The sequence below is a fragment of the Bacillus rossius genome, chromosome 14 (assembly GCF_032445375.1).
Source record: "Bacillus rossius redtenbacheri isolate Brsri chromosome 14, Brsri_v3, whole genome shotgun sequence".
Lineage (NCBI taxonomy): Eukaryota > Metazoa > Arthropoda > Insecta > Phasmatodea > Bacillidae > Bacillus > Bacillus rossius.
The window spans coordinates 25,820,676-26,109,033 of NC_086341.1; the positions used below are offsets into that span (position 1 = coordinate 25,820,676).

Below are 288,358 nucleotides of genomic sequence, written 5' to 3' on the forward strand. Positions count from 1 at the left end.
CAATGACAGGTTTCGCCGCCGAGCTAAAAGGACGTGCAGTATTCCCGGCGTGATTGTGTTCCCCTCGTTTGATTACTTCCTCAATTTGGCCCTTCAATCCTAACTGTCCTTGAAAAGTGCATTTCAAAGTATGCACAGGAAAAAAAATTGCCATACTTTTACAAAAGATGCCTTTGGAAACCCGTTTTGCCTAAAAAAAATATATAATTTTTTTTTTGTAATACGCTGTGAAAGGTCAATCGAGTGATTATAATAATAAACATTTGTAAAACTTTTTGCTGCTATTATCTAGTTACAAAATCTTTGAGGAAACTCAAAATGTTACATAGCTATCCGGATGAATTTACAACTATAGCCATTAAATAATAGTAGTAGCCAAACAATAAAATAACCAGCATGGCTTGTGAGACCGATTCGAAATATCTATATAAAATAGACAGCTTCAACATCAGCTTCGTAGTATCGTTCATCTGTTGTTCTCAACTAGAATAATGATTTAAATGTTATTAATTTATTTCTATGTGCATCTTAACATTCTGAGCCTTACAGTGCAACGAGAAATTCCGTCATAGAAATGAAAATGAGAGGAAGCTTTGGCAAGAAATTCAATCTACGTTAGAATTAACTTAGTTAAATATATCACTAAACTTCTTCTAATGAGCCATTATACGCAAGCCTACAAATATTTTAGGTGATAGTTTTAATTATTTTGAGCCATTGCACCATATTTTTAGTCAAAGTAAAATTATAATGAGCAAAAGTAACATTATTATGATGCAGTATTCTTGCCAGTTTATCATTGTTTTTAAAATCTGTGTAGGTACTTATTTATAGTTTCGTAGAGTTGCTAATTTTGAAATAAAAAAACATTGAAATACAATAATATCACCGTGTTTGTAAAATTTACATATAAAATTTTGGTTTTACAGATGCCCTGGAAATTTATCCCATTCATACCGAGATTCAGTTGCTGATTATGGTAGGCCCTATTTAGAGAAAAAAAACATTGAATAACCTAAATGAAAGGCAAAATTTCTGAAGGTAAAGCGCTTATCATGCTAAAAATCAGAAGAGCTGAACTATTCCAGGCAAAGAAACTTGTAAGCTGACTGCCTGGTTGGTGAAAACGTCTGTTACGCTTGACGACTTTTTGGCGAAACGCCTGTCCAGGAAATTGACGATGCTCTTGAATGTTTAGGCAAAATTCCAGTTGGGAACTCAACTGAGAGGCAAGACGACATTTAGACTAAATGAAGCAAGAACTTTAGAGAAATATGGTTTTATGCTAAACGGCACCACGTTTTCCGTTTGCTATAGTCTGAAAATTCCGAGTGTACTTTTACTTAGTAATGGTTTTGCAGTGAATAAGTACGCAAGTTATATAGTTATAAGATTTATCAGAGGTATAAATATAAAACTAACGATTCAAAACTTCATTGACGTCCCATAGTTGACGCAACGCAATTTTTAGAGCCTCTGACCAACTTCTTGGAGAATACGAAAGTTTTCAGAGAAAACGAAGAAAATATACAACTATAAAATTTGGACAATATAGTAGACCCTATGCATTTCGTAAAAATTTGGACAATATAGTATGCATTTCGAAATGAATAAAACTTTATGTAATACGTAAACATGTAAGTGAATTACGTAATGACTAGTTATTATAATGAAGTATCATTTAGAGGCATGATTCCACAATAAATTTGTATGCGTGGTTTATGAATATTATAACGCAGGAACTTTTTAGGGTTGAGAATCATTGGAAATGCTACGAAATGTATGAGTGTAAATTTTACGTTAGCTTTTGAAGCTGTAAACCACCCCACAGGGTGGGCCTCAACTTAAATATTGGGTGTAGACCAGTAGTAATCTCACAACAAATTAAACGCGCTGTCTATGCCCACGCAAACAAGCAGAGTAAAACAAACATTAGCGGAGAATGTTATGAGAATACTTCGCGCAACGTTAGGCCCTACAGGCTGTACAAACAACTCACAATGAATTGTTCTTGGATTCCGACTGTGATACATTTATTTTCAAACAAAAGCTTGACTTCATAAAAAGCAGCGGTTTTACACGCCTGATCTTTCACGTCTGAATACAAAATAATTTACAACAGTAACAAAAAAATTCGTTTTCTGTAAAGTCGGTTTACGGATGATAGTTTAACGTGACGTCATAAAAAACATTGATGAAATGATTGCATACTTTTATGAATAAAATTGAATCATTTTTATTGAATTATCACTATTTTGTATGGATACAAAGAAGGAGTGAAATGAAATCTACAATTTAATTGATAAGTTTACTTTTATTTGCACTCATTAATTCAAATATGTTTATTACTTTAACGAACAGATTATTTTAACTATAACTTTTATACATGTTTGCTATTTAACTTCTTCCAATCTGTGTTATTCTGTTAAGTATAGGACGATGATAGGAAAAGTAGGAAACGAATGGGAGTGTTTCATGTTTAATGTGCCTCGAAAAGGTCAAATCGAAGGTTGTTCCAATCGAGTGGAAGAGAGATATATGCGGCGCAAGCGTACAATGAGCGTAACGGGACACAGTGTAACGGGACAATGTACGTAACGGGACACTTTTCGTGCGTGCAGCCGGCGTTCATCGATTTATTAGACGTCACATCAAAAAAAACTAAGCTATTACAGTACGTTCAAAGATAGAGTCCAAGTCCGTGGGTTGCACTTGTACCAAGATTTTTTTACGGAAATGCAAAGTCTGAAAGGCCTTGTCTATTGCAAGTTTACTTGTTGGGTGACATAGCGTAGGGATTTCTCCACAGCGTTTCGCAGTTGGAAACGTGCGCAGGTTACACGTAGTGACGTCATGAAGCGTGCACAGCAACCGGTGTTAAATGGGTTGAGCTCGTTATTAACGAAAAAAGCTGAAGTGGAGAAATTAAATGATTTAAACAAATCTTCCAGTCTTTAGCATTATGAGTTCTCTTAATTACTTAGTTCGTGAAAGCTAATCTTACAGCTAATCAACTCCGCAAACGTTAAAGTGAATGTAGAAATATCACTAAATCATTTAAACGATCAAAGTTCGGGGACCGATTCTTTCAGAGGCGGCGCTCAATCAGCACAAACGAGGAAAGAAGGTTTTTCAAAAATCTCGGTGACTCGTAATATTGCATGGGAGTGCGTTAAAGACGAGTCGAGGGGTGGGAAAATGGCGTCGATCTTACTTGAATGTCTCGTAGTTTGCAGTTGTCCAAAGGCCCCAGCTCAGGCCCCGTGGGCGTGCTTGCAGCCGTCTGGGTCGCGTGCGCCTCGCACACGACTGCTTCCGCTTCGTCCTCAGCGACCACACGCGCTGTCCGGCAACTAGCTCACGCGCTGTCCGGCAACTAGCTCCCGCGCCCCGGGCATTCACTGCCGTCGCGCATCGCAACTGCCGCGCGTCGGCCCACACACTCGTCTCGGTGTCAGTCATTCACGTCACAGCCGCCAGCAGCTCCCTCGCGCTACGCGGCACACGACACTTGCTACTAACTCTTCCAAAAAAAGTACTGACCATTGCCAACTGTCACTTGTGCTCACTCAGGTACTGCAACCCAGCCAAGGTCTCTAACGCGTGGTACGAGTGTAATAAATATTTGCCCACGTCTCTGTGCAAATTAGATTACCCAAATGAATATGAACACAGTATAATAAAAACAGACTAAACACGAACTACTGCTCAGTAGGCAATACAACTAAAGGGCCACTAGAGCTAAAGAAAGAAATACGTCCTAAATGACAGTAACAGAATTATAGCAAAACAAAGTTAAACTAACGCGAGGTGGGGCACACGCCTTACTTTATTTAAGTGATTCTAATATCCCTTATTCAGAGTTTATATGCTTCTCGTTGGTATTGATGGCGATGTGAGAGTTACAGCATTTGCATGCACTACTCAAGGTAGAAAATATTCTGAAATGGGGCAAAGCCGTGAGACTGGTTCGGAGAGACCAAGTCTCCCATCCAGGAAATCTGGCAAAGCTGTTCATCTGTGGCCGTCGACTGGACGTCCAACGGGACCTTTTTTTTTCCTAAGCGGTTCTTCCACTTCTTTTCCTTCCGATCCTTATAGATTCGCGGTGCGCCCGCTATCCTCCGTAGTTCCCAGGCCCGCTTCTTCATGATTTCCGACTTCTTCCAGTGCCACGCCTCTTCTACTGTAATTTACTTTCTTTCTGATGTTCCCGGTACACGTAAATAACTCTTCATTGAGTTTTAACTAGATTTAAAGTATTTTAATAAAATTAACTTGTCTTAAATCAAGTACAAAGCCTGTGTTTAGTGTTTATTTTTCAAATATTTTTTTTCCAGTTTTTATTTGAGCCGTTCTGTTATATAGTAGTTTAAAATTTAGATCTGCAAATGGAATGGTCGACGTAGTTGCTACAACGTATTCTAGCGGCGGGTGCAGAAAGTTCGCGTCCAGAAATTCAGTTGAAAACACACTTTTTGCGTATATTTATCATTCTCGGCATTATTTCGAAGAATTCCGCGTTACGTTTCGTGTCCGTGATTCGTGTTACAAATTTATTTGCAAACACGAATTTGCTCTTTACCGAGGTCAGATTTTGCACGGCCCTGGCGAGTACTTGTATGACTAGCTCAAGTGAATTTTTTTTTCTTCTCTTTACTAATTTGGCTCGAGACAGCCGCGTGGGAAACATCACGACGCTAAGAGCTGGTTCGGCGCGGATGACTCCCCAGCGGCTGAACGCAGCATCCCAGCTACAGGTGTGGTCCTCGCGATGCTTCACGATCGTAATCCTCCAAGAGCGGCCACGCGGTCGTATAAATCGCCGATGAAGGCGGCAGCACTCTCAAAAAAAATAAACCACAAAAAATAATAATAATAATAATAATAATAATAAAGGACGCTCGGACGAGCGTGGATGATTTATAAACCTCGTGACCGCCTACTTTCCTACACCCGGGCCAATGCCTGTGCTTCGCCACCTGACGGGACGTGCGCGGCGTCTGACGACCCATCAGTTGATGGATTGCGGGCAGCCGCCGTACGCCCGCCATCTCGTGTGCGTGCCCGCAACTACGGTCCACCCGCCTTCCAATCATGTCATTCATGTTTTAATCTCTTGTTACTTAGTGTCGCAGAAGTTCCCCGGATTACCTACTCTCTCGCCCGTCAATGATGACGCGAGCTTCGCTTTATATTCCGCTAGCGTCCGAACTCGTTAAAAAAAAAACTGGATGCGAGCTGCTTTCCAAAAAGAAGAAATAAAACTCAGGTAACCGGAGATGACAAAGTGTCTTAAAATATTTTCGGACGCAGTTCGTGGTGACTCATCGCCTGCCCGAAACCATGAACTTTCCAGAATAATTCTCCATCTATAACCCGCTCAGCCAGTTCGTAATTTTTCTCTTCGTGTATATGAATAATAAATGTGCTTTTATTCATGTCAAACACCAATAAACTTCCCGTATCATAAACAGAAATGGTTTATTTGCTATTATTCACAAATTTAAAAAACATTTTCGTGGTTAGATTTTACCCTTATAGTCAAGATTCTTATAGCTTCCTTCAGACAAAGAAATTCCTGATTATAAACAAGCGTGACCTATATTTCTCAATTAATATAAGTACTATGTTAGTTGAGTATGTAATCAGAGTTTTCAAATGTAGATCGTTTGTGGTATTTTAAACTATTTATTTTGTTAATTTTTCGGCGAAATTTTGAGATTTTATAGGTTAAATTTATTTATTTATCGGGAAACCGATTTCCTTATTATTCTTAATGTGACACTTGAAGTAGTTAGGCCTATATAGTAGTTTCTCGCTTCTGGGATGTAAGCGCTACCCAATGCGCACAAGTACTGCTTTCTGCCTTCATTCACCAACCCACGTTCCAGGTCGTACACGTACCAGGTCGTAGACGAACAAGGTCGTAGAAGTACCAGATCGTAGAAGTGTGCCAGATCACAGAGTACAAGGTCGTAAAAATGCCAGGTCGTTGAATTACACAGAAGTTCGACATCGTACAAGTTTCTAAGGTGTTGTAGTTCTATGTCGTAGAAGTGCCATGTCGTAAAAGTACCATGTCGTAGAATTACCAGGTCTTAGAAGTGTCAAGTCATAGAAGTGTACCAGGTCATTGAAGTACCAAGACGTAAAAGTAACTGGTCGTAAAAGTATCAGGTCGTAGAGGAACCAGGTCACAAGTTCATGTTCGTAATATTGCCAGGTCTTAGTAGTGGTAGGTCGTATAAGTGCCATGTTGGATTCAAAAATATTAGTTTTCAATTCCTGCGAAAGAACACAAGTTATAAGAAAGCAAATATAGCAGAGAGTTAAACTATTCGTATTATAAAATTACAGTAAATCATACATACTAATTTACATTTTAAAAACATATTATTTTTTTCCTTCAGAAAATTCCAAAATATTTATTTAATGCCATTAACAAATGCAATTTGTGTACGAATAAAAAACAAAGATGTTAATAACCCACACAGTAATAAAAAATTAATTTCTGTACAATGATGTGCTTGTAATTGTTCTTATACTGTTTCGTCCTCCTATAAAAAAAAACACTGTTACATGATTTGCTAGATAAAAAAAAATCTTTAGTTAATTCGCAGCTTAATCTTGTCTCTAAACAGTGACAATTTAATGCAAGTGGCTTCCTTGGTGGCCGGGTCATTGTTTGTAGGGGAGGGTAGTTAGGACGGCGAGGATGGTATTCACGCAACGCATAATAACGCTGGTTTAATTTATCGCCTGACACAATTTTACTCCAGCCACTTCCACGACCGTTTCAACCAGTTTGTTTCTTTTGTGTGACGGTAAATTGTTCCCCCGCCCGTAAATACACCGCCGTGTCACCGCGAGGCCGACGTGAAGGTGATTATTAATTTTCATTTGGCCAGGGCATCCCTCTCTTCCCCCACCTACCCTTCACCCACCGGCCCTCTCTTCCCCTCTCTTCCCGTCGCTTTCCCAAGTCTCTTTTTTATCGAGCGCGCCGTCTTGTTTGCCTCCGACTTCACTCCCGCTGAAAAATATGCGACGGCGCGCGACGCAGGTGCTATTGAGACGGTTGACTTATATTGAAATTTATGGGATCTGATCGACGGGAATTCAATATTTGTAAATCTCTTTATCCATGGCGAGTATGCAAATTTGGCGAACAGCTTTCTAGCCCTTCCCACCTTTCCACAAAACCACAATACAGGATGAGTAAGAATTGAATCGATAAACTTCAACTGCTGGTTCATCATGAAAAAAAATAAAATAAAGTTTTAAACATACGATAATACGATTTAAACCCCCCTTTTCTTCCAAGTGTATTTTGCGATACCTATACATCATTATCAAAGAAATTATATCTGTAGAATTTTCAACTTATGGGGAATCAAGGAATAAATCAGCGTGCCCTAATTATTTAAAAACTAAAAAGTTTCCAGAAAGGTGGTAAATTATAAGTAATAAAATACCAGTATCGCAAAATAGACTAGACCTGGTAGGAATGTAGTCTACTTCACGATAAAGAGACAAATTTATTTGGAAAATGTCTCTTAAGTTATTCAGAAATTTAAATATCGTATCGAAAAATAGACTGGAACAAGTGTAACTGTACTCTACTTCACGATACCATCAAATATTGATCGCGAAAATTCTCAACTAAAAAAAAAATTAATACCAGTATTAAAAACATAATATTAGACCGGGTAGAATTTTAGTCTTCATTGCGATAGCCAATTTCCGAAAGGAAATACGCGAAAAATACTGCGTGTAAAGTATTCTGGCCAAAACCCACATTTCCCGCCGCTTATTCTGTAGGAAAGTAGCTACAGTAGAATCGTAACCGACCTCTATCATAAGACTCACTGTTCCGTCCAGAATATATCGAAGTATCTATAATGATGATGACCTAACCTAATCAACCTTTCACTTCATTTTCATTTTATGAGTGTGTGCCAATGAACCTATTAAATTTCACATTTTACTTAACTCATAGATCAACACCTCAATTCAGCACACACGCTTGATTCTCTTCACTTCCAACCGATTGTACACATGCGACTTGCCTCTTTTTGGAAGTAATTTCGCATGCACTTTTTTCTCTTCAAACCAATTACAAAATAGTTTATTAAAAATCTACACGCATTCGTTGCCGACATTTCCAATATTTCCCATGACCTTACATTAATCGAACAACGAATATTATACATCACACGCGGTCTGTAACTCCAATCACTGGCAGTACCTTACAATGCGACGAACGGCGAACACGTGAAAAAAAAAGTGAGCGAAATCTTTCAGTACTGGCCAGATATGTGTATCATCTAACCTTGGTAATGAGCAAATGCACGTGTTCTCACTTGCAAATACACTCATACTACGAAGCTAACTACTACTCGCAAAACAAAGAAACAACCATACATCAACATTTACAACGCCGTTGCCCACGAAGCATGTACCTAATCCTACTCGATTCCATTCTCTCTGACCTAATCTTATCATGTCATACATTTTCCCTACTTTTTTTCACGTGACATCGTCAAATAAATCGATGAACACCGGCTGCACGCACGAAAAAGTGTCCCGTTACGCACATTGTCCCGTTACGCTGTGTCCCGTTACGCTCATTGTACGCTTGCGCCGCATCTATCTCTCTTCCACTCGATTGGAACAACCATCGATTTGACTTTTCCGAGGCACATTAAACTTGAAACACTCGCATTCGTATCCTACTTTTCCTATCATCGTCCTATTCTTAACAGAATAACACAGCATATAGGAAGAAGTTAGATAGCAAACATGTTATAGTTAAAATAATCTCTTCGTTAAAGTGAGGCCTTACTTGAGGCGCTCGGATTTAAAGCCAAAGACCGCAGTCGGGTAAAAAGTGTAAAGGCAGCGGACACTAGACTCCCTAAGCAGGATAGGATGGCATAAAAAATAATTAAATACATCACTGCCTGGCTGATGTTTAATTTCACGGCGTTTGCACCATGGCATTGGCTTGGTGAAGTTACTACATACCAGTTTACACTAACTGCAGATCGCGATCTTGCATTAAAAAATCCTTTAATATAAATAATCAAACAGATACATTTTAAGCTTAATTTTGCAAACATTTAACAAACATACATTCGCCCTAATAGTTCTGAAAAAAGTTATCGTGGATGACGTAGTTGTCTTTAACGTGTTTCACACGTCCCCAATTATCTTCGTCAAATTGATCCCAAATTGTGACGCTATAATCCGTGCCAATTACTAGCACCACACCATAAAAGAGTTTAAGTCTCACATCCAGTAAATCCAGTTTCTTCGCACAGCCCCAAATGGAAAGCAAAAAGTTTAGTTCGTGGAGTTAACAATAAATGAGCCTAGTAACGTCACAGTTCAAAATCACTTTAGTCGCTCTATTTTGTTCCACCAAAGCTCAACCCGATGTCTGGTTGATAATAGAAAGGTTCGTCGATGCTTACTTTTTTGCATGCAGTGTTGTGAATGACAGCTGGCCACTCCTCGCGGCGTTGGTGAATGCGGTACGTTTTTCCATGGCTGCAGCCATAAACACTTGCTCCCGCAAGCCGATGTGCGCCCGACCAGTCGCTCGCACCGTCTCCATCGCCAGCCGCAGTCGCGGGCTCGTTCACACCTCTCGTGACGTCAGACCGCTCCGCGCGCCGCGCGGTGTTCACTCGTGGAAACACAAAACAGCAGAGCCACTAATGTCCGTTGTGATTTACCATATTACAGGGCGTGTTTTAGGAAAGACCAAAATATCTATAATTAAGCATTTAAACAAACACTATAAACCAAATCAATTAAAAAGACGTTAAAATTACAAATTAATTTAAACCAGGAACTAACGGAGGCGTAACAAACGCCTCAAAAATAATAAACATATTTGAATTAATGAGTGCAAATAAAAGTAAATTCATCAATTAAATTGTAGATTTCATTTCACTCCTTCTTTGTATCCATACAAAATAGTGTTAATTCAATAAAAATGACTCAATTTTATTCATAAAAGTATACAATGATTTCATCAATGTTTTGTTATGACGTTGTCACGTTAAACTATCGTCCGTAAACCGACTTTACAGACAATAATTTTTTTTGTAAATGTAACAGAAGAATTTATTGATATAAATTACAGATATTTGGACATTTGGAAATTCACATGAAAACACTGTATCACTACGAAATAGTGACCGCAGTAATACTGGATGGATTCTTACCTGGGTATTTGCGCTTTTTGTTGTCACAGTACCTCCAATATTTAATGTTATTCGTAAACCGTTCTCTGAATGGCATTTAGTGTTGACTGCATGCATATTAAGCATGATACAACAATATTGAGTCAAACTTATGAATATTCGATTGCATTTTTCATTGTTTAAAATATTATGCTTGAATGAAACACCAATTAAAATATAAAATCATGCGACAGTTATCGTAAAAAAAAATACCCAGTATTATCTCGAAAAAAAAAGTGTTTCATATAACCGTATCCATGTGTTGTACAAAGTTGCAATATATTTCTTGTGGTATTACAAACAATTTCTTAGTGGATGGTTTCCAAAGGAATCTTTTATAATAGTACAGATTTTTTTTCTGTTCAAGTGTGATTAACAACGGAAGTCCTGGGGTTTAGGGACACAATTCATACACTATTTATACAATTAATTCACTGTATCTTCAGTTACTAGTCGAAGTTGGAGATAGCTACAACGCAACAAGGCACACCACCATCATTTTCCACGGCCGTGGCTTTCACACACGCCAAGAAGAAGATAATTTCATCAGAAGTAAGTTTGCAACGGTTGCATACTTTCTAAGTGCGGCATCTACTACGGGAAGCCTACGATGTACATGATGTATTCCACAGACCCGAACAAGCCCGAATATCTACCTTCGGCCAACGTCGGCATGGAAATGATTTGACAGTATTTTTAATGTAGCTATACTAACCTAACATAACCAATCATCCACAATTATGTAAAGTAATAAACAAATAAACTGACGAAGTTGGCCGAAGGTAGATATTCTGGCTTGTTCGGGTCTGTGCAATACAGAATATACATCATAGGCTCTTCATCTACTACTATCTGTGTCATGCAACTGCCGCTGCCAGGGCCGCATGCGACACTGGTGGTACCAACCCAGCCGCGCACAAACACCCATGCGGGCCGCAAGGTACAAGTTCCCGATCGTGACCCCTCTTTCTGCCCCGATCAGCTATTCTCCCCGACTATCCTTCTTGTCCTGTACTGAACCTGCCTGCGTAATGCTTGAAAAAATTTAACCTCCACCTGTATGAATCCCTGTGTCTATGCAGGTTTCACGTGATCCCAACTTAACTAGTTATACTATAGACCTAAGATATGGGGAGTTAGTCACGGCATCAATCGCTGCCATGGCTGGCCAATACCCGAAAAAAAATGCACATGATACATGCTACCTTTCCTGCATCGCAAAAAACGCATTTAAGAGTCTTCCCTAACTCAAACTCCTCCCAAACAATTACACTTAGTTTTAGTTAGGTTAGGAAAAAAGTCATTTAATTGTCTCAAATGTGATGGTTCTCAAAAGTAGTACCAAAAGTACCCGCTTATTTACCAGCTGCCACGTGCATAGCACTACTTGACGTTTGGTTGCGAACAATTAAAACCACAGGATACAAGATACATGGGCCGTTCTTACTGAATATATATTTTTGTTTGGAAATGTTCATGTTTGAGACCAGCTACGTGACACAGGCTATATAGTCGTGAACAAAGCTTCAACCATCCGCATGAAGAAGACACAGTGTTTGTTTTAAGCATCAGACTTCCTGGGAAGAAAATTCCCCAGAGCGGATGAGATGGAAATAACCCTCACTACCCCCCATTCTTACTTCTAGAGACGTGTTGTCGAGAGGGGTGAAGATGGGGTTGCAACAAAGGACCCCCCCCTGACCCCTCCAGAGTCCTGAGCGAGCTCTTTATTGGTGCCCGGGTAGTGGATCTCCGGCTTTATTAGCGCCCAGGAGAAGTGGTGCTGGCGATGAGAGAGAGAGAGAGAGAGAGAGAGCTTTTAATTACACCGGCAGTTTTCGTGGTGCGAGAGGTTGGGTCAGGTAGAGTGTGTGGAAGAAGAGGGGGGAAAGGCAGAAGTCTCCCACGGCGACGAGAGAAGAAGGCGGAGGAAGGAATGCTCTTTATGTGGCCATGCATGCTCGAGGGGTGGGCTTTTCCATCCTCCACGTCCGTCCGTGACTGGACCAGAAGGATCTCCGGAGAGAGAGAGAGAGAGAGAGAGAGAGAGAGAGAGAATGGTCCGAAGCATTGTGTGGCTTTCAAGTTATGACGGGCGCGCGCGCGTCTAATTACACATTCCTTTCCCCCACCACCTCCCTCCGCACCCTCTTGGGCGAGGGTATCATCTCTCTCTCTCTCTCTCTCTCTCTCTCTCTCTCTCTCTCTCTCTCTCTGTCTGGCTGTCTCAGGCGACGAAAATTTTTGCTTTATAATGTCATTAAACTTTGTCCTTCACAGCCCATTTTCCCACCTTCCCTTCTCTCATTGGCCACTGCGCTTCACACCGGCTATTTCACACATGAGAACCTCTTCTTTTCGGGCCCCCCACTTCGACTCCAACCGGTCATTTACGATTTCCGCGGCGCGGTCGACGCCTTGTAATTTGTCGAGTCGGTGGGTTACGGTTAGGGGGGGGGGGGGAGAGAGAGAGAGAAAGGGAAAGGAGTCAGGACGGGTGTCGGGCTTCGGTGGCGCACCGTCACAACATTGGGCCGCACCTGAGACCTCTAGCCCAGCCTGTCGAGACACGTCGCTCGGACCGCGTGTCTGGACTCGCAGTAAGGCTGCGGAGACGTTTCAAGCCAGTCCCGGCCATATTCGCGTCATGCCTGGCTCCAGCTTGCACCAAGCTCATCGTTAATTACTACTTAGTCAACGTCTTTGCTTATTTCCACGACTTTTTCCATGTACCAATTAACCACAACCAGGGGCGCAACAACTAAATTTCCCAAGGGGCGGCAATATACCTTTTTATAAAGAATCATCGATCCCCCCTATTGAAGCGGGGGGTCCGGGGGTATTCCCCCGGGAAAATTTGTATTTCAAGGTGGAAACTGGTGCTATTTAAGCAGTTTTATTATCTAAAAATTGATTATACAGCACTTTCTTTGCCCCCCTTTTCCCCCACTCAAGGTTTCAGAAGGGGGGGGGGGGCAAAATACACTTGCCCCCCCCCCCCTGTTGTTGCGCCCCTGACCACAACTTGCAAAATACAACACAGACTAAATAATCACACAAGTAAGTAGCATGTATAATACAATAAATGATATGAGGCGTAAGGAAAAACTTAAGTAAGAGACACTAATACTGAACAAAAATAAATAATAAATTCAAAAGTATATAAAAATATGAAATACAAAAAAAATTGGTTTTCTGTAAAGTCGGTTTACGGACGATAGTTTAACGTGACAACGTCATAACAAAACATTGATGAAATCATTGCATACTTTTATGAATAAAATTGAATCATTTTTTATTGAATTATAACTATTTTGTATGGATACAAAGAAGGAGTGAAATGAAATCTACAATTTAATTTATAAATTTACTTTTATTTGCACTCATTAATTCAAATATATTTATTACTTTAACGAAGAGATTATTTTAACTATAACTTTTATACATGTTTGCTATTTAACTTCTTCCAATCTGTGTTATACTGTTAAAGATAGGACGATGATAGGAAAATTAGGAAACGAATGGGAGTGTTTCAAGTTTAATGTGCCTCGAAAAAGTCAAATCGATGTTTGTTCCAATCGAGTGGAGGAGAGATAGATGCGGCGCAAGCGTACAATGAGCGTAACGGGACACAGAGTAACGGGACAATGTGCGTAACGGGACACTTTTTCGTGCGTGCAGCCGGCGTTCATCGATTTGTTAGACGTTGTCACGTCAAAACATTATGTAAACTGCATTGGAAACTAAATACTAAATCTATCACGAGCTGCCAACTATCCCTTCTAAATTAGGTTTGCCAAGAAGTAACAGTCTGACATTGAAAGCTCTATGAACCTTAGTTTTGATGGTACTTCAAATTTGAAGAGCAGAGAAAGTATCAGTGAAAAAAAACTAACCGCGCCTTATGTCTCGTTACTTTGCCCATACAATAAGGTGCAGAAAAAAATTAATAAAATAGAGGGAGATACTTAAAAAGAAACTTTAGGTCAAAACAATTGAAAGCAATTTACACAAAAACAAATTCGGTGGTCAACCTTGTGTTTATTTTTTTTAAACAAGATATCACACATAAAAGAGAATTTATATTGAATATTATTTGTTGCACTAATATTTTAACATACTTTCTATACATTTTTGGGGCCCCACAAGAAAATTGAAATAGACATTTCAACTGCTTGAAAATATTTCATTGCTGTGGTAGTTACACAGTAGTTAGTTACATAAGTTTAGTTTTGTGAACATATAAAGCAAAAATTTTGTTGATTCATTTTTACTAAACTTTATTACGTTTTAAGTTTATTTTCATTTGAATTTCGTTGATGATATGGCCGGGTGGAGTTCCAAAGAGGTAATATTATGCACCACATGCTGCGTGCGAAGAAAAAATTATTTATTGAACAAATTTCCTGAAAATTCTTATTGGCATTCCAAAGCCGTTCGAGTAGATGAAAAAATTCATCTTTATTCCAGAGAAGTGGTATCTAGGACACATGGCCAGGATGTCTCACACCAACACTAGGACAGCTAAAATAAAAAAATATATACATAAAATAACACATCGGCCACAAATAAATAAACTAATTGGTTCCCGGGGACATAAAGCAAAACAACTCACCCAGTTGGCGGTGCGGGGAAACTAAAATTTACATAAATCCAGCGGTTTAAAGTGCCGAAGGTAAAATTATGTTTTCGCATTATGGCTCACCAAAAGAGAAAAGCAAGTCACCTCACAACAACCAAGATGACCATAGATATCATCACTAAATTTTCAAGCTGGTAACAAATACATGTACACTTTTAGCCTCTGTTCCTAAAACAAAGATTGCATAATACCTTATAATTCATTAATTATTATTTGAAGTTTTTGTGCATCTGTTTCAAAATTTTTTTATAGTTCTTTTATATTATAGTCCAGTTTTTAGGCACTTCACAACAGTTTTATAAGTTAACTGATTTAGATAACTCAAAACAAATTCACATTAGAAGTTATTACATAACAATAAAAACCACAAAAAAATTACTGCACGTTACCTTAAATATATCAATGAACATCAGGAAGTTATAAAATGATAGAGCATACGAACCGTCCAGTTTGCCAACAAACGAAAAAAGTTAATTAAGCTGAGCAATCACCACACAACAGTTGTGGAATGGAACAACGAACATTGTAAACAAACAATAAACACATACTCAAACAAAGTTACATACATATTAGGATAAGATCCACTACTTATTTATAGTTACAATATATTTCGTTATTTTATTATTTTGATAAAAAATTGGTTGTCAGTAAAGTCGGTTTACGGACGATAGTTTAACGTGACGTCATAAAAAAACACTGATGAAATGATTGCATCCTTTTATGAATAAAATTGAATCATTTTTATTGAGTTATCACTATTTTGTATGGATACAAAGAAGGAGTGAAATGAAATCTACAATTTAATTGATGAATTTACTTTTATTTGCACTCATTAATTCAAATATGTTTATTACTTTAACGAAGAGATTATTTTAACTATAAAATGTTTGCTATTTAACTTCTTCCTATCTGCTGTGTTATTCTGTTAAGGATAGGACGATGATAGGAAATGTAGGAAACAAATGGGAGTGTTTCAAGGATAATGTGAAGTAAAATGGCTTACCCAACACCAAGATGCAGTCAAAAATAATATATTTGCGCCACGGACTCTGCAGCAATGCTAGAAGGCACGGGTTAGCAAAGAGCAATGAAAATGTTACATTGAAATGCATGAAACAGAATTACGCCACGGACTCGGTCGCAATGCTACGAGGTTCAGGTTAGCAAAGAGCAATATAAAATGAGCGTAACGGGACACAGCGAAACGGGACAATTTGCGTAACGGGACACTTTTTCGTGCGTACAGCCAGCGTTCATCGATTTATTAGACGTTGTCACGTCAAAAATTGTCTAATTTTAGAAAGTCATCGAACATCTGGACATTAAGCCGGAATAACGATAGCACGATGTATCCGTCCACAGACAAAGAGCCGGCGAAGAGAAAATGGGATTTCACTGTTTCCAAATTCATACAACCCGGCTTGTTAACATTAAAATCAATATTTTGAACCCTTGAAACAATTTTAATATGTTTAAGTCAATTTTAAAATTTTACTATTTGATGGTTTTTAAGATCATAAAAACGTGTCTTTTGATAGCATTTTTATACATTTTGGAACGGAAAAAAATATCAGTTCTTAAGCTCAATAATTATTTCACAGGAAAAATAATTTGTAGCATTCGGTCATTAACAATAACAAGGCATCCCCTTTATTAAATCATATGGTCAGACTTGGTCAACATTACTAATATCAATAATTATACAAATTTGAATATTCTTGTAATATTATAGACATTTGAAAATTTACATAAAAAACAACTGCATCACCTCAAAATAGTGCTCGCAGTATTACTGACATTGGATTCTTACCCGGGTGTTGTGTTGTCACAGTACCTCCAATAGTTAAAGTTTATTTTTAAACCGTTCCCTGAATATCTTTCCAGGATTAACTGCAGACATAATAAACGTGACTTAACAAAATGAAGTTAAATATTTGAGTATTCGGTTATGTTTTCCATGGTTAAAAATATGCTTGAATCAAAAATCTATTAATATATATAAAATGATGCGCTAATTTTCGTAATACTATCTGGTCATTATCTTTGAAATATTTGTGCAATGTGAGTGCATGACTAGATGTAAGCTTTTGGACATACGCCATTGCTAAGCACATGTATGTCTGTAGAAGAAAACTACAAAAAACTTTTTTGTCTTTTGGTTTTGGTAGTTTTCTTCTACAGACATACATGTGCTTAGCAATGGGATATTTCCAAAAGCTTGCATCAAGTCACTATCTGGTCATGTGTTATACACTATTATTGTGGTATCGCAAACAATTTTTTGCAACTGGGTTTCCAAATGAATTTTTTTTTTCCTTCTTTCTGTGTGAGAACTTAGTAGAAGTTCGCACGCTCAGGTAGTTGATCTCGATCTTACCGCGAGAAGAGAGCAAAACAAGTTAGTTTGTGGAATGGAAAAGGGGGAAAACAAGCAAGATAGTAAGAGAGAAGGGGGGATCTACTTTCCACAACCCCCTCACCCCTTCCTCCACAAAATAAAAAAAAATAAAAAATACCCTCCAAGTGCACGCACGACTCTCGTTGACCGGCGTGTGATCCGTATCAGCAGATTTAGTCTCACTTTGTGTTAGTTGCGAGCGTACCCCGTCGAGGGATGTGCCTGTGTGCATGTTTCGTTCCTTTATCTCTTTCTTTTTTTGTTGTGTGTGTTTATGTGAAAAGAAGAGGAGAGAGAGTGAAAAAACGGGGGTTGGGGAAAGAGGGGGAAGTTGGCGACTCCATTGAGTCTCCCGACTACAATGGCCTCGCCGCCCGTCCAGCCCCTTGGGGTTGGAAGAGAGGAGGGGGAGGGGGGTGAAGGGAGTAATGGAGACATCACGGCCTCCTGCACGCTTCTTATCGTGTTCTCCCTGCCGCGGCCCTGGTGAATTACTACGGGTTAATTCGGCCGCTCGCTGCAACAACCGCCCATGTCCGCACGACCCTCGCCAGCGGAGAGCGCAGAGAGGCTTCGCAAAGTGAAGAACACTTTACAAAACTCCCTTAATTATGGAGGGGGAGGGAGGCAGGGGGGGGGGGTGAAATCTAATTGGGAAGAAAAAAATTGTCATCCATAGAGACCTGAAAAAATATTAACGAATTCATTTCTTGACAGGCTGAAAATCTAATTTAAATTTATAACTTTGTGCTACATCTGTTTATTATCTCACGTAAGAAATATTGTCGTGTCACAGGCTAGCAAGCATGCATGATCCTTACCATTTCACTGCAAAAAAAAACTGTTTGTAAGCTTTACAAAGGAAAATCCTTGGGAACTCAGTTGCCAACTATACGACTTGTTAAAATTCAAGGCAGAGCTTTGCAAACTTGCAAAAAGGTTCAAAGATCTGGCTTGCAAATTTGCAAGTTATATCGCTGGCAACTGAGTTTCCAAGGAATATCCCTGTATAAGTACAAACAATTTTTACATTTTGTGGGGGGTGGGAGAGGATGCAGCTGCCCCACTTACTTTATGAAATGGGAAAAAAAAATTAAACAAGGAGCAAAACAGTGCAGTTAGAGAAAATTCCACAAACAATTCTTTAAATGTTTTATAAAAATATATATTGCAACTTTTTATTTTGTTGTTGAAGTTTATTATTTTTATCTTCACCATGGATTATCCTCCCCTGAAAGAGGTTGGCTTGCGGAAAAAATTAAAAAAAAAAAAAATGGAATTCTCTCTTCCCCCCCCCCCCCCATATTTATATTTTGTGCAGGGTACGCCATTGCTAACCAGTTAAGACGTCGCACAAGTCCACAACGAATGAACAGGTGACATTTTCCCGAACGTGTATAGAACTGTGAAATATATCCTAGCGGTCATTGAAATATCTTCACGTTGATGAATGGCAAAAAAATTGGAACAATTCGTGGGTTCAATGACCTCCAGGATAGACTCCACGATCATCTACATACTCAGGAAAATTTCGCCTGTTCATTGGCTGCTGGCCTCTGGTGCGTCTAACTGGGTAAACTTGTGACTCGATACTTCTGTGATTGAGGGTTCATGAATGTCCAAGCTTCCTATAGAGTAACAGTGAATCAATAGTAGAAGCAGTACAAAGGCATAATTATTTGATTTTTATCATGTCACAAAATTAATACCTGAATTTTTATGGTTTCTACAATCTAAATGTAGAGAAATCTCGATGCTTTATCACCAAGTCGTTAAAGGATACTTTAAGGAAACTTACATGGCTTACGCTGACTGCTACAGCAAATTAATGTATTATAGAAATGTAGGTCTTAAAAACGTACACAGAAAAGTCCGCAATAGCACTTGTGTATCTTCTAAGCATGACCCACAGTAACCAGGACTGGAAGATTTTAGCGTATATTGCTTTTCACATGGACAGCTATATGAAGACCTTTCGCGTGTGACTTCTAAACTAAATTTGTTTGTGTATTCTTAGGAGGAGAAAAGCTGTCAATATTGTTTAAAAAGAAATTCTTTAGCTTTAGTAAGTATATAATTTTTGAACACACCATCCACTTAAGAGAACTTGATGGTTATAAGTACTTTGTTATTAAATCTAAATGATACCGGATAAGTAGATCGCATCCGTGCGAAGCTGGGGTAGATTGATAATACAATTTATATTTTGTGCCACAGTTTAACGAGTTAAGACGATTGCTTACAGTCAGTACCATATATTTATGTGTCCTACAATTTTGATCGTGGCCCTGAAAGTAAGTAGGTGCTAGGAAAAAAATATTTTTGGGAAGACGCCATTTGGATGATTTGATTGTTAGTTGGGGGAAAAGTTCGTGGGTTGTGGTGTACTCCGAAATGTTTCATTCATTTCTCAGTCCTCATTGGTTTACGTACAACTTTATCCTTAGTAAGTTACTGACTTCATCAGTATGGGCGTTAATCTCAGGAGGGGGCAAAGGGCCCGGGCCCCCTTTAGAATCATAAAGCCTCTCTTTGCACTTGCAAAATCGTAACTGTGTATAAGGGGAATGATAAACATAATCCCGCAGCATACAAAGGACAAAATAACAGTTTTGAGATATGTTTACCAGGCAGTTGTATCCAAAATTTTGTTACCAGCGACATAAGGAAACTTACACAGAACACTGTAAGTCATAGTAGCTTATTAAAAGTCCACATGATGCAGTAACAGCTACGACGCGGTACTGCCAACCTAAACTATTGTTGCGTCCAGGGGCGCAAATGTGTAGGATTCTCAAGGTGGGCCCGTGTGAATTATTAAGGGATTTGGGGGGGAGGAGAATTTTCCGGCGTGGGTTTTAACTGACACTAGTCTCATATTTGGATAGGGTGCTTGTATGTGGTAAACTGCTCGTATGTTGGCCTATATGCATACAATAAGCAGAAAAAAATCAAAATTATGACAGTTTGCTATCAAACATAGTTTTGACGTTTACGTTTTTTCAATCCCGTTTTATAGCAATCATTTTGCAATCGCAAGCGGGCCCCCTGCCACCCCTTCCGGAATTTACTACACCCATAGTGGTTGTCTACAATAAGGGTCGGGCCTCAAAAAAGCCCAAGTTGAAAGGAAGTTGAACGAACGCACAGACAAGTAGCTTCCACTCTGGAGAATAGCTCACGCACAGAAAAAAAAAGTTCGTGCAAGGCGCACAGAAAGCTGACGAACTTCTAAATGTTCTCCATGCTGTGTGCCAATTTCTGTTTGCGGCCAATCAGGGTGCACTACGTAGGTGGCATAGAATAAATGTGCATTTCAAAGACAAAGAGTGAAACTATTCCGAATATGTAATTATTTGTATTTGCGAGGAAAATCTTTGTAATTAAAAACAAAGCTGTAAAATTGAATGTTTTCATTTAGGTGAACAAATGCTTCTGTAAATAATGACTGACGAAATTAACATTTTAAACTGTATAGGGCTAGGATAAATTATTCTATTTGTTTTGGTCCTTTTTGAAAACTTGGAACATTAAAACAATTTATTAAAAAAGTTATTTTATACTTTCTTAGTCTTGTGTGCTCATTTCCATCCAGTTCTAAGCTATGATAAAAGTTTCAAGTTAAAAATCTATTGCAAAAGTTTTACCGAGCATACAAACAGACATGAAAGCGAGTGAATAAAAACATGGTACGGAAACCAGCATCTTTTCTCATCATCAGTTACTGTAATCTAGCAGTAATGACGTATGTCAATTAAATTTTTTGACGTGACGTCTAATAAATCGATGAACGTCGGCTGCATGCACGAAAAAGTGTCCCGTTACACGCATTGTCCCGTTACGATGTGTACAGTTACGCACATTGTCCCGTTACGCGGTGTCCCGTTACGCTCATTTTACGCTTTCGCCGCATCTATCTCTCTTCCACTCGATTGGAACAACCATCGGTTTGACTTTTTCGAGGCACATTAAACTTGTTTCCTATTTTTCCTATCATCGTCCTATCCTTAACAGAATAACACAGATTGTACGAAGTTAAATAGCAAACATGTATAAAAGTTATAGTTAAAATAATCTCTTCGTTAAAGTAATATATTTGAATTAATGAGTGCAAATAAAAGTAAATTTATCAATTAAATTGTAGATTTCATTTCACTCTTTCTTTGTATCCATTTAAAATTGTGATAATTCAATAAAAATGATTCAATTTTATTCATAAAAGTATGCAATCATTTAATCAATGTTTTGTTATGACGTCACGTTAAACTATCGTCCGTAAACCAACTTTACAGACAACCAATTTTTTAAATTATTTTTTAGAACTTTTTGTATAAAAATAACTCAATTTCTATATATCTGGGTTCAATGGAATTTTTAATGTATGAAACCCACCCAGAGACCCCTACCCCAGAAAGAAAAATATGTTTTTGTGTTATCTGGAATGATATTGAGTTGGTGTTTTTCACATCCGAAATGCTACTGGGCTAACAACATTCAGTAGGTACGTTGAGACGTTTTGCAAATAATAAATTATTCAGTCTGTCCCTTCTCATTATCGATACTGTTCATCTACAAACAAGTTTTTCCCTAAAGTGAAAAAATTTACGATACAATTTTTATTAAAGTGTTGTCGGAATATTCTTTTGCATTTTTTTATGCTAGCTGTACCCGCGACTTCTTCACATGTAATTAAAAGCATTCTTTGAATAACGTTTACAGCGATCCGTGAAGAATATATCGGGATAAATAGTGTCATTACATTATTTAAGGGGATAAAGTCCTAAATTATTTTACTTCTAGTAATTTTTGTTTTGGGGATTTTTTTAATAAATTAATAAAATAAACATTTTTAAATGTTCATAAAAGGATATTTCTAGGAAACAATTTCTTATTTAATGTTTTTATGAATTCAAAGGCACATTTGTATGTATGTCTTAGCATGTACTGGAAGCATGGAATCATATAGTACCTATACAGATTCGGATTAACTGTTTGTATTTAACATCTTTATTTTTATTTTAAATTATTAAAAAAATCGTTTTAAGACGAAGCCTATATACGAAATTTTAATCCAAAACATGATTTCATACTTTCAGCTCATGCTCGTATTGAATAAAAATTTGCCTTTAAGATCATAAAAACCATTAACTAAGGACTAGTTCAGTATTAAAAAAAGGCATTTTATGAACAATTAATTGTGTTTGTATTGTGAATTAATTCAAAATATTTGGCGCAATAAACCAAATACAATAATCAAAATATTTAGGACACCACACATTATTGTGTAAAAAAAAAATTCATCAATGTCCGTTGTATGGTTTTTGAATATGCGGGAACAAATAAGCAGAAAAACAGACGAAAATATAAAAATATATGTGTATTTTTCTTTTCCTTGTATCACATCCTATTACGTAATCTACTAGCGTTTTAAAATATATATTAAATTTATTCCCGTCAGAGTTTTATCGTATCTAGACTAAGATCGTATGAAACCTAAGAACGTGTTATGGTTTGCCATTCCGCTTTTCATGACTTGGCGGTAATTCGAGTGAGATAGCTGTTTGTTCCCCGGAGCCCACGGTACCTGCAGGGTTAGGTAAAAGCGATCATTTCCGCTGAGTCTAGAACGAAACGGGAAGGAAAAGAGAATTTTTCTCGACAAGTCTGGGAAAGCTTTGGCGGGAGAAGTGGTTTTGGTGAGGATCGGCTGAGCCTAGAAGGGGGGGGGGGGGAGGGGGGTTGAGAATTTAAAAAAAAAAATGACCCCCTGTGTACACAAAGCGTCGTGCGATGTAGGAACAGCATTTTGTTAACAAAGGAAGAAATCGAAACGTGCCTGTTAGAAGATTAAAAAAGACAGTCCGTGCCTGGCGGCGAAGGCTTGCTCTGCCGGGGCGCACAAAAACGGCGGCGGTCCGCTCCCGAGAGCTGTTACGCCGATCAGGCCTGAATGCGCCGGCGGCTTTTGTGCTCTAAAGTAGAGCAAATGCGAGGGGAGAGGCGGAGCCGATCGCTGCTCATTACCACGGCTTCCAGGCCGACACAAGGCCGCTCATTGGTCGCGCGAGTCAAGGTTGGGTAGTTGCGTTACACGCCGTCCGAGCTCAACCTCTTCCGGGGTGAATTTCGACCCCGTTCATCACTGGAGGCACCTGAATCACTCTGCAAAAAAACAATTATAACACAACTGCTCATTATACCACAACTCAGTGTGCCTTCACCAGCGGTGATTGGAGGCCGTATTAAAAAAAAAATTGCCTTTATTTGCCCGCGCCAAGCAGGCGTGTCTGGTGCCGCAGAGAATTGTTGTAGTTCGAAGGTAGACAAGTGCCTGAAACACTGAAACACTGTAGCATCGTCTGTCTAATGCTGATATTGGCTCACAGTTTGAAACACAAAAAAAATAGATTTTTTATATTTGTACTGTTGTGGCTTGGCTTCTGGGTTGTAGCCGGGTCCTTGGCGAATAATTCATCGACGTTTCGGTTGACATTGCAGTCGCCATCATCAGGGAGCAGTTACCTAGTAGACAATGGCCGTGAAATCCTGCGAACATTATTGTTTTTTACTGTTACAAAAGATTCCTTTGGAAAACAGTTGCCAAGAAACAAGAAAGATGGTGTTGCTTTGAACAACTCATGGCCGTGGTTCTTTTTACACGCTTTATATTAGCTTCACCTGTATGTTTGTTTGTATGTTTGTATGTTTATTTGTATGTTTGTAACCGACTCCTTTGGGTGCGATTTTGACCCACTTTTAACGGCCAGATTTCATTCAAACTTTGTAGTTTTATCGAGGACCGATGACAATACACTAATTTGATAAGATTATTCCATTAATCAATAGGCAAAATAAAATTTTTGTCAATTTATATAATTGGTAAAATTAAGCAAAGATGTATTTGTAAAGAAAACAATTTCGCTCATGTGCGAACTCTTTTCTTTCAGTTTGTCTTTGGCGCGATATAAACAAAGCATACTAAATATTGTGACATTTAATTAAATGAAAAGTGAGATTGGGTTATGATTATTGTGAACAATATACTTTCTTGAAGAGAAAATTATCTATATTTGTAAAAATATGAAGAAAAAAACCCGTGAAATAATGGCTTTAAATGTTGTTTCTTTCGTTAAATAGAGAAATACAATTACGTCTTTGTTTCATTTTACCAATTTACCAAGAGTGAAACATAATTATAAAACAACATTTTATGCAAATATTTCACGAAACATGGAAAAATTGAAGTTTGATTTTCTGTGAAACCAACTGCAGATGGGAAATCAAACACCATATGCATAACCTCAATAGCTACACCTGATGGGCAGATTTTTGAAATTTCACTCGAACACCAACCTGCAAATCTACACCAAGCAGTTACAAATACTCCTGTCGAATGACATCTAGGATAGACTCCAATGTTATATTTATACTGGGTCAAATGTTACCCATTCATTGCTGGTAACTTATATGCCCCATCGTAGAAGCCTATGATTCAATGCTGCTTTAGTTGGAGGTTTTTTTTTAATTGGCTCGGAGTCCTCCATATAAGTTGCTAGCCTATGGCACAAGCAACATAATTATTTGAATATTAGTCTACCAGAAATCGAATCCATGAAGTTATCCTGTTTCCACACACACACACACCAACACACACACCTGCATACACACACATACACACACACACACACACACACATATATATATATATTCTGGAAAACTACGCAGTTTCAGTGACCTCTAGGATAGACTTTACTATCCCCTATATACTCAGTAGCGCTCGAGAGGACTGTACGATGTCGAATGCTGACCCCCGCCCCTTTTTACTTCCGTTGGTGGCGCCCTCACCTCTTTTCTTCCGTTCGTGCCGTGCCATAGCACTGCGCAGCGTGACATCGCAGTGTCGCGGTATGTTTTGATATCACTGGTGGCCTGCTCATTCTGAGACCGGTCAACTAGGATTCTTGAGATTCGATACTTATTTGGTTGAAGGTTTTTCATTAGCTCAAGAGTCCTTCAGATAAACTGTGAGCGAATCACAGAAGTAGTAGGAAGTGTATATGCGTTTGGTTTTTAAAATAACGTGAAATCAGTCCGCGAATTTTTCCGTTCCGTGCCTGTTAATAAATTTAATAGGAACATATATACAGTATGTATAAAAATTCATGTTACAACGCTTGAGAGTAGTAAGCTCTTATTATTTGCAACAATTTTTTTGCCAATAAACATGTTGCCGGAAACGCGTAGTTAAGCCCCTGTAGCCCCAGAAAGAGTCAGCGTAGGCAATCCGTTGTAGAGTGTTATGTTGTGGATGTGCGGGTGTTCGAGTAGAGAAATAACCTTTTTAATCGTGGCACAGATTTTAATTTCACTCTGAAATCAATCACAGCTTCGGCTTTGTTTCACAACATTGAAATTGTTGCATACGTTTTAACAACGTGACAGCCTAAAGCAACGGCTCAAAAACACGCCCACCTTGAGCGACACAGAGTTGGCAACGGTGAATCATGTTTTCACGGATACGCTGAAGCATGTGTGGAGTCGACTTTATGATTTCGAACGATTCAATGATTCGCTGTGTAAGCTCTTCTACCGTTTATACTGGCGTAGCGTAGATAAGCCCTTTTACGTAACCCCACAGAAAGAAATCTAACGGGGTTAGGTCCAGTGACCTTGGCGGCAATGCGACAGGGCCCGCTCGTTCATCCATCGGTTTGGAAATGTTTGGTTTAAATACTCTCGCACTTGCATGGAAAAATGAGGTGGTGCCCCGTCATGTTGGTACCACATCACACGTCGGACATGCAATGGAACCTCTTCAATAAGACCTGGTAGTTCGTTCTGAAGGAAGTGGAGGTATCCGGCGCCGGTAAGTCGTGGCGGAAGAAAAAAAGGCCCGATGAATACGCCGTCAACAATACCGGCCTACACATTAACTGAAAAACGTTCCTGGCGAGCTTTAATACACGTTGCATGCGGATTGACATCATTCCAAACATGACTGTTGCGCGAATTGAGAATAGCGTCTTGAGTGAACTTGGCTTCATCGCTGAATATAACCGCTAACTCGGGGTTCCTCAATACTCTTCGAATGTACCAATGAGAAAAGGTCATGCGAAGAGGTTAGTCCGCCAGACCCATGTGTTGCACTTTTTGAAGGTGGTACGGGTACAAGAGTTGCTCATGAAGAACTCGCCAAACAGCCATTTTGTCAGCGTCCATATCGGAACCTTCTGCCCTTGTGCTTGTATCCGGACTCTCCTCAAATCTCTGAAGTACATCTTCTTCAAAACTGGGAGTACGAACCCTGCGTGGAGCACCAGCATTTGGTCTTGTGACGGCACATGTACCAGTATCACGCATTCGCTGAGTAAGTCTTGCAAACATGGTGTGAGCTGGAATCCTACGACCCGGATATCGTTCTTCATACAGACGACTGGCGGCTCGTCCATTTTGTCTAGCTTCCCCGTAAACAAGCAGCATGTCTGTGTACTCACTAAACGTGTACTCCATTGAGCTCCACTAAAACGTCGCCCTTTTCAGAACCACAGCGAAAGAAATGACAACACGAGTTTGCTTGTACGACAGAACAGTCAACGACAGACCACCAGTGATATCAAAACATACCGCGACACTGCGATGTCACGCTGCGCAGTGCTATGGCACGGCACGAACGGAAGAAAAGAGGTGAGGGCGCCACCAACGGAAGTAAAAAGGGGCGGGGTTCAGCATTCGACATCGTACAGTCCTCTCGAGCGCTGCCCGCCATCGTAAACACGTAATTCACCACAGCATCGTCTGTCTCGCACAAATCCCAACGGGTTGCCTACGCTGACTCTTTCTGGGGCTACAGGGGTTTAACTACGCGTTTCCGGCAACATGTTTATCGGCAAAAATGGTTGCAAATAATAAGAGCTTTCTACCCTCAAGCGTTGTAACATGAATTTTGATACATTCTGTATAGTACTATAGAGGCACGCATTTTTCGCGGAAAAATGCTGAACGCCTATTAGAATGCAACAAGGTATACCTGCAACAGTGGTTCCTTGCTTGTGATTGGCGGTCGTTTGCGAGAGAAATAATTTTACTATTAGACCGAGCCACTCAGGAAGCGTTTACTTCCGCACTGAATTACTGTGATTGGTGTTGTAACAATCGACATGTACTCACCCAATCACGAAACACAGACGATGCTACAGTGTTTTAAACCTCAGCACGTCTCAAAATATTTTCGTGAAATATGCACGCCACTACTCATTAGCTAATTGTATATGTCAAAAATTTTATTGAAATATTCAAGAACCTAATAGGTTGTTTTGTAGATAAGGTTTCTAGAATTATCCAGAAGTTTCCAGGATGTTTTCCAAATACCCCTGCATCTGTAGAGCGTAAAAAATAAAGTGATTATTTTTTTTTCTATGTAAGTATTGTCTCTACTTCAATTTAAGCGGCTGTGGACATTTAATTATATCAAATATTTTTAATAGCTATGTTTAGTGATTTGCTGTTAACTGTCTAAATTTGGAAACTTATTCCTCTTGCGTGCTTCGTAGGTTGATTTCTCTTTACTTGAAATAATAACGTATTGGATAAAAGAGTTAAAAACCAAGACGTTATCACTTTTCCAAAACATTGGTTGATGTGTATCGACATTTATTAAGGAATTAGTGTTTGTCAAATATTCTTTGACATTCTTAACTCACATATCTTTTTACGCGTGTGTATGGAGGGCTTCATGTTTGTTGCCCATGAGCGCAGGTGTTTTCTAAATTATATGTTCCATAAAAAGTTTATACCATAAAAAAATGTAACGTTACGATATCTGATTGAAAAATTCTGATAGACATTATTCTTAACCGCAATAAATCTTTTAAAAACTACTATTTAATCACTTTTAACGCTTGGTTGTCAAAATAAAAGGCAAAATAAGGGCGAAAGAATATATTTTCTATGAACTGTTATTCGTTTACGCAACTTTCATTATTGATTAAGAATTTTTTTTACGAATCGTATTCTTGCATGATGAATTTGTTATAATGTATACAGGCAATTAAACATATACTAAAATGTATACCAATTTATTAAAACCCAAAAATAATTATAATTAGAGACCTGAAAATTTCGCGGGTTCATTTCCTGTTATGCTAAAATTCAAATAATTATACCTCAGTGCTGCTTCTGTCATAGGTTCACTGTTAATCTGCAGGACTAAGGGCCAATTAGAGACCCTCACTCATAGAAGTGTCGAATCATAGACCACCCAGTCGAGACGACTCACAAGTCAGCAGCCAATGAACAGTTGGCATTTGCCCGAGTGTGTAGAGGATATGGGAGTCTATCCTGGAGGTCATTGAACCCGCGAATTTTTCCTGTCTCTAATTATAATTTATAAGTAGAGACAGGAAAAATTCGCGATTCCAGTGATCTATGATCTCGGGGAAATTATATCCGCCCATATGGCTACTAACTCGTGACACCTGCTAACAGGGATTTCGTGATTTGACACTTCTTTTGTTGAGCATTTCTCATTGGCCCATAGTACTCCATTCAATCTGTGAGTCAGTAACAGAAGCAGCAATAAGTAGAGACCGGAAAAATTCGCGAGTTCATTTCGCGATAGGCTAAAATAAAAATAGTTATACCTCAATGCAGCCTCTGTTATTGGCTCACAACTCACCTAGATGACTGGTCCAATGAAAAACACCCAACCAAAGCTGTATCTAATCACATGCTGCTACGTTGGGACGTCTCACAAGACAGCAGCCAATGAGTGGGTCACATTTGACCGAGTGTAAGTATAACTATGGAGTTCATCCTATAGGTCATTGAACCCGCGAATTTTTCTGGTCCAAGCAATAAGTAGGGGCAGGCATTTTTCGCGAAAAGATCTGAATGCGTATTAGACTGCAACAAGGTATATCTGCACCAGCGTTGTCTTCCTTGTGATTGGCGGCCGTCTGTGAGAGATTTCGTTGCCTTATTTGACCGAGCCACTCAGGACTCGTTTGCTTCCGCACTGAATCACTGTGATTGGTGTTGTTACAATCGATATGTACATGGGATAAACTCACCCAATCACGAAACACAAACGATGCTACAGTGTTTTAACTTTCATCTAGTCTCGATATCTTTTCGCGAAATCTGCATGCCCCTGGCAATAAGGTATATTTATTTTAATTTTTGCCTATTAAGAAATAGATTCGTGAATTTTTTCCTTTCTCTACTTTAAGTAGTGTTGCAAAGATTTTTTTCTAGAACTATTATTCTAACAATGATTTAACGAAGGGTTTTAAGATATTTTAAAGAACTAAATAATTTTAACTAGACGATTATGACCAATAAATTGTAATTTTAAATCTACTGATGGTCTTAAACTTTTGGTGAGACCTGTACACCGTATTCCAAGGCACGAACAAAGGTTAAAAAAAAAAAACTTGCGCGGTTTTTATTTCCCGCGCATGCGCTGTGGGAGGGAGTCACCTCGATCTCGTCAACGATTCAAGTGTTAGCCTTGTGGGGCAGGGGAGGGGGGTTAATTGCAGTGATTGCCTGGGACACGTTCAAGCTGTGCCATGCGGCGTTCCAGTAGAACCGTTGGCTGCATTTTGCGCCCAGGGCGATGCAAATACGTGAGGTGCTTAGGAGAGATTTACGCCATCATCACTTAACTTCCATCTGTTCAGCTAAAATGCACCCAAAGTCATTAGCGTCCCTTAGCCAATATATTTGGGAGGACTGTAGTTAGCTTTTCCATTTCTTTTCTAACGTCCTAGTCAGCTTGAAATGCTAAAATCGCTTCATCGTTCAACTTTTATATTCTCTAGAACTTTGAGTCCATTCAAAATGTATCCAGTCTCTATCTTTAGGCGCCTGTAAAAACTGTAATATTACAAAGAGCTACTTTGAAAACCACCTGTTAAAATTATTATTTTTTGTAAATCTACAAATATATTTTTCCTTGTAGATCTACAGTGTAAATACGAAAAACCAATTCTGCATAATTTATTAAACATTGTTTATATGTTAACTGTAGTCGCTCCAATAATCAGCCGCATTTGGATTTTTAATTTCTATAACCATAATGAAAATTAATTGATATTTCTTGTTTCAGTTTATCACACAAGCAACCTCGTTTGCTCAATACAGACCGTTCCACTATCATGAGCCTGTCAATGCTGAAGGTAGTTTAGTGTTCTAATTCAAACTTCTGCTGGATAATATAATGTGTAGGAGCATGTATTTACCTGCAAACTTTTCCAAGACTAGCTGAGATTAAAAACATTGTATTAGCGTCTGTGTTTCGTGATTGGTTGAGTTTCTTTCAATTACATGTTAGTACACGAATCATAGCCAATCAGTGAGGAAGCAAACGCGTCCTGAATGGCCCGGTCAAATAAGGCAATGGCTTCTCTTGCAGACGGCCGCCAATCAGAGCGAAGAAATCCTATTGAAGTCTAATGCGCGTTCCAATTTTTTCGCGAAACATACATGGCTCTATAATGTACCATTGACTGACTGTGTGGGCTACAGAAGGGGAAAGCTACTGTACCTCATTCAACTCCTGGCCTAATGAGCCTTCTAGGTAGAAACCGGAAAAATTCTCTGATTCATTTCTCGATATGCTAACATTTATTATACAGCCAAGCTTATTTTGCTATTGGGTCTCTGTTCATCTAGACGACTTTGGGCCAATGAGAAACTCTCGACCAAAGAAGTGTCGAATAACAGCCAAATCAGTAGAGACGACTCACAAGTCAGCTGACGATGAATTGCCGTTATTTCCCCGAGTATACAGAGGACTGTGTTGTCAATCCTGAATATCATCGAAACAGCAAAATTTCCCGTTCCTACTTCTAGATTATGTGTATCGATCGGTAGAGACAGAAAAATTTGCGGATTCATTTTGCTCTGGGCTGAAATTCAAAAATCTACACCTATGTTCTGATTCTGCTATTGGCTATTAGTTTGTATGGAGTACTCTGGACCAATTAGAAACGCTCAAATGAATAAGTGTAGAATCACAGGCCTCTCGGTTGGGACGTCACACGAGTTAAGAACCAATGTACAGGTGATATTTTCCCAAATGTGTAGAGGATTGTGGAGTCTATCCTAGTGCCCATTGAAGCTACGAATTTTTCCACTCAATAATAATATGGCTGATAAATGTAAATAAAGATGTAATAAAAGTCCCGTGAGTGCATTAAAGAATCTGTACTAAATGTTTCATATTTTAAAATTATTCGAAAAATCATTTTGTTAGCCATTGTCACTCTTCTATAATTACAGTTCAAAAAAGAAATACGAAAACATAACTACTTATCCGTCGTCAGCGTAATGTTAAATGATTTTCGTACAAAGACAATACTCGGATAGATATCTCGAGTCGTTATCAAATGGCTTGACTTCTTCTCAAACTTTGCACATCGTATGTGTGGCCAGGTAGTCGGCGCCCTTAAAGGATCCTAAACTATGTATCCACAATCCTCGCGTTGACTGTTAAAATAGTGACAAAAATTAAAGATATGGGTATGAAGTATATAACTTTACATGCAACTCATGTAACTCTTATAAACTACGTTTCTGTTGCTAGCAATAGTTTGGTCATCGCTAACTTATAAACCTGTAATATAAATATTATTTAACCGTTCAGTTTTTAACCGGTTTAGTGGCAGAGATAAGGCGCACCACGTTTAAGGCGACAAGATGAATATCTCGTGCCACACCAAGGAGATGAGACCTTCTCTGCAACTCCTTGTAACATTTAGAACTTTTTGTGGAACTTTGTCTAGCGTGTAAGTTTTTTGAAGTAAAACTTTTTCACATCCGGTAGAGTGAGACACACTGGGAAGTGATGCAAAGTGAAACGTTGATTAGTGGGGTATTTTATGGCATATAGGTAGGGACCGGAAAAATTCGCGGGTTCAATGACATGTATGATGAACTCCATAGTTCTACGTACACTCGGTCAAATGCCACCCACTCATTAGCTGCTGTCTTGTGAGACGTCCCAATGTAGCAGCCTGTGATTCGATAAAGCTTTTATTGAGTGTTTCTCATTGGCCCAGAGTAATCCACGTGAGTTGTGAGCTAATGGCAGAGGCAGCACTGAACTATAACTATTTGTATTTTAGCCTATCGCGAAATGAATTCGCGAATTTTTCCGGTCTCTATTTATGGCATATAGGGGATAGGGGGGAATATTGAACTCCTCACTCTTTCACTCTTTTGAGTTTATGAAATTTGTTTAGAATTATTATGAAAAATTTTATACGCATTTCCGATAGTTTCGTGTTTTTTTATACTGAATGGAAAAAATTTCAGTTTCAGTGACCTTTAGGATAGACTTCACAGTCCTCAATGTATTTAAATAAAATTAAATCTGCTCATTGGCTACTGACTCGTGACACATGTTAACTGGGATGCCTTTGATTCGATACTTCGTTTGTTGAAGGTTTTTCACTGTCTCAGAGTACGTCAGATTATTTCTGGACCAATCACTGAAGCATGCAAACAGGTAAACGTACTGGGATTCCTGTCTGTCGTCGCGAAAAGCTAAATTATCCGGTCTCTATGCATTTATTATGTTATTGTGTAATTTTTTGTAATAAGGTGCTAAAAATTTAAAAACCAGGTTACTGCCACAACAGTTTTATCAGAAACCATATTTTAAAGGAAATATGTTTGTAAAACTCCTTTGACTTGCTCGTCCTGCTGACCGCAGTTCCTCGTGAACACAGCCAACGGGAACACACTCAGGCCGTCTCACAGCTGCACACTTCCTGGACACGGTGGTTTTTAGTGTGTTATTGTGTTTATTGATGTCTAGTTTAATGGTTCATGTGTATTTTTTTACATTTCAAGTTGGTTAATGTATTGTCAAGTTTTACTTGAAACAAGCGTGGCGTCTACGCATTAATTTTTTAAGTCATTGGTAGAGAGAAAAAAAAAAGTTCGCTTATTCATTTCGTGATCAGCTGGAATCCAAATACGTTTGTGATTGGGCCACATTTTATCAGACGGACCCTGGGCCTATGAAGAACCTTAAACAAAAGAATTATCGAACCAAGAGCAATCCCAGTTAACAGGTTTCACAAGTTAATTTAGTAGTCAATGAGCGAATAATTAGACAGAATTCTTTCATACGACTCATTGAAATCTCGAAAATGTTTTGGTCTCTAGTCATAGTGTGCCATTCCATCAATTAAAAAAAATCCATTTTTTCGTGATATGACCTTTTGCAAAATTAGATATTTTCCATGTTTAAATATCCCTTGATACTGGCTACTGCTGCTGATCAATGTATACGGAACTGGTTACCAAAACATATTTTACCCAAAGTAATGAAAATATAAACTGTTTTATAAAAATGTAATTTTCTACTATAAACGTGTCAGTTATTTCATAAAATTAGATGTACTAAAGACATGAAAATTTCGCGGATCTTATATACCTATATACACTTTCAAAACATAATATTAGCGAGTCTTTCAGTACTCGCCAGAATGTGTAACTTCTAGCCTTGGTAACGAGCAAATTCATGTCTTCTCGTGTTGTAAATGCACTTATATTAAGAAACTCACGTGCGAAATTTAATGCATAATTCTTTAAAATAATGCTGAGTGTGAAAAATATATACGACAATTGTATTATAGACTACATTTCTTGACGCATCACATCACGTAGTTTCCGCAAATGCCGCTAGAAATCATTGCTGGAGCATCTACGCCAGCTAAATATTAAATCATTCGATTTGCAGAGCGAAAGGTTAAACCATATGATGAACGGCTAAAATAAAATTGAAAAACACTTGAAAAAAATACTTAACCTCGTTTGCACCTGATTTTGGACAAGTAATTGTATTCAATTACTGCCCAGCTTGTTGAAATTCACTAAACAGTTAATACTTTAAAGTTTCTCGTTTGTTTCGTGAACTTTGGTTCTTGCCATCCGCTGCAGATGGCAGCACCGTGGTTACACATTTCTGTCCAAAGCGACTTCCGTTCCATTCACGAAATTACTCATACCAAATGCTATGAGTTAAATCAGCCAATGACAAAGAAAATTATTTGGGAGTATAAATATCAAGATTACAAATTTCAACAAAATCACAAATTAATTTAGGAAAACTGTGTGTCTCAATACAAACGTATTTGTCAATATAGCAGATTACCAATCCCCTTTAAAATGGCTGCAAAAGACCGGAAAAATTCACCAATTGATTTCATGGTATAGTCTTAAATTCAAATAAATATACATTTTAACTGGCTCACAGTTCTCATGGAGTACTCTGGGCCAATGAGAAACGCTCAACCAAACAAGTGTCATATCACGTGGTATCCGGATGAGACGTTGCATGATTCGGCAAACTATTAAGAAGGGGTATTTGCCCGTATGTGTAGACTACTGCGGAGTTTTCTTTTTAGATGTCACTGAAACCGTAAATGATTTTTTTCCAGTTCCGGGTGATTTTATTGCGGGGTAGCAAATGCGGCAAAATGCTGAATTACACGGCGTTGCCCGGGTTTTACGAAAAGCGAAGAGACTTTATTCTGAGTGAGGAGGGTAGTTTTATTTAATATGTTTTGGCACAGGTTAATTTATAATTTTTAACAAGCTTTAATAAAACTGTATAGTTTCGGATGTGTAACATCTTAGCTCTTAGTATGCGGCATTTAGTGGGAGTAATTTTGTGAATGCGACGGAAATGTGAAGGAACGGAAATGTGAAACAACCACGGTGCTTCCATCTGTGTCGGATGGCCTGAACGAAAGTTTACAAAGACAAAGATCAAACTTTATAGTATATACTGTTTAGTGAATTTTAACATGAAGGGCAGTAATTCGATAAAATTCCTTGTCGAAAATCAGGTTCAAAGCCAGGTTCGCAGACAAACCAATGGATTAACTGTGACGTATACACCTGACTGAACGTAACTTAAGTACCTCTTAAATCATATCACAAAATGAGGTTATATGGTTTTCTGACGCTGGTAGGATGCGGACGGTGCAGAGAACTGGGCGGGCCGCGGGCTCCTCGTGGCGGCGTGCTGCTCAGGTTGAACCCCGCCATGCTGCAGGGATAGGCGGGACCCGCCTGCGCCTGACGCCACCCCTACTTGGTCAGAGGTAAGGTTAATCCTACTTCAGGTTAGGAAGAAAACAGGTTTTCTTATGGGCGAGTTTGGCACATAGAATATTTCTGCCGCTAGGTGCGCTGGCGCAGCAACAGCGGAACATCCCGCCATGTTTATTTTTAGGGTCGTGAACGAGAGAAACTACATGGTTAAGTGATTTTTATTTGAAGAAAATTGTAATTAACAGCGCTTCCAGGAAGAATATATGAATATTACAACATTTTCAGCATATTATGGCCTGCAATGGCAAGGTATGTCTGGATGAAAATATATTAGTTTTTTATTTATTTATAATAGATTGGTTAGATACAAGATCCACATTTACTAAACCTGTTTTTTTTCGTTTTAATTAAGTTTGCAGTAAATTATTTAAGTCATTCTTATTTGGTCTAAATGAAGTAAATTGTATCGGCATCCAAGCTTATTACATAACTCGTCGTTTTTTGCTGAAGGGGCATTACAATATTATATTAGGTTTTTAATTCTGAGGATTGTATAGTCACATCTCTGAAAATTGGCGAATAGATACTTAAACGAGAAGTACATTACGAACACGTAAATTACAATTTAACACAAATTTTCCATGTTAATAAATTTGTTGTCCTAACGTAATAAACATTTCACTTAGCAATTATACGAATAACTTCACAGAAGAAGTAACAATACACTTTTCATAGGTAAGAATCATTTAGTAATTATGAAGAAAGCCCACTTTTTGAAGAAAAATATCAACAATTCTAAAATTCTTTTTCTTTACGTTTCCTAGCATGTTTTTTCCTTAATTATTCCCTAAGGAGCTGTAATACTTCAAATTGTTTACCAGCAGTTTACCGTTTTAACAAGTGGTTAGGTTAGCTATATTATAACTACTGTGATATCGTAAAATGTGGTGGATTGGGTAAATTTTGATAGAATTAAAATTGTACACCCTAATCTTAAATACCATCCCACAAATTAAATTGTATAAATTATTTTGTTGAGTAATACTAAGTGATATTATAAATGCGGTTGCAAATAAAATTTGTTGAAGTTGATTTACTTTTTAAAACGTGTATAAATTTTAGTTAAAATTGTTTTCATGTTATAGTTGGGGCCCTGAAAATCTTAATATAACTTTTTATGGTGTGACTATTTCAACAGTGAATTGTTTTTGATATTCTGAGCAGTTATTTTGAAGTGAGTAATATATATTTTTTTTATTCATGTTAATTTAGAAAATTATCTTCTTTCTTTTACTCTCTTGCCGTTTTGCCCCTTACAATGTATCGAGGTTTAAATTTGCCAAAGAAGTTTCACTTTTATCACATGTAGGCCCCTACTGAGTTACACGGGCTATTTTTTTGTGGTTTGTACATGATTCGCTTTTTCAACTGACAACTAGAGACCAGAAAATTTTGCGGGTTCAATGACCTCTATGATTAGCTCCACATAACTCTGCTTACTCGGGAAAATGTCACCTTTTCATTGGCTGCTGACCTGTGAGACCTATCGATAGGGTAGCCGGTGATTCGATACTTCTATGATTGATGTTCTCTAATTGGCCACACCGTCCTCTAGATTAACAGTGAACCACTGGCAGAAGCCGCACAAAGTTATAGTTATTTGAATGTTAGCATATCACGAAATGAATCCGAGAATTTTTCCTGTCTCTGGTAAGTATTGACTCAAGGTCAAGGAGAGGCATACCTAGAGACCGGAAAAATTCGCGGTTTCATTTCGCGATAGGCTAGAATCCAAATGTGTTTAACTTTTTGCTGCTTCAGTGATTGGATTACAGGTTGTCTGAAGGACTATCAGCCAATGAATAATCCTCAACGAAATAAGTATCGATTCTAAAGCATTTTAGTTGATAGTTGTCACGAGTCAGTAGCCAATGAGCAGATTTAATTTGTCCGAGTGCATAGAGGGTTTTGGAGTCTATCCTGTAGGTCACTGAGTTCGCGAATTTTTCCGGTCCCTAGGCATACCAGAAAAAAAGCTGTGGCTCAGTAACTAACTGAATGTCACAAATGTAAAATTTGCAGTCTAGCATGTGACCAAATGAATGCGCGAGATTTCCCTGGTACCTGATGAGTTACTTATTATTGGATAACTCAGTTGGACATTATTGGTGGGCAGGTCTCGCCAATCATGTCAGATTAATGGGCGTAGTCTAGTTCTTGGATGTTGACCATTCATGGCTGAAGTGGATTAAGTTTTACAACTATTACTTAATCCGTATCCAACTTATTCATTAATATTGTTGAAACTTTTTTAATTCAATAAATTGTACAATAAAATAAGATTACTTGCGTTGTGTTTGATTGATAAAGTTAAAATGATGTTCTCTCTTCGTTTTCACACTTTCTCGATACAAGAAAATTTTCTTTAACCAAATTAAACATTTGGTACTGATAGTTGATTTCTTATTTGTGATAATGATTCGTGGAGTTTATTTGTTGATACAATAGCTTGAATTTCAACAGATTTTCACTATATATAGCAATACAAGTGATTATATTCGCTATTAAAAATGGTTTACAAATTTATAATGAAAATATGAGCTTGCTGTTAATATACCTACCTTATGCACAATAAATAATTTAGAACTTTATTGGATTGCGATGGTTTATATTAAAAAAAAATTCTTAGTTATAATAAAACGTTATTATAGTGTAAGGGAATGGCCTATCAGGGAAGAGGGAAGGCCTTTTCCCTATTACCTTTTTTTCTCCTTTTCCAAAAATGAAAGGAAAAAATTAAAACACACCTTTAATTAAACATTTTGCTAAAAAGTGTATTAATTATTTTTTTGTTACTGTTGTTTATTTTTAGTTTATCATGAATCATGAGGTTGAATTTAAAACAATCAAAAACCCCTTTTTTAACTGGATACGCCCCTGGTGTAAACTGTAATTACTTATTGAAATGTAACTGGGAAATCAACCGAATTAAAATCATATTTTATTTTGCTGCACGGTGGAAAGTTATGAATTGAAATAGTCTATTTCAGTGCGTAAAATATTAGTCTTTTTTGCACGCTTAGAGCCTATGTATTTATCCTCTTTGCAGTAGGGCGCTTTAGCGATCACGACTGTAACTAGCTTTTCCGCAAGGAGCAAAAATTGCGTGTAGTTTGCGAAAATCATTTTAATTACTATAGTTGCGCCGTTGTAGGAACGGACTTGGCTCCGCCTGCAACAGTGAACGAGAGAGACAGAGTGACGCGTGCAAGAGCCAACCAGCGACGACCCGCTGGCTGCCGCGGCGCGGCGTTGCCACGTCCAGCAGCAACGCTCCATGCAGTGTCGTGGGCGTACGGCCAGTTGCTGTGTGCTGACACACAAGGATGCAAGGTGGTAGAAAACGGCGCGTTTTGCGGTCGCAAAGCAGAGAGGTGGTAACTCGAGTACGCGAGTATTTCGAGCGTGAGAAAACAAACAATGGGCCGTTGTTACCTGTATCGCAAGCAGTAAATAGAACATCAGAAGCAGTTGGAATTGCAAAGACAACTGTTATACGGATCTGCAACAAGAAAGATTATGCCTATACTCAAAGCCAAAGACTGTCGACGCCAGGGAAACATCGTAATAGACGCAAGCCTGTGACCAGCATTGACAACTTCGATCAAGATGCTATTCGACGGCACATATATCAGTACTACACACGTGGAGAGATACCAACCGTAACGAAACTACTTGCATCGTTGGCTGAGCAGGTTTATTTTCTGGAGGCAAGACATCATTAAAGATAATAATACATTCGTTGGGGTTCAAGTACACGAAATACAACAGAACTAAGATATTAATGGAAAAAACAGACGTAATTGCATTGCGGTGCAGGTTTCTGCGGGCAATGTCAAACTTTGACTTTGAAAAAGTGATATTCATCGACGAAACGTGGGTAAACAGCAATCATGGTGTCTCGAAGCTATGGACCGATGACTCGTCATCCGCACTGCTGCGACAACCGACAGGCAAGGGTAGTTGTGTTATAGTGTGTCATGCAGGTTCCGTTCATGGATTCGCTAATGGTGCACTGTGGGCATTCCAGTCAAAGAAAACGGGGGCCTATCACGAAGAGCTGGATTCCGCCGGTCTCATGTCGTGGTTTGAAGGCAAACTGTTGCCAAATATACCTGCCGCGTCTATAATTGTCATGGACAACGCCTCCTGTCATTCGGTCCAGGTTGATAAAGCTCCAACAACATGCAACAGAAAAGATGACATTATCCAGTTCTGTTGACGAATCTCCTACAGCTGGTTCCAGTTCGCAGTACGACGATCTTAGTGTGTAGCCACTGTGTGACTGAATGTTCACTATGAACACGAATTGATGCGGTTACGCATATGTATTATCATAACAATGCAATACAACAATTTTCGTTGTCACTTTTTTTTACATGTAATCTGCAAATTTGTTGGTATAAGCCGCCACCAACGCGTATAAATGGCCAGGATATTGGTTCATAAATTAATACAAATTTGTTTTTTTGTGAACAAACATTTAACTTGGTAGGCCATAATGTGTGTCATGCAATTATTTAATACACAATATAAATATTATTTGTCAATAAACTACGGAAACGCCTTACTTGTTTTGTTTTTAGTGGTAAATAGTGGTTTATGATGAACGTTATGCAGACTAAGGCACGTTCTACAATCACACGTATACGGAAACGGATCATATTCCCGGAAACGCAACAAACTCTGTTTTCTTTCAACTATACCCCAGACGGGAAAGGGCAACGTTCGCGGAAATGAAGACTATCCTCGGCAATGTTGAACTATTACGTGTCGGTCAATACGTTCGTTATATTACCAGCTGCGTGTCCATGAATGTGATTGTAGAACGTGCCCGAGAACAGGGGCGGCTCAGGGTGTGATGTCACGTCGCGGTAGCACAAAGACGTGGCAACGCTGCCTGTTGTGTCCAACGACTACCTGGACTGCCTCCCACCCCTCTTTACCTCGCCGAGCAATCTTTACACTTCTTCGCGCGAAGTGCGTCGTCGTTGGCAGGTCTCGCAGGGAGGGGCCAAGTCCTTTCCTACAACGGCGCGACTTATAGATGTGTTAAAAAAATGCGGTGAATAATTTTATTACGAAGCATGTAATAAGCTTACACTAAATATGAATTTATCTCCTTTAAAAGTACCCTCCTTGACTATCGATGCGCAATCATTCCAATGTTGAGTCCATGATTGGAAGCATTTCTGTAAGGGCCTTCAGCTCACCGTCGTAGACTTCTAAATGTCGGCAATGGTGTCGAAACGTTTTCCTTTTAGTCCGACCTATGTTTATGGTCTCCGTTTCGCAAACAAAACTTCATTTTAACGCGTGGTTAAAAATCCACGATTAGAGATACACCAATTTCGCACATTGATTTAATCGCAAGTTAGAATGCAAACCTTCACACTCTCGCATTTCGTTCACGATTGGACAATAGCTTTCTGGACACGCCCCTCTACGACCGTTAGCCAACGATGTCTAGCTAGGAGAGAAGTTAGGGGCATGCATATTTCGCGAAAAGATTCCGAGGCTATCTGAAAGTTAAAACACTGTAGCATCGTCTGTGTCTCGTAATTGGGTGAGTTTCTTTCAGGTCAATATCGATTGTTACAACTCCAATCACAGTGAATCAGTGCGGAAGCAAGCACGTCCTGAGTGGCTCGGTCAAATAAGGCAACGATTTCCCTCGCAGACGTCCGCCAATCACAAGGAAGAAACCACTGGTGTGAGTATAACTTGTTGCAGTCTAATAGGCGTTAAGATTTATAAGCGAAAAATGCCTGCCCCTAAGAGAAGTGAATCAGGTAACAAGGATAAAAATGTTCCTCGCTAAGAAATAAACCAATGGGAAAACAAAACATGTGTTTAACACGCCTATGACATTCTACCCTGAGGCCAAACGAATTTCCGTGTATCTACCCATGATGCGCGACAGACACGGTAAACACGACTGTGGAAGCCGACTGACAAGTCACAACTTGACTTCACACTGACCATCTCAACGTATCAGGCTAACGGGCTTATTACTTCACATAGCTGTAACGTCTGCAGTTGCCGCTATGAAAATTAATTCACTGTATTTGTTTGGTTACATCTCGTTATTGTGTTTTATTTTATTTAACTTAAATGAAAAATCTCAAACAATTAACTATAAATATTAAATGCTTTAGCTATACACTTTATTAAGTTAAGGTTATCCTCTTTTCATTATTCTTTTGACATTAAATCAAGGTTGCGTGTATAACTTCAAAAATCGAATAAAAAATTCAAACAAATACAGCATAGAGACTATAAACACTCTTCGTGCATACATTTTTATTACAAGGAAACTGTTTCAAGGGAAAAAAAATCTTGCCATCATCTCACATATTTTATTAAATATTTTTGACACACTCCAACATTACAATCCTGTACACATTTTGTATCACGTTAAAATAAATAGCATTAAAAGAATAAAGATGTACATATACATTTTTCAAATATAAGTATAATTAGTTTAATTACAATCAGTACTGATGCGAGTTGTTACATATTTACATTATTTACAAATAATTACTTTTATTTTGTAAGTAATGCAAAAGAATTTTCTTCCTATGCTTCCAATGCTTTGACTAGCGACAATTAATACGCTTTGGTTGCACAAGCAGGAAAATTTAGATAGACTTGTGTAAAAATACGGAAAGTTTGAGAAATAATAAAGATACAACATATCTGATCCACTTGTTTATTGAGATTGACATGAAATTCCTTTTTAACTTAAGAATGTAGGAAAATATTATGCACATAAACATACTCAAAACGAATATTATACTTAATATTTTCATGCCTATAATAACGTCAAAAGAGGATAATTGAAAAAGCACACACATTTAGGTATACATTACTGTTATTCCCTTGAGATATAAATTCTAGGCTTTTTATACAAATATATTTCTTGAAAAAATTTTCAATTATATTTTTTTAACCAAATTTTAATAATATATTCAAGGAATTACGAATTTGATTAATTTTTTTTAATGATTCTTGCAATGGGGAGATTAATTAAAATTCATTATTTTGAAAAATAACTTATTTTTCTTGTTATCCTTTTTTTAGTATTGATCTCTGGTATCCATTTTGACCATTTTGAAATGACATCCGGGGTAAACCAGCACTGTATTTTGTCCAATAGTTTTTAACACCTACATTTTTGAACCTAACACGTCAAAAGTTGTACTTATACATATAACTATACTCTGTTCAAATACGTACAAATTTTACAAATTAAAGATCAAATACACTGTTCAATATTTTCACCTTGAATTTACGAAGAACGCTGGTTACAAATTATCCAGGATCTTCGTAAATTTACGTCTTTCTTCATAAATTTACGGACACTATGTTCACGTACTTTAAATATGAATCCAAACGATTTTTTTTGGTATGTTAACAGAAAATTTAAAAAAAATTGTTAAGTCCACAAAATTTTCACATTTATTTTGTCAATGCTTGTGTTTACCTTTGTTTAAAACGAAAAATATTATTCGGGTGTTTCTACGAAAATACAGTTATTTGAAATTATTAAGAACTAAGTGTTTCTTCAAGTTAAATTCTTCGTTGAAACGTCCATAAATTTTTCGTTATTTCTAACAGTGTACTTATAGAAAGCAAATAATTTGAGATTTTCACTTAAAAACTGAAACAGATGTTGATACTTTGAATTCTTACTCAATTTTTAATTTCTCTTTCATATCATACTTTAGTAATAAAATTCTACTTACTAACAGCCATAAAAATGCATGAATTTAACAAGACGAAAAGTTAGTAACTAAAAATGTTTCCTACTAAAAAGCATGTATAAACAGTGGTACCATTAAAAAAAAATATAATAATACTCAGTCTTTCATATAACATTACAATATGAATGTCCAAATTGGTGTGAGATTTGATTAACATTATTCTGGGGAAAGTAGGAAACCTAAAAAAATTCATATCATTAACAAACATGTCTCACATGGTTTAGCCCATTTTTTTGTGAAAACCTTTAGGCTTATAAAAATCAGTTGAAGACGTTCTTTCACTAAACGGAAGTGAAGTCAATGGTGCCAACTTGAGTGGCACGAAATAGTTGGTGAAGGGTTAGTGACATCAAAACCGTTTAAAGGCTCTCAAGGATGTCCACATTATCAGAGGAACGATAGCGTAAATAAATTGTTTATCCTCCAAAACCTGAACTCACTTTTTCCTAACAAAGTGACTCTTCAAAACTTGCAGCTTGATGGCACGCACCTCGGACGGTTACTAAACGTCACTTCGCATATAGTGACTTTAAGTACCATGTGAGTTCGCTCCGTTCGTTCACGTATGTAAGAAACACAGTGTGAATTTTAGTGTAGAGAGCGCACCTAGGCTGAGCAGTAAAAAAGATCATTTTAGCCCAGCATCGTCATGATACGACACGCAGTAGTTGTTAGATCTTGTAGCTCCAAGCACGAGGATTTATCAGATTCTCGGCGTAGCAAAGTAGACTTGAAGAACAAATACATTTGTCCAAAGACGGTGATTGGCTTACAGTGCTCATGACAGTCCCTGTACGTACCTGAGCTGGTACCAAACTTAAGTGGAAGAACAGATCAAACAGACATTCGAAGATGAGCAGAGATCGGAAAAATTCACAGATTCATTTCGTGTTGTGCTGCACATCAATTCTGTGATTGACTGAGAGTGTAGCTGAAGGACTCTGAGCCAATAAAATATCTTCAGCCAAAGAAGTATCGATCACAATCATCGTAGTTTACAGGACTTGTCAGTCAGTAGCCAATGAGCAGGTGGCATTAACCAGAGTATGTTGGGGATAGTGGAGTACATCCTAGAGGTCATTGGAAACAGCGAATCCTTTCATTCCCTAAATATGAGAATTTTAAAATTCGTGTTATTTTTCGGCCCCAAGCTAGGCTACAAACGCGTGTGTCTAATCCAGTCAACCCATTGGCTGCAAGCTACACATTTCACATTCTCACCGAGTTGCACGTGAAAAATGTCTAAAAATGCTATTTCCGGTCGAACAATGAGTTCTGCCAAGTTTCCACCAGGGGATCTGATTTCATGAAGGGTTCTTTTTCTTTGGCTTTTAGGCATCCAGGACGTATCAAATAACTCTTGATTCAGTGGCCAGGATCATTTGCAAGTACAAACTATTACAATCTTTAGTGTCAAATAATAACTAAAAATTTCCTGGTTTGTAGAAACTGGCATAGATCAAACCCACCTATAAACACTTGATAATTCCTACAATAGTTGAGCCTTAAATAAAAATAAGATCTTGAAAACACCTTGACTTTGATTAAAGATTTTTTTAAATGTTACACGAGTTTCAATGTACGTATGTATATGTGGGGTTGCTTTAACCACTATGAGGGACCTCACATTCCTAAGTGTACTCGGGCATATGTCACCAACTAATTGGCTGCTGTCTCGTGAGACGTCTTAAAGTAGTAGCCTGCAATTTATTACTGAGTTTGTTGAGTGTTCCCCACCGACCCAGAGTCCTCCAGATGAAATGTAAGCCAATAGCAGAATCATTTGAATTGTAGCCTATCGCGAATTGAATCCGCCGGTCTCTGTGTATAGGTATAGTGTATGGACTGAAAAATTCGCGGGTTCACTGACCTCTAGCATAGACTCAACAGTCCTCTACACATCCGGGCAAATGGCACATGTTCATTTGGTTACCAAATTGTGCCACGTCTCAACCGGGTATAAACCTGTGATGCGTCACTTCTTCGGTTGAGCCTTTCTCGGTGTCCCAGAGTCATACACGCAGAATGTAAGCAAATGGCATAAGCAGCGCGATATTTCTTTGTGATCAACCCTATCCTAGTCAATGTCATTAGCAGACACTATGAGATCTCGCCGGTGAACTGTCGGCTAGGCTTGAAAACGATGTGCTTTTGACGTGTGACATCTAGCTCTTTGTAAACAGCATTTGGTGGGAGTAATTTCACGAATGCGACGGAAGTTAATGAACGAAAATGTGTAACCACGGTGCTGGCATTTTTGGCGGATGGCTAGAGATACGGAAATTGCGCGCATTCATTTAGTCGCAAGTTAGAATGCAAACCTTCTCACTCTCGCACTGTGTTCATGATTGGACAGCAGTTATTTGGACACGCCCCTCTACGACCGTGAGCCAACGAGTCCCAGCTACGAGAGAAGTAAGCGAATCAGCTAGTGCCAATTAACAAGGATAAAACTGTTCTCACTAAGAAATCAACTAATGGATAAGCAAACATCGGTTTAACACACCTATGACTTTGAATTCTACCCTGAGGCCACACGAATTCGCGAAATTTCCGGGTCTCTACTGATGACACGAACAATACTAAAAGGAAACCTTAAAGTATAAACTGTTTAACGAATTTCCTTGGTTGAAAATCCGGTGTTTAATTTTTTTTTTTTTTTCAATTTTTTTCTCGCTTTTGTCATACATGTAGTTTACAGTTTCGCTTTGCGTATCGAATGATTCGATTGTCAAGTAGCTGCTCTGGTAGCGAATTCTAGGGGCGGTTGTGAAAACTACGTATGATTCACGTAAAGAAAATCAGTTGATGAATCCATTTACTTATACTTAAGATTCTCAGCATTATTTTTAAAAATTCTACCATGTATTTTGTGTCCGCGTTTCTTATTATATGTGTATCTGAAAATAATTTTAGATTTTACACATCTCTGGCGAGTACTGAAATATTCACTCACATTTTTTATTGTTATTATTATTTCGACCTTTAAACCATTTGTTTATGTGCTCTTTTCCTCTGGCTCTTTACCTTGGAGTTTTACAAGTGATATCATTGGAAAATAATTTCCAAGGATTTTCCTTGTAAAAATTACAACAAAAAATTTCCATGCATGAACCTGATATGAACCCAGCCAACCACGAAACACACATTGCAATATATATATTTTTGTACTTTCTAGAAAGAAAATTCTTGGAAACCCAGTTGCAAACGATATCACTTGTAAAATGGCAAGGCAAAGCTTTGCAAAATTACAAATGGTACAAAACTCTGCCTTGCAATTTTTACATGTGATATTCTTTGGCAACTGAGTTTCCAAAGACTGCCCTTGTTTAACACTGTAGGCAACGCTACAAAGGTTTTACACACAACTGGTTTAAAAATATTTTCGCTCATAACACATGGCCCCAGTGATAGGTCGTGTAAACGTTTTGTTATAATTACGTTGAAAGAAGTCAGGAGTTCCAATTTGTACCACGGATGGGAAGACATTCTGTGTATGGTCACGCCGCGCCGTCCGGCTGAATGAGGCACACCCGCACTTATAGACAGTCCTCTTGGTCAGGCGCTGTTCTACACCATCATGGGTCTCAGGACGCTACGCTGTGGTGCCCTAACATTACACGGTGTATTTACCAACAGACTACACTTCAAACTCATTTACGTGTTCTGTCTTACCGTCAAATCTGCACCACTGGTAGTTTGCCACAACTCGGAAAACCTCACCCCAGTGGCGAACCCATACAGTTCCCCACAACAATTTCAAGATCATCATTATAATTAATATGATAATGGTTTCGTTATAAACTTTTGGCAGAATTCACTTGTTTATTTTAAAAATCTTAAAATATTTATGAAATCATTATTAGTTATTAAAATAACTATTCAGTTATTCCTATTTTATTTTCTTCATTTTCCAAACCAAACAGAATATGGAGTTCTTTAAAATTTTACTAAAGTAAAATTTATGTATTGTAAGATTTTTTTTTAATAATGGAGTTTATATGAACTTTTGTGTATTGGGGCGAGCCTGTACTGAACGAGAAAATACATCTCGCAAAAGTACGCTGATTTTATTTGAAATCATATTTACTAAATAAAGTTACGTACACAAATAGCATTAGAGACACATATCTTATTGTCTTTATTTTTATTTTTATAAAATCTGCTAACCAGGAGTCAAAAACCGTTAAACAGTATTTTTTTTAAAGAAGTGTTGCAGCTAAGAACTAATTTCTTCTGTACTTATTAAATATTTTTCTCTGTTAGCTAATCAGATACCTAAATGGAAGCTACGTTTTAAAAATATTTGTCTTTCTGTGCAAAATGATTTTGCTCAAACACTGCAAACTTGAAAACAACATATTTTATTTTAATTTTACCCTATGATAATTTAGTCTTGAATTTATTGTTACGTCAAAATTGCTTCCGAAGGTATGATGGTAATTATATTGCACCAAAATCTAAAAGAAAGTATCTAAACATTATTATATCAAATTTTCTATTGGTCTTGCGGTTTTGGTAGTCCTGTATCTTACAAGTATGTGAGAAGTCCAGCCCGGTGGTCAAATACACCGCGAGATGTGAGTATTTGCACTCGTCCTAAGAGACCCTGCCGTTTAGAGGTTACCTCACCTCTGGGATGGCCTCAGCAGCCCCTGCACTTGCTCGGGAAATGGCAAACTGCTGACTGGCTGCCACTTTTGCGAGACGCAGTCATCCTCTCCGAAACCCTAACCACAAGAAATTTCGCTCTCCGGAAAGCAACATTAAATGTTTTGGTCTCGAGACCTTCTAGGACGCGTCAAGCTAACAACCACGGTCCAAATAATCAACGAGCGCGTTGTGTTTTGAGGGTCGTCTGGTAGTAAATGGTCAGGCCTCGAACCATCGTTACTTCGGGGTGGGGGGACAAAATAAGTACGAACCCAGTTTGGTATGACACTCAGGTGATCACAGTCATGTGTGAACTGTATTCTTCGTCCTAAATAGTTCGCTCTTCATCTCACAGAATTGCTGGTCCCAAGGTCACTAATGGTAACACACTTTACCATTTCGCGCTGATCATCGAACATCTGTGCATTCCTTCGTCTTGTGCCTGAGGAAGCCAGCGGTGAAGATGCGGAGGGAGTTGATGGCGAGCAATGGACGGAGCACGGAGGCACTAGGAGCACGGCTCACAAGCACGTGTGCACGGTCTTTTTGGTGCGGCAGAGCTTGCACTTGACCTCGCAGCACCAGTGGAAGGTGCACGCGCACCTCTCGACGACCACCACCTCCTGGGTGCGGTGCCCCCGGCCGCAGCACATGAGGTCGCAGCCGTCCACGCCGATTGACGTGTCGTTGCAGCGCCGGCCGTGCGTGCCCTGGATGCCGAGGCGGGGGTTCCGCTCGCAGAACCCGGGTGAGGCCTCCAGGTACACAAGGTCCTTCACCCCCGGGGGCTTGTGGTCCGGGTTGTACGGCTGCAGCTGGAAGCTGTACCTCTTCCGCTTGCCCCCGCCGGGCTGGCCGCGCAGGCTGCCGGCGTTGCTGACCATCACGAGCGAGGCGGCGTCGAAGCGGTCCTTGAGGTTGTCGCCCACCAGCCGGAAGCTCGGCAGACGCATCCAGCACGTCTTGACAGTGCACGAGCCGGACATGCCGTGGCACTTGCACTCCTGCCTCATGTTGGAGGACACGTGCTGGAACAGGAGCACCGCACACCTTCTCACCTCTCGTGCTACAGACACACCCTCCATATGTAATCTTACTTCTCATGCTACAAACAAGAGCTGAAACAGGAGCACCACACACCTTCTCACTTCTCGTACTACAGACAAGTGCTGAAACAGACCCTCTACATGTGATTTTACTTCTCATGCTACAAACAAGAGCTGAAACAGGAGCACCACACACCTTCTCACCTCTCGTACTGCGGATGACTTTCCACATGTAATCTTACTTCTCATGCTACAAACAAGTGCTGGAACAGGAGCACCGCACACTTTCTCACCTCTCGAACTGCAGACAGACCCTCCACACGTGATCTTACTTCTCATGCTACAAACAAGTGCTGAAACAGGAGCACCGCACACCTTCTCACGTCTCGTACTGCGGATGACCCTCCACATGTAATCTTACTTCTCATGCTACAAACAAGTGCTGGAACAGGAGCACCGCTCACCTTCTCACCTCTCGTACTGCGAATGACCCTCCACATGTAATCTTACTTCTCATGCTACAAACAAGTGCTGGAACAGGAGCACCGCACACCTTCTCACCTCTCGTACTGCGGATGACCCTCCACATGTAATCTTACTTCTCATGCTACAAACAAGTGCTGGAACAGGAGCACCGCACACCTTCTCACCTCTCGCACTGCGGATGACCCTCCACATGTAATCTTACTTCTCATGCTACAAACAAGTGCTGGAACAGGAGCACCGCACACCTTCTCACCTCTCGAACTGCAGACAGACCCTCCACACGTGATCTTACTTATCATGCTACAAACAAGAGCTGAAACAGGAGCACCACACACCTTCTCACTTCTCGTACTACAGACAAGTGCTGAAACAGACCCTCTACATGTGATTTTACTTATCATGCTACAAACAAGAGCTGAAACAGGAGCACCACACACCTCACTTATCGTACTACAGACAAGTGCTGAAACAGACCCTCCACATGTATTCTTACTTATCATGCTAGAAACAAGTGCTGAAACAGAAGGACCACACGTCATATTACTTCTAGTATGTACTACTTCTTAGGCAAAAACCATGCCACCAAAATATCAGGCAATTTAAAGATTTGGAGGAGGAAGATGTGTTTGCATGATTCACTTAACAAAGATTTATGGTTCCACGATCATTGACTTTGCTTTTTTTTTAAATTATCTTACAAGAATTATTTTGATTATTATCCTTAATTTCCAAACAAAATAAGTTTACATCACAAACTGCTTCTCCCTTTCATAACCATGATTATCCTGTTCACTACGGAACATAGATTTCGGTAGTCAAGATGCGTCGTTGTTTCTTCTAAGATACAGTTTATCTGTAACTTCGAATAAATCTTCTTTTATTTAAGGTCCACATTTTAGTTTTAAATTCCGTAAATACTGTGATATCTAACAGAGTTTTTGAGGATTGGAAATCTCGTATTTTTAATGACCTACTGCTAAGTTATCTCGAGCTTTAGGCGGGCTTCAAAGAAAATCTCCGCAGGTCAATCAGATTGAGCAACACTGCAATTCTTCTCAAGTAAAGACCATGAAAACATGTTTTTTTTCTTCGTTTTTAGGGTGATGTCCTTCAGAGGAATTCGCCTGAATATTGATTCGTCCGTTCAGTTGCTGATTTTCTCAGTATTCGTTTGGACTACTTAGGAGCGCTTATTTACAACTAAAACACGCGTAAATTTATATATTTTTTTAGATTCAAAATGACTGGACACGCAGCCGTTGTATTTCACATAAAAAATATTATTCCTTGTTGGACTTGGAACTTCTTTGTCCATGTTTGCAATGTTAGTTATTGCATGGCTCCAGGCATAATGCAAGGACTTCAATGGGCTCCTTAATTAAAAATAATAAATAAAGAGATTTCCTTGGACCGAGTATAGTATTAGCAATTAATTTATTTTGGGAACTTTTCAACTAAGTAATTTCTAAAAAATAAAACGTTTTGTTCAGTTCCGTATGATAATAACTCTGTAGTCATTCGGCTGGATTTCGACTTACGAATTCTATTTTCTGTTGTGAACAAAGTAAATAAGCATGAGTGAAGTATATGAGTATGGATTGGAAAAAAATCGCTGTTTCAATGACCTCAGGATATTCGGAGAAATATAACTTTTTCACGAGCGCGACTCCAAGAAAGGGTCGGTATGGGCGATAACCATCCCCCCTCGAATAAATTTTACTATTCATATCGGAGTGCATATTTATGTTTCCTTTAATAGTAACATACTACATTAATTCTACTAAACCAATTCCAAAGTAGGCCAAGAAAATTCCCTGCTCTATCTGGGAGTAAAAATACACAGGATGGCTCTGAGAACAGTTGTACTATAGCCCCTCCCGAAAAGCCTTCCTGGAGCCGTTCCTGCAGCTGTTCATTTATTTCCGAATCTTGCGACGTTTCAACCGGGTAAATCCTTTGATTTGACACTTCTTCGATTGAGCGTTTCTCTTTGGCATACTCCAATTAAACCAAAAACCAGTAGGAGAATCATCACAGAGGTTTATACATTTCAACTTAAGCCTCGTGAAATTAATTCGCAAAATTTACCTATGGCTAAATATGGATGTTTTCAATGTCTAATGGTATACGGCATTTGGTAGGATTAATGTCTTAAATGGAACGGAATTCGCATGTAAAGGAAATGTGTATCCATGGTGCTGCCATCTGTGGCGGATGGTGGGAACCAAAGTTACAAAGCCAAAAGGAAATTTAGTAGTATTAACGGTTTAGTGAATTTTAACAAGATTAGTATTTCAATAAATTTTCTTGTCGAAAATCTTATCTAAAACAGGAGTTTAGTAAGTTTTTAAGACTATTCACTTCTATCAGAGCCGTTTTATTATATCGTTAAAAAATTATATCTGTTAATAAAATGATTCAATAGTCAACGTAGCTGCTCCAGCAACGCATTCTAGCGGCGGGTGCGGAAACTACGTGTAATACGCGTCAATAAATGTAGCTGAAAACACAATTTGCGTATAATTTTCACACTCGGCATTATTTTAAAGAACTCTACGTTAAATTTCGTGTCCGAGTTTCGTCTTATGTGTGTATTTGCAACAAGCGAACACACTCTGATTTGCTCGTTACCTTGGTTTTGATGTTACACACCTTTGAGGAGTACTGAAAGACTCGCTGCCCTTTTTTTCCTGCGGATTAACATGTTGTTTTAAAATTTTGCTAACACTTCAAGAAGACTATCGTGAGCTTAAGTTAGAAGTAATCTAAGTATCGTACGTAGATTTGTTGCTGTTCTTCGTGATGTCGAGGTGAAAGTTTCAAACGGTGTTGCCCAGCTTGTGGAATGGACCGATTATTCTTTATTATACGTACTGTTCATATGTTAGTATAGTTCTTCTATTTTATTTCATAACTATTTACCTCAGGTCTTCTGTCTCCCCTTTAAACCACTTTGGTGCAGGTTTGTGTACAATTATTCACACGGCTATACTTATTTATCCAAATATTTTCTTTTTTTATGATCACACATATTCCAACTAATAATACAAATGTGGAAGTGTGTTTGTTGGTTTGACCTTTTTTCACGCAGAAACGAAGCAACGAATAGACATTAATTTTTTGCACAGCGATAGTTTATGGGCTGGACTACTTTTTAACCTGGAATAATGCACGGCTCCTGTAGTATATCTGGAGCATAAACCTGTGATTACCTCTCTTGCAAAAATTTGCTGAATCAAGTGCAATAAAAACAATGACTGTTTCTCTATGTCCGCCACACGGTCATATAGTAAGGTCTGGCAACTTCATATCTTTCTTGGCGTTTGGTTTAGCTCAAGCCGGCTATCGAACTAACGGCGCTAATAACTTTTTAATTTCCTCCATATATGGCGTTGCCTTGAATTTGAAACGCGCAGTCGTTTGTTACGTCCGCCACGTCTTGCCTAGGGGTTACCTGCCTTCCCACAAACTGGAGCTGAAGATTGGTGTCCCGGATTTTCTGCTGCGTAAACTTAATGCACCGAGATTGTGCAACGGTACCAGGCTGTGCATCACAAAGCTGGGGAGAAACATATTCTCACCGGAGTAGCTAAAGCGTGTTGATTAGGTACCCGCATCCCAATAATTCCCAATAATTTGCCATTACAATTTAAGAGGCTGCAATTCCTGATAATTTTAGCATTTTCCATACATTGAAAGTGGCAGGAATTCATTTGGGCACTCCGTGCTTCTCGCATGTTCAGCTCAATGTTGGATGTTGGAGAGTATCGAGTGCCTAAACTGGCGGAAAATAATAAATCATATAATGGTGACTACAGAACTATATTGCATTAAATAAAGAGAGCTAAACACTATAAATTCCGTGACTCAACCATGGCAATGAAGTCCCAAAAAAGCATTACAAATCACTATCTGGTTTTATATAATTCATTGTCCACTTTATTCATTCCCCTCCGGACACAATCCTGAAGTCCACGCAGACGAAGTCGCGGACAAAAGCATGTTATAAAATTAGATAGGTACTTTATACAAAAATAATTAACAAATGTCCTACGAATAAGCACTTTAAAAAATATTATTCTTGAGCGGTTTTTGTTATGAATTAAGCTATCCACCTGACAATAAATTGGGTCCATTTCTTTAGTAAAAATGTTTGGAATTAATCAGACATACTCGTTTCAGTGGTGGCGCGAAGGAAGCCGATGGTTATATGCTAGTATATTTATATGCTTATACGTATACTAAAAATTTGATGTTGCACAAAAAGCCGCTCTAAATGCACTGTATCCGCTAAATGTAATGTTGCAGCTTCAATTAAAGCTTTAGCTGAACTTCATTGTCTTTTCCCGTGCCTACTGCATAATGTACAAGTCCGAACCGCGGGATGGACCGCCAAACGGACTCCGTGCAGTGGGGCTTGTCCGACCGCGCATCGGGGGAAGTCCAGTGTTTCGGACAGACCCCACGCGCTCGCCAGCCGCACGCGTGTACATATTCATACGACCCGCGGCTGAGTGGTATGCGGAGGGGGGATGGGGGGAAGGTTGAAATTCCTCCCCCGCCAACTCCCACTTCCTTCCCTTCACCACTACTACCCGCCTGGGTGCCCACATACATATAGTCCGTTTCAAGCAACTTTCCTCGAAATTTGAACAGATCTCGGTAGATTTATTGTCAAGTGTTTGTAAACAAACACCGCGTGATTGTCGGTGTCCGTAAGAGAAAAAATCGCGAATAGCTTATCTACTACAACCACAGCACTTTTTTGTTTTAAATATTTCCAATATTACCTTTCCGCGGTTTTTAACGCTTATCCGATTTCATAAAAATTATTTTAAATAATGTAAAACAAATCACATTCTCCCAAACAGGTAACTTTAACTACAGGTAAGTCGAAGCATGAAAAAACATGAAAGGTCTGAAAAAAGGAACTTTTATTGTAGCCAAAATTTTCTACAACCCTAATCTTTATTTTTTAATTATAGCTATCATCTATCTCAATAGATGAAAATGGTGACTATAGAAATATGTTGCATTAAATTAAGAGTGAGAAACTAAATAAATTCAGTGACTCTGCCACGTCAATGAAGCTAAAAAATTAATTACAAATCTCTCTCATCTATCTTTTTTGAATAATTCGTTTTCCCTCTTTATTCATTCCCCTCCGGATAGAATCCTGAAGTCCACGTAGAAGAATTCGCGCGCATAGATGTTGTGCGAAATTTTTAAAAGCTCTGTTTATAAAAATTGGCTATCTAACCGTTAAAAACCGTGAGAAAGTAATATTTAAAACAAAAAGTGCTGTGGTTGTAGTAGAGGAGCTACTGCGATGTTTGCTTACGGACACCGACCATCATATACGATGTATGTTTACAAACAAATTTACAAAGTTATTTCAATTATAATTTAAAAAACTGAAGGAAAGCTACGAAGTTATTTCAATTTTAATTTAGAAACAAAATATTACTATCTGAAAGTTTACCAATAGTCTTAAAATGTTGCCTGCAACTTGTAGTTGGGAAATTGCTACCACCGTTAATACGTTCGAGAACAGTAGGTTTTGAGGCAAGTGACATTATATATTTACTCAATACCAAAGTGGCATTAGTGACCTGGTTGATGTTTTCAGGGCGTGGCACCATCTTTTGCCATGACGTGCATGTGTTTTGACGATTATGTTGGTAAAGAGGCTGTTCGATGCTGAGTTAGTGGTAATAATTTATACGGCCAGTTTCTGGATACTGGCGTTTGTTTAAATAACCAAGGTGTGGTGATTGGTGATTCCAGATGTTATTTTGGACAAACTCTAATGCACGGTTAGCCTATGTCATAAGGAGCCTCAATAACGGAAAAAAATTAATCATACAAAAAATTATGAAATTAAAATATTTATAAATCAAGTCAAAATCATTCGATGTCAAAAATTAAAAACATAAACACCACAGAAAGCTCCATTCATAGAAAGACTAAGTCAAAAAATTATAAAAGCACAGATGTAAATAGTGGGCTAAGGACGACGGAAAAAGTAGCAACAAGGTTAGTAAAAAAAGACAAGAAATTACCTTGGACAACACAACAGTCAGACGAACCAAACGATGATACCAAACAGCTAATATGGAAAACACAGCGACAACACAGAGACGCACGGGTGAAATACAGCGATGTGTCAAAACAGATATTCTGGTAACCACAATAATGACAGCACAGACGAACTGTTGTATTAGGGAAGTCTTCTCTATCCCAATTCCTTGGCGATGTTATAGAGGAATACCATGTAGTCGCCCAGCTAAATTATGTACGTTGAGTGGAATAAAAAGAACGAAAATCAACAACGAAGAAAGACGACAATTAAAAAAACCAAGATTAAAGACTTGCATATTTTGGAATACGTCTCCTTCTTCCGAATAGTAATGATATGACCTTTATCGGCGCAGTCTTACTAAAGTATAAATTTACTTCAAGGCTGTATACGGTGAGAAACTAGGAGTTAAATGAAATCCAAATCCATTTAAAGCCAACAGAACCTGGTGTCTCAAAAAAATAAATACTTTTTCGGCAAACAGTTTTCTGAGTTTAAAAAATTTTATTCACTCAAGTTTCAGGCAATTTTCAATCTCACATTTTCAAATGAATCATCTGACAGAAATTGATAAACATAAAAGTGTCAACAGCAATTGTCTGGCTAAGCAACAGGCTATCTTAAAATTTTTAATAACAATACAGCGCAACAAACTCCTCAAAGTCCACAAGGACGCATTAATGACTCGTCCTTTCCACAAAGGTCTGCATCGGAAATCTGTTAACGATATTCGCAAATATTCGGTTGGCAATCGAAGACGGCTGACGCACTTCAAAATGCACTTAGCAATGATCATCTACGCTAAAGCGTCTTTAAGGTGTCCGTCTATTCAGGAGTGTATTTGTGTTTGGCGAGGCGGGATGTTTGAGTGCGACTGTCGCTGGTACTTCTAGCGCAGTGTCGCCTCTGACTAAAACGCAGTCTTCTAGTCGTGCATGAGGCAAATATGATAAAACTTTATATGACGGAGAAATGAAGGTAAAGGTCTAACGCAAGTCCCCTTGAGTGGTTTCAAAATTCTGCACCGGGAAGTTTCACGCGGTTTTAGCCACTTTCACTTGTATCAAAGTACCGATTGAAATCGAAACACAGGAAAAACCGCCCATCTGGTGTCAGCGCATTGTTGAATGTATTCCATAAACAGGCACTACTCAGGTGGGTGGCGTGTGCGGGAAGGCGTGGAGAGGGGGGAGGGGGGGCGTCTCCGCTTGAAGGAGGTCTTCGGGCTCCCTCTCCGGAATCGAAACCTGATTCCCCGTTACCCGTTACAACCGTGGTAGGCGCAGAACCCACCAGCGACAGTTGATAAGGCAAACGTTTGAAAATATGCATCGCCGGTACAGGGACCGAGCGATCAGCACAAAGGCAAACCGACGCAGACGAGCCACGTCGATTGTATTTTGATCTAGTAATGGCATCCCTGACTTGATGTAAGCTTTTCGACACACGCCATTGCTAAAGCACATGCATGTCTGTAGAAGAAAAAAACTACAAAAAACACAAAAGAAAAAACACAAATTAAGCAGAAATTTGCTGTTGTCAACAGGATATCAACACCACATAATATTCCATTACAGGAATATGGTCAACAAACAAAGAAAAACAAAGAAAATGGACTAACATAACGGAGGAAAAAAAAACCACAAATGATGACAGCACAAAAATATTGAACCCAAAAAAAATTCAGCACAACAGTTGAAACGAGACCAAAACACAGCAAAACGAAAAGGCGAAACAAGCACGATAGTTTTCCAAAAAACCCACAAGCTTACATCAAGTGATGCACTCCCATTGCACATATCTTTCAGAGATGAAGGCATCCCTCCCATTTCGGGAGCAGCCCGTGTCGCCGGAGACTGTCTCGCTGCCCGGGTCCCGAGACGGCGCTCGCTGACCCGCAAGGAGGGGGGCAGATGCGTATCGCGGCGGCGGGGGGACACACGTCGCAACAGGGATCAAGGCCGGGCGGACCGCCGGGAGTCGTCGCACCGTGGGCCGGTCTCTCCTTCCGCGCCGCGGGACTCGCCCCGCGCCTGTCGTCGTCGATTTCGCGAGGGGCGCCCGCACTTTCTGCCCCGTCTCCTCTTCGGCGCTCGTTCCCGTCGACTGTTCTCCCCCTCCTGGTCCCGCGAGCTCCCTTATTTCACTTGCACGATCCTTCCTTCTTCCGAAAACTCTTTTCCACGAGGAAATACAAATATATATATATATATATATATATATATATATATATATTACTTCGTACAATACATAGCTATCTAATTATTTTTTGCATTTATTTAATACTTTTTTTTACGAAAATTGTAGCATAATTTTATATTATAATTCATGTTTCATTCGAGCAAAGTTATTTTTTTTCACAAATCATGGAAAAGATAATCTAATATTCAATATATATGGTTTCATTTTTTTGCATCATGCGCAGCTAATTCCTGGAACGATTTACAGATAACTTTAATTACTATCGGAGGAACTGGGGGAGACACTAAACGTAAGCGCACGGGCAAGAAACTGAACCCGGTATTACTGCGAGCACTTATTTTGTAGTGATTGATACATTTGTTTTTCATGTAAATGAACGAAAACATTTTTTTTTAACATCTGAAATTTTACTTGCATATTTCTGTATTTGTAATCATTAGCACTTGCGCGCCTTTTAACTCATCTAAGGGAATATCTGTTGAAAATATATGTGGCAGAAAAACAAATTCAAGGGATGTATAGAGATTAAACTTTATAAATATATATTTTTTTAAGTAATGAAAAAAAGAAAAATCAACATGATGTATAAGACCAAGTCTTAAATCAGCCTTCGAAGCCAACTCTATACAAGAGCAAATATAGCTTTTTCATTGGCTCCATATAGATTACTGAGATACATTTAAGAGATTACTAATGATTTTCCCCCTTTCTTTTGTTGCTGTTTTGCCATTTTCATAATGCTACCACAGGGCATGAGATACGGGATCTTGTTTTTAGTTCAAAATTTAATGGATCATTTCGAGACATTTAACTGACATATAGTGCTTGTTTGAGATGGAACGGCATAACGTAATATCATCTTATTATTCTATGCTTTCACCATCACGAAATGTGGCTTTTTACAATTAAGCGTTACATTACTGAGAGTATTTCCCTCATATTTAAATAGGTCTTTGTGTTAAAATTTTATAAGTTATAATTTTTCTCTAATATTTAATACGGTGAACAGTTTTTATTAAAGAGATTATTATTTTCATGGTAGTATTTTTGAGGTGTGAGATGATATTATCATTTTAAGTCCATAATATCTAATCTTTATAATTTAAATATTGCTAAGTATTTTTTTTTTCACTTAGAAAGAAATTAATAATTATGAAATATTTTTTTGTTAAATTTTGTGGTGTTGTGAAGAGAATAATTTATAATAGCAGTCAGTTTCAAGTAATCAAGTAATTTATTACTTCTACTTTGAAGGACTCATGTTCCATTTTCGGTTCAGCCAATCAATGTTTAACCGAATTCATCACGGAAAAATACTGTAATGGTCTATTACGATAGAAAATGGACGGATACCTTCCGTAGTTTTTCTACGTTGATATTTTTGTATACATCAGTCTTCTAGTTCATTTAATAATATTTAAAGTCTTTAGATGATGTGGGAAACCACTTCACAATAAAGAGCGCCGCGATAGATTAGTGCCCAAACCACTTACCTCCAAACAAAGCGTTCCGGATTCAATTCCATGCAAATTAAAACCAGGATTTTTCGAAAGTAGTAAACATGAATCGATCGGGTTTTCTGGGGGTACTCCCCGTTTACCCAAGCTGTTCTAGTCACTCCTCAACCGTCTCTGACGACCTTGATATCCTATACTTTTAATCTAAATAATTTTCCTGAGTTTTCCCTGTCCAAACAAAAGCCTTTTTTTCTGTCTCGTCAATCAATATTGCATAATTAACTAAATATAAAGGCTAAACTACAAATACACAACACATTTCAAACACAAATAGCACGTCAAAAGACCATAATATCTTTTCGCGCAAAACACACCGTTTGCACAGTCATCACTCCATCAATGCTGTGCAACCAACGTTACAAATCTGTAAAGTAAAAAGTTTGTATTTGAGTAAAATTTGAAAAATAAGTTATTGATTGTAACGACATGCGATCGTACTTAAAATCATCAAATCAATATAAATTAGATACATTGTATGTTTCAATTAGGAACGTTCCATTAATTATGAAAACATGTAAGTTTTACACAACATGTAAATTATTTATAAAAATACAGATTGATTTTGAAATAAAGGAACACATATTAAAATTTAATTATCCTGTTGGTAAAAAAATGGCCACTTTTCCTGTTTTTCCCAGGTTTAGAGGACACCTCTACAGTTTATTGAAATTTACCAAATTTACAGATTTTTCCTGTCTGCAAGAACAGTGTTTGAACCACAGTAAAACCTTTCGTCTACTGTTAGGTCGAGTTTATAAACTGCGCAAGGAAACGCAAGACGTAATAAGTTTAATATCGATGATTTTAAATAATCGTTTATAAACTAAGCAACACGCTAAAACTCCTAAGGCAAGCATCGCCCAACTTCCAACTTCTTGCGTTTCTGCTTGCGCTTCCGCCTTCCATATTTTAAGTAAAGTGTACCGAAAAAAATTAAAGACTTGGTTAATTTCCGCCAATTAAATAAAATAACTTAATAAATATTTTGATTATATCTTTTGTTCTTATAATAAACATTATTTAAGGCTGGGGAATAAATTTGTTGTATAATTGTTTTTTACGATTTCAAGTTCTACACATAAAAAAATGAATTTTTACAAATGATTACTTTGGAATATTTTGCCAAGAAATAGTTGGTAATGCTAGAAAATGTTAATTAGTGCAACAGATGTCTATGGTTAATTTTGTATATATTAAATACGTATGATATAGTACTGAGTATTTCTTACGACAATTGGTGTAATATTTTATATATTAATTGTTGTTTCATTCAAAAAATAATGTTTTTAAGCCATTAAAAAGATAATCGAATCATCAACGATTTGACTTTAGTTTATTGCATCGTGATTATTATGTGCGTGATTAATACTGGAAAGCTATTAAGGGAACGGTTTACAAATAACTTTAGCTATTGAAGGTACTGGTACTACACAATAAATTCATACCCGGGTTATAATCCAAACGCTGATTGAAGTGATACAGTTGTTTTCATGTAAATGTACAAAATTACAAATATATTAAGGTTTGCATTTTCTATTAACAAAAAGAGGGGGTTGTCTATAAAGTCGGTTTACGGACGATAATTTTATGTGATAACGTCATAAGAAAACATTGTTAAAAAATTGCATAGTTTTTAATTTACGAATGTTATTTACAGTTTTTGCAAATTTAATTTAAATAATATGTTTGAATACCATCACGAATAATTAGTTACATAAATAAACTGAAATCGAATCAATAAATTGTTAATTTAAATGACGAAATTGGAAAAATAAATGAATTTTTTTTTTTAATTACGGATTTTAAAAAATCCGCCTTAACAAATTTTTATATTATAGAAGATTTGCTCACACGGTGGTTGGCCGGTTTTTGCAAGCTCGGCTCAGGCGGAACGTGACAATGAGTCATGCTTTTTCCGTGCGTGCAGCCGGCTTTCATCGATTTATAAGACGTTATCACGTCAAAATATTTAGAGTGTAGGATTGGTGACATTTTGCAATTCCAGTGCTTTATAAAAGACCGTGATTTACTTGTCACTGTGTCTTGTTTGAGAACCCGGCCTGAGAGCGGGTGGATGACCAAGTGTAGGTACTCACCGCTCGGCCGGCCTCGTTGTTGTGCAGGTTCATCTTCTCCCGCAGGTTCCGGCCCTTCTCGCCCGTGTCCACGAACTCCCGCGAGAACTTGAAGCCGAAGCCGATGTTGTCGGAGCAGCCGCCCCACTCCCAGTCGCGCACGCCCCCGGCGGCGGCGGCGGCGCTGCTGGGGGCGGCGTTGGGCGAGCGCACCTGGTGGCTGTAGTCGCACGTGCACGACTCGATGCTGCCTTCGCTGCAGGCGCGCGCCACCGCGTGCGTCACCCCGGCGCTCGTGATGGCGTAGATGAAGGCCGTCTCGCGGCAACCTGCGAGCAACGCCATCGACAACCTTCAGCACTCGTTATGGCGCAGATGAAGGCCGTCTCGCGGCAACCTGTGAGCAACGCCGTCGACAACCTTCAGCACTCGTTATGGCGCAGATGAAGGCCGTCTCGCGGCAACCTGCGAGCAACGCCGTCGACAACCTTCAGCACTCGTTATGGCGCAGATGAAGGCCGTCTCGCGGCAACCTGCGAGCAACGCCGTCGACAACCTTCAGCACTCGTTATGGCGCAGATGAAGGCCGTCTCGCGGCAACCTGCGAGCAACGCCGTTGACAACCTTCAGCACTCGTTATGGCGCAGATGAAGGCCGTCTCGCGGCCACCTGTGAGCAACGCCGTCGACAACCTTTAGCACTCGTTATGGCGCAGATGAAGGCCGTCTCGCGGCAACCTGCGAGCAACGCCGTCGAAAACCTTCAGCACTCGTGATGGCGGGCGTAGGTGAACGCCGTCTCGCAGCAAGCTTTAAGAACCGCAGTCGACAACATGTAAGGAACGCCATAAATAACCTGCAATCTGTAAACAACACTGTCGACAACCAGTAAGCAACACCACCGATAAACTTAAGCAATTGTGACAATGTAGATGAAGACCACCTCGTGGCTTCCTGAATGTAATGCTGTTGACTACCTCCATGGAACACCATCAACTATCTTCAGCACTTGTGGTGACGTAGATGAACACTGACACGTGGTAACCTGTAAGCAACACTGTCGACAACCTGTAAGGAACACCAACAACAACCTTCAGCAATTTTGATGACGTAGATGATGGTCGTTTCGCGGAAACCTGTAAGCAACACCATAATCAACCTTCAGTACTTGTGTTGGCGTAGATGTATGCTGTATTGTGGCGACACATAAGCAACGCCATTGACAACCTTCATAAGTCGTGATAGTGTATATCATGTTGGTCTCGCCTATAAGCCACACCATCGACAACATTTAGTAACTGTTATGTTGAAGATGAGGTAGTCTGGACAGTTAACAACATGGTCGACAACATTGAGCCAACAAAAAAAAAACATCATAAATTTTGCTCTTTTGTAGATTTCTTGCTTCTAATTCCAGTAGTATATTTTATAGCGAAAAACTCACTGTTACCGTTTTAAACAAGACTTAATGTGTCACAATTTGAGCTCAATTGTATCTCTGCACGTGACATAGTTCTCGAGAAACAGCATTTTAAATTTTGGTCATTTTTCCCAAAAGTGAAATCTTAAGTTTTGGGTCCAATTTTGAGCGTAATAATGACAAACACAATGATCCTACGAGGAAAATTATTAGGAGTGAACTTGTAGAAAATCTATTTAACTTTAATTCTAGCACAAAACGACGCATGTAGGCCCATATTAATGCTAAATATTAAAAATAAAATCGACTCTATTTTTTGACGAAAAGAGAATGAGGAAAGGAACAAAATCAAGTCTGTATAAGTGTTTCGACTCTGTGCCAGACACTACAGTAGCTGGGGAAACAGTACATGCAATCGAGGCTTCCTGCTGCACCGCATGGCGTGGCCAAATGGTCAAACTTTCTCCAGCATCTGTTAAACAAATATCAATTACATATATTGCTACTGCGAATCTGCCTCTGTCATTGTATTTGACGGATACTGTGCATCATTTACCAGCACCAAAACATGTGGAGCGCTCAAGGAGGGCAGCTGAAAAGCATGCCGTAGAAGTGGTCTTCACTAAAGACATGCCAAAGGTCTCTAAAGAACACGTCCTGGAAAACGAATGCACAAAACGTCGTATGATTTCTTGGTTGAGGGCGAAACTAAACGAGGCCCAAATTGTGTCCTGTTAATCGGAGGAGGATGCTGACAGACTGATTTTCACCACCTGTGATACCCCAAGTGTCTTAAAGAATAATTAAATAATAAGGTTAACAGATTTGGAAGCTTTGATTACTGGGGCCCTTAATTAATAACCATAAAAGTCAACAACAGAGGCGACACTAGGAGTAAACAAAGAAAATTTAGAGACTCCCTACGAATACTTGGGAGTAAAAGGATCGTTATTATATATTAAATACATAAAAACAACTGTTACGTCTATAGACTTCCTTATTTTATTAATCATTGTTCTTTTTTTTTTATAGATTGACTTTTCCTTAGTTACATCGGTTCTTTTTATTGATAAGTGATCTTATTTAAATCCCTCACAATTACACTGACTATATTATATATATATTTTTTGAACTCATTGCTTATCGGGCCGGCCCTGAATGTTTAACAAAAATAACAATACTTAAAAACATGAATGAAATCAACATTGATAACTTTAAAGGTTGTACATATAGTCCTTCCAAAACATAATATAAATTTCTTCTCCTCGAACTGCTTTTTACTGTCCGCTGTCTTAACTGGGTTACACTATTTTTGAGTTCGTGAATAAAAAGATAGAATTATGCGGGTATCACCCGGGGCTGTAGGTAGACGGTGATGGAGGTAGTAGGCCTAAGGATGTTGGATTCTGCTCAGGAACCGACTCCAGTGGGTCCTGGCAGAGGATTTTGGTTGCCCCAAACTTGGAACCCTGTCTGAAACAGAAGTCCAAATTCCAAAGAATTAGACCTGTTTCCAGACAGTATACTTAAATGGCGCAAAAGGCCAATAGAGGGAAATTAAAGGGGAGGGGGATGACGTCAAGACTTACCAAAACAGGGTGTTGGTCCTGGCGCTCAGGATAGGGCGTCTCGTCTCCGCAAACTCGAACCACGATTCGCGGTAGCCACGGAAGTCATCATGATTAATGAGAAAATAATTTATATAAAAATACTAAGTTTCTCTACTTTCAACTAAACTACTGACTGGTTAATAATTTTAGCTAGGGACTCCATCCCTCTAGTCTGAGAAGACTACATAATATACGATGTCGATGATTCGCCGAAGATCGCAGATACAAACGGTACCAGTCAGTCAGGAGGCGCGCACCGAAGTAAGTTCAACGCGGAATATCACCAGAATATCATAAGCGCGGGGTCTCTAGAGAATGGGAGGGGGGTTAGGCTCTGAGCCGAAAATTACCGAGTCCACCCGAAGGTGTCCGGCATAAAAAAATTAGATCTTACTGGAGTGACTGCGCGACTGAGGCGCTATCTTTGGGTGGCGAGAAGAAGTACTAATAAATCGACTAGTGACCGACGAGAGTGTCAAGCTAGGGGGTTAATGGAGTAACCAGTGGTGCCACCTAGCGGCCTGAGACATAAGGAGGGGAGAGAGGTTGTCGTTACCTCCGCGCGAGCGCGGTAGTGTCGGCGCTGCCGACGCCTCACAAGTGGCATTAGTTACCACAGCCGTCGCTAGGTGTCGCTAAAGTCCAGAATCGTAACTGCGGCTGTCAAGCCTGAGATGGCCTTGACTTCGGTTAACGTACCCGTGCGGTCGTCGCTCCTAGCCACACTTCTGAGAAGAAAGTGGTGGGTGAGCAGGAGGAGGAGGATGGCTTCAAAAAATGCATGGTCTTTGGGACACAAGGCCCACGGGATCCTCCTGTCGTTTCTTGCTGCTAGTGAACCTTATACCGATTCGTGACAGAGTTAGCAGGGCTCAGCACTGCTTCACAAGCTGCTGTAGGCAAAAGGTAGTCACGCGAAGAAATAAAGTTACCGGCCCCGACGTGCCTGGAGGCGGGAGAAATATTAGCCAGAATGCTAGCCTAGCATGAGGCTGGGAAAGAGAATCAGCTCGCCTCTGAGAACAGAGGCTGATGGCCTGGCAGTAAAGAAAATAAGATGAGAGAAAAAGAAAAGAAAAAAAATATATTTCCAAAAATATTTAAGATTACAAAATTTTAAATAAAACGTGCCTAAATCCCTAATACACTGCACATACTCCCTCGCGTTAAAGCGGAGCTTAGGGAAAAGCAAAAACAAAAAACAAAAACTTCAGTAGGACGAGTTACCAGGTTCGCCTGTATCCTACTACTTACATGCTAACACACAAAAAAAGATTAAACACTCTTATGAACTAATGTGCACATTCTTAATGACTAACATGATTAAATTCATTATCTTAAATAAAATTATTAACTTAAGTGGCCACTTAAACTAACACCTTATATTAAGTTTTCTTACAAACTAGTACCAGGGATTTTTATTGTTACTTAATGTTACTACCTAGGTTTTGTATTCTTCGGTTAAACTCCTTATTGAGTCTTAAATATATATAACTGTATGGCATGCCAAGGCTTAGAGAAAGTAATCGCTCCTATTTTAAATTCGGATGCGCTTTCTTAAGGTGGGAGATGTGCGCTCGTGTCACATACTCTCCGGAACTGGGGTCGGCTAGACTCACAGTCACTGGGGTTAGAAATCGTTGGATCTGTAATGGTCCAGTCCAGCGATACGATAACTTGGCCGATCGCTTATCGATGGCCTTACTCTGCGGTTGTGCTTTGCACATTACCGTGTCACCTACCCTGTAGGGGTTAGGGGAGCGGTACTTATTGTACCTTCTCTGACTTGTTTGGTGAGCCAAATTTAAATTCCTACGCGCCTTTCTCCAAATCTCCGTGATGTCCTTGGGATCATCCGGCAGTAGGTCTTCGAGAGACCAAAGATTGGAAAGGGGTGTGTTGGGCTTATAAGTAAACATAATCTCAAATGGGGTGGATTTGTGTCCTTCATGTCGGGCATAATTAAATGCCATCTGTAACCACACCAAATTACTGTCCCATTTTTCCTGCGCATTCGCGTGAAACGCTATGAGCGCCGAACGAAGATTTCTATTAAATCTCTCCGCGTGCGAGGGTTTCGGGTAATATGGCGATGTCGTCACATGCTGTATACCATGCGAGAAACACATGTTCTTGAAAGTTCTGGATGTAAACTGTGTTCCGTTGTCGGATACAATTATGTTCGGTAATCCTGAAGTTTTAAAAATGTGATTTTGTAATGCACGCACAGTGGTGTCAGCTGTAGCCTTACGGAGTGGAATAAGCCAAACAAACTTCGAAAAGGCATCTATGCCCACAAGAAGCATAGAGTGTCCGGAATTGGATCGAGGAAATGGCCCTACAAAATCAATAAAAAGTTTTTGCATAGGTCTTTCGACTACTTCTGAGGCAAGAAAACCGTACTGTGTATTTTGTGCAGGTTTACTTAGTGCACATAGCTTACATAACTTAACTCGCTGTGTAATGTCCCGGTGCATTCCTTCCCAAATAAAATGGCGTCGGATACCTTGAATGGTTTTATAAATACCTAAATGAGCACCGAGAGGTGAACTATGGTAATATGTGAAAATCATATCACGCAGATTTTGTGGAAGGACAATTTTAAGGTGCCTTGACTGTTGTGTACGTTTTTGTAGAAGACCTTTAGCTAACTTATAAAATTTCGGAGCTGTACCAGTTTTAACTTGTTCAATTATTTTTGCCAAATATGGGTCGGCTTGTTGATGTGTTTGTATGTCCTGAAAAGCTAAGGGGAAATCGGTTAGGAGTGCCTGACACGAAATCTGAGGTTCCTCCTGAGATATTGTTTCGGAGGGGTTCTCGAACATTCGAGAAAGTGTGTCAGCCACAATGTTTTGAGTACCGCGAATATGTTGAATATTAAATTTGAGAGAAGAAATTTTGGTGATCCACCTTCCAAGTTTTCCTAATTGTTTAGGGTGAGCTAACAGCCAGGCGAGTGCCTGATTATCCGTTTCCAATAGAAATTCCCTATGTTCCAGAAACTGTCGGAATTTATCAATACCAAAAACTACTGCTAAACATTCCAATTCATACACCGAAGATGCTTGCCTTTCCTGAAAAGTTAATGTACGTGAGGCAAAGGCAATGGGTTGCCTGGCACCACCTATTTCCTGAGACAATACCGCCCCTATAGCAACACTTGAGGCGTCTGTTTGTAAAATAAAGGGTTTACTAAAATCTGCCATGCGCAGAACAGGTGGATTCGCTATAGCTTCTTTCAAGAAATTAAATGCCTTGTCTTGTTCAGGACCCCAAATATATTGTGTATTTTTCTTACGTAATGCATTCAAAGGTGCCGCATGCTCGGCGAAATTTGGTATGTATTTGGCATAAAAATTAGCCATTCCAATAAAACGAGCTATGCCCTTTGTGTCTTTAGGTGGTTTGAATTCCCTGATCGCCTGTGTTCGTTCTGGATCAATTGTAACACCTTTGTGTGATACCAAATGTCCAAGAAAAGATATTTCGGAAGCAGCAAATTTTAACTTTTTTGTATTTACAGTGAGGCCTGCCTTGCGCAGTCTTTCAAGGACAAGAGTCAGATGCTGGATGTGTTCCTCAAAACTTTCTGAATAAATTACAAGATCATCTAAATAATTGTAAACAAATTTAAATTTAATATCTCCTACTACTTGTTCAAGAAGTCGTGTGAGTACTTGAGCACCTGTGGCCAAGCCGAAAGGTACCACATTATACTGGTAAAGATTCCAAGGTACGCAAAATGCGGTAATAGGTTTCGAGTCTTGCGTGAGTGGGATCTGATGGTACGCCGAATTGAGATCGAACACACTGAAATACCTGGCCTTACTAAACCAATGAAAGGCCGAGTTCAAATCTGGGAGGGGTGTTTGCGGTATTTTAATCTGTTTGTTCAGTTTACGATAATCAGTGATGAAACGTTGTTCCGTGCCCTTGGGCACTAGAAATGCAGGTGAACTGAAAGGAGAATTAGAAGGTTCTATTACCTTATTATCTAACATTTTCTGTACGTGTTTTCTCATAATTTCCATTTTAGGACCTAAAAGTTGATAAGGGTGACTTTTGACTGGCATGGTATCAGTCAATTCAATTTGATATTCAATTAGGTTAGTTCGAGCTAATCTGAAAATCACCACATCTGAAAATTCATTACACAAATCTCGAATAGCAACTTGTTTACTGGGCTCGAGATGATCCAGGGACAAAGAATTTCTCTCGTCAGTGTTGGTAGAAACATTAGTAATTTGTCCTGACCTTTTATTTTCAGGTTCCACGAATGATATGACAAAATTTTTATTAAATTTAAATACAAAACTTCCTGCTTGTAGATCAATTAAAATACCTGTTTTAGCGATGAAGTCGGAGCCTAGAATAAGCTGCGTGGCTAAGTTTTCTGCCACAAGAAAAGGGAAATTCCAAGTGAATAATTCTATCCTGATTTTCACTATAGCCACTTTGGATATACTAATTGGTTCGTCCGCTGCAGTAAAACAGCGCACATCCGTGACTTCTGTTTTCAGAACCTGCTTGCTCTTCTGTAATTCCCTAAACAAATCGCCTGAAATAAAACTACGAGTAGCTCCTGTATCTATCAGACCAATAATTTGATTTTTGCCAAACATTGCTTTAGTGTATGGTAATACAGTTCGGACGTGACCGAAAATGTTGTAACACTTACGTTTTTCCTTTGTTAGTCAGGCTAACACATGTTTTGCAAATTCTTGTGAACTTCTCAGAATTTTCTTTATGATTAATTTGCTGTGTTATAATCTTCTGTTTGTTTTTTCTGTCTTTTTCTGTGTATTTCTTTCGTTTATTTTTCTTGTGTTTTTGTTTTTCTGTGTTATGCCTTTTTTGATTTTCATCTTGTTTTTGTGATTCGTTAGTATGCACATTATGAACAGAAAAATTCCTCTCGGATGAAGTTTTAGGTGGACCAGGTAGAAATTTGCCTGGCCACCGCCTTACGCGTTTTTTTGCCTTGTTGAAATTTGGTTTGAAATTTTTGTGGTTACATTGCTCAATGTAATGTCCTGTTTGCTTGCAATAATTACAGAAAGGTGTTTGTTGTTGTATGTTCTTGTTTGAACCATACTTATTATTTCTGTAGTAGTTTGTTTTCTGTTGTGGGTGGCTATTCTGTTGTTTCGTGTATGGAAAACTATTTGCAGTTTCTGCCTGAGAATCATGCTTATCCACGGACTTCGCTGACCTGTTTCTCTGAGTGTCTGCATATTCGTAACTCATGGCGTGTATACAGAGTTGATCTAGTTCTACAAAACTCCGTGGCCTAGCCTGGAAAACAGCGCGTGAGCGCTCTGCCTGATTTAGTCCGTCTACTATGCTACTAACTATTTCGCTCTCTGATACGCCCAATCTGAGGACCGCCGCGGCTTCTCTGATTGATGCTACATAGTGCGGCAATGCTTCATTACTTTGCTGTAGCCTGTTGTACCATTCCAAACGGTAATTTGTCAAAAGTCTGGCAGGTATAAAAAAATTCAAAATTTCTTCGTGGTATTTGTCAAAAGAGTAACTATTTTCTATTGCTTGACTCGTTCTTTCACTCAGTGGTGGTTGGGTGTAGGGAAAAACTATCTCCAACAACTGTTTGTCAGGAATGCCCCCTTTCTGTCTGATTTTAAGTAAGTGCCTTATGAATTCGATTAATTTATCTGGGTCAAGACCACTTGTTTCTGGAAAACCAACAAGTAATCTTTCGACTGGATGGGCAATTTTCCCATAACAGCTATACTCAGCCGCCCTTGGCGTAACTGGTAATGTTGTTTCTGGTTGATTCTGCGTTGATGGCGGAGGTGGGGGTGAAGGATGTGCAATTTGCGCGGTGGGGATGGTAGGGATCGGAGTTCCTTGCCCGGATGTCAATAAAGAATGAAACTGGGAATATGGATTAAAATATGGCTGGTTTGTGGCGAATGGGAAAAACAAATTTTGTTGTGTTAAAGGATGTGGATTTGCAGGCAAGTTACCGGAAAATGTGACACTGGTGATGGGAGCTGTAGAAGCATGTATGCCTGAGGGAATTTGAATGGTGGCTGCTGGGATGGGAGGGGTTGAAACCGTGATGAGTGATTGAGATGTTGATGTTGATGAAATGGGTGGAACCTGCCTTGTTTGACACAAAGATACTTGTGTGTCGGGTTGCCTTATTTCCTGAGGAAATTCCGGATTTCCACTCTCTACATTTCCTAGTGTTTCCATTCCTAGGTTTTCTGCCTGGGCATTGTTGGCCCGGAGGTCCTGTTGAGTTTCTAATTGGGCTGCCCTAGCTTTCAATTTAATTTGGAAGGCGTTTGTCTGTTGCAGACAACGATTTAGCTCTGTTCGATAAACACCATTGAGCACATCTGCGGAAAGTACCACAAGATTTTCCAGTCGTCTGGTGACATGCTCTAATCGCATAATGTGTCGCTTTACATTGGGCAAATTCTCTTCCACATCTGAATAACTTACAAAAGCAGCTATGTCGTAAAATTTGGAGCAAGCTATGTTGAATTCCTCGAGTATTTCTAAATTTAGATTATGTACTGAGGTAGGTAACTTATCACGTACTGCGGCTCGAAGCCTTTTTCGCAGCTCTTGCGCATTTCCAGTAGTTGGTAAATTACGCAACTGCAACTCGTAACTTAATTCATCTACTAGTAATAGCTCCGGAGTAATCATCCTGTCCGGATTCATAGTATTACACAAAACAAAACACTACCCTCTTAAAATTATCTCTTATTTTAAACTTATAAATACACTTAAATATAGCTTATGATTAAAACAATTGCTTTATTGCGTGGGAAGTATGTGCCTTCATAATTTATTATTATTATTACTACGCGCGTCGGGAAATGAACAGTGTACTCGGGTGTAACAAGCTGTCAGGTTAGCTTGCACAACACGGTACCTACAATGAACGTCACGTCAGCCGGCAGGACTGACCTTGGCGCGTAGCACCTTTAACAAAGGGAGTGTGGGGGGGGAGTATCTTGTCCAGCGGACACGTCTCTGTTGATAAGCCACGCGCGCGGGCTGAGTCGCGTGGGTGGGCAGTCAGCTGCCTCTTGGCGCGCGCTCAAATGTAAACAACGAGACCAAAGTGCAGCAAAACTTATGATAATTTTAAAATTCAATGGTAAATTTAGCTACTACGTGTATCAGCGGACAGTTCACAAATTACTTACTACAAAAAGATTCTAAGTGACAAAAAAATATAAAAAAAAATTTTTATTCAATTTTTTTTTTAAATTTTAATTTTAGGTATGACCTTTCAAATTATGTATGCCTATAGACGTAACCACGCTCTGCTACCATTTTGTAATACCCCAAGTGTCTTAAAGAATAATTAAATAATAAGGTTAACAGATTTGGAAGCTTTGATTACTAGGGCCCTCAATTAATAACCATAAAAGTCAACAACAGAGGCGACACTAGGAGTAAACAAAGAAAATTTAGAGACTCCCTACGAATACTTGGGAGTAAAAGGATCGTTATTATATATTAAATACATAAAAACAACTGTTACGTCTATAGACTTCCTTATTTTATTAATCATTTTTCTTTTTTTTCTAGATTGACTTTTCCTTAGTTACATCGGTTTTTTTTTATTGATAAGTGATCTTATTTAAATCCCTCACAGTTACACTGACTATATTATATATATATTTTTTGAACTCATTGCTTATCGGGCCGGCCCTGAATGTTTAACAAAAATAACAATACTTAAAAACATGAATGAAATCAACATTGGTAACTTTAAAGGTTGTACATATAGTCCTTCCAAAACATAATATAAATTTCTTCTCCTCGAACTGCATTTTACTGTCCGCTGTCTTAACTGGGTTACACTATTTTTGAGTTCGTGAATAAAAAGATAGAATTATGCGGGTATCACCCGGGGCTGTAGGTAGACGGTGATGGAGGTAGTAGGCTTAAAGATGTTGGATTCTGCTCAGGAACCGACTCCAGTGGGTCCTGGCAGAGGATTTTGGTTGCCCCAAACTTGGAACCCTGTCTGAAACAGAAGTCCAAATTCCAAAGAATTAGACCTGTTTCCAGACAGTATACTTAAATGGCGCAAAAGGCCAATAGAGGGAAATTAAAGGGGGGGGGGATGACGTCAAGTCTTACCAAAACAGGGTGTTGGTCATGGCGCTCAGGATAGGGCGTCTCGTCTCCGCAAACTCGAACCACGATTCGCGGTAGCCACGGAAGTCATCATGATTAATGAGAAAATAATTTATATAAAAATACTAAGTTTCTCTACTTTCAACTAAACTACTGACTGGTTAATAATTTTAACTAGGGACTCCATCCCTCTAGTCTGAGAAGACTACATAATATACGATGTCGATGATTCGCCGAAGATCGCAGATACAAACGGTACCAGTCAGTCAGGAGGCGCGCACCGAAGTAAGTTCAGCGCGGGATATCACCAGAATATCATAAGCGCGGGGTCTCTAGAGAATGGGAGGGGGGTTAGGCTCTGAGCCGAAAATTACCGAGTCCACCCGAAGGTGTCCGGCATAAAAAAATTAGATCTTACTGGAGTGACTGCGCGACTGAGGCGCTATCTTTGGGTGGCGAGAAGAAGTACTAATAAATCGACTAGTGACCGACGAGAGTGTCAAGCTAGGGGGTTAATGGAGTAACCAGTGGTGCCACCTAGCGGCCTGAGACATAAGGAGGGGAGAGAGGTTGTCGTTACCTCCGCGCGAGCGCGGTAGTGTCGGCGCTGCCGACGCCTCACAAGTGGCATTAGTTACCACAGCCGTCGCTAGGTGTCGCTAAAGTCCAGAATTGTAACTGCGGCTGTCAAGCCTGAGATGGCCTTGACTTCGGTTAACGTACCTGTGCGGTCGTCGCTCCTAGCCACACTTCTGAGAAGAAAGTGGTGGGTGAGCAGGAGGAGGAGGATGGCTTCAAAAAATGCATGGTCTGTGGGTCACAAGGCCCACGGGATCCTCCTGTCGTGTCTTGCTGCTAGTGAACCTTATACCATTTCGTGACAGAGTTAGCAGGGCTCAGCACTGCTTCACAAGCTGCTGTAGGGAAAAGGTAGTCACGCGAAGAAATAAAGTTACCGGCCCCGACGTGCCTGGAGGCGGGAGAAATATTAGCCAGAATGCTAGCCTAGCATGAGGCTGGGAAAGAGAATCAGCTCGCCTCTGAGAACAGAGGCTGATGGCCTGGCAGTAAAGAAAATAAGATGAGAGAAAAAGAAAAGAAAAAAAACATTTTTCCAAAAATATTTAAGATTACAAAATTTTAAATAAAACGTGCCTAAATCCCTAATACACGGCACACACCGCCATCTCATAATATGATCACAAAACAGTGACAGTTGTAGGGGATGTTGATTCCCTTGTATTGTTAATAGGCTTGTCAGCTCCAACCAACGTCTACTTCCTCAAACCAGGGAGATGGCTAGCCCTTTATACGTGGTTTCATCCAAACACAGCATTGAATGAAAAGCTGTATCAACACATCCTTTTCTTGCATGCTTTAAAGTGTATATGATACTAAACCTGCCTTATATAACCAAGGAAAGGCGAAAATCCTTGAAAAATTTAAATGAAAACCCCGATATAAGCTGTCCAAAAAGTATTACAAAGTCATTAATGTTTAGTCCATCTTCACAGATGGCGAGAAATTTATATTTGCTTTGTACAGTGAAAACAAGCAATGACCTCTATATCAGCTACGGTACAAATACTATAAGTCTGCAAATTATAAATCCACTTCAAATATGGCCACCTTAGACACAACCAGAGCTGGAGCACATCTACATTTTCTGCGCATTTATGTGCAAGTGCAGACCTTGATGTGCCAGCCAGTTTCATGGGGGAAGCGTATAGCCCATTACTTCCAACTAGCCCCCTGCGCCTGACAAGCTCCTGTAACAGTGCATACAAGTGCCAAAAAATGTGTGCAACGGCAATGTACAGGTGCAAGAAGACTGGGCTGTAATGCTCTAACATGTGTGAACCGTGCGAAGCAACCTGCAGCAATTTACATCGCTAAAATCTCGAAGAGGAAGAAGATCTAGATGAAGAACTTTAGCTACCTGTTCAAGATACACTTAATAAACTGTGTACCAGTTGCACCTACAATCAACCCTTCAAATTCAACCATCTCACACTTTTTCACCATTTATTTTTTACAGATATTCTAGAGGTAGAGCCATAAGCCAGGGCCTTCTGGAATGCAGCGTCCTTCTGTGCCCAAGCGCGCCCGAACAAGACCGTGTTAACCAACGTTTTTGATGTGTAACATCTTAGCTCTCGGTATACGGCAAATGGTAGACGTAATGTCATGAATACAACGGAAATCGCATGGAACGGAAATGTGTATCCATGGAGCTGTCATCTGTATTGAATGGTGCGTACCAAAGTTCACAAAAACAAAAGGTAAATTTATATTATGAAATGTTTAGTGAATTTTAACAAGATGAACCGTGTTCTAATAAAATTCTTTATCGAAAATCAGGTCTAAAGCCAGGGTTCGGTTAATTTTTCAAGGCTCTTTCGTGTTTGTTGGAGCCATTCCATTATATAATTGAATATTTCGGTCTGCTTATCAAATAATTCAATAGTCGACGCAGCTGCTCTGGTAGTGAATCATGGCGGCGGGTGTGGAATCTACGAATGATTCGCGTCCAGAAATTTTGAAAACACGCTCGGCACTATTATAAAGAATTTTACGTTCATTTCTTATCCAAGTTTCGTATTATTATAGTATTTGCTCGTTAACGTGGTTAGATGTTACCCATCTAATGAAGACTCGCTCACATGTTTTTACATAATTATGTAAATAAGCTTTAATGTTGTTTCACTATAATTTCAATCTTGTATATAACACAAATATAGTGTATTTACTTAAAAACCACGAAGATTTCAAGTCGTGAAAGGGATTTATATCAACTCATCCAAAAATCCAATTTTCTAATTCCTTGATTGTTTGCAAATTACGAGACAACTAATTGGTCTACATGCGTCGTTTTGTGCTAGAATTTAAGTTAAATAGATTTGCTACGACTTCACACCTGACATTTTTCTTTGTAGGATCATTATGTTTCCCAATATTAGGCTAAAAATTTGACCCACAGCTCAAAATTTCACTTTTGGGAAAAATGACCAATATTTTAAATACTATCTCAAGAACTATGTGACGTACAGAGCTGCAATTGAGCTCAAATTGTGACATATTTAGTCTTCTTTAAAAATAGTTATAGCGTGTGTTTTTTTTCTATCAATATACTATTGGAATTAGAAGCTAAAAACAAAAAAAAAGGCGAAAATTTTGCTTCTTTTTTTTTGTGAATATCTCAAAACGAGCCGAGAAAATTTGTTAGATAACTCCAGATTCTGATTCAGCACCCAAAACACATAGAAAATGATAGTAAAACCGACTTTTTTTTCTTTTGCAACGAGAGGACGTTTTTTACATCGTTTGGCTGGGTTATAATTTCCTCACAATAAATTTTATTATCATGTTTTAATGTAAAATAGACAATAAATAATGTTTCTTTTAATGAAGATTGCAAATATTTTCAAATTATATTTAAAAATTGTTAAAAAGTTTAAATCAATAAAGTAGTCATCAAACAATAAATTAATTAGAGTTCATAATACTGTCTATTGACAACGTTTTTCTATCTATGCAAGTAAAGATGGCTAGTACACAATAGTAGCAACTGATAATAGAGCTTTGTTAAGAGATTGTTGAGACGGAACATGCGAAATTGTTTGCAGACCATATGTGGCCAGCGGGTTTGCCAGTTGGACTTTATAGTTGTAGATGCAGGTGGTCTCGCCTGAACTAAACGCCGTCGACAACATTTAGAACTCCTTATGATGTAGAAACATGTATAGTCACTCCTGTAAGCAACACCCTCGACATCATTTAGCACGCCGTATGATGTAGATACAGGTGGTCACGTCTGTAGCAACACTATCAACAAGGTTTAGCACTAGGAATGATGTAGACAAAGGTGGTCACGTCTGTAGCAACACTGTCAACAACATTTTGCACTCTGTATGATGTAGATACAGATGGTCTCACCTGTAAGCAACACCGTCGACCATTTAGCACTAGGTATTATGTAGTTAAAGATTGCCATGCCTATGAGCAACACTATTGACAACTTTTTAGCACTGGGGATTGATTATATAAAGGTTGTTACGCCTGTAGAAATACCATTGACAACATTTAGCACTTCGTACGATGTGGTTTCGCCTGTAAGCAACATAGCTGACAACCTTCGGCGTTCGGGATGATGTAGTTAAAGGTTGTGACGCCTTAGCAACACCAACGATAACATTTAGCGCTACTGATGATGTAGATAAAATTGCCATGCCTTTAAACAACATTGTCGACAACATTTAGCACTCTTGATGCTGATTATATAAATTCATTTACCCTGGCTGGCAATATTGCCTTTAGTAAATAGTTTCTAATACATGAAGTAGGTTGCTGAGAATTCCCTTTCCTAAACATAGTCTATATATATTATTTATTTTAGTCTACATATCCTGATAATAATTTAGTTGTTACTGTTATGTTACAAGTAGTAGCGATTTAATTATATATTTGGAGGTATTAGTTGGGGGCCTGTTTATGTTTTACCGAAATTCTGTTTCTGTTTTCGAGGCAAATTTTTGATAGTTTTAAAAGAAACCTTGACCTTAAAAAATAATTTACTGTAAAAGTAGCACTCTGAACTGTGGCTTAATAATGATTCTACTAACTCCATATGTTTATTTTTGCCGTTTTGGAAAAAAGTTCATCATTTTTAAAATCAAATCAAATATGGCAACTGTTAATGCTTTGCTGCTGAAAAAATTTGTTTTTCAGTTTAACATACATCTACAATAAATATGATGTGTTTAAATGGTAATTTTTTACGTTACATTGCAATTAATTACATAGGATGTTATTTTTATGTTTTAAGTATGGAAAGTGTATATTTCATCTAACTTATAAAAAGCCTCAAATATGCATTTAACTTGAAAAATATTGAAAGAAAGTCATCTACGTGGCCTTTAGGTATTATAAAATTGACATGAATGCTCTAAAAGTACTAGTTTCATATAGGGTTTTATTTGATATGTATTTTACGGTACTGGTTCATATGTATTGAGCTCGTAAACAATAAGCAAAAAAAATCGTTTAAGTATTTACGAGATCTTTTGTTTAAGTGTTGTCGAGTTCTGTAATTATGATAGCTGAAATATTATGCAAATTACGTTTTGATGTTTAGAAACTGATATGGGAAAGCATGTTTGGAAAAATAAATCGAATTAAAATTTGAATTCATGGTCGGTTAAATAAAAAAATGACGAAATAAATTTCTGTCCTGAATTTTTTTAATGTGCTGTTTGTATGTTAGTTACTATATGGAGGGAAAGAACCAGATGTGCTCTGGGATGTTTTTCAAGAACTAGTTAACGGTTGCGTCTGGAGAGAAATTGAAAGGCGCTGCGGAACGCAGGCGTAAAGCATTCTCTCCCGATGTTGTGGCCGATCGTAACTTACGTTACACATCCACGCACGTTACCTGCCCCCGCGCCGACCTGTGTTTGCCCTCCAACTCCCCTCGTAACGTTCTCGCGAGCCGTCGAACGAGGTAACGTAACTACCTACGGACAGCCGTTTATGTTCGTGCTATACAATGGGAATGTTTACGTGTGAGATTAGCTCCGCCTCTCTTACTGGGAAGCAATGCCAATGCTAGGGACCAGAAAAAATTCGCGGGTTCAATGACCTGCAGGATGAACTCCAAAGTTCTACGTACACTCGGTAAAATGTCACCCACTCATTGGCTACTTTATTGTGAGACGTCCCAGCGTAGCAGCCTGTGATACGATAAAGCTTTGGTTGGGTGTTTCTCATTTTTCTCATTAGCCCAGCGTCATCCTGAAGAGTTGTGAGCCAATAGCAGAGGCAGCACTGAGGTATAACTATTTGTATTTTAGCCTATCGCGAAATGAATTCGCGAATTTCCTGTCTCTATGCATTGGGTATCGCGAAATTACCGCCTATCCTGAAAAAAAATAATATTGTGTTACCACAAATATTATATATATATATATATATATATATATATCAATTTTTTGGGTTAAAAATTAAAAAAATTTGGATAATCAAAAAAAAAATGCATGACAACATATAGTATATCTACTTTGTGGTGATTACTAAGTTATTTTGTTGTCAACACGAACAAAATAATTGGTAGAGACTAAATCGTATAAAATATTTTTTAGTGGGCACAAACGTTCTCTTTATCCTGCCCCCCCCCCTCCCCATCCTACTAAAGCACAACTCCAGCAACCGAACCCGAAGAGTAAATAAATAGAGACCTGAAAAATTCGCGGATTCATTTCGTGATAGTCTAGAATCCAAAAACGTTTGCCTTTTTACTGCATCAGTGATTGGGCCATAGTTTATCTGAATGATACTCGGCCAATGAAAAACCTTTAACAAAAGAAGTATCGAATCACTAGCGTCCCAGTTAACAGGTGTCACGAGTCAGTAGCCAATGAGCAAATGTAATTTTCCCGCGTGCATAGAGGATCATGGAGTCTATCCTACAGGTCATTGAAATCGCGAATTTTTCCGGTCTCTATAAATAAAGTCAGCAGAAAATATTAGCATGAACCTTATGTTTGGAAAAATAGAAAATATATTTCACTTCAATTTTTGAATGAATTCTGCTACAAATACAAGAACTGAAGGAAGTTCTTTGAATAATTACTGCAATGAAGAGTTGATGTATCGATATAGTTAAGATTGGGTAAAACGGATTCGCAACGTTAGCCCAATTAATTTTTGTACAGTTTTATCTGCTACTAATATTTACATCACTAATTAAATCACCACACTTAATATCTGTTCACAAATCACTCCCATTTAATCGTGTATGTTTACAAGTCACCAAATATCTGTCCAGTCCACAGTTCACACTCCTCACTGGAGCTAGTCTCTCGACAGTTGCCACGCGCCTGTCCATACACGCAGTATCACGCCACTCAGTCGCACTCGCATAGGCCCTTTCGCTCGCAAAGGAAGGTCTCCCGCCTCCTCGCCGAACTCGCACTTCACTTCACTCGCCCGTTAGAACTCTCGGAACACCCGCGGAGGCACGCCGTCGCCGCTTTTATACCCATTGCAGTCCTTCTGGAACCGACTGGAGTGGTTGTGACGTGTCGCGTCATCCCGGGCCGAACCGACGCTCGAAGCATCCAGAATAACGACGCTCAATCACGCCACTCCACGGTGGCCCGCGCAGAATTCCCAGGCTGCTAACGCCCGCGCCGAGGAAGGTGGGCGCAGGGATTAGGACGTGGCAATGCTGGTCCACTCTAATCCTGAAGGAATACATGCGTGACGTCAGTGGACTTGCGGGCCCGCCAGGCACCCGGGTAGGCTACATTGCGCGCGTGGCGTCCTTGTCTCCCGCGTTCGTAATATGTTCCGTTACGTGACATCGTTAACATCTAACCTTGCGACACGACACGGTGCAACGATGTTGGAATTCCCACAGTAGTGGCATTCATGCTTTATAACTTATCCGTATCTAAAACAATGTAATGTCCCGTAGATACACAAGAAGGGCAGTTCATCAGTATCTACCCATGAGCGCAGGTCAACTTGACGCGGACACCTCGTGCTTAAAATAAGAATAAAGAGAAATTAAGTAAAGAGCTGTACGGTGGTTCGAGTTTTTTTTATTTTTTATTTTTTTGGCTGATTTGAAGTTTGGAGGCAGTGAGTGGACTGTACAAGAACTTTAAAAGAATGCATCTGACGTAATTCGAATTTTTTTAAATAATTTGGCCGGAAAATGAAGAAGGGCTGGACTGTACATACAAGAAAATTACGAGAGTGCATCCGACAAAATTCGAATTTTTTTTTTTTCAGTTTTATTGGGCCGTAAAATAAGGACACGCTACTCGTCCACGCTTGTTCTCTCGTCGAGCCGTGACTTCCTCTGACGTGACGGTGACAGACCGACCAATGGCGGGTCGAGCCCGTTACATATCTTCGTGTCAAGTTTTGACACGCAACGCTGTAACCAGTCCCGTCCACACACGCTCGTTTTCGTTGCGCAACGGGGCTACGTTAGGTCGTGTGCGACACACGGACGCCGGGGACGCACCACAACGCCGAAATACCACAACGCCGAACGTACAATAACGCCGAAAACCATAACGCCGAAATGCCAAATTGACCACAACGCCGACAGCTAGAAAACTGCTGTGTACCACATTGCCGAATTAACCCCGAAAAATGTCATTGCAGGACTGCCACAAAGGTTAGGTTAGGTAAGGTTAGCTCACAAATTCAATCAGTTGTTTTTCATTTTGCTCCTGTGCCTCCCCCCCCCCCTTCCCCGGCAACATTTTTCTGCGTTTTCGACGTTGTGGTACACAGCAGTTTTCTAGCTGTCAGCGTTGCGGTCAATTTGGCATTCGGCGTTATGGTATTCGGCGTTATTGTACGTTCGGCGTTGTGGTAACGACCCACGGACGCCCACCTAAATCCACGCATAACAACGCGCGCGCACGTTATTGGGAATTCTAACCCCGGAACCCCACGTGATGAAAGCCGGCATGCGTACCGCTGCGCCGCTTGTCTCCACAGTCGAGTTGTTCAAAACTTGAAAACCTCGCCCGTGGATGAGGTCACGTGCCTATGTTGCCGCTCGCGGGCGTAGAGTGGCGCCGTTCGAATCGACATAATTTGTAGACAAAAATTACACGTTTCATAAACTACTTGAAATGTTGAAAAGTAGCGAACGAAATTCACAAAATTATAAAGTACAGAATACGAATTCGCAATTTTTTTTAACCTTTAAAATAATAAAGTTGTATTTATTATTTTAAACTTATCTTTAAATAGGTACCTACTTGTTTTGTAAATTTAGCTGAAAATCGTTAATAAATTCTCAAAGATAAAATAAGATAAGAATAGAAATAACTGGCCGCAATGGAAAAAAAGTTACACAAATATAAATAAATTATTTTATTCCATGATTGTGTGTGATTTCAAATAAAATATAAGAATTTGTTCTCCTATTTTTAATGTTTAATTGTATTCCCCACTAGTGAATCGATTTTGGTAATCGATTATTCAAATCATGGCCGCACAGTGGTGGTTTGGGTTACAGTAAGGAATCCCCCAACGGATGATGAATCGACCTTCGCTCCTTTTCTTTCGATAGGTATCATCTTGCTCGGGTTAATAAAATTTTCTACCCCCAGCGCGAGATGGGAGCAGGTTTTAACACACGCATAGTTTTATACTCCCCCCCCCCCCCCCCCACTTCTCTTCCGATGCTGGAGCTATTGTTTTGTTTCCACGGGTGACGTGAGTTATTCGAGATGGGCTGCCCGTTTCTCTCCTCCCCCCCCCCCAAAAAAAACCAAACAACCATGGAACAGTGGCGCTCAAACCGTGGTCCGCGGGCCGATTTAAGGCCCGCCAAGACTTAAGGGTGTATGTCAGGTTCCGGGTCATTATTTTATATTTACAATCCTCGATGTTGAATTTGTAAACTTTTCGAGAAGCCGAACTACAACAAATTTGAGAAAATTTATAGTGCATATTTATCGCGTAATTAGCTGGCGAAGTTGAATTTTTAACTTTTTGTGCAGTATTGATAAAAGACTTAATTTTTTATTTAAAGGCAATACTGGTGACTACTGCGTGGTAAAGTTAAAAATTCTTTCAGAATTTTTTTTAGTTTTAATTAGCCCTTACACATACACTTAAGTAAATACATTTAAAACGCTAGGTAAAATTATAATTTTTTGCAAAATAAATTAAACCATATCACTAAGCAGCCACTAAAATGGGTTTTAAAACTTAAAATTTCCAGTTTTGTATTCCATTTCAATCTCCTTATCCATTCTGGAAAAAAATACTTTAAAAACGCTACTTTGCCAGCTAATTATGCAAAAAGTTATTCCAATATATTTTTATTGGATTTATTTGTGTTTAATTTTTTTATGTATACATTTGTACAATCATGGTCAGTGAATATCTCTTGCCTTAATGTTTTGAGAGGAGCCTTATCAAATGGGCGTGGAACAGCCCTTTAAAAAACAAAATCTTCAAAATAACGTTTTCACACCAACATGGAACCTTAATTTCCACGACTGTTTAAGTAATTCATTTAAAGGTTAAAACTATATCAATAAATAATAACAGTAATGATGGATTTAGCGTTATTGAAATTAAAACAAATTTCGTTTGCTTTTTCTATTGCATAGGATTCTACAATTTTATTCATTTGTTTGTTATTAGATAATATTATTTTAAGGCTATTTTTGTCAATTCAACATGACGCCTTCCTTGCATTTATTGTAATTTCAACAGATAGGAAAAACAAAAAAAAAGTGAACGAGTCTTTGAGTACTCGCCACAGATGTGTAAACATCTAACTACCGTAACGAGAAAATTCATGTGTTTAAATAAACTTACAATACGAAACTCAGACATGTAGTTAAAGTAGAATTTTTTATAAAAATACACCCGAACGTGATAAATATACGCAAATTGTGTTATTAAACTAAATTTCTTGACGTGAATCACAACACGTAGTTATCTCACCCACCGCTAGAAATCGTTGCCGGAGCAGCTACGTCGACTATCGAATCATTAGATTTACAGCGCGAAATGTTAAAATATGTAATGAAACGGTTCCGATAAAAGCGAAATAGACATGGAAAAAAAACTAAACCCCAGCTTCGAAACTGATTTTTGACAAGGAATTTTATTAAAATACTGCTTATCTTGTTAAAATAAAACTGTTAATACTATAAAGTTTCACCTTGACTTTACGAACTTTGGTTCGCGTCATCCGCTACAGATGACAGCAACGTGGTTACATTTTTCCGTTCCATGCGACTTCCGTTCCATCCACCAAATGCCGTATACACATAAGAAAAATTCGACATGTCGTGTGAGACGAGACCTTCATGACAAAAGATGTCCCGGTGATAGTAGGGATGCTCTCCTAGCCCTGGTGCCTCTACTGGTCCGGACACGGGAACAAATTTTCTCACCGCAGGTCGGAGGGGTGGGACCTTCGTCGGAACCGGAAGCCCGTTAAAAAGTTCTGTCGCGACACGCCCAAACACGCCCCGCCCTTAAACGAGCCGAAGGGTGGTAGTTTTATCAGCGGGAGTCTATGCGTTCCCGAAAGCTCTGCGGAGATGCTAGTACAATGACGCAGATGTTAAATTACACACTCTATCCCACCTTCTCCCTCATTCGAGTGTGGGTGCGCGTTTTTCATGCACGAGCACTATCGCCGTCCGTCAAAGGGGACACCGTTCATTGTCCATCTGCCGCGCAACGCGACGAGACAACCTCGATTGTGAGCCGCCGTGAAGGGTTTTTTTTTATTTATTTTTTAATCTCGCCATCATCGACGCCGTAATGGAACATCAGGGGCGGGAAAGGAAATGGGTTGTCAAACTCTTAGCTTCGTAATTTCTGTTCCGTGAAAGAGTGAAATAACAATAACAACAATAACCTTGCCTTGATGTGCCACAACGTGCTTGAAATCCTTCCTCTGCACCCGTATGGTCAGAGTACACATTACGAGGTTTGTATCATATATCCGGCGAGTCTTTTAACCCCGATGATAACCACGAACAAAACAAGTTCTAATTTCGAAGTCTAAATACTGGTTTCGCCTGCACTGTTCACTTACTTCCTTCCGACTTATTGAACCAGAGACTAGATGGCCTCGTTTTACCTGAAAATCTTTCTGGCGGCGCTCTTCAGTGATGTCAGCTACTGACAGGCTCATAAACAACGAATCATTGCAAGAACGTTTGAACCTTCAGCTTGCATGGTCGCTGAACAAAGTTTAAAACAAGGGAAAAAATTGTTCGATTGTAAAGGTGATTGTACAGCATTAGACCCCTAAAAAAAGTTGTTCATTTAGTAGATGTAGAATTGAGAATTTTTTTTTGCTCCATTACATAAATTCTCTTGTAGATAACAGGCGGGTAATGTTGTTAAGGCTGTTTGGATTTTGGCACTTTTCTATAGACCTACGGTACAATTAGGCGTCTTATTGAACGTATGTATGAAACATCAACGATCACAGTCCACGATAAAAAAAATATCCTTTGTCATCTCGTGCACGGATAAAATATTCTTCTTTCACTTCTCTTCAAGACTTCTCTCCCCTAAATGGTTTAATATGCATGTCAAACGTACAATCTTCTTTCTTTAATTTTACTTTGTGATGACCGGGCCTTTGTGCTCGTTCAAAAGACTACCGGAGTTGCAGACAACTTCGGACCCGAGAGCAGAGCGCACAATGGGTGTCTTGACCGGACATCCGCCGACGGACGGAGCAAGCTCGGGACCCTCAGCCCAGCTGGCTGTCTGACCTCTGACCTTAACGCCGTCCCGTTCCCCAACCTTGCGTTGCAGTCTCCGCCACGTCTCGTCCGCGGTACTACCCGACCGGAGAACATCGACGCGATAGAACGTCTTCGCCGAAGGGGGTGAGGAATAAATGACATCCTCAGGATGTCGCGTCATCCTACGTGTATCTGATGAGGGTGCTACCTCACCAGAGGCGTTCAACTGCCTCGGTCTACCTCTGTCGTCGGCGGGGACCCAGGTTGTGGAGTGCTACTACACACACAAACTATTTTCTTTGCTTTTAGAAAAGATTCCTTTGGATACCGGTTACCACGAAATAGTTTGTACTACGAAAAAAAAATTGTAACATTGTACAACTCATGGCTATTGTTACTTTTTCATATATTAAAAACGTTTTCGAGATAATGCTAAGTATTTCTTACAAAAATTGGCCCATAATTTTATATTTTAATTTATGTTTCATTGAAACATTATTTTTTTAAACCATGAGATAATCTAATATTTAATAATTGGACAATATTTTGTTTTATTATGCCTTTAATCAGCGCAGTAAAGATATTCATGGAACGTTTAACAAATAACCTTTACTATTGGAGATACTGGGACAACACAAGGCATAAAAGCCCAGGTAAGAATCTGATCCCAGTAGAACTGCGAACACAAGCTTGTAGTGATACAGTAATTTTCATGTAAATGTACAATTTTACAAATATCTGTAATTTGACAATTACTGTTTATTTTGATATCAGCTGATTTTGACTTGTTTGCTGTGGATTTTTTTTGTCATTCTTTTTTGTTTCCGTTTATTTGGTTTCCCTGTCATATAGTGTTAACCAGAAATTGTGTAGCCAATGTCCAAAAAACAAATTTTTTAAATAAATCATTTCCCTGCAAGAATAATTCAAAGAATTTACTTTACTGGGTGGGAAAATTTTTAAACTTTTATATTATAAAGCAATCAGTTAACCCGTTTGTTTTGATAATGACTTTGCAAGACGTCAGGAATATGTTAAAATAGCCTTTAAAGGGGCAGTTATTTTTGCCAATATATCTTACTCCTGATTTAACTAGGATATATTGCCTTTCACATAAAACACTCCACCACTTGTATAGCCTAAAACACGTAGTTTTGGTATTTACAAGTTTTTCTGCAAGAAATTGTAAGTTTGACTTCACACGTAATTAATGAAATGCAGAAATGCACAAGTCAAGCATAGACATCTCATCTTGATGTCTTGATTTCTTTTTACGAATAACTTGTTAAGTAAAGTGATCGCCGGCTAAATCAATCTTTTTCTTTCGTCTTTTATTTTTTTGTTCTTATTGCACGTTTTGCTGTCTAGGTCGGGACATGGAGACATATTTCACATTCTCCCCTTCACATTCTCCCCCTTTCCCTATGCATCGCCCGTGACGAATCAACGTCCAGAAAAGCTGAATAACGCGTCGTTGGCAAAGGAACAGCATCTCTTGTAAGCCGTCCGCTTCTCCCCCCCCCCCCCCCCCCCTTTTCCAAGCCTTCTCGCCCACAACTCTCCACCGAGAGAGAGAGAGAGAGAGAGAGAGAGAGAGAGAGAGCCTCCGTCCTATTGTATCAGCGACATAGACACCCATGTCGAGGAAACTCCAAAGCTGACTCTCACCACCCAGTCTCCCTTCCACCCTTATTCTCAAATCAGACAATCAGCATTTCTTCGTTCTCTTCACGTGCTCAGAGCTCCGTCGCTCACTCCTGGAGGTGTGTCCCTCCCACGAATTTTATTTTCTCCCCCCTTCCCTTAACAACTATTTTTTTTGTCAATGGGAAGGTAGGTGGCTTTGAAGGTAAATGGCCAAGAGAGGGAAAAGTTTTTCGTGTCCGAACCCTCGCATCCTCCTACTTTCCCCGCCCTACCTGAACCGAACGCTTGTGTTCGCTTTTCACGCCCGGCACTCGTCGCGGTAGCACAATGTGTGATTCGACGCGCACTAAACACTCACGCACCACAGGCTGCAAAAGGGTGGTGGTGGGGGTGGCAGGAGGTAGGGGCTAAAAGATCCAACACCCCGCGCCCGACGTCGCTTCTAAGAGTATGGGGAAAAAAAAAATTTTCCTAACCTAACTTAAAACTAAGTGTATTTGTATGGTTTGGTCCGAAACCTGTACACCTAGTGCTGCTGGGGATTAGCCACGCAGGGGAAGTTTTCGCAGGCATTCGTGTGCTCTGTGCGGGGATTGGCCAGCCATGACCTATGCTAAGTTGGGCCCAGGTACAACCTGCATAGACACAGGGAAAACCCTGTCTGAGCACAGACATGTGGGATTCAAGCGCATGCATTAATAGTATAGGAGAATACACTGTACAGAGGATGGTATGGATGAAGAGCTGGTTATAGTACAAAAGAGTCTACAGTTCGGTGGTGGGACGCGTGGTCCGCTTTCATATTTTTATCCATTGCTAGATTTATGACCAGGGGCTTTAAAATATTTGTTATTGTTTTTTTTGCCTCGTAAGTCTTCCAAATAAATGTTTATCTAAACTTTTAGCATGTTTGAAATTATTTTGAATTGTTATCAATAGTAGGGTTATTTATGATTGCATAGCAACAGTTTTAAGTTACAGAATCTAATAATTTGGTTCAGGTTGGTGTTTTAAAAACTTAAAATAATGATTCCTTTAGATCGAAAAATACGACAATTTTTTTAATAATATTTTTGTAGCTTCATAACCGTAATTTACAGACCTATAATCTGTTCTCGTCTTGACGTTTAGTTATGGGACAGTGCCTTAAACTGCTTAGTTCGATTACGTCCATGTCGTTTTTAACGACTGATTCGATATACGTAGGTGGTTTCAGTACGAAATAATTGTAATTAAAGTACTAATTTGCGAAAAGCTGAAAGTTAAGTTGAAGAGAGAAGTGTTAGGAATAATGAGAATGCCGTTTATGCCTTTAAACTTAATTCTCATATAGACCTATCCAAAAATTGCATAACATTTTCGAGTAGTTGGCGAAACAACGTAAGGAATTCTTTGTACTTATTTATCTGTATTCACAAAAAAAACGAATTTGGTGTTATATTTATTTTTTGATAGTAAAATAATAAAAAAAAAAATTTTAAAGCGAGGCTTATTTCCAAGCACACAAATTATGTATGGGACATTTTGTTTTTTTTAGTATACACTGACTGAGTGAAAGAGAATAACTGTCGGTGACATTGTAATCGCCCTGTTGTTTGGCATCTGTCAAAAAAATAATCGTATAACCAACGTCGGTGCCACTGTGACTTTGGCCTTGTGTGCACGCACTTTGCACACAGCGTGTTTCAAATTCACCTTGTGAAGTTCGTGTTAGCCTTTACAATGTGCTCATCGCAACCTCCGAAGAAGATATGTCAAGTCAAGTACTGGGAAACCTACAGCCTACTATTCACTTACGTGGAGTCAGACACCCCTAAAAAATTCACGTTCGTACATCTTATATTTGTTTTCCTGTTGTAAAATTCGTATTTTAATTTTTTCGATAGAGTTCTTTTTTTTTTTTTGTGAACTTTTCTAAAATTGAAGGTTGGTTCGGTTGGGTCAGCGACATTTCAAATAATTTAAAATAGAGAAAATATATAAAATATTACAAATTTTGTTTTATTTAGCCCACGAATTTTCACTTGCGAACGGCGAACTTCAGTTACGTTCAGGTATGATCGGAGGACAACTAACCGTAGGCTTATATTAAAACCAGATACCTGAACAATTCGCGGATTCATTTCGCGATAGGCTAGAATCCAAATACGTTTACCTTTTTGCTGCTTCAGTGATTGGGCCACAGTTTATCAGAAAAACTCTGTGCCAATGGGAAAAAAAAAGTTCAACAAAAGAAGTTTCAAATCAAGAGTATCCCAGTTAACAGCTTCCACGAGTAAGTTGCCAATGAGCAGGTGTAATTTTTCCGAGCACAGGGTCATGGAGTCCATCCTACAGGTCACTGAATTAGCGAATATTCCGGTCTCTAATTAAAACGTACCTAACAGATATCTCAAATAAGGATTTTAAAGAATAGCTATGTTGGTTATCCTTTCAAACCCTTTTTTTTACTTTATTCACTTCACATTAGTTATAAATTTTGTAGCCAAGCTGTGGCATATTTATAAAACGCCATGAACGTACCACGCACTATTTTTTGATAACTATTTAACCTCGTAGTTCGGAGTCGACTTTAGTCTCAAAGGTTCCGTTGCCTTAAGGCAAAGAAAGAACGTAAGAAACCATGACGTGAAAAACTTCAATAACGATTTTTTCAACTAATCGTTCATGAAGACGTCAAGTTGCAACACCCAAAAAATATATATATTGTTAAGATTTACCGCGGGTTCGTAAAGGATAGCCCAATTAAAGATTTTTATCACACACACGTTTTATTTATTGCCACTACTTATGTCACTTACAAATAATCTAAAATGGCAATTAATCAATTGTACTTTTAAAAATGTTGCTTCCTCCAGTCATTCGTATCTCACAATCCACACACCTCGCTGGGCCGCACCTCTGGCGCAACTCTCGCCGCAGCACCCCTTGTGGTCCTCCGTCGTGGGACTCCGTCACCACACTCTGCCGCTGCCGTCGCACTTTCCCTTCGCCGAGATCCCACTCGACGCCTCGCTCGGAACTTCGCTTGGGACTCCGCCGCACCCGCGGCACTATCGCCCAGAAACTTCGCCGCGGGAAAACTCCCGACTCCACTCACTCACTCATTCCCTGCCCTGGAACCTTCGTCCAAGGACTTCACCACTCTGCCACACCCGCGGCCTGAACTCTATGAACTCCACTGACTCTCTGAACTCTACTCTCCCGCCCGGCCGGCGTCCTCGAGCATATATATATATATATATATATATATAGGCCCCGGCGCAATTCCAGAACTCACGAGAGCGGCCGGGGCCAGTCGCGTCACTCCGAGACGTCCCAACAGCAGAAATCTCTCGAAAACACGTGTCGGTGGCTCGCACATTTCCTAGTTGTCCGGTGTCAGTTACGTGTCAAAGGAATGGCGCCGCGCGGGGATAGGTGGGAAGGAGGGGGGAAAGCGACAATCCTTGTTATCTTCCAGGCGCGCGCGGCATATATCATATTGCGGCAGTCGCCAGCCAGCTCTGCACCTGCACGTGTCCCGGCCAATGTCACGTTCGTAACAATATTTTATGTTTCGTAGCTTAAATTTATAGATGTTAAAATGCACTTCAGAGTGATTTTGCGGAGTACTGAACTCACGAAAATTATTATTATTATTATTATTCTTATTTTTATTATTATTAAAATTATTATTATTTACCGTTTATGTGTAACTCGTGGTGTCTTGTGAAACACTTTAGGCTACTTCTTGTAGCACAAAGGGGAAAAAAACCGAAGAAAAGGTTTCAATTCCGTATCACACTCCGTCTCGCTTTTGTCATATCCCTCCTCCTTTTTTACACCACAATAATTCCCCCTCGCAGGGCTAAATAAACTGTCCGTCCTCACCTGGGCGAACCTCGGGTCCACGCAGAAAGAAAGAAAAGGACAAAGGAAAGGAACTCATAATTTAAACGAAGGGGGTTCCGGACTTAATTTAGTCTCTCCCTTAGCGGCGCTATGCCCACCTAGGCACAGCACAGGGAGCTGGTGCGAACGACGAACTTACAAAGAGGGCCTGTCACCTGCGGACCCCTTAGCTGCTTTTCTGTCCCTTTTTCCCCCCTCCACCCTTCTCCGAGGGGGACGGAGCCCCCTTGCCGCGGGGAAGGCAGGACCCCCGCCTCACAATGGAGTCGACGACAAGCGAACAAGCTTTTCGTGGGGGTCCGGGGATGAAGACGGTCCACCCTTCCTCGGGGAAGGTCCTCATATTTTAATAATGGCGGGTGGTCCCCCTTTGCACGCCCGTCGCTGCCCCTACCCCCTCCTCCCTTTTTTTTGACCCCCCGTCGTTGCGCGCCTTCTCCGTGACGGCAGGAGGTCCTCTCAAATTGGCTCATCACCGTGCTTCCCCTTCCCCTAAAACTGCTACTCCTCTCTCCCCCCCCCCCCTACTACTACACACTGAATGTGCTCCCCGAGCTCTTCAGGAACATCTCTTGGAGGCTTTCGCAGGTGTCTCTCTCCTCCATTCCACCCACAGCTCCTTCCACAACCACAGGAAGGGACCGAGAACATGTTTCGCTTACAATTCTTTACAAAAAAAATTTAATTCAAATTAATGACATCTTCGATTATCTCAGCTCTCGTTATACGGCATTTGGTAGGATTTATTTCGTCAGTGGAAAGGAATTCGCATGGAACGTAAATAAGTAACCACGGTTCTGCCATCTGTGGTGGACGGCGCCAACCCAAAGTACATAAGAACAAAATAAAACTTTACACTATTATTGACTGTTTTATACTGTATTATAATTTCAATAAAATTCCTTTTCTTAAACCACGTCCAAAGCTTTGGTTTTGTATTTTTTTTCCAAGACTTTTTTTTTAGCAGTTATCGGAGCCATTTCATTTTATAGTTCAAAATTTCGCTCTGTAAATCTAATGATTCGCTATTCGACGTAGCTGCTCCGGTTGGTGCCCGTTTGATAACACTCTGATTATTTCTTACGATAATTTACGCATACTTTTACATTATAATTTATGTTTTACTGAAGCATAATTTTATTGAACCATGGAAAAGTAAATCAACAGTGTGACTTTATTTTTTTATCATGCTTATTAATGTGTGCAGTTAATACTGGACAGCTATTCAAGGAACGGTTTACAAATTATAGGAGGTACTGGGACAACACAAAGCATAAATGCCCGGGTACGAATCCGAACTAGTATTACTGAAAACACTATTTTGTTGTTATATAGTTGTTTTCATGTAAAAGTACATATTAACAAATATCTGTGATTTTACATGAATATTTCTGTTCCATTTACGAAACAAGTTACAGTGCCTAGGACATTCTCGAGGAGATTTATTACATTTCAAAAATTTGTAATCTGTACAATACCGTCAGTTTGGTCGTGTTTCTCAGGTTTTATGTACAGATATTGCTAAATCTAAAAGAAATATCAAATATTTCAATTACACCTTAACCTGTGTCAATTTTGAATAATGTAACCTTAAATGAGCGTAAAAATATCTTTAAGCAGTCATATAGTTTTTGAGTGTACTTATTACGTACAAACAAACTTCTCTCTCTCACACATACACACTATAACACACTATAATGATGAAGAAAGCATCAACAGTTAATTTTGTAGAACGTATGTGAGACCTAACGTGAAATCTTGATATTTAGCACACCCGCGACCACTTTTGGGAGCTGATTTTTGTAAATATCCGTTTGTAGCGGATGCATATGTAGCGAAAGGAATATAAGTGTCTGCTAAATTACACGTCTGTAGGTTTTGTAGTTCAGTGTCAGTGAGTGGTTTATCTACTACAGGTTTAGTCTGAATTCGACCAACAAAATATGGCTGCAGGTTCAAAAGACAAAATAAGTTAGAAGTCTTTATACGAAATATAGTCTAAAGTGCTTCAAGTCGGGACTGAACATTTCTTTTTTGTAAATCATAGATAAAGTATTTACGATAGAACACCAAGCGTCTGGATTATGTTTAATTGAACGAAGTTCTACAACCAAAGCGAATTTTGTGGTTGTAGCAGAATTATTTCATTGAAATAATTGGGAGTAAACCTTTTATTTTCCACATATGCTTTGTGGCACGTTACTTACTTCGATGTCTATGCCAAGAAAAACATGAGAAGACTCGAATTTATTCTGTTTTTGATCCGAAAACAATCAATTCAGTCATGAAATTAGAGTAGAGATGGACAGTATATTAGTTTAGAATTATTGTGTACTTTTCATTTGTTATAAAATATATGTCACTTAGAGATTGGCTATTTAATTCCATTTACAGTGATAACGCATGGTGAAAATGGCCACAAAAGCGATTGTAATAGGGATATTGCAGTCTGCTAGTTAGCATAATGCCAATGTATACATTTCAAAAATAAATATTTGCGTTATTGCCCACATTTTTTTTAAACTTATATCTGTAACATTTTACCTTTTTGCTTACAGAATCTTTGTTTTAGTAACAAATATTAGTATGTATATATATATATATATATATATATATATATATATATATATTACGGAACCATCCTTTTTATTCAAATATCTAAATTAAACATAGCCCATGAATATTTTTTACCTCCATGGAAAGATAATAATAAATCAAAATGATAACGAAAATATGCTGAATACACGTTTAATATATGCATGTCTTCAAGATATACATATCTATATAACAGTGAAATATCTCTTTAAATTGGTCCAGTAGTTTTCGAGTTTACTTCGGGGAAACAAACAAATACTCACAAACTCTCTCTCTATCTCTTTATAATATTAATATAGACTAATGTAGGTACATAAAATACTACATGACAATTGTTAGACGTTAAAGTCCCAAATATGATAATAACTGTTGAAGTAGTAAGAATTATATTTTAATTTAATTAAAATTAATAAATTAAAATTTACTGTCATCGCCTCGCTTTTTTATTTTTAGTTTCTTCATGACTTTCAACCTATCAATCCTGTAAAGTAATATTTTTAACAACTAGGAGATAAAATATCTCTCCCGTGTTATCTCTAGATGTATAAAATAATGATTTTCTTTAAATAATGTTGGATGGAAATAAGGCTTTGCTTGCTTCTAGTTGTGTGCGAATATTTACCAAGAAATTAATAATTTTGTATTAAATTATTATTCATTATGTTATAAATATCTTACTTTTAAAACATAGTTGTTTATTGGAGAGTTAAACCGCACTTTGGGACTTGTACAGTTACGAAAGGGAAACACAAATAATCAACACATTCCAAAAGTACCAAAAAACCTGATTTTAATCATGATAAAAAAATTTCAAAACAATCATTCGTACGCTCAGCAATTGAAAAAATAAATACATGGTTTTCTTGGTATGCCAAGCAGGTTCGTGTGAGAGTAATAATTAGACGGTAATAAGTCTTATTTGCTTTGCGGTAAAAAGGATATGCCTCGAACAATTTCCAATCACGGATGTTGTCTTCTCATGCGCTCACGAGAAACGTAAGCCTCCAGACGTATTAGTAGGTATCGTCTTGTGGATCGAGGTAAGCGTTAAGGTAACACTCGAGAGGAGGGGTTATGTTTCCTGCCTAAGGCCCCTGGGGCGGTAATTCAAGAGCTAATAGCTTCTAATAGCTTCTGAATAATAGTTGCGCTGCGCATCCTCTCACGGGGCGCGCGGGGAAGAATGTGTTCTCTAGGCGCGGTGAATTACAGGGAGGTTAGCTAATATCCCATCTCTCCGAGCGCTCGTATGTGTGTGTGTGTGTCGAGTCCGAAAGGGGCATCACCTGGTTCGACTCGTGCCTCGGAGGAATTGTTGCAAGACAGGCGACCGGTCGAGACCTACTGCGGACCACGAGCAGGCCTGACAACACGGTGAACTTCCCCAGGTTTCACTATCATGGAAGAAGCACAAAACACTGTCGTTGAAAATCCCATGTGAATAGAGACCGTGAAAATTCGCGGATTAATTTCGTGATAAGCTAAAATTTTTAAAAAAAAGGGGGGGGGGGTTTGTCCATAAAGTCGGTTTACGGACGATAATTTTACGTGATAACGTCATAATAAAACATTGATAAAAAATTGAATACTTGTTAATTTTTAAATATTATTTACAGTTTTTGCTAATTTAATTTCAATAATTTGTTTAAATATAATTACGATTAATTAGTTATAGAAATAAACTGAAATCAAATCAATGTCAATAAATTGTTAATTTGAAATGACGAAATTGGACAAATAAATCAAATTTTTTAAATTGCTGCTTTAAAAAAGCCTGCCTTAACCTGATTTTCTCGCACGGTGGTTGGCCGGTTCTTGCACGCTCGGCTCAGGCGGAACGTGACAATGAGTCATGCTTTTTCGTGCGTGCTGCCGGCGTTCATCGATTTATAAGACGTTATCACGTCAAAAAATGTAATTTTTGCTCCTTCCGCTGTTGGTTCGCTGTTAATCTGTGGGACTGTGGACGAACTAGAGACCCATCAATTAAAGTCGTATCGAATCACGAGTCACCCAGATGTGAACGAATCACGCGTCAGCAGCTAATGAACGGCCGAAGTTCACCCGAGTACGCAGAATATCGTGGAGTCTATCTTGGAGGTCATTGAAATCGCGAATTTTTCTAGCCCATTTTATATATAAAAATTGGGAAAAATTCGTAATTATTTCAATGACATCCAGGATAGCTATACTCGGGCAAAAGCCCACCTGCTCATTGACTAATGACTAGAGACCTGCAAAATTCGCGGTTTCGATGGCCTTCAGGATATACTTCACATACCCCTGTACACTCGGGCAAATAACGCAAGTTCATTGGCTGCCGACTTGTAGGTCGTCTCAGCTGGTTTGTCTGTGATTTGATCCTTCTTTGGTTGAGGGTTTATAACTGGTTGAGATTCGTCCAAATGAATAGTAAGCCTATAGCAAAATTATCTAAAAGGTATATGTGTTTGAATTCTAGCCTATCACCGAATGAATCTGCGAATTTTGCAGGTTTCTACTAATGACTTGTGCGACTTGTCAACCGGGATGCTTGCGATTCTATACTTCTTTGTCTGCAGATTTTATACTGCCTCAGAGTCCTTCACATAAACTGTGAGTCAATAACAGAAGCTAGATAAAGTTAACATGTGTTTGGATTATGGCATAACACGAAATAAATCCTCGAATTTTTCCGGTCTCTACCTATATATATGTGTGTGTGTGTGCGTAAGTAATAAGATTCGTAGGCTCCTGCGGCCATTTTCTGAAGTTGCTTGGCCTCTGGGATATGGCCAAGTCGAAGACAAATATATCACCAAAGTTTCGGTTCACCTTGCGGTATCCATCTTCAAGGTAGCAGTTAACTAATGTAGGAAAAAGCCAAGCAACTATATATGAGTAAATGTTCGATGTTATGCTATTTTGCATGATTTATAGCCAAAACAGCCAATATTTTTTTTCACTATAGAAACAATTTTAATGTTGTATTTGAGATACCTACCCAGAAAACTACCAATTACGAAGTTAACCTTCCAAAGTATCATCGATTTGGTTATTATTCCACGTTTTTGATTCATAACCAATTTAAGATAAGATAATTGTGCTTGTAGATGTTTGTTAGTTATTAAGTTGGGCTAAGTGAATATTTTCACCAGCACTTTTTCTTAATATTTCTGATATGACCGGTAATGTTTATCAGCGTATCAGCCAACAATGGGAGGACAGCTTTTTGAAACAATGTTAATTTAGTTTAGCTTTAATTAAGAACTTTTGAAGAGTTAGTAAAAGGACATGTAAACGTTTTGTGCCAGAAACGAATCAGTGTTTTAGTTTAGAAATTTTGTAGCATCCGTTGCACAAGGGCGGATAACAACTTTTTCATACTACGGCTAAGTAAATTGGTTAAGGCAATTCCTTACTGAATTGTAAGTAGGAAGTGCCTTTGAAGAAATAATATTACGCAGAATGTCTGTACCTGCGACCATTTTATATGCTTATATTTGAGAACATGACTGACGCAAACGCTTCAGAAAATAAGATTAAAGGTAATTGAAATAGCGTTTAAGCATTGTTGTGGATCAAGCTGCAGAAGAATGTATTGTGCAGCAATATTATTTCAAAATTAAGATATTTCCTTAGAAGTTATAACATACAGAAAGTCAGAACACTCGTGACATCAGTGGTCCTAAGGAACTGAGATTTTTGTGTTCTCTTGCTGAACTAGCTAGTCGGACGTATAGAACCCTAAATAACTTAAAATTTTGTGATATTTTGTAGTTTTCACTGTCAATATGCATGTTACAAAAAGAGTGCAACAAATAAAATTGTAAATAATTATTTTCTAAGGACTTTTTTTATGCTCTGTGCCCGTCCTAACTCCCACATTTATCCAGAGACAATGCAATACAGGATAAATTTCATATGTATTTTATAACAGTGTAATCCAAGTTAAAATAATTTGTTTATATGTAAATGCACTGTTTTGATTATGCTTAAAGCAACCTCACACTAACCCAATAAAGGTGTATAAAATTACTAAGTGGAGCCAACTATCACGTTATAGCAATGATATACACATATAAATTTTTATGTACATAACTTTGGTGACAAACTTGTAGTCAGCACTACTACATATTTTGAGACATGTACACAAACGTAATAAACGTAAGTGTGTAGACTACACCATACATAAACTGGAAACATATAACACCACACTACTACATAAATTGGTGTCCCAAGTGTGGCCTTAGTACTATTACAACGGATAAGGCTATCTGGCTCAATTAGATGTAGCGTCAGCAGTTGCTGCTATAAAAATTCATCATTGTATTTTTTGTCACACCTGCTATTTATAATATTCTTAGATTGTAATGAGAATTTTAAAAGCTAACACTAAAACATAAATGTAGTTGTAAAGTTTGAATATATCAGCATAAACAACTTATTTCCTTTGTTAAATATTAATTCTAATGAAAGTGAAAACATATTATTAAATAACTTATATAATTTATAAGCCAACAAATTCTATTTAACTCATTTATAAATAACTGTAAAGCTTTTAATTTTTTCCTGTCTTACAAAAAAGTATGTTAAATTTCCACCGTTTTTGGCATTGTTATGCATTCACAATATTAATTTTACAGTTTTCGCCGAAATGCAAATAATACACTTTTAAGGTAGATTTCGAAGAAATACTACCTATTATAGCCGTTACCATGGAGAATTGTTATATAGTTATATAGTTTTTCATTTAATGGTCCGTAAACCACAAAACCATCGTAAACTCAAAAGTTTATATTTATCACATTTGTAGGAACACGTTAATGGTCGTAATTATTCACAAATCACTTCCAAACTAATACATAAAATATGAACATGTAAAATCTGGTTGAGTTAGTTAATGGGCAATATCTACCAAAGGGGTAGAAATGAGGAAGGTTTTATGAAAAACAGAAAAATTGCTATAAATCCCATAATATGATGAATATCACATCAGTTTGAATGCATTGTAACTCTTAGGGGTAATACCAAAATATTTTGTGTAAATGAATTTTTGATACAACCAACCATAACTGCAAGGGAAAACCAGGGTTAGAAGGAATAAAAATTATAACTCCCTTAGTAAACACACTATCAAATCCGTTCAAAATATTTGTTCATGGTATAATTTTTATCATAAACTATTGTCTAAAATAATTTTTGTTAAAACGATCCATTGCAGAAACGGGATTAAAAATACAGGGGTAGAATTTTTAAAAAATCATTAACTCTTTACCATGTACACTATTAAATCTATTATAATTTTTTTGTAAAACCATCAATTATTATCTAAAACTTTTGTCTGAAATAATTTTCATTCGACCAACTATTACTGCAAGGGGTGGAATATATCGGGGGATGAAAGACAAAAAAATTAATAACTACCTTAATAATTCCAATGTTAAATCCGTTCAAATTGTTTTTAAACCTTATAAATATTTTTAAAAACTTTTATCTTAAATAATTTTTGATACAACTAATCTCTGGTGTAAAAGGTTATTAAAGAAGGCTTGAAATCAAAAATAAATTCATAACTATCTTAGTTATCACACCATTCAATCCGTTAAAATCGTTCTAATTTATTGCAAAACCGTGAATTATCATGAACAACTTTTTTCTGAAATATTTTTATACTGCCTAAAATGACTGCAAGGGGTGAAATAAATAGGGGTTGAAAACCAAAAAAAAAAACAAAAAAAACCATTGCTTCGTTTGTGCACAATGTCAAATCCGTTCAAATTCTTTGCGAACTCTACAAATATTACCTAAAACATTTGTCTGAAACTATTACTGTTAAGAATTTTTTTTTAAATATTCTTTATTTGTAAAAGGTTCTATATGTGTATAACATAGACTTAACCAAACGATGTCTACGAAAATAATCTCTTGTATTAAAAATTATAGACCTATTTATCAGCATTTCATGAATGCCAAAATATGCTAATGTTCTTATCTCTATTTCGTTAAAGCTTCGCATGTTCTCTCTCATTCATTTCAAATTAACCCCGTAAATATTTTTTTTAGAAACGCCATAAATACCTGGGGCTGCAAATTATTTTATGTAGGTACCTTAAGTCAAAATGTGCTGTAGGTTGTACCTCAAGGGAGCGTCCATACCAAACGAGGAGGTACCCATTAAGGGTAATTAATAGAAACTGAAAAATGCCACTATGGTTTCGAGAAGTTTTTACTCACAGCAAATTTGTTTTAATCTTTTAAGGCATAGTGTCTAGTTCAATGGAATAGTAGTATAGGAATGGGGCTACTGGAACAGGATTCAGGTTGTGGTGCCTGTGGTGCCGACCGCCATCTTGGATTGTGACGTCACAGCGGCCATCTTGGATGACCTTGACCTTGACCTTTGACCTTGACCTTTAATTTGATCCTCAAAAATCGCCAAAAATGACCAAAATTGGGCAAAAATTGCCCAAAATTCCTCAAAAATCGCCAAAATTTCAATTTTTTTGAAAAAAATTTCCGCCAAAAAATCTCAAATAATTCCACAGTTCAAAAATTAGGATTTCGAAAATCCTCAAAAGTCGCTTTGCCCTAGAAAAAACGAAAACTCCTAAAAGCGGCTTAAAACTCCTAAGAGCTAGCCGCTTATAAGCCGCCGACCTTGAAAATAAGGATGTCATGGCAGCCATATTGGATGATAATGTCACCGTTGCAAATTTTGTTACGCCCGCCATCTTTAACTTTTTTATTTATTATCCGATTTTAATGAAATTTTTTTTAAAATTTATAAAAAAATTTAAATAATATAAATTTAATAAAATATTTATAAAAAACATACTTTTTAGACACGGAGTTCGGAGTCCTCGGTTCGAACCCGACGAGTGCAAAAAAAATTAAAAATGGCTACCGATCCTTCCCTCTCAGTGGACGCAGGCAGACTGACCCCCACCACTTATGTCAAAGTATACATATCTTCACCTAGTATGACGTCATGTCCGCCATCTTGAAATTTGGACGCCATCTTGAAAATCTTTATTTATTATCCGATTTTAATGAAAAAAACTCCACAATTCATCAAAAAATTAACGTATTTGAATTCTGTTTGATTATATCGATGTACGTCCTTGGTTCGATTCCCGGCGAGAGTAAACGGTTGATCCTTCCTCCATGAAAGCTACCTAGACTGATCTACCACCTCCAGTACCAAGGTATATATCATCAACTGGTATGACATCATGTCCGCCATCTTGTATTCATCCGCTGGAGACCGTCATCTTGTTTTCATCTGCTAGAGTGTGCCGATACCATGTAGTATAATTTTATGTTCACCATACCTTTGTCCTCAACTGTTGACATTGAACTTTGACCTTGACCATGAACGTTGACCTTGACCTTGAAATTTGACCTTGACCTTAAAATTTGACCTTGACATTGAAATTTGACCGTGACATTGAAATTTGACTTTGTCCTTGAAATTTGACTTTGTCCTTGTCGACCATCATGGATCCGACATTTTATGTTCAGTACATGCTACCAGGAGCTACCACCTGCCAGAGTACTCCATCTTGTGTGTGTACTTGTATTATGGAGTACATTTCCATCTGGTTAATTTTATTCTAACCCGCTACAGTGCAGTTATCATTAATTACCGAGGTGCCCCCGCCATCTTGAAATTCGACCGCCATCTTGAAATCATGTAATAATGTAGCTAGAAAAGCGGGAAAAAAATCCAAAATTCATTAAATAAATCACTCATTAACTTACATATTGATTCGATCCGCTCCCGTCCTCGGTTCGATACCCGATCGATGCAATAATGTTTAATTTTATGTAAAAAATAATAATTTCAATATACCATGTTCAACATATATTTAAAGAACCTCTAAATCCTCTACGACCACCATCCTATCAGACATCAAGACCACCATATTGGAAATTCGTAATTTTAATGCTAGAGATTCGGGAAAAAATTCAAAATTCATTAAATAAATTTGTAATCTATATACTGATTGATTAAATCGACTAAGGTCCTTGGTTCGATCCCTGGCCGATACAAATCAACTTTAATTTTAAAAAAGTACCAGAAAAGTGTAAGGTTCGAGAAATAAAACACCTCAAAGTCTTTTACAAACATAATATTTATTACACAATTTCTATCCTACTACAGAATCACTTGCGAAAGCCAGCAATCTTATAAACATTTAGCCCTGCATAGACGTGCATCGACTACTTCTTAGCTCCAAATGGCTCCAAATGCTTCAAAAGGCTCCAAATGCTCCAACAGCTCCAAAAAAAGGCTCCAAATGCTCCAATAACCACCAAATGCTTAACACAGCTCCAAATGGCTCCAAATGCTCCAAACGGCCTCCAAATGCTTGACAGCCTCCAAATGCTTGACAGCTTCAAATGGCTCCAAATGCTCCAAACGGCTCCAAATGCTCCAAATGTCTCCAAATTGCTCCAAATGCTCCAAACGGCTCCAAATGCTCCAAATTGCTCCAAATGTTCCAAACGGCTCCAAATGCTCCAAATGCTCCAAATGCTCCAAACAGCTCCAAATGCTCCAAACGGCTCCAAATGCTCCAAATGTCTACAAATGCTCCAAACGGCTCCAAATGCTCCAAATGTCTCCAAAAGGCTCCAAATGCTCCAAACGGCTCCAAATTGCTCCAAATGCTCCAAACAGCTCCAAATGCTCCAAACTGCTCCAAATGCTCCAAATGTCTCCAAATGCTCCAAACGGCTCCAAATACTCCAAATGCTCCAAATGTCTCCAAAAGGCTCCAAATGCTTCAAAAGGCTCCAATTGCTCCAAACGGCCTCCAAATGCTCCAAATGGCTCCAAATGCTCCAAATGGCTCCAAATGCTCCAAATGGCTCCAACAGCTCCAAAAGGCTCCAAATGCTTCAAAAGGCTCCAATTGTTCCAAGAGCTCCATCTTCAATTGATTCCAACTGATTCCAATTACTTTTCTTATCGAACTTGGCATGGTTACTAACATGTCTTTATTAGTATACATTTTGACTGGCAGTGGTAACGTATTTTGCACCTTTAAGTTATAAGTTTTATTTAGAAATCAGATTTCGATAAATGGTAGATACCATTTGGAAAGAAAATATATTAATTTATCTTCAAGTTTATACACATTTAATTTAAGCCATTATTGTATGTAGCCAGCTTCCCTCAGTTCTTTGAGTATGAAGGATATTTCTTTAATGTTCGAATAGTTTCCTGCACAAAGCGATCCATGTAGTAGTCGTAGCCTGTCAACCAATATGTTAGGATCTTCCCATGAGGTATAATCAAACTCTTCTGCTGCGTTCATCATCCTTGCATGTTTATAATAAATATTATTATCTCTGGTGTCTATCGTTTTAACACCAACCTCAAGGTCACTTTCGTCATCGTGACAGTGATTATCACAAGCTTGATCAGGATAATTTATTTTATTACGACGTTTCCATCGTTTTGGTCTCAAACCACCATCACAGTCTTCGCTCTTGCATGCTTTTGGTGCTTCAGCACAGTACTCAATCATGTCAGCCTTAGATGCGTCAGCACAGTCTTCGTTCACGCCAGCTTCTGATGTGTCACCACAGTCTTCAATCATGTCAGCACCACAAACTTGATCAGGATAATTTATTTTATTACGTCGTTTCCATCGTTTTGGTCTCAGACCGCCATCACAGTCTTCGATCTTGCCTGCTTTAGGTGCTTCAGTACAGTACTCAATCATGTCAGCCTTAGATGTGTCAGCACAGTCTTCGTTCACGCCAGCTTCTGATGTGTCACCACAGTCTTCAATCATGTCAGCACCACAAACTTTATCAGGATAATTTATTTTATTACGTCGTTTCCATCGTTTTGGTCTCAGACCGCCATCACAGTCTTCGATCTTGCCTGCTTTAGGTGCTTCAGTACAGTACTCAATCATGTCAGCCTCAGCTGTGTCACCACAATCTTCAATCATGCACGCTTCAGATGATTCATCATAGTCTTCGACCTTGTAAGCTTCAGATGGTTCTCCATCTTTCTCATTTTCATGGAGACGACTAGATATTGGAGTAAATATATTTTCATTTCTAATGTGGTTACAACTTCCTTCGTTTGTTTTAGATTTTAAATTATTATCTTGATCTAGATCAGTAATTTTAGCATTAGCTTTTTCGCCTTCGTTCCTCTTCCGCGATGTTGTAGCCCAGTCTTCGTTATCTTTATTCATCTTAATTGTACAGGTCTTGTAATGTCTATCCAAGTAATATCTTCTACCAAAGGATTTCTGACACTGACTGCAATGAAATGGTTTTTGACAAGGACCCAAATTACACTCGCTTCTCTCATGTCGTTTAGCATTCTTTCTCAGGGTAAACACCTTGCTACAGTATCTACAGTGATGACGTTTCGATACAGCGTCAGATCCTAAATCGGAATTCATATTAGCTACCGAGACTAATGCCAGATGCAAACTAAGAGTTTTAAATTAGATATATTACTTAAATAGAATTTTTTAATTATTTCATCAGCGAGAATTAATTTATCTCATTCAAAGGTACTTTTTCCAAGTAGTTCTGCTTTTCAACAACAGATGTCGCCACATGTTACTTGCAGGTAAATAATATTTAGTTCTTTTATGCGGGATGCGGGATGCTCACTAACGATCGAAATAGAACGATGGCTTCGCTAGACTCCAAGGAGAAGGAAGTTCGTCCATCCTGTTAGTGCTTCTTAGATTTCTCAGAAATTATTTGACTGAGTAATGATAATTTTTTTTTTAATTTCCGCCTGATAAAAATATTACAAGTAATGATTGAGTAGCAGAAGTTCACTAATTATATGCAACCTTGAATAAAAAATGACATGCTTCATTAAGTAAAAAAATCCTTCATGCAGAGATAAATTCCTCATCAGTAACCAGAAGCACTCGGAGAAAACCATCAGATGTATAGTCAGGAATAATCAGAAGCACCCAGTGAAAACCATCAAAATATTGTCAAGAATAATCAGGAGCACACGGAGAAATCCATCAAAATATTGTCAAGAATAATCAGGAGCACACGGAGAAATCCGCCATAATACTGTCAAGAATAAACGGGAGCACACGGAGAAAACCGCCATAATATTGACAAGAATAATCGGAAGCACACGGAGAAAACCGCCACAAGTTTTCTTTGATATCATAAAATTTCAGGAAAAAATAATAAAAAATAAAAATAAATTAATAAAAAATTTAAAAAAATAAAATAAAAAATACATAAAATTCTGGCTTGTACTAGAACTATATCTTTGCTCAACAATGAGAAGTTCACAAGCTAGCAGAATCTGTTTATGTATTTTTTATTTTATTTTTTTAAATTTTTTATTAATTTATTTTTATTTTTTATTATTTTTTCCTGAAATTTTATGATATCAAAGAAATCTTGTGGCGGTTTTCTCCGTGTGCTTCCGATTATTCTTGTCAATATTATGGCGGTTTTCTCCGTGTGCTCCCGTTTATTCTTGACAGTATTATGGCGGATTTCTCCGTGTGCTCCTGATTATTCTTGACAATATTTTGATGGATTTCTCCGTGTGCTCCTGATTATTCTTGACAATATTTTGATGGTTTTCACTGGGTGCTTCTGATTATTCCTGACTATACATCTGATGGTTTTCTCCGAGTGCTTCTGGTTACTGATGAGGAATTTATCTCTGCATGAAGGATTTTTTTACTTAATGAAGCATGTCATTTTTTATTCAAGGTTGCATATAATTAGTGAACTTCTGCTACTCAATCATTACTTGTAATATTTTTATCAGGCGGAAATTAAAAAAAAAATTATCATTACTCAGTCAAATAATTTCTGAGAAATCTAAGAAGCACTAACAGGATGGACGAACTTCCTTCTCCTTGGAGTCTAGCGAAGCCATCGTTCTATTTCGATCGTTAGTGAGCATCCCGCATCCCGCATAAAAGAACTAAATATTATTTACCTGCAAGTAACATGTGGCGACATCTGTTGTTGAAAAGCAGAACTACTTGCAAAAAGTACCTTTGAATGAGATAAATTAATTCTCGCTGATGAAATAATTAAAAAATTCTATTTAAGTAATATATCTAATTTAAAACTCTTAGTTTGCATCTGGCATTAGTCTCGGTAGCTAATATGAATTCCGATTTAGGATCTGACGCTGTATCGAAACGTCATCACTGTAGATACTGTAGCAAGGTGTTTACCTTGAGAAAGAATGCTAAACGACATGAGAGAAGCGAGTGTAATTTGGGTCCTTGTCAAAAACCATTTCATTGCAGTCAGTGTCAGAAATCCTTTGGTAGAAGATATTACTTGGATAGACATTACAAGACCTGTACAATTAAGATGAATAAAGATAACGAAGACTGGGCTACAACATCGCGGAAGAGGAACGAAGGCGAAAAAGCTAATGCTAAAATTACTGATCTAGATCAAGATAATAATTTAAAATCTAAAACAAACGAAGGAAGTTGTAACCACATTAGAAATGAAAATATATTTACTCCAATATCTAGTCGTCTCCATGAAAATGAGAAAGATGGAGAACCATCTGAAGCTTACAAGGTCGAAGACTATGATGAATCATCTGAAGCGTGCATGATTGAAGATTGTGGTGACACAGCTGAGGCTGACATGATTGAGTACTGTACTGAAGCACCTAAAGCAGGCAAGATCGAAGACTGTGATGGCGGTCTGAGACCAAAACGATGGAAACGACGTAATAAAATAAATTATCCTGATCAAGTTTGTGGTGCTGACATGATTGAAGACTGTGGTGACACATCAGAAGCTGGCGTGAACGAAGACTGTGCTGACACATCTAAGGCTGACATGATTGAGTACTGTACTGAAGCACCTAAAGCAGGCAAGATCGAAGACTGTGATGGCGGTCTGAGACCAAAACGATGGAAACGACGTAATAAAATAAATTATCCTGATCAAGTTTGTGGTGCTGACATGATTGAAGACTGTGGTGACACATCAGAAGCTGGCGTGAACGAAGACTGTGCTGACGCATCTAAGGCTGACATGATTGAGTACTGTGCTGAAGCACCAAAAGCATGCAAGAGCGAAGACTGTGATGGTGGTTTGAGACCAAAACGATGGAAACGTCGTAATAAAATAAATTATCCTGATCAAGCTTGTGATAATCACTGTCACGATGACGAAAGTGACCTTGAGGTTGGTGTTAAAACGATAGACACCAGAGATAATAATATTTATTATAAACATGCAAGGATGATGAACGCAGCAGAAGAGTTTGATTATACCTCATGGGAAGATCCTAACATATTGGTTGACAGGCTACGACTACTACATGGATCGCTTTGTGCAGGAAACTATTCGAACATTAAAGAAATATCCTTCATACTCAAAGAACTGAGGGAAGCTGGCTACATACAATAATGGCTTAAATTAAATGTGTATAAACTTGAAGATAAATTAATATATTTTCTTTCCAAATGGTATCTACCATTTATCGAAATCTGATTTCTAAATAAAACTTATAACTTAAAGGTGCAAAATACGTTACCACTGCCAGTCAAAATGTATACTAATAAAGACATGTTAGTAACCATGCCAAGTTCGATAAGAAAAGTAATTGGAATCAGTTGGAATCAATTGAAGATGGAGCTCTTGGAACAATTGGAGCCTTTTGAAGCATTTGGAGCCTTTTGGAGCTGTTGGAGCCATTTGGAGCATTTGGAGCCATTTGGAGCATTTGGAGCCATTTGGAGCATTTGGAGGCCGTTTGGAGCAATTGGAGCCTTTTGAAGCATTTGGAGCCTTTTGGAGACATTTGGAGCATTTGGAGCAGTTTGGAGCATTTGGAGCTGTTTGGAGCATTTGGAGCAATTTGGAGCCGTTTGGAGCATTTGGAGCCTTTTGGAGACATTTGGAGCATTTGGAGCCATTTGGAGCATTTGGAGCATTTGGAGCCGTTTGGAACATTTGGAGCAATTTGGAGCATTTGGAGCCGTTTGGAGCATTTGGAGCAATTTGGAGACATTTGGAGCATTTGGAGCCGTTTGGAGCATTTGGAGCCATTTGAAGCTGTCAAGCATTTGGAGGCTGTCAAGCATTTGGAGGCCGTTTGGAGCATTTGGAGCCATTTGGAGCTGTGTTAAGCATTTGGTGGTTATTGGAGCATTTGGAGCCTTTTTTTGGAGCTGTTGGAGCATTTGGAGCCTTTTGAAGCATTTGGAGCCATTTGGAGCTAAGAAGTAGTCGATGCACGTCTATGCAGGGCTAAATGTTTATAAGATTGCTGGCTTTCGCAAGTGATTCTGTAGTAGGATAGAAATTGTGTAATAAATATTATGTTTGTAAAAGACTTTGAGGTGTTTTATTTCTCGAACCTTACACTTTTCTGGTACTTTTTTAAAATTAAAGTTGATTTGTATCGGCCAGGGATCGAACCAAGGACCTTAGTCGATTTAATCAATCAGTATATAGATTACAAATTTATTTAATGAATTTTGAATTTTTTCCCGAATCTCTAGCATTAAAATTACGAATTTCCAATATGGTGGTCTTGATGTCTGATAGGATGGTGGTCGTAGAGGATTTAGAGGTTCTTTAAATATATGTTGAACATGGTATATTGAAATTATTATTTTTTACATAAAATTAAACATTATTGCATCGATCGGGTATCGAACCGAGGACGGGAGCGGATCGAATCAATATGTAAGTTAATGAGTGATTTATTTAATGAATTTTGGATTTTTTTCCCGCTTTTCTAGCTACATTATTACATGATTTCAAGATGGCGGTCGAATTTCAAGATGGCGGGGGCACCTCGGTAATAAATGATAACTGCACTGTAGCGGGTTAGAATAAAATTAACCAGATGGAAATGTACTCCATAATACAAGTACACACACAAGATGGAGTACTCTGGCAGGTGGTAGCTCCTGGTAGCATGTACTGAACATAAAATGTCGGATCCATGATGGTCGACAAGGACAAAGTCAAATTTCAAGGACAAAGTCAAATTTCAATGTCACGGTCAAATTTCAATGTCACGGTCAAATTTCAAGGTCAAGGTCAAATTTTAAGGTCAAGGTCAAATTTCAAGGTCAAGGTCAAAGTTCATGGTCAAGGTCAAAGTTCAATGTCAACAGTTGAGGACAAAGGTATGGTGAACATAAAATTATACTACATGGTATCGGCACACTCTAGCAGATGAAAACAAGATGACGGTCTCCAGCGGATGAATACAAGATGGCGGACATGATGTCATACCAGTTGATGATATATACCTTGGTACTGGAGGTGGTAGATCAGTCTAGGTAGCTTTCATGGAGGAAGGATCAACCGTTTACTCTCGCCGGGAATCGAACCAAGGACGTACATCGATATAATCAAACAGAATTCAAATACGTTAATTTTTTGATGAATTTTGGAGTTTTTTTCATTAAAATCGGATAATAAATAAAGATTTTCAAGATGGCGTCCAAATTTCAAGATGGCGGACATGACGTCATACTAGGTGAAGATATGTATACTTTGACATAAGTGGTGGGGGTCAGTCTGCCTGCGTCCACTGAGAGGGAAGGATCGGTAGCCATTTTTAATTTTTTTTGCACTCGTCGGGTTCGAACCGAGGACTCCGAACTCCGTGTCTAAAAAGTATGTTTTTTATAAATATTTTATTAAATTTATATTATTTAAATTTTTTTATAAATTTTAAAAAAAATTTCATTAAAATCGGATAATAAATAAAAAAGTTAAAGATGGCGGGCGTAACAAAATTTGCAACGGTGACATTATCATCCAATATGGCTGCCATGACATCCTTATTTTCAAGGTCGGCGGCTTATAAGCGGCTAGCTCTTAGGAGTTTTAAGCCGCTTTTAGGAGTTTTCGTTTTTTCTAGGGCAAAGCGACTTTTGAGGATTTTCGAAATCCTAATTTTTGAACTGTGGAATTATTTGAGATTTTTTGGCGGAAATTTTTTTCAAAAAAATTGAAATTTTGGCGATTTTTGAGGAATTTTGGGCAATTTTTGCCCAATTTTGGTCATTTTTGGCGATTTTTGAGGATCAAATTAAAGGTCAAGGTCAAAGGTCAAGGTCAAGGTCATCCAAGATGGCCGCTGTGACGTCACAATCCAAGATGGCGGTCGGCACCACAGGCACCACAACCTGAATCCTGTTCCAGTAGCCCCATTCCTATACTACTTGGAATGCCTGCAGTACATAGCTACTGATTGCTACGAATAGTTTCTCCTGTAAAGCCAATGACGTTAAGTACTAAATTAATGTTCGGCAATCACTGCGAATGTTAAAACACTGCCAATATCCACAATGTAACGGTCTTCGCCAATCTCTTCATATAAAAAAAAACTGTTTGGAACCAATTTGGAATATTTCTGTTACCGCAAAACGTGTGTGCTATTCACTGGCTAATTTTGTGGATCAGTCTATTGTGTAACCATAGAATAATATGCCCTTGTGTGCTGCATTACTCTCCATCAACTGTCTGCTTGCTTTGAATCCTCAGTGGTTTGCGTTCTCAAATAGCAGCAGCGCAATCGATAAATATGGCCCTGTGATCTTTCCTTTAGTATAGTCTATTATTGCAAATATAACCAAATATTTCGTAAGTTCATAAAAACTATTTATCAAGAATGCACATATAAAACCCCCAAGTAAAAATTTAAAAGCGTAGGTTTATTTTGTCCTGTCTCACAACTTCAACCATTCCCAAAGAAGAGGTGTGTTTTTCCTTTATGGGCAGTAATAATCTTTACAACACAGGGGTTCGCTTGCAGAATAACTTTGCTGGGGAATAGTCTATGTTTGTATGTATGTAACAGCTAATCAGAAAAACAAGTACTGAACCCATACATAGAAACTAATTTAAGTATCACATTGAAACAATTATACTGCAGCAAGTATACAAATTTTATCTCTTGGTATACGGCATATTTAAAGAGTAATTTTGTGAAAATTGAACAGCAGTCGATGAATGGAAACATGTAACAACATAAACCCGTATATAGTTACCTTCATAAACATTAGGGTGCATACCAAACGTATTGGTGTGCTAAATAAAACTTTATTATAGTGAAACTACCCTGGAATGTATTTGGTAAACTAAAATAATCATAATCCAAATAACCACGAGTTTTAAACTACTTAAGAAAACAATGATTATAATACATACTCTCCTCTTAAATTTCATATACGCTTACTATCACAGTGGTAAAGCCCGTACGTGGTAGCCTTTAGGGGGAAGAATCAAATCTCGTCATTGGAAAACATTTTTTTTACATCTTTAATAACATTATAATATTATAATAATTTTTAATGAGCTCAATAAGGTGAAGTTTTGTTTTTAGGAAGTATTAACAGACTGATTTCTATCGTATAAGCAAAAAATATATATACAATCATATTCTAAATGCTGTAATATGTTTTTTTAAGTTTTCGGGTTAAAATATTAGTAATGCCTTGTTGCGGTGTGGAAGCAATTAATTATTAACTTTTTATTGAATTTTAACAATAAAGGCAGTATTTCAATAAAATTCTTTGTCGAAAACCAGTTCTAAAGCCAGGGTTTTATCGGAACAGTTTCTAATAGTTTAAAATTTCCTGTTGTTTAGTGCTGCTAATTGCTATCTGCGTTTGATGGTGGCGAGAAAGGTTTACGATTTTGGCAGTGTATTCTAGCGGCGGGCGCGGAAGTGTGTGATTCCCGTCTACACAATTGTTGTATATTACATGAAAAGCGAAAATTTTATTTTTTTATTTATCAATTTATTTATCACGATCGGCATTATTTTAAAGAATTATACTTTAAATTTCGTGTCCGAATTTCATGTTATATGTTTCTTTGCTACATGAAAAACATGAGAACACATAAGTTTGCTCTTTGCCAGGTTAGATGTTTATACATCACTGGCGAGTACTGAAACATTTTGTCACAACTTTTTTTAATTTTTCTCACCCACTATTTATGTTTCTTCCAAACTAAACTGCCAACCTGTCAGGTGTCTTAAAAATGTTATGAAGTTATGTTCAGAGAAAACACTTTTTTTTAAGGTAACATTGTAATCTGGATCAAATGTATTGTTTATAAAGTTTTTATTAAAGGGAAATGCATTTTTTCGATGTAACTTACTTTGAAAACATTAATACAAGTTAAACGGAAGCACGCATAAATCTCTGTGGAAAACACAGCTCTGGGAATGTAGTGGATTCCGACTGACTGGACTTCCGAATCACTGTCCTCTATTCAATCATCATTTCAGCAGATGTTTCCAACCTATGATAGACATTATAAATTCAATTTTCACCTCCTTGATCCAATCCAAATTTAGGGTATACTATAGGGTTTAAAGTTTTCCTGATTAATTTACCTTATTTATTTTTTGACGTTAAAACGTATGTTCGCCTGTTACTTCGATAGTAGGTCGAACTTTCTGGTGTGACAAAATAACGTCAGATTTGAATCGCCAAGAACAAGGAGGATAATTATGCGTCAACAATGGTTGAGCCCACAGCGGATAGATTATGCCTGTACGTGTCTGTCGCGCAGTGACGTCATTGTGCTCGGCATCATGTTTATCTTGTGCATAGCGAGGCACTATGCTTTAGTTACTTGAGAATAACTTGTGATTTATCAATTATGCAATAATTATACTACTCTGTGTAACCATTGTATAAAATAGATTTATAATTAAATTACATATTAATACGAAACACTTGTTATGGTTTTATCCCGACATTTGCACAAAAAAATACGTGAACCCGAAACGCGCCTTTCACAGTTTTTTTTTTTTAGAGTCCCGTTTGGCCTATACGTCTTAATTGTTTACGGAGATCCATCCATATTTTATTATCTTCGTCTTAGCTTTATGTTAAAGTTCTACAGTTATTCTTGTACACATATATTAATATTATAAATTAAACATTTTTGGTTCTTAATACTGTAATAATCATCAACTAAAATGTTCCTTCTTCTAAAATAATTAATTTCGTTGTTCCCTCGTACATTGGAAGTAACGTTAGAATAATATTAAAATGCACTATATTTCGTTCAAGCTACGGTCTTTATCTCCACACAACATATTTTCTGTACCTTTAACTCTATCTCATCTTCTAGTGCTATCTTGATTCCATAATTTTTTCTTGCCTATGAGCCACCTAGGGAATCTTTTTTTTTACTTTTTTCTTGTTGTCCTGCTAATTTCCTGATAATTCAAATGGTGCCCTTGAAACTTCCAAGCAGTTATCTGATTTCTTATTTGCTGTATAGTCTTCTTTATTTGCTATCATAAGCCGCATTAAGCCCTCGACTTCTTCGTTCTATGCTGTCTATCTTGTTCAGCCTTACTTCTTCAGCATGTTTTATGTTTCTTTATTCATTTATATTGTAGTATTCTATTTTATCATTCACATATCATCCCGAGAGAAATTTGGGTGTCCTAATTTCGGCGCTATGATGTCAAACGTCACCTATTTCCTGGTCGACAGACGATGACACGTCAGCGCGCGCGAAGTAGAGGATCCCGACAAGAAGTTTAACTAAGTCCTGGCTTTAAACACCGCCATCTGCGCATGCGCTAGCGAACCACTGTCTGCTTGGATCGAGACTTGAGACACTTTGCGACACATCTGCACACACTGCTTCATTTCGCCTTCATGCGGGAGTCCAGAAAGCTAAGTGGCGCAGATTTGCGATCAGAAACACAAAAAAAAAAATGTATTTGAAGGCAAAAAATCCACCTCAGTAAAATGTGAACGAGTTACAGTTTACTGAGCAGACAGGTATAATTTAGGCTCTGCTTAAGGCACACGTGTGGTGTGCAGAGCTTCAGAGAAAAAAGCTCGGTTCAGAAACGGCATATCTTATGCCGCATAAGATATCCAAGAGTAGTTATGTTTTCGTATTCCGTTTTTAAACTATATTTTTAGAACAGATAAAATGGCTAGAAACTTATGTTTTCAGAATGATTTTAAGTCTTGAAAAATCCGGTACAGATTCTTGAAAGCTTTAAAGAGCCTAGCACTACACGCCTTTATCTTCATTTCTCTGCTAGATATATGTATTTATGTTTACCACTTAGGCCTAATCTCATTAGTTTCCCTGTGCACAAGCCTTGCGCTTAAAGGCGCCCCACTAACACAGCTGCAACTCTTGGCTAGGAAACGTAGCTGCAGACAGACCATTACTTCAGTATTTTCCAGTACGTGGCCCCGACTGCAACGCTTCCTCCGAGGAGCTGTGTTACCTGCGCCTGGCCTCCCCTGGCCCTGGTAATTATCCGCGGTAATGACGGACACTTGAGATAACCCCCTTTGGGGCTGCGAGCGAGAATCCTAGGGGGGGGGGGTGGGTAGGGTGCATGAGGAGGTCGGCCAATTACCACGGAACCACGCTAATTAACAACGCCGGAGATGTTGACGTTAATTGAAAATCTTGTACAGTACTTCTCTCCCGCCGGTTAACATGTCTCAAATTAAGCACTGCGCTCGGAGCACAAAGTCGCGGTCGACTGAAGGTTTTTTTTTTTCCCCGCCGTGTTTTGACGAATCCATTTTTGGGGGATATGGTAGCGAGAAAACGTGACAGTCTTGCAGGTGGGAACAGGTTTGAAAGATAGCAAAGCCTGCTGTGTATCTACATGGCTGCAGAGATAAAAGCTACTTTATTAACATTCCAACCGTTCGTTTTTTTTTTTTTTGCTATCACACTTACTATTGAGAAACAAATCCTTGCCTGCATTCCAAGTTCTTTACAGTCACGTTGTCAAAGAAAAGGTTTGTCTTATTTTCAAGACCATTTAAGAAAGTTTACTGTACTGTAGTACCTTCTGTACTTAATTTCAAATGTTATTTTGATGATCAAGAAATATCAATCGCCAGCTGCACATTTTAGTACCTTAAAAGAAAAATAAATTAAAAATTCTTAATGCGTACATGAAAATAAGTCCAAGTAACTCCCAAACATCCTACAGAGGCTTAAATATGTATAAATCTTAAAGAAATATAATAATGATTTAGATCTAATGAACAAAAAAAATATTTTTATATAACACGTTAAACACAATAAGAATAATTCTAGATACAAAATATAATTAAAACACAATCAATTTAGTTCTTAAATAATATAAAAAATATTTATAATAAATTCATCAAAACAAAAATAAAAAGGTACTTTACTTGATAAATTGAACAAAAGGCGAAAAATCATCAAATTACAAATAATCTATACTAATAATAAAACTTTTCGAAGCCAAAAGTCTGTACATTATATGAAATGATACCAAAAAAACTATTGCGAATAACTATTTATATTGTTGAGAACTAAAAAAAAATAGTTTTCTTTTTATTTTTGTCAATTGGTCTTTTTGTCTGTCTGGTTGTACGAAAACTACTGCACGGATATTGATGAAGTATTTTTTTTATGGAAAGCTCTTTGGCTAACTTATAAACTAGGTTATATCTAAATACAGAATTCCACCCTTAAGGAGGTGAGAAAGTGGTAAATATGGTTTAACGATGGTTAGTTTTTTCTCTGAAACTAATCAAGCTTAAGAAAATATAACTACCATTAATTATTATTCAAAAAATACCCACCACAATTTTTATATTTTGCGAATATCAACTCCTCTTTTGAAAACTCTTAATATACGATCTCTACCTTAACAATTATGATTTTATAATAATAAATTATAGAAGATTGTTATATCATTAAAACTGTTGCAACTAATACGACCTCGTTCGGCTCCAAACTTACCGCTTTAAGGTGAAGTAATTTCAACAGTGTGCAACGAGTTGAAAATTTTATTATGTTATTCCATGCGAGTGACATCAACAGACAACAAAATTTTCTTTACTTATTCAAAAGATACATTAGAAAAAGAGTATAAATATATTGTGACTTTGTACAACACAAGGCTTAGGTTAATTGTACGTATATAAAATACGTTTATTGAGATAATACTGATTAATTTTTATGAAATGTGGCGCATAATATTATGTTTTAATGGATGTTACATTAAAATATAATATAATATTAAATAATTGGAATTTTTTTATTATGCTTATTAATTTGCCAAGTTAATACTGGGAAAATATTCAGGAAACGGTTTACTAATAACTTTACTGTTTGAGGTACTGAGACAACAAGAGAATCTGAACCCATTACTACTGCGAACATTAGTTTGTAGTGATAGGGTTGTTTTCATATAAATATAAAATTTTACAAATTAACAAACTCCGTGTTTTGGCCATGATATTAATTTAATTAATAATAAAACCATTTGTGGATAGCGGATATTCTAACTGAATTTTATCATGATAAAAAGTGTTTGTGTAGAAACGTTTATGACTTTAAAGACTAAATCGTGTATTTACTGTAGCATTAATAAAATCACGTACTCATGTGGAATACAACTTTGAATCTACCGTTTGTATATCTATATGCTTTGTCGTAAAAACCAATAATTTTAGGTAACTATTCATTCATGAAAGTTTAAAAACTAAATTTTGTTTCCCAAAATCTTGGGCAACAACTAACTGGTGTCGTTTCCATAAACGAACTAGGAAATGTTTAGCTATACGGTCATCCTGAATTCTGAAGTGTTCGTTATATTTTATTTTTCAATTTTATCCATTTTACTTAGCGCCAAGTGAATTGGAGAGCCTGGTAATTAATTTAACCTAAATTAAATATTTTTGCTTTGCTGAAGCTTTAATTTTCAATAAAGATGTAGCTAATGTCATCAACGTCAAATCTACAACAGCCTCAGAAAATCTCGTCAAAATATTGTGTCATGTACCTAAGCGTAAGCCAATATTGTAATTTTTAATCGTAAATAAAGGAATTTATTGCTATAAATGCTTAAGTTTAATAGCCTATTTTTATTTAAGCTACTTTTTTCTATTTATTTGATCGAATATTTTATTTTGCGACGTTAATACGAGCTGTCTTGCTAACCACTTAACCATAACTTAAAAAATTCAATGCAAACTAAATAAACAAATAAATCTCTAGCAAATTATAAAAAATAAGTAAAAATCGGAAAATGTAGCCCATAATATTAAATATATTTCATATATAAAATAAAACTGAATTCAAGAAAAATGTATAAGAGAAACTAACACTAGACACGAACATAGAAAAAAATAATCATTTGAAATACAAAATAAAATTTATGTAAGCTACATTAAAAACTAAAAACTTATAACTATAAGCTACCTACCAAGAACATTGGAAACAAGCGATAGACACTTCCGCCTACACTCTTACACAAAGTTGCATTAAAATAAGAATAACATACACTATCTATTACTAGTTACAATCATTTTCAATTTTTAATTTTTATTTTAGTAAGTGATGGGGTAAGGGTGGAACGGGGTATCTATCCGAGAAGTTAATGGCAACATCTGCCACGTTTTCCACTGAGACTCATTTTTGGGTGTGAGCGGGAGTTAGAAATGGAATCGCATCAGTTGGAGACTAGCGATACGACCGCCGTGTCACCGCCAGGACCTTACACAGAATTTCATTTTTATTTTTATTTTGGAGGGGTGCGGAAGGGTAGATTAGAAACTCTTTAACTTCTGTTTGCATTCAGATTCTTTCCTTTTGCCGGTGGGCACTTTTTCTGAATAGGAAGATGTTTGGCCGGGTGTTGGTGAGGGAAGAGAGGGGGTGTTGGGTATATGACGCCCAGTTATGCGCCGGGGGTCGAGGCGGCAAATTAACGACCACCCGACTGTATCAATATTTTGCTTGTCGGCGAGGAGGGGAAAGGTTGAGGGGTCCGAGGCGCCGCGCGCGCGCGCCGTGTAATGGCCCGGGTGGTCCCTCGTGCGGCCATGACGTCTCACGCCGGGGCGATTGGGAAATATGGTAGCGGCGGCGCGCTGATTTGAGGGGACCGGCCCGTCATTACCGCGGCGCCGATCAGAGGGTAGGGGAGGTCACAAGGAAAACAACAATGTTGAGAGGTGAGTCAAGGAAAAAAAAAGGACGGAGATAAAAAGGAAGGAAACACCGGTGGATCTTTTCGCGCTCCTCTTCCACGTCGACGGCCACGGGAAAACCAAGCCGCTTATACGTGAGAAGTAGCTTGGCTTCTGGGTTGTAGCCGTGTCCTGGGCGAATCATTCACCGACGTTTCGGTCGACGTTGCAGTCGCCATCATCAGGGAACAGATACCTTCCCTGATGATGTCGACTGCAGTGTCGACCAAAACGTCGTTGAATTATTCGCCCAGGACACGGCTACAACTCAGAAGACTAGCTATTTCATACAATGGCCATGAAAGCCTGCAAAGATCACCAGGATGACAAGTGCTTCATACGAGCATTCAAAGTTCGACGACTAAATATTAAATAGACTAAAAAAAAAGCTATATCAATATATTTTTGCTTTGTTTAGAATATTCAGTTTGAATGTTTACTGCAGCACCTGTCAAATAAAAGCCTCACCTTCACATCGGACAAAGCGCGCCACCGTCTGAGTGTGCAGTTGTTTCGTTAATTTCCCCGTGAATTATGGGCCGCCGTTATTTTTCCGGGACTTCATCTAACTCAACTAATTTTTTTTTTGGTAGGTTTAATGGGTTTATTAAAACTTAGTTTTTAAGTTAATCGTGATTCATAACCTAAGTCACAACGGAATCTCTCAAGCTATTGTCAGTGTGTGGTCTACTGGAAGCTTATAATCAATACGTACAGATTTAGGCGTCTTCTTCTATGACTATATGGAATATCTACTGCGGTATATTTAATAAGTAAAATAAATACATAGGAAATGTAACATGGTCTAAGTATTTGTATGGAAAATCTTTCATTAAATGACATACGTTAAAAACTCATGTCAAAACTAATAGTACCTACACATACTTTAGCAATTTATTGATAAACATTAGAAAAAATACAGGAAACTATTTTTGAATTACAAAAATATATACTTATACTACCGCTGGATCGTACAGACCACATTTCACCTGGTATCAAAAAAAATTGACTACTGACAGTCATTAACGTCAAAATATGATTCATTCTTACGACTGGTCCAATGGACAGTGAACTAGGAGCCAAAGTTCTTTCAAATTTTTACCCTTTCGAGACTGCAAGAAAACACTTGGTGGTAATAATTATATTGGAAATTGTTCATATCATGTAGCTGAAATGAACCGAGGTACTGAAATTGGTGATTCGGTGGTGCCACAAACGAAAAAAAAAAGAAAAAAAAGACTTGCGTTACGTCGTCATTTGGTTGTTTTGGGATTTTGATTTTTCCTCCGTGGGTCAAAACTTCCCCCTGCACGACTCAGGGTCCCACCCCCCTTGCCTGCAGGAACCCGCCAAATCACTTCGCACGGGTTATCGCCGCGGCACAAAGTGGTAGCGCGCCAGACACGGGAGCTGAGGAAGAGCCCTTTGTCGAGAAGGGTAGTGGGAAGGGTGGGAGGGGGGTGCACGCTCAGTTAAAAACACTACTTCGGTCCCAACCCCGTGACGCAAACGGGCAACGAAGGTCCTCCATATCGCTCCGCGACCGTCGCAATAAATTTTGGCGCCCCTCCCTCTACCAATCTTCCCGAAGAACATGCGGCGTGTATATCTCGTTTACTTTCCCCTCCCCCTCTCCTACACCAGGCGCACGAGTGGTTCTGTGCGCGACTCGCAGGCTTGTGGTTATTCTTAGGGCGTTCCCTGGCGGGGCGTGTCAACCAAGGTGGACTCTATGACCTTCACTCAGGAGGGCCAACACTCTGCGGGCAGATCCCTGGCTGGCTTCCACACCCGCAATGCCCTTTCAGTACTTGCCAGTAACATGGAAACATCTGAACTCGGTAAAAGGCAAAAGCCCGTGTGTGTTCTCGCGTGTTCTCGGAATTTTAACGTTTAATTCTTTAAAATCATGCCGAGTGTGATAAATGAACTGATGAATAAAATTATAACAGAATTTCTGGATGCAGATCACACACATGCGGAGGCGGAAGTATTCTACGGGCTCTGGCGACTGTCGCCGACCAACCGGGCGGTGCAGTCCAGAGGCACGCGCGGTCGAGACCCGTGCACGCGAAGAGGAAACCGAGGTCAGCGCCGCGTGCAGTCCTTCTCGCGGTGACCAAAGCCTATCGCACGCTCTGCAGGTTCTCTCTGGGGAGATACCCTCGGATCTCTGGTGGCTGGGCGGGGCAGGCTTGCCGCCCTGAAGGCTGCTGGCAACATCAGGCAAGACGACCTGACGCTTCAGCGGGAACAAACTGCTAGAGTGGAAACGAAACTGGGATAACTCTAAAAAAAATTGGTTGTCTGTAAAGTCGGTTTACGGACGATAGTTTAACGTGACAACGTCGTAACAAAACATTGATTAAATGATTGCATACTTTTATGAATAAAATTTAATATTTTTTTTAATTATAACTATTTTGTATGGATACAAAGAAGAGTGAAATTAAATCTACAATTTAATTGATAAATTTACTTTTATTTGCACTCATCAATTCAAATATGTTTATTACTTTAACGAAGAGATAATTTTAACTATAACTTTTATACATGTTTGCTATTTAACATCTTCCAATCTGTGTTATTCTGTTAAGGATATGACGATGATAGGAAAAGTAGGAGACGAATGGGAGGGTTTCAAGTTTAATGTGCCTCGAAAAAGTCAAATCCATGGTTGTTCCAATCGAGTGGAAGAGAGATAGATGCGGCGCAAGCGTACAATGAGCGTAACGGGACACAGCGTAAAGGGATAATGTGCGTTACGGGACACTTTTTTCGTGCGTGCAGCCGGCGTTCATTGATTTATTAGACGTTGTCACTTCAAAAAGAGAGTCACCTATTCTGTGTTCCCTAGTGTGGGGGAAAGGTACCTACAGTTAATTCATGCGACGGTCCATCTGCTTTCAGGCCATGGTAACTTTAAGAACAAACTCCACTGGTATGGCCTTGTGGAGAGTCCATTGTATGAGTAGTGTCACCAATTGGATGATGTGGAACATGAGCTGTGTTACTGTGGAAAAGTTGAGGATTTTGAGAGAGGAACTTACGCTTCATGTAGGTCTTGTGGCTCGGATAAAAAGGTTTGCCAGAAGGGTCACAAAGCGACTGGAAATGGCGGATATTTTGATGCCAACTGCAGTTCAATGAAGCGTTCCGACGACGTGACAGCATCATGTGGGGTGGTTGTTGCTGTCTGAAGGATATAAAGCTGGCGTGACAAGTCCAAAATTAGTTAGAGCGACTGTCATATGTCGATATGGAAGGGAGACATGTGGATCGTATTCTGTAAGTTGTATGAATAAAATAAGTATTTATCACTGCTTTCACCATCTGCAAGGAGACTTATTACTCATCCTGTTTGGGATGCAGTATATATTGTGCTCCTGAATGCACCCTCCCTGACTGATGCCTATTGGAGTTGTAGCTGATCCCACCGTCTTCATGGATGGACTCATAATGGGAGGTGTGTTCTTCCATTTCTGTATGATGGGTGGTTCGGCCGCCGGGATGGGCCTGGGAGGGACAGTGACCGACGGGTCCTGACTGAAAGGTCATCTAGTGCTCTACCTTGGTGGGAATTGCTAGGAAGGAACGTGCTGGCCCTGATCCTAACAGACCATGAGCTGTTGTGTTTCCAACCCGGACTGAAATGCAGCCTGAGGACCGTTGTTCTACAGGACTGTAAAAGCTGGACAGATTGCTGGTCTTTGGGCTTGGATTGGCGGTGATGCAGGTGTCCTGACCAAACGGTCAACCTGGTTCTCCAGTCAATTGCGGAGGTTACTGGGAGGTTGCAGTTGCTCATGCCTGACGAGAATCAATAGAAGCGCCAGATAAGCCCTGCACAGGCGCGGGGTACGCTTGGAGTGTGTCCGCGCTGGTGCAGGTTAAAGGGGACATGCTTTCCGAGCCTGATATGTCAAGAATGTTCAAAGTTCTGGCTCTACGTGGCTTTGCAAGCTGACTCTATTGAGTGTGCGTAAGTGGGAGGAGAGGTTGATGGTGAGCAAGCCTTTGGTCCGGAAAACATGTCAACATCTTATTTTTAAAAAAAAACTTTATCCGGCCCTCTAAATGAAGACACTTCACTCTGCACAAAGCACGTACAAAGCTAAATATATATATATACATATATATATATACAAACTTAACGATTTGGCAACGCCACGTGTTTCGGAAGCGTAGTGCGATTGCAGCGCTGTTCGGCATTCAGGGAAAACAAATGACAATCTATTCCGAGCTTTTTTTTTCAGCGGCGAACGGGTAGGACATAAAAACACGGCGAATACAAACCACAGCAAATGTCTCCCGTCCCCCTTTACATTCCCAGGGGTTTTTCGGGCGGAGACGTGTGATGGGAGGGGGCAGGAATGGTGGGATGTATTTACATAACAACGACACGCTTGTCCTGCGATGCCAACAGCGCATGACATTATCCCCGCGGACATTCGTGGGAAGGGGACGGACAGACACGAAGAGAGAAGAGAGGAAGAGAGATCGGGTGCATTCAACAGTAAAAGCTCCGAGTCTCTCCTGAATCCAACTGCTGCCAACGACGTTCTTTTTTTTTTAACTGAGAGTTTTTTTATACTAAGTTCTTTTGCTTATAATTTAATTCTGTGTGTTGATTTTAAATTTTTTTTTCATTTATAAACATGCAGAGTTAATTATTTAATGTTTTTGACTTTACCACTAACTAAAGTATTTGCGTCTAGATTTAGCTTATTCCAAAAGGTCTCTGGCATTTGATGTAGGGTTACAAATATTCGCACTAGATAGTTAATAAATATTAAATCTTTATGATCACTTACGAGATCTTTCTAAGCTTTCAAAATTAACTTTAAGTAAACATTTGGTGAGAGAATTTGAGAACCAAAAATATAATCAAAAAAGTTATCGCGAGCTGTTTACACGAACGGACCTCAATTAACAGCAATGACAAGGAAAAAATGCATAACCAATATGGCATGTGATACTTAACGCTAAAAATACCATAGTCTGAGGTGTACTTTGTAAGTGAGGCGGTATGATAAGTGCGACGCTCGCTGGTGCTTCTAACGCTTTATCGCCTCTAAGCACAAGGCTGTTGACTGGTGCGCAATCTTCTCGTCGTGTATAGGGAACCCATGAAATCTGAGCAGTAGAGATAACATTTTATGGCAGAGAAATTAACATAAAGATATAATACAGGACTCCTAAGTGCTTTCAATAATGTTTACCGGATTTTTGTGCCTAAATATTGTTCTGAAAACCCGCATTTTAGCCATTATCATTTATTTAAAAAACACAAATTGAAAACTAAATCCGTAAATAGAACTACTTATCCGTCCTCTGCGTCTTTTTAAACGCTATTCGTAAACAGATCGGATATCTTGAGCATTATCCTTTTAATTCGCGTGATTTATTTTTTTTTTTTTTTTTAACTCTGTGCACCATTTGTGTTCCCGGGTAAGAAGTTACTTTATGTTATAGCAAAAAATATGATAAGTAATAATAATTACGTATAACAAGTGATATTCTTTAACTTATAGTATATTTTCTCATTTGTAAGGTTTATGTTCGTAATTTCATCACCGGCCACTGAAAGCGCTACAAGCCCACCTACCCAAGAACGGCCCTCGGGAAAATCAAAATATCCCCACCCCCTTTTATTGTCCTTCACCAGCGTAGTCCTTATACTACGGGCCGTTACACCATCTGGCAGCTACATGTCGACTCCCCTCCCTTCCCTGCATCGGGCGTCGCGATGCCTGGACGCTTCTTCGGCCTCCCGGGGTTGAGCGCACCTTTTGCGCGACTCCTAGCGGCCTCCAGGAGTCTGGTCGCTCAACACAGCCGGAGCTCCGCAAGAAGCTTCCGAGGGTTTATGTGTGTTTCATTAAATAAATATTTAAATTAATCTGTTAAACTTTACTTTCATGAAGAATTATGTGTTAAGGTACGAATGTTCAGCATCTGAGAACATACATTTTTAAATAGACCAAGGCCAATTGCTGACTAATTTAATGTAATGTTTGGCAACTGCATCCTTTCCTTCTGACTAACAGGCTACATGAGGCATCAGCCAACTGCGGCAAGGATTCGTGCAATTCTGAATTAACACAATTTAACACTTTTACTTACTCACATCGCAGTTTTAATATGTTTGTCACAGAAGAAACTCAAGAATGCCAAATAAGAAATACAAATATAAACATAAACAATCCTGATGTCGAACAGATGGACACAACAATTAATTATGGACAACATGACGACGACAGCACAGAGGAACACATGCAAACTTAAAACATCAGACATCACAATAATTCCGTGGAAGGAATTTAGTAATGAAAACATGACAGCACACACGAACACAGGGGGCTGGCAACGACGACTCAGTTTCAACAAGAACAGGAAATTCAAACAGACAACAAACCTGGAAAAAGCAGCATACATATGAACATAACGATTTAAAAAAAAAAAAAAACAGGTATTATGTACAATACAACGACGACAGCACTGACAAACACGGTTGCCTATGAAGAAACAGTTTTAACGTTTCGGGAAGTGGCATCTGTTCCCGTTATCAGGCGCAAACAGACTGATATCGAACACTGGGAAAACAGAAGGTTTTTGAGTTGTTGTTTTTTCATGACAAACAGTGCAAATCTGCAATGGTGTATGTCCAAAAAAAATGTTATAAAATCAAGGAGAAGGGAGTCTGGAAGAGTTCAGCCGAGAGACTGGTGGCAGTACCAGCGAGTCCTCCGAGCGAAACAGGAGTAGTTTGTGGTGATACCAGCAAGTTATGTTTGGCCAAGAAGTAGTTGGCGACTCTTGACGCGAAAAGCCACGACCTAGGTTCAGGAGGTTGTCCGTACTGAGACTCAACCATGTCCACGAACTTGACAAGAGGTTCAGTCGTGCATTAAGTGATCCCCTGTTTTAGGGTCGGAAGTAATACTTAACGGGGAGATGTATGCCATAACCATTTTCTATCTTTTAATCTTCAAAATTTGGCTTATTTTAGGTAGACATCACGGATAATGAAATTTCTTAAGGACCATAACATAGTGTTTATTCACTATTTATATTCAAAATTTAATTCCTAATAAACACCAGTTTCTTCTCAAGTAAAATATTTGTAGTAGTCCGTCACTACTGACTTCAGGCGTATCCTTAAATTGTGTGCTATGCTTTAATGAAACTAAATTTAGATAATTAAACCCTGGCAAATCAATTTAAAAAAACTGTTGTAACCAGTATATCTTCTTCCACCCCTCCCTCTTTTCTAATGTTTCCTCTCTCTTCAGTGCTACTGCGTAGGTAGCTGTACTCAGAGGTACGAAGCCCGCGCAGATCCCCCAATACTCATCACAGTTCACGAACTTGATGAAGAGGTTTAATAGTGTATTACGTGATTCCCTTTTCTTGGATCGGAAGTAATGCTTACGGGGAAGAGATATGAACCAAATGTCATAATAGTTTCAACGAATTTTATGCCATAAAAATGTTCTTTCTTTAAGACAAATACCACACATGATGAAATTTTCAAAGACCATAACATAGTGTCTATTGAAAGTATTATTACATTTGTATTCATGCCAAAAATGAGTTCAATATTAAACGCGAATGACTTCATATGTGAACTATTTGTAGTCAGTATTGACGTCCAACATTTTAGTAAATTATGATATATGCTTTTGCCTAGCAAAATTTTTATGATTAAATCAAAGGAAAAAAGTTGAAACAAACTACTTTTCGGATCTTGTATTTGGGCAACATCCTTGTAAATTATGGTTTGTCTTTCTTTCAAGGATTTTGAAACCAAGATGGTGTGTTTTGGTTCCTATCTGTTCCTCTTTACTAATGTTTCTCAACTCGCTCAGTGCTACCCTGGCGGTATCCTCGAGTCAGAAGAGCGAGGTCTGTTAGTTTTCAGCGCAGACTCTGCGCCGAACATGCTCACTAAATTTACGCTTTGTATTCTGGGTCGGGTTTAATCCAAGGAAGACTAAATTGCCAATTCTTCTCGAATATAGCTTCAACAAGGCGTGCCAGAAACAACAGGAGCACACCATCACTCCCACAGACGTGACGTAAACCAAGAAACCAAGATGTAGAAGATGACTCTTGGCTTGAAAGACTACTACTAAGTTAATAGAATGTTGTCCGCCCAGAAAGAGGGGCAACTTATGCAAGCAATAAATTCTAATAATTTTTTTTCTTTAAAGATGTTATCCCTGACCATATTATACTTGAATATATTATATGTCAATTACATATATATCATACATAGATAGGCATTCAGAGGAATTGCAGTGGTCGTCATAAATTTTAGTGGATTCTACTCGATAGCTGTTCTCTCAGTCTCTTCCATACCAGAGTTCAATTATTTATGTGTGGTTTCCTGTCTGGAGTCTCCGATTCTATTTACTTACACTGTTAAACATTTTCACCTTAAAATTTGCGAAGAACGCGTCTTCTTAAATCTATTGTTATCTTCGTACATTAATTGTTACACAGTTCACTGATTTTGAAAATGAACCGATAAGAATATTCTTGATGTACAAGAAAAAATTTAGAAACATACTAAGACTACTACTACAAAAAAAAACAATTATTTCTTCTACGTGTGTGTTTGCCATGGCTAAGTCGAAAAAGGTAACTCATAAATCAAAATACGGCGGTATTTCTAAAAAAAATACCGAGTTATCTGAAATTACGAAGAACTCTTGGTTTATTTCAGGTGAATCCTCAGTTAAAAAAAGCCCGTAAATTTACTATCATTTCTAACTTACTCCCGAATATCGTGTTACGTCAACGTTGAGAAGAACCGGCGGTTAGGGTCGTGACTAGAAGAAGGCAAACGGGACTTGAAAATCGTAGTGTTAGAAGACAAAAAAAAAGTTGAAATGACATATTTGTCTTAAAATTTATTTTTTTATCTAAACTATGTTGTATATATTCAGTGCTAAGCAATATTTACATATTTGAGAAGAAGAATATTACAAATATTCACGGAAACAATGTAGGCGATGAAATAAAAATTATTCATTTTTAATCCACCTTTTCTTTTGTATGTAATAAGGATTTTATTTATTTCCGTGGATTCTCAGATTAATCTGTGATTAAAGTTGGCAATATGTATCATATTGTGTACTTGGTTGAAATGTTTGTATTACAAGTCCTATTTCATTGTAGTATTATTCACGTATTATACAACTTGTACTAAAATATGTGATATGTGGTGGGGATGTGAGGTTTTAAACGGGAAAGGTTTTGGTTTGGTTGGTTCGGGGGGGGGGGGGGGATAGGCATCCAAGATGGGAGCTAGCGAGGTGTTGAAAGAGGCCGGAGGGTGTGTGGTGGGGGGTGGTTGGAGAGGGGACTCACCCCGGTCCACGATCTTGCCGAAGAGGTTCTTGCCGCGCAGGAAGTTGCGCGTGGAGCAGTTCCAGCGGCGGTCGCGGAACTGGTGCTGGCACTCGAGCACGGCCTGGTTGGCGCCGCGCGCCACGGCCACCAGCACGCCCGGGTTCTCGCGCGCCAGGCGCCGCTGCTTGCGCCTCAGCGTGGCGTGCACGGCCGGGTCCACGCGCAGCGCGCCCGGCGAGTGGGGCAGCAGGTTGTTGGGCTCTCCCGCCTTGGCGATCCCCCTGCGGCGGACACCGGCACACCGTCCCCTCACACAGCTGCCCGGCAAACGCAACCACTGCCATCTTTCTTGTAGTATTATAAACCATTTCTCGGCAAACCTTTTTTCCAAAGGAATCTTTGGTCAAAGCACAGAATTGTACAGCTAAAAAAGGCAGTCGCCGGACGTGGATTTTAAGAAAACATGGAAGTAGTGATCTAAGATTTAAAGAATAATATACCTAACAGGGAAATTATGAGTACCGTATCCATGGATACTGCTTTGGATGAACTGACGACAAAATGTTTACGATATTAATGAAATTCAGTCTTTGGATGGCGGATTTGGAGAAAAAAATCGGAATATGGGGTTCGATGAATAACACAACGAGACAACCACACCGCACACAGGATCACCGTAGCAGACTTAAACCATTTTGAACTGCTGTGTTGCGCTAGGTTCGCCATCTGAAATTTCCTGTTCCAATCCCTCTACTCTGGCTTTCTAATCCCTTGAATAACGTTGCATAAAATAATTTCACATAACTCAAGGAATTGGAAAGTCAGATTTGACAAATAAATGGAATAGGATTTTAAAGATGGCAATCCCGTCTAGTAATTGGAAAATATAATGTTAAAAATAATAAATTAACGAGACACACAAGCAATGAAATGCAGTCCCTGACTTGGTTTTCGAGAGAAATGGAATTACTTGTATCCAACTGAAAGAATAAGATGAAAATGAAATTATAAAATACCGTCCATGGATACTGCTTTGGAGAAAACTGGAAGGAATAAAATGGGAAATAATGAGACAAACAAACACACTAAAAAATACATTCTTCAGGTGGAGGGCTGAAATAAAATACAAGTTGGGGTACCTATTGGATTCAATAAATAAGACAAACTATATAATTCAGTCGTAGGATGAAGGACTTTGAGAAAAATAGAAGAAGAATAGAATGCCTTAGTTTTGACTATCTTATCGACTTTGTCAACCATGCATAACTGCAGATAATTTTCCTGTAGCATTATTATTTTGCTTCTTAGTGTACTAACAGAGAGTATTTTCGTATATGAGTCTTGCTTGGGTTCTGGGTCTAAGCCACGTCTGCAGGCAATTTTATTTCTATGCTTTAAATTCTTAAACCAAGAATTTTCCTTTTGAGGGGGAGTATCATTAATTATTTTAAATATTTTTACTTATGAATTAAATGAATACATAATGTTACCATAGTTTAATGTTTTTAAAAGATTTTATTTGTTTACTTAATGGTTTTTAGAAACTTAAGGTCCAATTTATATTATAAAGTTTTTAAAATAACTTATCGTACGCAGCTAAAGTCGTAAAACACTTTTTTTTATCTATTATATCGGGAAAAAAAATTAATTTGCCGGTGTTTAAGAAAAAACCAATTAACTTGAATTATTATTATTTTAAAATTGAATAAGTTCTACGAAAAATACTACGCATGAACTTTAAGTTAGAATAAAAACTGTAAACTTAAATATTTCCTTATCTAATTTAATTCTGTAATTGAAGTATATGTTAGTTGTATATTAAAAACCGTTAAATAAACGTAAAATAAATTTGTGAAAACCCCTTTCTGTTTTACAAGCAGTTGATAGTTTTATTCTATAGACAAAGAAAAAACGACAGGAATTAATAAAAGCGATATTGTTCAGGATGCTGCCTACTTGACACTCAGCGGACGTGTGTAGGTTCCTCCGACTGTGCGAGACTTAAACGTGAGGCGCAGTGATAACCTCTGTGGGAAGATCCTCCGTGACGGCGGGGGAAAGGTCTCCCTAGCCCATCATCGGACTCCTAGGAGCACGTCAGCCCCTTCAACCACCCCTGAAGGAGCTCCTTGGTGCGACAAGGACATAGGGGTAGACATTCCCGACGACCCCCCCTTCCTCCTTACTCCCCCGAGAGACATTCGAACTTCCCGAAAGAAAAAGCCCCTGGAAGGCACGTTTCCTTTGTTTGTGTGTAAAATCAAAGCCTCGGTCCGCTTAATCGTTTTTCAACTGACAACCCCCCCCCTACCTCACCCCTTAACCCTATTTATATATATATATATGTCTAACGTTTTATTTTTTTTTGTTTATCTTATCCAAGCTCGACCTCCTTGCCTTGGTTCGTCGCCAGAGCAAACAGGTTGCGAATGAGAACCTACTCCTGAGACCGTTTTCGTGTTGGTGATGGGACGTAGGGAAAGGCGGTGGAGGCTGACGGGGGAACCCTTACCCTCCCCCCTACCAAACACACACACACACGCACACCCTTGGCGGTGGAAATACGATCCCTGTTGACATTATACCGGGCTGGGAGCTGTCCCAGGTATTGGGCGCAGAAGGAGCGCCGACACGATGCACGCTCTAGCAAGAGGTGGCATCCTTGGTCCAGCTCTTCAGGGCGGTTTCCCGCCGGCGGCGATTAAGGCCCGTCTGCACCCACCACGTCGAATTTCCGATGTGTTTAACATCTTAGCTCTCGGTGTACGGGCATTTGGTGGGAGTAATTTCGAGAATGGAACGGAAGTCGCGTGGAACGGAAATGTGTAACCACGATGCTACAATCTGTGTCGGATCGCACGAACCAAAGTTCACAAAGACAAAGGGAAACCTTATTTTTTTTTTTACTTCTCAATGAATTTTTACAATATGGGCTATATTTTAATAAAAATTAATTTTTCTAATATAAGGTCCGAAGCTGGGGTTTAGTATTTTTTTCGAGTCTTTTTCACTTTTATCGGAGCCATTTACTTATATAGTTTAACCTTTCACATCGAATTTGAATGGTTCAATATCCGACATAGTGGCTCTAGCAGCGAATTCTAGTGGCAGGTGCAAAAAACTATGTATGATTTGTGTCAAGAAATGTAGTTTTAAAAACAATTTGCTTTTATTTATGACGCTCGGCATTATCTTAAAGAATTCTAGGATAAATTTCGCGTTCGAGTTTCACATTACACGTGTGTTTCCAACTTGATAACATGTTAATTTGCTGGTTACCGACGTTAGTAGATATAAAATGGGCGTACGGGCACAATGTAAGTACTTGTTATGGAACTAAAGGTTTGTGGTGGTTTCTGGTGGCGTCTTGCCAGACTTGACGAATCTGCCATGTTCGGGCGTTTCCGCCGCTCGATGCGTATGATCGTGAGTTCGTCGACTACATTCGGTAACACTTTTTTTATTCGCAATCCTGCACAGTGGTTTGCTAGGTAACTAATGTCACCTGCGATGCCACTAACATCGTGGGTAGTCGTATTTTTAATTTTTATTCTCGGTATTGGCCACTTCTACTGTAAAAATCGCTTTATGTTGGTCGTTTTGGTGGTTCATTAAAATATTATTCAAGTTTAAAATATTTAAGATGTGGGCGGATTCGAACTCACGACAGATTACCAACACAGTGCTTTGACCGCTCGGCTACTGGGTCAAACATAATATTCTTTATAAGTGTACACTAACCAAATTTCGAACCTTGACAGTTTGGACCGATGGATTGTAAAACATGGGACTTAGACCGCACGGCCATCATCACATTAACCAGACTGATAATTAAATAAGGTACATAACAAAATAACACCAATATTCGTACTTGAATTTATTTTTATTTTGGAGAAATAATAGCATCACATTATAGAAGGCGTTGCCGACACCTTTATTTTCATTACTTGTTACCAGGAGCGCTTGTTAACACACATCGTCTGCTAGAGAGCGCTGTCGCCATCTTGTTTTCAGAAATCTATACAAGGAGTGCTAGTTTCACATAGTAGGTACACACATCATCTGGTTGAGGGTTCTGCCACCATTTTGGTTTATTGTTTACCTGCTAGATTGCAGTAGTATTTATTGCCATGGTGTACGCCATCTTATCGGTCACCTTGGCCGCCATCTTTAAATTATTTATTTACTGAGCTAGAATATCGGGGAAATTTCTAAAAATCATCAAAAAATTAGCAATTAATTTACTGATGATCAATCTATTTCTGTAATTGGTTTGATTCTTGCTCGATTTAAAAAGGTTTATTTCAGGTAATTTTTTTTTTTGAAATTCAACAATTAAGTGACTGTTTCGAGAAAACATCAAATTTACAAATAAAAATATATTACGTAATTTCCACAAGAACAAAAAAAAATAAACAAATCAATATCGTTTATCGATTTATGCAGTCTTCCTAAAAGGCAAAGCGAGTCCGTTTGCATGCCTTGGCATGTGTTTTCACAGCTTTGTTCTACATGACAGTCTATTAACCAGGCACTAATAATCAGTGGCTCATGCATGTCCAGTTGGTGGCCAGGCACGTATTCGGCGGTCAGGCACATTCAGTTTTGGGGCCAGACATGTCCAGTCAACGGCCAAGCATGTCCGGTCAGCGACCAGGTAGGTACTTCCAATTGATGGCTAGACACGTCCATTTGGTGGTTGGACACTTACAGTTTGTGGTCAGGCTAACACGACCAGTTGGTGGCCAGACGACTCCAGCCCGTGGCCAGGTACGTCAGATAGGCTGTAAAGACACATCAGTCGGTTCCTCAGTCCATCACGTCAAGTCACTGGCAAGGTACGCCCATTCGGAGGCCAGATATTTCCAATCAGTGGATCAACCGTAAGAATTATTATCAACAGCTTCTAGCCTGCATCCTCTTTCACTCCGTCACTTCTCCTCCTTCACTGTGTTCTATTATTCTCCTATATTCTACACTCATTTGAATATCTGCTCCTTCCACCTCTTATTCGGTCTTCCTTGGAGCCTTCTTATTCTGATGTAAGTACTTCAAATCCATAATTTTCCTAGGAAGTCTCTCTTTTCCCATTCTCTGGACACGGCCATGCCATCTCATTCTTGCATTTCCCGTGATCTCATTCAAGTTCAGTACGCCTGATCTTGCTTGCACCATGTCATTCCTGACCCTATCTCGCCTCGTGACTGCCAACACACTCCTCATAAACTTCATTCCTGGTTCTCTGATCATCTCAGTATGTCTCTTATCTACAGTCCAAGTCTCTGCTCCATGAGTTACTGTGGGAACATAGTAGGTATTGTACGACTCTTGTTTGCAATTTAATAGCACCTCCCTCTTCCATGCCAAATATCTCACACACGTGAGTCTTGCAGTCCTCTCCTTACTATTTCTTCCTTGTATCTTTCCCCTCTCTATAATACACTTCCTAAATAAAAATAATAATGCGTAGGGGCATGCAGATTTCGCGAAAAGATTTCGAGACTAGATGAAAGTTAAAACACTGTAGCACCGGCTGTGTTTCGTGATTGGGAGAGCTACTCCCAGGTACATATCGATTATAACAACACCAATCACAGTGATTCAATGCGGAATCAAACGCGACCTGAGTGGCTCGGTCAAACAAGGCGACGACTTCTCTCTCAGACTGTCGCCAATCACGAGGAATAAACCACAGATGCGGGTATACCTTGTTGCAGTCTAATAAGTGTTCAGATCTTTTCGCGAAAAATGTCTGCCCCTAATAATGCAGTGTAAATACAATAACCCAGCATCTAAGATGGAGCTGAGCCTTAAACAATTTTATTCATTTAAATGCCAAATAAGCTCGATTACATACCATTTACGGTTCTCTGATTTTTTAGTTGAATTCTTAAAGCCTAAAGTTTGGTCGGGTAAAGTATTTTTATCGGAATGGAAACTCTAAATGATAGAAGTTTGATTTTTATTTTATTCCATAGCTTAAAGTAACTAAGCATTTTTTTTAAATTAAAGCTCTTCGTTTCCCGTTCATACCTCTGGCGGAAATTATTTTGAGTTTCATCCCGAAATGCATGTTGATAACCTCCGGTTAAGACTCAGTAGTGGTGAAGTATACAATATTTTATGAGATAAAAAAAACTCAAGTTAATAAAAAAATAACACTAATAAAATCATTAGACTTTTTTCAGATCAATTTTGTTCTAAAACAGCTCTTAAGCTTCTTACCTGCCACTCCAAACCCGTAGAGAGCACCAGGTACCGGGGATGACGTCAACTCGGAGACTCGTTAGCACAGGTGTCCACTTCTCTGGGCCATTTCGCCAACTAACATCCCTGCATGCGTCTTTCGCTTACCAATTATGTGTTCTGACTGACTTTTGAGCCTCAAATATTTTTTTTTTAATTAGTCTACCAAATTGTTTTTTAATTGTTCCTGATTATATTGTTTTTATATTTAAATCGAAACAAAAATAACAACCATTAAAATACTATGAAACAATGTACTCGCCCTGTGTGGCTCACACTCGATAAGCTAGCGACTTCATTCCCACCTGCACAGTAGTTTTTGTTTGTTTTTGTTTTTTTCGCGGACGAGTAACTAGTAGATTCGTTCAGTGTATACAGAAAATAATTTTCTATACTTAAACAAAAAAATTCCTTTGGAAACCTGATGCCAAGAAATATTCTGTAACGCTAAAAGAAATAACTATTGGATGTACTGGAACAGCACAAAGCCTAAATTACTGGGTAATAATCCGAACCAAGTTTTACTGCAAACACTATTTTTTAATGATACATTTGTTTTCATGTATCTGTACGAACCACAAATATCTGTAATTTTGCATGAATAATTATGTTCTTTTTACAAACAGAATCTTAAAGTGTAATAGACCAATTCTTGTAGATCTTTTTTAATTATTTAATTTATAAACTATTTTTTTAACAATTAACTATAGCTATTTTAGAATTTATTTAATACTTGTTAGTTCTAGGGACCTAATGCGCCCGTTGAAAAATTATAAATAAAACAAACATTTGAATTTAATACACACGAAATATTTCTGCAAAATTAAATTGATTTTAATATTGTGCAAATTAAAATTATTTATGATACATATTATATACATTAAAAATAAAAAAAGGTGTGCTTGGAGACCACACACGTCAGATGTGAAACTTCTGGCATTGTATATTACTTATTAGGTAAAGGAAACATAATTATCTTTGGCTGAGGTCACACATCAAACTTAATATACTGTATGCAAGTATGCGAACTCTAAATTATGCTATTGCACAAGTTTGCAAGTATGAAAGTATGCAAGTATATGCAGGTGTTCAAGTATGCTGCGACATTTCTACCTGTCCCCTGCCGTTTCCTCCTCTATCGGTTCCCCCACCACATTCCAAACTATTCCCCTCTTCAGCCGGTTCCTCCACCTCGTACCTAACTATTCCCCTCATGCGATTGGAATTTTGGTATAAAGCTCGAAATAAGCAATGTTACAAAGATTCTATTCAATACATACCAGGATGGCAACCATATTGGCAGTGCTATTCGTGTGATGGTGCGCAATTGAATACAGTTCGCAACAACACTAACATGCTACAATTCAAACGTGCCTTAAGGGCTCCGCCTACCCAGGCACAAACACAGTGTGCAGAGATTCAGGAAAAACAACGCGATTTAAAAACTACTCAAGATATCCGAGTGGGGTCTGCTTACGAAAATCATTTAAGAGTTGGCTGAAGGCCGAAAAGTACTTTTGATTTCGGATTAAGTTCTTAAACTGTATTTTTAGAATAGTTAAAATGGCTAAAACGCATGTTTTCAGAGTAATCTTTAGGTGTAAAACAACCAGTACAGATTCTTGAAAGCACTTACGGGACTTTCATTACACCTTTATCTTAATTTCTCCGCAATATAATGTTACGGTCACCGCTCAAATTTCACAGTTATCCTGTGACGACGAGAAGACTGCGCGCCAGTCGAGAGGCTATAACGCGCTAGAAGCACCAGCGAGCGTCGCACTTATAATCCCACCTCACTAACACACATACACCCCTGACGAGGCGGGCCCCTTAACATCTATTCGAAATCCATGTGATCCATCACTAGCGCTGGAAAATTGACAGAACAGTGGTTGGTATATTCATATTTGCAAGTGGAGGCCGACAACCTAAGTTGTATTAAACAGATGTACGCGGCGAAAACATGGAAAATCAAGTCATGGCTCGCTGCTTCATTACAGAAAACTTGCTGGAACTATTGACCTCTTAAAAATATGACGCTGTTACTTCATGCGTATTATCTTTGCGCCACAGACTCGGCAGCAATGCTAGGAGGAACAGGTTAGCAAAGAGCAATGAAAACGTTACACTGTAAGCGAATGAAAACAGAGTTCGTACAGCGTTACAGATTCATTCAGTGATGAGCTTTTTCATATTATATATAATGAGCAAAAACATGAAACTACGGAAGAAATATAATTAAACATTCTAGCCCCTTAAGAAATTGCGTGTAGCAGCGTAAACAGATCACCAACTATACTGTAATAGATGCAAAAGAAGGTCAGGTGCCTGAGCCCCTCTGGAGTTAAAAAGCCACTCACTTTAGGGCCCCGTTTCTGCTTGCAAAATCGTAACTATGAAACGGTAATGAAAACCATCAGCTGAATCCTACGTATTTTTGCCCCTAAACATATATGTAACAAGCTTAACACACTTGTTGTGCATGTTGCGTTTTTGCTGAAACTTAGGCCGGGTTTACAAATCTATACTAATAGGGCCTACTAGCTGACCCGGCAAACGTTGTTTTGCCATATAAATTATTTCTAGGAAATTTCTAGCTGCAGTACCCGGCGTTGCCCGTGCTAAACACAGGGTGAAAGGGACCTTTTTCGAAATCAGATGTACCTAGTTAGTAATTGTCTTATTAATTTGAATGTCAAGTGTGCAAAATAATTTATATCACTTTCAGATCCCGACAGACGTTCTGCCAGTGTATATTTATTTACCTGTATACATATAAAAATTGGTGGTCTGTATGTAGTCTAGACTCTATAAAGCACTATAGAAAAAAGCTTAAAAATAAGTTTACTAATATTGTAAAGATTCAATTATCTAGCTAATGCTCGGCATGCATTGCAATGCCTCATTCAGTTTTGTTTTGTAATATGTTTGAAGTAGTAACACATATACAAATCATATATCCATCTCTCTAAACATATATTTATCTCTATCTACATCTTTATATATCTATGTATCTCCCTATCGCTATTTATCTCTTTATATCTACATATTTACATATTTACCTCACACTATCTCTATCTCTACTATATATAAATCTCTATAAAGCTCTATACATCTATATATCTCTTTATCTAACCCATTTCATTCTCTATACCTCACTCTATCTCAACTTATCTCTCTGTCTCTCTCTAACTCACTCTATACGTATATATCACTCTATCTCTGACTCTCTTTTATATTTAAATAAATTGTGCCATGCGTGCGCACTTATACAACAAAAACAGACGAAGTGCCGCTATAATATAAAATAAACACATTTTTTGAAACTATTTATGCTCCAACTATTGCAAAATAGTTATACCGTCTCAGAAACCTTCACGGGCATACGCATAACAACTCACCAAAATTTCATCGCAATTGGATGAATGGTATAGGAACGCATACGGCACAAACAAACGAAAATTAAAGACATGACAAACGCATCAAACGATGGTGCGTTTAAAATTAAAGGCAACTAACTCTATCCATTGACGAAGTTAAGAACAAAAATGTTATGAGCGCCTTTATTTTGCTAGCCGCTGCGAGCTCCACTAAGCGGGCTGGTCTCACCAAGGAGAAAAATATGAATTTGCCAGACCTTACTATGTATATGATCGTGTGGCAGACATAAATAAATGACACTCATTCACTCTTTGCATGTCTATGACCTATGATTTTTTCTGTTATAAAATGAAATTATCACTTTTTCACTCCCTTAGGGATGTAATTTTATTTTAATATTGGGTCTATGTGTTAATCCAGGTAATGAGCTCGCTGTAGGCGGGGTAGGTTGATCAAGTGTTAATTGATCAGCTATCGACCGGGGTTAAAAAATATAAAATTCTCTAAAAAATTAGGGGTTGGTGATAGAAGGGTGAAAATTTAGGTTTGTAATTATTTTTTAGTGCCACATTATAAAAAAAATTTAAAAAAAAATTGTCCAAAAACTTTAAAAAAATGTTTGGGGTGGACAACACTTATCACTTAGGGGTATGAAAAATAGATAGTAGCCGATTCTCAGAACTACTGAATATGCATACAAAATTTGATCAAAATCGGTCAAGCCATTTCGGAGTATGATAACTAACACTGTGACACGAGAATTTTATATATAAGATAAGATTATAAAGCTGAAGAGTTTTTTTGTTTGTTTGAACGCGCTAATCTCAGGAACCACTTGTCCGATTTGAAAATTTCTTTCAGTATTGGGTAGTACATTTATCGAGGAAGGCTATAGGCTATATTATATTATCAATATTATTAGGGATCCTTACTAAAAGTCTAATACGGTAACCCAAGGTGTAAACAAATGACCCGAAAAAATCCTTACACGGCGTGCGCTGCAAAACCTATTGATTTTATAACAAAACAATGTACTACCACTTTGCAGAACATATAATTGTCTTCAAAAAATATCGCGTAACCATATGTCTAACTATTGTAGTTATATCACAATTAGTGTTTTCTTTTATTTTTAAAAATAATTAAAATGCCGTCGATTCAAAAACTCTTTATTGTGTACCTTGGTGTTAATCCTTATCAAAATAAATTACAGCATATTCAAGACGAATTCAATACCTTTCTAGAACATTTTGAATTATTCAATTCTGACGTTTCATTCAAAAGATATCGCGATATTTAAAATGTAAGTATTAGTGTCGTAGCCAAATAAGTATTAAGTATTGCACGCGCATTGTATGACTAGCATTGGAGACCTAATCTCTAAAGTGTACCCAGATGTAGTCCATATAGAAAACAAAGACTACCAGTGGATGTGTCAAAGGGCAATATTGGCAGCTAGAAACAGTAGCGTTGACGACATCAATAACATGATACTGGGTAAACTTCCAGGAGATAGAGTGAACTACAGGTCCATTGATAAAGTAATGGATCAAGAAGATGCGGTACATTAGCCACAAGAATTTTTAAATTCTTTAAATCCGAGTGGCCTTCCCTCACATTCACTCAAATTAAAAACTGGCTGTCCAATTGTGCTGCTAAGGAATATTAAACCACCAAATTTATGCAACGGAACCAGACTCCAAGTAAAATACCTTCGCGATAACGTGATTGGTGCTACAGTATTGACTGGTCCAGCAGTAGGTCAAACAGTGCTGATACCTCGCATACCTATGATACCAACGGATTTTCCTTTTCACTTTAAGTGAATTCAATTTCCGGTGAAGGTATTGTTTGCGGTAACAATTAATAAGGTCCAGGGACAAACATTTAAGTACGTAGGAATAGATTTACGCCAAGAGTGTTTTCGCACGGTCAACTATATGTTGCTCTGTCGGGATGTGGTTCGGGAGAAAATCAATTTATACTTCTGCCAGATGAAAAAACTAAAAATATAGTTAACGCAGAAGTACATTAATATACCATTTGTTATGAGTGTTTTGAGAATAACCTAAAACTGTGCATCTACCATATTATCTCAGAAAGTCACAAACCTTAAAAAAATAACTTATACCTACTATATGAAATACATTATTCTAAAACTCTATTTTCTTTTTGTTAAACAAATAATTACTAAAATTAAAATTGATTAATTTATTATCTAATAATTTATTAACTGAAACATTCAAGTGCTTTTTTTTAAGTAATAACTTAAGTAATTTCTACTCATATATTATAATATCGGATTACTCGCCTCCCGTCAGAAGAGACCCTAGTTCGATACCCAGTGACATCTTATGAGGGTTTATTTGCAAGTGAGAAACGTAGCGGACGTTGCCATGAACCGATGAGTTTTTCTCGGCGTATTCCCGGTTCCCTTCTTCACACCCAATGCATTCCTTCACGACAAAATTCTCATCTCGTTTCGCCGTCTCCGATAACTCCGATTTCGACGGGATGTTTAAGTTCTAGCTGTTTCGTCTATGCTTGCGTTTTCAAAACAATATTTATTTTCGTCGATTCACACGAAGTTTTGATATACAAGCACGGAAATATTTTTTTGTGAATATTTACCTCATATACAGAGTATCCCAGAACTCAACTTCAAGCCGAGAATTGTTTGTAGGCCATTTAATAACGGTTATTTATTTTAAAAATTAAAAGATGAAGCAATTTTTTTCAGTTATAAGCATTCTTTTTTTTTCAAAATCATTTAAATCCCACCCGACACCAAATGATTACACACTGTAAATACAACATTTTTTGTTACGCAATCAGGGAGCTGTTCCATGATGATGGTGACTGCAATGTCAACCGAAACGTCGGTGCATTTTTCGTCAAGGGCACGGCTACAACCCAGAAGCCAAGCTACTTCAGATAATGGCCGTGAAAGCCTGCGAACATTATTGTTTTAAGTACTTCATTATTTCCTGCACAAAATTAATTTTACTTAGGTAATTAAGATTGGTTAACGCATGTGTCCAATATTTTCTCTCTAAGTAAATCAGTCTCCCGTATTCTAACGTTCGGTAAACTTGCTTATTACTACTCATAGTGACCTGTAAATATACAAAAACTGGTGCATGCGTGAACCCTATCCTACCTTTATATATGCTCAATTAGACTACCTATACTAATTCCGTTTTATATTTGTAACATTTCAACATATACGTATTCTTATTTCGTTACTCCCCACTTTTCTAACTGGCATCTTGATTGCATGGTAAGGATCAGAATACCATGACGTCAACGCGATAAAAATGGCGGAACAACAAAATTCGTGACAAGAAATATGTTCAAGTTTCATCGCGTCGCTGGCGCGAAGTTACTGAAATGCATGTCAAAATATTGTTTTCGAAAGATGGTTAAACTGGTGCATTGGTAAGTATATTATTATTCTTGTGTTTTCAAGGATTTGTTTACTTAATTTCTTTATAATCATTTCAATGTATTTACTCACAGTGATTTTTACAAATGAATAAATAAATTACTCTATCAAACATTTGTTAAAAAATCCTGCAAGCGTTGATGGCTGTCTTAATTTTGACGCGTATGTACCTAACAGCAAGAAACGTTATATAGCTATACTATAATTTATTATTGATTGTTGCGTGGGTTGTTGCCGTACGTTAAATATTACGCTAAATTTTGCTGTCGCGTTGTTGTGATATCAGCATGTATTCGCGTCAAATATTAAAACATCCAAGATGGCGGGCGAGGCTGGTTCGAGCTATCCTGGACGGGTCGCGGCTATCGCTGACGGACAGTAGTCCCACGGGGAGCCTGGGAGCAACAGTTTCCCAGCATTCCTCTCGCGCGGCGACTGTCAGACGAATGTGCAGCAGCGCTGTCCCGACCAAGGCTAAAGTAAAAGGACGTGTAATCCCGAGAAAGCCTTTATCTTTGCCCCCCCCCCTATCCCCCTCCCCTTCCCCACGAACTCCTTCACGACCTTCCCTAATAGAATTACACAGCTCTGTAAATAAAGGATCCTCGCAGTCTGCCTCTGTAGCTTTTTTCCGTCCTCTCATCAGTATCATCGTTTATATATATACATATATATCGTATACCTGGTGGGACCAGACCTGGAGAGAATGGATATAAAAAAAAGAACATATAAGTTCCCTTCGATCGTTGTCAAAATTAATTCGGTCTAAACACCCCTACCTTCGGTAACAATAGTGTCAACCCTTTACTTTAGTTTTTTTTCTTTCGGCGCGGAGAGAAGTAATTTCTTTTCGTCTGTGGAGGTTAAAAAAATCGGTAGGATAAAGTAGATGGTGATGTTCCACGGTTGCGTGAGCTTGAATTTCCCGCCGCCAGAGTGCGTCGTCAGACAAAACTTATTGGAGATAGGCCGCGGACAGGCGAGGGACCGTCAGTCCTTCGCGTTTTCTTTTTCCCACGGACATTCCAAGATGGCCGACGGCAAGTCGAGATTCGTCGCCGCTACCGGCGCGTGGTATGCGTGGTCCTCAACGGTAGGCTGGCGTACCTGCGCCTTACGCTGCGACACCCGACGCGACTATTACTGGCCAATGAGAAGACATTGGTTTTAATTTTTTAGCAAAGTCCTTTTTCACGACACACAATGAGTGAAAAAGGATTTTTTTTTCTTTTTTGACGTGATAACATCTTATAAATCGATGGACGCCAGTTAAACGCACGAAAAAATGTCACGTTCCGCCTGAGCCGAGCGTGCAAGAACCGGCCAACTACCATGCAAGAAAATCTTATATAATATCAAACAGGTTTAGGCGTGTTTTTTAACTAATTGTTCGTGATTATATTTAAACAAATTATTTAAATTAAATTTGCAAAAACTGTAAATAATATTTGAAAATTAAAAAGTATGCAATTTTTCATCAATGTTTTCTTATGACGTTACAGACAACCCCCTTTTTTTAACGAAACACTAGCCGGTTGACATAGATTTTTACCCGAACAAGTTTTCTTTTAAAAACCACATTACAAACTGATATCTTAATTAATATCATAACTCAACTAAAATTTATTTTTCGCATCTGGCTTCCGATTTAAATTTGCGTAACTAACAATGTGTCGATATGACAGGAAAGTTATTTACTGGAAGACTAGAGTAAGATCCGAAAATTATGTTTGCGTAATATACATATGATTCATAATCCATATAAGGTGTGTAAGTTATAAAAGATATCACACACGCACCGCGTGCCGACAGGATATGGTAATTCTGTTATTTATGTAACGATTTGGTCATCGTAAGCCAAGGAAACAGTCAAATTGTCCGTTTTTTCTCCAGTTTTAGTTGCAAATATATAAATTATAAACTAATTTTTAATATAACATAGCCAGCGTCTATCTCAAACAGTGGTATCTTGATAGCAGTGAGAAAAAATTGATTGAAAATGTTCTAGTAGATTTAGAATTTTTTTATTACGATGTCAAACTATTTATTTTTCAATTTAGTATTATACAAAAATATATTTATTTTTAAATTTAATTATAGTTTTGCCCTATGTTTATTTGGCTATAATTTAATGGATCCGCATATGAAGAGCGAATGGAAGGTAGAGTAAATGAATACATGAGTAGTCCATTTCCAAACATGGCTAGTAGCTCTTGGTGCACTTTTGAGAAAAATCAGAAAAACCTACAATTTAGATTCTTCGTGATTTCCCATTGTTGTTTTAACTTTACTTAGTCTTTAAGTGAAAAATTATTAGTGGGAAAAAACAAGTTTCTGACCATTTTCGCTGGATATAAATTAGCTACAATCAGTTTTAATTTACAACTAGCCAAATTTCTGACAGTTTTAAGCAATTATCTAGTTTTTTTAAATAACTCATTTGTAACTTTTTTTATTTTGATACTGTGAGCCATTAGACACTTTTGAAACTCGAAAGAAAAACAAGTTACATGCAGGAAGTAACAAATGTACACAAAATAAAGTAACTTATATATTGTACTGAAAAATCCTTTTAAACATATTTAAATCCATTTAAAGTAGTTAAATACATTTTAAAGTATCTCAGTACAAATATTAACTGTACGTATATGGATACAAAGAAGTTAAATTGACTCTAGAAAAAACGTTCTTAGTTTTCATTAAAAATACTATTTAAAATAGCTTCTCTTTATACTCTAACATTTATCCCTTCCTTTGGTTCATCATTTTCTTCACGTTCATTATAATTTTTCATTCCTTTTGATAAAATGTTTCTGAAATATTGAAATTATTCTTTTCCAACCCAATTTTTATCAGTATTTGTTCAGCAGTTTCTAAATATCACTTAGTTCATCTTTGTTAACTGGGATTATCGCAGGTAATTCTGTCGGCTGCATGTCTGAGACCGATCGCCGGGGATTATTAACAGGTAGTGGCGACCCTAGACATTTAAGTTAGGTAGGAATTCCATCATTTTGACACTGTGAAACCTTTTTTTAATTGTGCATTTTAACCATACCAAAATAATAAATTTAAAATCTAATTATTTTATATTTAACAATTAGATAGTTTTGTAAATGGACAACTCATATATGTAACGATAGTGTAGGGTTAACGTAATAATCAATTAGGTAAGTTGAATATACTTTATTTGTAATACTCATAAATTATCCGGGGAGAAGGCGGGAAATCTATACGTGAATTATAAATAGTTTATTGTGAATGTTTCCCCTCTTTCAGCTATTATATTGGCTTTCAAGTCTGTAATGAAATTTTACTCTCACGTTAAATGAACGCGCCACTTGCGTTTATATCTGTTATAGACGTATGTATATATCTGTCTGAATAGTGCATTAAGTCGATCATGTTTATTTAATCCATATATTAACATTTTTTTTAATAATGATCAGATTTGCATAGCTTTTCCCTCTATACCTTTTAGTGGCCCAACCGTTTGTAACGCTGCAACTTCACTCAAATAGGGGTTATTATCAGTATCGAACGCAAAAAAGAAAGGATTGAGAAAGATGATCCCGCCTTTCCACTGAAGGCGGTGATGCAGTTGTCACAACGTCTGGAACAAGTTACACAGGAAGTGTCTCATTCTGAGATTGATGATGTAACAGTCCAAACCCCTTGTTATTGACGTTAGATTTTTGAATACACAAATTCTATTTCTATATATATATATCACTCTTTTGAATTCCTTCACCTCCTACCAATTAAAACAATATCTGTATGTACCACTGATGAGTATAACTACGTACGTTTGGGTGTCACTCAGGAGAGAAATAGCTGGAAAAGGCTATCCTACATAATAGCCGACATAATAAACAGAATAACATTAAATTATTGTGAGATAATACTAAATTAAGCTCAAGGTGTTACTTTGTACGAAAAAGGAGTGAATGAAAAAATTAAATACACGAGGCGTTGTGGGTAAAAAAATTAATTAGTTTCATGCCATAAATTTCGGGCGTGTATTAATTCTGAAGAGTTAATTACTGTAGGACCATTCCATTGCAATTAAATTTTCAATGACCAGAAATGCTCTGAAAATATGTGAGTAATGAGCAACCTATAGGAAAGCTACATTAATTATCTTACTATAGGTATAGCTAACTGTGGTTTCATTTGATCTACAACTATGCTTGAAATTTTATAAATGACGTATATATAAAAGTCAGTTACTGCCAATCTTAAATAGCATGTTATAATTATTTATATGCTCCTAAAAAAATATTGACGAGTGAACAGATTTCATGTGCATTTGCGTTGAATTACAGCAAACCTGAAGCAAATATATTTAACAAGGTGATGTACCGTAGAATTAAAATACGGTTGATAATTTTTCAGTGTGTACTACGAGCGAAAAATAATTAAGTTTTTTTGACGTTAACCAAAAATTTTGGAAAAAAAAAAAAAACACTTTCAAACATATTGTGGAAACAACAAAATTTGTTTTTCTTTTTTTTTTCTTTAATGTGGCCGTGTAGAATCTCATTCAGAGCACATGAATACTGACTACGTAGATATGGCAGTCTTTTTACGCTCAGAGATATGGCAGGACTTGTAAAGCCATGCTCTCTTACAAATTTAAAGGCCAAGGACGGAGCTACTATGCTAAAGAAGAGAGTGCTGTTTAGAGATAATTTTCTTATCTTCAAAAAAATCTGGACCATTTCACTTCCAAGTAGAAACCTAACACAACAAGTTAAAGTATGTGAAATTCTTCTTCAACAGTTAGATAATAATTCACAATGGCAGAAAACACATTTGTGGAGCATTTTTATTAAAATTTTATTACATATTTTTTTTTATTGTTTCTATTATTTTTCTGATAATAATTACGAATTGACAAGCAGGTGGCCTTAACGAAAAATGCTACGGTGACATCATAACTCAAAATGACGGGAAATTTTAGAATCCTAGATGGCGAAGACTAAATGGAGGAAAAACAAAATCGCGTATCCAAGATTGCTGCCAGGGTCAAGATCAAGTCGAAGGTCAAGGTCATCCAATATGGCGGCCGTCATTTCAGAATCAAATATGTCGCACACAACCCACAATCCACAGCCTGCAGCGTGTTTCCGGATGCCCAGTTATATACTACTCTTCAGGTTGATTTTGTTTTAATGTATCTATTGGACTGCAACTTGCAGGTTGAAAAATACGTTAAAGATAGCAATGCGTTCGTAATGATTAATAAACCAACTAAATTTTAAACATATTTGACGTAATGTTTTTTTCCAACACAATTTTCCAGGATCAAGTGTTTTAAAATTGTGATTATATATTATGACTATTCAAGTAAACAAAATGTATTCCAGGATAGTCTCACTACCATAATGTTTACGTTGGCGCACCAATACGCTTAGTACATACCCCAATGTTCGCGAAATTTAATACATACGGGTGCATGTTGCCGCACGACTTCAGTTCGTAGCTATAGCAGTTTCTGCATGCATGCCTATTGGACTTTCAACCTGTTGAAATTTCCTTCTTGTAATGGGTGCTTATGTCATTTCTGGTGCATACCATAATTTCACCCTCAACCCGCCTAAAGAAGTGTAACATCAGAAACGCAAGCTATGACAATTCCGGCCTTGGGGGAAAACGTTATACAGGTTCAGAATTGAGGAATTTACTTCAGACGCGTTCAGTACAGAGGCTTGAGAAATCTTGTTCCATCTTGTTAAACAGAATTTTAGTAAGGTTATAAAATTAGGAAAATATTTTTACCTTTTTTCCCCCCTAAAATGAAACATTTTCGTACGTTTATCACGCTCGACATTGTTTTAAAAATTCTACGTTGAATTTCGTGTCCGAGTTTCATATTATGAGAGTATTTGCACCATGAGAACACACAGCTCGTTACCGAGTTTGGAAGTTCACGCATCAATAGCTAGTACTGAAAGACTCGCTCAGCCTTTTTTTTTCTTACAGTATGCTCCACGCTCTTGCCTAAAGGCCACACGTTACAGGGTTTTTTTTGTAGAATCATCCATGCACCTCCAGCGAAGTAGATGCTCATTCCTGTGGTTCGAAAAAAAAATTTACACTTTACGTTTCTAGATGCTGACAGCGCGGGGAAACCGTAGCTAAAAATTGTTTTTTGTGGCGTCCGGTTTATAAGTTATTCCATCTCGGCGAGTATTACACCGAGACACGCAATAAACGGGAAAAAAAGTTTTCATTTATTTAAACTCTGTGAGATGATGGGATATACATTATGTTTTTCTTATCTTTGTTTACAGCTTTCGATCCCACGGTAATTTGAGGGATTAACAGAAGGAAGAGAAGCTCGGAAAATAAAATCAAACCGACGGAAGGAAAAATGGAAGGCTTACGTTACGGATGGTTAGTTCAAAAAAAATTTTTTTTTACTTGATGGTTTTTCTTTCGACTCCACTGAATTGTTTGTGGCGCCCTCGAGCACCTACGGCCTGTTAATCAACCGTAACCAGCGATTTGTTCAACAGCGAAGCCTAGGTGTGTGGTTCCAGCATAATGGAACACAGGGTGTGCAAGAATTACATTACCGCGAGGTTTGCGTGGCTCCAAACGATGCGGCGAAAAGCCACTAAACATTGAGCTCAAAAAAACTAAATAAATTAAATTTTTATAGCGTATCTTTTTAGCAGAGAGTTTAAAGACATTTAATATGAAAATAATTTGGTTATAAAGTTAAGTTAAAAACATTTAGGAGATTTAGTATAATAAACATAAATGTTTTTTTAAGTATGAGAAAATTGCACATATAAAGTCATGTTATTTTTAATAAATATTTAATTTTCTGTCGTGACACGGAAGTTGTATGAACAAAAACAATTGGCCACTTTTTATTTCGGAAAACATAAAATTTTGGAGACTTAAACTGTTTAAAAAATGCTCTGTGGACATGATCTAGCTAAGTAAGTGAATTAGTATACCTATGACCCAAGTTTCGCTTTAATCTGACAGTATGCTTACAGTGTAAGCTTAGGGGATACAGTATACACAATTTGCTGAAAAATCTTAATATCCAGACAATGTATTCATCTAACTTATATCAAGTTAATTACAAACTACAAGTAGTCATCACTTCTGCCCTCACACCGAAGTGCTTTTACCAACACAAATTCCCTGAATAATTTTTTTTGAAAATACAACATCTAGTTTTCCGCACAAGTTTGGCAGCCTTGTAATATACAAACACCAAAGACGAATCCTATATATGGTCACACTCATCACTGACTTAATTATTGCGTAACGCTGTAAACTATGTAATTTTTATTGCTCTTTGCTAACATGTTCCTCCTAGGATTGCTGCCGAGTCCGTGGTGCAAAGATAATATTTTGACTACATCTGGTTGTAGGGTAAGCTATTTTCCTGCACATCTTCGGTGAGTTAAGTATCTTAAATGTATGATTCTGTGTGTTCGTTGATTTGTATAATTCTGTGTGTAAATGATTATGTGTTTGACCATTATCTTCCGATATGCATGACCATTATCTTTACATATGTATGTCCATTATATTCTCTATATTGTTCTGTGTTTGAATGATTAATGTCATGAGGTAGATGAATGGTCTTTCCTTTTTTGTTGGTATCAACTTTATATGCAATGAAATATGAAATACATATTTTATAGACATTCAATAGGTGTATCTCTCTCTCTCTCTCTCTCTCTCTCTCTCTCTCTCTCTCTCTCTCTGAAAATCAATCTATGAATCGTTACAAATTTATTTCCTTTATTTTTTTAGTTTTATTTTATACAATATGATTTCACTAAAAGTCAATTTCTACCCCTTCCTATTTTCATTTCCACATTACGAAGTTTCACTTCTTCCGCGTGGAGGGACTCCACGCACTATTTTGCATGCAATTAAAAACTATTTTTTAATGATGCCAAAGAAGTATAACTTCTCACGCGCGTACCCAAGTACACGAACCTTTTTTTTTTAAGTTACACTTCTTTGTGCGCGTTATGAAAATTTTTGAGAATGAATTTTTATGATGCTAGCGCAGCATGCAAAACAATTTTCAGGATGAAAACAGGCTATATACAAATTATATATAAGTGAGGTCATGTTATCCTTCTTTACTCACGATACGAAAAAATAACGACATGTGAATTTTTACATCGCGAGCACAGCATGCAACGAATAATTGATAAGATGAAAAAAAGTCAACATAAAAATAATAAAAATTATATGTGCTTTTAAATAATAGTGAATGAAATTTAATACTGGTTCATATAATTCAAAACATGTATTTATTGTGAACATCAGTGATGGAAATTGTGTTTATAAATTTGTTCAAGTGACGGACGTCTCCGTGATTCAGACCCCGAGACCCCTCGCTCTGAGAAGCTCGTGTCACGTCACGAAGGTCGTATCGCACCGCGCCACGTCGTCAACACACGAGCAGTTCGGGTCCGCGAAAGGTGGGGATAGTATTTCAGACCACCCGGCACCTCAAAGGGAAGCGATTGGCTGAGAGTAGCAACTTTTGACTTCAAGAGCGCATGACCAAACACGCCCGGGAGGGGGGGGGGAGATATACTCAGCCTCCGGGTAATAAAAATTTTGGGAATGGTTAGGTGTGGAAGGGAGGTGGTTGGATTGGAGGGGAAGGAGTCGGTCGGAAGCATGAAGACAGGATCAATCATAGTGCAAAAGAAAATACTTATGTTATTGTGTTTCTCGCATTGGCAAGCATGGGTGTAAATCCCTTGGGTCAGGGGAGGGGGGGGACGAGGCATGAGCATCAACAGGACGCAGAAAGCCCCTCGCATTTGGGGGGCCTGTCTACGCTTGCAAAATCGGAGCTGTGAAACGAGAATGATACCGATTTTTTGCCCCATGCTTTCAAGCTTTTCAAAAAAAATTGTTCGGCCACGCCATCTTTCAGGCCTCTGCACTTGAGGGTCGTGTATGTGTAAGTTAGGCGGGAAGATTAGGGCGACGCTCTATAGTGCCCCTAGCACGACATCGCCTCTAACCGCAAGGCTCTGAACTATCGCGCAGTCTTCTCGTCGTGCATGGGGCAACTGTGAGATTTGAGTGGTAACTGTAGGGGAAATGAAGATAAAGGTTTGGGGCATGGCCCTTGAGTACCAGGCGTTCCATACCTAAAAATCATTATAAATTCACGCGTTTTCAAACTTTTCGCTCTCTTGAAAATACAGTTTAAGAACGGGGAATACTGAAACAGAACTACTCATCCGCCATCAGCTTTTCGTAAACAAAAAATTTGGTTGTCTGTAATGTCGGTTTGCGGACGATAGTTTAACGTTACAACGTCATAACAAAACATTGAGTAAATGATTGCATACTTTTATGAATAAAATTTAATCATTTTTGTTGAATTATCACTATTTTATATGGATACAAAGAAGGAGTGAAATGAAATCTACAATTTAATTGATAAATTTACTTTTATTTTCACTCATTAATTCAAATATGTTTATTACTTTAACGAAGAGATTATTTTAACTATAACTTTTATCATGTTTGCTATTTAACTTCTTCCAATCTGTGTTATTCTGTTAATGATAGGACGATGATAGGAAAAGTAGGAAACGAATGGGAGTGTTTCAAGTTTAATGTGCCTCGAGAAAGTCAAATCGATGGTTGTTCCAATCGAGTGGAAGAGACATAGATGCGGCGCAAGCGTACAATGAGCGTAACGTGACAATGTGCGTTACGGGTCAATGTACGTAACGGGACAATGTGCGTAACGGGACAATGTGTGTAACGGGACAATGTGCGCAACGAGACAATGTACGTAACGGGACAATGTGCGTAACGGGACAATTAGTCATCCATTTTCGTGCGTGCAGCCGGCGTTCATCGATTTATTAGACGTTGTCACGTCAAAAATAACTCTGATATCTCGAGCAGTTTTCATGTCGCGCGGTTTATCCTGAATCTCTGCACGCCAATTGTGTGCTCGATTGGGCTCTTTTTCTTCTGATGTTGTTTCACAAAGTAAAACTATATCAACTGCACCAGACAGTGCATGGTGGTTAACATGATGATGTTAACGAAACGCGCGGTGCAACGTTGTACAGTATTCTACTCAAATAAGTTATAATGAATTTCAATGTTTCCAAGAACTCAACAATCACAAATATGGAACATTAAATTTAGTGTTTGGCTTAACAGCTTAGGAAATCATTATATTAAAATAAAATGATTATTTTAATCACAAAATGTTGCGATACCTACTGGGAATTTACTAAAATATTTAAAAGTCTTAGAAACATTACGAATTTTCAAACAATTGTTAGTGGCCAGATTTAACGTGCATCAAAATGGTATCTGCCACATATAGACTACGTAGCGAAGGCTTCCTTCTACAACAAGCTTACTAAAGAGACTTTCCTGCTAAAATAAAACATGAAATATAAATGTAAATGTTCAAACTAAATACCATAAAACGAAAGAATAGAAATAGTTCACTCAAGGAATTTTAAATACAAAATTCTTAAATTAAAATCACTCTACAAAGGATTATTATTAAAAAACTTCAAAATACATAAAATTTAAACGAATTAATAATGTAACGAGGGAAGGGTAATGAAGGATGGTGATATTTATTTAAATTAATTAGTTTAGTTAGATGTGAAAATAGCTCTGTAATTCCAGTTAAATGCACCTTGAGGTTGAGGTTTTGCTTTTGCACGATTTCCATTAACTTATCAAAACACAGGGAAAAATGTAAACAGAAAATTTAACACTCACTCGGTAGAGGAGCCAGATATTAAATTAGTACCTACTGAATCCTAAGTTTCGTTGACCTACATATACAGGAAATTTTCTGGGGGAAGATTAAATGCATTAAACCCACGGATTGAATTTAATTAAAAATAACTTAAAACTAATGCAAAAAGAATACAAAATTATATAAAAATTATTAATTCTCAAATCAGTTTTTTTTTTACAGATTGAACATCCTTACAAGTAGTAGTTAAAGGTCAGAATAATTTACTGCAATGAATTCCAGTCCTTAAAAGTACTGATAAACAATGAAATACATGGATCATCTCCAACCTTTATCCTAAACACTATGACGCGAAGAATAAAATTATTTTTAACTTTACTTATAATTACATACTCCCTTAGGTGGGATTGTGCAGTACTCGCGAATTACCTGAAGACAGGAAGTTTTCCCTTTGTCATGACTTGAACACTGAAACCTGGGCCTCTCCTGCCCTCTATATCTTAACGAACTTGAATATTTAAGTGTCAAGCATCTTTTTCAGCTCCGAACTCATCCTCTCTGAGGGGTGGCACCTTCTTTTGTCGAACGTCGAAACAAATTTAACCAAACAATTATGCCTAATCTCGGGCCAAAAAAAATCTTTCTCTTTTTTTACGAGTTGCTCGGGTTTTTAAACCCCTTTACTAATATGTGTCGACACGAAAAAGGTCACTTAAATAAGCGGTACTGAAATGGGAATATTTGAAACTTTTTTTTTAAATTTATTGATTCCAACCTTCCAAACGTATCTGCTATCGTCATCGAACATTAAACATTGTGTTCGGTGGGTTTAATGTGAGGAATGTGGAATTTGTATCAAGTTTTTCTAACTCACCAACCGGTCCTCCCCACCCCCCCATCACCCCTCGGGCACACGGTGCGGATCGATAAAAATCTCGCTGCAGACGACGAGATAAATCGTTCTCCCCGTGGAGATCCGAACGTTTGTTTGCTTTCCCACTCGTGAAACTTCATACAGCGTTTATTCTTTACAAAAACACGCCCGTAAAAATATACATAGAGTGTCCCAGAACTCAACGTTATCCCAAGAATAGTTGATTTTTTTCGTCCACACTGAACCCAATTATTATATACTGTACCACAAGTTTTTGTAACGCATTTTTAAATAGCCCTATCACTGATAAATATGAAAATAAAACAAACTTACATTTGAGGGAATAACATTTTAACCACTTATGTGGAAACAATTGTCAATCGTGTATTTTTGTCTATTATTATCGTAAAACCATTTACTATTACAAATTAGCAAGTTATGTAAATAAAAAAGGCCTCATTTAAGCCAATTACTTGCTAAGTTAGCATGGTTTATAGTCACGAAGGCACACGAACGTGCTGTCAGGATTGATCGGGTTTATGCGGCCGACTAAGTGCATACATGTCAAAGGAAAAGTTTGAGGCTATTAGGAAATGTATTATTTTTATATTTTATTATTACTTTACTATTACTACTTCATTATTACTTCTAAACCGCGATAAATCTTTTAAAAATTAACATTAAATGGCTTTTGATTCCTCGTTCGTAAGAATTGATTTTTCACTGCACTATATTCGTTTATGTAATTTTGTTATAGTGATTGCGATTTTTTTTAACAAAGCACTGTATTCTTGAAAAAGTAATTTTTTCTTGAATATTAAAAAAAATAGAATTTAATTTTTACAACCTTTGGAAAATCCAAACTTACAGTAATATTTTCTAGATTCACTAAAATCAGGAATGGTTAATTAGCTATATGTTAATTTACTAACCAAAATGTCAAGAGATTTTGAAAGTGATTAGTAATTTCTACTGGAATTTCATAGTCAAGACATTGTCTTCTTAAATCTATTGATGGTCTTAAGAAGTATTAGAACCTGCCATTTAGGATAATTCAATTTTTTTTTGTGCACAGTGCTCACTACGTGTCTCCACCCGTTGTAGTGAACCAATATATTACTATAGACTGTGAACAAGTATAGCATTTTAAAGCTTAGTAAAAATGCAACAACATTTGTTTAAGTGATTTTTACGTCGGGCCATTTGTTGTTATGTAATATGCTTTTGATTTCCGTAAATAAAAAATATATATTTTATAACTTAATTGAATTTCATTGTCTATAAAATATATGATGTTAAAACTTTACTTTTTCACTATTATCTTGTAGAATAATTCCATACTGAGGCTCTACTATAGAGATTGCCTATACAAAAAAAAACTTTTTTTTTTTTAGATCGTTTCAAGAAATTATCACTTATAACACGTCACTGAACTTTTTTGGTGTGAAGTAAAATGGTTTGCGGCGGTAAACTTTTAATATGTTACTAAGAAACGTTTATACTGCCACTGTAAAAAAATTTCAGCTTTGTAATAATTATTTTCCATACATTAATATTGGTTTCCTGGGAGCAAAAACGGTCCCAGCCAGAGCGACTTCAACACCGCCCTAAGTACACTCCACGCAGCTTAAACGCTTCAGCGTTTACATCAATTGTAAGAGACTCTCAAGAAATATAACAATTTAAAGCTTAAGACACATATTCAACAACGTTTGTTCAAGCGATTTTTAGTCGGGCGTTTTTTTTTTTTATGTTTATGTTATATATTATTTAATTCCTTACAAATTTGAATATATTACATATTTAGTAAAAAAATATTGAAAAGTTTTTTTTTTTAATTTTAACATGTAGAATATTTTTTGTGGGTTATTAATGTTTGGTTTACCAAAGATCTAATATAATAATGTTTACGGAATGTAATATTGTGAAGCGCTCATTCATTTTAAGACTCAACTACGCGTTTTCGGTGTAACGCACAATGTTTGTGGAGGTAAACTCCTCACATGTTATTATAAAACGTTAATATTACCACTGTACCAAATTTCCGTTTGAGTAAGATTTTCCAGATAATAAAACCCCTCGAATTCGTCTTCCCAGCGCTTACGGCTGTAGCCCCGTACTCACATACAAACACACACACACACACACACACACTACTGCGCTTGAAATGCTCTAGCGATGCAATCAATCAAGCTAACATCTTGACAAATACGCCACTTTAAAGCTTAAGAAATATTTTGAAAAACTCCTACAGAAGTGATTATTACGTTGAACTCTTTGTTTTGTTTTTTATGTGATTCGGATTTTTATATCCTTGAATGAGATTTAAAAAAAACTTATTTCATTAATTAATCGAAATATATCTTAACTTTAATATTAAAATTTGTAACTTTATTTAACATGAATCTATGGCGGGTCTACTTTAGAAACTGTGTAAATGTGAAGAATTTAAATTGACGCTATACGTAGTTGTCATCTGGGACTTACCTGCAAGTTTTCGGTGATACGCACAATATCTAAAGTGGTAAATTTTCTGTATGTTATTAAAGATAGCAGATTCTACAACTGTGCCAAAAATTCAGCTTTGAACAAATCTTTTAGAGGTTGAAACTTTTGTTTCCTGAGCTAAGAGGCAGGTTGCGCTCGGAGCTCTCCAAGGCGGTGGCTTTGCCTGAAGTGGCGGGCGTCCCGTGATAAATAGCCCGGCAGTGGGGGCAACATGGGGGTGTTAACGGCTGAAGGGGGAGGGGGGAATGAAGCGTCTGCGAAGAAGTCTGAGGGCGCGAGGCAGATGGAGGGGTAAAAAAGAGTATTTTTTCTCGGACAAGGATAAGGCATGCGCTGCAGAACACAGGTCCCACCAAAAGTTTAACACCATTAGAATATGTATCATAATAATATTTTATTCTAAGTGTAACATACTTATAAATTGCTTCTTGATCGCAATAAATATATCAAGATCTAATATTCAGCAACTTTTGATGCCTGGTTGACAATTTACAAAAAAAAAAAAAATAAGGGTTAAAAGAATGTTTTATGTGAACTGCTTGCTATTAGTTTGCGTAATTTTCTCTACTGATTACAAATTGTTTCTAAAAAAAAATTTCAGGTATTTGTTATACTGTACACTGTACATTATTTTTTTCAGAAACCTTTCAAAAAATCATAACAGTTATTTTAGTTCAGTTTTGATTGAACTCTAAATTTTGATTGTGTAACAAATAATCTACAGCTATCTTATAATTCGGGGCATTTAGAGACTGGTTGAAAGATAGAAACACTGTAGCAGCGTCTGTGTTTCGTGGTTGGGTTGAAATTCAACCACGTACATGCTTACTGCTGGTACGCGAATCACAGCCGTTCAGCGTCCTTGAAAGCTCTGGTCAAATAAGGAACTGGCCTCTCCGGCAGACCCATCACAAGGAAGAAACCGCTGGCGTGGCCATATCATACGAGCGGTCAGATTTTTTTTTCGTGAAAAAAAAACTGGGCACGAATAGTTGTTAACTGAGAGTTTTAAGGTGCAAAAAAGAAATTTCTTCCGAAATTTCATTATGATAACTATGTAAATGTGAAAATAATTTGAGTTTTAATGAGTTATAATTGCTTGCATTACGTGATTGTTGTAACTAATACTGTATTATAATATTGTAAAAATATAATATATTATGTAATAATAAATATAATATATTTATAATTATATATTATATTGTATATAATAATTTACCAATATATTATATTATATATTGTAATATAATATATGTACCATATATTATACTGTAGGTAATATAATATTGTTACAATATAATATTTTGTATAATAATATGTATTATATATTTTAATATAATATATTATATATGTTATTTACTATGATACTGTATAACATTGTATATAATATAATACTAATTGTAATAATATAATATAGTGTCTAATATAGATTGTTGTAACTGATAGACCATTGCCGTGTTGAACTGAACTTTGGCCGGACCTGTATGGCCGTGACTGATGGCGACAACGTGTACGTCTCGATCGACCATTAACTAGAAGCCCCTGGCGCGACAGAGCGCGCTCGTCCGTCACGCGGGGGCGGGGGGTAAGCGGTGCCGACTCATTAGTCAGAGGGACTAAACGCCGGCGACACCCGCCGAGCACTCCGCAAGGGTTCACGTCCCATTACAGATCTTTCCTTTAAATGTATTTACGTCCCACTCGGTTGAAACTTGCCGACTTTTTGGGTGGATGAAAATTTTACGAAATGAAAAAATATATATATTACGTACTTTTTGCATAATTAACTGGCAAAGTTGCATTTTTTTTTAGTTTTTGTGCAGTATGGATAAGGAGAAAGAAATGAAATATAAATATTGGAACACTTTTTTATGTTTGAAGTCAATTTTACTGGTTGCAATGTGAAATGGTTTTATTTCTTTCACAGAATTATCATTTAATTTTACCTGGCCTTTCAAATTTCCAATGAAGTCTTTCGTGAAAGAACGAGTCATCCGAATGTGCACTTCACTAATATTCCTTTGGAAACCAGTTGCCAAGTAATAGCTTGTAATACTACTTACAATACTTTATACTTTGTACAACACATGACTATTGTTATTTTTGCATAACTGTATGAAAAGGTTTTTCGAGATAATACTGATGATTTCTCACAAAAATTGGTGTATAATTCTGTAATTTATTACATGTTTCATTTCATCTTTTTTTTAAACCATGGAAACGATAATCGAATATTCAATAATAGGGTTTTATTATTAATCACAGTTAATACTGAAAGGCTCTTCAGAGAACGGTTTACAAATAACTTTAACTATTGGCAGTACTGGGACAACACAAAGTATAAAATTACCGGTTGAAAATCCAAACTCAGTATTACTGTGAACACTATTTTGTAGTGATACTGTTGTTTTCATGTATATTTACAAATTTACAAATATCTGTACTTTTACATGGATATTCCTGTTTCACATACAAAAAAAACAATTACTCTGTAGGGGTTTTTGATGCTAACTTCTAGTACAAATGTAAAAAAAAGTATGTTGCTTAGCCAGTTAATTGCTGTCTACGCCCTTTTATGAATATTTATTGCTGTCAATGTATAAAAATTGAAATTTGTCTGAAAGTATAGTGTGAAACATTTGTCAGCACAAAAAAAACTGCCGAAAAGTATTTATTTGTTAACACACCAGGCTGTATAAGCAACAAAAGAAAATTAATATTCTTAATATTCTTGACGGCTAGTTTCTCGCTGAATGAAGCCTTGAAATCAAATGATCCTTAGACTAAGACTGCATTGGTAAAGGACACATCCTTTCCATTTGGAAACAGCTTTGGTATCCTTGTGGCCTTAGTCGCTAAGGCGTTACCCAAATGTATGATTAATTGCAAGGGTCAATGGTACGATTATATTTGAGTTCACTGCGTACTTTAAATGTTGCATGTTTCATTTCCGTATGAAAAATGTTAGAAAAAATACAGCAAATATAGGGATTTTTCAACGTACAACTAACTTGAGATAAACAACAATGTCTTAGTAAACTCAGATAACTGGTTCTTCATAGAAACTACTCATTATTCCTATTTCTAGTTAATTTTTTCGTTGTAAAAAGGGTAAACACAAGTAAGGAAGGAAAAAGTAGGATGTTTGCTGTATGTTAAACAAGATTCCGAATGTTTATTTAATACAAGTTTGTGATTATTGGTTTGTGTTCAAAATTAGTTAACGCGATACTGTAAATTTTCAAAGATAAATTGTAAATTTACGAAAATCCATGGATAATTAGTAACAAGCATTCTTCGTAAATTTCAGGTGAAAATTTTCAACAGTGTATTTCTGCGTATGGCCTTCTCCTTTGTCGTTAGCAATACGCAACCTTGTTAAGCATTTTTGGTGGAATGGTTGCATAACATACAGGCGTCTTTTGTCAACCAGTCGTCCCAGTTAACAGGTATCACGAGTCAGTAGCCAATGAGCAGATGTAATTTTCCCGCATGCATAGAGGATCATGGAGTCTATCCTACAGGTCATTGAAATCACGAATTTTTCCGGTCTCTAAGTATGATTTGTTCTTATACTTTTGTAAAGAAAAATTGTCTTTTAATTTTGAATTACAAAATGTTGATAGTTTAAGATAGCGCAGATTCTACTTTTGATTTATAGAGACTGAAAAAATTTGTGAATTCAATTACCTACAGGATAGACTCTAAGATATTCTGCATACTCTGTTAAACGTCACCCGTTCATTGGCTGCTGACTTGTGAGGCGTCATAACTGGGTGACTCGTGATTAGATACTTCTTTCATTGAGGGTCTCTTATTGGTCCACAGTCCACCAGATTAACAGCGAACCAACAGCAGAAACAGCACAAATTTATAGTTATTTCAATTTTAGCATATCACGAAATGAATCCTATCTCCAGTAATTTGTCTTGAAAAAAAGGAAATCATTTCAAAATAGCCAGAGACTAGAAAATAAAACAAACAAAACTGTGAAATACTTATATTTCTTTTTCCCTTCGGCCATGGTTATTCAATGTATTGAAATAAAAAAATGGTTAAGTTTGACATGAAGTTACACTAAGTGTAAATTGAAATCTGTGTGTTTACTATCGCGGTGAATAAATGAGACATTTTCATTTGTGTGAGCGGAAGGGGGAAAGGAGTTTTTTTTTTCGTGAAGGCCGCTAGCTTTGATAAACACTTGATTTACTAACTAGACCCCCTGTAATTTATGTAATCTGTTTGCGCTCTCGTGGGGGAAAATAAATAAATAAATAAATGCGCTGACCGAATGTGGCTAATTCTTCGCCCGGATCACAGGCAAGAGTGTTGCGTCGCCTCGACATCTCCCGGCCTGAGCCATTAGTCAGCGGCCCGTTGTCGCGATGGGTGAGGCGAGATACTAGGGTTAAGTATCGGGTCGCGGGGGGGACTTGTCACTTCTGAATAATGAACGGTGGTTTGCATATCAAGCGCGAGGAGGTGTTATTAGAGATACTGGCGGGGAGGGAGGGGAATTAGGGAGAGAAGAAAACACACACACACACGCACACTGGGATCTGCGAACGCCCCTGTTGGTTACAACGACGCATAATTTTTTTTTCCCCGTCAGCTCCGGTTCTCACGCGCAAAATACACGTTTGCGCGACAGCACCTGTCTAATCGATTTCCCTGGACGCAGCTCGGAAATAAATCTCTCCCAGTCCGTACATTAATTTACCTCTCCCGGAAGGTAACACGTTATCCAAGGACATAAATCCTGTCTGCTAATAACGGCCATATTGGGGAATTTTTTTTTGAGGACGCGAGATAAATGGTTCGTTTGCCACGCCACTTTTAAAAATAAAAATCAATTTAGTCCGGCAATTTTTTTTCACATAAAACAATATAAACGTTAATTACTTGCTTACTTTCAAAAAGAATGATATCGACTTGGTTGAACAAGCCTTCTTAAAAAAATCATTCCGTGATGTTCCTTAAAAAGGTTCTGACGATGTTTGGCGTGTAAATCAGTCAGTAACATGACTTATAGTGGTGTTTTTAGCGTAGTTGATAGGTTGTTATCCAAAATTAATCAAGAATTTAACGCCTTGCACGTGGAAAGAAAACTAATTTATAATGAACTAAGTAAAAACCAATCAAATTTTCTCTAAAAGTAATTGTATTTGATACGTGAGCATTGTTTTTAATATTCTAGTTTCAAGGATGAACCTTTTGAATACAGTGAACGTATAAATGACACGAGAAATTGACAAAAATCGTAAATTATTGTTTTCAGATGCATTATCACTTATATATTATTTTCTCAATTGTCTACAGAGATATTTAACCTATCCTAAGCATTTAAAAACGGTTTTATGGTACTGTGACAAACTTTAACAGAATAATGAAAGTATTTTATTTAGATGATTAATAAAATAATGAGAAAATAACAACAATTATTTTAGTGTTTCAACCGTTTGAATAAGTGTTTTAATCTGCTTCACACGAACACTTTCTTGCCCAGAGTAAAGTTATTGTGCTCACAAATGCATATCTGGCCGCATTTGACACAAATTACAAAGTTATTTAAGAATTTATTTTTAATTCTGTTTTATTTTCGTAGTTTAAGGAAATAATGTTTAATGTATTATGCCTCTATTTATTTGGTTTTTTGCTCCTGTTTTTACATTTATTCATTATATAACTATAGGTAATGATTAATGAACTAATTTATCGATTTAATAAGTGTTTATCTATTGAATAACCAAAAGCCCAATTTTTGTTCTAATCATATCAGTAACATAGAGCATTAATCGTGTGGTATACTGTTTTGAATTGAACGTTTGTATTTGGTTTTTGCAGTTAAAATGTTTTTCAGGATTACATTCGTAAATCAATAAAAAAAAATGTTTTCAAAACTCCTGCAAACCTAGTATTTACATAGTTTAGGGAATAAACAGTTTTTATTTATTTATGAAAGAGATCTTAAAAATTAAATTTTTTACATCCATAGAATAAGTTAGGAAACCATCCGGTTGATTGCATGTCAGCTCAGATCCGATAACTAAAGTAATTTAAACCATTTATTGGAAATTAGCTTATTCACGATCTTCCACAGAATTTTCAAATAAGTGCTTATTTTTTGGACTTGTCGTAGGCCCTGTCCAAAGAAATTACATTTCACAGTTGTTTTATATTCATAAAAATTCTCACTTCTGGATATTACTAAACACATTGACTACGTAAGTGTGTTAAAAGTTTTAGGGTTGCATCTGGTGAAATATTAATCAGGTAGCCTATATCTTAAATAAATTATACGTAACTACACTAAAAAAATTTATCTAAAACTTTTTTATTGATAAAATCGTAAGTAAATAATCGTGGTTAACTTGAGTTTACCTTATTTGTATTGATTGTTTGATGTACTAGCTTAAAATATTTCACTAAAACACACTCGTAGTTATGATGTATTTTAAAGCCAGCATTGTGAATTAATACAGTGTATATATATATGTAAATTTTATTATACAAAATACTTAAAAAACTGCAAATATGTCCTTATTTATGTAAAAAAAAATGGCTACGTTACTACTTCGTCAACAAAATATGAATTTGAACTTAAGCTTAATATGTCACTTTTGAATAAAATTTAACTGATCTTTCTCATACGACACGTTATAACATTTACAAGACATGCAACTATCGTGATAAATCCCTTAATTATAACATACTTATGTATTGTATAAATACGGTTTTAAAGCGAAACTTCAGTAAAACATTTCGAAATGATGTCATTTAAAAATAGGAATTTTCAGAGGAATGTGTAAGCTATGTCATCAGGTTTTACATATTATTTTGAGATGTGTAGGCCCACTTTAAATAAAATTCACAATACTTTTAACTCTATTCTTGCCTTTTTCAAAGGATTAATTCAAAAAGCTTGTTATTACCTGTACCACACAACAGTGTTTCAAAACTGGCATTGACCAAAGTATGGTAAAAAGTAAAGGATGTTAAGATGGTTAGAGTGATAAAATTCTGAGGACACATATTTGTAGAAAAAGAGTGTGGCCTACAAAAAATTCCTAATTTAAGTTAACTCGTACTTCATATCACCTAGCTAACTTAAACAAAATACAAAGATAGATTTATATATTTATTTATATTTAACTAAATTTATCCAGCTGGCATTGCCACTTCGCAATCACGTGTTTTTTTTTTTTTTCATTTTTTAACACGTGATACGTGCGGAATAGATTAATAAACTGTAAATAAATTTTTATTACTTTGCTGCAAAAATCGAAGACGAGTGTAGCTTAAACAAACACTTCAGTGCTCAGTAATCATCAACGTACCTCCCTGGCCTAAAAAAATTACAGCCTACATTATGTTCAGATATAGTCAGTTGTAGATATTTTATTTTATCATACATCTTTGTAATTTTTTACAAAAAAATTCCAGTTCCGTAAAATAAGTTTCCTAATTTTTCAAACATCCAAACAATAATCTCTCGAAAACTAAATCATCTGCGCATAACTCACCATATATTTTATTTTCTAATTTTCAACTATATATGTATTACAAATAGTTATAAGGAATTACTTAACAAAGCTTGTTTATTTAATAAAATATCGTATATTAATGACAAATAAGCCCCTGCCCTAAGTGAAAATAGCAATTCCACGTTTGATTGCGGTAGCAGGTAACAAAACACATTTTCGAAAAATAAGTCAAAGAAAATATTACAACGGCTGCCAAGGGAAAATAAGAGTTCGAATTTTCTTTAACAAGACTTCTTTAACAAGCCTCTCGTCCAAGACTTTTGGTACACTCTGTATGTTGTAGCTCGAACTTTAAGAGTGCGTGTTAAAATGGTTTTTAGTAGCTGTAGTTAAGAGAAACATTAAAAAATAACTTAACTATATTTATGTTCTTTCGGGCTGTTTCGAGTCATTTACGGCAGTTTGTTCTACACTTACTACTGTTTCCTTTCACAAGGAAATTTTAGTCAAGGTAAATTTTTGTGCTTAACATTTCTCTTCGAAGTACAGCTTACGTTCTTTGAATGATTCAAGCAATAGGGAGAATAGCTTGTTTGTAAATAAATGCCTAATATTGACCTGAATCGTTCTCGATGTATTTTAATTACGAATGGAATTAAACATTTAAACTTAGAGTAACGCAATTTCTGTACAAAGGGAAAATTTAGCCGTTTTTAAGGACAGGGGAGTTAATTGCAGTTTTAGTGGTTATAACAATCAACTAAAATTAATCCAATATTCTCAGAGAAACAACTCTAAATAAAATGCGAGACTTTTAGTATTCTGTTTCATACAAGCATCTTTATTAAAAATGTTAAATTTAACTAAACGTTTCAGCATCGTTTGATAACTCTGCGATTTTTTTTCTTTAAGAATCTGATGGCTAAGTCACCGGAGAAAGCAAACAGCAATTCCACTGAACAGTTATATCGACGACCTGTCATTAAGACTGAAAAAAAAAATCGGGTTAATTTCGTCATACGCTAACATTCAAACAATATAACTTTGTGCTGCTTCTGCTATTGGCTCACTTTTAATATGGAGGACTGGGGGCCAATAAGAGACCTTCAATCGAAGAATTATAAAATCAAAAGCTACCCCATTCAGACGCCTCACGAGTAAGGAGCCAATGAACAAGTTACTTTTGCCCGAGTGTGCAAAGGATCGTGGAGTCTATCCTAGAGGTCGCTGCGACATTTTCCAATCCCTAATGATAAGAGACCTGAAAAATTCGCGGGTTCATTTCGTTTTATGCTAAAATTCAAATAATTATACCATAGTGCTGCTTCTGTCATTGGTTCACTGTTAATCTGGAGGACTGAGGGCCAATTAGAGACACTCACTCATAGAAGTGTCGAATCACAGACCACCCAGTCGAGACGACTCACAAGTCAGTAACCAATGAAAAGTTGGCATTTTCCCGAGTGTGTAGAGGATATTGGAGTCTATCCTGGAGGTCATTGAACCCGCGAATTTTTCCGGTCTCTACTAATGATATATCATTGAGCTTTGATCACTGAAATACGTATTAGACTAGCTATGGTAGAAAATCATAATTGCAATTTTTTTGTCAGTTTTGGAATAAAATTTTTGCTGTTTCAAATTTAAGAGCGTTTTACAACCCAAACATTACCGTAATCGGATTTTATTCACTTGGGCAGTGTTCAACAATATTGTAGTACTACACCCACCTCAGCCTATTGTGTGACTCACATTGTGACATTTATATAGATAAATTTTAAACTAATGTTTGTTTTTTTGCAGAGCCTATATCCTAGGCTTTCGTGGCCAGGGACACCAACTGCACTGTAAAGATTAGTTTGTACTTTCACAAGGACAGACCTAAAAAGCTCTGCCTTATAGTAGTACAAGTGATAGGTATCTTAGGCAACCGAATTTCCAAGGATTTTCCTTGTAGAAAGTACAAAAAGATTTTACAAGCACTTCTTGGCTTCTGGGTTGAGGCCACACTGTTAGAAATTTTCACCTTAAATCTACGAAGAACGCTTCTTACAAATCATCCAGGGATCCTCTTTATCTTCGTAAGTTTACGGCTGTTGAGTTCACATACTTACTTGAACATATTGCAACAATAACAATGTTATTATATTGACAAACCATTCGAAAACTCGTTGAGTCTACAGCAGAAACCTTACTTCTTCCAAGTGCATGTTTACTAGAGACTGCTGAGACTGAGACTATCGGTGATGCGAACTCACAAGATTTTACCCATCCAAAAAAGTGTCCAAAACCCACATGATACAGTCGAGTATATACAATGTATTAGTGTAAATGTGTGTATACATGTACACAGGCCGCTGCGATTCGCCAGTCTGGCGCAACACGTCACTAGGTGACGCGAACCCATAAGTTTTGCCCCACCAAAAATCGCTCAACGCGGCTAAAGAAGTTTTCACTTCAAAATTTTAACTTTGTAATTCCAAGAAAATGTTACATTTTATATTACATTGCTTGTAATATCTGCCGGCAACGGCTTGCAACGTCAACAGAAGTTCTCTTCCAAAAGGGAGAGGGTGTACCCTTCCTGATGGGAGCGACCATCTTACAACTTCCATAAACCGAGAAACAAAACATCACCTGGTAATTACACCTACTGAGTCCAGAGAGGTAACAAATAGTTACACGCTGGGTTTGGCTGGTGGCAAGCTCGACAAATTACTATAAAACCGTATTTAACATTAAGTACCATCTATATCGGCAGTAGGCGCAACTTCCAGAGTCCGTTCACCACAGTACCAGCGCTTATGCCCGATCAACATTGACGCGGAAACGGTGACGGGCCCGTACGGATTAGCTCGGCAATGCTGAGCTCCTCCGTTTACGTTTCTCCTTGCGGCCAATAAGAGCTGCGGGGGTAGACATATTTGTTTTATGTTTTAAATGCGTTAAAACTTGTTTCAAGTACAAGAATATCTTGTGTTCTGTTATTACTTTGTTGTTTAATTTTATTATATAGGTACGTAAGTTGTGCCCGTGCTATAAACTCGAAGCATAAAATCTGGTTTTTATTTAATTAATATTTCGTAACTTTAAACTGAATCTCATCGGTAGGGGCAGGCATTTTTCACGAATAAAACTGAAAGCCTATTAGACCGCACCAGATGTTTCTTCCTTGTGATTGGCGGCCGTCTGCGAGATAAGTTGTTGCCTAATTTGGCTGAGCCACTCAGGACGCATTTGCTTCCGCAATGAATTACTGTGATTGGTGTTTTAACAATCGTCATGTACCTGAAAGAAACTCATCCAATCACGAAGCACAGACGATGCTATAGTGTTTTAACTTTCAGCTTGTCCCGGAATCTTTTGGCGAAATATGCATGGCCCTACTCATCGGTTGCCATTTATTTCGTTTCCGTTGCGTTTTGGGAGCAGCAGACGTGGTACTGAAACTTTCCGGGTGATCCATCTCCGTTTGCGTGATCCATTACCGTTTCCGTTCCATCGTAGAACGGGCCTTACACAAGTTCTGTATCAATACCGACTTTTACTTTTCTTGTAGTTGTACAGAAGACGCAGGTTTACAAAAAAAATACTTCAGTTAAAATAACATTTTTTTTTTACTGTATGATCTCAATCAAACAAGTTTTTAGTTAAGAAGTAGCTTGGCTTCTGGGTTGTAGCAGTGTCCTTGGCGAATAATTCCCCGACGTTTCGGTTGACATTGCAGTCGCCATCATCAGGGAGCAGTCACCTACTGCGAACATTATTAAATTTTTAGTTGATTTGAAATCTGTCTTTGGGAAAGGGAACGTAGGGACCATACATTGGCCGCAGACGTGACCCAAATATCATCCAAGGACAAAGCTAGCGAGAGCGGAAAAGACAGTCGTTTTGGTTTCAGAGTCTCCGGACACAACCCGACTCGACTCACCCTGAGTGATGGCAAACACCGAGTCATTGTCTTCCCCTCCCTCTCCTCCACCCTTTTCTCTTTCCTTATTGCGTTTTCCGTACGGTGTTTCCCTTCCGCTCCTTTACGGCTGTTTGCCAGACCCCAGTTGAGGGGGAGGGGGGATGTTTTCGAGCAAACATTCCGTCGTGTGTTGCGTCGTCGGCCCGGCCTCGGCCCCGTGTCTGGACAAGAGCCTTATCTCCCCGCGCAGCAACACCTCGCAAGGGCGCGCCGCCCCCGGCGCAAACACGCCTTCTGCGAGCTCGATGACGTCACGGCACCGCCGGACAGCTCGGGAAACAAAGGACTCCCTTGGAAACCAGTTGTAATACTACAAGTAGGATGTTGCTACTTCCCTGTAACACATGGCTAAGGTTATTTTTTTACATAGGCCTATTTGTAGAGACTGGAAAAATTCGCGGGTTCAGTGACATCCAGGATAGACTCCAATATCTTCTACACACTTGGGCAAATGCCAACTGTTCATTGGCTGCTGACTTGTAAGTCGTCTCGACTGGGTGGTCTGTGATTCGACACGTCTATGAGTGAGGGTCTCTAATTGGCCCTCAGTCCTCCAGATTAACAGTGAACCAATGACAGAAGCAGCACAAAGGTATAATTATTTGAACTTTAGCATAACACGAAATTAATCCGCGAATTTTTCAGGTCTCTACCTATATGTATTACTTGTTTCAAGATAATACTCAGTATTTCGTATAAAAATTAGCGCATTTTTTTAAAAAATATTTTAATTGATGTTTAATTCAAGCATTATTTTTTCAAACCATGGAAAAAAAATAATTTAATATTCATTTATTGGACTTTATTTTGTTGTGTTATTCTTATCTAATTATGTGCGTAGTAAATACTGGAAATATATTCATTTACTGGGAGCACACAGTAAGAATCCGAACCCAATATTACTACGAACACTATTTTTGTAGTCATACAGTTTTTTTTATTTTAATGTACAATTTTACAAATATCTGCAATTTTAAATTAAATGAGTATTTCTGTTCCATTTATAAAAAAAAATACACTGTATTTACAACTGATTGGCCTGTGAAAATAAACAGTCTATATAACGTTCACTGCGAAGATTCTTGGATAACATTTTGTGCAGACGACAGCACCGTATGCTGATGGATGGAGATAAGTATAGATAAGTGGAGATTATTTATTTTATGCTTCCACGTAAAGATTTTTACTGAAAATTTCAAACACACAAACAATAATATTTTCACAACTTTACAAACTTTAGTTCATAATTCAAAATTACCTACATAAAACAAGCAGCCATAATAAACACTAGAGCTTAGTTAAAATTGATAGGAAGCTGGAAGATATTGTAATATCACAGAGAAGAGACAAACGCCATAAGTAGCATGGGATATATGATAAAAGAGGGGAGGGGAGTAAAACAGAATGGTAAAATGTTCTCTTCCCATAAGATACCACAAACTTAAGAACTTTAAAAAAACATAAACTTACGTAGATCTGCATACGTATGCATCACAAACATTTTTTTAAAGATATACTTAAAATAACATATAATTACCTACCTAAATATTTAGCATATTAATTGAAAATGTATAGCTGCCGTTCGTTAAAATATAAAATTCCGTGCTTGATTATGATAGCAAAAGAAATACTAAAGCTAAATGAAAATTTCCCATTTTCAGAGAAAAATGTTATTCAACAAGACACTGATTCAAGACCTTATATACACGCTATATGTTACAGCTTGAGTTTGAAGATTGCATCAAAATTATTTTATTCGCTGTAGCTAACTACGTAAAACTATGCAAAAGCATAACTGCAGAAGTACGCAGCTGCTTAATTGCCACACTGCGTACTTCGCTTACACATTGTGTGTTGTCTATAGGGGTTCCATGCTGTTATTGAAAAAACGATGTTTAACTAAAATAAGTATTTTTTTAAAACTTCATTCGAGTACAACGGAAATTATGGCCATTTACTTTTTGGTTCTAGCTTTGTTTCTTAGCAATACGATCGGTGTGTGTGCATATACATGTAAGTTATTAGTTTAAACTTATTTATAAAAATGTTAAAATATTTATTTGTAAACATGTATTACACTACCTCAAATATAGTGCGAAAATCATTTTACGAGTCTTGAAATTATTTAACCGTTATAAGTATAAAATATAACCTACTTTTTTTTAAGCTAATGGCTTATATATAATTTGAAATATGCGAGAAGCAATTATAAAGACGTATTTACGTCAAAAATGTTTTCCCCCTGTGTAGGGGACAAGACAGAGCTGTTACAGATTGTTAAATCGGGGGCGTACGTGGAGTCGACGGCGCCTATGCTCGTGGCCAGGTGAGGAACTAAGGGGGAGGGTCTCAGGTGACAGCTGCCCCCACCACCGCCTCACAGGCAGACATGATTGATGGGAGCGACGCAAGCGCACGCTCGCTAAGTGCCCGGCATGCATCACGACCAGCGCCGTCCTATGAATATTTCAGCACCGCCCGTCAGGACAAGAGGGTGTGGTGGAGGGGGGGGGAGGGTTGTGCCCGATGTAGTGGCTGCCGCGTCATCTAAATTCCGTTTGTGTCCGGAAAAAAAAGAAATCACTTTCACGACCCGAACAAAGCGAAGGTTTTATTTATTTGACGTGACAACGTCTAATAAATCGATGAACGCCGGCTGCACGCACGAAAAAGTGTCCCGTTACGCTCATTGTCCCGTTAAGCTGTGTCCCGTTACGCTCATTGTACGCTTGCGCAGCATCTATCTCTCTTTCAATCGACTGGAACAACCATCGATTTGACTTTGTCGAGGCACATTAAACTTGAAACACTCCCATTCGTTTCCTACTTTTCCTATCATCGTCCTATCCTTAACAGAATAACACAGATTGGAAGAAATTAAATAGCGAACATGTATGAAAGTTATAGTTAAAATAATCTCTTCGTTAAAGTAATAAAAGTATTTGAATTAATGAGTGCAAATAAAAGTAAATTTATCAATTAAATAGTAGATTTCATTTCACTCCTTCTTTGCATCCATACAAAATAGTGATAATTCAATAAAAATTATAACATTTTATTCATAATAGTATGCAATCATTACATCAATGTTTTTTATGACGTCACTTAAACTATCGTCCGTAAACCGACTTTACAGACAACCAATATTTTTTATCAGTAAAACCACTGTCTAAACATATCTCAATATATCCACGATGTTATAGCTTTTAATTTTTATTTTTGCGTGTTTCCCTGGTGGAGTAAAGTTTTTAACTAGACCGTGGTAACAACATTTTGTGTCGTTTTATAAACCCAAGAGACTTTTTATAATAATCAATATGTAATCATTGCAAAAAAAATTAATCAATCCTTTCGTCTTGACCTACATGCCCAGGTAAAACTCAAATGTTATGTTTCTGTACTTTGGAACATAATGGGCCAAAGAGGGCTGGTCGTATCAAAAAAGATTTTCAGAAAAAGTTTTAGATCATGTGTGGAAGGTTCACAATAACTTCGATCGAGTTCGATACTATGCCTACTAAAGGAGCCATGAAAGTTTTGTCCTTCAACCCCTGTTCTTATACCTATCATCTCTTTATAAAACGTTTTGTGTAATCAGGAAACCTTCCGAAAATAAGTGTTAGGTACTACTCTTTGGAGGTATGATAAAATGATGTAATGTTTTGCATATTAAGTGAGTTATAGTGATTTACCAGAGTTGCTAACACGATCGAGATTTCCATCTATTTATTTCATACATCAGTCGTGCTAAAATATGTGTCCATAAATAGCGGTATGTATATTTATTATAAACATTTTGAGTTGTAGATGCTTTTGTGTTCTTCGGACCGTGAAATGAAAAAGTATGTCAAAAACTTCCAGAATTTGTACCATGGAAACGACTGCATTAAATAGACATTCTTCGAACTCTACATAAAAATCCGGAACTCACTGTATTTATTAAACTGAGTGGTTGCCTGTACATTGATAAAAAATCTTGAAACTGAAATTTACAAAGAATACCTAGTGGTTTCAAACTATAAAGAGGTGTTCGTTAATTTACGGATATATTCGTATATTTACATGAAATGAACTCAATTTATTTCGAAGAGACTTTATCAATGAGGAAAAAACTTTTAAAATGTTCAAGATCCCAGAAAACACCCTTTCATTTAACCTATTTCCTCTTGTATGTTTATCATGTTTAAAGCATAACATATAACTCGGTAGTCAGAATACTGCCTACTTTCAGTTATCTAAAACTATGGAGAACCATGCGTTTGTTTTAGACGCTTTATTCTTTCGGGAAGTCAGGAAATTTTATTGTAATTTCTTACGATGTAGGTTGTCTTTCATTACTTTCCGTTCATTTATTCTAGCGCTGAAAGATAGCGATAAGTTTATCTATGTGAAATAATATAAAACTTGTACTGCAATACAATAAATGCATACACTCAACAAAACCTGGACAACGCAGTAAATACACGAACACAACGATGAAGATAGATATTATGGATAACACAACGACAACACTGAACACAGTAGGTTTCATATAACAAAACAGTGCGACGTTTCTTTTTTTAATTTCTTATTTTGTATTCATGAAATTTTTCTCATAACAAACAGTGAAAATCTGCAATGGCGTATTACAAAAAAAAATTGAACTAAAGCAAAGGATAGGTATCTACCATTGTTGTACCTAAATGTGACACTTTTAATTTTTTTCATCTTTAATGATAATTCTGCCTAATTCTATTCTAAAAATAAACATGCCAAGCAACACACAGGGTTTAAATCGAGAGACTCTGGATTCTACACAGAAAAAAGTTCCGTAACTTTACAAAAGATTCCTCTGAAAACCGTTACCAAGAAATAGTAATACTCAAGAAATGTATCGTTAATTTCTACAACACATGTCTATGGTTATTTTCGCATATAAGTATGTAATACTTTTTTTCGATATAATACTGAGTAGGTATTTCTTACAAATATTGAAGCATAATTTTACATTTTAATTTATTTTTCATTCAAGCATAATTTAAAAAAAAAAAAAACATTGAAAATATAATTAAATTTACAACAAACTGACTTTATTTTGTTGTCTGATGCTTATTATGTGCACAGTTAATACTGGAAAGCTATCAAGGGAACGATATACAAATATCTTTAACTATTGGAGGTTATGGGACAACAGAAAACTTTAATTCCCGGGTAAGAATTCGAACCCAGAATTACTGCGAACACAATCTTGTAGTGATACTGTAATATTCATGTAAATGTACAAATATAGAAGTATCTATACTTTACATGAATATTTCTATTCAATTTACAAAGAAAAATTACCTTGTACAATAAGTACATGAAACAACATCGTATACAGTAAATATAACTTTCGCTAGTTCAGGACCAACATTTGGCGATTTGGAGAAATTTTCACCAAAATATTTCTAAAACCATAATATAAAAAAATACTCTGAACAATTTGTCATGGCAATTTTTATTTTATGACTTGAATTTAATGTAGGAATATGCTACTAGTAGCTACATTTTCTGAATGATTAAAAAAATATACATTTAAGATTAAGATCAAATTCGACTATGAAAATTAGAAATTAATTTTATTACATATAGTAGTATTGTTAAAGCATACAATGAAGGCTATTAATAGGAATTTTTTTAATGTTCTAAATTTTATATTCATATTTAATATTCACATTTAATTATCTTCTAACCATATTCTATAGTATTTGTTGTCATAGCAACTTTTAGTCATTTCTGCGAGTTTTCTGTTCTGCGATTTGCAGATATGTATAACAAATAATATGCATTCTAATGAATTTTAACTTAATTATCTAGAGATTTGGAGTGCAGTCTTGTCCAGTTAATCTCGTTATGCTGCAACGAAAATTTTCTGTGGTTGTGTGCTCTTGTGTCGTTACGTTTTGTGTTTTAGGGATGTTGAACCATCCAAGTCGATCCAGATTGTTTCGCATTGGTTCAGTTAAGTTAACCCCAGCGAAGCAATGTTATGTATGGTAAGCGAACTTCGTGCTGGAATTTCAGGAAGATATTTTCACTTATAGCACTTCAAACTTAATTTCCGAATGATAATCTCAAAGGAAGAAAAAAACAACTAAATTATGTAATTTGAATATAATATTTTCACTCGAATTACCTGTGAACATGTGCATTAATGTAACGGCGCTGATTATTTTTTTTTTCAAAATTAAATTTAAATAAAAATCTTTATTACTTACAAACCTATTTTATTGTTTAACCATAGGTATTCATCGTGATATGCTGCATAAGAAATATAATACATATATACTCTTTTATAGACAAATCATTGTCCATTTATTTTAAGTTAGTCATTTCATTAAAAAAAAATATCATTTGGGTGAAATTTAATCAGAAGGAATTTTTTTTTACTTACTAGCATTTTAAATCTTACTATAACAGAACATCATTCTGGCAGCTTCTGCAGGATTATTCTAAAGTTTTTCCATGTTTTATTGGCTATTGTTTTCGTGGTTCCGGACGTATAAGAACATCCACATACATTTCACTTCCTCTTAATATGCTCCCAACTCCAGCTGAAGTGTGTTTGTGTTTATGTGTGTGTGTATATATCTGTGTGTGTGTATATATATCTGTGTGTGTGTCTGTGTGTGGAACCCCGCGATTAGCCTAAATTTGCGACGTCTATATAAGGACAAGGAAATTCTCCAAATATGTTTTCAAAAGTGTTCAATCAGCATCTCAGCCCTAATCAGCCCTACCTACACACCAGGGTACTGTAGAACGCCATCTCAATCAATTACTGATCCATTACGACAATTTTTTTTTGTCGTTCTAAGTACAATGAAATTTCCTTTTCGCTGTATACGAGTATTTCGCCAGTATACTTTATAATCTACATTTTATCCACTATTGAAACAAAAAGTCAGACTAATATTTACTACTCAAATGTTTCAGTGAGTATTAAGGTTTACGTCACTCACATTATATGTAAAATTTAACAGTCAGGAAAAAAAAAATATGAGTTTAAAATATTAACCTGATATTTTTATATCCGCATTGTATAACGTGTTGAATGTATAGAGTATACGGCAAACGTTTGAAGCATAAAGGAAATGTCCTTTTTTTAGAACGAAAAATGATGTAAAAGTGCAATAACTAAGTATGTCCACTGTACAGAAATATTCGTGTAATATTACCAACATTTGTACATTTGTACAGTAAATTAAAACAACTGGATAAGTACAAAATAGTGTTTGAAGTTATACCGCGTTCGGATTCTTACCCGAGCATTTATTATTTGCGTTGTTTCAGTACCTCCAATAGTTAAAGTTATTTTTGTAAACCGTTCCCTGAATATTTTTCCAGTACTAACTGTCAACATAAATAAGTATAACAAAACGAAATGAAGCACAATTATTGAATATTTGTTATCTTTTCCGTGATTTATAATCCTTGAATGAAACATCAATTAAAATATAAAATAATGTGCCATAATTTGTAATAAATATTATCAGTAGGTATCAGTATTATCTCGAAAACGTATTTCATGTATGCAAAAATAACCATAGCCGAGTTTTATACAAAGTTACAATATCTTTCTTGTGGTATTACGAACAATTTCTTAGCAACTGGTTTCCACAGGAATCTTCTTTAAACGTACACACGAAATGTTTTATACGTAATGGATCGATTTGCCATGGTGGTAAGGCACTGAACTCTCATTGGAGAATACCCGTCCTATAAGACTTAATGCCGGGCTTACCATTATGATTTCTGTTTTTCCATGATTTCCCGAAATAACTCCAGCACAAACAAAAAATTATTGTACCTACCTACCTTTACAAACGTATTCTTTGGAAACCAGTTGCCAATAAATAGTTTCTAGCAGTACAAGAAAAATACATTAAATTTCTACATGGCTTTACGAAAAGTTTTGAAACCATTGAAAATATAATCGGAAATTTAAACAATTTTGGTTTATTAAGTTTTATTAAGAATGCTTATTCGTGTGAGCAGTAAATTCTGTAAAGCTATTCAGGGAACGGTTCGCAAATAATTTTATCATATGTATATACCGTTACTGGGACAAATTGCGAGCAAGAATCCGAACCCAGTGTTACTGCAAAAGAGCTGTTTTCGTATAAATGTATAAATTTATAAGTTTTGGGATTTTTACAAGACCACATATTTTTGTTCTGTTTACTATATATATATATATATAAATATATATTATATATTAATATATATAATTATATACATATTACATTGCGGATAATTCTGGGTTGGTTCCAAATTGCAGGCCGTGGTCAACATCCCCCCCCCCTTGACCCTGTCTCTGCTGTGTTGCCGTCTCTGTCGGCGAGACGCTAAAAACCAGAAGAAATAAAAATTAATAAAGTAAGGTGTAAGGTGGAGCAAAGTCGTAACGGCCACGCATACCCGGGAGCACATAATAAGTGTTCAGGACTTAAGGGAAAAAAATTGCTCAATAAATCCGATTGGGGTCTGTTTACGAAAAGCTTTTAAGAATTCGTTCAGGACCGAGAAGTAGTTCGAATTCCGGAATTTTTTATTTTTTTTTTACTTTTTTTAGCAGAGTTAATAGGCGTGTTTTCAGAGTAATTTTTAGGCATGAAACACCCGGTACAGAGTCTTGATAGCGGTCTTTTTTCTTTTAAGTGACTTGCATTACAACTTTGTCTTCATTTTTTCCGCCATAAAATGTTATGGTTGCCACTCGGATGTCAAGGTGACGAGAAGACTGCGCGCCTGTCTTGTGCTTAGAGGCGTTTCCGCGGTAGAAGCACCAGCGAGTGTCGCAGTTATACTACTATCGCTGGCACTTAAAAAAAACGCGTGTGTAGTCTGTGTCATCTAGCTTATCCGAAATGTGACAGTTTTTGAAAGTAAATTGGCAGCGGTACCCATTTTCCAAGTGTCGTTAGGAAAGCATCAAATGGCGTTTATTCACGAACATAGACAACACATGGAGTAGTTAATGAACACGTTTTGGCAGAAAAATAGTGGCAGAAAGATACGCATATACCATTGGTATTACATTTTTTTAAATTTATTTTGAATTTTTTTATAAGTAACATAACACAGACATCAGTTTTATGGCAAAATAGTGGGCAAACGCTATTATTAGTTTACACCGGTGATGATAGAGAACCTTCTAATTTTTAAAGGTCATTTGGAACTTTTCAACAGGCTATAATTAATAATATTTACCACACTATCCAGCTTTTAAACGTTTCTAGCGAAGGCACTAAATATTAATATGTTTAATTTATGTTACATGTTTAGCTGCATAGGTATATCAAATAAAATGTCACATTTGTAACATATCGGGTTCTAGCCAATTTTATAGAAGAGAAAAGTTGTTAAATTTAACTTTATAGTAACATACTAAATTGAACGCAGCTGAAATACTTATTTTGTTACAGATTGCCAATAAATAGATTATGAAAGTTAGTAAATTGTCATGACACGTGTTTACAAAAATGGGAAGGTTTTTGGAAATCGATAATGGTATTGTAAATAAACCCTATGTGACATTTTAATTCTTCCCTATGATAATGTAGCCTACATGATTGTTTTACCTATAAGACATAATCCAAATGTTTTAAAACTAAAATTTTTAATACAAATATTTTCTTATTGTGTTTAAATGAGAGCTTTTACTTATATCTGGTATGTTATGAGCAATAGTAGGCAATTTTAGTATTAAAATAGCTATGCCAGTAAATTCATAATTTATAACTAATTAACACCATTTAAGTTGTGTCTCCAAATAGTTCAATGACTGCAATATTTCAAATAATTTTAGTAAGTTATTAAATTTAAAGTATGCTGCTGTCAAAAAAAGTAATATATTTCCAACTGCACAAATGAGTTAGATTCAACTGCAGATGTAAAACTATTGAATACTATATATAGGTATAGCCTACATGTTTTTTGATACAAAATTTAACGAACTGCCAAAAACGTCGTGAGTCTGTACAAAATGTCAAAGAGCGGGCCAGGTGTATTACGGCATAGTTGAATGTCTGGGCGAGAAACGATTGTTTCAGTTTAAAAAAATAAACACCGTCTTAGTTTAAATTATATGATACAGAAAAGTGAATGATGGTTAGTGCTGAAGTGTATAACTAACGGTTAAGAAGTTGTAGATTTTAAACTGTGTGTGTAGAAAGTTTTCATTTAACTATGGCATTGTTTTCATTAAATTTTTACATTATAAACTATTAAAATGTATGCGCGGTGTAAGTCCTAAACTTTGTAAATTGCCAAATTTCAATTAATAACTCATTTTAATTTCAGGAAACATAAATTTGATTTGTATTATTATCTAGCATTGCTAATGGATTGTAATAAAACACGCTTATACTTTTTTTTTACTTTTACAGTACATTGTAATATAACTATTGTTATATCATTTCTCAGAAGAATCACAAAAATATAGTCCATAGTATCGTATGTGTACCTGTAGATATATAGGTGTGTGTATATATATATATATATATATATACACCTAATCTATTTTTTTCAGGAGATAGTGACTCTTGTCAAGTGATACTTATTACTGTGTTTGTGTGTTCAAGAACATTTTGAAATCCGGAAAATGGTTATATATTTTGTTTTGTAATATAAATAAGTTATTTATAAGTTAAACAACTTAAATAATAACAAATTATCTTTGGTGAAATAAATTTAAATTGAGTGAGGTATTTAGCAAAATGGGAGTAACTAGAGTATCAGCATGAGTATAACGTGCTTATAAATATTTCCAGTATTTACCTATGTATGCTACTTTAATATATAGTGTTGATGCGTTTTTCTACTTTTATTAAATATTTTTCGACGTGACGTCTAGTAAATAGATGAACGCCGGCTGCACGCACGAAAAAATGTCCCGTAACGCAAATTGTCCCGTTACGATCTGTCCCGTTACGCTCATTGTACGTTTGCGCAGCATCTATGTATCTCTCTTCCACTCGATTGGAACAACCATCGATTTTACTTTTTCGAGGCACATTAAACTTGAAACACTCCCATTCGTATCCTACTTTCCTATTATCGTCCTATCCTTAACAGAATAACATAGATTGGAAGAAGTTAAATAGCAAACATGTATAAAAGTTATAGTTAAAATAATCTCTTCGTAAAAGTAATAAACATATTTGATTTAATGAGTGCAAATAAAAGTAAATTTATCAATTAAATTGGAGATTTCATTTCACTCCTTTGTATCCATACAAAATAGTGATAACTGAATAAAAAAATTCAATTTTATTCATAAAAGTATGCAATCATTTCATCAATGTTTTGCTATGACGTTGTCACGTTACACTATTGTCCGTAAACCGACTTTACAGACAACCAATTTTTTATTTTTTTTAATAACATTGCGGTTCTTAAAACTCATGTTTCAGAAAATTTAATCACGACTGAATTTTTCCGAGGACATGCTAATGCATTGAGTACATGGAAACTACATGAATAGCAATCAACATCTTCATAAATCTCCGAGAGAGAAAATAAACATGGATTTTTGGCAGCACTTATTTGGGAAAATTTTTCTGACAGATGAATGAAGTCGTGTTATGAATCGCTCGGCTAGATGCGTGGCGTTGACGCACGAATGACGGATGGAGGTGACGGGCTGTTGTGATTCCGCTTTAAGCCTTCGGCCACTGTTGTTCTGATAGGAGTGTTCGTAAACGGCTTCACGTGGTCGTCAAGATTTTCGCAAACAAACGCCATGGTTTCTATTTGGCTAGGAAATGGGAAGTTCCACAATCACTACATTCGAGAACTGCCAAATCAAAAACAAGTTAGGACAAGCATGACACATGACTAGAGACCTGCAAAATTCGCGGATACATTCGGTGATCGGCTAGAATTCAAACACATATACCTCTTAGATATAATTTTGCTATTGGCTTTCTGTTCATCTGGACGAATCTCAACCAGTTATAAACCCTCAACCAAAGAAGGATCGAATCACAGACAAACCAGCTGATATGACTCGAGACCTGCAAAATTCGCGGATTCATTTCGTGTTATGCTAAAATTCAAACAATTATACCTTAGTGCTGCTTCTGCCATTGGTTCACTTTTAATCTGGAGGACTGAGGGCCAATTAGAGACCCATAACTCATAGAAATGTCGAATCACTGGCCTACACAATCGAGACGACTCACAAGTCAGCAGCCAATGAACAGTTGGCATTTTCCCTAGTGTGTAGAAGATATTGGAGTCTATCCTGAAGGTCATTGAACCCGCAAATTTTTCCGGTCTCTAGATATGAATTACAAGTCGGCAGCCAATGAACTTGCGTTATTTTCCCGAGTGTACAGGAGTATGTGCAGTCTATCCTGAATACCATCGAAACCGCGAATTTTTCAGGTCTCTACACATGACTGTACGTCCCAGAAACAACATGGCCATTTGGAATTTTGGTGGCATCTGCCAGCATCGACATGACTATTCGCACAACCGAGAACTTCGTTTGTGAGCACTGAAATGGAGACGGACTCTTCGTGTGTGACGGTAAAAGTGTTTTAGGTTGAATGAAAATAAAATTTTATGAGTGTTTCTAAGAGAACCTGCACTCTTGTTGCATGACGTATATTTAGGGCAAGCATTTTTCGTGAACAATAATCTGAACGCCTATTAGACTGCAACAAGGTATACCCGCACCAGTGGTTTCTTCCTTGTGATTGGCGACCGTCTGCGAGAGAAGTCATTGCCATATTTGACCGAGCCACTCAGGACTCGTTTGCTTCCACACTGAATCACTGTGATTGGTGTTGATACTGTAGATAAGATAAAGGAGCTACATAGTCACGGCATCAATCGCTGCCGATTAAATCACATGATGAATGTTACCATTCCTGACAGGTTGTGTATGTTGTGATTTGTATAGGTACACAGTCGTAATCAGCGCGTATTAAAATTCAATTCGTTGTTTAATTTATGGCAATATACCTGTATTCACACATTTAATTCAATGATCGAACTTGTAATTATGTTCAAGCTTCCTAATTTGTGCCGCTTTGGGTTGCCTAAATGGTCCATTCAACTTATTTGGTCCCGAAATTGAATCAATTTAAGGGTATTAAAATTTTTTTAGTAAAATGTATTAATATATTTTTTTTTAACTCTAGGGTTTTTATTGTGTCATATAAATGTACACTGAGTAATAACCATGCATAGTTTTCATTTAAACAAGTGTTTAATTACTAGAGACCGGAAAAATTTGCAGATTCATTTCGTGATAGTCTAGAATCCAAAAACGTTTGCCTTTTTACCGCATCAGTGATTGGGCCACAGTTTATCTGAATGATACTCGGCCAATGAAAAACCTTTAACAAAAGAAGTATCGAACCACGAGCATCCCAGTAAACAGGTGTCACGAGTCAGTAGCCAATGAGCAGGTGTAATTTTCTCGCGTGCATAGAGGTTCATGGAGTCCATCCTACAGGTCATTGAAATCGCGAATTTTTCCGGTCTCTATTAATTACACGTAATTGCAACATTTCGAAAACTGATCAAATAAGATTTTCCCTTAGTTAACGTCACTGGTGTCCGAGCGCTCACTTGCGTGAATTACGCCTATGGGTCGAGTTTTTAAATGATTTTTTTTCCCCAAGCCAGCGCGGCTTCATCCGCGACGAAGGCTCTTGTTATTCTTGGCGGCTCTTTCTGACGAGAGGCTGTGTGGTACGTGATCGATGGAAGACAGAGTATGCACAGGATCCTCGCGACGGGAAGAAAAAACAACTCCTCGGAAGGACGGCAGAGGAAGTTTGGAAAGGGAGAGGGGGGGATAAATATTTTATCTAGCCAATACCGTGTGTTAAACCGGCTATGAAAACAAAATCAATCACACAAGGCGCGCGTGGTGTTTTATTATTATTTTTTTTTAAGAGTTTAAGTTAGATGGGAGGAAACCGCTTAGGTGTTATCTTTATTTTATTTTAATTTTTTTTAAATTTTCGATTGGAACCGACGGCAGCCAACAATTTTTTTCTTTTTCCCACCCCTCTGTTTTTTTTCTCTCCTCCCTTCAACGGGCTAACCTCATCGAGAAGCTCCGCGGAGGTTAAATATTTGAAGTGTACTTCCCAAACAAACGCGGACAGCCGCGAAGAGTTGACGGAAAAATATAGAAAGAAGGTGGCCGGGAAGGGAAGAGGAAGGAAGGGGGGTGGCTCAAGCGCCCATCGAAAGTGTGTGTGGAGGTCCTCGAGTTGGTGAAGGAGAGGGGGGAGGGGGTGGGGGGAAGATGCGGTCCTACCTCAAACACGTCCAAGAGCGTCGCGGGCATTCCAGATGTGGGTGGAGGGTGTTTGAGGGGGCGAGGAGGAGGGTGTAGGTACGTACCACCACATGCTACCTCGACCTCGGTTCTTGTTCTTGCTGGCCACCTCCTCCGCCAGCGCGACCAGGGCCATGAGGAGCGTGAAGACCACCAGCGGCGCCCTGCTCCTGCTCATGGTCTCTGCTCGGCGGGACGGCGGACGAACTCGCGAGTCGGCGCACGCTCCCCCCGCCACGCACGGGAGCCCGCGTCAACGCCGCACGCCGGCGACTCTGGAAGACTTGTTCGGCGCGCGCGGCACCGGGTACCTGCCGGACCGCCGTCGACAGTCCTGCCGTCCGTGCGGCCGCGTGCTCCCTCCCCTGCGGGCCGGAGGGGGAGTCGCGAGGGGGCGGGGCGTCGGCGTCGGCCGGCCAACCGCGGCGCGGCCACGTGACGGGGCCGGGGGCGGGGCCCGGTGCGCGCGCCGCGGTTCGTGCGCCACTCACCCTCTTGGAGGGGGGAGGCGGGGCCTGTATCCGAACCACTCACCGCCGCTGCGTCATTTCATTATTCGCCGGAAACTCCTCAGACAAGCTCCGGCTGCCAAATTTATCATTTTTAATTTGATTGGGTCCATTCAACGTATTTGTATGTGTTAACTTCATCTTCTGGTTAAAAATAATATAACATTCGCTTCAAATAAAAACCGGTGACTTTGTTATTCTGTTGGTATTATGACTGAAACAGCTATTTTACATAATATAGGCATAAATTGTTTGTTTTATTTTGTAGCGTATGTTGAAAATAACATATCGTCACTTTCCAGTTAACACGAAATATTTAACAATCGTCTCCTATGATTAGATTAGTTCGTATTACAAACCTTTAATCTACACTCATTCCAATTTACGACCAAGATGGACACGTTATTTATTGTTCTAATACTATAAATTGTTCTACATCATTTTAACTAATAGTCTACTTCTTGGTTACTTTGTTTCGTAACATTATTTTTTTCTTAAATTAACAGGATTTCGTATTATGATAGCCAGTGTTTTGCGTGCGTTTATGTGACATGTGTTTGTTGCTTACTCTTCCGTCGAAGTTTCCAAGCGAATCCCATTATTTTTTAACGTTACAAGAATCCTGGTCACCGAGATCATGTGTGTATAATAGAACTTGCATTAATTCTGTGCCATACTATGCATAGCACCTACACTACGATTTTAATAACATAGACCTACAATATCGTATAGACTTACACAGTAAATATAATATTTAATTAGCCAATTACCTATTTTGTATATACTTATAGTTTTACTATGCGCACAGGAATATCATCATACAATCACTGCCGTTCATAAATGGGCAAAATGTATGATAATGTTATATATATATATATATAGGTATATTTACATATACACACACGAGCTGGGTAAGTAACAACTTTCTCGCCAATTTTTTTTTGTGTTGCTTTTACTATTTGTTTTCTTTGCCAGTTTTTTATGCAGGTTACAGGTTATTGTATATTTTAGTCTTTCTAGTGCGTGTTTTCTGAAAGTGCTGTGATAATTCATGAAATTCTTATGGTTAGTGAATTTCCGGTTATAACTTAGGAAAGTCTACAGGGTTAAACTCTTGGGTACATACTGATACCTATCAGGTAGCATTTTTATAATAGAAGTACAGTTCTCGTGCCTGCGTGGCGAATGGTTCCACAATAAAAACAGAAATGTACCCGCGCTAAGGACCCTTCATGTCATGTCTATCATGTCTACACAGTAGGCTTCTGTGGCCAGTTTCTACCACTAACTTATTATTGGCTTCAGGGTTGAGGTCACGTTGTGGAAATGATATGGTGTGTCGGGCGATTCAACGTCGCCTTGTTGCAGTCATATTCAAGAACGATCAACAATTAATCGCCTGTGAAAATGGGTGCCTTAATTTTTACGCTGTGCCAACCCACCATCCAAGAAGCATTAAGTCTATCCCACAACTCCCACAACTTAAAATCACTTACGATCAAACATTTCATGCGCAAAAACACGTAGCCTCTTGCCTTATATATATATATGTATATATATATATATACCTATATATATATAAACTAATCAAGGCGTAGTATCGCAACGCAAGTATGGTTCAGCTTCGAACTTTCTTGTGTTTCGGCTTACGTTTTCGATGGCCGTATTTGAAGAGAAGTGTTCCGAAGACTATTGAAGACGCAGACGAACTATTCGCATAGTATAATAAATAGCAAGATGTTATTTTTATTGTACAACTTACATCATTTTTCACTTGTTAAATTTTCACATAGTAAAAAAAATAACACTTTTAAAATAAATTCTTGAATTTTTTTTTTTTGTTTTGTTTTCAATATTAATATGAAATAACAAAAGAAACGGGGTAGATTTTTTTTACAATTAGAGATTAACACTTAATTATTAGAAATAACTGTGATTTTTATTGCGTTGGTTGCATGTTATAACCCAGTCTTTAAGTATTTTGGAAACTATAGAAACGAACGGAAAATGTAATATTTAAAAGGCGGTAATAATTGTAACCGTTTTTTGGAGAGAGTGAAGTTTGGGAAAGAATCCCCATTTAATGGCGAGGGCTGACAGTGGAAAGGGGGGAGGGGTAGGTTTGCGGTACGGCGTTTAAGTGGGTATAATCTTCCCAAACTAATAGTCGAGTACGACAGGTCCCGAAACGCAGGAAATAAATTTCCGGGAAGTGTCAACCGTCGTTGGGGCGTGCGGTTCGCTGTCGCGCGCGGACCGCTATTAAGACACCTCCAGGTTCCTGACGGGAAGAAAAGGGGTTATTACCGGCGGCGGTCTCTTCCGAGGACCGCAAATTGCGGCGTGTGGCGCGCGAAACAGCGCTGAGCGAGTAGGGTGTCCCTCCGGAAAGAGGGGTTCAGTTCCAATGAAGAGATCCTCGGGTTTACCCCGACAATCCCGTTCAGTGGTATCCCCGCCGTCAAAGGTCGCAAGCTTTCGAAGCACGTTCGACAAACGACTCTTTCGTTGTTTTGTTTTTTTTAGATACTGGGCTTTTACACCAAACGGGTGTACAGGACCGACCAAAAGTTTAATACCATTAGTAGAATTGAGTCTCCATCTCACACGCGAAGTTTCGTTATTACGAGGGGCAGGCATTTTTCGCGAATAATTTTGAACCCCTATTAGACTGCAACAAGGTACACCCGCACCGGCGGTTTCTTCCTTGTGATTGGCGGCCTTATGCGAGAGAAGTCGTTTCCTTGTTTGACCGTGCGTTTGCTTCCCCACTGAATTACTGTGATAGGTGTTGTAACAATCGTCATGCGCCTGAAAGAAATTCACCCAATTACGAAACAGTGACGATGCTACAGTGTTTTAACTTATAACTAAAGACCGGAAAAATTCGCGAATTCATTTCGCGATAGGCTAAAATACAAATAGTTATACCTCAGTGCTGCCTCTGCTGTTGGCTCGCAACTCACCTGGATGACTCTGGGCCAATTAGAAACACCAAACCAAAGCTTTATCTAATCACAGGCTGCTACGTTGGGACGTCTCATAAGACAGCAGCCAATGAGTGGGTGACATTTGACCGAGAGTAGTATAGTTTGGGGGCTCCGGGGACACGGGTCCTGGGTGTGGTGCCTGTGGTGCCGAGCCACATCTCTGTCACCACATCCATCTCTGACGTCACGGCGGCCATCTTGGAGGAGTGTAACGGGACATAGCGTAACGGGACAAGTTTGACCTTGACCTTTGACCCTCAAAATTCGCCAAAATTGGGCAAAAATTGCCCAAAATTCCTCAAAATTCACCAAAATTTACATTTCTGTGGAAAAAAATTCCGCCAAAAAATCTCAAAAAATTCCACAATTCAAAAATTACGATTTCGAAAATCCTCAAAAGTCGTTTTGCCCTAGAAAGAACCCAAATTCCTAAAAGCGGCTTAAAACTCCTAAGAGCTAGCCGCTCTAAGCCGCCGAGGTCATGACCTTGAAAACTAGGATGCCATGGCAGCCATTTTGAATGATGACGTCACCGTTGCAATTTCCGTTACGGCCGCCATCTTTAAAATCTTTATTTATTATCCGATTTTAATGAAATTTTTTTTAAAATTTATAAAAAAATTAAATAATAAAATTTTTAATAAAATATTTAAAAAATAAACATTTACGACACGGAGTTCGGAGTCCTCGGTTCGAACCCGACGAGTGCAAAAAAAATTAAAAATGGCGACCGATCCTTCCCCCGTGGTGGCTGCAGGCAGACTGACTCCCACCACTTTTTTCATAGCATATATATCATCCGGCAGTATGATGTCATGTACGCCATCTTGAAATTTGGACGTCATCTTGAAAATCTTTATTTATTATCCGATTTTAATGAAAAAAATTCCAAAATTCATCAAAAAATTAACGTATTTGAATTCTGTTTGATTATATCGATGTACGTCCTTGGTTCGATTCCCGAACGATGCAATAGTGTTTAATTTTATGTAAAAATAATAATTTCAATAAACCATGTTCAACATATTTAAAGAGACTCTAAATCCTCTATGACCATCATCCTATCAGACATCAAGACCACCATATTGGAAATTCGTAATTTTTATGCTAGAGATTCGGGAAATGTTCAAAATTCATTAAATAAATTTGTAAACTATATACTGATTGATTGGATCGACTAAGGTCCTTGGTTCGATCCCTTGTCGATACAAAACAACATTAATATTTTAAAAAAGTACCACTAAAGTGTAAGGTTCGAGAAAATAAAAAACACTGCAAGTTCTTTTAAAAAAACTTTTATTACATACATACTACACTACTACAAGTACAAAAAAAATACACAGACAAATTACTAAAGTTTTTTGGATTCCTCGATTGAAACAGTCTTCTTATTGTACGGACTAAGCCTTTTACATGACTTTAAATGTCTATCCGATCCAGCCATCACCGCATCCAGAGACGTACTGAAGTCCATATCACTTATATAGTCTCATTAGCCGGTACAACACATGAGTCGAAACAATAACCATGTTCATTAAACGTGAACTAAACTTTCTCGGAGCATTTTTTATAATGATGATGTAAGCTGTCGAGACGTGAAATTAGTTTATTACATTTTATACACTGAAACAGTATTCTTTGAGCATTATTCTGACAGCTGCTCCTTTCATGTCTGCGCGCATTTGAAGTTCTAGTAAATGATGCGTCATAATATTAGAATTGATGCGATGCACGCTCTTCATGAATTGAAGTCTGGAATGCAGATGGTGAAACTTCAGCTGATGATGGAACAGCACGTATCGTTGTCTCCTCTGCAGTCGGTATCGAGATCTCCACCGCTGTCGTGGTCTCCTCTGCAGTCGGTATCGGGATCTCCGACTCCATCATCGTTGCTGTCATCGAGGTCCCCGCTGCTGTCGGTAAACAGTCTATTCCGGTCGACATAACTAAATCTCACGAAACTTAATGGAGAGAGCACGTCCGTACTGCACCGCGGCCAGAGGTGAACTGCGGGTCCAGTCGTCTGAACCTCGCTTATATACCCGTGGTCTTCTGGTATACTACATGAGTCAAAATATTGTCTGTATTTAAAAAATTCTTATTAGGTACCTAAAAATTGTAGAAATAAAAACATACGAGTTCAAGTTTTACACATTTATTTATAAAGAGTACACAAATACATATTAGGTTAAGGAATCAAGCATTTTCACAAGCAAAGTCTTTAATGCCGCACGAACTGACACGTCGACTCCGGTTCCAACTGGTTCGTTGACTCCGGTTCCAACTGGTTCGTTGACTCCGGTTCTAACTGGTTCGTTGACTCCGGTTCCAACTGGTTCGCAGGCCACAGGAACACAGGTTTCCAGCTGGTCATCTTCTGCGACGTTGACAACTCCGACAAGACATGGTCGATGACGTCTGTGACCACGTCTACGCCTGGGCTTTGGCTCAGTGCTAGTTGGGACAGATTCACTGCCTGAACTGCGACGACGAGACGCACACCGTTTGGACGTCTGCGTAGATGCATCACAGGTCGCAACAGGTTGCAACACGTCCATGTTTGGTGTTGCACATGCAGACGAGGCGACTACCTCAGCGATGCTAGCAGGAAGGATTGTGTGTGGTCTCATGTGATAGACGACACAGTTTCCAGGTTCGCAACAAGCTACCAGCTGCTGAGTCGGTTCGTAGGACACAGGAAAGTGCGCAAACCGCCAATGCTGAGCACCTCCATCACAGGTTTCTGTATATGTACGTAGATACCCGGAATCCCAGTAGCTGTACTCGACACTGCTGAAGCTAGGTCTTGCGCTCACGTACACGTTAGCAGGATGAAACGTAAACATCTTCTTGCAGGTCGAACGTCAACTGAAGGCACGTACGTATGTACGCCATTTATATATGCAGGCTCCTACTAACATTGTGTGTGCCATTTCTGCATTAACTGCGAGTTTGTGCAGGCACAGACACGTTCAAACTTGTCACGTAGCTGCACGTCGTATATTGCACTAAGCTTGCGCAGGGAAGGACAGCCGTAGTCGGTCTGTAGGTCTACAATTACAACTGACGCATCACACAACTTGCTCAGCCATTTCTTCTGTTCCGGTCCGGCAACGTAGATTATTTCGTTTTGAACTAGTAAATCTTCAATAGTGTTTTTCACTTGGTGGTACGGAATTTTTCCTTCGTCCCACTCCAGGCCATGGTAATATTTACATAGCCATTCGTTCGATTGTTTACTTTTTTCTTCTAGTAGTTTCCACTGATACGGAGGTCGGAAAGTGCGAGTTCGAGTCTTGTCTCCGGAGGTGACGCTAATTTCCTTGAGCACGAATCCATTTTGACTCTGGAAACCTTGCAGGTTGCAGTACATGTTGTCGCTAGCAATGCTCGGTCGTAACTAAATTATTATCGAAAACGAAACAGTATTTATGTCAGGATTTTCACAAGTTTGTCTCGACAATTGTACGATGCAAGCCGATCGTGAAGTATCAGACAAAAAGCATAGGTGTTTGGCGGAATATTTCCGCTAGTCGTTATCTCGATCCTACAGTCGATGATGTTTGAATTTATTCGATCATCCTGTTTGGAAACGTCAAACACCATTAACGGTGCCTTGTTCTTGAAACTGTCAGGACTCAGTATCGGTGACTGTCTCTGCCCATAGTAAGCTTGCTGAAACTTGGCATACATTTGATATGCTAGAAGAAATCTTCCACTTTCAAAGTCCATGTTCATGTCAACGTACGGATAACTTTCGCTGTTTAAAAATATTTTTACATTGCGTATTTGACAGTTATCGAATACCGAGCGACTTACTCCTGCATTGAGCTGTCTTCCGGTCTGAAGCCCGACGATGATGTATCTTGGTTTTTCCGTAGCGAAGCTGGACTTTACTATCCAATTCATACGCTGACTATGAGGCAAGCCAGGGTAAGTTTCCAGGCTCCAGGATCGGAATGGTACATCGAAGTTCTTGCCATTTTCTATGTTCTTCAACATCTTGACTCGTTCAACGGTGCTCACTTGGATGTGGGGCAGCATCCACTCGATAGACTGTAGTGTTAGCGAGACATCTTGAGGGTTTTCTGCAGCGGCGACAATTGCATTAATGTGAGTGTTGGCTAGAAGCAGTACGAGCTCTTGTTTCGAATTAATGATTATATGATTGTAGTCCTCAGCGAATCCAAGAAGCATGGACAGAGGAACACAAACTTCGAACTTCCCTTCGGCATAAACCGGAAGCTTATATTCATCCTCGAGAGCCCAACCGGCCATCTTTGCAGCAGACAGTTCATTTGGCGTGAGCGAAAGGTAATTTTTCATAGCAGATGTTATGCCTACATCTCTCGTCTGGTCTACATCGACGCCATTGAGTACATATGTAATGCGCTCGATTAGGTGAAGAATACCATTGCAGGATATTGATGTCGTTGTCGGGTGCGTACCATCCGCTTTTGTAAGCATGCCTCTTATACGTAGAAATGACTGCGAAGGTAAAGTACAAATATCTTGGTGTTGTACTGCAATGCGTACTTCCGATGGTAGTGCGTACGGTCCGAGCAGGAAAGGCTGGTACTCGTGCAATTCCATTTTCGTAATGCTGTCTTCAAAAATGACCGGATCTTCCACGTTGAGGATTTCGTCTTCCATATTTATTCGGCACTTGCCCAATACTGAGAAGATACTTTATGTTGTCAGGTGTTAATGCACCGATGTCTGGTAGAGAACTGTTCTTATTCACGGCAATACGATTTCTTTTATAACTGTTCGGTGTTACGAACTTTATGCCCATCGCTTCAAGTGCAGACGTAATGTAATTTCTTCGTCTTGAAAATTCACCAATCGTCCTCGCTGGTCAACGATTCGGACGACGACTTCGTGTGCGCACTTCACGACGACTGGAACGTAAATGATATTTTGCGGTACTTCGACCAGTTTATATCCTGGCGTGACCATCGGTGAAAACTCGTGCAGCATGTTGCTTAGTCTTCCGTTGAGATACGTTCCACTTGCCAAATTACAGTTTATTCTTATGACATTCACAGGCAAAATGTTTACTGCGCGCGTAGATTCGTACGTTCTTCCTGTATCATACACCTTTGATTCGAATCCGAGCATGGTACCTATGGTGCCAGGTTTCGTAAAGTCGACATTTTCACTGCATGTTAGAATACTTTTTTGAGTGTTTGGATTTCCACGCAGTTGAAAGTCTACATCCTGTGGTAACATATCCCTGATGTAATATGCAATGTCGTCAATTTCATAAGAGCCAACAGGTAACCGTATTTCATGAGCGGACCCACCGCTTTTCAGGAAGCAAATCTTGCAGTTTTCCTCGTCGATATTAGGTATGGCATTATACGTTTGAAAGTCTACGAGTCCGATACACCATTCTCCGTCTAAATCCAGAGGCGGGAAATGAACCGCCCGCAGTTCAGATGCGTGACCTGTCAAGGTAAGTGTTATCGACATGACTAATAAATTAACATCACTGCACAACCTTTAAGTAGCAATTTATATTTGCCAGCTAATTTTTGTTTGTTAAAAAGCGAAGACACAAGTGTCCACAGTTTGTTTGATTAGGCCTCTGTTCCGTTTCGTAATTGTAAAACAACGTAGTGGACCGGCCCAGGTACTGTCGCAGTTCAGGCGGAGGCCGTAAATTTCCAAAGCTGTCGTAGTAAGTAGCTTTTTTTCCGGACTTTATGTACGCCACCCAGTGCGTACCTCGACCCGACGACGTGTCTAAATTAATTATGGCGCGCTCACGTGTCTTTGGCTTGCTGGGCAAATTATCTCGCATAAACACGCCACGGAAATTGGTATTTTCAGTTTGCGTGTGTACTTTATTAAATCTACTTTGGTGAGCGGACGTTTCGGCAAAGAACTTAGGATTTTTTCATTCGTTTCTTCCTCATGCCTCATCCTGTCTTGTGAGGTTGCAAGTAGAGTCCTGCGCCGTTTTTTTTTTACCGATGGCAATGGCTTCCATGTTGGCGTTGTGTCGCTGTGCTTCTTTTAACTGCTTGCGCTCATTCTTCGAAGTGTTGACTGCCCGCACTATACCGCTCGTTGCACCGATGAGGCCGCCGAGAGCACCCAATGCAGGCAAAAGCAAAGGAAGAAATCCTCCTATAATCTTCTTGTCGAGAGTCTGTAATTTTTGCTTGGCTTTTTGCACGCCTGCACCAGTCTTGCGCTTCTTGGTCTTGCGTGAGTTAGTCTTTGACTTGATGGAGCTGGCTTGACGAGCACCCAGTCCTAATTTCGTCTTTGCCTTCATGATCTTAGATACGCCCCACGCTGCGATTTTCTCTCCGAGTCCCGCGTTCGACGATTTACTTATATCTTCGGCTTCCTGTGCCAATATCTCGTCGGCCCGGTGTCTGGATTCCAGATCCTTGCTTAATGAATATGCGATATCGTGCTGCTTGCACTTTTCGTCGAGTGAATTAATGCCCACGTCACCGCGAGCTAACCTTTTCGCTAGTTTAGTGCCGGGACCGCAGAATCTGTAGCCGGGAATGTGTAGCTCGAATGGTAGGTTGTTTATCAGCGAGTTCACGAGTCCCGCGCCGATGTGTTGTTTGTTCTTACCTCTTCGAGTCATTACGCACAACTGACCAGAAAGTATAAATGTGTTTGATTTTATACAATTACTTTAGTACAATGCAGGTCGTCAAGCAAGACGTGTGTTTGCCCGTACGCATTACGCAAGACGATGTATTTAGTGCGCGTGAATCACGACATGGCTTACTGTTACCTTCCGCCGTACGTTGCATAATGGCGGGTCCGTCAAACTGTGGCAAGACGTGTGTTTTACTGAGTTTACTGGAGGAGCCAAACGGTCTTCGGTTCGAGAACGTTTACTTGTATTCCAAGTCGTTGCAACAGCCAAAATACCAGCGCCTAGCAACTGTTCTACGCTCGGTGGATTGTCTGGAGTATTTTCCGTTTAGCGATAATACCGATGTTGTACCTCCAAGCGAAGCAAAAGCCAATTCCGTGTTTGTTTTCGACGATGTAATGTGCGAGAAACAAGGCATAATACAAGAGTACTTTTCCATGGGCAGACACGCCAAGGTAGACTGCGTTTACCTGTGTCAGACGTACGGTAGAATACCAAAACATCTCCTACGAGACAACGCGAATGTCATAGTACTTTTTCGCATGGACGAACTTAATTTACGCCACGCTTATGACGATCACGTAAACACCGACATGACGTTCCAGGAATTCAAAGACATGTGCTCCTTGTGTTGGAAACACGAGCACGGATTTCTAGTCATTGTAAAGGACTGGCCGCTATATAAGGGCAGGTACAGACGAGGTTTCGATCAGTTTATCGCCAAACATGAATCATAGCATTTCTAAATTTGGACGCAGCAGTCGAGACTTACGTACTGCTCTCAAGTCTCATGACAGCGATATCCGCAAATATATTTCGCTACTGGCTCAAAAGGTGGAAAGTGTGAAAAACGAATTACTAGAGTATCTCGTTGCCATCGACCAGCGTGTGGAAGCCTCGGATTCTCGCATTCGCGACATGATCGAAGTATCGAATGCACAAAGACGTGACGATCTGAGAACTTTTCAAAGTAGTCTGAAAGCATCACTATCTCACTTGCCAACAAATTCAGATTTAGCCAAACACAAGAAAGAAGTTTCTGCGATCGAATAAAAAAGTATATAAGGAGGTCTTGCAATAAGTTTTCAGCCAGTACAATGTCGGACCTGGCCAGTGACCTTCATCGAGCTATACAGTCTGTTCGTGAAAAATATTTACTTGCTAGACGAACCAGACGTGCACGTGAGATGGAAAATGAGGAGATATTTAAAGCAATCACTAGTCGCCTCGACGAACTTAAAAATAAGGAAGAACAAGCCATCAATGTGAATACAGAAGTTAAAGATGAAATGCCGACTGTAAAGAAGAGAAAGAATGAACCGGATCGAGAAGAAGAGGACTTAAAAAGTACAGAGTCCATGCACAAGAAAAAAATACCGAAAAAGGGACATCAAGTTAATGCAATGGTCCGACCATACCTGATATCGTTTACGAGCCGGAATAATGACACGACCTACGGAGTGTACAGAAAATATAATAAGTGGTTCCTCGGTGCTAAAGAAATAGACTTTCTACCAGGAAACATCGTACGCGTAGCAGAGTACAAAACGCGCGGGACTCCGGGTCTGTACGAATTGCTGTTTCGCAGGGAGCCTAAAGGATATTCTCACAAAGACTTACAAGAGTACAAAAAACTGCTAGAGCTAACCAACGCACATTTTCGCGATAACGATCCAGATAGTGGTGTATATAAAGACGTAGATCATGAAAAAATCGACATTCTCGCTAATCTCTTCAGTGAACTAACAATACATGGCGAAGGTTTAAAAAAGCTAGAAAGTGGTCAGATATTTGACTATGTATATTGGGACGACCCTAATGAATTAGTTGATCGCCTTAGAATTCTACATGCTTCGCTTAGCGTAGGAAACTATTCGCACATCAACGAAATAGTCTCCATACTTGAAGAACTGAGGGAAGCCGGCTACATACAATGAGTCGAACCGGAATCGCTCGCGAACTTCATGCTCCTGCTAGACGGAAATACCTTCGTCGCAAAGTCATAGTTCGTGGAATTGACGATTTATTCCAGGCGGACCTTGTTGAGATGATACCGTATTCCCGATTTAATAAAGGTTTCAAATACATGTTGACAGTCATCGATGTTTATAGCAAGTTCGCTTGGGCTAGACCTGTCAAATCAAAGACTGCAACTGGCGTAGCCAAGGCCATGAACAATATTTTGCGTGATGGACGTGTACCGTCGCACCTCCAAACGGACCTCGGGAAAGAATTCTACAATGCAACCTTCAAGGCTTTGATGAAGAAGTATGGCATCAAACACTACTCTACATTTAGTAATGTCAAAGCCTCCGTTGTCGAAAGGTTTAACAGAACTTTGCGTTCCAAGATGTGGCGGCAGTTCACGGCTAATGGAAATTACAAGTGGCTTGACATCTTGCCGAAACTAATAAGCGAGTATAATTCCACGGTGCATTCTACCACGAAAATGAAGCCAAAGGACGTAACGGACAATCGCTTGCTTCAAACAGTGTTTTCCAACACGAAGAAGAAAGATCCACGAAAGCGTAAAGCTAACGTCGGTGACATTGTGCGAATCTCCAAGCAGAAGGGTATCTTCGAGAAAGGTTTCACTGCAAACTGGAGTCCCGAACTTTTCCGTGTGACACATGTTCGTGAATCAGAGCCTAGGACCTACTACCTCGAAGATTTGGACCACAAACCTATCCATGGAGGCTTCTATGCCGAAGAGATTCAGCCTACGTTGTATCCCGATACGTACTTGGTGGAGAAGATTATAAAACGAAGAAATGGACGGTCTTACGTCAAGTGGTGGGGCTTTCCACCTCGCTTTAATTCGTGGGTGGCTGATGCGGAAATCGAGAAATCCAAAAAACTTTAGTAATTTGTCTGTGTATTTTTTTTGTACTTGTAGTAGTGTAGTATGTATGTAATAAAAGTTTTTTTAAAAGAACTTGCAGTGTTTTTTATTTTCTCAAACCTTACACTTTAGTGGTACATTTTTAAAATATTAATGTTGTTTTCTATCGACAAGGGATCGAACCAAGGACCTTAGTCGATCCAATCAATCAGTATATAGATTACAAATTTATTTAATGAATTTTGAACTTTTTCCCGAATCTCTAGCATAAAAATTACGAATTTCCAAAATGGTGGTCTTGATGTCTGATAGGATGATGGTCATAGAGGATTTAGAGTCTCTTTAAATATTTTGAACATGGTTTATTGAAATTATTATTTTTACATAAAATTAAACATTATTGCATCGTTCGGGTATCGAACCGAGAACAGGAGCGGATCGAATCAATATGTAAATTAATGAGTGATTTATTTAATGAATTTTGGAACTTTTCCCGAATTTCTAGCTAAATAATTACGGATTTTCAAGATGGCGACCAAATTTAAAAAATCGGGTGTCACAGTAATAAATGATTACTGCACTCTAGCAGATAAGAACTAAACTAACATGGCGTCAGCGCACTCTCGCCGACCATACATTGATGATGGCTTCCAGCATCAAAGACAAGATGGCGGATATGACGTCATACTAGATGACGATATATATGCTTTGAAAAAAAGTGGTGGGAGTCAGTCTGCTAGCACCCACCACGGGGGAAGAATCGGTCGCCATTTTTAATTTTTTTTTTGCCCTCACCGGGTTCGAACCGAGGACTCCGAACTCCGTGTCGTACATGTTTGTTTTTTAAATATTTTATTAAAAATTTTATTATTTAATTTTTTTATAAATTTAAAAAAAAATTTCATTAAAATCGGATAATAAATAAAGATTTTAAATATGGCGGCCGTAACGGAAATTGCAACGGTGACGTCATCATTCAAAATGGCTGCCATGGCATCCTAGTTTTCAAGGTCATGACCTCGGCGGCTTAGAGCGGCTAGCTCTTAGGAATTTTAAGCCGCTTTTAGGAATTTGGTTTCTTTCTAGGGCAAAACGACTTTTGAGGATTTTCGAAATCGTAATTTTTGAATTGTGGAATTTTTTGAGATTTTTTGGCGGAATTTTTTTCCACAGAAATGTAAATTTTGGTGAATTTTGAGGAATTTTGGGCAATTTTTGCCCAATTTTGGCGAATTTTGAGGGTCAAAGGTCAAGGTCAAACTTGTCCCGTTACGCTATGTCCCGTTACACTCCTCCAAGATGGCCGCCGTGACGTCAGAGATGGATGTGGTGACAGAGATGTGGCTCGGCACCACAGGCACCACACCCAGGACCCGTGTCCCCGGAGCCAGCAAACTATACTACTACCGAGTGTACGTATAACTATGGAGTTCATCCTACAGGACATTGAAACCGCGAATATTTCCGGTCCCTACTTATAACTAGAGACCGGAAAAATTCGCGGGTTCAATGACCTCCAGGATAGACTCCAATACCCTCTACACACTCGGGTTAATGCCAACTGTTCATTGGCTGCTGACTTGTGATTCGTCTCGACTGGGTGGTCTGTGATTCAACACTTCTATGAGTAGGCTAAGGGTCTCTAATTGGCCCTTAGTCCTCCAGATTAACAGTGAACCAATGACAGAAGCAGCACTAAGGTATAATTATTTGAATTTTAGCATAACACGAAATGAACCCGCGAATTATGCATGGCCCTAGTTATTACTCTTTTTAAGGGCTATTTCTAAAATTTTAACTCCAAACCTCCATTTCATTTGTTGTTCTGTTACAAGTATTTCCAACATATTCACTTAGTGTAATATCACGGGTGTAGCTGAATAGTATTCGTAATTATTAGGGGCATGCAGATTTCGCGAAAAAAAAATGATAGCGCCTTAGCCTGCAATAAGGTATGCCTGCGCTAACGATTGTTTCCTTGTAATTTGTGGCCGTCTGCAAGAGAAGCCTAATCCCAGTTTGCCCGGCCATTCAGGACGTGTTTGCTCCCTCACTATATGACTGTGATTGGTGTGCTGCAAGTAGATATGTACAATAAACCCAGACATAGTTATAAAACACAGTTAGTCTGGATATCTGTTCGTGAAAAAAAAAATACATGGCCGTAACTTTAGGCAACAATTGAGCAGCACATGACGCTCAACAAGTTTTGGCAACGTTACAAAAACGACGCGCGACGTTGCCAGGTGAAGCTGAACATGACGGGCCATGTTGCCTGCATTTACCTGTTGTTTCGCATTAAATGTTATCGTGCGAAAACGGTCGAGCAATAACGTCAATAGTGTGGTATAACGAACGTGTGCATCTACTTATTAAACAGTATCAAAATTTTGAGTGTTTGTGTGATACGTACTGTTCGCAATAATTGTTAAAAAAAAAATTAATAAAACAGCGTGACGCATTGAATTCCAGTTTTAAAAAAAGATAATCAGATAATCAGTTGTCAAAGAATGATCTTAGAAACTGGAATAATTCGTGGTTCAATTACCTATATGATAGACTTCACAGTCTTCTACATTTCGGGCAAATGTCTTCTGTTCATTGGTTGCCGAATTGTGTGACGTCTCAACCGGGCAGCCTGTAATTCGACACTTCTTCGGTTGTGCATTTCTCTTTGGCCCATAGTTAGAGACCCGAAAATTCGCGGGTTCAATGACCTACCGGATAGACTCTAAGATATTCTACATACTCTGTTAAACATCACCCATTCTTTGGCTGCTGACTTGTGAGGCGTCATAACTGGGTGACTCGTGATTCAATACTTCTTTCATTTAGGGTCTCTTATTGGTCCAAAGTCCACCAGATTAACAGTGAACCAATAGCAAAAACAGCACAACGTTATAGTTACTTAAATTTTAACATATCACGACATGAATCCGTGAATTTTTCCTGTCTCTACTCTTCATTATATATATATATATATATATATATATATATATATATATATATATATATAGGGTAAATCCAGGAGAGATGGACCACCTTTTTTGAAACTCTTATAATTTTGTTATTTGTCAAAATATTGGTGAAGTAAATTTCGCTATGATGTTTTGGTGAACCATGTATATGAAAAGCAAAGGTATATGTAGAAAATTTACGTTAACAAATTGAAGAAAAATTTTGAAAAATTTTGCAGTACTGGTCCATCTATACCATATACCTAGGGTTAGATGGACCAGCCTATATTGGAGAGATGTACCAGCATTGAGAAAGCTATTTAATCAGTTATGACTAACTTTAAATTCAGATTTAAGCACTCAATTAAACAAAAATCGTTTCTGACGTACAAGTCTACAGTGCCTATACATTAACATGATTTACAAGGTCTTACATCTTTCAGATGAATTTTTTTAAAACCAGTAAAGATTTTAGTTCTTTTTTTCCACATACGTCGCACTTATTTTCGTACTTTGTGCAGTTCTCATGCAACCAACGGGAACACACTGTGCATTTAATCCAGTCTTCTGTACTTTTTGTAGTATTTTAGTCCTCATTACACCCAACACATTCATCTTCGTCCCAATCACCATCATCACTGTCATCATACAAAATTGGCTGAGAAAATCCTTTGGTGTTTGGTTTTTTATGTTTGGTAGGCCTAACAGTCCTAGTTAGGATAGCTTCTTAGTAGTTAGGAATAGCCGATCCGGGGACAGTGGTGCTTGGTGCAGGATTCAGGATTGGTGACCCTTGACCCCTGACGTCACTGTTATGACCTTTGACCGATGACATCATCACCGATTTCCTGGAAATTTCCCGATTTTCCGCCAATTTTCCTCAAAATTTCCCGTTTTCCCCCTCAAATTTTCCTCAAAATTTCCCATTTCCCTACAAATTTTCCCCATTCCCCCAAAATTCTAACTACCCACCCATCTCCTGATAGCGGGTTGGTATCCCCCTTACCTACCCACCCATAGATGACATCACCGCACCCTCATCTTGGATTATGTCCTATCTGGTCACCATCATTTCCAACCGCCATTTTGGATTCAATTTTCGCATGCTCTATCATTCCATTATTATTATGCAATCATATAGTATATCATCATATTATCTGACCGTCATCTTGGATGACATCATCACCGCCATCTTGGATTACGTCATTTCCATTAGCCATTTTGATTTCTAGAACTTTATACTGTCTCTATTACATCACCACTGATAAGACTTAGGGTTTCGGATTTAATATTTTCACATTAATATTATACAATCACTAATTTGTTTTATAGAAACACCCGCCATTTTTAATCATGAAATCACACCTACCACCACTGAATTGAGTGCCCCGCTCCTATGTTGTACTTTTCGTTACGACGACATCATACCATTTACATGCATTACACTTTTCTTTACGGTCACATAACCATCGCCATATTGTATGACCTTGGCCCCAACTGACATTTAGAATTCTACAATCTTAGATTCAACCATTTTGAATTATGTAATCACACCTAACACCACACAATCGAGCACCCTACTCCTATGTGTTGATATTTTCATTATAGTCATAGTAATTTTATCTTCTGAAGGCAGCCATATTGGATTTTTTAATCCTCACCTTTAACCTATGACATCATGAACATCATATTGGACTATGTCGTCATCACCAGCTCCAAAGCCATCTTGGACTATAGAACTTTCGATCATTTTGAATTATGACATCACGCCTATCTCGTAATCTAGTGCCCCACTCCTACATGTTGCAGTTGTCGTTAAGACACCAAGCACCCATACTTATCATTATGATTATATCATTATATATATATGTCATCTTCTGTAGGCAGACATATTGTATTGTCATCACTGTAGCTCCTTTCGAACGACATCTTGGACTATATTGTCTTCACTTGACCTATAACATCTTAAGTATGTCCCTCACCTTGAACTTTCCACTATATTGGATTATAGCATTTATATATGCCATCTTATCGCCAACACTATCTTGGCATCATCATATTACTGTCGACACCCTGAACTTCCCGCCATCTTAGACTATATCATCACATTTGACTTATAACATATCCACACCGCCGCCATCTTAGATTTTGTTATCACCAACTTTAATCTTGACCACCAACATATTGTATTATCATCTCATGTATGCACCCCCATACTTGATTATATAATCATACTATCTTTCATCCACTGCTATAGTATGTAGATTAATTATTCGTAATGAGCATCACGTGATCATCCCAAACTCTAAGATAAAATATATATATATTCCTAGTATTACCATTAAACTTATCACGGTCCTTATACCAAAGTCATACTGCAGGACTTGTGCACTGTAGCACTCTACTCAAACTGACTTACACAGTTTACATTTTCTTAACATGATTTCAATTGCGACTACAATTTCTTTGAGGGCTTTCATTGGCGCCTACAATTTCTTTGAGGGCTTTCATTTGCGCTTACAATTTCTTTGAGGGCTTTCATTGGCGCCTACAATTTCTTTGAGGGCTTTCATTGGCGCCTACAATTTCTTTGAGGGCTTTCATTTGCGCTTACATTTTCCTTGAGGGCTTTCATTTGCGCTTACAATTTCTTTGAGGGCTTTCATTGGCGCCTACAATTTCTTTGAGGGCTTTCATTTGCGCTTACATTTTCCTTGAGGGCTTTCATTTGCGCTTACAATTTCTTTGAGGGCTTTCATTGGCGCCTACAATTTCTTTGAGGGCTTTCATTTGCGCTTACATTTTCCTTGAGGGCTTTCATTTGCGCTTACAATTTCTTTGAGGGCTTTCATTGGCGCCTACAATTTCTTTGAGGGCTTTCATTTGCGCTTACATTTTCCTTGAGGGCTTTCATTTGCGCTTACAATTTCTTTGAGGGCTTTCATTGGCGCCTACAATTTCTTTGAGGGCTTTCATTTGCGCTTACATTTTCTTTGAGGGCTTTCATTGGCGCCTACAATTTCTTTGAGAGCTTTCATTGGCGCCTACAATTTCTTTGAGGGCTTTCATTTGCGCTTACAATTTCTTTGAGGGCTTTCATTGGCGCCTACAATTTCTTTGAGGGCTTTCATTAGCGCTTACATTTTCCTTGAGGGCTTTCATTTGCGCTTACAATTTCTTTGAGGGCTTTCATTGGCGCCTACAATTTCTTTGAGGGCTTTCATTTGCGCTTACAATTTCTTTGAGGGCTTTCATTGGCGCCTACAATTTCTTTGAGGGCTTTCATTGGCGCCTACAATTTCTTTGAGGGCTTTCATTGGCGCCTACAATTTCTTTGAGGGCTTTCATTGGCGCCTACAATTTCTTTGAGGGCTTTCATTTGCGCTTACATTTTCCTTGGGGGCTTTCATTTGCGCTTGCAATTTCTTTGAGGGCTTTCATTGGCGCCTACAATTTCTTTGAGGGCTTTCATTTGCGCTTACAATTTCTTTGAGGGCTTTCATTGGCGCCTACAATTTCTTTGAGGGCTTTCATTTGCGCTTACATTTTCCTTGAGGGCTTTCATTTGCGCTTACAATTTCTTTGAGGGCTTTCATTGGCGCCTACAATTTCTTTGAGGGCTTTCATTTGCGCTTACATTTTCCTTGGGGGCTTTCATTTGCGCTTGCAATTTCTTTGAGGGCTCTCATTTGCGCTTACAATTTCTTTAAGGGCTTTCATTTGCGCTTACATTTTCCTTGGGGGCTTTCATTTGCGCTTGCAATTTCTTTGAGGGCTCTCATTTGCGCTTACAATTTCTTTGAGGGCTTTCATTTGCGCTTACAATTTCTTTGAGGGCTTTCATTTGCGCTTACATTTTCTTTGTGGGCTTCCATTTGCGCTTACATTTTCTTTGTGGGCTTTCATTTGCGCTTACAATTTCTTTGAGGGCTTTCATTTGCGACTACAATTTCTTTGAGGGCTTTCATTTGCGCTTACATTTTCTTAACATGCTTTCATTTGCGACTACAATTTCTTTGAGGACTTTCCTTTACACTTATGTTTTCTTTGAGTGTTTTAAGTTTCGCTTATTTTTTCTTTACATGCATTCCTTTGCGATTACATTTTCTTTATATTGTAACTCAGTATCTCATGTAAACAATATTTAAGTATCCATATATATCATTAATCTTAATAGCAAATGTTATGGTCATGCATGCATCCTTATTTTTATAGTTGTCACCATAAATTAAGCAGGACAAATTAAGGGAAATAAAAAAAACATAGTATGAATGAAAAATTTATTTAATTTACAACGTTTATTTTATACACAGTTCTACACAAAGATATATACATCTATTTATCTAGTGGGTCGAAATGACTAATTCTCAGCTCCAGACGGTTCACCGAAGTCAGCGTCCAACCAGATCCTTTACCCATATATTCTTCTTCTTCCATGCAGAGTTCTTCTATACTCTGTTTAACTTTCCGATCTACTTCGTAAGAATCGTAAATTGCAGCAGCCGATGTCTTGAAAGCACGCTTGCTCACTTGATTCTCATGCGGTGGCGGTTTACCATATAGACAATCCAACCATAAGTTATATTTTAAAGGCCCATGCGATGCTGTATCATCCATAATCTGTTGTATTATATTCTGCTCAATATCACTCAGAAAAGTGCAAATATCTTTGGCCTCAATAAAAGTATTTAGATAATAATAGTCTTTCAGAACTCCTCCAAATGCAGATTGTGCCAAGTAAAATCCATTATAATTTGTCTGTAACTGACCAAGCATAGTGTTATATTTATGTCCAGATGACGATGCGGGTGGTTGTTGCTGCTGATCTTCTTTAATGCTGGAGCCTGTGCACATGGGTACCTCTAGTTTAAATTGAGGAATCGTAACGTTCACATTCTGTTCTACAGGCAAGCGAACTACACCTTTACAAATCTTCATATGTCTTTTCAAATTATCTCTGCGAGTAAACCATTGATTGCACCTGTCGCATTGAAACTTCACATGTGAGGGACTCTTCATACATTTACTTCTCTCGTGCTTTCGCGCATGATGAGCTAATGCAAACATCATGTCGCAGTAGTTGCAACGATGTATATTTGATGTGCCTTCCAAGACTTGAGCAGATGTGTTCGACGACGCAACACTTAAACTATTTGACACATCAATGCAACGCGGTTGCGGAGATATCATCACTAGTGACCACATAACTCTTCCTTCACATATTTCTTCATGTGTTTTTTTCAATTCTTCGCAGTGAGTAAATGTCTTCTGACATTCATTACAGAAAACAATAGTGCGAGATGGATTCTTCGCACAATTACTCTTCTCATGACGTCTCATATTAAAACTTTTTGAGAACATCATATGGCAGTGCGGACACCGATGCTTTATTGGTGGTGATGGCTCCATGCAGGATTTCGAAGAACTCGCGGTAGGATCCATACTCTCCCCAAATGCCTTTGTAGTTAAACAAGAAAGAGAGCTCCCAAGCGATGTTCACTCTTCGGAGTCAGGATGACAACTAAGCTACTAATTCCATCCACATCCCTACATATAAAGCCAACCCCTACCCCCACTACGACACTCTTCACATCATCAACATGTTTACTTAGGACTCAGCTTACACAGGGTCTCTCTCTCTCTTCTACTCCAAATCATTCAACTATCATAGAAGTCTTGAAACTATCTAGATGATGCAGATTCATAACCTGACCAATTCAATCATGAGATGATTCTTGGTATGGTAAACACAACTAAAATACATCTCCTCCAGCTGCCATGATCTATTATTAATAACATGCATCATATCCTCTTAAATATTAACATCTGTATAGGACTTTGCACGCCTCATTTAATTTCAAAACTCCCAGCCACTATATCTACGCAGAACCATAAATCATTAATACTATTCCAAATCACAGTCTTACACCAGCATGTTTGTGTAATATTATCCACTGTATTTTTTTTCGTAAAGTTACCATTCCAACATAACCTACTAACATAATACTTTGATAATGTTATGTAGCATTCCATACCATTTTATCAGTCAGTCGTAATCATGCATAACTATACTATAGCCATTGTTCCAAAGCAGCCAAATTTAATACTATCAGTCCATCATTATCATACTACTTATTATAATTCCATAAATATTTACCATAAATAAACATTTACTACACCATATTAAATATGTAGTACTTGGTCCGCTCAACAATCCAAAATGAATATCGGTCAAAAGACAGTTTTTTAAATCTACAAACCATAACATACATTCCTATTCCTCAGCCTCGCAGTACCCAACTTTCATCAGCTTACAAACTCTTTAAATTAAACATTTAATTATGTATTTTTTCTTTCATTCTTTGAATGATTCTTGCAGTAAAGAATTTTGAGTTAAATACCACCTAAAGACAATGCAATTCACATCATGCCATACAAAAAATCACAGCATATCTCGACTTAACCACAGGATAAATCCATACAAGATCTTAAAAACCAACTAAATATAATACTTAAGATATGTACAAAGTCCTATCTGACATTCTGGTCGAGTCATTGCATATGAATACAAATATGAGGAGGGTACACACAAGCTAAGTCATTACATACGAATACAAATATAAGTAGGAGGAGGAGGGATCGTAGCTTATGGATACAAATATGAGGAGGGATCGTAGCATACATACATAAATCACACCAAACTTTACTCAAATACCAACTATATCAACCAGAAAGTAAATTATAAGAGGTATGTTTCCAATTTTAATTACTTTCCGATCGATCATTCAGAAACCCAGGCATAAAACACATAAATATCGTCTAAGATCAAAAGAACTGCAAAGTCAACATATAATATCACAGTCTAAGCCATAAGATCTATGTCCATCGCATTTATATCAACCATTTCCCTTATACACCTTAAGTGTATGAAATGTAAGGCCAGCAAAAAGAAATACCTGATACATATCACCCATTTTAATTGTCCTTTTTCACAATGAAAAATACTTGTAATGATTATGCGTAGAGATTCCAAACTTGTATTCATACTATTAATTCTCCATACCCACATACTCTAAACTTCATAAAAATTTATCAAGCAACATTTCTATTACACATTACACAAATTACATAGTTCAATATCTATGAACCCCCTCCACATAAAGCAATATATAAAAAACATTAGTATAAGTACCTACTTATAAAATATCTGCAATAGGTGAACTTAACAGAAGCTATGTTTTACCAAACATTACTTTAAGTCTCTTAAAGGCATTTACCAAAATAAATATATATATATATTATTTCATACACACACAAACAACACAGTTAAGCCCCTCACGATTAATTTTACTATTAGAACACTTTCGATTATTATTGAAACCATTAAGCGTTAGATATGTCTTAATTCATTTTTTTTATTAAAAGTGTTTAAATAAAAAATTATCCAAATAATTCATCCTATGTAAAACTCGTAATAATAAAAGCCATACTACCTCCTATTCAGAATCTCATCATGGGTATTATTATCATTATGAGAAAACACTACATTACCGACTACAGTAAATGATTCCAACCAATTATTTGTCAACGAAATAGTGCTGCTAAAATTAAACCCTTTTCACTAAGCCAAGTTACAAGCCCCAAAAAATTTAATACAAAATCACTGGCACAGCACCACTTTTGTTTACGTATAATTTTAAAAAGGAAAGAAAATGTATAGATACATACTTCCATTAACACTTCCTGTTTTAAAGCATATAAATAAAACTCTTTAAAGTCGAGTTTAATATCCTCCATCAATTAACTATAAGCTCTTAGGTTTACTTAGTAGTATAAATAAAACGCACTTAGATTTATAAGTTTTTATTCACTTAACTCACACTAAACAAATAACTAACGATGCAATATTGCATAAATACGCCCCAATTCCTCGAGTACAAATTGCATAAGATGCAATAATGTCGTTAAAACAGTATCAAGTGATTCGGATAGATTCCTCACAGCCTGCAGCACTTCATCTTCTCCAACTTCATTATCTTCACCATCGTCATCACCATCATCATCATTTACGATAACCACATCAATATCCCGAGCAGCTGGAGCAGGAGCAGGCGCAGCCGGAGGATGCACAACCAAAGGTTGTATCACAGCCACTAAAGGACGCAACATAGGGCGCACATCCCTCACCTCTTCATTCGTCACCCCGTGATGGTCTTCCAGACGCACTAGAGGCGATCTATCCCGAAACTCAACAGGTGATGATCTCAACTCCCGGCGGGATCTACGCCCCCGACGAGCCACGTTTCGCGAAGCCATCACTATATTGCTGACAGACGAAGCAAATGAAGCTAAGTTGATTCGTTCGAAACTTATATACTAAACAGTAGGTACACACAGTTCCCCATGTAAACACATTATTAGTAACAGACAAACTATTCACATTGGATACCGAAAAGTTTTCTGATCAGTTCAGTGGCGCCACATCCATCAGACAGTATTTCTAAACTTTCCACAAATAACATTTCGAAGAGGGAGAAAATATGATACGAGAAAATACCACGAGATAATCATTTAGAGTAAACTCCAACAGAATTCTATGAAATGACAAGCTAAAATGTTTGCAAGTAATTTAATTTTTAGGAATATCCCTTCAGGTGAGCTTGGAGATACGAAACTTTTTGTAATCAGTACAATGGCGCCACATCCATCAGACAGTATTTCTAAACTTTCCACAAATAACATTTCGAAGAGGGAGAAAATACCACGAGATAATCATTTAGAGTAAACTCCAACAGAATTCTGTGAAGTGACAAGCTAAAATGTTTGCAAGTAATTAAATTTAGGAATACCCCTTCAGGGGAGCTTCCCTCCAACATGATATAGGACACACTGATGAGGACTCAGCTGTTACAAGGACTGCTACCACTCAATTACCAACAAATAAACATTCTTTCTACGAAAATAATAAATTTCTATAATTTCAGCATATAATAATTTACTAATAAAAGTATGAAAGAATTATTTATATAAACAAAATTTATATACATCCCCTTATAAAATATATTCAAATGATAAATTGTTTTTTATTCCTCAAAAAACACATTTAGAATCTAAATTTATATTTATTATGTAAATGCTTTTTGAATGATGCTTTATTCCAAATATAACAATTACATATATAAAATAAATTGATTATTAATATTTTTTTAATTAATTTTGTTAATAGGCACCACTCTTTCATTCCCAGTTATAAATTTATCTCATTATAAAACAATTCAAAGTCTGTTACGTATTAAAATTTTCCTTCACAGCATAAACTTCTTGTTTATCAACTTATATTAAGAAAATATCTAAAAAATTTCCAATGATTAATTTTAGTATGTAGTAAAAGATAATGTCTTCAACCTAATTCCTTAGAGTTAGAGAAAATCTCGCTTGTCTCAAGTATACCGTTAACAAATTAAGTTCCTAAACAAAGCACAATTGTGATCTAGTCAGCTTTAAGTGCTTCACCGATATCTTAGAATTTGTCAGTTTCAGCCTATTCTATTTTGTTCATAAATTGACGAAGACAACTTAATTTTTGTGTGAATTATTTCTATTAATTTCCAATAAAAACACTACTTTCTTCATTAGATTTCAATTCTATTTCATTAGTGATATCTAGGTTAGAGTCTGTAGAACCAGCATTTTCACCTTCTCCGAGGTCATAATAATGTTCTTATAATTTATATTCTTTCCTCTTCTTTGCTGTTGTAGACTTGATCTCGTTATCATTAGATAACCTGGTTGCACAGATCTTGTGATGTTTATTCAACAAATATCTTCGACCAAAGTATTTCTGACACAAGATTGCAACTAAATGGATTTTGGTAAGGACTTAATGTACACTCTGCTCTCTCATGTCGCTTCGCATTATTCTCAAGGTGAATTCCAGTAGGGGCAGCATAAGGATACTGGCTCAATGTAAACATTGAAATGTAAACACAGCGCCAGTACCCCCATGGGCGCCGCCATCTTGTCACGTGGGGGCCGCCAATGTTGTTGACATTGGTTACCAGGGCGCGCCACCGTCGCCGCCACTGGGCGCCGCCATTGTTGTTGACATTGGTTACCAGGGCGCGCCGGTAGGCCGCCATCTTAGTTCAGCCTTTAGTTACCGGAGCGCGCCACCGTCGCTCCGAAGGCGGGAATTGTATACAAAAAAACCTGGGCACTGGGTGGATTCGATCCCGGGGACGCACCAACGTCGTGGTTACGAGGCGTGCGCCTTGACCACTAGACCAGGGAACCTGATGAAGTATGGGGAATAAAATAACGAACATATGCTTTAAAGAAGCTATGCCTAAAAGAAGCTATATCTTTAAAACCCCCACCCCACAACCATCATTATGCCTAACCGTCATATTTAAAAAAAGTATGCCTATAGACCCCACCACTCCACAATCGCCGCCATGTTTAAATTTCGAAAAAGAAATAAAAGCTACGCTTAAATTCGAAAAATAAAATATCGCTATGCCTATAGACCCCCACCACTCCACAACCGCCACCATATTTAAATTTCGAAAAAAAAATATGTCTATAAACCCCCACCCCAAGTATGCCAACCGCAATTATGCTTAACCAATATGTCTTTAACAAATACATGCTTAAAGGCCCCGCCATATTAGCTATGACTAAACCCCTCCACTACAAGTATGCTTAATCGCCATATTTAAATTACGAAAAGAAATAAAATAACGCTATAATTAAATTTCCAACAGTCATAATTAAATTTACAACCCGCCATGTTGCAGTATGCTTAAAAGCCCCACCGGCCATATTAGCTATGACTAAAGAAACATAACCTCAAAATCCTGCGCAGAGAGAGCGAGATGTTGCCTGCTGGAGCGACACTCGTAAACTGCGCAATTATAATCCCCACATCATATTATAAGCATAATAATATGTTTAAAAAAAATGCTTTAAGTAATAAGCATAGTAATGTGTTAAGCAAAGTTAAAATTTATAATATGTTTACAGGCCAATGTGTTAAGCATTTTTAAAATTCAAAATATTGTGTAATCATATTTAAAATAAATAATATTAAGCATATTTAAAAACTGTGTGTAGTAACTGGCTCTCGGCCAATGTGTTCAAACGCCGTGCTAGAAGCCCCGCTCGTGCGACCAGGAATGTAGTAAGGGACCCCTGCAGTTAACACGAAGCGTTAAGTAATTAGCTGCGGCATGAATGCCAGAAATAAACTATATAGGCATAGTTAAAAAAAGTACGCAAAGTTAAAATAAATAAACAGTTCTATCCCTCCAAATAGCGCTCTGAAACATACCAATAAGCATACATAAAATAAAAACTCACCGGAACGCACCCCCACCCACCCCGGCGACATGTAACAAAATAAATGTCGTTTAGGGAAGCATGTTCTCACACCGGGGGCCGCGCTGCGTCTGCAGGAACCTGTTGACAAGAAAGTGTTTACCGATGAGGCGCGTGGCCGGAGGGGGAAGGTGACTGCAGATGACTTGTTGACAAAACACCGCTATGGGAAAGTGGTGACCGACGCGGCGCGTGGCCGGAGGGGAAAGTGAAAGCGCCACTCCCAGACCGCGAACGCTCCAGGCGGTAAGGTGTTATGCCGGACACCGACGGCGAGGCCGGAAAACAAAGCCGGAGAGGAAACCTACCGGATAACATCACGGTAATTAACCCAAGTCTTTACGGAAACGGGAAAACCTTTCCACGACACTAGGAAACGTTCGCCACACTTTCTATGAATTTTATTCACTAAATAAGTATCGGGGTACGCAGTTACCTGAATCTCAGGACCATAAAACCCGCCTTTAATTTCATTACCGTCCAAATCACTCAAATTAAACACACGTGGAAAAATATTCATAACTCTGACCACTCTGAAAACTTCGTGCGACCACCTGGGTTTGAATCCCTTCTCAAACACTGTCTTGTGTTTTGATATACGTACGTACGAACCCACGCGAGCCTTTAACCGTCTAGAATCTATTTTCTTAACATATCTGTAAACTGTTTGTAGCAAAGAGTTATCCCTCACAGCATTCGGAGCCATGCCTATAGTGCGGTGGAACCTATTATTGTAGACAGAAAGTAATTTCGGTAAAAGTGTAAGCCACTTATATTTTCCTTGTGCCGAGAACTCACGGTAAAGCATATCCTTTAAAGTCCTATTAAAACGTTCTACAACAGACGCCTTGACTTCACTATAACTAGAGTAGTGATTAATTGCGTACTTTTGCATTAAGGCATGAAAATGTGTATTGTAAAATTCCGCTCCAGCGTCGCTTTGAATATTCTTAAAACTTCCCGCCTCATTTAAAATACTCTTCATGGCCGCGGTGACTAATATTCCCGTCTTTCGTTTAACTGGAACCGCATATGCACGTTTGCTATAGACATCTATAGCAGTAAGGATGTACTTGAAACCGCTATTTATCCTGCTGTACGGAATCATCTCCACCAAATCAATCTGTAATAAATCGCGAAGCCCATATGTCAACACACGTCTACGAGGAAAAATTCTGCGAACTCCGCGATGCAGTTCATTAGAAATCCCACGTTGTGCGACACTCATTTTACGATGTATCCAGCTTCCTTCAACTCTTCAAGAATAGATATCACCTCATTGCTATGTCCGGTATGGCCAGCAGCTTGCGAGGCCATTAGTAATCTGAGGCGAGCAATAAGTTGGTTCGGGTTGTCCCAATAGATAAATTGCTTTGTGCGTTGCAAATCCAATGTTTTTTGTAACAAGCCACTTCCTCGCTGAGATGAGTCAATAGTCGGAAACAATCCTTTAATGATATCAAACTTTGTATGCGTTTCGCTTTTATATTGTTTTGTCGTAGGATCATTTTTTTTATAATAGGCATTTGTAATATCTAGTAAATGTACGTATTGTTTTAAGGCAGAATCGGAGTAGGTGTGCGGCACTCGGCGGAACAATAATTCGAATAAGCCGGGAGCAGGCTGTATCAATTCTTCGTTGACGCGAATTAAATTATTATCGTGAAAAAATACTTCCGTATCCCCTAAGAACCAATGGTTGTTGCGTTTATAGAGACCATAGGTCCCATCACCCGAGCGAAGGTTGTAGCTCCGTAAGTAAGACTGTAATTCACCCAATGAATCATTCATAACATTGCGACATATACTAGTGTCAGAATCATAACCATCACTTATTACCGGTTCCGGCTTCACATCTGAAGACTCTTGTTTCGGAACAATATCACGTTGCGGGATCACAAACGACTGTCCAAGACTATCCAAACGCGAATTAACAGACTTGAACATTTCCTGATTAATCGCATCCCTCTCCATTCGCGCTCGCTTAGCCAAAATATATTTGGCACGTATGTTCCGTATGGCATGATCTAAAGCGTTTGCCTCGGCCGACATGACTGAAGATAACCATACGGCATAAAGCCTTTTTATATACAAAATGTCTAAGTTTTAGGAGGCGGTCTCTGAGGTGTGGGCCGCTTAGCAACAGTCCTCGCAGTCGATGCAGAAACCAATCCATCAACACCATTCTTAACAACACCAATAGTACGAGCCAATTGAGAAACACGTTGCGAAATGTCAGCGCCACTAGCGGTAAGTTTCAATATCAGTTCCGCCAAGATACCGTTTACCTTTTCTATAATCGCATTCTCAAATAGATCGAGTTTATTCTCCAACAAAGTAACATACATATCACCCAACTTTGTTGGCAGTACCGACAGACGAGAATTGATTTGGTCCACAGACCGCTGCTCCTTCACCTCCATATTACGTAAAAACTCGATAATACCAACCTGCACATCCCGTACATTGACTAACGACAAATTGAGCTCCGTAAACCGCCGCAACAGCTCCTCCATCACCGTGCGAGTGATTACACTCGCGACCGAGTCGATATAATGTTTACTCGCGCCATCCCCAGCATCCTTTGGCATACCCACACGCTTTAAACATTTTCCGCCCAAATCGCAATTCCCATCAAGATCGCGAGATATACACGAGTCAAGCTGACGTTTCAGAGGACCACCTCCAAACTTTGATACGCTGTAGGACATCCTTCAATGACTCGCAACAATAAAATGATCAAAACCACAACGATACCTGCCATTAAGTAAAGGATAATCCTTTACGATAACAAGAAAACCATGTTCATTTTTCCAACACAAGAAGCACATATCCTTAAACGCGCGAAACTCCATATCACTGTTTACATGATCATCGTAGGCATGTCGCAAATTAAGCATATCCATGCGGAAAAGCACGATAACATTCGCATTATCACGAAGCAAATGTTTAGGTATTCTGCCATAAGTTTGACCTAGGTAAAAACAATCAACATGTGCGTGTGACCCATAGAAAAATACTGTTGTATGATTCCTTGTTTCTCACACATTATATCGTCAAACACAAACACTGAATTGGCCCTGGCCTCGCTAGGAGGTACCACATCAGCATTTTCCGTATACGGGAAAAATCCCAAACCTTCCACCGCTCTAAGAACCGTAGCCAGCCGTTTATACTTTGGTTGGTGCAGCGATTTTGAATATAGATACACATTCTCGAACCGAAGACCGTTCGGTTCCTCGAGTAAACTAAGTAGGACACACGTTTTTCCGCATTCGGACGGACCGACAATTAAACATCTTATTGTCGACGGTAATAAAGAACCATGCCGCGACTCGCGAGCACTGGCTTCATCAGCCTGTGTAATCCGCACAGGTAGCGACTCGCGCTGTGGCACTTCTTCCATTACGCAACTAAACAGAAAACTATAAAAACCGCATACTTATACCAACTCGAATCAGTATAGTGTTATGCGTTGTACACGAAAGAAGGTACAAAGAGGTGGAGGAATAATAAACTCTGTTATTAACAAGCTGCCAGTAGAAGTACATCTGCCAGGATATAATTACTGCGGTCCGGGAACGAAACTCGCCAAGAGGCTAGCACGCGGAGATACAGGAGTCAACTCCCTTGACGAGGCGTGTCGTCTGCACGATATTAGCTATTCTAAAAGTAATAACCAAAGTGACAGACATATAGCCGACGGTATATTAGCGAACAAAGCCGCACAAATAGCAAAGAATCCCGCAACGAAATTCGGTGAAAAGATTGCAGCGTGGGGAGTCAATAAGATAATGAGAGTAAAACGTAAGATTGGCGGCGGTGTCTCAACAAAGAAAAACCGCGCGAAAAAAGGCGGGCTACTACCTTTCATTTTCCCAGCGCTGGCAGCGCTAGGCAGTCTGATTGGCGGAGCGGCGGGTATAGCCAAGACCGTGAACAATGCACAGCACAATAGTAAAATGCGGGCGCTTGCAAAAAACGGTTCGGGCCTATACCTGCGTCCCTACCCAAAGTCAGGGGGAGGGGTCAAGCGGAGAAGAAGGAAGAGGGGCGGGAAAAGGAAATGAGGATACTGAGTAACCTGCCAAAGCGAGCCCTTACCACCACAGACATAAAGACAGCAATTAGGAAATTAAAAATTCCACATTTTAGAAATGTGTTTATGAAGGATAAATTACCCACAAAACCATATCACAACGAGAGCGGTATTATTAACTTAGATACGAGTAAGGGGCCCGGAACGCATTGGGTAGCGTATGCCAAGACCGGTCGTACGGCTCGGTACTACGATAGTTTTGGAGACCTGCCGCCCCCTTTAGAAACGCAGCGATACCTGAGAGGCTGCAAAATAACATATAATTACGATAGACAGCAAAAGTTAAACTCATTCAACTGCGGACACTTGTGCATAAAGTTTCTCATCTTGGTATATAAGAGAACCGGCTTCGAAAGAACATGTCCATCACGCTAATACTAAGTGGAAACACATCGGAACTGTGTTCAACACACTTCCCACCGATCGACGTAAGTGACGGGTTATGGCAGCTCGCTCTCGTGGATTTTACCGTATACAATTCCATCCCGAATGTGGACGAAAACAACCGAATGTTTAGGTACAAGCTGAAGAACGAAGAGATGACGCGAGAAATTAAATTACCTATAGGTTCCTACGAAGTCTTAGACATTGAAACGTATATTAAACAACACCTACCCACAGACGTAATGTTTTCGTTGAAAGGTAATCCGAACACTCTACAATGCGTATTGCACAGCAATGCACAAATCGACTGCACCGGCGACTGTTCCCTAGCCCCGATGCTTGGATTCGAACCGGAAGTCTACGAGGCGAATAAAATTCACGAGTCGACCCAGCCCGTAAACGTGATGCCGGTAAACGTGATTAGAATCACGGCGAATATTATTGGCCACAGCTTCCTTAATGGAAAACCAAACAGTACGATACACGAATTTTCCCCGAACGTTCCTCCAGGATATAAGCTCAGTGATACGCCCCAAACACTCATTTACAGTCCGGTTACCGTGCAACAAATACGAGAGTTGGTTATTAGAGTGGTAGACCAGAACGGTAAATTAATCAACTTTAGAAACGAGGTGATTACACTACGCTTACATTTGAAAAAAGTATGGGCGTAAGATACTTTGGTTTGCATAAAGGGGCGGGGGTGAGCAAGCATAGAGCCAGTACGAAAGCAAACATCAAGCGGTTAACACCTGCCAACGTGAGGTTCCTAGAAAAATTAGGTTTCAAAGTATTTCCAAATGGAATATAGTATACTCGATGTGCAACAATCACCGCAGTTTGACGATGCAGTCTCAAAATGTGAAATGCACACGTACAAACCATACATTGCGGGACCGTACGAGCCAAGCTCCGAGATAGTTATAGCAATACAAAACTCTGACGTGTATACGCACATTGCTAAATCGTTTCTGCGAATTCGCGGTGCATTCACGAAACCAAATGGGCAGAAACCAGACAATGCAAAAATCGTAAACAATGGTATACTGCATATGATAAACCGAATATCATTCGAACTTAACGGCGTAACAATCGACGAGGTACGTGAAGTTGGAATTGTGACAACTGTGAAAAACTATTTATCGCGCACGCGTGATGAAAAATCCGTAAATAAGATGGCGGGATGGTGTCCGGAAGGCGACTATAGTTTACCACTTACAGCGCAAGGCGAGTTTGAAATATGCGTTCCGTTGAACCAGTTGCTAGGCTTTGCAGAAGACTATAAACAAATATTAATAAATTGTAAACAAACGCTCGCTGTCGGGGCGTAGTAGCCTGACAGGGCATTCTTGGTTGGTGCATGGTATGTTGAAATAGTCTGGATTACCGTTTGTAAGTTGACCACTAATCCAATGACTTATATCTGTACAAACCTCCATCAACTGACGTCCATCACTATATGTGTAGTTGACCCGCCGGTACCCAACCGTTACATCGACGTAATGTGTGGCCGGGTTGAACTCCATGGTGTATGCCTGAGCCATCGCGGTGTGTTGGTTGTAGGTCTACTAGATATCCTAGACACATATGAGGGTATTTATACCAGCGTCTCAACCTCCTCCTCTGACATTTCCGCTTTCTCATTGCTCTCGGCAATGTTTTCAACCATCCATGCTCTGAGCAGCGCTGCGTTGTGGCGCGACGATACCGGTCTTGTGCCTCTGCGGTTGTTGCTGTACGTTTTATCTAATATCTTTAATGATGGGCAGCCATATTCACTTTGAACGTCCACTATGCGCACATGTTTGCGACAATGTTTAGCTAGCCAACGTTTCTGTTCGGCTCCGGCGACCATTATAGTTCCACTGAGGTGCGCCGTCAATATGTTTGGCAGGCTTGTGTAGGGAAATATTCCGTCTTCCCATTTCAGATTGTGGAAGGTGTTGGTGAGCCATGTGTTTGTTTGTTGATGTTTTCTAATTAAATGTTCCCACGCAAATGGTGGTTGAAACGAGCGCGTAATCACGTTCCCTTCCGCGTCTGCGATGCTAACTTCCTTAACGATAAACCCGTGCTGTGAGAAGAAGCCTTGGAGGTTAACACACTTCGCCATGGCGGCTGAGACACGACTGAACATACATCGCGTATAGCTCATTATTTTAATACTTTGATCCCTCGGGTTGTACGATACTAATCTATCGTGTAGAATAATTGCGTATGCCTGTGTTAGCGGTGGTATATTGTTTGCTGCGGTAATGTCTATTTTACAATCTATGATGGTTGAGGTCAGTTTTTCGTTTTGACGTGACACGTCAAATACAAAGAGAGGGGCCTTATCTTTAAATCCCTCCGGGTCAAGTAGAGGTGTATTTAGTCTACCGTAGTAGCTCGCTTGAAAGTCCGAGTACATATTATATGCAAGTAGGTAGTATCCATTCGTAAAGTTTATTGCTAGGTCCGAATATGGATACGCCTCGGAATAAAGATAGACCTTGATATTTTGTAAATTACAATGGTCGAATTTAGATTTGTTTGCGGCTAGAACATTATGCCTGCCGGTTTGAAATGCCACTATTATATAACGAGGGCGTTCGCTGGAGAAACTAGATTTTACAGCCCAACTGACGCTCTGTGATGGTGGTAAACTCGGGTAAACTTCTACTCCCCACGATTTGAAAGCCATATCTATGTCGCGGCCTTTTTCAATCATTTTCAACAGCCGTGTGCGCTGGGCGGGGCTTACCATTACATGCGGAACAAGCCAGTCGATAGATTGCAAACTTAATGTCACTTGCTGTGGCTGATCGCTTGTGTCCATTATAGCGTTAATATAACTGTTTGCGGTGATTATAACGAGCGTTTGTTTACAATTTATTAATATTTGTTTATAGTCTTCTGCAAAGCCTAGCAACTGGTTCAACGGAACGCATATTTCAAACTCGCCTTGCGCTGTAAGTGGTAAACTATAGTCGCCTTCCGGACACCATCCCGCCATCTTATTTACGGATTTTTCATCACGCGTGCGCGATAAATAGTTTTTCACAGTTGTCACAATTCCAACTTCACGTACCTCGTCGATTGTTACGCCGTTAAGTTCGAATGATATTCGGTTTATCATATGCAGTATACCATTGTTTACGATTTTTGCATTGTCTGGTTTCTGCCCATTTGGTTTCGTGAATGCACCGCGAATTCGCAGAAACGATTTAGCAATGTGCGTATACACGTCAGAGTTTTGTATTGCTATAACTATCTCGGAGCTTGGCTCGTACGGTCCCGCAATGTATGGTTTGTACGTGTGCATTTCACATTTTGAGACTGCATCGTCAAACTGCGGTGATTGTTGCACATCGAGTATACTATATTCCATTTGGAAATACTTTGAAACCTAATTTTTCTAGGAACCTCACGTTGGCAGGTGTTAACCGCTTGATGTTTGCTTTCGTACTGGCTCTATGCTTGCTCACCCCCGCCCCTTTATGCAAACCAAAGTATCTTACGCCCATACTTTTTTCAAATGTAAGCGTAGTGTAATCACCTCGTTTCTAAAGTTGATTAATTTACCGTTCTGGTCTACCACTCTAATAACCAACTCTCGTATTTGTTGCACGGTAACCGGACTGTAAATGAGTGTTTGGGGCGTATCACTGAGCTTATATCCTGGAGGAACGTTCGGGGAAAATTCTTGTATCGTACTGTTTGGTTTTCCATTAAGGAAGCTGTGGCCAATAATATTCGCCGTGATTCTAATCACGTTTACCGGCATCACGTTTACGGGCTGGGTCGACTCGTGAATTTTATTCGCCTTGTAGACTTCCGGTTCGAATCCAAGCATCGGGGCTAGGGAACAGTCGCCGGTGCAGTCGATTTGTGCATTGCTGTGCAATACGCATTGTAGAGTGTTCGGATTACCTTTCAACGAAAACATTACGTCTGTGGGTAGGTGTTGTTTAATATACGTTTCAATGTCTAAGACTTCGTAGGAACCTATAGGTAATTTAATTTCTCGCGTCATCTCTTCGTTCTTCAGCTTGTACCTAAACATTCGGTTGTTTTCGTCCACATTCGGGATGGAATTGTATACGGTAAAATCCACGAGAGCGAGCTGCCATAACCCGTCACTTACGTCGATCGGTGGGAAGTGTGTTGAACACAGTTCCGATGTGTTTCCACTTAGTATTAGCGTGATGGACATGTTCTTTCGAAGCCGGTTCTCTTATATACCAAGATGAGAAACTTTATGCACAAGTGTCCGCAGTTGAATGAGTTTAACTTTTGCTGTCTATCGTAATTATATGTTATTTTGCAGCCTCTCAGGTATCGCTGCGTTTCTAAAGGGGGCGGCAGGTCTCCAAAACTATCGTAGTACCGAGCCGTACGACCGGTCTTGGCATACGCTACCCAATGCGTTCCGGGCCCCTTACTCGTATCTAAGTTAATAATACCGCTCTCGTTGTGATATGGTTTTGTGGGTAATTTATCCTTCATAAACACATTTCTAAAATGTGGAATTTTTAATTTCCTAATTGCTGTCTTTATGTCTGTGGTGGTAAGGGCTCGCTTTGGCAGGTTACTCAGTATCCTCATTTCCTTTTCCCGCCCCTCTTCCTTCTTCTCCGCTTGACCCCTCCCCCTGACTTTGGGTAGGGACGCAGGTATAGGCCCGAACCGTTTTTTGCAAGCGCCCGCATTTTACTATTGTGCTGTGCATTGTTCACGGTCTTGGCTATACCCGCCGCTCCGCCAATCAGACTGCCTAGCGCTGCCAGCGCTGGGAAAATGAAAGGTAGTAGCCCGCCTTTTTTCGCGCGGTTTTTCTTTGTTGAGACACCGCCGCCAATCTTACGTTTTACTCTCATTATCTTATTGACTCCCCACGCTGCAATCTTTTCACCGAATTTCGTTGCGGGATTCTTTGCTATTTGTGCGGCTTTGTTCGCTAATATACCGTCGGCTATATGTCTGTCACTTTGGTTATTACTTTTAGAATAGCTAATATCGTGCAGACGACACGCCTCGTCAAGGGAGTTGACTCCTGTATCTCCGCGTGCTAGCCTCTTGGCGAGTTTCGTTCCCGGACCGCAGTAATTATATCCTGGCAGATGTACTTCTACTGGCAGCTTGTTAATAACAGAGTTTATTATTCCTCCACCTCTTTGTACCTTCTTTCGTGTACAACGCATAACACTATACTGATTCGAGTTGGTATAAGTATGCGGTTTTTATAGTTTTCTGTTTAGTTGCGTAATGGAAGAAGTGCCACAGCGCGAGTCGCTACCTGTGCGGATTACACAGGCTGATGAAGCCAGTGCTCGCGAGTCGCGGCATGGTTCTTTATTACCGTCGACAATAAGATGTTTAATTGTCGGTCCGTCCGAATGCGGAAAAACGTGTGTCCTACTTAGTTTACTCGAGGAACCGAACGGTCTTCGGTTCGAGAATGTGTATCTATATTCAAAATCGCTGCACCAACCAAAGTATAAACGGCTGGCTACGGTTCTTAGAGCGGTGGAAGGTTTGGGATTTTTCCCGTATACGGAAAATGCTGATGTGGTACCTCCTAGCGAGGCCAGGGCCAATTCAGTGTTTGTGTTTGACGATATAATGTGTGAGAAACAAGGAATCATACAACAGTATTTTTCTATGGGTCACACGCACATGTTGATTGTTTTTACCTAGGTCAAACTTATGGCAGAATACCTAAACATTTGCTTCGTGATAATGCGAATGTTATCGTGCTTTTCCGCATGGATATGCTTAATTTGCGACATGCCTACGATGATCATGTAAACAGTGATATGGAGTTTCGCGCGTTTAAGGATATGTGCTTCTTGTGTTGGAAAAATGAACATGGTTTTCTTGTTATCGTAAAGGATTATCCTTTACTTAATGGCAGGTATCGTTGTGGTTTTGATCATTTTATTGTTGCGAGTCATTGAAGGATGTCCTACAGCGTATCAAAGTTTGGAGGTGGTCCTCTGAAACGTCAGCTTGACTCGTGTATATCTCGCGATCTTGATGGGAATTGCGATTTGGGCGGAAAATGTTTAAAGCGTGTGGGTATGCCAAAGGATGCTGGGGATGGCGCGAGTAAACATTATATCGACTCGGTCGCGAGTGTAATCACTCGCACGGTGATGGAGGAGCTGTTGCGGCGGTTTACGGAGCTCAATTTGTCGTTAGTCAATGTACGGGATGTGCAGGTTGGTATTATCGAGTTTTTACGTAATATGGAGGTGAAGGAGCAGCGGTCTGTGGACCAAATCAATTCTCGTCTGTCGGTACTGCCAACAAAGTTGGGTGATATGTATGTTACTTTGTTGGAGAATAAACTCGATCTATTTGAGAATGCGATTATAGAAAAGGTAAACGGTATCTTGGCGGAACTGATATTGAAACTTACCGCTAGTGGCGCTGACATTTCGCAACGTGTTTCTCAATTGGCTCGTACTATTGGTGTTGTTAAGAATGGTGTTGATGGATTGGTTTCTGCATCGACTGCGAGGACTGTTGCTAAGCGGCCCACACCTCAGAGACCGCCTCCTAAAACTTAGACATTTTGTATATAAAAAGGCTTTATGCCGTATGGTTATCTTCAGTCATGTCTGCCGAGGCAAACGCTTTAGATCATGCCATACGGAACATACGTGCCAAATATATTTTGGCTAAGCGAGCGCGAATGGAGAGGGATGCGATTAATCAGGAAATGTTCAAGTCTGTTAATTCGCGTTTGGATAGTCTTGGACAGTCGTTTGTGATCCCGCAACGTGATATTGTTCCGAAACAAGAGTCTTCAGATGTGAAGCCGGAACCGGTAATGAGTGATGGTTATGATTCTGACACTAGTATACGTCGCAATGTTATGAATGATTCATTGGGTGAATTACAGTCTTACTTACGGAGCTACAACCTTCGCTCGGGTGATGGGACCTATGGTCTCTATAAACGCAACAACCATTGGTTCTTAGGGGATACGGAAGTATTTTTTCACGATAATAATTTAATTCGCGTCAACGAAGAATTGATACAGCCTGCTCCCGGCTTATTCGAATTATTGTTCCGCCGAGTGCCGCACACCTACTCCGATTCTGCCTTAAAACAATACGGACATTTACTAGATATTACAAATGCCTATTATAAAAAAAATGATCCTACGACAAAATGATATAAAAGCGAAACGCATACAAAGTTTGATATCATTAAAGGATTGTTTCCGACTATTGACTCATCTCAGCGAGGAAGTGGCTTGTTACAAAAAACATTGGATTTGCAACGCACAAAGCAATTTATCTATTGGGACAACCCGAAACAACTTATTGCTCGCCTCAGATTACTAATGGCCTCGCAAGCTGCTGGCCATACCGGACATAGCAATGAGGTGATATCTATTCTTGAAGAGTTGAAGGAAGCTGGATATATCGTAAAATGAGTGTCGCACAACGTGGGATTTCTAATGAACTGCATCGCGGAGTTCGCAGAATTTTTCCTCGTAGACGTGTGTTGACATATGGGCTTCGCGATTTATTACAGATTGATTTGGTGGAGATGATTCCGTGCAGCAGGATAAATAGCGGTTTCAAGTACATCCTTACTGCTATAGATGTCTATAGCAAACGTGCATATGCGGTTCCAGTTAAACGAAAGACGGGAATATTAGTCACCGCGGCCATGAAGAGTATTTTAAATGAGGCGGGAAGTTTTAAGAATATTCAAAGCGACGCTGGAGCGGAATTTTACAATACACATTTTCATGCCTTAATGCAAAAGTACGCAATTAATCACTACTCTAGTTATAGCGAAGTCAAGGCGTCTGTTGTAGAACGTTTTAATAGGACTTTAAAGGATATGCTTTACCGTGAGTTCTCGGCACAAGGAAAATATAAGTGGCTTACACTTTTACCGAAATTACTTTCTGTCTACAATAATAGGTTCCACCGCACTATAGGCATGGCTCCGAATGCTGTGAGGGATAACTCTTTGCTACAAACAGTTTACAGATATGTTAAGAAAATAGATTCTAGACGGTTAAAGGCTCGCGTGGGTTCGTACGTACGTATATCAAAACACAAGACAGTGTTTGAGAAGGGATTCAAACCCAGGTGGTCGCACGAAGTTTTCAGAGTGGTCAGAGTTATGAATATTTTTCCACGTGTGTTTCATTTGAGTGATTTGGACGGTAATGAAATTAAAGGCAGGTTTTATGGTCCTGAGATTCAGGTAACTGCGTACCCCGATACTTATTTAGTGAATAAAATTCATAGAAAGTGTGGCGAACATTTCCTAGTGTCGTGGAAAGGTTTTCCCGTTTCCGTAAAGACTTGGGTTAATTACCGTGATGTTATCCGGTAGGTTTCCTCTCCGGCTTTGTTTTCCGGCCTCGCCGTCGGTGTCCGGCATAACACCTTACCGCCTGGAGCGTTCGCGGTCTGGGAGTGGCGCTTTCACTTTCCCCTCCGGCCACACGCCGCGTCGGTCACCACTTTCCCATAGCGGTGTTTTGTCAACAAGTCATCTGCAGTCACCTTCCCCCTCCGGCCACGCGCCTCATCGGTAAACACTTTCTTGTCAACAGGTTCCTGCAGACGCAGCGCGGCCCCCGGTGTGAGAACATGCTTCCCTAAACGACATTTATTTTGTTACATGTCGCCGGGGTGGGTGGGGGTGCGTTCCGGTGAGTTTTTATTTTATGTATGCTTATTGGTATGTTTCAGAGCGCTATTTGGAGGGATAGAACTGTTTATTTATTTTAACTTTGCGTACTTTTTTTAACTATGCCTATATAGTTTATTTCTGGCATTCATGCCGCAGCTAATTACTTAACGCTTCGTGTTAACTGCAGGGGTCCCTTACTACATTCCTGGTCGCACGAGCGGGGCTTCCAGCACGGCGTTTGAACACATTGGCCGAGAGCCAGTTACTACACACAGTTTTTAAATATGCTTAATATTATTTATTTTAAATTGTGGCCGGCAGGGCCACATTTTTACTTGTAATTTATTTTTGTTGCTGGTCTCTAGTTTTATATGGTTTTTATTTCACGTATTTTTACGCCTTTTTTAATTAATGTTAATTTATCTGTAAATTCTTTTAATTATATTTGTTTCTGTTAATTAGTTATACGCCGTTTGGTAGCTATCGATTATGAGTTTAAGAACATCGATTGTGTTTCACGTAAATACCACTTGGCGAGCGCCCGGCGGTTGGCTGATGACGTCAGACATTCGGCTTGCCGGGGAGAAAAAATCAGCTGGGGCCGGGTGAGAGTGTGCCGAGCGACCGTCGAGGACAGAGCCATGTGACGGCGCGGACTGGTGTGCCGGACGGCAACGGGCCACGAAGAGTATTGGGCTGGAGGCTCCACGCTGGGTGACAGGGCAATGGATTGCCCTGTGATACTGAACTTATCAAGGTAAAGAGAGGCCGCAATTTTGATTTTTACCCTCGTGGTACTGCAGTGGTTTTTGGCAAACCTAGTGAACTGTGTATTTTCCCATACTAAATTTTATTTGGACGGAACTTTTATTAGCCAGTTTGGTGAAGAGGCCCATTTGTTTTCACACGTTGTTCCAGTGTGGGATTTTCTTAAAAAAGGTCGCCCGTTTGCCTGTAGTTGCAATAAAAGTATAAGTTTGGAAGAAACGAACATTTTGCAATTTGTTTTTGAGACTTTGTCATCGGAATTTGCATACGTAAAGTTGGCATTTAGCTAATATATCAGCTTGTGCAGTATTATTAAATGTATGCGATCGGTATTGGACTACATGCGCAGCCTGATGTTGGTTGGTGCGGCCATTCTACGTTTTTATAAAATCATTGGCAAGTTAATAAAGAAGTAAGACTTTGTTTGAAGCTGATGATAAATACTTCTGTGGTAACATGGTTATGTTACGTGAAGAGTTTTTGCTACATTTCCCTTAAAAATAAGATAATTTTTTTTTGGTCATCATTCACGCCTTTGTGAATTCGTACCTATGGCCCGGCGTGGCATTAGACTCTGGAGTTGGTGAGGAAGGTCAGGAAGCCAGCGCACGCCTAGGATATTAACTTTGTTTTTTTGGCAAGTCTTTAGCAACGAACATCTGAAGAAAGACTAAACCGTTGATTGAGAGTTTAAGAACTTTATTTAAATAATTTGTTTGTACTTCAGTATTATTTTTGTAGATTTTTTATATATTTGTATTGATTGTCTTGTTTGATTTTTGGTATTAGGGCAGTCAGTAAATTTTGATATTTTATAGTGGCCACGCCTCACGCCCTTATATATTTTTATACTTGTTGTTATCAGTATTTATATTTTTACGATTTTTTAAAGGTTATTGTTAGTATCGCAAATGGGGATAAGATGCTGCCATTATTAACGTCAGCTTTTGTAACTAAGCTTGTATGGTTATGTATAGTAAAAATTATTTTTGCAAATTTCTATTTTTTAATAACATACGTCCAAAGTCTTGCCTCTTGTTTGTTTAATGGTTACTCTACTATTATATCCTTTGAATTTTTTTGGCCTGACCCCTGGGCAGTGGTGTGGGGAATTTATATTGTTTAGCTTTTTATGCCTGGTTTTAATATTTATTTTTTCCCTTCGCGCCCAGAGTGAGTCGGGGACGCAACCCCTCTTCCAATTAAGGAGGAAGAAGGGTTACAAAATATGATTACACAATATTTTGAATTTTAAAAATGCTTAACACATTGGCCTGTAAACATATTATAAATTTTAACTTTGCTTAACACATTACTATGCTTATTACTTAAAGCATTTTTTTTAAACATATTATTATGCTTATAATATGATGTGGGGATTATAATTGCGCAGTTTACGAGTGTCGCTCCAGCAGGCAACATCTCGCTCTCTCTGCGCAGGATTTTGAGGTTATGTTTCTTTAGTCATAGCTAATATGGCGGGTGGGGCTTTTAAGCATACTGCAACATGGCGGGTTGTAAATTTAATTATGACTGTTGGAAATTTAATTATAGCGTTATTTTATTTCTTTTCGTAATTTAAATATGGCGATTAAGCATACTTGTAGTGGAGGGGTTTAGTCATAGCTAATATGGCGGGGCCTTTAAGCATGTATTTGTTAAAGACATATTGGTTAAGCATAATTGTGGTTGGCATACTTGGGGTGGGGGTTTATAGACATATTTTTTTTTCGAAATTTAAATATGGTGGCGGTTGTGGAGTGGTGGGGGTCTATAGGCATAGCGATATTTTATTTTTCGAATTTAAGCATAGCTATTATTTCTTTTTCGAAATTTAAACATGGCGGCGATTGTGGAGTGGTGGGGTCTATAGGCATACTTTTTTTAAATATGGCGGTTAGGCATAATGGCGGTTGTGGGGTGGGTGTTTTAAAGATATAGCTTCTTTTAGGCATAGCTTCTTTAAAGCATATGTTCGTTATTTTATTCCCCATACTTCATCAGGTTCCCTGGTCTAGTAGTCAAGGCGCATGCCTCGTAACCACGACGTTGGTGCGTCCCCGGGATCGAATCCACCCAGTGCCCAGGTTTTTTTGTATACAATTCCCGCCTTCGGAGCGACGGTGGCGCGCTCCGGTAACTAAAGGCTGAACTAAGATGGCGGCCTACCGGCGCGCCCTGGTAACCAATGTCAACAACAATGGCGGCGCCCAGTGGCGGCTACGGTGGCGCGCCCTGGTAACCAATGTCAACAACAATGGCGGCCCCCACGTGACAAGATGGCGGCGCCCATGGGGGTACTGGCGCTGTGTTTACATTTCAATGTTTACATTGAGCCAGTATCCTTATGCTGCCCCTACTAATTCCTTGTCGCAATATACACACACCCGTGTCATTTCGATAACATTGCTGACATCGACTCAGAATACATATCAGCTTCTACGACTAATACCAGATGCATATTGGGAGTTTTAATTTGTAACAATTACTTAAATATTATTTTTTAAACATGCCATCAGCGGTAACTAATTTTTTCTTTTAAATTATGTAAGTTGCAAGTAGTTTCGCTTCATGCTAACATATATCACCACATGCTGTGTCAAAGTAAAGTTTGTGTATAATTAGGTAGGATGCTCTCTCACAATCACAAGAGATGGAGAGATTCGCTAGACCTCTAGGGGGGAAGAATTCTTTCTCAAGGAAAAGATCAGGTAACATACCGGTACTGATGCTGGTAGCGATAAATAATACATGTTAGCTTCTGCATCCAATACAACTTATATGTTATTTTAATAGTAGACTTATAAAATTCCAACACCTAGATTAAATGTTACTACTTAGATAAATAAAATCATAAATTGGAGAAGAAGATGTATCAATGTATTTGAGTATTAGAATATGTCGTTGCGGATGAATGTGTGTTGACAGCTTTTAACATTTTTAATTTTTTTTTATAACAACTGCCTGCAGTCAGCTAAAGAAAAATCAAGCTTTAATAAAATAAATTATCTCCCACGACGGACAATTTATTTTCTGATGTAGGTGGGCACCATATATTTTATGCTTGCATATTTGTATTAGATATATTTAAAACATATGCTGAAGCATATATATGTTTACATATCTAAAATTAAAATTTATTTATGGTTAAGCATATTATATGCTTTAGCATAAGTTATATACTATATACACACATATATATATATATATATATATATATATATATATATATATATATATGGTGCCCACCTACATCAGAAAATAAATTGTCCGTCGTGGGAGATAATTTATTTTATTAAAGCTTGATTTTTCTTTAGCTGACTGCAGGCAGTTGTTATAAAAAAAATTAAAAATGTTAAAAGCTGTCAACACACATTCATCCGCAACGACATATTCTAATACTCAAATACATTGATACATCTTTTTCTCCAATTTATGATTTTATTTATCTAAGTAGTAACATTTAATCTAGGTGTTGGAATTTTATAAGTCTACTATTAAAATAACATATAAGTTGTATTGGATGCAGAAGCTAACATGTATTATTTATCGCTACCAGCATCAGTACCGGTATGTTACCTGATCTTTTCCTTGAGAAAGAATTCTTCCCCCCTAGAGGTCTAGCGAATCTCTCCATCTCTTGTGATTGTGAGAGAGCATCCTACCTAATTATACACAAACTTTACTTTGACACAGCATGTGGTGATATATGTTAGCATGAAGCGAAACTACTTGCAACTTACATAATTTAAAAGAAAAAATTAGTTACCGCTGATGGCATGTTTAAAAAATAATATTTAAGTAATTGTTACAAATTAAAACTCCCAATATGCATCTGGTATTAGTCGTAGAAGCTGATATGTATTCTGAGTCGATGTCAGCAATGTTATCGAAATGACACGGGTGTGTGTATATTGCGACAAGGAATTCACCTTGAGAAAAATGCGAAGCGACATGAGAGAGCAGAGTGTACATTAAGTCCTTACCAAAATCCATTTAGTTGCAATCTTGTGTCAGAAATACTTTGGTCTAAGATATTTGTTGAATAAACATCACAAGATCTGTGCAACCAGGTTATCTAATGATAACGAGATCAAGTCTACAACAGCAAAGAAGAGGAAAGAATATAAATTATAAGAACATTATTATGACCTCGGAGAAGGTGAAAATGCTGGTTCTACAGACTCTAACCTAGATATCACTAATGAAATAGAATTGAAATCTAATGAAGAAAGTAGTGTTTTTATTGGAAATTAATAGAAATAATTCACACAAAAATTAAGTTGTCTTCGTCAATTTATGAACAAAATGCACTTAAAGCTGACTAGATCACAATTGTGCTTTGTTTAGGAACTTAATTTGTTAACGGTATACTTGAGACAAGCGAGATTTTCTCTAACTCTAAGGAATTAGGTTGAAGACATTATCTTTTACTACATACTAAAATTAATCATTGGAAATTTTTTAGATATTTTCTTAATATAAGTTGATAAACAAGAAGTTTATGCTGTGAAGGAAAATTTTAATACGTAACAGACTTTGAATTGTTTTATAATGAGATAAATTTATAACTGGGAATGAAAGAGTGGTGCCTATTAACAAAATTAATTAAAAAAATATTAATAATCAATTTATTTTATATATGTAATTGTTATATTTGGAATAAAGCATCATTCAAAAAGCATTTACATAATAAATATAAATTTAGATTCTAAATGTGTTTTTTGAGGAATAAAAAACAATTTATCATTTGAATATATTTTATAAGGGGATGTATATAAATTTTGTTTATATAAATAATTCTTTCATACTTTTATTAGTAAATTATTATATGCTGAAATTATAGAAATTTATTATTTTCGTAGAAAGAATGTTTATTTGTTGGTAATTGAGTGGTAGCAGTCCTTGTAACAGCTGAGTCCTCATCAGTGTGTCCTATATCATGTTGGAGGGAAGCTCCCCTGAAGGGGTATTCCTAAATTTAATTACTTGCAAACATTTTAGCTTGTCACTTCACAGAATTCTGTTGGAGTTTACTCTAAATGATTATCTCGTGGTATTTTCTCCCTCTTCGAAATGTTATTTGTGGAAAGTTTAGAAATACTGTCTGATGGATGTGGCGCCATTGTACTGATTACAAAAAGTTTCGTATCTCCAAGCTCACCTGAAGGGATATTCCTAAAAATTAAATTACTTGCAAACATTTTAGCTTGTCATTTCATAGAATTCTGTTGGAGTTTACTCTAAATGATTATCTCGTGGTATTTTCTCGTATCATATTTTCTCCCTCTTCGAAATGTTATTTGTGGAAAGTTTAGAAATACTGTCTGATGGATGTGGCGCCACTGAACTGATCAGAAAACTTTTCGGTATCCAATGTGAATAGTTTGTCTGTTACTAATAATGTGTTTACATGGGGAACTGTGTGTACCTACTGTTTAGTATATAAGTTTCGAACGAATCAACTTAGCTTCATTTGCTTCGTCTGTCAGCAATATAGTGATGGCTTCGCGAAACGTGGCTCGTCGGGGGCGTAGATCCCGCCGGGAGTTGAGATCATCACCTGTTGAGTTTCGGGATAGATCGCCTCTAGTGCGTCTGGAAGACCATCACGGGGTGACGAATGAAGAGGTGAGGGATGTGCGCCCTATGTTGCGTCCTTTAGTGGCTGTGATACAACCTTTGGTTGTGCATCCTCCGGCTGCGCCTGCTCCTGCTCCAGCTGCTCGGGATATTGATGTGGTTATCGTAAATGATGGTGATGGTGATGACGATGGTGAAGATAATGAAGTTGGAGAAGATGAAGTGCTGCAGGCTGTGAGGAATCTATCCGAATCACTTGATACTGTTTTAACGACATTATTGCATCGTATGCAATTTGTACTCGAGGAATTGGGGCGTATTTATGCAATATTGCATCGTTAGTTATTTGTTTAGTGTGAGTTAAGTGAATAAAAACTTATAAATCTAAGTGCGTTTTATTTATACTACTAAGTAAACCTAAGAGCTTATAGTTAATTGATGGAGGATATTAAACTCGACTTTAAAGAGTTTTATTTATATGCTTTAAAACAGGAAGTGTTAATGGAAGTATGTATCTATACATTTTCTTTCCTTTTTAAAATTATACGTAAACAAAAGTGGTGCTGTGCCAGTGATTTTGTATTAAATTTTTTGGGGCTTGTAACTTGGCTTAGTGAAAAGGGTTTAATTTTAGCAGCACTATTTCGTTGACAAATAATTGGTTGGAATCATTTACTGTAGTCGGTAATGTAGTGTTTTCTCATAATGATAATTATACCCATGATGAGATTCTGAATAGGAGGTAGTATGGCTTTTATTATTATGAGTTTTACATAGGATGAATTATTTGGATAATTTTTTATTTAAACACTTTTAATAAAAAAAATGAATTAAGACATATCTAACGCTTAATGGTTTCAATAATAATCGAAAGTGTTCTAATAGTAAAATTAATCGTGAGGGGCTTAACTGTGTTGTTTGTGTGTGTATGAAATAATATATATATATATATATATATATATATTTATTTTGGTAAATGCCTTTAAGAGACTTAAAGTAATGTTTGGTAAAACATAGCTTCTGTTAAGTTCACCTATTGCAGATATTTTATAAGTAGGTACTTATACTAATGTTTTTTTATATATTGCTTTATGTGGAGGGGGTTCATAGATATTGAACTATGTAATTTGTGTAATGTGTAATAGAAATGTTGCTTGATAAATTTTTATGAAGTTTAGAGTATGTGGGTATGGAGAATTAATAGTATGAATACAAGTTTGGAATCTCTACGCATAATCATTACAAGTATTTTTCATTGTGAAAAAGGACAATTAAAATGGGTGATATGTATCAGGTATTTCTTTTTGCTGGCCTTACATTTCATACACTTAAGGTGTATAAGGGAAATGGTTGATATAAATGCGATGGACATAGATCTTATGGCTTAGACTGTGATATTATATGTTGACTTTGCAGTTCTTTTGATCTTAGACGATATTTATGTGTTTTATGCCTGGGTTTCTGAATGATCGATCGGAAAGTAATTAAAATTGGAAACATACCTCTTATAATTTACTTTCTGGTTGATATAGTTGGTATTTGAGTAAAGTTTGGTGTGATTTATGTATGTATGCTACGATCCCTCCTCATATTTGTATCCATAAGCTACGATCCCTCCTCCTCCTACTCATATTTGTATTCGTATGTAATGACTTAGCTTGTGTGTACCCTCCTCATATTTGTATTCATATGCAATGACTCGACCAGAATGTCAGATAGGACTTTGTACATATCTTAAGTATTATATTTAGTTGGTTTTTAAGATCTTGTATGGATTTATCCTGTGGTTAAGTCGAGATATGCTGTGATTTTTTGTATGGCATGATGTGAATTGCATTGTCTGTAAGTGGTATTTGACTCAAAATTCTTTACTGCAAGAATCATTCAAAGAATGAAAGAAAAAATACATAATTAAATGTTTAATTTAAAGAGTTTGTAAGCTGATGAAAGTTGGGTACTGCGAGGCTGAGGAATAGGAATGTATGTTATGGTTTGTAGATTTAAAAAACTGTCTTTTGACCGATATTCATTTTGGATTGTTGAGCGGACCAAGTACTACATATTTAATATGGTGTAGTAAATGTTTATTTATGGTAAATATTTATGGAATTATAATAAGTAGTATGATAATGATGGACTGATAGTATTAAATTTGGCTGCTTTGGAACAATGGCTAGAGTATAGTTATGCATGATTACGACTGACTGATAAAATGGTATGGAATGCTACATAACATTATCAAAGTATTATGTTAGTAGGTTATGTTGGAATGGTAACTTTACGAAAAAAAATACAGTGGATAATATTACACAAACATGCTGGTGTAAGACTGTGATTTGGAATAGTATTAATGATTTATGGTTCTGCGTAGATATAGTGGCTGGGAGTTTTGAAATTAAATGAGGCGTGCAAAGTCCTATACAGATGTTAATATTTAAGAGGATATGATGCATGTTATTAATAATAGATCATGGCAGCTGGAGGAGATGTATTTTAGTTGTGTTTACCATACAAAGAAATAATCTCGTGATTACATTGGTTAGGTTATGAATCTGCTTTTTCTAGATTGTTTCAAGAATTCTAGGATAGTTGAATGATATGGAGTAGAAGAGAGAGAGAGACCCTATGTAAGCTGAGTCCTAAGTAAACATGTTGATGATGTGAAGAGTGTCGTAGTGGGGGTAGGGGTTGGCTTTATATGTAGGGATGTGGATGGAATTAGTAGCTTAGTTGTCATCCTGACTCCGAAGAGTGAACATCGCTTGGGAGCTCTCTTTCTTGTTTAACTACAAAGGCATTTGGGGAGAGTATGGATCCTACCGCGAGTTCTTCGAAATCCTGCATGGAGCCATCACCACCAATAAAGCATCGGTGTCCGCACTGCCATATGATGTTCTCAAAAAGTTTTAATATGAGACGTCATGAGAAGAGTAATTGTGCGAAGAATCCATCTCGCACTATTGTTTTCTGTAATGAATGTCAGAAGACATTTACTCACTGCGAAGAATTGAAAAAAACACATGAAGAAATATGTGAAGGAAGAGTTATGTGGTCACTAGTGATGATATCTCCGCAACCGCGTTGCATTGATGTATCAAATAGTTTAAGTGTTGCGTCGTCGAACACATCTGCTCAAGTCTTGGAAGGCACATCAAATATACATCGTTGCAACTACTGCGACATGATGTTTGCATTAGCTCATCATGCGCGAAAGCACGAGAGAAGTAAATGTATGAAGAGTCCCTCACATGTGAAGTTTCAATGCGACAGGTTCAATCAATGGTTTACTCGCAGAGATAATTTGAAAAGACATATGAAGATTTGTAAAGGTGTAGTTCGCTTGCCTGTAGAACAGAATGTGAACGTTACGATTCCTCAATTTAAACTAGAGGTACCCATGTGCACAGGCTCCAGCATTAAAGAAGATCAGCAGCAACCACCACCCGCATCGTCATCTGGACATAAATATAACACTATGCTTGGTCAGTTACAGACAAATGATAATGGATTTTACTTGGCACAATCTGCATTTGGAGGAGTTCTGAAAGACTATTATTATCTAAATACTTTTATTGAGGCAAAAGATATTTGCACTTTTCTGAGTGATATTGAGCAGAATATAATACAACAGATTATGGATGATACAGCATCGCATGGGCCTTTAAAATATAACTTATGGTTGGATTGTCTATATGGTAAACCGCCACCGCATGAGAATCAAGTGAGCAAGCGTGCTTTCAAGACATCGGCTGCTGCAATTTACGATTCTTACGAAGTAGATCGGTCAGTTAAACAGAGTATAGAAGAACTCTGCATGGAAGAAGAATATATGGGTAAAGGATCTGGTTGGACGCTGACTTCGGTGAACCGTCTGGAGCTGAGAATTAGTCATTTCGACCCACTAGATAAATAGATGTATATATCTTTGTGTAGAACTGTGTATAAAATAAACGTTGTAAATTAAATAAATTTTTCATTCATACTATGTTTTTTTTTATTTCCCTTAATTTATCCTGCTTAATTTATGGTGACAACTATAAAAATAAGGATGCATGCATGACCATAACATTTGCTATTAAGATTAATGATATATATGGATACTTAAATATTGTTTACATGAGATACTGAGTTACAATATAAAGAAAATGTAATCGCAAAGGAATTCATGTAAAGAAAAAATAAGCGAAACTTAAAACACTCAAAGAAAACATAAGTGTAAAGGAAAGTCCTCAAAGAAATTGTAGTCGCAAATGAAAGCATGTTAAGAAAATGTAAGCGCAAATGAAAGCCCTCAAAGAAATTGTAGTCGCAAATGAAAGCCCTCAAAGAAATTGTAAGCGCAAATGAAAGCCCACAAAGAAAATGTAAGCGCAAATGAAAGCCCACAAAGAAAATGTAAGCGCAAATGAAAGCCCTCAAAGAAATTGTAAGCGCAAATGAAAGCCCTCAAAGAAATTGTAAGCGCAAATGAGAGCCCTCAAAGAAATTGTAAGCGCAAATGAAAGCCCTCAAAGAAATTGTAGGCGCCAATGAAAGCCCTCAAAGAAATTGTAGTCGCAATTGAAATCATGTTAAGAAAATGTAAGCTGTGTAAGTCAGTTTGAGTAGAGTGCTACAGTGCACAAGTCCTGCAGTATGACTTTGGTATAAGGACCGTGATAAGTTTAATGGTAATACTAGGAATATATATATTTTATCTTAGAGTTTGGGATGATCACGTGATGCTCATTACGAATAATTAATCTACATACTATAGCAGTGGATGAAAGATAGTATGATTATATAATCAAGTATGGGGGTGCATACATGAGATGATAATACAATATGTTGGTGGTCAAGATTAAAGTTGGTGATAACAAAATCTAAGATGGCGGCGGTGTGGATATGTTATAAGTCAAATGTGATGATATAGTCTAAGATGGCGGGAAGTTCAGGGTGTCGACAGTAATATGATGATACCAAGATAGTGTTGGCGATAAGATGGCATATATAAATGCTATAATCCAATATAGTGGAAAGTTCAAGGTGAGGGACATACTTAAGATGTTATAGGTCAAGTGAAGACAATATAGTCCAAGATGTCGTTCGAAAGGAGCTACAGTGATGACAATACAATATGTCTGCCTACAGAAGATGACATATATATATAATGATATAATCATAATGATAAGTATGGGTGCTTGGTGTCTTAATGACAACTGCAACATGTAGGAGTGGGGCACTAGATTACGAGATAGGCGTGATGTCATAATTCAAAATGATCGAAAGTTCTATAGTCCAAGATGGCTTTGGAGCTGGTGATGACGACATAGTCCAATATGATGTTCATGATGTCATAGGTTAAAGGTGAGGATTAAAAAATCCAATATGGCTGCCTTCAGAAGATAAAATTACTATGACTTTAATGATAATATCAACACATAGGAGTAGGGTGCTCGATTGTGTGGTGTTAGGTGTGATTACATAATTCAAAATGGTTGAATCTAAGATTGTAGAATTCTAAATGTCAGTTGGGGCCAAGGTCATACAATATGGCGATGGTTATGTGACCGTAAAGAAAAGTGTAATGCATGTAAATGGTATGATGTCGTCGTAACGAAAAGTACAACATAGGAGCGGGGCACTCAATTCAGTGGTGGTAGGTGTGATTTCATGATTAAAAATGGCGGGTGTTTCTATAAAACAAATTAGTGATTGTATAATATTAATGTGAAAATATTAAATCCGAAACCCTAAGTCTTATCAGTGGTGATGTAATAGAGACAGTATAAAGTTCTAGAAATCAAAATGGTTAATGGAAATGACGTAATCCAAGATGGCGGTGATGATGTCATCCAAGATGACGGTCAGATAATATGATGATATACTATATGATTGCATAATAATAATGGAATGATAGAGCATGCGAAAATTGAATCCAAAATGGCGGTTGGAAATGATAGTGACCAGATAGGACATAATCCAAGATGAGGGTGCGGTGATGTCATCTATGGGTGGGTAGGTAAGGGGGATACCAACCCGCTATCCGGAGATGGGTGGGTAGGTAAGGGGGATACCAACCCGCTATCCGGAGATGGGTGGGTAGGTAAGGGGGATACCAACCCGCTATCCGGAGATGGGTGGGTAGTTAGAATTTTGGGGGAATGGGGAAAATTTGTAGGGAAATGGGAAAATTTGAGGGAAATTTGAGGGAAAAACGGGAAATTTTGAGGAAAATTGGCGGAAAATCGGGAAATTTTTAGGAAATCGGTGATGATGTCATCGGTCAAAGGTCATAACAGTGACGTCAGGGGTCAAGGGTCACCAATCCTGAATCCTGCACCAAGCACCACTGTCCCCGGATCGGCTATTCCTAACTACTCTTCTTCTCTCCGTCTTTTCCTTTCTTTTTCTTTTATTTTCTTCAGTTTGCCATGTTTTCCTTGGGTATTACGTTGTACATTATCCTTAGAATTTAGTACTTTCAAAACACTTGCACTCGTACCACGGGCTGTAGTTTTTTTTTTGTTATGATTGGATTAGGTGAGATGTTGTTCAAAATTTTTGTTGGCGTGGGGTTTGACTCCGGAGACACTGGTGGGCCCTGACGAAGTTCCAGGAGTCGCCAGGCATTCATCACTGATAGGATGTTCGAAATGTCTTAGGTAGAGCAGATTCGAGTGGAGGGGTAGACCTATCGGTGACTATGGTTGCTTCTTGGTTTGATGCCAAACCAATGTCTGGAGAGTGTAGTTGAACTAAGTTCGTTTCAATAGATTCAGAAAGTGACGTTTCACTAGAACCTCTTTAGTCAGGGGTGATGATTGTTGAATCTTCGCTAGGTGTTAGGTAAACGTAGTCTCGTATTGCAGACATGTTTAGCGGAATAATTCCACATGCCTTGAAGCCGGAAACTGCATTTTCTACAGTCGCTGATTTGGACCAAGCACATCCTAGCAGCTTGCCAAATTGCAGTCTCGTAATCTGCCGCAATGGGTTGTTCCTCATGAACACATTACATTCTTTGTTGTAGTTAGACTTCAAAGATTTAAAAAAGCTTCTGTCAAGTGGCTGCAAGAAATGGGTCGTGTGACTATGAAGGCTAAGCAAAATTATATCATTTTCATCAGCGAATTCAAGCATTTCCACACTGCTGCAATGGGAGGAGTGTCCGTCAAGAATCAACAGTACTTTTCCAGCAGGCTTTCTTTGCAAAAAGTGATGTTTCAACCAGTCGAAAAATAATTCAGAGGTTATGTAAGCAGATTTCACATTCATTGCAATCATGGAACCCGGAGGCATGTCATCACTGAACTCCTGTTTCTTATTCTTCCCTTTAAAAATGCAATAGGAAGGAATGTAGTTGCGATTATTTATATCCTATTTAAAAGTGGCCGAAATATAGTAATTTTATCGAATGATAAAAGTAACTATGGCCTCAAAAGTACTCACTTTACCGCATACAGCCTATATTGTATTTTTGTATTTTAAGTATGCTTAACGGAGAGAAGAATTTACCTTAAAAGTTTGGAAATTAACCTACAAATTACTTAACAATATGTTTTGTGACTAATTTTTTTGTAGAAACGACATTGCAAATCTACAGCATACTCATTAATAATACGTAGGCCCATTTAAAACGATGGTCCATCTCTCCCACGATGGTCCATCTCTCCCACTTTATTTTGGTCCATCTATCCCGATCGTTAGGGAGAGATGGACCAGGCCGCCATTACGTCCCTGTTGTGCCCAGCGTAGCTACAGAACACTACAAAGATACGTTTAGCTTGTTTACATGTTGTAAGGAATGATGGTTCAAAAATATTGCAAAATACTGTCTGTACGACACAACTGCGTTCACATTAACAAAATTTTTGACCTACCTGTTTTCTATTTTCTTTAATATCTTCTCAATTTACTCATACAAAGGAACTAAAACAACACAGCACGCGCAATACAGTTGCCACGACACATTCCTACCAGCCATGGCGCTTTCTATTAGCAGGTTCGTGAACTATGCCACCGGTCCATCTCACCCGGTGGTCCATCTCTCCTGGATTTACCCTATTTATGTTTTTTTATGGGAAATAATCTGATTTTACATTAAAATTCAATTTTTTATTGTGTTCGGCAACTGTCTGTAAGAATAAGTCATTGCCATGTTTGGCCGGGGCATTCAGGACGCGTTTGCTTCCACACCGGATGTCTATAATTGATGTGCTGATAGCAGACATGTACCTGAAATAAATCCAGCTATCCCCAAAACACTACGAATTCTTGAACACAGGTGGTCTTAATAGATATTCTTGAAAAATATTAATGGCCTTGCTGATCATGTATGGATAGGGACATGCATTTTTCGTGAAAAGATATCGAGACTAGTTGAAGTTCAAAACACTGCAGTATCAACCGTGTTTCGTGATTGGGTGTGTTTGTATCTTCTGTCAGCACACCAATCACAGAGATGAGTGCGTAAGCAAACGCGTCCCGAGTGACTCAGTAAAATGAGTCAACGACTTCTCTCTCAGACGGCCGCCAATCACAAGGAAGAAACCGCTGTTGTGGGTATACCTTGTTGCAGATATTTTCGCGAAAAATGACTGCCACTATGCTTGGATAGAGACCGGAAATATTCGCGGTTTCATTTATCGTTAGGCTAAAATTCAAATAGTTAAATCCAATGCTACTTATGCTATTGGCTGACAACACATCTGGAGGACTCTGGGTTAATGGGAAACACTCAACCAAATCTGTAACGGATCACAGGCTGCCACGTTGGTACGTCTCACAAGACAGGAGCCAATGAGTGGGTGACATCTGCCTGAGCAAATGTAGAACTGTGGAGTCCATCCTAGCGGTCACCGAAACCGCGAAAATATTCCCGGCCCCTTCGTATGGATATTAAGACAACGTTGCTAAACAGAATTTCTGCGTCTTCGCTCAACATGTTGGTTTACGAAATGGTATGTAAGTCTGAAATGCTGGTGAGTTGGTGTGATGGCGAGACGTGTGAAATGTGTTACACCCCTCGCCAGAATCCTGAAACATTCATAGGGTTCGGTGATTACTATTAGAATGGACTCCACAGTACTAATTATACTCGGACAAATGTCACCAGCTCATTGGCTGCTGTCTTGTGGGACGTCGCGTCCCAACGTAGCAGCCCGTGATACGTTACAGATTTGATTAGTTCCCATTGGCCTAGATTCATCCTCATGAGTTGTGAGCCAACAGCAGAAACATCAGCTCTGGGGTAAAACTATTTGAATTTTAGCCTATCGCAAAATAAATTCGGAGAAAGTTTTCCGGTGTCTAGATCTACACAGAGGGGCCTTCTCTCTGTGTGGACTCGTATGGAATAAAACCTTCAAAGAGCTTGTTCTTGTCGAGACAGGTTTTTTTCTTTTCCAGCGCCTGAGTAATTTGCCAGTTTTTTTCCTCTCTCTCTCTCTCTCTCTCTCTTTATTTCTTCTGGTTCGAGCAGGTATAGTTGCGAGCGGAGGTGGATGGAAGGCGGGTGAAGCAAGACGCGAGAGTGAATCAAGCCCAAGACGGCGAACTACCCGTCGTGGGAGGTCTCCGTGTCACGCGGGTCTTCGGCGTGGGAGTGTCCGTGGCAGAGCCGTGGTTGTTGCGCTGATTTATTTCACTTCAGTCTATAGAATTAATTTGACCATATATACGCACCGGAAAAATTCGTGAATTCTTTTTCACGATTGACTAAAATTTAAATACACACACACATATATATATCGTTTGTATGGATGACTTTGGACAAGTGAGAAACGCTCAACTGAACAAGTGTTTAATCACAGGCTACCCGACTAAGAAGTCGCACAATCGGGCAACCAATGAGCATATGATACTTGCCCAAATGTTAAGAGGACTGTGAAGTCCATCCTAGAGGTCAATGAAACCACGAATTTTTCCTGGCGTTTCCTATAAGTAGAGACATGCAAAATTCGCGGATTCATTTCGCGATAGGCTATCATCAAAACAACTATACCCTCGTACAGCTTCTGCGATTCGTCCACATTTTATCCGGGTAACTATGAGCCAATGGGAAACACTAAACCAAGAAAGTGCCGAATTACGGACAGCCTAGTTAAGACGTCTCACGCGTCAGTAGCCAATGAAAAGGTGTCATTTCCGCGAGTATTTAAAGGACTGTGGAGTCTATCCTAGAGGTCAATGAATCCGCGAATTTTGCAGGTCTCTACCTATAAGTAAAGACCGGAAAAATTCGCGGGTTCAATGACTTCCAGGATAGACTCCAATATCCTCTGCACACTCGGGCAAATGCCAACTGTTCATTGGCTGCTGACTTGTCAGTCGTCTCGACTGGGTGGTTTGTGATTCGACACTTCTATGAGTGAGGGTCTCTAATTGGCCCTTAGTTCTCCAGATTAACAGTGAACCAATGACATAAGCAGCTCTAAGGTATACTTATTTTAATTTTAGCATAACACGAAATGAACCCGCGAATTTTTTCAAGTCTCTACCTATAAGGTTTGTGAAATCTAATACAGTCTTTTTATAACGTTCATTGCTCGATAAGTAGAGACATGCAAAATACGCGGATTCATTTCGCGATATGCTAGCATCAAAACAACTATACCTTCGTACAGCTTCTGCGATTGGCCCACATTTTATCCGGGGAACTGTGAGCCAATGGTAAACACTAAACCAAGAAAGTGCCGAATTGCGGACAGCCTAGTTGAGACGTCTCACGCGTCAGTAGCCAATGAACAGGTGTCATTTCCGCGAGTATTTAAAGGACTGTGGAGTCTACCCTAGAGGTCAATGAATCCGCGAATTTTGCATGTCTCTATCGATAAGGAATTCATAGCCACTGAACGGGTCACGCGCGATTGTGTAAAACACAGCTTCTACTTTATAAGTGGCTCAGAGCCGCTAAGAGAACCGAATTACAATCATCACGGAATGGGAAAAAAAAATGTTCAATAACCTCTAGGATAGACTTCACAGTCCTCTTCATATCGGGGAAAATGTCGCCTGTTCGTTGGTTGTCTTGTGCGATGTCTCAACCGGGTGGACCGTGATCCGACACTTCTTCTTATGAGCCCAGAGTTCTTTATGCAAACTGTGAAACAATAGCAAAACTTCAGGAAGGTGCCTACATACACATTTTTTTTCAATTTTAGCCAGTCTTGAAAAATTAGCTAATTTTCCTGTCTTCAATCATGATTAGGAGCAGGCATTTTTCGCGAAACAAATATGACCTATTAGACTGCAACAAGCTATACCCGCACCAGCGGTTTCTTCCCTGTGACTGGCGGCCGTCTGCGAGAGAAGTCGTTGCCTTATTTGACCGAGCCACTCAAGACGTGTTTACTTCCGTACTGGATCACTGTGATTGGTGTAGTAACAATTGACATGTTCATACCTGAAAGAAACTCACCCAGCCACGAAACACAGACGATGCTAAAGTACTTTAACTTTCACCTCGTCTCGGAATCTTTTCGCGAAATATGCTTGGCCCTAATCATGAACTAACGTGAACATCATGTAAAATTTGGGTTGTATTACTTTTTTAACGTGGATTTAAATATGAACACAATGTTTATATATATTTGCAATTGACAATTAGGCCTAACTGAAAAAAAAATTCTGAACTTGTTAAATGTGGAATAAGTTGTTTGTGGCCTTTTATACTTTTATATAAATTATTTACCTTTTTTTGTAGTAAATTAACAGAAATATTCATGTTAAATTACAGATATTTGTAAATTTGTACATTTACATTAAATTAATTGTATCACTACAACATAATGTCCGCAGTAATGCTGGGTATTTATTCTTACCCGGGAACTTATATTATTTAATTGTCACAGTACTTCCAATAGTTAAAGTTATTTTTACATGCTTTATATTAGCTTCACCTGTATGTTTGTATGTTTGTAACCGACTCCTTTGGTGCGATTTTGACCCACTTTAAACGGCCAGATTTCATTCAAACTTTGTAGATTTATCGAGGACCGATGAAAATACACTAATTTGATAATATTATTAAATCTAAACCGTTCCCTGAATAATTTTGCAGTTTTAACTGCGCAAATTATTAAGCATAATAAAACTAAGTGAAATTATTTAATATTAGATAATTTTTTCCTTGGTTTAAAAAATTATGCTTGAATGAATCGTTATTTAAAAAAAGAAATGTTGAGCCAATTTACATAAGACATACTCGGTATTATCTCGAAAAACGTATTTCATACCTATATGTAGGGACACCTGTATTTCGCGATTTCATTTCATGTCAAGGTACCTATTTCACAAAACACTGTAGCTTTTTCTAAGAGTTATGGCAAATTGTGAGGGTGCAGCAGTACGGTGACCACATTCTCATTGGCCCCGTCAAGAGCGGGACGACACCTCTCCCTGACCTCAGCAAATAACCAAAGGCGAAAAGCTACAGTATTTTGTGAAATACCTTGACACGAAATGTATTCGCGAAATACATGTGTCCCTATTTATAGTCCATTTTTGGTCGTATTTCAGGGAAGTCTCTTATATTTGAATACAACACTAATAAAATAATCGCGTGCATAGGGTGTAAAACTCGTAGGGCTTGATTTTTTTTTAGCTAAATGACAGTTCAAATCTTCAATGGTACTAAAAGGAATTTAAAAATAGCCTATGTTTATTATCAGGTGCAGTTAATTTTCCCGAGAAAAAAAAACTTGATCGCTCATTAGCCTGCAACAAGGTATGCCCGCGCCAGAGGTTCACTTCCTTTGTGATTGGCGGCCGTACGCAAGACAATCTATTGCTAGGGACCGGAAACATTCATGGGTTCAATGACCTGTAGGATGAACTCCATAGTTCTACGTACACTGGGTCAAATGTGACCCACTCATTGGCTGCTGTCTTGTGAGACGTCCCAAAGTAGCAGCCTGTGATTCGATACAGCTTTGGTTAGGTGTTTCTCATTGGCCCAGAGTCATCTAGGTGAGTTGTGTGCCAATAACAGAGGCTGCATTGAGGTATAACTATTTGTATTTTAGCCTATCGCGAAATGATCTCGGTAATTTTTCCGGTCTCTATCTATTGCCTTTCTTGGGGCCGCACTGAGAGAAAGGTTTATTTGCATCAACAAAATATTTGTTTGTATATGGCGAAATAAATATAATTTGTTAATTCAAACAAATATTTTGTAGTAGGAAAGATACTGCTGACCCAACAAAATGATCTTGTCAACTCAAATGTATGTTTGGTTAGGTGTAACAAATCATTTTTTTTTACTAACCTAGTTTGTTTAAGCTAACAAAATATTTTGTCACAGAAAGTAAATATTTGTTTCGCCACATATAAACAATATTTGTTTGATTCAAAAACAAACCTTATTCTCTGTGCGGGCCAGTCAGGAATGGCTGTCATCGGAGTCGTCGATGGCAGACAATTTGTAGGGTCCGGAAAAATTCGCGGATTCATTTCGTGATAGGCTGAAATTCAAACATGTGTACAGTTCTGCGGGTTCTGCTAATGGTTAGCAGTTTAACTGGATCTCTGTGGGCTAGTGAGAGACCATCGACCAAAGAATCATCGAATCACAAGTTACCCAGTGGAGACGCCTCACAAGTTAGCACCCAATGAACACGCGTGTTTGCTTGAGAAATGCAGAGTATAATGGAGGCTATCCTAGAGGTAATTGAATCTGCGAATTTTTCAGGTCTCTAACAATGTGTACCTGGAAGAAACTCTCAACCAACGACGAAACACAGGGCAATGATTAGAGCTACGGAATTTTCGCGCATTCATTTAGTCGCAAGCTAGAATGCAAACCTCCACACTCTCGCACTGTGTTCATGATTGGACCGCAGTTATCTGCACACGCCCCTCTACGACCGTGAGCCAACGATGTCCAGCTAGGAGAGAAGTAAGCGAATCAGGTATTGCTAAATAACAAGGATAAAAATGTTCTCGCTAATAAATCAACCAAATCAACATGGGTCGAGCACACCTATAACTTTGAATTCTATCCTGAGGCCAGAGGAATCCGCGAAATTTCCGGGACTCTAGCAATGATGTTTCAGCGCACGCGAACTGGTCAGGTATGGGATAGTTTCGCAGTCGGACACGCGGTCTCGGCGCAGCTGCCGGACGGAGCCGAGGAAACGCGCTGACGTCACTGCGCACCTCGGAGCGGTGGACGGCGCGCTAATGGGACGTGCTGGAGGGGGGAAACAGCAGCCACTCGAATCCCCTCTGCAGAGTGGCCACAGAACTGCGCGATGACACAAGCCCGGCAGATACAGTCTGTTCCGCGCGAGGCTGGGTTCAACAAATAAAAAAAAAAATTGGTTGTCTGTAAAGTCGGTTTACGGACGATATTTTAACCTGACAACGTCATAATAAAACATTAATGAAATGATTGCATACTTTTATGAATAAAATTGAATCATTTTTATTTTAATAATAAAAGAATAAATAACTTACTTGAAATTATACTAGTAATCAAATTTTTAAAATGCAAGAATAAAAAGTGAAATTGAAAAATCTATTTAAAAAAAACATTATTGAATTTTTTTCCATGACGAACAGTATGGCGCATGTCCAAATAATTAGATTAAATCAAAATTTTGGATTTGATGAATCATTTAGAAAACGTTAAAGAAACATAAGCTAGAGCATAGCAGAACAATAGCACACGATCTGTGCGAAGTAGGCTAACACTTGAATCATGTATTAATTTTAGACAGTGAAAATTTAAGATGAAAGTAACCTTTGTTGTAAATGTTAGTAAATTAATATTTTGATTGAGATGTCCCCCCCCCCCTTTCCGGCTTTGTTTCCCGGGCAAATATTCAGCAATATTTTTAACTCGTAAATTTGATTAGTTAAGTTATAAGGTAAACAAAAACATTTTAGTAAACAACATTTAAGGAAACTAATGTTTTAATTTTTGACGTGACAACGTCTATTAAATCGATGAACGCCGGCTGCACGCACGAAAAAGTGTCCCACTACGGATGTCCCACTACGGATGTGTCCTGTTTGCTCATTGTACGCATGCGTGGCATCTCTCTTCATGCTCATTGTACGCATGCGTGGCATCTCTCTTCCACTCGATTGGAACAACCATCGATTTGACTTTTCAATCATATTTTCGTCGTTTTAATTATTAATATTATGTAATTTAACGATCGTCCACCGATTTTCAGCACAACGGAACGGTTATTTAAAAGTAATGTTGAATATTCAAATACGTTTTGAACCAACTATGGTGTTTTACAGTTACACATAATAATTCAAATTACACCCGGGATATTCTGCACAATGTTTTAAAATATATTGTAACACATTATAAATAAGTTTGGTGTATTTGGGATGCGTATTTGATATCAAATCGTGTTATAAAAACGAAATAATATTATTCCCCTACCCTGAAATTTTTTTATAAATATATATATATATATCATTTGAAACTACTAATTTTATGTATGGCCTCGTGGCAGTGCGGTCAGCATTGCAATCTTCCATTTCAAGGTAAGTCGGTTCAAATCCTGGTAGGTGCAAATTTTTTTTGTACTTGTAAAAATAAATACGGCGCACGCAACTTTTCAATAGTAATAAATATATTTGAATTAATGAATGCAAATAAAAGTAAATTTATTAATTAAATTGTACATTTCATTTCACTCCTTTGTATCCATACAATATAGTGATAATTAAATAAAATTGATTTATATTAAAAAAAAATCTTCCTCAAAGAATATAATATTTTTAATGCCTAAATGGTTTGGTTGCAAAAGCCTATTACGGCTCAGTTTTAGGCCGAATATGATATTTCCTTTTCTTCTGGATCAATCATTTCATCAATTTTTTGTTATGACGTTGTCACGTTAAACTATCGTCCGTAAACCTACTTTACAGACAACCAATTTTTTCATTCGTTTTGGGTATTTGGCAAATGCCTAATCTGTACCAAAGCCTCAAAATGTTTCCGCATTTGTCAGTTACGTTGAAGTGGTGAAAGAGAATGCCTTGCTATTTGTATTGCGCCTTGGTGCAATGAAGGTAGCAGCCTAAAACAGACAAGTGTTTTCGTTTTTTTTATTTTTTCACGAGCCATTTATCTCAATAATAATGATGATAAAGTATTAAGTAATAATAACATGAGCTACTTTATATCTCGATAGTTTCATACTAACAACTGATATATAAATAACATATAAACAATTTCCGACAAACACCAAAGAGGCACCATTCGCTACTCTCATTGGCTGTTGAGCCATGCATCCGTTGACATAAATAATTAGTAGAGACCTGTAAAATTCGCGGATTCATTTCGCGATAGGATAGAGTCCAAATACTATTGACATTAGTTTGCTTCAGTGATTGGGCCACAGTTTATCTGAAGGACTCTGGGCCAATGAAAAATCATTAACAGAAGAATTAGCGAATCACGATCATTCCAGTCAACAGGTGTTACGAGTCGGTAACCAATCAACAGATGTAATTTGCACGAGTGCATAGAGGATCATGGAGTCTATCCTTTAGGGATTTGAAATCGCGAATTTTACAGGTCTCTAATAATTAGTAGAGACCTGTAAAATTCGCTGATTCATTTCGTGATAGGATAGAGTCCAAATACTTTTGACATTATTTTGCTTCAGTGATTGGGCCACAGTTTATCTGAAGGACTGTGGGCCAATGAAAAATATTTAACAAAAGAATTAGCGAATCACGATCATTCCAGTCAACAGGTATTACGAGTCGGTAACCAATCAGCAGATGTAATTTGCACGAGTGCGTAGAGGATCATGGAGTCTATCCTTTAGGGATTTGAAATCGCGAAATTTAGAGGTCTCTAATAATTAGTTATTACTTCACTTCCCTTGAGCATGACCTCTCTCACGTGCACACGACCTTACTATGTGCAGTTTTGAATCTCTGTAGGGAGTGGAAAAATTCGTGGTTTCAAAGACCTCTAGGATAGACTTCACAATCCCCTACACACGGGCAAATACCACCTGCTCATTGGTTACTGACTTGTGTGACGTCTCAACCGGATAGCCCGTGATTAGATACTTCTTCTGTTGAGAGTTTCTCTTTGGCCCAGAGTACCTACTCAATACAAACTGTGAGTTAATAGTAGAAGCAGAAATAAGGTATATTTATTTGAATGTTAGCCTATCACAAAAAGAATTCGTGAAATTTTCTGGTGTCTATTAATCATATGTTTCGAATAAAAGACGGTCAAATCTTATGCGTACGAATTACTCTCATTGTAACGGTGATTTTGCCAATTGTGAATCCTGTCTATTTTGTCCTAAACTTAATGGCTCCCGAAATGCTAGCGTCCGGAAAAATTCGCGGATTCATTCCCAGTTATGCTAGAATCCAAACACATGTTCTTTTATATTGCTTCTGTGATTGACTCCCAGTTTATCTGAAGAACTTTGAGCTAGAGAAAAACCTTCAGCCAAAGAAGTATCAAATCGCAAGCATCCCAGATGACAGGTCGCACAAGTCAGTAGCCAATGAGAAGGTAGCATTTTCCCGAGTATGTAGAGTCTATCCTAGAGGTCTTTGAAACCACGAACTTTCCAGTACCTGCCAACTGCCTAAGAATCCTTCCTGCAATTGTTCATGGACGTAGATTCCTAGATAAAGAATGCCCCATCTTTGGAATTAAAAAGACCCTCATTTTTGAGGCAATCATAACTGTGAATTGGGGATGATAAGTGGAACAATAATCATAAAACGTCGTTTTATGGAAAACCTTTTTTTAATATAATAAAGTTTTCAGCTTATTGTATTCGTACAGGTCTATACCGCCTAGTGAGATGGCATCTGTCAGTGCCGTAGATTCTTTCTTGCAAATTCTACAGATTTTCGCCCTGTAACTATTATTCTGTTAACTGTGTTTTTAAAACACCTTCGCGTGATTGTCAGTGTATTCGTGAAGAAAAAATCCTGTGATGCTTTTGCAAGTGACATCCGGGAAATGGGTGTCACCGGTACTACACATTGGACAACAGTCGAATTTGAGACAAGTTATGTGACACAGACTATACAACACCTGCCACAGTAAAGGAGAGGCCTTTTTTTTACATTTCATCCTGAGAAGGGAAGCCAGAATTGCTTCCGGAATTTTCTCACGTCTGTCAAGAACAGTCTTCGGTGTTCACCACAGACGGAAAGAGCTGAGATGACAAAGTGCCTTTAAAATTTTCTTCAGAGAAGAGTTATTGACGTGGAGAGCTATGTCGCATTCCAGGTAATTTTAAAATTGGGCGTGAAGTTCTGTAAGTGACTCGGAAAATTCGCGGATTAATTTAAAGTAAGGCACCACTAAAGTGGAAATTTTATATCTTAATGATACTGAGTGCAAATAAAAGTAAATTTATCAATTAAATTGTAGATTTCATTTCATTCCTTCTTTGTATCCATACAAAATAGTGATAATTCAATAAAAATGGTTCAATTTTATTCATAAAAGTATGCAATCATTTCATCAATGTTTTGTTATGACGTTGTCACGTTAAATTATTGTCCGTAAACCGACTTTACAGACAACCAATTTTTTTTATTCATGACTAAGAAAATACATTAAACTGATTTATAATTTTGTTTATTGTTGCGGGGATACTATAGGTTAGGCAACGAGGCAGGCCAGACGGCTCGTCGAGCTGGCCAGCGGGGTTCCAGGGGAGGCCACACCTCCCGGACAGGTAGCGCTCATCCCTCTGAGGAGCGGCGTCTCTCTCCCTGGTTCTCGAGTGTTCCACACGTTCCCAGAGCCCCAACTGTATGAAGTGGCGTAACTAGGATGCCATCATTCTCGGAGCTTCGGGTGTTGAGTCAAGGTATCTGATGATTGGAAACATCGGAGGACTACTAGACTTTTTTCAAATGGGGACTTGGCAGGTGTTTAAAATGGAGGCCGGTTCCCAGAACCCCACCTGCGTGAAGTGGCGTAACTATATGTCATTATTCTCGAAGCTTCGGGTGTTGAGTCAAGGATTCTGACGATGGGAAACCTCGGAGGACTACGAGACTTTTTTTCAACTAGGTTCTTGGCAGGTGTTTAAGAATGGAGGCCGGTCTGCGGCGAATATAGTTGAGAGTGACACGGGCTGGTGGCGACACCGGCGGATCCTCGGAAGTGAAGTGAAGAGGGTGACAGACCCCTTGGGGAGCGATAGCGGGCGGCGAGCGACGGGCTTTCGTGTACATCGGGGAACTGAAGCTTCAGGGACTGTGTTGTGTGCGCGGCGGACTAGTGAGTTGTGGGAGGCAGATCGTTGGAATCGAGGTGCGCGGAAAGAAACGAGCAGTAGAATGCAACATTCTAACTGAACTCCAGTGGAGAAGGGGGAGTAAATTGTGGACCTTATATATAAAAGAGCGATTAATTTGTGTATATACAATAAAATTGGTATAAACTAACGAACAATGTAAATATTACGCGATGAATAAAACTGTATTTAATTAATTGCGCTTACCTTTCCGGACATGTTCGCCCACCCGTAACAATATTATAATAAAATAAATATAAAATAAATATTATTATAGGTTAAAATTATTAGTACATAACATATCCACACAGAAATAGTGTAGTTGAAATAAAAAATATATCTTAGGAAATTAATATGTGTAACTGAAAGAGATACAATTTAAAAACTCGTATTTTTTACAGCGACATGTTCCATTGAGCCACAATTATTTCTGGCACGCCCCAGCGGTTGTACCGTATATGTTAGTGAAAACCAGCGGCAACTAAACGGGTCAAATCACACGCTTTGAATGTCATCTATCCAGGACAACACCCAATGGAACAAACGACTTAGGCCACGGCTGCATGGCACTTAGAACTACTTCATTAGCATATGTTTAACTCGGAAACTTCATTGGCGTATGTTTAATTCGGAAACTGGTTACATGTGTAGGATCTATACTGAACATTTATCCGATTGGGGTTTCTTCTCATTCAAACAGAACGAGGTTTCGACGAACTTCGGAAAGAAGTATCGTACATGCTTGCTTGTGATTGGCTGTTTTCACATCAACAAACCATAGCTTAAAAAAAATGGCTGAGCGCTAGTCGTGCAGCTACAGAACAATCAACAGGCAAATGAAATCTACGAACTGATTGATTTTGTGTAAGTGAATGGCATTTCAGAATTATTTAACGGTATAGCATGCAATAAAATGCCCATCATGATAATAAAAACCAAAACATAAACATCAACATTCCTATCGATTCGTAAACAGCTTACGGAATAACAAAATGCACAATTTTAATGATGTATGTACAACATATAGGCTACATAAGCGTGTAATATACGAGGTGTGATAAAAAAAATTCGGTGAATTAATTTTTATTGCAGTAATTGCTGACGCTAAATCTATTTGAAGTAATAATCCCGATAGGCTGACACGTTGAGATAGTCAGTGACAAGTTTGAACAAGTTGTGACTTGTCAGTCGGCTTCCAGAGCCGGTAAAGTGTGGTCGTGTTTACAGTGTCATCGCGCATCAGAGACCTGGGAATTTCGCGGATTCGTCTGGCCTCAGGGAAGAATTCAAAATCATTGGTGCGCTCAGCCCATTTTTGCTTTCCCACTGCTTGATTTATTAGCGAGATCATTTTTATACTTGCTGGTTAGCAATACCTGATTCGTTCACTTCTCTCCTAGCTGGCCATCGTTGGCTCGCAGTCGTAGAGGGGCGTGTCCAGATAACTGCGATCCAATCGTGAACACAGTGCGAGAGTGCGAATGTTTGCTTTCAAACTTGCGACTTAATGAATGCGCGAAATTTATGTTTCTCTAGCCATGGATTTCGATCAACGCGGTAAAATTCAGTTTTGTTTGAAAAACGGAGACCATAAAAATAGGTCGTGCTAAAGGAAAACGTTTGAACACCGTGCCCGACATTGAGAAGTCCACGGCGGAGCAGCTGAAGGCCCTTACAGAAATACTTCCAGTCATGGACTCAACATTGGGATAAGTGCGCGCATCGCTAGCCAAGGAGAGTATTTGGGAGGAGATTAGTTCAAATTTGTTTCAAAAGTATTACTTTGTTCGTAATAAAATCATTCCCGTATTTTATTTATCACACCTCTTACATAATAGCGGCCCTCTTTTTTGCTTTGTTTTTGTACAAATTGCTGGACCCGAGGACCATTATAACCATTGGCGAGATAGTTATTTACAAGAACCATAACCAACCACCCCCCCCCCCCCATAAATTAAAAAAAAAAAAAACAGTGCAAGGCGGTGAGCTAAAACTGTAATGATCCCTCTACAGTTTCCCTCTACAGGTTCCCTCCACAGGTTCCCTCTACAGTTTCCCTCTACAGGTTCCCTCCACAGGTTCCCTCTACAGTTTCCATCCACAGGTTTCCTCCACAGGTTCCCTCCACAGGTTCACTCCACAGGTTCCCTCCACAGGTTCCCTCCACAGTTTCCCTCCACAGGTTCCCTCCACAGGTTCCCTCCACAGGTTCCCTCCACAGTTTCCCTCCACAGGTTCCCTTCACAGGTTCCCTCCACAGGTTCCCTCCACGGGTTCCCTCCACTGTTTCCCTCCACAGGTTGCGACTGTTACTGCCTTTCGATGACGCTGATCAAGATAACTGGTGTGACTGGTTAACCGTGGAATTGGACAAGCACTTTCTTCTCAGTCAAGTAATTAAATTGCTTTAAAACATGGCTATCATTATTTTTTAATCTGTCGGAATGCGTGGTAGCAGCCGTTCACCTGATAAACTGTCGTTTTCCACGTTTATCAAAAGGTAAATGTCATGGATCGACCTGAAAAAAAAACACGCATAGAAACCGATGTGTATGATGTGTGATTCAGAGATAAATATGTTAAAATACATGAATGTAATAAAGTATTGGAGTAATAACTTTAAATAAATATACTTGTTCCAAAAATAATCAAAAATGTGTTTTTTTATATATATATAATAAGGATGAAATACTTTGGAGAAATAATATGCATTTAACTAGAGGAAATTTGGGCACACGGCAAGTAATGTAATAAAATAACTTAACTTAATAGTGCCTGGCTGCTACCAAGAGATATTCTTTGAAATCTTTAGAGTTTAGGATACAAGTTCATTTTAGGGAATAACCACAGCAATATTATTTTGGTTCATAGACACTATTAGTATCTTTGTTAATTGTTTGTGTCACGTATTACTCTCGGGTGTACGGCATCTGGTAGGAGTACCTAATTTCGTGAATGGAACGGAATCAATTGGAACGGAAATGTGCAACCACAATGCTGCCATTTGTGTAAGTCTCAGAACTCTCGAAAAGATGGGGGACCCGCGTCATTGATCCGTATATATTGCATTCGTGAACATTGCAGAATTTACACCACAAATAGGTACCTAATAAATAGAGACATGCAAAATTCGCGGATTCATTTCGCGATATGCTAGCATCAAAACAACTATACCTTCGTACCGCTTCTGCGATTGGCCCACATTTTATCCGGGGAAATGTGAGCCAATGGTAAACACTAAACCAAGAAAGTGCCGAATTACGGACAGCCTAGTTGAGACGTCTCACGCGTCAGTAGCCAATTAACAGGTGTCATTTCCGCGAGTATTTAAAGGACTGTGGAGTCTATCCTAGAGGTCAATGAATCCGCGAATTTTGCAGGTCTCTACTAATAAAAAACAACACTTTATAATAGTACAACTATCCTTTAAAACTGTATTTTATATTTCATAGTAATAAAAATAAATATTGACAACTTAACTAATACGTTAGTATCCTGGCATTATAACCCTTGGTTAACATTGAAATGTAGATATAGCGCAGCGTTCATCATGCTTTAGAGATACAGGAAATTGTTAGCCTCCTACATACCTATGTTCAACGTCATTAAAAATAAAATAGTTTTGTGTTGAAATTTGTACTTTTAAATCTTGAATGTTGAATCAGCTGTTAAGGTAAGCGTTGTTTGTAGGAAGTTTTACAGACTGAATTCTGTCGTTTAAGCAAAAACATAGGTATATATACATGCACTTAGTGTTAAAATGTTTGTTTTAAAATGTTTCAGGTTAATAATGTGTGTACCTAAGTAGGCGTACACACTCCTTTATATATATATATATATATATATATATATATATATATATATATATATATATATATATATAAACCACTAGTACTATCTTGCTAAACAGAGTTATAGTTATGTTTTAAAAAGAGGAAACATTTTGACGGTTTTTCCCTAAAATGAATACTTTAAAACTTACAAACATTTTAAGATTTTAAAATAACTCCTAATCTAAAGTGTATCCAGAAGCAAAAAGGGCATATATACATTCAAGAATATAACGAACGATAAAATTACTTCAGGGAAAATCTGATATTATTACTTATTTTTACCGTCCAAAAGTGGTATCCTGTTAAACAGAAATACAATAGTTAATTTTTTAAAAAGGGTAAAATTTCTATTATTTCCTGAAACGTTTTCTTTAACAGATAAAAGTACTTAAAGTTTGAAAGTGAATTGGATATGTTCAGGTTATGTATAGCATATAGGTATAGTGCAGTAATAGAGTAGCTTATATAAATATTAGATAATGGTTTTATATATTACAACTATGTGTGACAGTATATAACTGTATCAACTTAAGGTTTTAACATCTTGGCCTTTGCCCAAGTAAAGAGCTCGACTTTGCACGTATAGAATGTTAAAGCGTCCTTAGTGTTTTATTATAGTCATAGTGTTTTTTTTGTGTAAACCTCTTAGTTCTAAGTATATGGCATTTGGTAGGCGTAATTTCATGATTGGAAAGGAAGTCACATGGAACGGAAATGTGTAACCACAGTGTTGCCATCTGTGGCGGATGGCACGAAACAAAGTCCACAAAGATAAAGTTAAACTTTATAGTATTAACTGGTTACTAAATTTTAACAAAATGGCCAATATTTTAATAATGTTCCTTGTCGAAAATCCAATACAAAGCCAGAGTTTTCTTGTTTTTTTTTTTCAGGTTTTTTTAAATTTTATTGGAGCCGTTTCATTTTATAGTTACTCTTTCACTCTGTAGGTACATCGAATGATTCGATAGTTGACGTAACTGCCCCGGTAGAGAATTCTAGTGGCGGGTGCGGAAACTACGTACGATTTGCTTGCAGATATGTAGTTGAAAATTCCAATTTTAGTTTTTGACGTGACAACGTCTAATAAATCGATGAACGCCGGCTGCACGCACGAAAAAGTGTCCCGATACGCACATTGTCCCCTTACGCTGCGTCCCGTTACGCTCATTGTACGCTTGCGCCGCATCTATCTCTCTTCCACTCGATTGGAACAACCATTGATTTGACTTTTTCGAGGCACATTAAACTTGAAACACATTCGTTTCCTACTTTTCCTGTCATCGTCCTATCCTTAACAGAATAACACAGATTGGAAGAAGTTAAATAGCAAACATGTATAAAAGTTATAGTTAAAATTATATCTTCGTTAATTTTTAATTAATGAGTGCAAATATAAGTAAATTTATCAATTAAAATGTAGATTTCATTCCACTCCTTCTTTGTATCCATACAAAAAAGTGATAATTCAATAAAAATGATTCAAGTTTATTGCAATCATTTCATCAATGTTTTGTTATGACGTTGTCAAGTTAAACTATCGTTCGTAAACCGACTTTACAGACAACCATTATTTTTTATTTAATGTTTATTCTCGCTATGGGACGTAGGCCAAATTTAAATATTGAAATTATTATCATAGCGTGTAAACTGTTGAAACCAATATGGCGTTTTCGGGTATGCATACGTCCCTCCTCGAATCGCGGCATGCGACAAATGTTGATTGAAAACTACGGAAGCATTGCCCTATTCGTTCGTAAATTCACGCTCGCTCGAAGACTGGAGGCAGCAAACACCCGACACCCGAACCAGCAGTCCAAAGCGAACGCAGCTGTTGAAAGCTAATTTCTCTCTCTCTCACTCGTCGGCAGAAGCCCACTCAAGGCACATATAGAGACCTCTGCTGACATCGGAACGTTTGGGAAAGTGATGGGAAAAGGCCCAGTGAGGCAGGAGGATGTGTGTGTGTGTGTGTGTGTGTGTGTGTGAACTGTAGCCTGTTAAGTTTCAATGGCAGAAAGCAGCTGTTAAACTTCACCCCCTTAAAGGTAAAGTGGCGCAGTTTTCTCTCCTCTTCGTGGACCAGGAAACCACGGCGAGGGTAATAACCGCCCAACTCCACTTCAGGGACCTGAATCCAGGAACTGTCGGTCATTGTCAAGCGAAGTGAAGAGAATTGGTCGCGGGCTGTTCAGCGACGAACGGTCCCAGCCTTGCCTAGAGATTTAACAAACGACATCAGTTGGTTTTTTTTTCTGGTTTAAACTGTAAAATTGCAGATATTTGTACATTTCTGCATTAACATGAAAACGACGGTATCACTACAAAATGGTGTTAACCGTAGTATGTACTCGGTTTCGGATTTTTTTCCCCGGGTATTTTTGCTTTGTGTTGTTCCATTACCTTTAATAGTTAAAGTTATTTTGAACCCGTTCCCTGAACAGCTTTACAGTATTAACCACGCTCCTTATTAGCGTGATACACCAAAATAATATCCATATATTCGATTTTTTTTTTTGGTTAATAAATTATTCTTGACTGAAACATCAATTTAAATATAAAATTATGCGCCAATGTTCGTATGTATGTGTATATATATATATATATATATATATATGTGTGTGTGTGTGTGTGTGTATGACGTATATTTCATTTATGCAGAAATAACCATTGACATATGTTGTACAAAGTTACAATATATTTCTTGTAGTATTACAAATTTATTATTGGCAAATGGTTACCAAAGGAATCTTTTGAAAAATTTAATTTTTTTTTCGTTTCCAAACGCAAAGAATATCAATAAATTGCGAAACACACGAGAAAAAAACGTTGCCGCTTTTTCGCCCATGTGCTACCAACGAACACATGAGATTCCCCACACAGACGTCGTTTAGAATTATTTTTTTTGCTTCCAAAAATTGTACCTGTTCTTCCTGAAATAAATATATATATATTTTTTAAATCAAATAAAATTATATAAACTATAGGACTACGGCTCGATATTCAACTGACGATTGGTTTTTGTCTAGTATTTGAAAATATTCTTTCTTTTCTCCGGTATATCACGTGTAGGGTTATTTTTTTCTTTTAAATTTGAATTTTAAAACTTGTTTCATGTTTCATTAATTTATTAATCAACTTTTACTTTATCTTGCATGAAAATCACATATACATTCTTATTTTTGTGTGAGTTTGTTATTTAAAACCTATATAATGGTGTGCATACATATTAAAAATACTGCAAGGTGACATGAATAGAGACCGGAAAAATTCGCGGGTTCAATGACCTCCAGGATAGACTCCAATATCGTTTACACACTCGGGAAAATGCCAACTGTTCATTGGTTGCTGACTTGTGAGTCGTCTCGACTGGGTGGTCTGTGATTCGACATGTCTATGAGTGAGGGTCTCTAATTAGCCCTCAGTCCTCCAGATTAACAGTGAACCAATGACAGAAGCAGCACTAAGGTATAATTATTTGAATGTTAGCATAAAACGAAATGAACCCGCGAATTTTTCAGGTCTCTAGCACATGAAGTAATCGAGGAGAGACTGGTGTCAGTGTTGCAACGAGCGGCAGAGAAGGAAGGCACTTTAACGCACACACGGGCAGACGTTTCAGCTATGGGTGTCGGAGGAGGTGGGGGTTCCCGGAACCGGAAGACACAACACACAGCGATGTCTCCAACGCACTTCCGGACCACACACACACACACACGCCTCTCTCCACGTCTGGACAGCCGGCGGCCTGTGGAGTCGGGACTTCACCTGCAGCATGAGTAGGGCCATGCGTATTTCGCGAAAAGATTCCGAGATTAGTTATAAGTTAAAACACTGTAGCATCGTCTGTGTTCCGTGATTGGGCGAATTTCTTCCAGGCGCATGTCGATTGTTACAACACCAATCGCAGTAGTTCAGTGCGGAAGCAAACGCGTCCTGAGTAGGGACCGGAAAAATTTGCTGGTTCAATGACCTACAGGATGAACTCCATAGTTCTACGTACACTCGGTCAAATGCCATCCACTCATTGGCTGATGTCTTATGAGACGTCCCAACGTAGCAGCCTGTGATTCGATAAAGCTTTGGTCGGATGTTTATCATTGGCCCAGAGTCATCCAGGTGATTTGTGAGCCAATAGCAGAGGCAGCACTGAGGTATAAATTTGTATTTTAGCCTATCGTGAAATGAATTCGCTAATTTTTCTGGTCTCTAGTCCTGAATAGCTCGGACAAATAAGGAAATTACTTCTCCCGCAGACGGCCGCCAATCATAAGGGAGAAACCACTGGTGCGGGTATACCTTGTTGCAGTTTAATATGCGTTAAGATTTATTCGCGAAAAATGCCTGGCCCTAAGAATGAGTTTATTTTCAGAATTAAAATCACTATTTAAAACATACGCCGTTGCTAGAATGTATGTCGCAGAGGAAACCAGAAGAACGGAAGCGGAAAGGCGAATAAAAAAAACACAGAAAACACGCCGGAAAAACAACACAATATCAAGGGCAATGAACAAGGTTGTAATTAGTTTTTCCTTACCATGAAAGTTTTATAATGCACTCCGAAATATTTTTTAAAAATATTTATAAATATATTTATTTTTTTTATTTGAGAATATATAAAGTACTGCAAGTGTGATTAACATAATCAACATTAATTTACAGATTTTCACCCAAAAAAAATCTACCAAAATGTTTTATTTGTGATTTTTAAGTAATCAATGAGTTTGGTGCAGAAATAGTTACCATGATTAGAATTTGTAAACTGAAACAACGTCGAGGTATATGTAACAAAAACAGAAAATAAAAACAACAACAGACTAGACAGCTACAGACTAGACGATCCCAGCGATGATGCTATACAGATTATCTGAACATCACAACGACAATACAGCAATGCGCAGGCGATGCCAGCGATTAAATTAAACAAATTCTAACAACACAAAGATGAGGGCACAGTTGATCGCGCCATGTTTGCTGAGACAAAACAGTTGCGACGTTTCGCGAACTAACATTTATTCCACGGAATACTGTATGCTTAGGGGCATGCATATTTCGCGAAAAGATTCCGAGACTTGCTGAAAGTTAAAACACTGTAGCATAATATGTGTTTCGTGATTGGGTGAGTTTCTTTCAGGTACATGTCCACTGTTAGTTCACCAATCACAGTGATTCAGTGCGGATTCAAACGCGTTCTAAGTGGCTCGGTCAAACATGGCAACTGCTTCTCTCGCAGACGGCCGCCAACCACAAGGAAGAAACCGCTGGCACGGATATACCTTGTTGCAATCTAATAGGCGTTCAAATCTTTTCGCGAAAATGCCTGCCCCTATGTATGCTGTATTATTAGAGACCGGAAAAATTCGCGGATTCATTTCGTGATAGGCTGAAATTCAAACATGTGTATAATTCTGCTATTCTGCTATTGGCTCGCAGTTTAACTGGAGCTCTCTGGGTCAATGAGAGACTATCGACCAAAGAAGCGTCGAATCACAAGCTACCCAGTGGAGACGACTCACAATTTAGTAACCAATGAACACGCGTGTTTACTTGAGAAGTGTAGAGGATAATGGAGGCTATCCTAGAGGTAATTGAATCCGCGAATTTTTCCGGTCCCTATGTATTATATATTTAACATTCAATATCAGCAGATTTCGGCTTTTTTTTTCTGTGCTTGTGTAACCATCTTTCTTTGTTTAGCTTTCCCCCCAATGACGTAAGTGCAAACTTGCAATGGCGTGTGTCCAAAATAATTATTTAAATCAATTTTTCTCAGTTGCAAGATTAATTCACATAAAATAATTATTTTTAAGCAAACACTTCTTCAGGTGCGTTAAGGATTAAAAAAATTTTTTATTCGATTGAAGGCTTCGCACGCCAGGCTGCAGAAATATCACAGGTTGAAGCCTAATACGCGCGGTGCGTCTCTACTTTGAAGCAAGCGCCGAGGACAAGATGGCGTACCGGTGCATGCGCACGAACATAGAAGGGCGAACCAATACATAGGCGTACCCAGGGGGGGTGTTTTGGGGCTTAAACACCCCCCCCCCCTCCTCGAAATAAAGGCAAGAATATTATGAACACTCATATCATTTGAAACTCTTTTTATGAAGTTTCCCACCGAGCGACAAGAGAGAACGTCACCAAGCAGCCCAATTGATAAGTTGACGTAAACAAATTTTAATTGCAGTGGTTGGTTCATGAATGTCCACTACAACATCCACATCGACCCGGAGAATGTGGTTACTGAATTTGCCAAAAAAATAGAAGAATTCTTCTGTAAAAAGTTTGGAAGCTTAAAAAGGTTTATTATAAACAATTATTTTTTGGTGTTTATACAGTTTTTCTTAAATATCAGAGCCCCCCCCCAACCCCCCAACCACCTAAAAAAAATTTGGAAGAAACTTCCCCCCCCCCCCTTCTCCCCGAAAAAAAAATCCTGGGTACGACTATGGAACCAAATGTACGGTGAGCCAAATGAAACCTTGTGACAGTGAAGCTATCCTAAACACACATTGTAAACTTTATTAATCAAAACAAGAAAGGCTTTAATTCATTACCCAGAACAGACAATGGCGTCGAAGATATTTAACAACTGGTGAACTCCTTTTTTACTATCGTGAATGCTGCGCTATCTTTTTTTAATGCATTTGTCAAAATTAAGATCACTGTCCACAAGTTACATGTTCGATACGTAAGCAAAAATAACAGTATTTAATTATCTAATAAGTAATCATTAGAAAATGAGTCTTTAGAAGTTAACTATTTTGCATAGATAAGGCTATACCTACAAGAATAGAAAATTTTGAAACGAATTAGGGATCTTTCGATATAAACTACCTATCTAGTCCCCCATTGATAGGAACGGAAAAACTTCACGGTTTCAACGACCTCTAGGATAGACTTCACAGTCTTCTTTATATCCGGGAAAATATCGGCTGTTCATTGGTTACTGACGACTTGTGCGACGTCTCAACTGGGTGGCCTGTGATTAGTCAGTTCTTCTGTTGGGCGTTTCTCATCGGCCCAGAGGACTCCGTTTTCTCTGTGAGCCAATATCAGAAGCAGCAACAAGAAATGTTTATTTGAATTTTAGCCTAGCACGAAACGATTTCGAGAATTCTTTTTGCGGTCTCTACCCATCGACATTTCGGAACGTAGCCTATACCCGCCAGGGACATAACTAAGACTAGTTTTCACCCGGGTCAAGAACTCCACTTGCCACCCCAAAACATTTTTTTTTTCCTTTTTTTTCCCAGAAACACCTCATATCACCACCACATACTAATTCCACTATTCCAAATATATATATTTTTTTCAACTTAGATGCTGAATGAATATATTTAGTTGAAGCCATTTTCAAGTTGAATAAAACTGAGAAAAAATTTTTTTTTTTAAATTTGACGATAAACATGTATGTATCTTTCAATACAAATAATTCAGTTCGTCTGCCCTGCAGCTTTTTTTTTGTTCTAACACTACGATGTTCAAGTGCATACCTATAGGAAAAATAACTGTTAATAATGTTCGCAGGCTTTTCACGGCCATTGTCTGAAGTAGCTTGGTTTCTGGGTTGTAGCCGTGTCCTTGGCAAATAATTCACCGACGTTTCGGTATACATTGCAGTCGCCATCATCAGGGAGGAGTTACCCTACTAGTAGGTAACTGCTCCCTGATGATGGCTACAACCCAGAAGCCAAGCTTACTTCAAAACAACTGTCGTTAGTTCAGCGGCCAGGACGCAGGCTCTTATGGTTAGGCTAGTCGTAGTCGGGCATTTGTCGTTTTGCCTAAAGGCGTTTTGCCTAATTTTAGGCAAAACGCCGTTTAGCAAAACGCCGTTAGGGAAAAAGCCGTTAGGCATATCGCCTTTAGGCAAATCGCCTTTAGGCAAATAGCCGTTAGACAATTTGACTTTAGGCAAAACGCCTTTAGGCGAAATGACTTTAGGCAAATCGCCTGTTACTCGGCTAGTTGAAGCGAGAGACAGCCCGTGCAGACACGTGGTCCCTGCGGGGGCGGCGGGTCCTAGCGAGACGTATCTGGTGGCGGAGGACTGTCCTTGTCGCGCCCCCTAGGGGAGGGGAGGAGGGGCTCGCTGAGTTATCGCCCGGTATTTTTAAAGTGCATTAGCCGCTCTTCGGAGGCGGATGTGCGCAGTCGGGAAGCAGAAGGACGTGTGATCAGGTCGCTGGATGCGCGCGCATCCTGTCGGCGAGATCACGTGGGGACCGACCCTCAAGGAGTCACCCGGGGGGGATGGGGGGGGGGTCGAACGGCCCACGGAGCTCCAGGTGTTGATTTAACAAATTTATTCAAATTTTCCGATTACTAAAAGCATTCAAGAGCCATTGCTAGGGACTGGAAAAAAAAATCGCGGTTTCATTCACCTCTAGGATAGACTCCACAAACACCCTATATATAGAGACCGGAAAAATTCGCGTATTCATTTCGTGATAGGCTAGAATCCAAAAGTTTACCTTTTTACTGCATCATTGATTGGGCCACAGTTTATCTGAATGATACTCGGCCAATGAAAAACCTTTAACAAAAGAAGTAAGCCTATCGAATCACTAGTGTCCCAGTTAACAGGTAACACGAGTCAGTAGCCAATGAGCAAATGTAATTTTCCCGCGTGCATAGAGGATCATGGGGTATATCCTACAGGTTATTGAAATCGCGAATTCTTCCGGTCTCTATATCTACTATATAAAAATAAGTCGGGTTTTCCTTCCTGACGCTATAACTCCAGAACGCACGAACCGATTTCCACGGTTTTGCAGTCGTTGGAAAGGTCTCGGGCTCCGTGAGGTTTATAGCAAAGAAAATTCAGGAAAAATTCAGGACAAACCATATCGAGAAGCATGTCAACTATTGGGTTTGCTGGAGAACGATTCTCATTGGGATTTAACACTTGCGGATTCAGTTGTTTCATCAAATGCGTACCAAATACGAACTCTGTTCGCAATTATCATCACCACATGTTTTCCTTCACAACCAATTCAGTTATGGAACAAATACAAAGACGACATATGTGAAGATATCTTGCATCGCTTGCGCATTCAAACGAATAATCCTGACATCCAAATAACCGATGAAATCTACAATGAAGGATTGATTCTGATTGAGGATCAATGCTTGACTATTGCAAACAAGCTACTGATTGAAGTAGGAATGATTGCGCCAAATCGATCGATGCACGATGCATTCAACCAAGAATTAAATCGAGAGCTGCAATACAATGTTCATACATTGCAGGAATTCGTTCGAAATAATGTGCCGTTCCTGAATGAACAGCAAAAACAAGTATACGAAACATTAATGCAAGCGGTGGACAATAATACTGGTGGTCTATTCTTCCTGGACGCACCTGGAGGAACAGGGAAAACATTTGTCATTTCATTGATTTTGGCCACTATTCGATCAAGATGTGACATAGCTTTGGTGTTAGCATCATCTGGAATTGCGGCGACTCTTCTAGATGGCGGTCGTACTGCACATTCTGCGCTTAAGTTGCCACTCAATTTAAACACAATTGATACTCCAACATGCAATATTTCCCGATCCAGTGCAATGGGAAAATTGTTGATGCAATGCAAGCTCATTGTTTGGGATGAGTGCACAATGGCACATAAGAAATCACTTGAAGCACTTAACTTCACACTGAAGGATCTTCGGCGAAATAACAACATCTTTGGCGGCTTGATGATATTGTTGGCAGGCGATTTCAGGCAGAAGTTGCCAGTAATTCCCCGTGGAACGCCTGCAGATGAATTGAATGCTTGCCTGAAGGCATCACCTTTATGGAATAACGTAAAAACATTATCGCTAACCACTAATATGAGAGTTCAACTTCAAAATGATCAAAGTGCTGCACAATTTTCCAAACAATTGTTAGATGTTGGAAATGGAAATGTCCCAGTTGATGCGACATCTGGATTAATTACTCTTGCCAACGACTTTTGCCGATTTGTAGACTCTCAATTAGCTCTTATTGAAAATGTTTTCCCAAACATTAGTGAGAATTATCAGAATTATGCTTGGTTAAGTCAACGAGCAATTCTTGCCGCAAAGAATAATGATGTACACGCACTGAATTTCACCATTCAATCAAAAATCTCTGGCGATTTGGTGACATACAAATCCGTTGATTCCATAACAAATCCCGATGATGTAGTAAATTATCCAACGGAGTTTTTGAACTCTCTGGAGTTACCAGGATTTCCACCACATAACTTGCTACTCAAAGTTGGTACAGTTATTATGATATTGCGTAATTTGAATCCACCGCGACTTTGCAACGGTACTCGACTTTCGATAAAAAGACTTATGCCAAATTTGATTGAGGCAACCATTATTAACGGAAAGTACGCAGGTGAAAATGTATGTATTCCTCGAATACCAATGATTCCGACTGATCTTCCGTTTGACTTCAAACGATTGCAATTTCCAGTTCGCCTTGCGTTCGCAATGACAATTAACAAGTCGCAAGGCCAATCGCTTAGTGTTTGCGGAATAAATTTAGAAAATCATTGTTTTTCACATGGGCAGTTATACGTTGCGTGTTCACGAGTTGGGAAACCATCCGCTTTGTTTGTGTTAACGTCAGACCAAAAAACAAAAAATGTGGTTTACCAAAGAGCACTTCAATGAAACGGATAATTTGCGGACACGTATAACGCTTCGATTCAGTATTTACTTTGGATTCACTTTCATTTACTTAGAGAAGTTCAACTAAATAATACTTCATTTTTGTAATCGAAATGAATTCATTACTGTTGTGAAATGAAATAAAATTTTTCCTTTTCAAATATAAAACAAAAAAAAAATTTTCTTCATCTTTTAATCACCAAACGAAATGTTACATAAAACGAAGCCATTTGGTGGCGAAACGGAGTTCGCCGGGTTTGCTAGTAGCCTATATAAAGACTATATATAAACTCGGCCAAATGCCAGATGCTCATTGGCTACTGACTTATGAGACCTGTTAACAGGGATGCTTGCGATTCAATACTTCTTTCGCTGAAGGTTTTATTTACATTGGCTCGAAGTCCTTCAGATAAACTGTGAGACAATAGCAGAAGTACATGCGTTTGGATTCTAGCATAACGCGAAATGAATCCGGGAATTGTTTTCCGGTCTCTAGCCATTGCACTAGTCTATACACAAATATATATATATATATATATATATATATATATATATATATATATATTAATGAAAACAAAAATATTCATTTGTAAAATTTTACATTTACATTAAAACCACTACGTCTCTGCGAAATAGTTTTCGCGGTGATACTAGATTCGGACTCTTGCCCTGACACATAACAAGCATGTTACAACCAAAATTAAAGTCAAATAATTGAGTATTGAAATATCTTTTCCGTGGTTTAAAAAATAAAAAATTATGCTTGGATGAAATATCAGTAGAGACCGGAAAAATTCGCTATTTCAATTACCTGTAGGATAGACTCCATGATCCTCTGTGCATGCGGGAAAATGACATCTGCTCATTGGCTACTGACTGGTGATACCTGTTAACTGGGACGCTAGTGATTCGAAACTTCTTTTGTTAAAGGTTTTTCATTGGCCGAGTGTCATTCAGATAAACTGTTGCCCAATAACTGATGCGGTAAAAAGGAAAACGTTTTTGGATTCTAGCCTATCGCGAAAGAAATCCGTGAATTTTTCCGGTCTTTACTAATAATAAAATTGTTCGAGGCAAAACGTCTGTACATTTGATGAATATATATATATATATAAAGGTATTTTGCAGTCTGCTACTTACATTATTGAGAACTCAAAAATAGAGTTTTTTTTAATTTTTATCTGTTTGTTTGTATGTTTGTCTGTTTGTTCGAGCATCAATCAAAAACCTACTCGACGGATTTTGATGAGGTCTTTTTACTGGAAAGTTATTTCGCAAATTTAGAAACTAGGCTATGTCTTAATACATAATCCCAACCCTAAGGTGGTGAAAAAGGGGTAAAAATAGTTTTCCGATAAAAAATTATAGGTATATCTGAAACTACTCAAGATTAAGAAAAAATAATTGTTACCAATAATATTCATTTTAAAACTACCCACCAAAATTTTTATATTTCACGAATTTCAACACCTAATTGGTGAAAAGGGGGTAAGTTTGTTTTAGAAGTTAATAAGAATTTAATTAAGCGTGTTGAAGGGATATGGGAACCAATAATAATAAAAAACTTACCACCACAAATTTTATATTTTAAGAAAGTCAACCTCTAAAGGGTGAAAAAGGGGTTATAATGAAAATGTACTGAATTTTGATAATAGATAATTTAATTTCTGTAATTTTTTATAACACCAGTTATATTCTTTTTATTATAAATTACAGCATTGCTCTATGCTTGTGCATAACATCTCTGTGGAAACTTGTATGTTTTTTATAGAGTAAATACTCTTTGTATTTAAATGTGTTAGTTTTAAAACAAGCGCAGTGAATATTAAGAACATTGAGTTTTTGGAACAAATGTTGAATGTAGAAGGCTGAAAAGGACTGTGATTTTCATGTGATAATATATTTATTAATTTAAGTCCTACACCGAATTTAAAGGGATATCTACGAAGCAAGGTTGAAGAATGTGAATTTGACACTTGTAAAAACATTACGTAATATGCGATTAGCTAGATGAAGATTCGCTGCTTTTAAAATAATTCTAACGTATACTACTACAGGACTGTATCATCATTCTTCAAGTATATCAGCTTCGCTTAACTGCTATGAAAGACTAGTAATGTTTTGAAGATATTGTATTTACTGGATATTTCTCCAAGTGTATGTATGGTGATGATGTGTTGTTGCTTCAGGTATATGTGTGTTTAGTTAGTAATAGATTAATATTGCGAAATATGTTACTTTTATCCAAAATTATACATATTTTTATTGATTTCTGTTAAAGTTTGTATAATTCATAATTTAAATTCATTTATGATTAACTTCGTATATTTCACAACTATTCCTGTTAAACTTAGTATTTTCCCTCAGAAGTCCTGACAATTTTTGTTTAATTAAATGAGATAGTTTTATTTACTGAGGCTAATTACTGTTTGGCAAAAAATTTTTTTTTAATTTTCATATTATTTAAGTATCAACCATCAACTAATTTTGGATACAATTAATTAATTAGTTGTAAATTCCGTAACCTTTAAGTATTTTTCTTGAAATATTTTCCTTTTCATATTGTATTACTTAACTGGAAGATTTCGGTAAATACAACTAAATTAATTTGACGCTCATTTCAGTTAAGTGATTATATTGCCTGAACAGTAATTTTAGATCAGTAATATTTTACCTTACCGGGCATTTTGGTTATTGAGACACTTACAGAAAAATACATCATAGGTATTAAAGTGTAGTTTAAATTTCAACGATCACCACAACGTGGAATACTAAAGAATAAGAATAATTTATATATATATTACAAATAATTTCAGGGTAATATGTTGGAAAAATTAATAATTATATCTCCGAATTTAATGAAGTATATTGTATTATTCTAGGTACCAATAATGACTATACAAAAACTGCCACTCAAATTTGTTTATATTTTGCGAAATTCAACCCCTAAAGGGTAAATATGTTTTTAAAATTAATCATTATACCTCCGCAGTTAATTAAGCGCAATGAAAAAATTTCGGGTATTAATAATGAACTAACGGAAACTTACAACCACAATATTTATACTTTGCCAAAATTTAAAACACTAAGTGGTGAAAAAGAGGTAGTAAGTTTTAAAGATTAATAATTATAACTTTGAATTTAAGTAAGCGTAATGAACGAGTTTGTGTACCAATAATATACATACAAAAACTAACAACAATTTTAAAATTTTGTGAAATTCAACATCTAAGGTGTAACTTGATGTAGGCTTTTGGACATACGCCATTGCTTAGCAAGGATATTTTCTACAAACAGACCGATGGCATGGCAATGGGCTCTTCTCTTTCACCATTTATGGCCAATATATTTATGGAAAACTTTGAGCAAGAAGCAATTAGCAAAAGTAATAGCCCTCCTAAAATCTGGCTCCGTTATGTAGACGACACCTTCACTGTCTGGCAACATGGACTTGAAACTTTGGAGGAATTTGTGAACCACCTCAACTCTCTGAGGCCATCAATAAAGTTCACCTATGAAAAAGAAACCAATGGTAGCATTCCTTTCCTGGACGTACTAGTCAGCAGAAAAAACAACAGTCTGTAAACCAAAGTATACAGGAAACCTACGCACACAGGCCAATACCTTAACTTTGCATCCAACCATCCCAAAACAACAAATACTGGCATAATTCACACACTAACCAACCGAGCTGAGATTATTTGTTCTGATGAGAAATCTATTGCGGTTGAACACAATCATATAAAAAAAGAACTCATAGCCAATGGTTACCCTGCTAACACCATCAAACACCATATGAAATCCAACAAAACAATCAAACCCACAGAAACCGATAAACCGGCAGGAACTCTAGTCATTCCGTATGTTCAAGGGCTTTCAGAAAAAATAAGACGCCTGGGAAACAAATATGGACTCAAAACAGCTTTCCGTTCTAAATCTACTATTAAAAGCATTGTTACAAAGGTGAAACCAGCAACAGAAAAATTACAAACCCACAACTGTGTGTATCAGATCCCCTGTGAATGTGGCCACGTGTACATAGGTGAAACTGGCAGAGCTATATCCACCCGAATCAAAGAACACAAAAACAACTGCAAGAAGGGTGAAACCCTAAAATCCAGACTTGCTGAACATACATGGGAAAATAGCCACAAAATTCTCTGGGAAGACTCCACACCACTCATACAGGAACCCGATAAAATAAAAAGGAAAATCAAATAATCAGCTTTCATTATTAGCAATAAAAATATTTTCAGCCAGCAGAGCATTGAATTAAAAAATATGTGGATCCCTTTGATTAAGAGAGAAACATCCCTGCAGCACAAAACAATAGCCAATACTCAACCTACAATAACCAATCCGCTTTAACTCCATGGTGCACAGCCAATGAGGAGTCAGCTTGTCTGCCATTGGCTGAGCATGATGTAGTCCATTTTCTGATAAATACCCTCATTTTTCCAGCCCCTTCTCATTCTTTACCGCGTGCTGGTCGGAGAAGGGGTCAGCCTCTCTCTTTGCCTAGCCTGGCGTTCCTAAAAAGGAAGCTCAGGTCAGTGGCCAGTGCGTAAGGTGCTAGGTTCGATAGGTAGTTAGGACGCGGCGAACAGATAGGAATACCACGCTAGTTAGGTTGGACGATACGCCTGTTGTGTGCCCTGCTTTTTTCAAGGCGGGGCACCTACTTGCGATGAGTAGTAGCGACGAGGAGATGGAGGTCGGCACCGCGACGAAGCGCACGCATGAGGGCAGCGACTCAGAGACTGAACACTCTGTTCAGTCTAAAAAACCGTCAGGGCTCCAGCCCACCACAACCGAGGACGACAACAGTGGCTTCACCACTGTTGAGCGTAGACAACGCAGGCGTAATAGCGATGCGTCACAAGCGGTACCGACACCGCAACAACGGACACCGACTGACGAGGCTCCGCGCTACAAACGCGTACCATTCGTAATCCGCAACAGTCAGGCAATCGGCAGCTTGGGCCCTGCCTTCGCGCGACTCGGCATCAAAAACCGAATGACGCTGACGAAGCGTCAAGAAGTGCGCATAACTTTTGATGGCAAATTGGACCAAGACAAAGCGACCGCTTGGTTTAAGGCAAACGATGTGCCTTTCCACACTTTCTCCCAGCCCAGCGAGCGAGGGGAAAAAGTAGTGATAAAGAATTTGAGTAAATTCACGCCGGTTGATGCGATTTCTGAGGAGCTCACCGCGCTCGGGTTTAAAGTAAATTTCATCAAACAGCTCAGTCGGCGGCTAACAGACCGCAACTCAGGGCAAGAGTTTTTCGAGCCAACACCGTCATTCGTGGTGTGCGTGGCACCTAGCGCGCACGACATCTACGCCGTCAAACAACTATACTACACAAGTGGTATAAAGATTGAGCGGTACACGACTCGCGCGGAAGACGTCCCGCTCTGTAAGAGGTGTAGTTCCTTCGGACACACCACCGGAAACTGTTCAGAAGTACCTAAATGCATCAGGTGCGCGGGTTCGCATCCCCGCAGCGAATGCCCAGTCCCAGAGGAGGCACCAAAGGTGTGCTTGAACTGTAAAGAGACAGGCCACACCGCGGCCTGGCGACAGTGCCCCGCGTTTTTGAAGATCGTAGAGTCGCGGAGACAGGCCGCCGCGGAACAGGCAGCACAGAAAGCTGCGCGCACAGCCTCGCGAGCACAGCCGGCCGCACCGACGCGGGAAAGTTTCCCCCCTCCCCCCGCGTCCACCAGGGAACACGTGCACCGGGCAACAACAACAACAACAGAGCGCAGTCCGCGAAACGCACGGCCCAGCGAGCAGGCCAGCCAACCGGGCATAAATCAAACACAGGCAGTAGCTTCCACGTCATACGCGGCAGCTACGTCAGGCGTAAGCGCACCACGGCGCACGGCAACGGAAATCGTGCAGGCTCGCGTCGAGAAGAGCCAGCAGCATAGAACAGAAACCGCGCCAGAAGCACAGCCAAATAATAATATCACTAGCCTCGCGGAACTCGCAGAGATCTTGCGCATGTGCGATTATTGGAATTTAGTAAAGGCACTCGAACCGTATTACGCACGCATCCGCTCCACCGAGAGCATTAAATACCGCCAAACCATTCTATTGGAAGCACTCGCGACAGTGCTCCAGTAAATGGCAGTAAACATGGGGAAAACACTACAACTCCTAAACTTTAATGCATGTGGTCTCCGCCTTCGGTCGTACGAGTTGGAACAGTGCCTTGTAATATATGGGATTGATGTGGCATTCATTACCGAGACTCACCTATCACCGCATCATCGATTTAATATTTGTGGTTACACCACTTACCGCACTGACCGCGCCACTCGTGGGGGCGGCACAGCCATATTAATTAAACACGGGATTCATCACCATCCGATAGAAATAACTGGCTTAGAGCACCTAGAGGCCACCAGCATAAATATTCGTAATAAAAATGCGCATGTCTGCATGTCGGCAGTATATAAACCCCCAGATAAGCCACTACTTTCTAGGGATTTAAATAAATTAATTAATCCACAGCAACACTTTTTCATCGCAGGCGATTTAAACAGCAAAAACGAAGACTGGGGATGCAAAAATACTAACCCAGCAGGCAGAAAATTATTAGATCATTCGGTAGCAAATAATTACGAAATTTTTGCTCCAGGCTCGCCAACTTGCTATCCAACGAATGGTGGCATGCCTGACATATTAGATATAGCTCTTACAAACATACCAGGTGCGCAGGTTATTTCAGAAAAATTAGATGAGCTTGACTCAGACCATTTTCCGGTACTTATTCAATTAACTTTTAATGCTCAATTTTGCGCAGCGATATTTAGCCGCACTTTTGGTATTCCCGACTGGGACAAATTTCGCGAAGACCTGGAATTAACTTTTACAGAAACTCCAGCGATAGACACAGCAGATGAGCTCGAAACTCACGTAAAACTTTTCACCGACACAATTACAGACGTGCGCAAAAAACACACGAAAATCGTGAATAAAAGAGAATTTACGCGAATAAATTACCCAGATGTAGACATGCTAATCGTTTTAAAACGGCAGGCGCGCAACACTTATCAACGAACGAGAACACCGCAAGCTAGGACTGAATACAATCGCCTTAAAGCTCAAGTCTCGCGAAAACTTAAAGATTTAAAAATAGAAAAATACGGAAACTTAATAACAGAGTGCGCAACTCAACCTCGGCAAATGTGGCGGCTCACACGCAATTTACGAGGGAAAAATAAATTTATCTCCACACCGGCCATTGTTACAAACGCGGGCATTAAATATAACGCGATAGATAAAGCAAATGCTATAGCAGACATTTTTGAAAAACAATTTTCACCAAACGAGGACATAAACGAGCCTCAGTTTACTAGGACCACGACAGTAGCTGTTAATAACTATTTACAAATCGTTCCACAAGCCGAGCCGGAACTCGTAACAATTAAAGAGCTCTTAGAAGCTATTCACTCGCGACCAAAAAATAAAGCAGGCGGACCTGACGGAATAAATTTTGATACTTTAAAGAAATTATCATTTCAGGCTATACAATACTTTCTTAAAATAATAAATGCTATTTTTATTCTTAAATCCTACCCAGCGTCATGGAAACTAGCTAAAGTTATCACCATTCCGAAACCGGGAAAAAATGCGTCACTACCACAAAACAGGCGACCTATTAGCCTCCTAAATAGCATGAGTAAAATTTTCGAAAAAATTTTACTCAAACGACTTCAACACCATTCGGACGAACACGAAGTCATTCCAGATAACCAATTTGGTTTTAGAAGGGGCCACTCTACCTCTCACCCCCTAATTAAGCTCATTGAAGAGGCCACTGACGGTTTTAATACACGAGCGAAATTTACTGTCGCAACGATGCTAGACGCGGAAAAAGCTTTCGACAAAGTTTGGATACCTAGCTTAATTCAAAAATTAATTACATTTAACTTTCCAGACACGTATATTCATCTGGTGGCCCACTATTTATGGCGTCGAAAATTTTTTGTATCAATAGAGGGGGCGAAATCATCCACTCGGGAGCTGACAGCAGGTGTGCCGCAGGGGTCCCCACTCTCACCCTTTTTCTATAATGTTTACACAGCCGACATCCCGCGGGAACATGCCCACGTGCAATTATATGCAGACGACACTGCAATAATATATCAATCCCCGAATTTGAAGTTTGCTTTAACCAAAGTTCAGAGGCAGCTTACCTCACTCGAACAATGGTACACTCGCTGGCGCATTAAAATAAATGGAGCCAAGTCCACAACTTTAATTTTAACTAAAAAATACACCGCCCCCGACCGCGAATTAAAAATTTTTAATCAAGCCATACCATTTGTTAAATCGGCTAGATATTTAGGTTTAACTCTAGATACCAGGCTCACCTGGAAAGTTCACACCACTAAGGTGACACAGTTTGCGCGAGGCACTTTGCGCAGCCTATACTCAATATTTAAGGCCCCCCAATTTCCTAGAAAGAAAAAATTACAGCTGTATTTACAAATAGTTCGCCCTCAATTATTATATGCTTGCGAAATCTGGGGCTATGCAGCAAAATGCCATATTGATAAAGTACAGGTCACTCAAAATAAATTTCTTAGAGCCATTGCAGATTGCGGCTGGTACACCAGCACACTAGAAGTACACCAGCTACTCAAAGTAGAGTATGTAGAGGAATATATAAAACGGCAAAACAGGTCTTTTTATGGCCAGCTCCCTGAACATGCCAATACTTATATGAATTCACTTCCGGACTACGACCCAGCTGCACAGCGACAGTTTAAAAAACCGCGACTTGCCTAAGCCAGGTTATACTAGAATCCACACATCCCATGTACGCAGGGCAACTTAGCAAACATAGCAGACGTTTTTCTCTGGCCCCGACATGCCCAGGACTCGTAAATATTGCGTCAACACTACTTTTGGCCCAGCGGGGCTCTATTTTATTGCGTCAACACTACCTTTGACCCAGCGGGGCTCTAATTATAAACCAGCGACAACTCGACCGCAGGCCCAAATTCCTTTAATTACCAAATCTTTCCTTCCCCCACCTCCTCCTCTAGTCCTTGCTAGTTGTTTTCCCCAGCCATTATTAATTAATTCATTAATGTAACTTTCATTTTCTTGCTAATTCGAAATGGTCCGAAGCATGCAGGTGTAGGTTTTGACCCATGCAGCGGTCCACTGCCTGTGTGTTAGGGCTGACTCCGTATGCCTGAAGGGCGAGACCCGCCTGGCAGGCTTCACCTCCAGTGCCGGCCGCGTTTCGGAAGATATGGGTTTTTGAATTGCACAAAAAAAAAAAAAAAAAAAACGCTGGACGAGGGCATCTCTTTGCTCGAACAATAATAGAATAGGATGACATTCATTTACTAATTTCACTCTCTATTTTTCAGGTTTAGACGACAACAGCCTGGGGGCTAACTACAGCAATACTGGTTCAGCCTAACTTTGACCGAACTATACTGGAACGCAATAGTTCGGTCCTTAAGGCGGCCAGGTGTTTACTAATCTATGTAATTTCTCCTACACATCGGTAAACTTACACGATGATATGCCTGCTTGGTCAGCCGGGTATGAGCGGCCTTGGAGCTATACACTACACTCACACAACGAAATTAATTAGGTCATTTTGCGCACACTCCACACGCCTCTAAATACAGACATCACGACACTCTCATGCATCAGTTAGCCAACTAACTGAGGGGAAAGGGTGACCTCCCCCCGCCTGACACCTACACTATTAAAAATAGAGCCAAGCAACATGCGACAGCTATTTTACTTCTTCTGGACCGTGAGCCACCTTTAATCTTAAAATCACACACATCGCGCCCCGCCGACGTTTCCAATGATTCGATCAAAGTGACGGGGTTGCACTATTTATATTGGCGACCACATAGCGAGTTATGGGAACGTAATAGTTCCCGGTATCGCTGTCACACGCTCCCGGCCGAGCATATGAGGAAACGGCGGCGGCGGCCAGCCCCTTCTCAGTCGCACCTGTGTTTCCGTACCATGTGCGTCTTTGCCTGAGGACGGGAGCAGATAGCAGTTCCCGAAACGTCGCTATTATGCTAAGCAATGGCGTATGGCCAAAAGCCTACATCAAGTCATGCACTCCCATTGCACAAATATTTCAAAGATAATCTAAGGCGTAAAAAATGTTTTAAAAAATAATAATTAATCTACGAATTTAAATAAACGTAATGAATGGTTTTGGGATCATGATTATGAGCAGGAACTGGAAGAATCCACTGTTTGAGTGAACTTACAAAATGGTAGACTTAACAATCCTCTAAACATTCGGAAAAAACGTCACCAGTGCATTGTTTGCCGGAATAGTGAGGCGTCTCAACAGGGGAAGGCTGTGATACTTTTCTTCAGGATGAGCGTTTCTCACAGACCCATACAGACTCTGAGACGAAATGTATGCGTATTTGAATGTTAACCTGTCACGAAAGGAAAACGCATTATTTTCCGGTTCCTCTTCGTGAGCGCCGTCAGTGACCGGGTGGTTCGGAAACCACTATGATCTTAGCGTTCCTCATTGCTTTAAGGGTGTATGTCCCGTTCCGGGTAATTATTTTATTTTTACGTTTTGTACGGTTAAACTTGTGGACTTTTTAGTGATCAAACTTCAGCTAAATTAAACATATAGGCCTTAAGTAAACAATTGAACATTTTTTGTTTTAATTGCAACGCTGGTGGCTAATGCATGATTTGTTTTAAAATTTCTTCCGGAAAAAAATGTTTAGTTTTATTTAGCCTTTTAAAATCATGAAAATTCTGATTTTTTTTCAAAGGCCAGATATATTATTTTTTTTTTAAATAAATTAAACCATAATCTATGGCTACCAGTAAAATTGACTTTAGACCTAAAATGTTCAGTTTTATATTCAATTTCATTCTCCTTATCCATACTACACAAGAACCTATAAATGCAACTTTATTTGAAAAAAGCAGGCTACTCTAAGTATATATTTTCATTTTGTGAAAGTGCAGCAGCTCAAAAAGTCGTCAAGTTTGACTGTTTGGAACGTAAATATAAAATAATGACCTGAAGTGGATCATACACCCTAAAGATTTCTGTGTGTAACCATGTGACGTAAAACACATAAAATCGATTTAAACTCAAATTACACCCTTGTTTTTTTTTATTATGAACTGCAGCTCTATTGCCTCAGACATAGATGAAACTATAATTTGTGCTTCTCGTAGCCTGTCTAATTTTTATGTGTGGCATCTTAGATCTCGGTATATGGCATTTGGCGGGAGTAATTTCGTTACTGCGACGGGAGTACAGGAATGGAAATGTGCTGCTATATATGCCGTATGGTGTGAAGAAATGTTCACAAAATCAAAGGTAAACTTAATGGGTCTAACTGTTTGATGAATATTAACAATTTGGGCATTATATTAATAAATAGCCTTAGTTTGGATTTTTCAGGTCTTTTATCTGTGCTGTTTCATTATATAATTTAAAATTTCGGTCTCCAAATGGAATGATTCGATAGTCGAAGTAGCTGCTCCGTCAGCGAATTCTAGTGGTGGGTTAGATGTTAGGCACCACTGGAAAATACTAAAAGACTCGCTCATATATTTTAATTCTAAACTCGCTTATGCATTTTAATTTTACATTGTTATCGTTTGTCGGTTATCACCTCCCAAATTTGACTGTTCTCAAAAATTAGAACCAGCGGTCCTCGAATCTTTCTGCTGCTGTTCATACGTCGACAGTGTCCATAAAAACATTCATGCGATGCTTTGCAAAGCAACATTCGTTAAGTTCGGTACCGCACTGTTCACTAACGTCTTTGATAACTGTTAAAATGTTGTGACAAATTGCGTGAACGTGTACCAGAAATTCACATAGACCTGAAGATGGTGATATATTAGCTGCATTTGTGTAATTTTGTTAACTGTATTTTGGGGAGTTATTTTTGAAAGGAAGATTTCCACAAAATTCTCAACAACTTCATTTTTACACACACAAGACGTGTCATTAATCTAAGTGTTCAAACCTTTCAGAGATTTTAGGAGGGAGGGGGTATTTCCACCATTTTTTTTCTCTTTCCTACCCGAGATCACTTTTGTTATAAATTTGGTACGGTCGTGCGCCTAATGTGTGGAAGACCTCCCAAGGTGGAGGCGGTGGCCAATTTTTTTTGTTCTTCTTTCCTTTCCTTCTCCAGAGGGCGCGGCCCGGCCTGTTTTTCGGCCACGTCCTAACCATTACACGTCACGGAGTGGAAGGAGTAGTTGACGGGGGCGGTAGTTCCCCGGCGGACAATGGCGGTACCTGTGCGTGTGTGCGGACTACAGGTACTACCAGGCGTGTGGCTGTGTGTGGGTTCGCGCATGATCCCCACCTTCCCCACCTTCCCGACCCATCGGCCACCCGCGGGCCGACCCCGCTGTTTCCGTGATTGACGACGACTGCAAATTGCAGGTAGGTGTGAACCCAGCCATTATATACCTCTCTCTCTCTTTCTCTCCGGCGGGTTGCCGGTCCTCGCTGGACGTCATTATGAGTTTTAACATTTTCACACGCGCCGTGGGGTGGTGATGGGCATTTGCGGGAGAGGGGAGAGAAAGGGGCTTTTTCAGATTCTTCCCCCTTCTCTCCCCCCCCCCCCCTTACTTCGCCCCGGCAAACACGAGCACGGGAGCTCCTAGCTGGCGACAGGCACTCCATTCTTCCTGGAGCTCGCGACACATCAAAACAACCTTTGGATATTAAAATTTATATCAGGTTCTAATTAATTTTAGAAGCCTGAAATTGTTTTCATTGTATGTGAGTTTCAGTAACTCAAGTCACCCACCCACCAGGCGCGCATACGGTTTCGGATACAACTCTACGTAATGTGGACCGCATGACCAGGCAACCATACAGCACATTTTAGAAACTCTTCTCCTGCGCCATCCTCTTTTGTCCTTACTTGAGGGGGATTGGGCGTCACCATCTTTTTTATTTAAAATAAGTTGATACCGCTTACCATAAAGCTTCTGTGCTAAATTTTTTGGGTCGACAAGTTGGGGACGCGGCAGTAGGCCAAAAGACATTTGACCGAAAGGCACTAGACCGAAAGTCAATTGACTGAAAGGCACTAGACTGAAAGTCATCTGACCGAAAGGCACTAGAGCGAAAGTCATCTGACCGAAAGGCACTAGACCGAAAGTCATCTAACCGAAAGGCACTAGACCGAAAGTCAATTGACTGAAAGGCATTAGACCGAAAGTCACCTGACCGAAAGGCAATAGACCGAAAGTCAATTGACTGAAAGGCATTAGACCGAAAGTCACCTGACCGAAAGGCACTAGACCGAAAGTCGTTTCTCCGAAATTTTGGTCAAATGACTTTCGGTCTAGTGCCTGCTATTCTTCATGGCGTAGGATATAGCTATGGTTACGTGTTGAAATTCAACACTTGTGACCTGGTGTAACTATCATGATAGTTTTAGTCGCCCGTGTGAAATAATAAGTTATTTCTTGCTGCGCTTAGACGAACCGGTTAATCAATGTGTGGTTGCAACTAGATAAAGAAGGACTGGGAGATGTAAATTATGCCGTGATATGCTAGGGATCGGGATAAACAGTTCAGATCTATAATTATAGCAAACAAATGTAGCCATCCAAGATGGCGTGTTCATGCAGCTCGGTGGCCGGCGGCGCGTAGAGGCGCTCCCACCCAGCCCCAGCGGCCGTGTAGAGACGAGCGACGGCCAGTCCTTGGGGGTAATTTACGAACAAACGAAGCGCATGCGCGCAGCCGGCGGACAACCCATTGTTCCCTGGTCTCTCTCTCTCTCTCTCTCTCTCGAGAGAGAGAGAGAGGGGGGGGGGACTATCAGTCACCTGGGCATAGGGAACAAAACTGCCCTGGACCTTTGTGAAGGGGGAGGGGGAATTCCTACAGGGGCTGTAGGGACGAACTGGAGGGTGTGGAAAGTAGCGCGATTTTTCAAGCGGGGCCACCCAGGTCTCCCAGCGGGAGGATCTGCTGCAATTTGTTAAAAGGTCCTACCTGGCCTTTCCTTTTTTTCTCTCCTGTCGGCGTTTACTGCCAATTCTTTATTATTATTATTATCATTCCTTTCCGCTGTCTGTTCTTTCCCCCGCTCCCCCCGTCCAACAAACACTGAGTCTCTTAGGCCTCGTTTATAAACTACGCAAGACATTTTTTATAGTACCGGTTTATAAACTACGCAATGCGCAGTGACGCAACGCAAGTAATCTTCATCTCCCAACTTCTTGCTGGCTTACGTTTCCGACAGCTATGTTTTTTTAAGAGAAGTGCTCTGAAAACTTTTATAGAGACGCAGACTTTGTGTGCATAGAACAGCACGATGCATTTTTTTAAAAATAATTGTATACATATAATGTTTACACATTGAAAGAAAATAGCAATTTCAACACTAATTATTCCTTTTTTTTTTTCAGAGTATCCGTGCTTCGCTACGGCAGTCTGTAGGCAGAACACACTTGCACTGCTCATTGTACAAGCCCCTCTTTTTGGGGTGCGCCACTGTCGGTGCAAAAGCTGTTGCAATGGTTACACAGAAGGCAACAGCCCGTTGCCATAGAGATGAGGAAAGCGCCAAGAATACAATAGCGAAATTTCATCAAGAATAATTAAATTCTGTTTCAAGGTGTTGTTTTCTCTAAATCTCACCAGACAGTGGCATTCCTTGTCTTCTGTAGGTCAAATATGCAAAATTTCATCGCAGTCGGATGAATGGTATATAGGAACGAATGGGGGACAAACAAAAAAACACACACATTTATCGAAACTACTCGCGCGCAACCTATTGTAAAATTGTTGTACTGTTTCAGAAACCTTTGCGAGCGTGCGCAAAACAACTAACCAAGGATTCATTGCAATCTGATGAATGGATTAGGATACGGGATAAACGAATAGAGAAACATTAATTTTTGTGTATATAGATATGAATTATCAAAAGAAACCTGGGGTATAATTCTGTTTCCTGCTGTTTTACAATTTTATGTAATAGGTTTGGTTACGTCTTACGACTTCCGAGCGTTATAAACGATTGTGTATTTTTTTTTTTTTTTGCGTTGGTTGTGCGTTGCGCTCTTTGCTTAGTTTTTAAGTTGTGCATAGTGTTCGTACACTATGTACCTTCGCTTTTACGATTTTATGGGCGTTTTAGGGACTATCCTGGGACGGTCGAATTGGAATTTAGTCGCTGCCTAATTTGTGGGTATGGTAGGTTTCAATTCGGATGACCAGCCATTCGCTCTTTTTTTTTTTGCACTCACAATGTTCCGATGAGGTTGATTTCAAACATTAAAAAAAAAGTATACTTAAAAGAATTTCAGAGTTAGAATCTCGTGATATTTTATCAAATTAATCTTTCTTTCAAATGCAACCCTACAAAAAAAAATTAACTGTTTTTATCACCGTTGGTTATCGTTGGATAGTCGTGAAATTGTTTAATCTACTTATCGTGGCTTACTGTAATTAATTTATCTCGTTCATTTTGATTTTATAAACCACTTTAGGTACGCGTGTGTGTTTGTGTAAGGTTGGTGTATACATTTTATGTGATAATAAGGTTAATATGAATAGTTTTTAGTTTTTAAAATAATACTGTGTAGTTTACATAAGTTTTATGTGTTGTAAATTATAGCTAGATATTTTCCTTTTTTATATATGTATATATCATTAATTTCATATGTGTATTTTTTTCTTCTCTGTAAGAAATGAGCCTACCATTTAAAAGTACATTTAGAAAAGAAATTTAATTAATCATACATTTATTCCCCGAAGTATTAAATGTGAGATAGTTTCTTAGACTAGTCATTTGTTTAAGTGATAACTAATTTGTTTTACTATTAGAAGGTTATTTCATTTGTAAAAGTAAAATATATATTTTTTTAATATATGAATAAGTGTAAGACAATGTGATGTCCACTCATTAACTTCCCACATGAAAAATAAGACTTATAAATAAATAATAAGTATATATAAATATAATAACATAATGAATTCGTAATGTTATGTTCTGTAATTTAGTGAGCATCGCTAGACACCAAATACTAAAAATTTATTTAGTGTTCGTCCACAGAATCTGCCAATTCAAATAAACTCGTAGATGCTGTTTTTTTTTACGTGATAATATCATATAAATCGATAAACGCCGGCTGCACGCATGAAAAAGCATGACTCATTGTCACGTTCCACCTAAGCCCAGCGTGCAAGAACCGGCCAACCACCGTCCGAGAAAACCTTCTACAATATCAAACAGGTTAAGGCGGGCTTTTTAACTAATTGTTCGTGATTATATTTAAACAAATTATTTAAATTAAATTTGCAAAAACTGTAAATAATAATTGAAAATAAAAAAGTATGCAATTTTTCATCAATGTTTTCTTATGACGTTATCACGTAAAATTATCGTCCGTAAACCGACTTTACAGACAATCCCCTTTTTTTTTGAGGACGCGAGTTATAAACGGGCCAATGGGCGTGTATCTGAGTGCGATGGCTCAGGTCCATTTGTAAACCGATACACTTCCTTTCACTCCCGTTCCGTTCATCGAACCCACCGCAACGACGGATGAAGCTCATTACGTCTCAGTATAAATCGATAGTAATAAAAAAACACACACACTTAACGTCTTGATGTAATGGCCACTTACCTACCATTAAAGACTTTGCCCAGATTTACTTATCTCAATTTTGGGCGTATAACTTTTCAAAGTTAATGGTTTCAAACGTTTCGGTTAAGAGTTTTTCTTGCAATATTTTCATTTGAACGTAAAAGAGGAAGCGTTAAGGGCGAAAATGCCACGTGCATGAAACTCCCTTTAACTTCTTTAAACAATCCAGTGAGCAGACGTGCAGTTTTTTGGTTTGTTTATTTATTTATTAACAACTTAATGGCGGAATTATGGTCTTCTATTACACTGAACCATATAATTATTTAAAAGCTTCAGCTTACTTGTCTTCGGTGGAAGTAAGTAGGTACTAAGGCGTTTTGCCAATTATGTGAAGGACAGAGACTCATATCTCCTCCCCCCCCCCCCCCGCCCTTCTACACCCCTAAACATAACGTTATTACGCTTGCATAATTCACGTGCAGCGACTTGGTAGCGATTTTTATTTTCTTTTAAACTGCTGTAATCTGGGAGGTATAATCGCCTTAAAAGCCTTTCTGCGAAGAACCACTTTAGGTGAAATCCTTTATTTTCTCCGGCGAATGTAGAATTTAAACAGCTCCAAACAGCCCCGGTGCACATTTTAGCGAGCAGGTTCGTGTACGTCGTTTCCGACTGAAATAATTCTGGATGATAAAGGCTCGAGGGATAAATCTGCAAGACTGTGGTTTAAGGCCATTACCTACCGTTCTCTTAGCATTGCTTATTATTGCTCACATACATTTCTCCAAAGAGTTATCACCACCATTGACTAATACGTCAATTCTATGTAATTATTTTTAATATAATGTTCCAAAATCAGAACAGCCAAGCCACGATAATTTGCCGGACTTATTGTGTAGGCAAGTGACCTTGAAGTCCGTGTACCTAGGTCTTCTCTAGGCGCCCCTTAGCTAGTAACAAACGAGGAGAATAACAACAAGCAACCCGTCCAAATTATGTGAATTTGTTCTCTACCAATGAGAATTCTATGCAACTCGAGTGTACCTTGAAGTGAAATGAATCCGCGAAATATAGGCCCTACTGAAGTGACGTCAGAAGCTCGAATAATGCGAGTTCGTACATCTTCGATATTTTTTTGTTTTCCAGCTGTAAAACTAAAATGTAAATTATGCTAGATGTATTACACGAATAAAATTTAACATATTTGTCAAAGTATTAAAAATATCGGATTTTTTTTGTTGGGATTGTTAGGTTAGGTTTTTGGATGGCAGGGTGATCGTAACTTAAATGAACGGCAGTTGGTGTTAGTTCAGGGTCGTTTAAAATACTCTGCAATCGTAAAAATAAATGATTCCCTCACAAAAAAATATTCGTGTTTTATTTATTCCTACCACGAAGTAGCACGAGAGCGGTGAATTTCCGAGTGTTACGGGACTGTTGGAGTGTCTTGACTGTTATAGGTTTCCCGCCAATCAACAGTTCATGTGATAACATACGGGACCTTTACAAATAATAGTACAGGATTCATTAAGTTATGTCACCGTTTCATCGAAAAACCAGTTACCAGGACTTTTTTTTTTCTGCTCATTTTTCTTGGTGCCGAAGTTGGTTTCGGAAAAACACATTCTCTGTCATCGCGGGGTCCGAAGGCAGCCGAAAACAAAGGACGTCACAGCCCGCACCTGAGGGAGCATCGTGCCGAAGCGAGCATGGCAGGTAGAGGACGCTTTTATTTCCACCTCACCAATCCCCTCCCCTACCTTTTCTCTTTCCCCTCCTCTCTCTCTCTCTCTCTCTCTCTCTCTCTCTCTCTCTCTCGCGAGAACACGACACTTAACTGCTCATTGTGTTGGCATTTGTGACGGTCCCCGACAAAAGACGCGACCAACAGTTCGTTAGGAAGGGGCGTTCATTGAGGAACTGGAAACCTCAGTGATATATCACTTCGGTTTCGTTCAGCACCTGTTGACAAAAGGCGTCAAACAGGTACTATGTCAATCCTTCTTTGCGATGATGATGATGATGTATTGATCTACACAGGAGGCTTGTTTTAATTACCCAGCAACCCGCAATGCTCCTTGATGATTCTGCTATGGTCAGCCGCTACCTTCCGCATTACGGAGGTTAAGAAACGCAGAAGTTCTAACCACTGCCACATGGAAGTGTGAACGTACCCAGACAATATTTCTTAAGATAATTTTATAATACGCGGTATAATGCACACGTGTAAATTTTTAACTAGGTTTTTTCAAGTATTTGAACTGGTTTATTCTATTTATTGAATAGTTAGTATTACGTTTTTATTAATTATGTGTCTCTAATGGAATTCTGTAGCATGATTTCAATGTTAAGTGTTACAATATTTTATTTACGGTACTGTGTTATTACACTCGAAATTTTTAAAACGGCTTAGTGCTGATTTTTTTTAATCTATTAATAATTGAATAAATAATTTGACCAAATCAACTACTTTCGATTCCGTGGATAATGAGACACTGTTGACTAACCTATGGCTGAGTCCGAATTCACCTAAAGCATATAATCATTCGTACTTAACCCCCGGAATTGATCGCACGGGTACTTTCCGAACTGTAATGGAAGTATGCAAGTGTGCAAGTAAAAGAATATATGTATCTACATCTCGCGTACTTCAAGTTAAAGAGACGTCGTCATACTATAATCGTTTTGTAGGTTACACATGATGTAACATTGAAGTAATTTAAGGCCTTTTTATTTCATTTTCTTTCTATATTTAAGTGTATTAATAAATTTAGTAAAAATAAACATTTAAACATTTTTCTGAGAAAAATTTGTCAAATAATGCGCATACGTACCTACTGATAGTAACTGCGAACCAAAGGTATAATTCCTAAGTAGACTGCCATACATTCGGGTAGCACTAAAGAAACTAATTTCAGTTAAAATTATTTTTTCCAATGAAATTTTACTTATTGAAGAAGATAATCCAAACAACTTGTTCGGCTGGCTAATACCTTTTGAAAGAGGCCAAACATTCAACCCTTTTTTAGTAGCGTGACCAGCTTGGTTGGTTACGGGCTTCATGAAAAACGGATATTAAATCGCTTAATACTCAATTGTAAATTTTTGGAAAATTGTAGCCCATATTATTTGCGTGAATGACTGGTCTCGTTAAGTGATAGGTACCCACAGTTTTAATCAACGCTCGAAATCGGACCTTAAACTTCTTATTCCCGCCCGCAAGAAGCAGCACTGTTCCAACTCCTCTGTTCTGCCGCGCGCGATCGGAACAGACTCCTTGCTGAGTTGCGAGGATCAAATACGCTCCAAGTTTAAACGTGAGGTTGCGAAATGCAGTGTTTAATGTCATCAGTAATTCCACAATGAATTCCACCACGCCCATGGTTGACGTCTTTAAGGGCTCCGCCTACCCGGGCAACCACACGGTGCGCAGAGCTTCAGGAAAAACCACGCAATTTCAAAACTACTCAAGATATCCGAACGGGGTCTGCTTACGAAAAACATTTAAGAGTTCGCTGAGGGCCGAAAAGTTCTTTTGATTTGTGATTAAGTTTTTTAACTGTAGTTTTAGAAGAGTTAAAATGGCTAAAACTTATGTTTTCAGAGTAATTTTTAGGAGTAAAACAACCAGTACAGATTCTTTAAAGCACTTAAGGGACTTACATTACCCCTTTATCATCATTTCTCAGCCATATAATGTTACGGTCATTGCTCAAATTTCACAGTTATCCTGCGACGACGAGAAGACTGCGCGTCAGTTCAGAAGCTGTACCGCGCTAGAAGCACCAGCGAGCGTCGCGCTTATCATCCCGCCTCAACAACACACGTACACCCCTGACGAGGCGGGGCCCTTAAGTTGACGTCTTTTCTTCGCAGGTGATGACGTTATGGCAATGCGCCTTCTCTTACACTTTACCACAGTTGAAAATTAACTTGAGCTGTGTTAGCTGTTCAAAATTATACATTTTACATAATAAAAGAAGTTAAATGTTGAAAAAAAGAATTATTTATTGATAACAAAATCCACCACAAATATTTAGATATTGCTATAAATTAAATATAGAAATTAACTTGCTGCAATGAAATGAACGATAAAACACCACAAATTGCGATGAGACAAATTCATGCAGTTGGCCTACCTACGTAAGCCGCGGAAGTAATCATGGTGTTCCGAAAATGATTTATTGTTTTTTAGCGCAAAACATTTCTTACTGTAAATACCGTTTTAAAATCGGTACGGAAAAAATTATAATATTTTTAGTAATTCATATAGAAATCAAATATCTTCTTAATTGGTTATTCTACCATTGTAGTAGCAGCAACTTATGTAATTGTAACAACTGATTTCGAGTAAGTTTAGTAATTAGCCTACATGTAAAAATGTGTACTTCAAACGTGTTTCATTGTAATTTCACGCCAGGTAGGCGGACCTTTTAATAATGTTTTATAGTCCCATTCGAGTGGAAAAAGACTATAGTCATTCTCATACAATCACTTAAATGCTCTTATAGATGCCATATGGTGGACAAAATTTTCCTTTCAGTGCCAGTTAAAAATAGTTTTCTATTAAGTAAGATTACTTTTTTTAAGTGGATCTTCTTTAGGTAAGTCGAGACGATAATTGATCAGAGCGTAACGGAAAACGTAAAGTGCAACGCAAAGGAGTGGGGCGATCGATGGGCGGAGACAGGGGGAGGAGGGTGGAATAAGAAATGAAGTAGAGAATCAGAAAACTAGAAGACTGTTGGCAAGGTTTTCCAACAGCACTTTCGAGCATGTTCTGCATTATAGTATACACTTGCATACTTACATACACACACTCGGCCGTCTCTCCACTGAAAATGTCGTAGTATGACATTGTGATGTCCGTAGCGTGGCCTGTGTTCACGTCACCAAGTAATGGACTAACACGACTCTACATACTGTAAGAGCTTTGTAAATGGAACCGAAATATTAATGTGCAATTAAAGATATTTGTTAATTTGTACATTTACATGAAAACAACTGTACCACAACAATATAGTATTCGTAGTAATAATGGGTTCAATTACTTACCCGGGCATTTATGTTTGTGTTGTCTCAGTACCTCCAATAGTTAAATTTGTTTGTGGACCGTTCTATAAATGGTTTTCCAGTATTAACTGCGCACACTGTTAGGAATAATATAATAAAGTAAAATTGTTGGTATTCGATTATATTTTCCATGGGGTTTAAAAAATATTTATGTTTGAATTAAACATCAACTATTAGAATAGAAAACTATGTGCCAATTTTCATAAGAAATATTCACTATTATATCACAAACGCAAAAGTTAACCATAGAAATGTGTTGTACGAAGTTACATTGTCTTTCGTGTAGTATTACAAACTATTTATTGGCAACTGGTTTCCAAAGGAATATTTTGTAAAAGTACATATAATATTTTTCTTTGTTACATCATCATTATGAACATCGGTTATTGTTCGGCTTTTATCATTAAAATAAATTATTGCATTTTTATAGTTATATAACAATTGATTGAATAATTGTATGAAATGAAATAAAATTGTGCAATGCCTCTACTTGTGAAGTTTCACTTCCGACTAGCGTGGTGGCCTAGCAGTCATTTTATTTTTGACTGTCGTGCCGTGGTGATGTATTTACTGCGGGTCCGCGCTAAGTCGGAAGTCGCGGACGGGAAAGTAAAGGAAAGTTGCCTGGGGTGTCGAATCGACCCCTTGGCGAAGGTTTGTTAGGGTCACAGAGAGAAAGGTAGAGGAGGAGGAGGAGGGGGGGGGGGGTAATTCTCGTGGCGCCAGTCGTCGACAATGAACGCGTCACCGCCCGAGCGACCTGAGGCGGTATCCCTCAGTACCTGTCGCGCCCGCATGTATACCCACCACGTTTACGACTGGTTCGTGGTTTGGCGAGAATTCCTGAGATCAAGTCAGATCGAAGGGTGAAGAAGGGACAATAAATTGACACCTGCCCGTTGCCAAAAAAATATATATGTGTGAGCACAGCAGGCTAAACAGATACGACACAATGGAAGATTTTCGTACAGCGCTACCTTTGAATATATATACTGTATAGAAGTCGCCAGCCCAGGTTAAAAATTCTAATACGGTTTTGAGGTAGTTGGTTAATTCACCGCCGCAATCGCCACCATCTCTAGGGGCATCGACTTGTGGTGGTCCCTAGCGGACAAGTGTCGTACTCTTCAAACACCCCTTCCCCCTCCTGTTGAACGACGTTGAGCTGCAGTGAATGATGGATGAGAGGTGCGGGGAATGACAGCGGGCGACAGTGCTGCGCCCTAACGGGTAAATAACAACTAAGGCGATACAGGGCGCTACGGCAGCGCACTGCAGCGGTGAAGTTCCCAAGCTGCTCATTATACGCTTATGAAAAACGTAGAGTAAATCCTATCCACTCGCGACTTCTATACAGTATATATATTCAAAGGCGCTACGGTGAAAATCTTTCAACAAACCCGCTACTCGATACTTATTTATTTATTACCGACTTCATGGCGAAGTTAAAGACTCTCATCCTTATATTACACTTTAAACTTTTGGACTGCCACACAAAAATAACGTTACATAAACTTAAAACATTACTAAATTCAATTTTATCTACTTAAAACACCCTAAACAAACGTAAATACAAAAATATTCTACCAATAACGTATAAATATTTTTTTTTTTTAATTTTTTCCAATTTTCGTAAACGTGACAAGAAATATTTAGTTATTATTATTCTTAAAATTTTATTTCATATATGCGAAAATAACCATAATAATATATTGAAAAAAAAGATTTACAATGTTTGTTTTTTTGTAGTATTTCAAACTATTTCTTGGCAATGGTTTCCAAAGAAATATTTTGTAATCTACAAAAAAAAACGTTTCTGTGTGATAACCGGGTGAAGCCGGTTTTTTTAGAAACCTATATACTGCTATTATGTTGGTTTCATCGACCAAAACATTGACTGAAGTGAAGGAAGTGTGTTGTGTTGTGGAAACAGTTCTAGATGACTGTGTGTTATGGAAGTGGATGGGTACGACGATGGAGATTCCGACTCACACACTCGCTGACCATCAGCACCATTCCCGCAATTGTTTTGGGCCGTGGCAGAGTGGCGATGGTGACGTGTCAAAGTGACGTCACCCCATGTGTCGCCTGACACTTCCAAACTCCCTGTGATGCAGTCCAGTGATGTAACAACTTAAAAAATATAATTTGAACAAACAAAAACATTATTCTTCTAATTAACTTTTATGCTAATATATCAACATTATTATCACTTTTAGTGCAACAAATAAACAACTTATTTTAAAAATTTCGCATTCGCGTTAGCAAATACCTAAAAATTGACATTAGTTACTTCACTGATACAGTCGACTCCCAGGCCGAGAGTAGCCTTGATACAGGTGGATCGTGTTGAAGCGGGGGAGAGAGGTGGTTGACGGTAGGGGATGAATATTAATCAAATTGTGGCTCCTTTCTCCACAACCACCCCCCCCCCCCCCGCCCGCCCTTCTGCCCTTCTTCAATGACTAATAGCGGCGAGACTTTTTGGAACGTGGCGCCGTTGTTGATCGCGCGGGTGGTCCTGGTACCTCTTTTCACTTTCCCCCTCCCCGCCGCACCCCCGTGAGCAACCGAAATTAAAACGTTCTATAACCTCCCCCCTTCCTTTATCAACGCTTCTTCAAATCCACACCTAGAACCACTCACCAACCTTCTTTCCGACCCATGAGGTGTTCGAAGCAGCGGCGGTGGTGAAGTAATAGTGGGGACACCCATTGTTCAGGAAGTTCATACCTCCTGCGCCTTCTTGGGGAGGAAGAAACATTTTCACACGTCTTTCAACCCCTTTTTTCCCTTTTATCCCCTTACCAACTGGCCCTACCGGGGTGCAGGGGGGGAGGGCTGGGACACAAGGGTGTAGATACCGGGAGGGGGATTGGTGGGGGCAAGGACCCCCCCCCCCCCCCCAGGAATTAAAAAGCTCCTCATCAAGGGATTTGATGTCAAACATATGTTTTGTGGGAAATGTTCTATGTTAAGGTTTTCTGCCTATTGCATGCATGTTGGCCAAAATATGGGCAGTGTGCAACATAAAAGCACCGTATCCAGAAATGATGTGACGGTTAACCCCATGTGCAAATACTCTCGAGCCAACCCCCTCCCCCCTTTTTTTAGGATATTTCTGCGGGTCCCCTCCCCCCCCCCCTCCGAAACTTACAGATTTGCACCCCTGATGGGTAATATAATAATTTTATTTCTTACGACCCCTCTCCATCCACCCTCAAGGTATTTTTTATTGGTCGCCGTCACCATCCAGTGTAACCCATCAATAGTGTGCGATAATTAGTATTTAGCACTTAACTGACGTAACATTCTTATTGAATAAGATTAAAGAGTAGGAAATCTATATCAGTCAATTTTTTAACATTTTGGGGACTTGTTCATAACAAAAATAAAAGATAATGAAACCCAAATTTTTCAACGGGAAATTTAAAGGATGTTATTTTTGTGTTAATAATTATCAAAAAATTTTATATTTTCACACATGAAAACATAACATTAAAATTATCTTTCTTCATATCCTATACACTTACACGTAGTCAATATTGAAAGCTTCCGCTGAGCCATCATCTTCGTTTGGGTTCAAGTGGATGATATCTGCCGAGCCTTGTATTGCATCCAACTTAGCAACAGAACTATTATGAATTCAGACGATGTGAAAAAAATATTTCCTCGAGTTTGTTTACAAAAATGTAGCCTTCGATGCGACAGCAAATTATCACGATATTGTGAACATGTAGTTGTTACCTACGTGATGACGATAATATAGTAAATGTTTTTTGCTGTTACATTCGCCCCAAACATGTGACAGACATCAATGCTTGAAAGTTTTTTGACTTGAATTTCCGACAGGAATATGAATGTCTTTAATCTCTGGTTGGGTGTCACTTCGGCTGAGGATACGACACCGCTTAAAAATCGTAAACTACGAAAGCTACAGAGTTGAAGTAAATATATATTATTAGAGCATACTTGGCTAGTGGTCGTTACATATGACTCACCCGGATAACGTTTGCAGTGATGACGTAATAAGCGGTGGTGGGGAGCGTCGAACTGAGTCAGTGAGAGCTGTCACTCCGAGAGTAATTGACCGATTTGCGTGATTTCAAATTTAAGTTGCTCGTGAGTGAGCACTGAGTGGTGCTAGTTGAGTGGGATAACTATAATGTTTGATTTGGGAGCCATTATTAGCAAAATTACTAAGCGAAAACAAAATCCCGAACGAGGCGTGAAATTTGCGCTCGAGCGAACCTCAGCCGTCCACCTCGCAAGAAGCGAAGGGGAATGAAGGAAATTGTTTGCTAATGGACGTGGATATACTCTCTGATGATTCTGAGGTTGTACAGAGTCAGTTGAGCCAGTGGTTGTGAACGACGGGCCAAGTTTGTCGCTGTTTAGTGTCGCAATTTTTTTTTTGGTACCTCAATTTTGTTGGCGTGTCCGCCCGACCACCAAGTAAGACGTTCATCAAATTCACGTCAACAAATGAAGCAACATCAATTTTTACAATAATTTTTTTGACGTGAAAACGTCTAATAAATCGATGAACGCTGGCTGCACGCACGAAAAAGTGTCCCGTTACGCACATTGTCCCGTTACGCTGTGTTCCGTTACGCTCATTGTACGCTTAAGCCGCATCTATCTCTCTTCCACTCGATTGGAACAACCATCGATTTGACTTTTTCGAGGCACATTAAACTTGAAACACTCCCATTCGTTTCCTACTTTTCCTATCATCGTCCTATCCTTAGCAGAATAACACAGCAGATAGGAAGAAGTTAAATAGCAAACATGTTATAGTTAAAATAATATCTTCGTTAAAGTAATAAACATATTTGAATTAATGAGTGCAAATAAAGGGTAATTTATAAATTAAATTGTAGATTTCATTTCACTCCTTCTTTGTATCCATACAAAAAAGTGATAATTCAATAAAAATTATTCAATTTTATTCATAAAAGTATGCAATCATTTCATCAATGTTTTGTTATGACATCACGTTAAACTATCGTCCGTAAACCGACTTTACAGACAAACAATTTTTTTTAAATTTGATTCACAACATTATCCTTCAGCGAAATGGAAATTCACGAAACAAACCCCTGGGGGGTGTAGTCCAAAATACAGCCTATCCAGTAGTTTTTTTAATCGGTATGTTTGAGAGAAATCTGATTTATTGAAAATCAACATTGAATTGTAAAAAAATCACTGTGCGTAAACCATTCCACGGTTTTAAAGGATAAATGGTGTGGAAATAATATTTAAAATACGAGAACATTAATTGAATTGCAAATGCACTAGTTTAACCATTTTTCAAAACCAAGATACAGACGCACATTTCAGTAACGCCGCGATGGAAACAGAAAATATTTCTAAGCGGGAAGTTTGTCACTTCCGCTATATATATTTTTTTTGTCTCGCTGAATTCACAGACATGACAAACATGACTGGTTAGAAATCTTCGCTCGCCGCTTTCTCGCTATTTTGTCTCCAGCGGTAGAGTGCATCCAATAACCTTTTTTTTTAAATCGTTTTTCAGAGTAATGTTTTGGATTGCAGCCCAGAGGGAGTGGTTTTATTATTATTTTTTTTGGGGAAGGTAGGGGAGGGAGAAGGGGCAATGAGGGACAGAGGTTCATAGAACCCCTCGCAGGTATTACGAGGACGTTGACGACTTTCCCCATCCGCCCCGTCCTTGCCTTATCTCTCCATCTCTTCCGGGACGACGGTGGTGGGAGCATTGCCCTCAAAGTTTCGCGTGATTCAGAAGCGCGCAGGTATCTCTCGCCTGGCAGCGGACTATTCCCCGGAGGGTGATAAAACTACCCCCTGGGTGAAGAAGTTAAAAAAAAAAAAAAGAGAAAAAAAGAGATGGACTCTTACCTGGAAGGACGAGCTGGATTCGGATCGAATCCTTCTACAACCATGACCGCACCTTCTTCCATGGTGGTCAACGGGTGTCAGTCAGGACTACGGCCGGTATTCCAATAAAATAAAGTTAGGGTGTAGGTGTTGAATGTGCTACACCTGTGCCCTAACCGTATTCCTAGCGCAAGATAGAACAAGGCCAGTCCCTTATCCTTAGGAAACGGATTTTGGTGTCCTACATGTTGCTGATTAGTTGCTCAAATTACGCGCATGCGCAGAGCTCACTTGTTCGTTTCTTACGTCCAGATGGTGGACCCGCGTCTGACGCCATTAACTCGTATTTTGTCATTTTTGTTATCATTGGAAGACTTACCAAGCGTGTTGGTATGCCAAATAAAACTTTATGATAGCGAAACTATCTTGTAATACATTCTGTACACTTACTTTAATGGTCATAACTAGAAATAATCGCAACTTATAAAGTACTTGAGAAGACAAGGAAAGCTGTTCTATTTTTTTTGTGCGATGGTACTGCTATCTCTGATATTTTTTGCCGTAACAATTGTATCGATGGTAGCGAAACGTCCTCTAGAATGCGCTGAAACCAGTTTCTAGACTCGCGCACACTGAGAGAAAGGTTTGTTTGCCTCAACAAAATATTTGTTTGTATATGGCGAAATAAATATATTTTGTTAATTCAAACAAATGTTTGTAGTAGGAAAGATTTTGTTGACCCAATCAAAATGATATTGTCAACTCAGCTGTATATTTGGTTAGGTGTAACAAATCGATTTTATTACTTACCAATTTTGGTTAAGCTAACAAAATATTTGTTGCAGCAAGTAAATATTTGTTTCGCCACATACAAACAAATATTATTTTGTTGGATTCAAACAAACCTTTTTCTCTGTGCAGGGAACAGTAAGTATAATAAAAAAGTTGCAGATTTGTTTCCTTACCGAAATTTCAGTTTTTACACGTTCTGGAATACGGCCCGCGAATTAGGTTACGGTTACATTCCAACAAGGCAGTGCTTATTCGCTACCTTACCCTAATGTCTTGGAATATCTACCGCTGTAGGACTCGATGTCGCCGAAAAAATGGGTTCTGCCCTCCACCCCACCCCCTCCC

General features: G+C 38.5%; 1 protein-coding gene across 1 annotated transcript; it reads right to left on the reverse strand.

Annotated features, from left to right (window-relative positions):
- Positions 1–48,368: 48,368 nt before the first annotated feature.
- LOC134538734 (protein wingless) lies at positions 48,369–179,319 on the reverse strand. Its single transcript, XM_063380194.1, has 4 exons — positions 179,207–179,319; positions 126,170–126,432; positions 61,274–61,581; positions 48,369–48,875 (listed from the first exon to the last, which is right to left on the reverse strand). The coding sequence occupies exons 1-4, from the start codon at positions 179,317–179,319 to the stop codon at positions 48,369–48,371; spliced, it is 1,191 nt and encodes a 396-aa protein (XP_063236264.1).
- Positions 179,320–288,358: the final 109,039 nt, after the last annotated feature.

Excerpts from the sequence above, each read along its gene's own strand:
- LOC134538734 (XM_063380194.1), bottom strand. The coding sequence starts at position 179,319 with ATGAGCAGGAGCAGGGCGCCGCTGGTGGTCTTCACGCTCCTCATGGCC. Across the intron at positions 126,433-179,206 it reads GGTCGAGGTAGCATGTGGTG|GGGGATCGCCAAGGCGGGAG; the intron begins GTACGTACCTAC and ends TGTCCGCCGCAG. Across the intron at positions 61,582-126,169 it reads CGGCAAGATCGTGGACCGGG|GTTGCCGCGAGACGGCCTTC; the intron begins GTGAGTCCCCTC and ends CGTTGCTCGCAG.